Here is a 283,713-nt window from a genome sequence, read left to right on the forward strand (position 1 = left end):
ACTTGTTTATTCCAACCCTCCTACAGGCTTGGAGCTTGGAGGAGAGGATCCCGGCCACAGCGGGTAAGGCTGTTCTGAAGTGAGAGCTCAGGGGTCAATGCAAACATCTGGAGGCCAGTAGCTGGTACAGGACCTCCAGAGCGTAGGGGAAGCGCATGTACAGCAGCAGGGCAGTCGTAGTGGATTTAGAGCTGCTGAAAGGTGACCGATTCATGAGGTGAGGTCCTTGCTATCCACAGTGCGGGCAGCAGAGAGGCAGCCCCACTTTGTCCCTAAATAGGAGCACCCTCTCCGAATCCACGCAATCCTTGGGTTTCCACCTGATTCTGCCAATGGGACTCCACAGGGTCCTTCAGGTCAAGCTTGCTCAGCTGGTGCCTCAAACAGGGCTGGGGGCTCAGCCCCACCGTGAATACAAACAGACCACCCCAGAAAGGGACGGACTTCTCCCCTTTGCCCCCAAAGCCATTGCAGGCCAGCTAGCATGGCTGCGCAGCTGCTGGTATCCACTGCAGCAGGTGGGGAATGGAGTTCCGAGCACTGTCCATCCCCATCAGGGTGGGCTTAGCAGCCAGAGAAAGCAGCATGGCCCCGAACCTCACCAGGAAGAAATGAAAGGAACATGGAGGACTCCAGAGGACACCCAACCGGCTAGGGCCGGGAGCTGGCAACGTTGCTAGAGTCCAGCTGAGGCTTCCTGAGCCAAGCCCTAACTTGAGGGAAGGCAGCACCCTGAGGAGACATTCATCTCACCCATTAATAGACCCCACCTTGCCCATTGCATTTCCCAGCGAGCAGGGGCATTGGTCCAAGGAACAGGCTGTGACTCACAGCTCCTCCATGGCACTCAGCCATGATACAAACTCCCCCGGTGCTCTCCTATTAGACTCCTGCCGACACCGCTCTGCTCCTGCTGTGGCGGACGGATTCCCTCAGCTCTTGGCCAGGGAACAGGCAGAAAATCCCTCGGCGTGACTGGGACCGGCGTGCAGTTCCAAGCGGAGGCAGCCGGGCATCCCTCGGCATCTGCTTCTGAGAACGGCTCCACCAGCCACGGCTTCAGGGGCACGGCGGCAGAAGAGAAGAAAAAACTCGTCTTGCCTGTCGCCTCAGCTGAGGCCCTTCATCTCTCTCCACGCTGCCCTCGGTCGGACTCTCAGAGCAACTTCCACCATCACAGCTCTCACCCGTCGCAGGGCTGGTGTGTAGCGCTGACCTGAGAGGGGGATGAGTGGGGTGGGCACAGTGAGGAGCCGTCATCTCTCTGCCCAGGGCGGAGCGAAACATAAAGGCAAAGTTCCCCTGGCTCAGGAGAGCCGGGCTGTCCCACAGCTCCGTCCGCGGCTGGGGCGAGAGCTTGTTCTTCTGCCTCCAACTGCTTTAACCCTCGTTCTCTGCAGCTGAAGCTCATCACATCGTCTGGCCCAGCCATTGGTAGCAGAGGCCTTCTCAGGCTCTGGGAGGCAGCAGTCTGCCCCCAACAAAGGTGTGATCTTCACCCCTTCACTTGGCACCCTGCATCCCCAGGAGAACACCTGGCTGGATCGCGGGTTCTGTCCTCCCAGAACCTCCGCTGTCCAAGGGGGGCGGAGCATAGTCTGTCACCACACACAGCCTGGGTGTAGAGCAGAGCCGACTTCTTCCATCTCCTGCGGCCAAGTGGCTTCAGCCGGGCAGGGCTGGATGTTCCACCTAGGTCCCAGTGGCCTCCTACCTGAGGGGGTGGCCACTCCCAGCCGGATGGAAACTCCTGTGGTTCCCAGGGGTTTAGGGTTAATGCTGCTGCTGTCTGGTAACTCCGCTTCCAGCTGGGGGATCTGAGCTTCAGGCTCCCTTCCAGCAGCTGGCATTTTCTCCTCCCCCTGCAGTCGAATTGCTGGTTCTGAGGGCCCAGCACGGCAGGGACAGTCAGACAGGGTCCCCCTTTATATGTGACTGGGCCTGTTTCGCCCCCCAGTGTGGCTCTCAGGGATCCCCCCGGCCCCTCCCGCTGGTTTCTAACAGGATATTCATTCTCCTGCAGCCCTTAAAAGTCGGCCGAGTTCACGCTTCAAATAGTTTATTAAAGACAGATGGGCTCGCTCAGAGCTGCAGCGAGGAATTCCAGTGCTCTCCAGCCATCCGCGCGGGCCAAAGCAGAGATGCCTGCCCTTCCGTCCTGTTCAGAGGGGTGCGGGGGCTGACTAGGCCGGGGACTGCCAGAGGGGTGGGACCCTTTCCTCAGAGTTTGTCAACCATCATCTTCTGCCCTGGACCTCAGACACAGGTCTCCGGAAGGGCCTGGAAGAGGGGCAGAGAGGAATTCAAGCAAAATATAAGAAATATTCTTAACCGTCTCCACAACCCTTTCCCTGCATGACTCAAGCACGCGTTAAATAAGCCAGACAGACCAGCAGTCAGCCAGGTAGCCACAGAGGGACAGCATAGGCGGCTGCAGCCCCTGCTTCTCGCTCCCGGCCGTACCTCCCCTCCATTGAGGCACCTGCCCTCCGACGTGGAGGGGCAGAGAGTAGATCTGGACCTAGCTGAGGATGCTGTTTAGGCACCAGAGCCCATTCAAACCCGTCTAACAATAACGCTAAATAATCAGTGCCTGGAAAGGCAGCATGGTCCAGTGGGTAGAGGCTCTGGACTAGAAGGCAGGCGACCTGGGCTTTATTCCCAGCTCTGCCACTGTCTGACTTGGTGACCTTGAGCAAGTCATGTTCTCTCTCTGTGCCTCAGTTTCACCTCCCAGGAAACTTCGGGGGCAAGGATGGGCTCCTGCTATGGGGAGAGCTTTCCAAAGTGCTCAGCATTGGCCTAACTCTGCTCCCAGTGAAGCAAATGGGATTTTCACCCTTGACTGCAGGGGGAGCAGAGTCAGGCCAATGCTGATTGCACCCCACCCTCTGTGTGTACAGCACCTAGCACAATGGAGCCTCCATCTCAGTTATTGTGTATGTGCACCCAGCACAATGGGGCCCTTGATCTCAATCAGGGGTCTAGGCACTTCTGTACCGTGACTAAGGCGGCGGCTAAGCAGGGTGCTGTGGTTCTGTTCCGCTCAGGAGCGGCTGTAGGGATAGGCTCGGCCGAAGAGCTTGCAAACTGGTAACTTTTGGCCACTGCTACCTTAGCCTGGATTCACCATTTCTGTTTGAACCGGGATTTTACATGAACGTCAGGGCGGGGCAGGTGCTGAGATAGGAGCCTCGCTCCAGGTCGGACAGCCATCTTTACGCTTTATGTCCTCCGTTACAGCCAGGGATCTTTCTGCCCGATGATTGTCTGAAACGGTCATTATGCTGCAGAGTCATCAACCCACAGAGATGAACAGGGTCAGCTTATAGCACTAGGTGACTTCATGGTGCCCAATATAGGGTCCTGCTGACCCACCACCCCGACAGAGAGGCAGGAGGATGGGTATTGGAATGGATGTGAACACCACATCTCGAAGAACAGTTACGAGAAAGTGAGTAACTTTTTTCTTCGAGTGCTTGTTCATGTCCATTCCAATCAGATGACTCCCAAGCTGAAGTTATGGAGGCAGGGTTGGAGTTATCCACTGATTGGAGCAATGCTCTACCAAGGCTGCCTCATCTCTGGCCTTCTGGGTAACTGCATGATGCACAGTGAAAGTACGTACGGAGGACCACGTCGCCGCTTTGCATATTTTCTGGGTGGGAACTTACACCAGGAACACTGCTGAAGAAGCCTGTGCCTTGGTAGAGTGCACCATGAGCGGAGGAGCAGGTACTCCTGCCAGAGTGTAGCGCTCCCAGATGCAGGACATGATCCATGACAAAACTCGTTGGGAGGAGACTGGAAGACCTTTCATCCTGTCTGCCACAGCCACAAACAGTTGAATGGACTTTCTGAACAGTTTCATTTTCTCGATGTAGAAGGCTAGCGCTCTGCAGACATCCAATGAGTGAAGCCTCTGCTCCCTGCCGCTTGGGTGCGGCTTAGGATAGAACACTGGAAGGAAGAGGTCTTGGTTGATGTGAAACTGGAAGATAACCTTTGGGAGGAAAGCTGGACGTGGCCTGAGCTGAACCTTTTCCTTACAGAACACGGTGTAAGGAGGTTCTGATGTTAGGGCCTTGAGCTCAGACACCCTCCTGCCTGAGGTTATCGCTACCAGAAACGCAACCTTATATGAGAGCGAGCAGGGAGCATGTTGCCAGTGGTTCAAAGGGCGGCCGTGTCAGTCTGGAAAAGGACCAGATTGAGGTCCCAGGCTGGGACCGGCTTTTGGACCTACGGGTATAGCCTGCCGAGACCTTTCGGGAAACGGCTGACCATAGGGATGGCAAAGACCAACCAGCCAACTGCGCCTGGATGGAAGGCAGGGACGGCGGCCCAGTGAACCCTCATTGACGACATGGACAGCAGCCCAGTGAACCCTCATTGACGACATGGACGGTCCCTGCTGCTTGAGGTGGAGAAGGTAGTCCAATATAAGTGGTGTAGAGGTGAGCATCCAGGACGAATGATGCTGTGCCGACCCGATTGAGAATATCTTCCCCTTGGCTAGGTAGGTAGCCCTGGTGGAGGGTTTCCTACCACCAAGGAGGACTTGTCTAACCAGGAGACTAATGGGGTTCAGTCACAGAGCTTCCATGCTGTGAGGTTCAACAACTCAAGGTTCGGGTGCTGGAGACGGCCGTGATGCTGAATCCAGGAGGAGCAGCAAGGTGACTGGGGCTTCTACGGACTTTTCCAGGAGAGATGTATACAAGTGTTAGCTCCAGCCTAGGCCTGCCATCAATATCACTGAAGCCTCTTCCCTCTGTATGTTGAGGAGCATCTTGTGAACAAGAGGGAAGGACGGGAACATGTAGAGGAGCTGGCCTCCCCCTGGGAGGAGGAACACGTCCGCGATGGAGCCCGGACTGTGATTCAGGAAGGAGCACAACTGCTGGCACTTCCCGTTGCATCACATGGCAAACCAGTCTACCTGAGGAAAGTCCCACTGTTGGAAGATTGAGTTCGCGACGTCCGGGTGTAAGGACCACTCCTGGCCGTGGAACAACCTGCTGAGAGAGTCTGCCAACTCATTCTGTACCCCGGGAAAGTACAATGCTTGCAGGTGTATTGAATGCTCTATGCAGAAGTCCCGCAACATGAGGGCTTCCTGGCACGGGGAAAGGAGCGTGCACACACGTTTGTTGATATAGAACATCCCTGTGGTGTTGTCTGTCATGACTGATACACATCTCCCTGCTAGGTGGGCTTGGAAGTCTGGCATGCTCTCAGCTCTCTGACATTGATGTGGCGAGCGAGTTCTGCCTGAGAAGAGGCCTCGTGTCCTGAGGTCTCCCAGATGTGCTCCCCAGCCCAAGGCTGATGTGTCTGTCACTAGCAAGAGGGATGGCTGAGGACCTGTGAAGGGGACTCCTGCACACACTACCAGCGGGTCGAGCCACCACTGGAGGGAGTCGAGGACCAGGTTAGGTAGAGTCACGACCTCATCCAAACTGTACCGAGCCAGCCGATACACCGAGGCTAGTCATGACTGGAGTCTGAGCCTGGGGTGTTGCACCACATAGGTACAAGAGGCCATGTGTCCTAGAAGTTTCAGACAATTCCTTGCTGTGGTGGTGGGAAACTGCCTGAGACTTTGAAAGATGTTGCCCAAGGCTTCCAGGAGGTATGCCCTGGCCTGTGACGAGTCCAGTACCGCCCCTATGAACTCTATCCGCTGAACCAGGGACACAGTGGATTTCCCCACGTTGAGGAGAAGACCCAATTCATCGAACATTGTTCTTATGAAGTTGACTTGTGCCTCCACTTGAGCCCTGGAGTGGCCCTTGATGAGCCAGTCGTTGAGGTATGGGAACACCTGTACCGGCCGCCTGCGCAGGAACGCGGCCACGACTGCCATGCACTTGGTGAACACTTGAGGTGCTGCTGACAGGCCGAACGGGAGGGCTGTGAAAGGACAGCGGTTGTTGTTCACAAACCTGAGGTATCTTCTGTGGGATGGAATGATTGCAATATGAAAATACACATCCTTCAAAACCGAGGGCAGCATACCAGTCCCCTGGATTCCAGGAAGGGATGACGGAGGCCAACGAGACCATGCGGAATTTGAGTTTCTTTATGAACCTGTTGAGCTCCCGCAGGTCTAGAATGGGCCTGAGCCCCCGTTGGCTTTCGGTATTAGAAAATACAGGGAATAGAAGCCCTTGCCCTTCTGCTCCTGAGGAACCTCTTCCACTGCCCCTAGCAATAGGAGCGAGTGCACCTCCGTACAAGGAGTTGCTCATGAAGGGGGGGGTCCCTGAAGAGGGGTGGAAGGGCACAGGATTGGATGGCGTATCCCCTCACTACCATGAAAGCACCCAACTGTCCGATGTGATGCGGGACCACACAGGGCAGAAAAGGGATAGTCGGGACAAAAAGGTAAGGTGGGGTGGATCCAGTCCTTGTGCTGGTACACCGTCCTCGATCGCCCCTTCAAAAGGCCTGTTTCGGGCCCAAAGGTGGCTTGGATTGGCCAGAGCCCTGGCCTGAGGATGGGTGTGGCCTCTTCCTGCCGCTCCTATTCCTCCTCTTTGAACCATCCTGGCAGTTCTGTTTTTGGAAGAACCATGGTGGAGGTTGCAGCCTGAAGTGTTTCTGCTGTGTGGCAGGGGTGTGAAAGGCCAAGGATTTGAGGGTGGCTCTGGAGTCCTTCAGGCTGTGAAGACTTATCCGTCTTTTTGGAAAACAGAGTCCCACCCTCAAAGGGAAGGTTCTGTATTGTCTGCTGGACCTCATAAGGGAGACCAGAGACCTGGAGCCAGGCACCCCTTCTCATGGCCACCCTATAGCCATCACCCTCGTGGCAGCATTAGCTCCGTCCAGCGCTGCCTGCAGAGAAGCCCAGGAGATGAGCTTACCGTCCTCGACCAAGGCCGAGAATTCAGCACAGGAGTCTTGCGGCAGCAGCTCTGCAAATTCTGCCATTGCCCTGCATATATTATAGCAGTATCTGCTGACAACGGCCGGCTGATTTGAAATGCAGAGCTGTAACCCACCCGTAGAATAGACCTTCCTCCCAAAAGGGTCGAGTCTTTTCACCTCCCTGTTCTTAGGGGAGGGTCCCTGGTAACCTTGCCGCTCGCGCTGATGGGCAGCGTCCACAGCAGTGGGTGCGAATACAGACGCTCATAGCCCCTAGATGGCACAAAATAGTGCCTTTAATCGTGCTTAGCTGTGGGGGGCAACGGGGGCAGGGTCTGCCATAAAGTTTTGGTCGTGTCCAATATGGTCTTGATACGAGGCAGGGCAATGTGTGCAGGTCTGGAGGGCGCGAGGATATCCACCATGGGATCCATGTCCTACACTACCTCCCCTGCCTGAATACCCAGCAACTGCTGCAACACCGTTGTCCTCCAGAGCTGGGGCTATAGCGGTGCCCACCAACGCCTCACCTGGCGAGGAAGAGGGAGAAGCCCCCATAAAGGGTGACTGTTCCCTTCTGTCGGCGCCCAAAGGGTCGCGTGAATCCTGGGGAAGACCCAGACGGTGCGGTGCCCCTTGGTGCCGGGACTGAAGACACCAATGCCGGGGCTGTAGATGTTGCTGTCGGTGCCGCAGGAGGTATTGGAGGTGAGAACAGCACCGTGAGGCGTAGCAAGTCCTGAGCTGCCTCAAATGCCTGCGGGGTCGATGGGAGCTGCAATTGCTGACTCCTAGGTTCCAGCGAGCAGGGTGGGCCCGGACTCAACTGGCCCGCTGGGGCAGGAGCCGATACGACCCTTACAGGCGACGAGATGCTGTGGCCCAGCTGGGGTGTCTCAGTCGTTGGCTCTTTAGACTTGGCCAAGGGAGAACGATCCCTCCCCGGCTTCTTTTTCTTCTGAGGCACCGGCGATTGAGACCAGAGCCTTCCTGCCGAGTGGACTCGGGAGGGGCCATGAAATTGCCGAGAGTCTCGGGAAGAGTCCTTTCTTAGCACTGGGTCCCAGGATGGCAGCACCAGGGCGCTCTGCACCAAGGAGATGGTGCTGGGCGTGGGATTCCCCCAATCCTGGGTCTGAGTGGTGGGGGCGCAGAGCTGCCTCCATGATCGGAGCTTTGAGCTGCTGCTCCCTCTCTTTCAAAGTTCTGGGGCAAAACATGCTGCAGAATCTGCAACTGTCCTTTCGGTGACCCTCACCTAGGCAGCTTCAACATGTGGTGTGTGGGTCACTTTTTGGCATGCGCAGACCTCACTTTTTGAACCCCGGGGACTGCGGCATACCACGGCTCCTGGGAGTCGGAAGGGTGGGGAGACCCCCAACACACTAACTATAAAACTACTACTACTGACTACAGAAGAACTACAAACAGATGAAACGGACAGAGGCACTTGCTAAGCAAGAGCTATGGGACGTTCCAGCTAACCGTCATTGGCGGTAAGAAGGAACGGAGAGAGTGGCCAGTTGGCAGGGCTCTATATTGAGCACCATGAAGGCATGACTCCATGACCCACACCGAGCTGATGGATGCTGCTATGGGAAAAATCTTCCGACTGCCGTGTGCGTGCACACACCTGATTGGAATGGACATGAACAAACACTCAAAGAACTCCTCAGAGGTACAGCCAGGAGTGGAAGAAGAGAAAGGTTTGAAGACGAGTTTGTCAGGAAGCAAGATAGAGAAGACTTCCAGATTACTGACCATGTAGTGGAGAAGGAGCAAGGATGTCTGAAATAATCAAGGAAGTGAGTGCTAAGGTAGCTGGAGCAGCGTAGGTCCACTTCAACTGATTCGACGTGCCACTGAGCTGCGTGTTACTTACCAAGACCATTAACAGAAACGGATGGGTTTCTTCTCCCCCCTGCAAACACATGTTTGATACATGGTTGTGAGAAAGCTCCATCCCAAACACTGATTCTGTCCAGGGCCGGTGGGAACATTAGCTGCTTCCTTTCCAAGATGCCCCTTTTCTGGGCGTTATCCTTTTAAGGAAAGGCTAAATAGCTCGTGGTGTTTGCTTGGCTGCTCACCCCTGTTCAGTGTAATTGCGGCAGTAACTTGACCTTTCTGTACTCTGCCCCGTGATTCCATGAACAGCTTGTTACCCCGCTGCCGGTCTGGACCAGCGCTCTCAGCACCGCCGAGGCAGGCATGGAAGCAGATTTGACTTACGGAAAATTGGTTTCACGGGAAAAAAAAAAAAATCAAACGTTCCCCTTTTGTATAAAATGGCATCACTGCATTGTAGTGACACAGCTGGCCCAGGCGTGCACACATACCAGGAGGAGGATGGGGGTCAGGCACTGGCTTGGATGCAGGAGAGCTGGGTTCATTCTCCTACCTCTTCCACTGACTAAGACCCTTGGGCAGGTCACTTCAGCTGGGAATTTTTTTCCAAGGAGCCTAATGGAGTTAATGAATAGGAATGATACTGATCTCTGTACAGTGCTTTGAGATTTACTGCTGAGAAGCACGGTATCAGAGTGTGGGCTCATTCTGTGCCTCCATTTCCCACCTTTAAAATGGGGATTACGCATCCTCTCTCCTTCCCTCGGTTTTGTTTCTTTCCAACGTAATCTCTTCCTATGCTTGTCCAGTGTTTACTGCAATGGGATCCTGACCATGGGTCAGCTGTAGGTGCTGCCATAATAAAAATAATGAGCAACAGCGAACTTGAGGTATCCCAGAGTGCGTGTGAATATGCTCTTTTGCACCACACCCCTGCTGGAGTGTAATCTAAACAGGGGCAGGGATAGGACTTAACCTTCTCTTATTACATGGCATGTGGTTCCTATTCAGCTTATGAGACAAACCAATTAAGAGCCCAGACCCCTAACTTAGTGAACACCCTCTTTGGTTTTAAGCATAATGCATGAGCCTGTTGTACAGCTATATGCACTACACAAGTCCTATATGAATGGATCGGATATGGATACTGTCCCACTGCCAGAACAGCATCTCTGGGCCAATCAGCTTTGAAAATGCAGTTATGAGTCAGCAAACTGAAGACGTGGGGACAGCATAAAACTGACTGACCTTGAGTAACAGGAGCTGCCGTTCCGTGCGCAATGCTCAATTGGAAGCTTACTTCAGCTTGCAGTGAAGGAGACAGAATATAGGCTGGGTTCACTGCAGAGTGAATGAATCCTCCTCTGTATCATGTTCTCATTCAAAGAAATCAGCTTCTTTCTGATGGGTGGGTGGCACCGAGGCCTCATGACGCAGAACTGGGAAGGTGAGTTGGGACACCATGGCAGCTCGTCCAGAAATGTGCTTAGACGTCTGTAGTTGCCTAGGTATTGTGTTTTTTCGTTTTCCATTGTCTCTCTTTTTTTAAGGTGGACAAGCCCAGCACTAACCAATCCAAAAGGCAGAGTTCTTCAGCGTCCTTATGCTCTCTCTGGTCGTCACTTGTTCCATGTCAAGCCACCACCACCCTTGTCCCTCAAGCTGCAAAGTAATTCTGACCCCATTTTGGGTGAGAATTTTCATCAATAGACATAAGGTGGTGGGGGGGCTTTCAGTCTGTCATACTGGCTTAGCAATGTAGCAGTTGCAGTTAGAGGTATAAAATGGTTTGGGAGAAGACAGGTTCTGACATTTTATCCTGGTGTTCCAGATCCCAAGGATCAGGGCTGTGTAAGTTAGGAATGCCAATAAATAGGCAAAGCTCACAAGTGACTCAGTTCAGTATTGGCAACTATGACTGGCTACTTCCCGCTGGTGTGAATGGAACCCAACTGGCACTGAGAATATAATCCCTTCCCCCACCCCCCAGAACATATCAATACAACCCCTATATGACCAGGGCAGAAAAAAGCCCAAGCTAGCACTGACCAACAGCAAGATCGAAAAAGTCAAGCAATTCGGTTTCTTAAAACTTATTTTAATATCCATGTCTCAGCTGCTGGGTAGATCCAAAACAGTCCGGCGTGGTTTAAGTTACAAATTCTGCAGACACTTTTTTCCTTTTTAAGTAAATGAACACATGTGGCAATAAGGGCCTGTTACTTGAAGTGAAACCCATATTAACAACAAAATGTGTGGCAGCTAGAATTCTACCAGGGTTCTTTACTGGATACGGTAGCACCGGAAAAGGCTAACGCTGCCCCGTTCGGGTGTCACACAGCAGGAATAAATGCATCCGACACAAAACTAATCACACCCACAGAGATCGAGCACACTCTATGTCCAAGAAACAACCAGACTGGGATACAAAGAACCCTTTTAGAATTCTCCCCTCTACGCATGGAGGCCAAGTAATCAACTTCAGCAGACAGGATGAGATGTCAGATCTGACTTCCCTGATGGAGGCTGAACATGATGTCCAAGTGCTGCTTACCAAATAGCTTGTTTCTAAGAGAACAGCAGGAACGGAAAGGGCTAAGACTGTGGCTGAGGATTTAAAGCTGTAGTTTTATTTAAAAACAAGAGTTTCAACACCACCCTAATGCAGCTGCAGATGAATGCATCAGACTGAAGCCCAAGAATCATTAAAAAAAATTAAAGCTGCAGCAGAATTCTGTACTTCCCCAGGCTATCGGTGTAATTTCAACAGGCTACTTCGTATTTCAACCAACTACTCGTTGGCTGCTGAATGGGCTAACCCTGCCATTTGTGGAGGATGGCTTACAATAAGGCAAACAAGTGGCAGTTCTCGCAGAATCCACACTACGGAGAACACAGATAGCCACGAGAACTCCATTCAGTTACTGAACGCCAAAGAGAACAAATGCACTATGAGAGTGTGAGAAGGAATCCAGAAGGCGCTGTGCAGAGAGAGAGAGAGAACAATCCACAACAAACAAGGGAAGTTTTGTGCATGAGTAAGGTTACACCACACACTTTTTTAACAACACCCTAAAGTTGTGGTAACACTGCTCAGTTCCCCCTCCCAATACAAATCTTTTTATTGGATGCTGCATCTTTAAATATTTCTGGCAAAAAACCCTTGCCACATATGTTAGGAACATTCCAACCTGGCTGCCACATGTCCAAGCACTGTACTTTTTTGATTTTCAGTCTTTCCTTCGGGGGGAAAAGGGGCAGGGTGGAGACAAGCTCCCATTGCACAGCTGGACACCTCTGCCCCAACGTGGAGGTCACCTCAAACGGATTACAAAAATAATCAGGAAGCCCATTCAGTTTAGAACATGCCTCCCCAGGGTTCTTGGTTTTTTTTTTAATCTGTTTGAGGCATCGACATCAGAGAGCTAAAAATCAGTGAGTTTAAAAGAAAAATGGTAAGCAAGGGAGAAAGCGGTTTCCACAATAAATCACCTAACTGAGGAGAGCTTACGAGTCTTCAGCGTTAGGTTTTAATAAGCTTAACAACAAAATGTACAATACTGTGTGAGCCCAGAAAAGTCACGTCAGAGAGACTGAGCTCCCCTCCCATTTGCTGCCGGTCTTGACTAGTCAACAGATACTGTACTCACAGGATTGGAGAGCATCATGTGGACAGACCAATCTTTATTTTAAAAGCCCAGCGCTTCAAATAAATTAAAAAGGGACAACCGTCAAGTGTGTGAGCGGTGAAGCAGCCGCAGGAAAACCCAACAAGGCTCCAAACGGCACGCTAATCTGATGGCAAGAGATTGACAGAGGCCTCTTCTCCTCACCCTTGTGAATCTCCCCCCACTCTCCCCGCAAGACGGGGAATCACGAGGAAGAGGCCATGTCAAGGAAATGGAAAGCTGCACCATCAGTGGAGTTAACATTGCCACGTACCTGCTAATACGGGTTTCACTTTATGACCAGAAAACGTTTCTTCCAAAAAATTGTTACTTTTTCTTTAAAAAATTGAAATTAATCAGGGGTAAAACACTAACTCTAGTGCCATGAACAGGCAGGATCAACTTTTTTCCCCTCCAAAGGGCAAAGAGTCATACCATCCCCAGCTGAACCTTGGTGCTTCTAGCTTTTTCAGGAGATGTTACCTAAACTTTATGAAAAGAAAAGAACAATGTTTAAATATCAACACTGGACTAGCCCAGTCTTTTTTTCCAAAGTCCACATTCTTCCTCTGAAGCACACATTGCATCATGGATTCCCCAAGTCTGCGTGTTCAGAAGTTCACAGTACATGGAACCATATTTTTTCCCCCTTGCTCAGAGCAGCCATCCTCTGTGGTCATTTACTGAATAAACCTCAAGCTTCTCCTACCCACGTGGCTTTGCTTAAGATGCTGAAGGTTTCCTTGATGAGAATTGATGTTGTCATGCTCTATGGATGGAAAAAAAAGCAAGAGAAAAAAAGCACCTGGTACAGGTTTCTTGAGACCCTTGCGGATTCCTCTATTCCAAAGCTGTTTCTGAAAGTCTGTGTTGGTTTCTCGAGCAGTTTTTGGCCTATTATTCTGTCTCTCAGTTTGAAGAGCTGTTATTGGATGATCCAGAGGTTGATGCAACTGCAGCCCCGGCTGGGCTGCTCGTGGATACAGATTTGCGGATGTGAGGCAGCAAGTATGGGTCACAGGCTAGCTGCTGAACATCTATCCGGTCCTCCTTTCGGTAGGCCAGGCACCGTCTGATAAATGCCTGTGAACGCCCAAAAGGCAAACAAATGTTAGGAGATTAAAGGAGTTAGGGGGAGTTTTATTTGTAATAGTTCTTGGTGAATTGTGCCAGACTAGTAACTCTGGGAACTGAAATTCTTTACTAAGTGACCACATGGACAGTGATGACTCCTCCCCTCTCCCAAATTGTGCTTCATGCCTAGCTTTGGGGCAGGGAGGAACCATATGTGGGGTGACAGGAGTTCAGTGGATGGTGCCAATTGCCAGCTAGTTTTGCTATGCAAGCACTAGAGACTGAATTAACACAATGTCATCAGCAGCAGTTTGGTTGGATTCTGGAGAAGGTCTGAGGTTTGCCAGGAAGATGAAGGGTGCAGAGCTTTTGTGGATGCAGGGTTCTGTTTTGAATAATTACTTGAGTCCTGCAGGGGTTTTGCTGTAGTGTGTGTTAATACCAAGCTGTAGATGGCCACTTCAAATTAAACTCAAATGATGCGGTACAGTGAGAACTCCATCTCCTGGGTGTGTGACTTCTGAGCACACAGCACCAGAATGGTTCCTTGAGCGGGAGGAAGCAAGCCTGCCTCCCACCGAAACCTGAACAGTTCAGAATACACACTCACTTTGAACCCAGAGTCCCACTTTAAACTGAGGTCTCCCATCTCCCAGTACAACATGCTAGGAGTGACCTATTTGTGTAACAAGCGTGTTCTTTCCTCTCAATATTAGCCAAGTTTCAGTCACTCCTTGATCAATGCACATTAAAGAATTAAACAAACAGGATCATTGCTCAGTGGTGATGAGGGAAGCATAAGACTCTCTGCTGGGTGCCTCTCCCTGCTGCCACATTCCTAACCAGAGATCAATCCATGTGTTGACAGTGACATCAATGATCACTGACCACTACTGTTCAATTTCAGCCCGCTGACCAGTGCGCCACGGACAATTTAGGCATACACTATCCCACGCACGTGCGACTCTCTCACAGGCCAGGAGTCTGCTCTAACAGGGACAGACAAGTCTGCCGATTGTAAGCCTCTCTTATCCCAAAGGATCCTGAACCACTGAACAAGTTATGCACCAATGAAATTCAGGCATCCCTGGGGTAGGAGGGCTGCTACCAGGCAGACAACAGCTGCACAGTGCAGAGAATAAGGGGAATTTGGGCCAACGACACTGAGCAAATCACTCCAAGACAATGCCCTGAGGGTGTTCAGTGTCTATGGGTGAGACCTGAGATTATAAAAAGGACAGCAAGCTGCAAGCTCAATTCATTGTGAAGAGCTGAGTGGCTCTTGTGGTTCCAGGGAAGGTGTTTATTTCTGAGTAAAGGCTCAGACCATTGTGAGATTCATGGATTAACTACTGTGTTAAATAACCACAATGAGTTTTTTAAAACCCCCAGACCATCCAGCATGTCGCGCAGTGACACAGACCCGCTGCAGAGAGATTTTACCTTTGCTTCTGGTGTGACTACTGGCTTTGGAGGGAACTGCACCTCAGTAGCTTTAAGGATCGTGTTCTCCTGCAGAATGTCTTGTTGTGACTGGTTGTGGCCAAACGGCTACAAAACAAGAGGCACAATTATTAAAGCTGACAATGTGTCTTCTGAAGCCTCTGACCATGCTGCTGTTTTGTGGTGGGAAGTTATCTGATTCAATCTCTTTTCTAGGGAAGCCGCTGAGTGCCGTGAAGGTGCTGCAGGTCCCCCGGCTATTTGGCTGAGAAGGCTGCTCAGTCGCAGTTGTTTTAAATTCAAAGGGGCTGAGTTGTGACTGTCTCCAGAGTGCCCCCCCAGTTCAGAAAAGGGAGGGAATGCCATGTGCTCCCAGACCTGCAGTTTCAGCCCTGGTGTAAGAGGGCCATCTCCCAACAAACCTGTCAGGAGTTCCTCCTGCTTCGCCAGTGCTGCGCTTGGCCCATTGTGTCTATGTGACTTAAGGCAGCGGCTCTCAAACTTCCCAGACTACTGTACCCCTTTTGCAGGAGTCTGATTTGTCTTGGGTACCCCCAAGTTTCACTTCACTTAAAATCTACTCACTTACAAAAAGACAAAAAAGTGTCACAGCACACTTACTGAAGAACTGCTTACGTTCTCATTTTTACCATATAATTATAAAATACATCTCTACCCCGATAAAACGTGACCCGATATAGCACGAATTCAAATGGAATGTGGTCAAGCAGTGCTCCGGGGGCGCGGGGCTGCGCACTCCGGTGGATCAAAGCAAGTTCAATATAACCCGGTTTCACCTATAACGAGGTAAGATTTTTTGGCTCCCGAGGACAGTGTTATATCGAGATAGAGGTGTACACTGCAATATAAATATTGTTCTGACATTTCAGTGTGTAGTATATAGAGCAGTATAAACAAGTCATTGTATGAAATTTTAGTTTGTACTGACTTCGCTCGTGCTTTTATATAGCCTGTTGTAAAACCAGGCAAATATCTAGATGATTTGATGAACCTCCTGGAAGACTTCTGCATACCCCCAGTGGTAGGCATTCCCCTGGTTGAGAACCACAGACTTAAGACACTGAGCAAAACCGGCACGTCCATCAAACTGTGCATATGGGATGTTTCGTTACCAACAGCTTATCAAAGCCAGTGGAATGACAGGAAGTCAATAGCATGCCCTTGTTGCCAAGAAGGCTAATGGCATTTTGGGCTGTATAAGTAGGAGCGTTGCCAGCAGATTGAGGGAGTGATCATTCCCCTCTATTCAACATTGGTGAGGCCTCATCTGGAGTACTGTGTCCAGTTTTGGGCCCCACACTACAAGAAGGATGTGGAAAAATTGGAAAGAGTCCAGCAGAGGGCAACAAAAATGATTAGGGGGCTGGAGCACATGACTTATGAGGAGGGAACTGGGATTGTTTAGTCTGCAGAAGAGAAGAGTGAGGGGGGATTTGATAGCTGCTTTCAACTACCTGAAAGGGGGTTCCAAAGAAGATGGATCTAGACTGTTCTCAGTGGTACCAGATGACAGAACAAGGAGTAATGGTCTCAAGTTGCAGTGGGGGAGGTTTAGGTTGGATATTAGGAAAAACTTTTTCACTAGGAGGGTGGTGAAGCACTGGAATGGGTTACCTAGGGAGGTGGTGGAATCTCCTTCCTTAGAGGTTTTTAAGGTCAGGCTTGACAAAGCCCTGGCTGGGATGATTTAGTTGGGGATTGGTCCTGCTTTGAGCAGGGGATGGACTAGATGACCTCCTGAGGTCCCTTCCAACTCTGATATTCTATGATTCTAAGTGTTCTCATTGGTTAGGTTAGTCTCCTTTCCTGGGCTACCTTAAAACATTCAGGCTCTTTATCTTTAAGACAATCACTTTCTACCCCCAGTCTTCCAACTCTTCCCTTCCAAAGACATCAAACTTGCAGCACAAGTTTCTCTGCCCTGTGTTTCCACATTGCTACAGTTGTTAAGCAGGCAACCTACCTGAGGAGTAATTTGTGGAAACACACCAAGTGTCCCTCACTGCACATTGACAAATCCCCAAAGGTTTGAACTCAGACACTGGACGTCACACTTGGCCGATATATGCAAGCAATGGAAAGGGATGTTCTGCAGGACAGAGTTTAGCTTCCTTCCTTACCTTTCTGCCATAAAGACACTGGTAGAAGATGACACCCACTGACCAGACGTCAACTTTATTTGAAATCTTTGGAGGTTCTTTTCCAACCACAAAACACTCAGGTGGCAAATACCTGATTGGAAGGGAGAAAGGGTCATTAGTAGCACATCCAGATTTGTTTAGTCACTTTGTTTCAACGGGAGAGGCAGGATGGTCCAGTGGTTAGGACACTAGCCTGGGACTCAGGAGATCAGAGTTCAGTTCCCCACTCTGCCACAGAATTCCTGTGCGACTTTGGGCAAGTCACTTGCAGGCTTTCACTTCCCTGCAATAGGGACCTTACAGACAAAGGTCTTTTAAGTGGAGTCCTTGGATTTCAACACCCTCCCTTTTATCTCAGGCTTTTCTCCACCACTACAGACGACATCCTGGCCTCATGAACTCCTGGCGTGGCTGGCAAGGACAGAGTCTAGTGACAGCCTGATAGCTTGTCTAGAGAAGGGAAATTTGCACCAGTGGAACACACTGATGTAGCCATGCCAGCACAACCCTCTAGTGTAGGCACACAGTGTGAACTCTGCTGTATACCAGTAGGGTGCACCTGCAGCAGGATTTGCACCAGTGCAGCTAACATACACCCCAGTATAGAAGGGGCCTGAGAATGAATTCCCGATTCACTGACAAGTGAACCCTGAGGCTGCACCTGAACCTGCTACATAGTGTGCTGCCATCTGAACCACTGCAACCACCTGAGAGCTCAATCATTTGAAACAGTTACAGAAACATGTGAACAGAACTGGCTGGCCCCAGACACAGCACAGGCAAGGAGACTGGCAGCTTCCCCACAGTTTTATGCACCTCTCCTCTTGATTAGCTCTCCAGAACTGGCTGCCAATCATGCCCTACGGTGTGATGCACAAGGAGCGCCCACTGGGGACCAGGAACAGACCAAGCTAATCACTTTTCACTTGTGACCTGCTTCTTTACCCCACAGCCATTTTGGTTTCAAGAGGAAGGCAGGCGCTGTGTCATCTGGTGGGATTTAACACCTCAGCTATGCTTTTGTGCACATCCAGTCCACATAGATTCCCAGCACAAGGATGCAGAAAATGCATAAATACCCAAAATTATCACCACATTGTGCATCCTCTGTGCAAAGTCTCTGTTGCAGTGAATGCTTCCCCCTCACCAGAGCAGAGTTTAACTCCAGTCTCACAGGGGAGAAAAAACTGTTTTCTCAGCATGCTTTAGAATCTAGTATTTGTTGACCAAGACCTTTTAATAACAATTTCACAATGGAAACATCCAGCCAAAATACACATTTCTGAAAGCGCAATCTTAGATGCTGTGTCCTAGTTAGAGACTCGGCTTTGCTCAGCTTGGAGTGAACTTGCGGGGAACAAACCCATAGAACACATGAGATTATAACAGATGATGCCTGCAAAAAATTATGGTGACATGAACAATGTTTATGCTAACCACTGTGAATAGTGACATTGTAAATGCAACTTCTGTCTTTGCATTCAGCGGCTTTTACTGTAGGTCCAAACCTCTGAGTCAGGACTGATGCAAAACCACAATGTGGTGCTAGGGCCATTGTACTGCTGGAGGCATTGCCTTTCATGTGAAATTTGAAACTGAAGTCCTGGGCATGCATGGCACTGAAAGCGCTATAGCACTTTTTATAAAGGTAAGTCTGTTACCACTAGGATGGTGACTAAATTCCAGCTGGAAAATTCTTCCTGCCTTCTTAAGTCTACCTGCATTTTCAAGCGGGTATGGGATTCTTCTTCACTTCCTACCCTAAATTACATGGTAATACATGCTATTAAACAGCTGCCAAGTTCCACCCCAGAGTTGGCTGCATTTCAGCAGTAGTTGTACATGCAGTTTATAGTTGTCCTGTCAGGCCCTTTGAATAAGAGGTGCTATCTAAAGATATAAATACTAACCCACTGAAAATGAAACGGCTGCCAGCCTAAAAACAACACTCTGCAACTAGTCTGAGAGCACCCTTAAGGATCTCAAAGTGCTTTACAGAGCTACACTGTAGTACAATGGACACCACACACAGACTGTCAACAAGGAAAGTGAATTCCAAGTAAACTCCAAGTTTCCAGCATCAGGATTTTAATGGTTATTTGCAAGTTTTCTAAACCCCTGAATTGGTATCAGCCACATACAATACTTACCAGTAAGTACCGGCCCCCTGTGATGTCAGCTCCATCCCATCCACGGAGTTGTAGCTATCATCATCCATGATCTTGGAAAGCCCAAAATCTGTGATCTTTATCTCTCCACATGCTGTACCATTGACTAGAAGAATGTTACCTAAAAGGGAAAACAGCTTTTTAGAGACATATTTATGATGGAAAGAGGGGAAGGAAAAGCAGCACCAGAACTGCAGTGTAGTACATGGGGTATTAAATTATGGACACACTATACCAAGGCACCATGACCTGCAAAATGCAGCCAGCTAAATCAGCCTTTAGGCTGGAGAAGATGTTTGAGTACTCAATGGAGTCCTCCTGAGAAGTATCCTGGCCCCTACAACACACCAAGTGCCTGCACCTACGCTCCCCATCCTGAAATGGGTCTCTGACCTCCCATCTGCCTCCCTATTTTTGGCTTTTCGAATGCCAACACAACAAGGGAGACTGGTCGAGTTGGGAGGGCAGGTCAGGGAAAGGGGAGTGGATAACAGACATGCATATATACACAGCTGTGACTCATTCCATCCAGAAGTCCTAATTTGCCCTGGCTTCTTAGCAGCCAGAAATTCTCTCCTCTATGACATAGTGCCCCCTAGTGGTTTCCAAAACCATGGGAAAATAGCCAATCCATTTAAGGCCAGATCCATTTAAGGCCAGATCCATTTAAGAATCAGCTATTTCTACAGATTAAATGAAACAGCAGCACATAACTTTCCAACAGATTAAGCTGTATAATTTGCCTCAAAGCTGTTAACTTTTGAAGAAGCAGAATGACACAATGGCTACAGATCAGCTATGATTTCAACAAATTTTAGGGAGAGCCCTGCAGCGCGTTCAAACAAACGCTAGTAAACGGTGGTTTGGGGAAGAATAAGAACAGAAACATGGCAACAAAATATAAATTGGTGCAACTGCGCCATCTACTGAATCAGTACAAGAAACCACACCAGATCTAGGATATACAATGCCAGTGAACTGTCGCCAGTACAGAAAACCAAGTGCTTGGATTTTACTGGGGTAAAAAAAAAAATAAAGTGTTGCCCAGAATATGCCAACCCCTAACGGATAAGGCAAGCAAGGAAGCTCTGATCTCTCAGCTGCATGGTCTATGAGATGGGAACTGTCTGACGACATTTGGGGAAGACACTTCTGCACTGGTGAGTCTGGAAGGTCACCCTTCTGAGAGCACTATCTGAGCGCTATGTATTGCTATGAGGACCCATAAAAGCAACAGATGAGCAAGTTTTTCCAAGTTAGTTTTTGGTGCCATTTACTGAGCATCACAAAGGAAGAGAACAAGAGCAAGGAAATGTGCTGGCCATCTATATGAAGGAAGATGCAGCACAGGAAAGCAAAGGCCAAGCAGGTCACAGAAACCAAGTGCTGACACATGATGGCACAAGGGCTTGTCCAGAACAGGAAGGCTTCTTTCTGGAATTTTACTTCCTCTTAATGCTGCAACTCCAGGAGGCAATACCCATTTACAGAGCAAAACCAAGAATTTCAGTCCCTTCTATGCTGCAAGCTAAGCACCCAGGTTTTGGAATGGTACCAACAGACCTGGTTTGGCCAATTGGAACTGTTCCTTGGTGGCCTAGAGAGGTTGCTAACAAGAGGTAAGAGGGTAAACACATGCCATTCTGCTTCATAACGTACCTGGTTTAAGGTCATAATGTATGATGGGCGGTTTGATTTCATTTAAGTATTTTAAAGCATTCACAATTTGCATGATAATAGATCGCGCCTCTTTTTCGGACATTAACTTGTGCTGTTTCAGATAGAAGTCCAGATCATTTCCCTCACAGTATTCTAACACCGTACAGAACCTGAAAGCAAGAGAACAAACACCAAAATTAAGTCCCCTGAGAGAAACACTAATATTTTGTATTTCCTCTTCCATGTAAATCTCCTCAACTAGGTCATTCCCTGTCAAACTTGTACATATTTAGATGCCTCCATCACAGACATACAGGAAACAGGTTTAGATCTACATACAGCCAAATCGGAAATCTACTTTTATCAGAGTAAAACTGATTTCCAGGCAAAGCAACACGAATGCATTAAAAATAGCTAGTCTTCTTGTACATGTGTTTTCATCATGGACGTCCCGTGTTGCACCTCACTTGGGCACAGGATTGTGCTAGAACTAAGATCTGCTGAATAATGGGTATAAGAACACAGGAACATAAATGCCATAACCGATTAGACTAGACTAATGGTGTGTCTAGGCTACTGCCAGAGGCAGGATATAGCACTAAACCTTCAGAGAAGGTGTAATAAACCCCATAACTGACAACTACACAACAGTCTGCCCATAGGGCTACACAAGACCTAACTGATCGGCCTTAACTCGGTCAGTTAGTGCATGACAAACTGGGGTGTAGATCTCCTGTGTTCCCCGCTGCAGTGCACTAAAAGTTCGTTAATGTCTTTTGCATACTACTGTTTCAGAGAGCAGTAGGCAAAGTGCACCGAGAAACTTCATGTGTGCAGCAGCAGAGTCCATGTGGACAATTCAAACACAGCAGGCTGGAGTGCTGCAGCCTTGCACCCAAGCTTGCTGTGCACGGTGTAGCCGTACAGACACGCCGTTTGGGGCTGGATTATTCCCTGAAGCATGAGGGTCCCTTATACACTTTTATCCCCTATTACGCAATTGTGGGTGTTCATTATCCATATAAATGGATAATCCTTTTCTGATTCCTAAGCTCATGTCCAAATGATACTCAATGATGACAAGATCCACTGTGTAAAGTACTGATCCACTCTGACTGCAGGATCACTAAGCTTTGCTGGAAAGCTTTTGACTAAACACTTTGTGGGGAACTTGGCAAATGCAGTGCAAAGGCACATCACTTACGAGTCAGTATCCAGCGAGAAGTAGTCATAGAGTTTAACTATTCGAGGATGATCCAGTTCTTTGTGAATTCTGTACTCTCTACACGCATGTCTGAAAGGCAAGGCTCTGGGCATTAGCAACAGAGATTTTACTTTGGGTTCTACATTAAGCGCTTTAGATATAATGATCTCGGCACAGCTCTCAGTGTTCCACATTCACACGGAAAATTATTTTTACCATTCAGAAAGTATTAAATATTCTTGGAAACCAGGCGGTACAGTTTTTTGAAAGCACACTCCCAACGTGTCTCTGGGGAGTTGGGAACGATCTTAGGGCTTTTCTTCTCTGCATGAGTGAGGCCAAGTCATTATATAGAGGAGATAGCCCCTTATTAAGGGGAAAGAAAACTTACAGCACCACTGTTGGTCCAGACTCTAACAGAGCACTGATTTTGCAAGCATCCACTCACTTTTCTTGCTCATTTCAGACATTTCTGTGGTGATACTAACAAGGTGGGAAGAAGTGGCTTCACTTTTGCAGCAAACAGTGAGGAAGGAGAGGAGAAATTCATAGTTTCATAGATTCTAAGGCCAGAAGGGATCACTGTGATCATCTAGCATGACCTCCTGTATAACACAGGTCAGAAAACTTCCCCAACATAATTCCGAGAGCAAATCTTTTAGAAAAATACACATTATTGGTTTAAAAATGGTCAGTGACTAAGAAACCACCACCTCCTTGGTAAATTTTCCAATGGTTGATTATTCTCACTTTTAAAAATTTACTCCTTATCTCCAGCCTGCATTTGTCTAGCTTCAACTTCCAACAACTGGATCATGTTATATTTTCCTCTGCTAGACTGAAGAGCCCATTATTAAATATTTGTTCCTCAGGTAGATACTTACAGACTAATCAAGTCACCCCTTAACCTTCTCTTGGTTAAGCTAAATAACATTGGGCTCCTTGAGTCTATCACTATAAGGGATGTTTTCTAATCTTTTAATCATTCTCGTGGCTCTTCTCTGAACCCTCTCCAATTTATCAATGTCCTTCTGGAATTATGGACACCAGACCTGGACATAATTTTCTGCAGTGCCAAATATAGAAGTAAAATAACCTCTCTATTCCTACTGGAGATTCCCATTTGTGCATCCCAGGATCATATTAGTGCTTTTGGCCCCAGCATCACATTGGGAGCTCACATTCAGTTGACTATCCATCCGTATCCCCAAATCTTTTTCAGAATCACTGCTTCCCAGGATAGAGTTCCCCATCCTCAAAGTATGGCCTACATTCTTTGCTCCTAGATGTACACCTTTACATTTAGCTGCATTAAAATACATATTCTAGTCAATATCAATAGATAGGAACCAATTCTCAGGCCAAGATGGGGAAAAAACAGCAATGCATTGTTCTGCTATCTCGGCTTTACAGCACCACTTACTTGTGATAATTCTCTTTTTTCTCATCTCTCCAGTTTTTATTTAACTGGTGAATTTTCACAGCTACGTATCTCTGTTCTGTTAAATCAAATGCCTACAAAGAAAAAGCAAGTATCAGTAGAGTTGAAATTTCAAATTAATACTGCAAATGTGAACAAGAGATTCCACACTAGTGTCCCAATGCAAAGCAAAGAATAGATGGCAATATGCGGTAGTTAGTGTCACTGATGCTATCAACTACACTGAATACAATTTAAGAATCTGTCCTTTAATTCGCCTGCCAATAAGGGAGCCCAATAGTGTAAGACAATTGGTGATTTTGGAACACTAGTCCACCCACTGGGATCTAGACTGAGTGTGCCAATCATTTCACACAAGCCAAACAGCCAGGAGAGAGTAACAACCTTTACTTGATTTGAACTGGCAAGGAAGGCTCTCTGCCATGATGCCTTGAGCCACCAAAGTCACTTGTACTTAATTTAAAAAAAATGCATAGGACATATATTGGTTTAATACACATTACTAGATGTTATATCGCCAGGTCGAAGTTGTTTCAATCCATTTGTGGTTGGAGAGCCAAATGGCTCAGCTGCATAGCTCGTGCTGAAATTTTTCACCCCTTGGGATCTTAAAGAGCATCCCAGCACAGACAAATGTTGGAATTCTGCTGCTGGATCAATGCAGTGTTCCATCTAATCCAGGACCCTGTCTGAGCCAGGCGTTTTGGAGCACAGTGCAAGACATCCCATTGTATGCAGGTGTGGGATAATCGTGCCCCCCACCCAATCTTGTTCTAACCCCTAATGTTAGAGATTACCCTAAATCCTGAAACATGAGGTTCAATGTCCTTTTTCAAACTTAATACTATGGCTCTAGATAGTCTAGTTATTCATTGAAGTGCCCAATACCTGAGTTATTTTAGTTTAGTTAATTTGATTCTAATATTAGTCTATGAACTACAGAGCACATATGGGATGCTTGGGGAAACGGATGCTTTCAATTTATTTAAAATTAATCTCTTAATCTCTCCAATTAGCAGCATGGCCTAGTCTAAGTATCATAGGTCTTGATCTTGCAAAACAATGTCATGTAAATAATCCGTACCCATGTTCCTAAGGACTGTTTGTTCAGCATGTCAATGGTAGAATACAAACACTTTCTAGACTTAAAAAAATGAAGGCTGTGCCATATATGCCTGGAAATTATTTTCCTTTCATTTACAATAATGTGTCAGATTTAAAGCACTACTGTGCCGTTGCAATGTAGCCATTTCAAATATAACTTTTTAAAGCAGATTTCTAACACTTGTTTACGTCTCAAGAGGTATTTCATGTCATTCTCCTAGTCATACCAGTGTGACATTCCCAACAAATGCATGTTTCAATAAAATCTTGTGGAGAACAGAAACTAAATATCAGGTCTGCTGTCTAAATCAAAGCCAGATGCGACATGTATTTCTACATTCCTTCCCCCACAACCACATACACTCTTCATTTGAGAGAACAAATGTCAGATTTCGCTTACTGAGTATTTCTATGCAGACTCAAAATACAACACAACAGACTAATTCTTCAAACTTACCTTATATACCTCACTGAAGCCTCCTCTACCCAAAAGATGTAGCAAAAGATATCTGTCATTTAGCGTTGGATGGTCTTTAAATCTGGAGAGGACAATTTAACATTGACAATGGTAATGCCATCTACTAATAAGAAGTCACAGCTATTATACAGCTCAGAGAGGACACTTCATATTAAGCCTCAAAAAGGTGGTTATTTATGTCCAGTTTTCAAACAGCTGGATAGTAATTTATCAATGACACTGCAAAAGCTTCCAAAGTCATTTGTAAAGTATTAAATCCTACACATTTGACACGCAAATGCTTTTAAGTCAGCACAGTACTGTATATCTCAGTGGGTGGCAGGATATTAAAAGCAGAATTAAGCATGGTGCATTCCTGTTACCAAACAAATGTATCCTAAGAGAATTTAGCGTTCCTTGAGAAGTTACCATCTGACGCCTATTCTCTCCCCTACATGCCTCCCAGTGCTTACTGTGAATTATCTTCATTGTGTATCCTTTTCAATTCCCTGATATGTAGATTTCTAACTCTCTCTAGTCGTTCCAACTCCGCCTGGATCTCTGCTTCTTCCTGTATGAAAAATGATGACAAACAGTTCAAGACATTGGGTAGCTAGTTTCACCTGATTTATGGACACACTAACTGGAATTTAATGGTACATGACTGGTTTGGTAGAATGAAAACTGTGGATTATAGCCAACTTCAAGATAACAAGTAGGAGGGGGAAACTATTGGGCTGTTTTGCTTGTGACTATTCATCCAAACTACACATGGGAGTTGGTACAAGTTCCTCCTCTTTCCTGCAGCCAATGTGTTAATTATGTTTTCCTCAGTTCCAGCAGTTGGGAACACAGTGATTAAATGATACGCTTTCAGTGAAAACAAAGTATCCTAGAATTGTACAGGAAGATTAAACAGCAGGTAATTCTGAAAGTTTGAAGTGTCTCATGTGGAAACTAATGAGTATCACTGATGATAAAAACAGCCAAGACCCGTCTAAAAGTTGCACAGATTCTGGAACAGAGCTGTAACTTTATATCTTAAGCAGCATCTTGATATCTTTTCAAATTTATAAAAAGCCCAGTGGTTTCCAGACGAGCCACAGAAAACGAAAATATCTCCAGGAAGTGGGAGGATGTGGGCTACCCAGAGCTTTGGCTTTCCATGCTGCACGTAGTTTTAACTTCACCCCTGAAAGGAAGGGAGATTCTAAGTAGTTGATTCTGCCCTTTTACTCAGACCGTTGAATCAGGGTACATAAGCTTTTACTGACAGCTTCCACCAGGTTTCAAATTATACGTGGATTATCACATTAGACTCCACTCCTTTTCAACTCGTATTCTATTTTCACTGATTAAAAATGAGCCAGTTCCCAAAGGTGGAGGAGGGTAAGCACAGCCTCAGACAATGAGACAATCCTAGAGCATTACTTCATTTTCTGTAAAGGTCAAGTTCTAAATGGATTCTTCTGTTCTGGGCTACATGTTACACGGACAAAAAGTGGACCTGTGATTTCCTCCATTGGTAGGAATGGAGGTAGCTACAGGATAAATATCGCTTGAGCTCCATGTCGTCTACTCTAGCCTTGCCCATAGTAGATACAGAGGACATGGTGTGGTTTACATGCAATTGGCCCTGTATACACTGTAATACCCATCATTGCAAGCAGCAGTGGAAGCAATGCTGGGTAAAAGAAAACTGAGTAGCGTAGGCAAGGCCTTCACATTCAGGATGCGATTGGTAAAAGCAGGATTCAGATACTGGCCAGTGAAAACACTGAAGGCCAAATGGCCCATCTGTCTTACTCCCCAAGGGACAGAAAAGCTACTCTCTTTGAAGCCAGATGCTACAAAAGGAGTTTCCTCAAATCAAAGCAAGTAACTCCACCCCATCCCTATTTTAGTGTTAATGGCAATCTGATCTGGTCAGGAAACTGAAAAGATGCTTGAGAAAATATTCTTGTCTAGTTTTTGCTGAAGTTGTATCGGTCAAAGTTTTCTGAGCTGCTTTAATAAAAGACTATAGTGACTAAAGAGTTAATAAGGAAGCAAACAATTACCTAAAAATAAGTTTGTTTGCAGAGAGAGCTCCTGCTGATGCCAACGAGAAGGAAAAATGTATGATTTTATAAGGGAGTATTATTATCCTGAGTTATCAAAGAGCGCTGAATAGATTTGTCTAGAGTGCAAGCAGGAGACTGGTTGCTTGTTGTGGCAAAAATAGAGAGTCACACTTGGTGGCGGGGAATAGTACGGGGTATAAATATCATAACTTTAGTGAAAGAAGTCGTGGCACCCAATATTTTAATTCATAGGCTTTGTCATGAGAAAGTCATATTTCTATTACAAATTAGACAATGGTTTAAAGAGCTTTTAAAAAAAATCCACACTTCTCTCCACTGGGCTCCAGTAAGCTGGCTAAGCCCATACATATTCCCTGCCCCCTACGCTGGACATATGCTGTGCTCTGTAGTGGGCTGGCTGGGGTGACCTATAGGGGTCTCATTTAAAAACCCTGCAGATCATGGAGGTTATAGCTATGACAAACATACAGCCTTAGTAGGAAGCTCTGAACACCTCTCTCCTTGACACTATTGCCCTGGGAAATACAGTAAGAACGCTCATCTGTCAGACAAGTTACAATGGCCTGGACACACACAAGGAGTTAGGCCGTGTGCTGCTGAACCTCATGATGCCCAACTTTTAGGTGCCAGGAAAAATCAGTGTGATTCACAAAGCCTGAATTAAGCACCTAGGTTCCCTACGCAGCGAATGGCAAGAGAGACAGACCCCTCAGAATGGGATTCACAAGAGCCAGCACACTAGGCAGGGAGCTGCTTGAACTAGCCAAGGAGAGATGCCAGGAAGAGAGGTGTACCCTACACCCTGCCCCTCTCAGGGAGATGGGCATCTAAATCCAGGCTGCAGAGGGACACCTACCTCTGCTGGATATTCACTCTTTGGAGTCTGTCACCTAAGCAGTTTTGCAAGAAGCCAGAGGAGCAGCACTTGCCTTGGATGCGGATGAGGTGGATGCCCTCATCAAATCCCCTCCCCACTCCCAGCAGAAATGGGGAAATTCAACCTGCATCTTCCATGTCCCAGGAAGCGCTTTCAACACTGGGCTAAAAGTTGTAAGGTGGGAACCACCAGCTCCTTCTCCTGGCGAATTCTGAATGGGACCTGATCCGGCAGGTGGACTCTGAGTCCGCCTACTGGATTGGGTCCAGCATGCCACTTTGGTGGCTGAGCGCCTATCACACTGGGGCTGAGGTGGGATATGCACATCCAGATGCCTAGAGCAGCAGATCCCAAACTTTTGAGGGTCACACACCCCACTTACCCCTGATCTGTGCCTTTCCCGGGCCAGGAGCGGGGCCCCGGCTCTGGGGACAGGGACGACACAGCCAGGGGTAAGGGGCCGAGGCTGGAGCCGCAGCTGGGGGAGGGTCTCAGAATGGGGCCGCGGCCAGCGTGGCCCAAGAGCAGAGCTGCTCCGAGGCTGGGGGCGGGGAGGGACTGGGTGGCGCTCCCTCCCTCCCCTGTGGGGGCTGAACCAGGCCCACTGAGCCCTCCTGGACTTTCCTCCGCACCCTCGTAGGGGGGCACCCCACACACTCTGGGGACCTCAGGCCTAGAGGGAGGCAGCAGTATATGTGCCCAGAGGCAGGAACACAGGCACCTGGGAACTTTTACTCTGAAAACGTAGTGAATTTAGGAGCCTACAGGGTTCAGCAAGAATTTTGTGCTTCGCAGTGGAGCCAAAACTGGGATTTATGTGCCTGTCTCCTTTTTTGCATTCGGGCCAATAACTCTTACACAAAGATAGCTACCACTACTGTTCATAGGTAGCTGGCCCAGTGCCTCTTAGAGCAATTTCAGTAATGAGTTCTTTACCTTTTTAAGATGACCTAATCGGAGTTTGAAGATTTCCTCCTGTTCATGATATTCAGCTAACGTTAACCTGCGTACACAAGAGAACAGTGTCACAGGCATATCCAACACATTTGTAAGCACAGTCTCGGTTACAGTTTCAAGTAGCCAGGCTGGTCTAAACAGGACCGCCCGAGGGAGAGAGAATAAGCTTCAATGCAGCCAACTTACCATGGCACTGGTAAATAAAGTTCCATTCTAGTGCAATTCCTGTCCAGCAGATGGACTATTTTCAGCGTACCATGCCGCATACAAACCCATTTAATAATCTGCTCAGCAATAGGAAGGAGCATCGTGTGCTGTATCCTTCAGCAACTGACAGATTGTTTGAAATTTGTATAGCACATTCTGCAGTATCTCTCGTACTGAAGATAGTGCTCAAGTCTTGACATGCTGTAATACAGCACTGTGCATGTCTGAAGTCTATTTCATGGTACATATTTAATTTACTAAGGTTTACTCCTAACAAAGAAAACCAAGAGGAGATTCTGTAAATATTGAACATTGCGTCAGAAACCTTCACTTTTTGAATGTTCAGATTTGTTTTATTTCTGAAATTTAACTGTTTCGCATTTTTATTTATTTTTTTAAAAACCTGTTGAATCAGATCTCATTAGAAATCTACAGAGAACTACCTCTGGGATGCTACATTACATGACTTTCAAACTCTTCAGAATCCCACTGACTGTTGTGTAAAAAGCACACTACCACTTGCAGCTGTCAATGTTAGACCCACAAGATTGATCTGAGGGGTGAGGGGGCAGAAATACATACCTTTAATTCTCTCCTCCTCTTGTTCCCCCTGACAGAAGCCTCAGCTCTCTCCCAACTTCTAGCCACCTCCTCAGCTCCACAGCGTTATGCTTCTCACTTCCCTAGCAACTCAGTACCACGCTGAGTGTTAGAAGGCAGCTCCACTCTCTGAGCTTCATGCTGCTAAAGAGACATCTCTGTGCAGAACAGCTCTGGGCTCTATGCCACATCTTGCCCATCTCTAGCTTCTTCTGTTCCTGTACCGCTCCTGGCATGCTAGAGACAGCCTGACATAGCAGTGGGGCAGGCAAGGCAATTGCAGGATGGTGTATAGCAGCCTAGAAGGACCTTATAAATCCCAACCTGCCCTCCTCCACAAACATTTCCTACAACAATGGCTAGCCCTTAAAACGTAAGAGCCAGGATTACTCAATGTCCTAGTTAATATACCTGCTTCTCAAATGGATGTCTCTTAGGCCTGGTCTACACTATGGGGGGGGGGGAAGGGGTCGAACTAAGGTACGCGACTTCAGCTACGCGAATAGCGTAGCTGAAGTCGAACTACCTTAGTTCGAAGTACTCACCCGTCCAGACGCGGCGGGGTCGAACTCTGCGGCTCCAAGGTCGACTCCGCCACCGCCGTTCGCGGTGGTGGAGTTCCGGAGTCGACTGGAGCGCGTGGGGAGTTCGAACTATCGCGTCTTGATTAGACGCGATAGTTCGAACTCCGAGAAGTCGAACTCACCGCGTCGACCCGCGCGGTAAGTATGGACCTACCCTTAGTGGTAGCTATAAATTCAGCTACAGTTGAACAGCAAGTATAATTGGAATTTGCCTGCTTTACCGTTGTCTGAACAAGCATTTAGTCCAATATTCAGGATGTAGGTTCTCCTTGTAAATCCCCCTTACTGCAAAAGATCACTACATTCCAAATTAACAATCTGTACTAAAAAAATACAACCAATACCATCAATGTTTACACAGGGACTCTGAACAAAAAGTCGCGTGGCATATTGGTAGTTCTTCCTCGGAGAACAGATTACAACACAAGCTCTCAAGAAACAAGCTGACCTGCATTTAAACCAGATCCAATTAATCCAGATTGTTCTGTAATCTCAAATTTACTTGGCTTTAAAGAAGCCTTCCCAGATTGAACACTGTTTTCAGCAAGCTTTGACAACTGGTTGCTATTGTAGGATTTGGGGTACCTGAACAACTGAATAAACCAAATGTGGGTTGTGTGTAAGACACACACAGCGTGAAACAGTGAAAATCTATCCATTTTAGACAAGCAATAGAATGGCCATCACTGGATTAGTATGTCCAGAAATAGCTACATGCTCACTTCTAGTATTTTAAAAAAGCCAAGGAGGCTGGAAAATAAACACTGTCCTATTTAATATAAACACACTTGAAATACACAACTTCCATTCTAGCTGAGAGCTCTGTGACAGCCCGAGCTATGCTACGAACACACTGGACCACAAAAACCCCTACAAATTCAGCTTCCTGCCTTAAATTACAGCCATGTTTACATTATAGATGCCTATTTTCAGGTGGTGACTGAATTTCATAACTACTCTTGGGTAAATCTTGGCTCGATGCTCCTATCACAGGAGGACCTCTCTTCCCTTTTAAGACACCCTAACCAAGATGACATCTGTGCTTTTTAAAGGATCCCAAAGGATTTAGCGCCCAACTCCTGCTGAATCTGGATGACATTTACAATGCACTAGGGTGGCCATTTTTAAAGCACTGAAAATGGCTATTTTTTCAGAGAAGGGATTTGGGAAACACTCAGTGATTATTACTTATGACTGAAGGAAAATCTTATTTATTCCAAGGCCAGAAGGGATCATTGAGACCATTTGGTCTGACGTCCTGTCTCACAAAGGTCAGAGAACCTTCCCAAAGTAATTCTTAGAGCAGATCTTTTAGAGAAACATCCCATCACAATTTAAAAGTTGCCAGTGATGGAGAATCCACCATGATCCTTGAAATGGTTTGTAGGTAAAACCCCAAACTTTCAGCCTGCAGAGCTACACTGTCAGCCAGAAATTGCATGTCTGGGGCAGCCCAAGGAAATACAATAAGATTAATAACTTGCTGCAATAACGAGGATTTATTTTTGCGAAGTATTTTGAAGTTGAAAAGCACGTGAAGGGAATTTTACACGAGTGGCAACGCTACTTTAAGAGGAGATGATGTGCACAATTCTATCAAAACAATACTATTTCATCGGTGGAGAAATTTAAAGAAACTAAAAGAATCACCTACAAGTAAACACTGAGTTAGAAAGTATCAAAATATTACACACTTATTGTGTAGAGCAAAAGTGCCCGCACCCTCCGCCTAAATACAACCGGGGTGCCCAAAATGCAGCTCGCACAGCCTCCCACCCCATTCTCCACTTATCAGACGGGCGGAGGGGGAAGAGCTCGGGGCTTTTGCCCTCCAGCAGGACGGTGGGGCTGGGGGTCTAGGAGCTTCAGCCCAGTGGGAGGCACCTGACGAGGCTCAGGTCTTCAGCCCTGCTCTTGCTGAAGCTCCAAGCCCCGGCTGGTAGCTCCTGTGGGACTGAAGCTCCAAGCCCCACCACTCTGCCACAGGGCAGAAGCACTGAGCCCTGGCAGGTGCACCCGGCTCTCAAACTTCTTAGGATTATTGCACGTGGCTCGGACGGTCAATAAGTTTGGCCACTGCTGACATATACCCATAATATAATTAGCTACCAGGCAACTGCTTTTAAAATCAAACATACATTCATACTATGCTGACACATACTGATAAAACAAGAACATTCCAAATTCTGACGGCCCCACTGCAGCGAAGTTTATGAGAACAGTGGGGGAAGCTTGCGTATCTCTTACAGACTGCAATGCCTAGACCCCAGGGGAAAGGTTAGTGGAATATTAACTTCAGCCCTGAATTGCCTCCGACTCCATACACTGCAGCGAGAGCTTCAATGTTGGTTAATATCAGGGTTTGTTTCCATTAGAACCAAAGGTTACAATATAACGAATTAGTAAAAATCCAGCTTGTCCTGATTATACCAATTGCTCAGCCCATTTCAAAAAGCAAGGTTTTCGGAGGCTAACGAACTCCATCCTGACCACATGTGCCTGGTGCCTGCCAACTTTACAAGATGTCTCCAGCAACTGTGCTAACCACTAAAAAGTCACCCTAAATTTGAAGAATATCGGTGCTATTCACGAGGCTGACAAACAGCAGATATAGCTGGACATACATAACTACATTAAGGGCAGGTCTACACTACAGCAGGGATCCATGCTCTGAGATCCATCCACCGGCAATTGATTTAGCGGGTCTAGTAAAGACCCACCAAATCGACTGCAGATCGCGCTCCAGTCGACCCCTGTACTCTACCTCCAACGAGAAGAGAAAGGTAAGTCGACAGGAGATTTTCTCCCATCAACCCCCCGCAGTGTAGACCCCATGATAACTCGACCTAAGGTATGTCGACTCCAGCTACGTTATTTGCGTAGCTGGAGTTGCGTAGCGTAGGTCGACTCATCGCAGTAGCGTAGACATAGCCTAAGATTCTGCATCAGGCACAATAAACACCTGATTAAAAGTCTTGCCCCTTCCAAACATCAGGCCTGGTCTTACTAGCCATACATTCTAAGCGGCAAATCTTCTAGAGGAAGTGGGAAAGAGCCATAAACATTCTCTTGTCCCCTCAAGTTTATAGTTGCAAGCTGTGAAAAGTCTTTATTCTTCCCAAGATTTTAAAATAATCATGTACAGGCATTCAGTCTGCACTTCCAGACCCCAGTGCGTGTGCTGATTCATACTGGTGTTACTGGAAAGGAGTATATAGCAACTGACATGTGTGACATAAGCCACAGTTAATGGTTTGGGATTTATCTTTGCTACGGAAGCCTTCTATTTGCCCAAAGCACAGGTAACACGTTCCACTACAATTCAACCAGACAACACGCATCAACCATGAAAGAGGAAGTGCCATGCCCGTAAGGGAGGAGACTTCTCTCCATGGCTCATTCAGTTCTTTGACATTTTTATCCTGAGTGCCAAAAAGCAGTGGCAGCTTTTGTTACATGGGCACAGTGTGAAATAGAAATTGAAAAGGCAGAAGGGCCCTGGGCTCTCATCAGCTCCACCAAGTCATGCCATCCCCACACAGCAGTTTTAGCAACATGAAATATAGAAAGCCATTCAAATTATGATCCTGTATTTAGGGGACATTTACATGGGACCCTGAGTGCGGAATGGACCTTTCTAGGAACCAAGGAGAAGGACTGAATGAGTAAAGAGAGGTAAGGAATGAAAGAGCACAAGATGAAAGGAACTCTAAAGGAGAAGAGGGGAGATAGAAACATGGCAGGAAGGAAGAGAAGTCTGGGAGTAGCAGCAGGGAGACGGAACAGCTGGCTCGGAAGCTTGGGCTATAGGGGATGGAGCCTTTCACCATTAGGTCAGCAATATGTATGCTGCCTTGGTTAATGGTGGCCAAGTGCTTCATGGAAGCCCCAGGTAGTCAACTGAACTGAGTGCTTGTCTACCCAAACGTTTAGATTGTGGCAAGCTACCCCACACTAGCCTGCAGCAAAGTAACTGTCCATGTGGACCCTGCTGACATGCTTTAACAGTTAATACACTTTAACGAGTTCTGTTTCAAGGACTAGATCACAGCACACTAAGTAACTGTTAAGGTACGGCAGCAGGGTGCACATGGACAGTTAGCGTGTGGAGGGCTAGTGCACAGTGGAGTCACACCCCAGCTTGCGGCATACTATAGATAAGCCAGTAGTTTACTTCCTAGTGGGTAGGTTTCCTTAACACAAGAGATCCAACATACTTGGTAATTGACCCCCTTGGTAGTGTCAGCAGAAGAGACAAGGAGGAAATGGACTTGGAGACTGAACTCCACCCCCAGCATCCTCGGAGATAATCCTGGCTTGGAAGAAGGAACAACACCTACTGGGGAGGCAGGGAAGCCTGGACTCACCACTGTCCATGCTAAATTGTTCTGGAGAAAAATGGCTTTAGTCTCCAGAAGGGTCAAGATGGCACGTTTGGAGAGCAATAAATTCACTGAAAACATCTTGTGCACAAGAGAAAAGATTCAGTTACTGGAGAAGAGAGCACGATCTTTCCCCTCCCCGCCAGTGGAATTAGCTGACGTTGGCAAGTGCTTTGGAGATAGAAAGGACTGCTTTAAGTGTCATACTATGTGGAGAATCTTTCCCCAATATACCTGATGATTTATTTGGAAATCCTCAAAAGAAATCCCAACGGGATAAATACTCCTAACCCATATACCATTTCTTTACTGGGAGGTGCGAAATGCCCAGTTGTGTTGGAATCTGGAGAGAGTATTTGATAAATCTGATTGGAAAATTTCAGCAAAGAACAAAATATTTGCACCATTTAGTCTCTCAAGTCTGAGGCTAGATACAGATGCAGCTGCAATGCTTAAAAAAAATACTGCTTGCACATGAAAAAAAGAAAATTCTACTCTCCAAACTTGCTATGAGCAACATTGATCCCTATTTCACACCAATGGAAAATATTTAGGGCTGCAGCCACAAGTTCCTGAATGCTAGATTTATTCTATAATTATTACTATTATTATTTTTTACAAGGAATGTCTATGAGCTAAACAGTAAAGCTTAGAAGTGAGTGCAGTATTCCATTTCCCAGAAGATATCTATATCCTATAAAAACACTGCTGCTCTGGAATGTCCCAATACAAAGCCATATAACATACGTTTCGTTTTCTGCTCCATTGGTCTTGTTCTTTCGCTGTTTCTGCTCGTTGCTTGCTGGAGGGGTCTGTCCCATGGCAGGCGGCTTCCGTTTCGCTAACATCTTTCGTTGTCTTTCTATCTCCTCCCGCTGGGAATTTATCCTCTCCTGTTGCCTTGGGGAGAGGGAGTGGGGTGAGGCAAGAAAGGGGCAGACTATAAAAATACAAGTAATGGAAACAGATGACTAATTACATTTCCCGCCCCCCGATTAGCAAAATGATATTCAAATCACCTACTCCTAGGATGAGTAAATCAAGTGTTTTAACACAAAGTATGGAAAGACATGCCAACTGTGGGAGGGAGGTGTCAAATCCTTCAACTTGATAAAGGTCAGTCACGATTTATAGAGCAAGGGAGTCTTCATTTGCTGAAATCTGAGAAACCCTCCAACAGATTAAATCCTGTGCCCAAATCATAATATTCACGCAGGTGACAATCTCTTTACTAGTGAGGAGTTGAGACCATCTTAAAGAAAACCCAAAAATGAACGATGATTTATGGTTGGCTTTGTCACTCACTTACGCCACTCACTTTTCACAGGTCCCTAAAAGGATCTATTCTAGACTGCTGTCTTCCCCGTTAAAGACTAACACTGACGTCCAGCACAGCCTGCTAAGTGAATCCTCTACTGCAAAGTTATGGTCACATGATCCCTAGCTCTTAAAGGCAACTCCTTAAAGCAACTCAATCCTTTTTCAATCCCACCAATGATGGACCATCTTCTTGCAGAAGAAAGCTCTCATTAAAACTGCTTGTCATTTTAATTTAAAACACGGGGTAAAATTTTGAAAAGCACCAAAATGACTTGGGAGACGAAGTTCCATCAGCTTTCAATGACACTCTGGCAGTTAAGTCACAAAATGGGAGTTAGAGATTGCGGGTCAAACTTTCAAAAGCACCTCTAGTTTCATGTCTCTTGCAGCAAAAGCAAAGGAGGACTTCTTCCCTTAAAGGAGACTCTAAAGCCCCTGACCATCTGTGCACTGCTTGATGAAATGGGTTCCCAGGTCAGACTAGAAAGAAGTGACTCAGTCTTAGGGGATTGTGCATGCTCTTGTCTTTGCATGCTTGTAAATAACACACTACTTCATGTGAGATTTATTTGCATGGAAGTCCCACTTAATGGCCGGGGCCAGGCAGGCATTTACAGGGTACTTCTATTGATGAGTTGTGTAAAAGGGTTTTGTCATTTCCATTTCCTGGGTTATGCAGCTCCTTTCTCTCTCTGAACATTGTTGCCAGAAAAAAAGTTAAGTATTGTGGATTTTCTCTTTTAGAAAACTTCTTTAAAATAATATACACAGCCTGTTCCGACCAACCATAACACATGCAGTTGTGAAAATCCATCTAAAGATCCAAGGTGTAAGCAGACTGAAGTCAGAATGAGGATAGGATTCCTGCTCTCCTCCGCAGTCCTATTCCCCCTGCCCCAGCATTGCATAGTTGGCCAGGTGCACTGAGAATGGTTTTGCCTTCCTCTGAAGCATCAGAGAAGGGAAGGAGATAAGACCACCATGGCCAGGTAGCTGGGATAGGATAGGAGAAAAAGGGAGGCTCTTTCTCCCTAAAAGGAAACAGGTTTGAATTCTACTGCCATTAGCTCTTCTATAGGTTTAGCTGCTCTCAAAGAATTTATTTTATAAAGCAAATCTGTTTTCACCATAGACGTGCACTGCTGTCAAATATATACCATCAGTTAAGATAGGCTTAAAAGGAGCAATTCAGTTTTGGCCTAAAACTTAGATATTTCTAAAAAATAATTTTTAAACAAAAACCTGAGCCCAAGAGAAATGTCTCCACTATTTGTTAAAGAACGCATACACAATTTCCCTGTACTGCTTGCAACCAAAACACTGCTGAAGAAAGAACCAGAAGTGAGACTAACTTCACGGATGTTCCAAGATATGAGAAGTTGCAAAAAGAGTTAAAAATAAGTTTTAATCAAGTTTCACTTCTAACTGAAGGCACAGGTAATAATTAGCACTATATAATTTAAGATGTGTCCCTTTAACTCATTCAATCTTTATCTTTTCTGTATTTCAAATGGGTGTAAGATAGAGGCCGTGACTGTGGCCTTTTTTGTAAGAGGCAGCATTAGCCCAGTGTTCTGGCCACACCAACTCTGGTAATTAGATTCTGACTCCTTAAACTGCAATAGAGTTTTTACTGGAAGGAAATTCTTTGCTGTCTGGCCTAAAAATGTTGTCTATTGTTTGTGCATTGTCAAATAGTAGCTCAGTTTCAATTTAAAGGGTGGTACAGAGCACCACATATAGCTCACATATTAGTCAAAAGTGCTTTGGGATGAGAGGCACAAGAGATGGATTTTCTTTTCTGCCTCATGAGAAAGACAAGGATGCTTCTACTCTTACTTGATGAGGTTCTGAAAAGCGTAGCCATCTGTCCACTGCTCAGTGAAAGAGGCCCCATGCCGGACTGTAGTGAAGTGACCCAGTCTCAGTCGATCCTGCATGCTCTTATCTCTGCATGCCATCTTTTCCTGTTTTGACTGAAGGAAGACAAGACAGAAGTGTTGAATCAGCAGCCATCAATGATCAATTTTGAGCTGAAAGTTATGCAGTATTTAAATACTCTATTCTTAGCCAACTCTTAATATTGCCATCGACAAGGATCAAGATGAACTGGCAAAGCTCAGTTAGTGATGCTTGCACAGAACCTGTTCTACACAACATTCAGCTCCACCCAGTTACAAATCCCTCACTTTCACAGACAGGAGATCATGCCCAATTAAGACCTATCAGTGCCGCAACTAAAGCAATTCAAACAAGTTTTCAGCACTGCCACAATATTTCCCCTGATACCTGCACACATCAGATGTAAATGGTTAAACAGTTACATTTTTTTTTAAAAAGAGTAAATTAAAAACATTAACTGTAATGAAGTCTTTAAACACTGAAGCAGGCTGAAAGCTGGTAAACAATAACCTAGTATTTTTATAGTGCGCTTTCATCAATAGGACTCAAACTGCTTTACAAAGACATTCTCCGTTTTACAGCTAGAAACGGACAGAAGTTAAATGATTTTCCCTAAATCACAAAGCACATATGACACCTGGCACGTCCTAGCCCCCATTTACTGGGCCATGGGCCTTCTTGTGTAGTCTCCTCCAATACTCTCTTGCACTGCTAAGTATAAATTAGCATCTGTGATCCGATGTGACAAGTGAATTATAAGATGCGACAACTGAGACTATTCTGCTCAGCATCCACTCGTCTGGTTTCCTTCTGAGGTTGACAAAAGTAACTAAGCCAAAAGGCTTTGCACTCTGAAAGCCATCACTCATCACCATTTCAGAGAAATGATTCAAAATGCACAGCTCTAATTCTATATTTCAAATGGCTACAAGTTTCACTCCATTCTGAAGAGCAAGTTTCCAAAGTTCAGGACAGGCATGACAGAGTGAGTGTTTTTTCCAAAGCTGGGTGCCTCTGGATACAGAGGCTCGGAAAGCTAGTGGCTAACCTTTTCTATAAGGAGCTTCTTGCTCATTGTCACACATCTATTCAACCGTTCCTTGTATTTCTCCAGCATCTTTTGCTGTTCATCAATCTGCCGTCTCAAATCACAGTTGGCCTAAAAAAGAAAGTACATAAGGTCAGCGAAAACAAGATATGAACTTTCCACTTTCAAGGCTGCCCTGAAAAAGCCAAGCCACATATCATCTTGAAAGGTACTCTACTCAGCTGGCTCCAGGGAACAGGTCAGAGAAAAGCAAATTAGCAGCCAACTTGTTGTCAAGATAAAAGACCAAGTGAATCCACCCTCTATGGTACTTATCTGGTCCCCATTACCAGAGTATCTGAGCACGTCACAATCTTTAATGTAACCTCACAACACCCCAGGAGATAGGGAAGTGCTATTATCCTATTTCACAGGTCGGGAATTGAGGCAGAGAGAGACTTGGGGCATGGCTACACTAGAGTTTACAGTGGTGCAGCTGCATCACTGCAATGTCTCTAATGTAGCCGTTCTAAGTCGACGGGAGAGAGCTCTCCTGTCAGCTTAGCTATTGCCACTTGTGGGGGCTGGTGTAATTATGTCCACATCGGCGCTTATATCTGTGTAACTTGTGTCACTCAGGGGGGTGATTTTTTCACCCTCCCCCACAAAGCAACATAATTTATGCTGACATAAGCTGTAGTGTAGACATAGCCTAAGTAACTTGCCCAAAGTTACATGGGAAATATATAGCACAGCAGTGAACTGAACTAGTGTCTCAAGTCCAAGGCTAGCACAGTAATCACTGGACCATCCTTCCTCTCTAGTGAGCACTGACGGGAAGCAGCAAGTTGACTTCCTTAGCACTTTCAGCTGTAGGATTGCTCTCTGGCACAGCTGGTCAGCTCTGCTATAGACTCTCTTTCTGGAAACTGGGATTTTTTCAAGAACATCACGTTTGCATGGGTGTTTCCTTTGTAGGCTAGAAGAGGACATATCTAAAACCAGAAAAATCTGTCATTTGGCATCCAGTTAAGCCTCGAGTGGTGTAGGCCTCTTAAAAAAAAGAAAAAAGATTTTAGGAGTTATTGTTGAGGTCATTAGGAAACAGAATTATTTGTCATCCTGGTTGGAAAGTGTTACACAAAATCTTTCATGTTTTTGACCATGCCATAAAAAGCATCTCTCTTTTACATACATATTCTCCTAGATACGGAGGCCAGACACACAAGTATAGTCTTTTCAAAATAAGGGCCTTAGTGTGGTCAGAAAAGTTTTTTTATGAAATGTTTTCAATACAGAAGTGTCTGGAATAAGAGGAAAAGTTCAGTTTTGCTTTCAACTCCTTGACTCTTGCTTTCTTCTGGTAGACAGCATGCCTACATGTCCGATAGGTCCTCTAGGTAGGGTTCCCTGCCCCACAGCATATTTTCTAATGCTTTATATGCTTTCTAATTTAGAGGATAGCTTCCATCACTTCCTTGGATTCAAGTGACAAGTCTACTAGATCTCATCATTTAGAATGAAACCGTTCATTCAGAAGTTCCTTTATGTATCAATAATGAGATAGAATAGCTGTACTCAGACTGGCCTGACTGCTACACTTGGTATCTACATATACTGGCAAGACTCCCCATAGCTTCTACCCCAAGAACCACCCTTCTCAGCCTAGCCAATTTGCCAATTATCCTTTGAAAAGGTATTCAGGTTACCTCCTTCTCTAAGAGCGTCAGTTTCTCCAAATGTAGTACAGAAAATCCTGATCTGTGCACGTGTTCAACTCTTGCAATACCAGGATGCTCCAAAAAGCAGGTTTTACAAGAGCCTTTCCTTGTTCACACTTACTCTTAATAAGTCATCTATCCTCCCCTCCTTCTTCTCCAGGTCAGAGTTTTTATTGTTTTCTAGTGCAGATATTTTTTCCATTGTGAGGTCAGACTGCAGAGACAAACATCACAAATCAAAGTCAGAAGAAAATAGGTAATATTTCAGCTACAGAAAGCTTGCTACATATTCGTCTCTGGCCATTTGTCATGGTTCTCAATAGTTTATTCTAGAAAGCAGGGCTTTGCGCATTCTAGAACTCTGGATTCTATTTTCACTCTTCTCCTTCTACTGGGGCGCACACCCGCAGCATAAAGGTCAGATGATATGAGCAGACAAGTGTTAGACAATTCGGCCAAGGGGAACACTGAAATCGCAGTGGCATTTGAAGAGCTGCAAAAGCCCCACCTTCTGCTGTAAATATAGATTCCTGTATTGCATTCCTGAATTTTGTTTCGTGCCCTTAAGGCCTCTGGTTTCCAATGTTCTCCCAGGCAGTAACAACACAGCTAGCATGAGGGGAGGCTTAAAATGCACAGCCTCTCAGTCATGATTTCAAATGTATTTTAGTTCCAAGCTAAAATTTCAGTAGGTAGACAGAGTAAGACAGCGCACCTTGAAGATCTCAGATTGGCCATCACATACCCACACTATTCATTAGACAGGACGTTAGTCTTCACACAACGCTACGATGGCCTTGTGGGGGAGTGTTACATCTGACGGTTTTGTCCATTTGTATGCTCTCATTTTAAATAACCTCCTTTGAACTGAACTGTTCCCTTTTAACAGCAGAAACAGACAAGTCTTTGTTTCTGAAAACTTATGTATCTGATTCCCTGTAACAAACAGGAATTATGGGTACAGTGGGGAAGAACAGCCCGTACCATTTGGCAGTTGTTTCTTAGACTCAGACTTTAGGGCCAGAAGGAACCATCATCATCATCATCTAGTCCAGTGGTTCTCAACCTATTTACCATTGTGGGCTGCATCCAATATACTACCTGTATGGTCCTGAGGCTGTCACATGGGGCACTGCTCTGTGCCGATTAGGCTGCAAGCAGCCCACAGGTGAAGAACCACTGATCTAGTCTCACCTCCAGCACATCATAGGCCACAGAACTTCACCCACCCACGCCAGCAATAGGGCCCTAACCTCTGGCTGAACTCCTGAAGACTTCAGATCTTGACTTAAAGACATCAAGTTACAGAGAATCCACCATTTACTCTACTTTAACCCAGCAAGTGACCCACACTGCATAGGAAAGAAAAAAAAATCCCACAAGATCTCTGCCAATCTGACCTGGGGAAAAATTCCTTCCTGACCCCAAATATGAAAATCAGTTAGACCCTGAGTATGTCTTATCAGGTCTCAAAATGTTCTAAAGAGCAAGTAATCGCCATCAGCAGTTAGGTATGTAAGTATCCATTTTACAGAGAGAAACTGAGGCACAAAGAGGTCATGGGACTCGTTCAAGGTGACAACAGGGTGGCAGAGCCACAAATAGATCCAACAGTCCAAACTCAGTCCTCTGATGAAGCCAGTAGGTTGCCACCTACCAAGACTCATGTCTCGGATCTCTCCTCCCGTGCTGAAACTGCACCAAATGTAAAGCTTAGATGTAAGGGGGCAACGTGCTCTACAGTTTATTGGCCTATACCTGTGTCTGTTTGTGCTGGACGGAAATCTGTTTTTGGGAGGTGCAGGAATGCTCTGTGTTCCCTGATCCCGTAGAAGAGGGGCTGCCTTGCTGGGCCTGCAACAGAAAGCCAGCATAATTATATACTACCAGGTATTAACGTGACTGCAATTCTTCATGCAAAAACACACTCATTTTATATGGAAAATGCTTTCTGGTCTCAACACCATGTTGTTCAGATAAATCCATTTAAAAAGCGCTTCAGAGGTTTCGGCTTTCAAAAGGAAAACCGATCCTTTTCAGAAAACCCAGCTCAATCTGTTAAGACTTGCAGTGTTGCCAACTCTCATGATTTTGTCATAAGTCTCATGTTAATTATTGTTTTCCTTAAAACTCCAACTCCTGGAGTCAGGTGGATGTGCAACGATTTCAACCTTCACTCTTTAAGAAAAAGTTTCTAGCCCCAGTGGCTGTGGAGAAAGCTTCAAAATGAGCCCCTCCCCCATACACACACACGGCTCAAAAAGCAGAAGGCAAATAAACACAAAAATCAATTATTTTTTACATAATCTCTGGCTTTAAAATCATATCTCATGATTTTTCATGAGCCTGACACGATTTTTGAACATTTGGTGTTGACAATACTGTACAAAATACAATGTTTCCATTAACTTTAATATAACTTCAGTAACATTTCATCAAGGTTCTCAGCTGTCTTTATGCAGTGTTGTTGTAGCCATGTTGGTCCCAGGAAATTAGAGACACAAGGTGGGTGAGGTAATATCTTTTATTGGACCTAGTGCTTTTGGTGAGAGAGGTAAGCTTCTGAGTTTACACAGAGCTCTTCTTCAGGTCTGGGAAATGTACTCAAGAGCGTCACAGCTAAGTACAAGGTGGAATAAATTGTTTAGCACAAGTAGTTAGCACATTTCAAGGCATCATTCAAGGTGAACTGGCCCATCAACACCTCTCCATCATAGTGGAGGGAAAGAAAAAAAAAAAGCTAGGAGTGGCTCATCTTTTGAAGGTATTGTGCAGGTTTCCTTTGAGGAGGAGAAGAGGTCAGATGTAGAGTTATCGCTTTGTGCTGTGTTCACCCACAGGTCTTTTATCATTTTTCTGTGAAAGGTCATTTGAGTGCAGGGGTTGTCTCGTTCCACCCACTGTTGTTATTGGGGCATTTAGTTCACTAGTACACCACACCTGATAGCTATGTGTAGAACCCATGGATCTTGAAAGGTGTTCTGTGGGGGGTGTTGATAATTGCAGCAGTGGAGATACGTCCACAGGTTTTGCATCTGTTGTGCTGGCAGAGTCTGAGGGCTTGGCTACACTTGAGAGTTGCAGCGCTGGGAGTTACAGCGCTGGTCATACAGCTGTGTAGGGAAAATGCTGGTGTGTGGCCACATTTGCAGCGCTGTTGGGAGTGATGCATTATGGGCAGCTATCCCAGCGTTCAAGTGGCAGCAACATGCTTTTCAAAAGAGGGGGGGTGGGGTGTAGTGTGACAGGGAGCGGGGGAGAGAGTGAGTGGATTTTTGGAGCCGACACTGTGTATCAGCTCTCTGCCTTGCAAAATCAGAAAATTTTCCCGACCCCTTACTCTTAACTGCAAACAGCCTGCAGACCAGATAAGCAGCTGTTTCTCTAGTCAAGCAAACACTCATCCCCCTGCCTGCCTCATTCACAGGGGTTATCTCATTTGATTGTTCACAATCAGTTACAGATTGATCACAGCAAACAGGAGCTGTGTTTGTTTTTTAGATAAGCAGCTCCCGGAGCCCTGAGTTCACAACAAAACAAAGAGAGGCTGCATAACAAAACAAAGAGAGTAATTTAGTTAAAAGCATTCTGGGATATCTCCTAATACCCTGGAGGCCAATAACAGCGCTGGTGTGTGGCCACACCTGACGAGCAGCGCTGCATCACCAGCGCTGCACTCGTTACACCCCAAGCAGACCAGGTGTACAGCCAGCGCTGCAGCCAGGGAGTTGCAGCGCTGGATGTGCCTTGCAGGTGTGGACAGTTACTAAGTTGCAGCGCTGGAAAGCCTCCACCAGCGCTGCAACTCTCAAGTGTAGCCAAGCCCTGATGCTTCTTCGAGTTGGTCCGTCCTGGTCTGTGGGGAACTTGCTTCTGATGAGCTTAGTGAGGCTGGGCAGGGGGTGGCTGTTTGAAGGCCAGAGAGGGGGATTCAGAAAAGATCTCTTTCAGGATGGCATCCCCATTGAGTATGGGTTGTAACTGTTTGATGATAAACTGTATGGGTTCCAGTGTAGGGTGACAAACATACAAGCGTAGGACTGAAAGGGACCTCAACAGGTCGTCTAGTCCAGTCCCCTGCATTCAAGGCAGGACTAAGTAATAATTACACCATTCCTGACAGGTGATGGAGGTTTTTAAGAACAGGTTAGACCAATTACAGAGATTCCACAACCTCCCTAGGTAATTTGTTCCAGTGCTTAATCACCCTGACACTTAGGCTTTGTCTACACTACACTTTCATTGTTAAAACTTTTGTCACTCAGGGCTGTGGAAAAAAGAAACAGCCCCCTGAACGACAGAAGTTTTAATGACAAAAAAGCACCCATGTGGGAGCCGCTCTCCTGTCCACGAAGCTACCACCCCTTGTTTGGGTGGTTTTACTGTGTCTCCACCGTGCACCTTACGATGGCCTGGCTGCAGCGGCGAGCTGCGCCTTTGTAAGGCGCGCAGTGTAGACATAGCCTAGGAAGTTTTCTGTATTGAAGCAGGTTCTCTTGGGGTATTTGGGTGGCCCATTCCATGATGTAATCTACTTCTCTGGCAAAGTGTCCTTATTTGGCCTGGGAGTTTAAATGTAAAACTTCGCTAGATAATAAAAATTATGGACTGAAGAGACACGGATTTATGGCTTATTACAGCCATATAACCCACTTACCCCCTCTGCCAGCTTCCCCCACACTTTACTCCCCTATGACTGGAGAGGAGTTAATGGGCCACCACTTCACCTTTGAATGGTCCCTTGAAATGTGTTTAACTACTTATGCTAAACAATCTGTTCACCTTGTATTTACCTGTGACACTGAGCACATTTCCCAGACCTGCAGAAGAGCTCTGTGTAAGCTCCAACGCTTGTCTCTCTTACCAAAAGCAGTTGGTCCAATAAAAGATATTACCTCACCCACCTTTGTCTCTCAACTGTATTGGCCGTTACTCCAGATTTGAGAGTAGTTGGTTTAGCCTAAAATCAGTCAGGAATCTACTTTGGCTTTATCAGTTTCGCCTCTTAAATTGAAATAAAAGCATCTTCACCAGACAGATTTCTCCAGAAGGCAAGCCTGGAGATCCAGCAACTTTTCAGATACATCATGAACCAGCCGTCAGATGGTAAAGACTGTCACTAATAACCCAGGCTGGATGTGAACCAGAGCCCTAGAGCTGAAAGGCTCCACATCCCATTCCCAATCCCTTAACACAGCCTCTGCCCCGGGCTTGGGTTTTTAAAGACTGCTCACCGAAACAAAAGCAAAACAGAGGCCAGCTCCCCTCTGTACCAGCTGCTCACTCTCAAGCCGCTGTTTTGCCAGCATCATAGACATCAGCGTTGGCAGAGGAGAGTGTTCTTCCTGCGGCTCCTTTGCAGAACTGCCATCTACCCCATATAATGGCTGCTCCACTCGCCGCTGTAATACATTTAAAAAAATACAATAAACCTTTAAAAAATAGACGATTCTCTGGTTCTGCCAAAACTGTTGTCAGCAAAGCAGCAGCTCAGGAATGGCGAGCCAGCAAAAAGAGGATCTGTTAAAAGCAGGGCTCCTGGAAAGATCGCTCTGACAGCAGTGGTCAATAGGAGTAACTGGAATAACATGTTTGAAATGTGCTGCAATGCATGCGAATGTGCAAAACAGGCTTCCCCTAGCTAACGGAAATACTGCCCCTCTCCATCGTGCACATTTTGGGGCCATTCAAGCAAAGAGCTGCAAACACAAAGCCTTAACCAGAATATCTTAATTTAGGCCTTTGCACTCTTTAAAGGCTCAGAACAATGATCCCTAGCTCTTATAGATCTCAAAGCACGCACTTTAGGTCAGTATCATCATTCTACAGATGCTTAGTACTTTTCAAAGTCATTTACAACCACCCAGCTTCACAAGAGGTGCAGGTATACCCATTTTACAGATGAGCAACTCTGCCTCAATTTACTTAAGATAAGCAACTGAACCAAGATCAGGATCCAGGAGTCATGGCAACTTGGCCCTCATTATAATTGCAAAAATACACTGTAAGATAGGTAAAGACTAGCCCTATTTCAAAGCTTTTCAGGGGGTACCCATATGCAGCTGCTAAGGGGAAACTACTTTCACATCTTGTACAGTGGTTTTCTAACTGTTGTGCATGGCTTGGTACCATCAGAACAAATGATATTCGCTACACTGATTAGTTACGACGGCAGAATGCCAAGTACTGGACTGTTTTACGTGCGATGGGGTAGGTCTTAAAGTCAGACTTTCCTTTCCGATAGAGAGCTTTATGGGATGGGGACATTGCAAGAACTGAAATCTGAGCAGAGGGCTGTAAAATCTGCAACTGAGGGATAAGGGGATCTGAAGTAGGCAAGGGATAGTCTAGGAAAGCTGAGCAACCTTTCCTCCCTTAGCCCTGGGCACAGACTAGCTCACCATGCAGTGTGAATAACCACTAGTGTCTTTTCATAAAAGGTGCTTAATCCCTTCCTTACCCACACACTAATTCCCTAAACTGGGAATGATATTCAGTTTTCTCCTCTTTTCCCCTGTTCCTACTGTTGTTGGTTTTTCCTTTTGTAGCCAAAGCAATAGTCTTATAGATGCATGCTACTAGCACAACACAGGCATAAAGTTAAAGTACGGTTGCAGGAGAAAGGAGAACCAGAACTGAAGACAAGGAATCGGAAGAGCATTGTGAGGGTGTATACAAACCCCCCACCAGCATGGAAGCGGTTAAGGAGCTGTTTTGGGCAAAGGTGGCCCTGCCCTTCCACACCTGCAAATCATGCCAGGATAGAAGGAGTCAGAAGGAGGGAACTCCACTCAGAAGGGGGCAGCCCTCAGAAGGGAGCAGGCAGTTGAGCTTCTCCAGGGAGGATGAGAGTCAAGCAGACAGGAGAACAGGGATTCCCTGCATTAAGATGGGAAACGAGACACACTTCCACTGGAGACCCAGTGCACTCGGGGGTGAACTGAGATACCTCCCCGGCCTCTCTGAACTAAGAGGCCAATATCCTCATGGAAGCCACCTACAGGTTCTCCTTTTTCCTTATGCTTTTATTTTACCTTGTCTGACTGTTCTGTTTCTTTCACCTGGGACCATGAGGGGAAGAAACAACCAAGCAGCCTCAGTCAGAGGGCTGAGTACTAGCCAGCCCTACTAAACTGACACACCTTGCAGTGTGCATGGGTGTGGGACAATTAGATATCAGAGGGGTGGCCATGTTAGTCTGGAGCTGTAAAAGCAGCAAAGGGTCTTGTGGCACCTTACAGACTAACAGACGTTTTGGAGCATGAGCTTTCGTGGGTGAATACGAAAGTGGGGATTCGCCCACGAACGCTCATGCTCCAAAACGTCTGTTAGTCTATAAGGTGCCACAGGACCCTTTGCTGCTTGGACAATTAGATGTGCATGCTCGTGCTCCCCACATAGCTCCTGAAGAGGGCACTCTGCCAACGGACTCGTGACAAGCTCCTTTGTAAAAAAGACAACTGACTTAGCCAGTGCAGCCTGTGACATGAGTTTTGACTGCATGGGACAGGTTCTCTCCAGGTCTCTATATACTCAATATATTAAAATGCAAAAAAATGTACTCAAGGAATGACTGCCTCTTATGCACTTACCACAGGATCACAGATTCTGGGGAGAAGAATGGTCTTGAATGTTGTGCATGTAAAGTATCATCCAGGAGGTGACATTAAGAGGTTTTTGAATTTAACTTTTTTTTTTTTTTTTTTTTTTTAAAGAAGGGAGGTGCTGTTGTGTTAAATACAACAAATGTACAAAATAATCTAGCAATATGTTTTAATTCCCCATTAACTTTAAGGTAGCACTGGAAGGGTTTCATTAAGATCTGGTGATGTATGATGGACTCTGAGGTCCAATCTCTCTCTCTTGTGGCACTCTGCACTGTACAATGCACAGTCCCAGAGCACTCAGCATTGGAATTTAGACAAACATGAGTTTAGGAGGTATGCAAATGACTTCAAAATAGACTAGCCAGGAAAGCTCATACGTTTCACTGTATCTGGTTTACTGTCAGTACACTTATGCTCCGGAAAAAGACTCCAAACTGCCACACTGTTCTCCTAATGCTCAAGGAAATCTGAGGATTAGGTCCAGGCCTATTCAAAGGGTGGTTTTTAAGGGTACTTACACACTCATAAGAGAAAAGCAGCGTCTGACATATCTTTAAAGTTTTTTAAAATATTGGTTCTCTTCACATTTGAACCTTGCAAAAGGGACCAAATGGCTCAATGAAAGAAGTGGGGGAGTGGGCACGCACACACATTGGAAAGCTTTTACTGATTATCCCAAAAAGCTACAAGCACCAAAAATCAGTGTGGAGTAAAATATTTTTCAGCACTAACAATGATGTATTTGTATTTTAATATTTCTATGAACCCCAGCGAAGAGCAGGATAACACTGAGCTAGGCACCATGCGGACATTGAAAGCCAGTCCCTTCTCTGGAAAAATCTTACAACCGAAATAGACAAGACAAAACTGTGCAGGAAGAGGGATGCAACAGAGAAGCAGAGTGATCAGAATGGAAAATGTTAGTTCTACTTTTTCTATTACTAGGAACATAGGCCAATCCACAACCCTTTAAGACAGAACTTGTCTATACTATATCAAGAAATGACATCTGGGGTTTGAAGTATGCAAGATAAACTGTTTAAGATTGAACTTGCTCCTTGGAAACAAACACATGCCCACATCAGGCCCTGGACAGCTGGTTTTACAGCTATGATCCAGTTTATTAGCTCTGTGTAGACTGCAGGATCACTGAAACTAATTCAGAGTCTAAACAAAATCCAAGTCCCTTTCAGTAACTCTGATAACATTCTGCCCTATTTGTTCAGAAAAATCTCCTGGCTGGCATATCCACTGCATCATTTAGCACCTTCCTCAGAGGGAATACTTACTGGTAAGGGATTGGATAAGGAATGCTGTGGTGAGGATCGGGCGACAGGTGGCACGCTTCTGCCAGGACTGGTTCCTGGACCACTTCCCCCAGCAAACTGACCAAAAAGATACAGATGATCAATCACTTCATAAAGATACTATGCTTAAGCAAGTTTTTTGGGGGGAAAGCTGCATAGAAGCTGCATATTTATCTTAAAGCATAAAGACCTTCCCTATAAGCCCTAGCAACCTGTTTTAGTGGACACTGAAGACAACAAAAAATAAAAAAATTCACTGACTGAGGTTTGGCCATTTACAAAAGAAAATGAGCATGAACTATATCTATTATAGAACCATAGAATATCAGGGTTGGAAGGGACCTCAGGAGGTCATCTAGTCCAACCCGCTGCTCAAAGCAGGACCAACCCCAACGAAATCATCCCAGCCAGGGCTTTGTCAAGCCTGACCTTAAAAACCTCTAAGGAAGGAGAGTCCACCACCTCCCTAGGTAACCCATAATACCAAGAGGTGACTGTGAATGCTTTCAATGGTTAAATATTCACAGCTACATTAGATAGAATTTCTTATTTTAAGCCAAGGGATATAGTTCAAGATAAGTCAACTTCTAACAATACAGGAAGACCTTCCCATGGCCGGTATGTCTAACTGTGCACTCTATGTACATGTGCGTGTGTGGGGAGAAGACGACATGCACCTTGCTCTGAATCATCTGTTGCCAGTCAGGAACAGGGTATCAGATTCGCTGGCACTCTGGCCTAATCTGGTATGGAAGTTCCTATGTTCCTGTACTGTGGCCTGTGCCATGCTTTAACTGAGCAATGTCTGAAGACAGTAAGGAAGAGGTGCTAGCAAAAGCACTGCTAACTCCAAGCCAACTAACTACTCAGAATAAAGTGAAGAACAAGTTGTTAGGGATGAAAAGTAACAGGCTGTAGTTTGTACATGCTAGGAAAGAAAAAGTGCCAAGAATATATATTAAATGAGTTTTCTTAAAGTTTTTAGAGGTACCCATCACCGTTTTGATATCTCCACTCTGTGCTTGGTGCTGGCCTCTCAATGGGGCTAACTTCTTAGTCTTGATCCTGCAATGACTTAAGATCTTGCTTAACTCTGAACAGGATCTGTCCAACTTAAGTTAATGGGACTCTACTGGCAGGTCTTTTAATATCACTGCAGTGGGCTTGCCAAAAGGATGCTCAGTCTCATGAGGCAAGGTTCAGATCCCAATAGAAGTCAGCTTCAAAACGGTTTTAAAGAGATTGCTATTTATAACATTTAGTCAGTCAATTGTTTAAATTTAAGAAACAGAAATTAGCTTAATTTAGAAACAAGATTCAAATATTTTGCCCTAATCAAATTCATAAGCCTATCAGCTTGATACAGCGAATCCCCTACACCAGAAGCTATGATTTAATGCAGTGGTGAGATTAAAAAAAAACAAACCAAAAACACCTCAATCAAGGATTTAAGAACAGATTTCTCTGAAAATTCAATTTTAAGTTAGCTTACCTCAAAATAATCACTAATTTTATGTCCCCTAGGAGTGCCTTTTCCTGGAAGGGAAACAGAAGGAAGGCAAACTTGATTTGAAAATGTAAACATCGGATGCCATTTTGAGAAACCTATTCATGTAAATAAAGACATACACTTAGGTGCTCCTTCCATCACCTAGTACAGAAGACGACCTTCTACGCAGCAATAGTTAGTCCCAGGATTAGAATCTCTACACTTTTTTTTTTTTTTTAATTAGGAGAGTTGACAATTTGACTAATTCCAAAATTGACAGACCCAATTAGATGACATTTGTTTCTCTGCAAATAACAAGGGAAATATTTACTCTCACGTGCAATGTGGATCTTTCAAAACTTCCTTCAAGGTAACAGCATAATAAAGGTTACTATATACAATCTACTCTTGCCTTTACGTAACTTACTGTACTCAATGTGAGTACATAAAGCCTCCCACAATCCTTCCTATGAGAGCTAGAGAGATAATGGTGATTCAATACAGATTCATTAAAGTTTAACTATTGTTCCACCTCTTTCCAAACACTATAGGTACAGTCTACTATCAATAGAATCTGTTATTTTGTTTTAGGAGCAGATTCCTATTGTCAAAATAACTATTCCTTCCATCCTCCCAATGTTCACCCACTAAGAGGAGCGTGAGAGCTTGGACTGAAATCAGACTCTCAGTATCAGAGGGGTAGCCGTGTTAGTCTGGTTCTGTAGAAGCAGCAAAGAATCCTGTGGCACCTTATAGACTAACAGACGTTTTGCAGCATGAGCTTTCGTGGGTGAATACCCACTTATCCGAAGAAGTGGGTATTCACCCACGAAAGCTCATGCTGCAAAACGCCTGTTAGTCTATAAGGTGCCACAGGATTCTTTGCTCTTTTCTTTAAGACATTTGCTGTTTTATACTTTTGAGTACAACTTGTTCTCTAGATGGTTGTTAAAGTAGGTTTCCAATGTTACATGGAACAAGATGTAGAAAATGAATGAAAGCTTTTCAAAGTACAGCAAAAATGTGAGAGATTTCAACTGCAGACTGTACCCATGTGACTAAGCACATGATATTCACATAACCCATATGAGGACCCACATCCAGTCTCTCCTTGTGCAATCTGGCCCAATGATATATCTCCAATAAGAATTCTAGAGTTTAGAAGTAAACACGAATGTTGCAGTAAGTTGTTGTAGGACTAAATGTTTTTCTTACAGTGGAAACAAGGACTCCCAGAGGAGTACTACACTATCACTGAAAGTACTTCAAATAAATTCCTAACAAGCTACCTGACACACCCCTGAGATGAACCATTACTCTCCTTAGACACCACAACTCTTTAAAAAGTGAAGCCAATTATCAACTGGTCGGAAATCCTGTGAAGGGTCAGGAGAATGGGTTACCTTGACTGGTCTCATATGCTTCTGCTTTTCTTTTCCTGTTCCGCTGGTCATTCTGTTTCTTCTCGGGAGTCTGTTAAAAAATACTTCAAAATTAACATTTCTGCTGTTATTCCAGAATTTAAAAAACGACCAAAATACTAAATAAATAGGCTGCAGGTCCCCAATGGTTGTTCCAGTTCCCAAGTGCATTAGTTTTTGCACTCAGTACTTAGACACTACCTTCAGACCTATGCAGAGCAAAAATAAGAGAACATGTTAGAAATCAGAAGGGGATGGGAACAGGGAGAGATTATTTTCTATTTTAGACATAGTAGGACTGATTTTCCATTGCCCTGTAGTGGCAATCATGTAGTCTTTTGGTCTGCTGCAGATCAAGCATAAAATTCAATCAAATCAGAACAGCAGTGTTTAACACCCACTTTTCACTAGTCTAAATGGCTACACAAGATGCAGGGCAGTTGAGAATTGGGCCTAGTCTGTTTATGTTCCAAGGATGGGATTTTCAGAAATGCTTAAGTGAGTCAGGAGCTCAAGTTACATTGCCTTTCAATAGGACATATGCTCCTAAGTCACTTCAGCACTTTTTTGGAAAATCCCACCCAACTGACTGCAGCCCATTCAATAACTGATTTCTAGTGCTCTTAGTACCTAGGTGCTGTCTCACATAAGTTACATGAAAAATCATTTACACGTTATGTGAAGTGTTTCAGATGTAAGGAATTCCTTCAGCGGGACTTCAAAACGAAGCAAGACACAAGGAAACAAAACTTGAAGTTCTATGTATTAGAAAAACCCTATCAAATTTACAACAGAGAAAAAGCTGGTCATTTTTATCACATACATTTTACCCCAAATGGGCCCAAAATATTTTCCAAGCTATTTGTTTACACATGATGTCAGCCACCACTGAACGACAGAGGAGGAAAGCCACAGTGCCCATTGCACAACAAAGGGTATGGAAATCTTGGCCAAAACTTTTGTGGCAAACTTAAGATTCATGGTTCTTAGAAACTGATGTCCACACAACAAACAGAGAAACCAACCTGCCTACTTTGAAACGATAAAAGAATGAAGCTGACACAGCCAGAAGTTAAACCTAAGATCCGAGGGAATGTAGGAGGCCATAACATGCCAGCCCTAATGGAGATGAGGGTTGGTTTTTGGTTTTGTTTGGGGTGAGAGGGCAGAAAGGGTTGTTTGGCGCTTTAAAAAAAAAACCAACACACTGTGCACTACTTTATAGAATGATAACATCAGTACAACGAACAGACCCTCACTGACAACATTTGATACTGGCCACTATGTAGATACAATATTGGTACAAGAAACCGCTGACTCAACACAAAGTCAAAGGACTCTGCACCCCATCGTTGACAGGAGCATCTCACAAATACCCTTGTGCAATAGTGACTCCAAAGGCTCTGTAACAGTGTTAATAAGATTACAACAGCAGACTGCGAGTGTATTTTAGCTTCATATTATCCTTAAATTAACAAAATTCAATGTTAAGTAGTCGTTCTCGCATTCACCCAGTTGCACAAGAGGTAGGCTATATAAGATCACCTACTCACTGCTAAAACACCACAGACTGAAAAGCGAAGAGTGGCAGACAACTGGATCTCCTTAGTTAATCTAAGTCAAACTCACTAGAAGTAGACCGTAAAACCGGAGCAAAACAAAAATATGTAGATACTTAATACTCATGATCTTCAACCAATTGAAGACCATTTCCTAATTTACTCACCTGTCAAGCCCAGAGTTCGAGATACTGTGTATTCCTACAGTACTGACTGCACCAGATACTTGATACCTGCACTGTAATGTATTAAAGGGGAAATATGATCCAGAACTCAGCACTTGGCTGGTAAGTGAAGTAGGAAGTTATCTTATCGTGGGTTTAAACAAACTATTTAAATTTAGATACTGCATTACTAACGGGCAATCTTAATTGAAATTAAAAAGTAACTGCAGTTCAACTTTGTTGCTTTAGCAGGTTTTTTGAAGTTCTTAGTCCAAATATAATGAAAGTAACCAAGAGGAAGCATGTAATACTATCAGGCCTTATATTTCCTTTGCATTCTACAGGTCAGTTTATATAAATCCTTATCTTCTTGTACATATTTCTAAAACTTCACGTATACATGAAGTGTGAAGGAGGGTGGGGAAAGACTTGGACTTTTCTAAGCAGGCTCCCTTTTATTTTGGTCTGCCCAAAACTGCAACTGAAAACAGCCACCAAGTACTGCAAACAGCAACTGGGGACTTAGTTTCACAAACCACCATTCTAACTGCAGTAAAACCACCCTCCTTTTTTTATATCTTTAAGAAAAGCATCTGTTATAATGAGAAAACCTCAAGTAGGTGGGCCTTGCAGGATGCTCTAACATCCATATGACTTAGACTCAGTCTAGATTCTTCTAGTAATCTGTTCCACACAAAAGCCCTGAACTAGGAAATCTTCATCTTCAGCTCATAGAATTCATTCTGGGCTTTGTTAGCCCATTCACGTTTAGCCTATAACGGGTGACTATTAGGAACAGTGGCTGCTTACCTCCAATTCTTTATCACTCAGAGAGCCCACGCTGCACAAGCTCTGATTGGAAGACTCGCTATTCAATGGACCCTATAGGTGGAAAAACAAAAACAACTTAGAGACAGTTTTCATATAAGGCAAGAAAGCTGTGGACATGTCTTAGCTTCAGTTCAGCCTTTAAAACCCTTTGCAATGACAGTCTCATGCTCATTTGAAATATCACATTCTAACCACCATGGTAATGTTAGTAAAGGTCTAAAACAATTAGCTTGTGAAAGAAAACATTTTGAATTGCTGAATAGCCAAGCAAAGCAGCTCTTCCTGCAAGCACCTGCTTGACCCAGGGCTAAGAATTTAAAGGTATTTTCCATTTGGCAAGCTGGCTATTACTGCTGCCATGTGTTAGTTGTACTGGTTGAGATTGCAGGCAACTTCTCTTGCTACACTATTTCAGTCATCCTTGACTGACCCAGAACTAGAGATGTTTGCTCCCATCACACCAAATATTAATGTCCGAAAGCAGACTTTGGGCCAGAGTTACAAAGGTATTTAGGCACCAAAAGATGCTGATGGTCACCTCGTGGGATTTGCAAAAGTGCCTAAGCCAATTAGTGGTCCATCTGCATCATAAGGCATCTAAATACCTTTGTAAATCTGGTCCAAAGACTGCAGCAAATCCAATCTAAAAGGAAACTGGAGTGAATCACACAAATTTGCTGTTGCAGTTAGATGTAATACCCTCACACAAGATGATTTTAATTAGCAAATAGAAAGGGTAATGAACATGAAGCACATTTTCCAACCAGAGCACTGTATAGGCAGCATTCTGGATTTCAACATTAACATCACCTCATGGCTCACTGAAAGAATAAGCCTCGCTTTCTGGCCAAGAGAAACCTCCTCCCTTGGTGTAAGCTATATCTGCTCTACTTGTGAGGCACCCAAAATCAAGAACTCTGATGCACCATCACAGAAACGGCATCACCACAGTAGTTCATTATTATACCAAGTTAATTCTCCGTATGAGTGAAATGGAGACTGTGCCGAAATAACAGCATGACCAAGCCAGATTTGTGAGGAAACCCTTCCCCCCCACCTCAGCTTTATATACAGAACATTCCAGGAGTACTAGCACAACTATGTTTAAATAAAGTTAAGGATGTGATGCATGCCAGTCAGAACCAAAAAGTTCAAAGTAAGGCCAAATTTCAGCTGTTGCAAATCTATATTACAACTTTAATGTTAAGCACTGATTTGTTTATCTGAGTGCGTAAAGAGGCATAATAAGGTGTGCCGGAAAAAAAAAAAAGCTACACTGGAGCAGTTTGAAAGACTATATTTAGGACTCTACATTAAAAAAAAACTTTAGATTTGTGAAAAGTTATTTTCTAGACCATATTGCAAATTATAAATCCCTTTACTTCCTCCCCAAAACCATTTATCAGCACAAAAAATGGTTTTACGCTAAAAAAATGCATTCCCCTAAAACACGACAATATAAAATCTAGCTGGTTTTAAAAATTTATTCACAGTAAGTTGTTTCTTGACAGAATCTTGTACTCCAATTACCACCCGGGTGCATTATTTAAAATGACCAAGTGATAAACCCCTGACAACAAGATTTAACAGTAGTGCCAATGCTAACCTTTGATACAACCTTCAAGCGGCACTTATGGCAAGTGGTGACAAAAGGTTAATCTCTTTGCCCATGTAAAAAAGTTTGCTTATAAACTTCACAAATGATGCCCTCTAAAATCCATCATTTCCTTTTATAAACCTGAACCTCAACAGTACCGTCGAGACGTCAGCATTTGGTACAATGTTAAAGCTTCGCTTCTACACCTTAATAAAGCTTATTAGGTGCAGAAGTGTCTCAGATTTGTTCCCTGCCTCAGACATATTAAGGATCTATATTATGATGACGATGAAAGTGAATGTTCTTCCCACAATCTCGCTGCCTCCATTTCACTCATGGAGAGTGAGCGACAGAAACATATGTTCCTAAAAGGCCACATTTGAGCTTTTCAGAGCAGGTTGTGCTCAAGATATTGCATTTGTTTAAGGAGGTTCTATATTTCATCCCACTGACTTGTATTCTAGAACAGCCCAGAGGGATAACATGATGTAGGCTATGGGCAGTCAGAAAAAGATATGTAGAAATGTCAGATGTGTAAGTATCCTCAATGATGTACACAGACCAATCCTATTCGGTTTGAGTTAAAAAGTTGTTTTCCTAACTGCTCACCTGAAAACTCAACGTGGAATCTGAAAGTCATGCAGTGTTCTTCTGACCTTTGACACCATCACCAAAAATAACTATTCTGCATCTGAACATGGCTGGTTTAATTAAGGCCTAGGTACAACTACGCAAGAGCAAGCTAGAACTGAATCTGTTTCACAAATCACCAGAATAGTTATTAAATTCTAATCAGTTTTTTGAAGGACAGAATTCAATGCTGAGTTTAGTTCTACCTTACTTTCTTTATGAGGCTTCTCTCAAAAGCAGTACTCCTCTTGAAAATCACAAGAGACAAATATCCTCATGCCTCCAACACCAAAAATATACGGGGAAAGAGAGAATGGACAAGTAGTCCATTCTTCTATCTTATACCATGGCTGAAATCAAAGTATATTCAGGCTTCAGTTTTACATGAATAGCAAGATACACTGCATTTAAAATGCAGCCCTAGAAGATAAACAATGATTAACAGGGAACAAGCCTGTCTCTACAAAAGCAGTTTCTCAGTGAAACCTAGGCTCCCCCTCCTCTAGTGGTTTATATAGCACCTTTTATCTTAGGCCCTTAACCATAGTTTATAGACAAGGAACTGAAGTTAAACAGCTGGTTTATGTATCACAAGGCAAGTCAGCAAAGGACTCTGGAACAGAACATCGGTTTCCTGACTCCCAGGCCTCTAACTATTAGAGCACATTGCCTTCTCTGACCACTAGAATATATGCTAAACAGGAGCGGTGAAGATTTCTGATGACCCAGAAAGCCTAAGGAACATAGGTAAGTTCTCAGCTAAATCTCTTCTCACAATGCTACTTGAGTTTCCCCAGTCATCTAACCAGACGCCCACTGATCTTCATGGTGACATGAGAAATCAAGTGCTTAGCAAAACTATTTATAGCAACAGGTTTAGATAAATAGTCAGTAAGAGTCTACATTTGAGATTTTTTTTCCCCATTCTAACTATATGTAGTTCCAACTCCTATATTCATTCCTGTTTTTTTCCTATTTAGTTCTGTGTGTCTGACATACGAACAAATGTACAGTACTTAATTTCCACTCATCTTGTGACTGTTTAAAATTCAAAACTATACTAAAATTAGGCACAGAATCAATCCAAAGAAGATAGAAGATCTTATCAAAGAGAGCAGGGAGACAACGCTTGGCATGGAGTATATAAAACCAAATAAAAGTCTGGCGACAACATATTGTCAATTCCCTTACGTCACTTTTGGATCAGGAGATGTTTGCCAAAGATCTTCCTTGCTACTAGGAAGTCCAATGGCACTGCATTTTTGGCTGTGTTACAGCTGACTAATTTAAGAGTATTGTTTCAAGATAATACTCCACTGGAGAAGTTTTGCCTTAAGCCGACTCATTTAGTGTAACCAGTGCAAGGAAATGGGGGTCTGTCACCATCTTGAAGTATAGGCCATTTAAATAAAAAAAGGAGTTTTTGGAGGGTCTACCCAATGGCAAGGCATTTCTCCACAATGGCATGCCTTGCTTCCCGAGGAAGTAATTTCCTGCTGATATAAAGCAGGGTGTTCTTCCCCACTTGTGATTCACCTGGTGGAGCACTACTCCAAGGCCCACATCTGAAGTATCTGCGCACAGCACAATCTTCATATTGTAATCTAGCTGCAAAAGCACTACTGACCTGCAAGAATCATCCGTAAGGGTTTTGAAAGCCTGCTCACATTTGGCAACTCACACAAGCTTGTCAGTCATTTTCTTCTTTGTAAGAACCACGGGAAGGGTTGCAGTCAAGCAGTATTGGCTGACATGATGATGGAAATAACCCGTAGTCTTTAGGAAAGCCCTCCTCTAACATTATTTAGTGGAAGTGGACTAGCTTAACACCCACCTTGTCTGGCTCCAGTTTAAGTCTGTCCATTCCCCAATGTGAAATAACTCAGTGGACATCAAACAACAATTTGCAACACACTGTACATGAGCCTCTCACAACTTGGTTTAGATGGTTCTCATCAATCTCGACCACAGTGAACTAGCCCAAAGTTATTTGTACTACATTCACCATCTGCTTGAATGCAGTGGATGCATTCCTCATGGTGAAAGGCAACATGAATTCTACAAGGAGTCACAAAGGATAATTTTGAATAGCAAACTCTGCTAAACACTCCTGTCAACTCAACTGCAGAAGAAGGACACTCAATTAGACCAAACTAGGATGATCCTTCTCGGGTGAACCAAACCTGTGCAACTTCCATATCTGCAAGTCAACAGGGAAGCAAAGAGGCTATATAAATTGATCACACACTTTTAAATGGAAAGAAGTGACCCTTTCCAATTCCCTTGCAAGTTAGGGTCACTTACACAAATTTGAACCAAGATAATCAAAAGGTGTGAATTACAGCCGATCAAATTACTTTTGTGCTAGTTAGTAAGTAAACATGTTTCACAAATATTCTTCCTTATTTCATGCTTTATTTACCTCAATATAAGAGGTATAATATAGTCTAAGTAAAAAAGAAAGACATCCTTCACACACAAGTGATATTTGAAACTTCTGCAATGCTGGTTAAAACTAGACCTTTCCAAACATCCAGTTAAAAAGATAAATATGCTACCAACAAAGTTTCCATAGGTCACCTCTGCTGCGTTTGAGAGGCAGGTAAGTTTACAAGTTTGACTCACTTTTCAATAGTTACCTGGTTTTCAATCTCCCAGGTTTGGTTTACATTTGAAAGTTCTATTAGCATAGGTACATTGGTGAGGATGTGATAAAACCACACCCCTGACTGACATAGTTACGCTGACATAACCCTCAGCGTAGACCAGTGGTTCTCAACCTATTTACCACCGTGGGCCGCATATGCAGCTCTGTGTGTGTTATGCAGACCACATCCACACAATATGTATACTACCTGTATGGCTCTGAGGATGTCACATGGGCAGCAGGTGTATGCTGACTGGGTTGCAGGTTGAGAACCACTGGTGTAGATGCAGCTATGTCAGCAGAAGAGTGCTTCCATCAACTGAGCTAATGTTGTTCGAGAAGTTGGTGTTCCTACACTGACAGAAAAACCTCAGTATAGTGTCCGTAGCACAGACATATGCTAATGCTTTGCACGCTTCTATGGCAGCTACCATCTACAAATTTCAGAGTGCTTTACAAGCACCGATTAATTAATCACTACCTCCCTGCAAGGAAGGTTGTATTCTCATTTTACACATGGGGAAATTGAGGCAGAAAGAGGTCAAGTGACTTACCTAAAGGTCACACTGAGTCAGTGACAGAGCTGAAGTAGAACCCGGATCTGATTTCCATTTTTGTGCTTTAGTAGCTATATATGATTATTTCAAATCCATCCAGATAATTATCAAATCTTCAGGATAAAAAGGAGAAAAAGTACTCTGGGTACTTCCTTTGCTAGCTGATGAGTCCATTTATATAACACAGAACTCCTACTCTGCTGCTCTATGAATGTTTGCATTAATTACACGGTAGATAACTTTTGGGGATTGCATTTTTTCCTAGAGGGAAATAATGCTGTCACTCAACTTTCAGTCCTCTACTTGGTAAATTTACAGCTAAAACAGAGGTCTAATTGCTAAGCTTATTTTGGTGATAAAGGATACGCAATCCTGGATAGACACAGGGTTCATAAAGCAAAAACAGGTTGCAAAATATTGTTGTTTTTATGGAAACAATATACTTTTTTTTGGATCTAGATATCCTGCAGCACAAACACTATTCAGGCTGTATTTGTTTCCATGTCCCTCTTTATTGTATCCTACATGCAAATTCAAAGACAGTAGTGACCAATGCTTCCTGAGTTTTAGTGTACCCATTTGGATCTAGATAATTACTATAGCCAAATACAGAGGGTCAGTGCTGTCTTGAAGTATTGCAGATTTATTTTTAAATTTAGAAAAAAAAATTCTAACAGTGAGTGAATCAGCACAGCTGCAGCAAAGCAAACCAGGACAAGTTTAACTTGTGGACACTGGTTCCCAATAGCAGGCTAGTGGATGACGGGTATGTTACAGTAATGATCCATCCTGATTTAGCCTGAATGATGGAGGCAGGAGTGTATGTGCACTCTCCCACCCACAACCAGCTAGCCCTCTTCATATCTGGTACAAATACCTTGAAATGGTACAAATCCTTTGGAACTATCCCCCTTTGTATCTTACCAGCAGTGAGACAGAGGAAGGTGACTCGAGAAGACACACAAAACTAAATGTTATCCACAGGAATTCAAACTACGTCTTGTCTTCAACACTGACTGACCGAACGTGGGAAACAGAAGTTTAGCTAGAAGTATGCCTCACAATTGAACTTTACTGTTCATTTGCTAAATAAAACTAAGCTATGGGAGCTATTAAATAAGTAACCAAGTACCAGCTCATGTCAGCAATTCACAAAGCAAGACCTTCCTGAATTAACATAGGCATGAATTTGGTAAAGGAATACACTTAAACTGTATGGCAATGCTAGGTGCCCAACAAGTCACCTTTGCTTTGAAGATGTCTAGCTACATGTATCAGAGGGGTGGCCGTGTTAGTCTGGATCTGTAAAAGCGGCAAAGAGTTCTGTGGCACCTTATAGACTAACAAACGTATTGGAGCATGGTCTTTCGTGGGTGAATACATGCATCCGACGAAGTGGGTATTCACCCACGAAAGCTCATGCTCCAATATGTTTGTTAGTCTGTTAGGTGTCACAGAACTCTTTGCCGCTTCTAGTTACATGGTTGTTTCATGTAGATGGAGTTCCATCAACTGCCTAGAAACACTGCTTTCTTGCACCCGTGATTTTGGTTATTTCAAGAGTTTCTAAAAGGGCATGTTCTTTAATTTCTGAGGCTGAGGAAATTCAGTGCAAGTCCACACTGGTTTTCAGGTAGAAACACTCTTAAAAACAGTGTTATTTTCCCAGGTTTGCAAGTGATCAAAAGTTAAAAAACTATATATGCTGTAATTAGTAGTAAGAATACAAACTAGCATTTGTTTATTTTGCACAGGCCTGATTTGTGCTTTTTGTTTATGAATAAATACCAAGCAATAAGCCACATTAATAAAAGGCAGGAAAGTCAATGTTACAGCTGCCTGGCCTACTCACCCGATAGGAAAGCATCTGAGATGACATTTACTTTCTTCCTTTTATGCAACAAACAGCAACAGAATACCTTCCATCCCAAGAGGCTGGTGCCAATCCCACTAGATGGCACTAACTCATTTGAAGTGGCTTTCCTTCCACACCCAACTGGAGAGAGCTAAAATCTTCCTTCAATCTATTAAAAACCATATCATGGGTTTCCAAACATGCTCACTTTGAATTACTGAGATATAGATGCCAGTGCTGAGTGTGATGGGCAGAGATTCTGAAAAAGCACTGGCCCAGTAGAGCATATAGTATCTGGGATTAACATTACACCCACAGATTGTGGTACTGTACCATATTTTATACTAGACAAAGTTTACTACTGAACGTTCGGCCTCTGCTGTAAAGCCGGAAATAATGAGAAACTGTTGTTCTCTTTAGGTAGATCATCAAGTTATGGTTCAACGGCATAAGAATTAGCAAGGTAGCTTTCAGTATTAACCTGAACAGTGGAAGGGCATTTTTCTCCCAATTGTATAACCTCATGCAGTTTTGTATGTATAGTTTCCTCAATCTGCTTAAAGTTATTTCTTTATAAGAAGCGGCTTCCTAAGTTAACAATGTATTAAGGCACTGTATAATATAAAGAGACGGGTCGTGCCCTCAAGAAGGCTACAATCTAAGGGTATCTACACTAGAAATTTGTACTGCTTTATCTATACTTGTATAGTTAAAGAGGTCCAGCACCACCACCACCATTTAAGCACAGGCACAATTATATCAGTATAGCTCACTCCACACAAGAAGGGGAAGAATAATTATACCAGTACAAGTCATCTTCATACCAGAAAAACTGCATCCCATTAGGGTTTTTACCTATATTACTATTTCAGTTTAAAAAAAAACAAAAAACCACACACACACACACACCTAACTGAAAGTTGTAACAGTAAAACTTTTAAGTTTGGACCAGGTTTAGTAAGCTTTAAGTTGCAGACTGTTTACTTACTCTTCTGCTTCCAGGGCTTCATAATACAACTGCTACACAAATTAGTTCAGAAACAAAATATAAACTTGGATAGAACCATTCCAAGCTCTGATGTATTTATTTTGTACTTTTCATAAGAGAAAGGTAAATCAGCTACCGAGTTCCCTCTTCCCAATACGATTCGAACAGGTGGTTGAACCTTTTATAGCAACAGGTTATCTAGTTACATTTCCTTTCTAGCTTGATATGGTCTGAAACTCAGTGTGTTTAAAGTGTGCAAACTGGAACGTTATCACTGTTCCACTGTCATCTTAAGAACTACAATGGTGGGAGAAACGAAGAGACGCTAGTACAGGAGCTGTAACACTATACACACAAACATATGGAGATCAAACCCAATAGTGGTATTTCAAACAAGAGGATGGGAGTTACACAACTTATTACTGAATGCCTGACTCAAGAAATGCAACTTCTGATCAGGTACAAAGTCATACATTAAGAGAAGGGTAGGATTTTGCTAGTAGGTTGTGAACCCAAGAGTATGCAAGCTTCTCTCTGAATAAGCAAATTTTAGTTGAATATAACTGAGCTCGCACAAGTTCAGTTGTTCTCAAAGAAGAATTGAATGGATAAGTTCCTGATGGCCTTAACCCTGGTTACATGCAAGTTCATCATAACGGTGGTCACCTAAGTTACTAATATTTGGTTCCCAAACAAGCCCTTTGAGATACGAAAGAGGTGGGCTACACCGCCTCTGCCAAAAGAAGTGAAGGTGTGGTGCATGGCCTTTTTTTATACTAAAAAAGAGCAAATCTTAAAAACTAGCTCTTCATTACAGAAGAAATTCACACACACTGTGGTGTCCATGCACAGAGAGGCAAACGCCTCATACTATTTTTAGTATTGTACAATCCTCTTTACACCCGCTTTAAAATAAGTTAGTGGACAAAATAAAACCATCAAAGAACAACTTTCCCTTAGTGAAACAGCGCTACTTATGTTTTAAAAAAAAAAAAGTGGTGTACAAGATAGGTCAAAATTTGTGCCTGCTACATCACAGGTACTTTTACTCACTTTGGCAACACCTACTCCAGTGAACCTAGCCTCCAACAGTTCCTGCCGTCGTGGGTCCAGGCTATGCAACTCTTCCATCATTTCTGCTGCTATAGGAGAAAAATATGCCGTATTACACAATGTAAAGAAAAGGGAAAGAACGTATTTCCTGTGGCACTGATGATGCTCAAAAATAGTTGTAGTACCAAGTGACTGTATACAAATAATTTCTGTCATGCAATATAGAATCAAAATGGTCAGGCAGTAAAATGTGACTTGCCACACCAAGGTGTTATTTTAATAAGGGCCTATTCTGGAGAGTTCCATCTTTTGACACTATTACCAGCTATTGGAAATTTCTTAACTTGAATAACCCCAGTTCTACTGCTAACAATGATTCCACCCTCTCCCATTGGGTATTTTGTTAAATCTGTTGCAGAGGAAACAGGGCGTGTGTGTGTGTGTTTGGGGGGCCCCCACAGGTCTGAAGTCTTTAGAGTTTTCTGACTATTGTAGGGCTAAAACACCCTTCACCCTGACAATTCTCAATTTCTGCCATTCCCTGAAGCACTAGATAACCCCAAACGCCACACAACTACCTTTTTGCTTTTGTGACAACCACCTAAGACACAAAACCTGGGTTCTTCCAGAAAAGGGATGGGAGGGAGAGACTGATACTTTTTTAAACCTCTCCCTTTACTGGGCAATATACCAGATACTTCTAGCATGCAAGTTCCTCCCATATAGCTGGATACTTCTGGGTAATTCCAGGTGATCCATTAAAATTGGTACCATTATATGAAAGGTTTAAAAAAACGCATCCTTGGGTAATTTGGGTTAATTCCTGAAATGTACAATTTGAGAGTTAATTGAAAGAAAAAAAAAAGGGAGGAATTGCAGAATTTATTAGAACTGCGAGTCACATCTTGCCAACTGCATTTTAAGCAAGTTGGTAAGTTCCAGAAATATCTGTTCCAGTTTCATTTCTCCACATGAGCGAAAGACAGATAAAATGAGAGAATACAGATTTGCTGTATAAAGATCATCTGCTCCATGGAAAGTTCTTGAAGGGCAGCAAGTGCCCTCTAGAAAAGCCACCGTACAATTGTTCCTTCTATTTACTGTCCATTTTGTCCCCATAAATCTCATTTCCTCTCAACGCTGGAAATCTAAGTTCCAAGGTGCTGAGCGAATCCATTGGGGGGCATTTACATGCACACACTCAGCCCCTGAACAAGCCATAAAACCCCCTAACAAATTGAGACGTCTGATTAATAAAATCCTCTGGTCTCCATTTAACGAAGCTGTCAGTGGTCTCTTTTCATTTGGAAATTAGAAACGCTGGAGATGGGAGAAGTGGGATGACAGGGAAGCAAGCCCACAAACATGCAGCTACTTCAGTCATCTTAAATAAGGGTGTGGAGGGGCCTGGGGCCCGTCTGGCCAGGGGGTCCCAGCCCTGGAGTGACCATGGGCTGGGATATAGGGGTGCTGGGGGGTTCGGGGGTTTGACACCATGGGTGTCTCAGCCTCCCAGGGCTCGGGGTGCCCCTGGGGGAGAGCTGCTGGCAGCCCAGACTCTCAGTGTCTCCCAGGAGCTGGGGGCCCTGCCTGACATCAGGGACCGTGTCTTTACAAGGATGATTTTAGCCTCCCCCCGCACCGCACCAGGTCCCAGCTGCTGCGGCGGCTCCTGCACCTCCCCGGCCTCCCTCTCACCCGAGGCAGCCGCCACCTCAACTGCCAGGCCGGGGATCCGCAGGCCGTGCCCGGCCCCGGCCCGCCCCTTGGCCTCGCGCTTACCCCCGTCGCCCCCCGGCAGCGGGGCCAGGGACCCCCGGGCCGGGCCGGGCCCCGCTCCCCCAGCCCAGCAGCGCCCTAGCAACCGCCGGGGCCCAGGCCGCTCCGCGCCCGCCCTGCCTCAGGCCGCGCTGACCCCGCTCCCCCGGGGCAGGGGCCGCGCTCCGGGCCGGGGCCCCTCCAGCCGCGTTCCACCGCCCCCGTCCCCGGGGCTCAGCCCGCCGCGGCTCTCACCTGGCGCTGCTCCCCCGCCGCTCCTCTCCCCTCCGGCCCGGCCCAGCAGCTCCCCGGGCCCCGCTCGGATCCCGCCGCCGCCGGGGGCAGGAGGGGGGCGGGGGGAACCTGCTGCGGCCACCCGGGCGGGAGGGGGAGGCCCGGGGCGGCTCCGCGGCCTCTCCTGAGCCAGGCGCCCTGCCGCTGCGGGCAGCGGGCTCCACGCGAGCTCGGCGGCTCCGGGGGCGGGGGGGGGAAGCGGGGCGAGCCCCTCGCCGGGGGAGGCCGCAGATCCCCGGCCTCGCGTAGGCTCCCCTCCCGGCCAAGGTGCGTGAGGACCGGGGAGGGGGGCGGCGACGGCCTCGGAGGACAAAGGCCCCGGGGAAGGGGGGGGCGGCTCCGATGAGCCGCAGGTGGGGGCACGAGAATCCGGGGCACCCCCCTCCCTGCCCGGTCAGCCCGACTAGTCGGCGATTAGTGGGGGTGGGGCGGGTGTCGGTGCGGCCGGGTCCGCCCCCTGGTCCGACTCGGCCCGGCCCGATAGGGATCGATTGGTGCAAAGACACACTAGTGAAAGCGCGTGTTCTCTCGCGAGATTTGCACGGCTGTGGGGGGGAGGGGAGGTCAGCGCTGGGAGGGGGAGGGGAGGTCAGTGCTGGGCGGGGCTAGTGCATGGGGTGGGGGCGAATGCAGGAAGGGGGAGGGGCCAATGGGGGCTGGGAGGGGCCAATGCATGGGGTCGAGGGGGGTAGGTGTTTGTGCAGGTGGAGAGGAGGGTGCATGGGGGGCCAGGGCACCTGATAGGAGAAGTGGGGTCAAGTGTGGAGGGGAGGGGCTACATCATGGAGGAGGGGTTCGGTAGGGCGAGAGGTTAGAGCCTGCCCCAAGTGGAGGAGCTAGTGGCTGGGATGGGGGTGTCTGTGCATGCCGTGAGGAAGGGGACCCGTCTGCATGGGAGGGATTGGGGCTGGGGGTCAGCAGAACTGGCTTAGTGCAGAAGGGAGGGGATTGGTGGAGATTTATACCCACCCAGGTTGTTTCACCCTCCAATGAACTGCAAGGCTGCTGATGGGAGGCGGGGGGGGGGGCTGATGTGCTTAACACTCAGGGGTAGGGGTAACCTAGGCTGCCTTGCCCCCCCAGCCAAGAGGGCGCTTCCAAGGAGCACTGGCAGCAACAGACCAGGCGCAGAGGGAGGAGACGGAGCTGATGCATAAGGATGATCAGCACGAATCCACTTTCCCTGCTTTCCTCTTAACTCCCTGTGGCGTGAAGGGAAAATTCCTCTCCATCTCCACCCAGAGGGAATTCCTCCCTCTTCCTGAGCAACCAGGGACCTTGTTTGCAAAGACAGTCTCCTCTTCCCCAGGGAATGACTCCCTCCCAGTGAGGCGCAAAGGGGCCTGTAGGGAAGGGTTTATACACAAAACAGCCCCAACCTCCCAATCATTGCTCCTCTGAGGAATTGAGGAAAAAGACATCAGCAAACAAGAATACCTCCACCCCGATGTGCCGTTTCTTAAATCTTTTTTGACAAGCTTCTGATTAAATATGGATATTGCACATAAAAAGCAGGCTGCGCCGTCGAAGAAAACTAAGTGACTTTATGTTAACTGTAGTCTTTCCTTGCACTTTTAAAGCCAGGGGCTTGCTCTTGCAATTGCCTCTTGCTAAACTCCAACATTAAAAGGACTTAGTCTGGTTACTGTGGTGGATTACCTTGTCGTTTGTTCTTATTCCCTTTTCTTCCAAAGCCTGGGAGCATCATCAGAGAGAATGTAAAGTGCCACTGGAAAGCATAGCAACTCACTTTGCTTTAAGGCTGAATCAGCTTTCTGAAAAGCAAACAAATGGGGGGGGGGGGGTAGAGGGAGGGTTCAGAAAGGAAGTGGCCATGCCTGTCCAAATGGAGGCAGGCGTGGATTAAGGACAGGAAAGGAAGTTGCTGGGGCTTTGGATAAAAGCTTTGCCTTCCAAAACTATAGTGTAATGGAAAAGGTATTCTAGTCAGTATGTCTGCATGTCAGAGGAGAATCAGTCACTGAAGTCAGACTTTGTTTTACTGCAAACAGAGTAAAAATAAATGTACAGTTGAACAGGAATCTCTGCCAGTTTGGCAAATCTGATGAGAGAGTCGGACTAAGGGAATGATAGATCCCATTTGAGTGCACAAGAAAAGGCAGAGACCTGCAGCACTGTAAAGGAATTTCTACTATTTTATTTTATAATTGTTAATTTAAGTTGAGGAGGGGAGGGGGGGAACTTGCTCTGCAAATCACTTTGAAAATGTCTGCCTTTTCTCGTAAACTGCATTTCCTGTGCTTTAACCTATTTCGCAGCAGGAGATCCAATCTGAGGAAGTAGCAGCAAAATTTCACCTCCCACCAAGAGATGCACCATGGGGACATAAACAGTGACAGGGATCTCTCAAAACTATTTTGAAAGTTCTTTTTTAAAAAGAGACTTCTATAGTACTTATGTTTCTCAAGCCAGCCATGTTATTACAACTAATCACTGCAGTTTAGAGGAATATTAGGGACATTTGGAGTTAACATTCAGTTATATAAGTAAACTTCATTTGTACGTTAAAATCAGCCAGAGAGAATTGCATCAAATAAGCAGGCCAACTCCAGCAGGGTCCAATAACCTCTTTATAAAGCGATTTCGTTACACCAGCAGCCTTGAGGCATGGAACAGGATGGATGCAGTCACTTCACTATGGTTTTGCTCGTTCCTTTGAAGAGATTTAGGATATTGCTCTTCTTCCACAGGCTGCTTTTCCTCAGTTGTGGAGCCTCTTAGGGTTCAGTCTCTTCACATCGCTTGTTCAACATGTGGAGCGCCTGGGGGAAGAGTGAGGGGTGCTACAAGCTGCACTTTCGTTCTATACTAAGGTTACTTAGCTCTATGGGTGTGATCCACAAAGGAGATTCCTAAGTCCTGCTAGGCACCATTGGGATCCACAAAACTCCTCCTTGGCTGTTGCCCTAAACCTGTAAGCGCCTAAACTCGCTCCGTACCTAAGTTTTTGCAGTAAAAGGGCCCTAGGCGCTCACGTTTCTGGCTCTGGGTATGTGCATGCCTCCTTCACGCTAGTTGCCCAGACGGCTATCTCCTGCTTAAGCCCCAGTGCGATTCACAAAGCGGGAAAGAGAGGCATTTTGCCATCTAAGTCATATGCAGGGACCCAGTCTGGCAGGTGTGCCCAGAGGCTACCTCAGGGGAGCTCCTTTCTAACTATAGCCTAGTGCACTCACCTCGTAGGTGGGAGACCCCTGGTTCAAGCCCCCCTCCTCCTGAGAGGGAGAAGGAATTAGAACAGGCTGTGGCCCCTCTCAGGTGAGTGCTCTAACTGCTAGGCTGTAGAGTCATTCTAACTCTTTCTCGGCCCCAATTAATATTTAATTATTCAAATTTTCATTAAAGGGGAACAATTTCAATAGGAGGAGGGATTGAGGAAACTTCACAGCAGAATATCCCATTGCCTGGCAGCTAGGGCACTCACCCGAGAGGTGGTAAAGCCCTGTTCGAATTCCTTCTCCCCCTCAGAAGGAAGGGGTTTCCCACACCCTGGATGAGTACCCTAGCCACAAGCTAAGGGTTATAAGGCACGGACTGCCTCCTAGCTTCGTACCTATCCGAGAGGGGGCATGGCTTAGTACATCCCCTCCTGGTCAGCATCTCCCGTTGGCTAGCTTAGGCAAGTGCCCTGTTTAACATGCTGGCTTGTGCCTCTCTTAAGGTGCCTCTGTCTCCCCTTTCACTGTATAGGAGCCTGGGCGGCTGATTCAGGCTCTGTGGATTGCAGGGCTGTTCCTGTGATTTTCTAGGCACCTAAAAGGCATGGCAATGCTCAGCCTCACGCAGTCTCCGTCCCTTTGCGGATCTGGGCCTCTCTCTCTGTTTCAGTGAGGCCAGCAACTGCCCTGCTCTTCTAGCATCTGGCAGGGTTCAGAACCAGCTTATGTGGTCCATACTCCATCAGTTGGATTCTTTAAATCCAGCTTGGGTGTTTTTCTAAAAGATTATGCTGTAGATCAACCACAAGTTACTGAGCTCAGAGCAGGCACAGAGTGAAATTCTGTGGCCTGTTATGTATGAGGTCAGACAAGAGGAATAGGTGGTGAGCTGTGATTACCACCCAGTTGACTAAGGATTGCACACGTCCTATTCTTATGACCTTATGTCCCCGTACCCCCTACTTACCTGTTCATCTCATCAGCTAATGTCTGTTAGACTGGAGCAAGATGAAATTCTTTGGGGCAAGGGATTGTCATTTTCCGTGTGTTTGTACAGCACCTAGAACAATTGGGCCACAACCATCTTTTCCTGGCCACAAGATTTCATCCTGTCCGTCTCTGATGCAGATGAAACCACGGCTATCCATGTCTTTACCAACTCCAGACTGCTCTATAGCAGCACACGCTACTTGGGGGCTTCTTTTGCAGGGCACACGGAAGCTTTAGCTAGTGCAAAATGAGGCATGACCCATTTTAGGTAGGATGGATGGATGGATAATTGCATATGACACCCGTGCTTCCTGCTCTGCACTGCCTCCAAAACACGTACAAATGTCATTCAGGCTGTTGATTACTGTCTGTAAAACACTCGGTGCTCTGACACGAAGGAATTTTACATCAGAATTCCCACCTGTGCAGCTGAAGTAGGTAGCTCTGATGGGAATTTTTGGAATACAACTATCTAATGCGGACATAGCCTACAACTCAGTTATATCAGACACCCTCTCCCTACACTTCATCACAGCACTTGCCTTCAGTAAATTGCTTCATCAGTGCCACTCTGTGCCATTCATCCCAGCGGTCATTTGCTTGAAAGTTATAACCCCACCCTCGCTCTGTTGAGGTGTTTGAAGTTGTAAGCTTTCTATGGTAGACGCTCTCTCTGTATCTTTGTACCTCACTCTGCCCACCAATCCTGTTTGGGCCTTTTGAGTGCTACTGTAAAATAAATGTTTAATAAGACTGTTGGCCCCTGAGGTAAGACCTTGTAGTAGCAGGTGACTGGACATTCTCACTGATGGGCTATTTGCTGTGGCATTTGCTGCTGCTAGGAAACTGCCAGCTCTGGATTGAGCGTAGAACTGGTGGGGGATTTTTCAACAAAACTTTTTTTTGGATCAGAAATCCAATTAATCAGCACCAAGCCTTATTGGGGAAAAGGGCTGGTTTCAACAGATTTTTCAACTAGAAATTTTATTTTGGAAAAATCTGTCAAAATTGTTGAAATGGTGCCTTTTGACTTTTTTTAGATGAAAATTTTCAGTTTTCTGGTTCTCAATGACTTCTTGTTTAGAATTATAAGCTAAAATTAGTAGAAAGTAAACAAAAGTTGTAAGAACAGTTGAAATCTAAATGAAATGTTTCAAAATTATCAAAAAAATATTCTGATTTACCCAAACTGATTTTTTTTTCTCCCAGATTTTCAGCTGGCAACAGTTTTTGAGATTTCAGCTTTTCATCCTGATTTGGGATGGGAAAATGTTTTGAGATCTCAAATGGTTTCACAGGACAGGAAAACTGTTTCCCATCCAGCTCTAACTGAATGTGAGGCAAAACCCAACTCTTTGTTTTTAATGAACTGTAGAGGTTGGCTAGTCCCCCAGTTCTGGTTTTTACAAAGAAGCTGGTTTTGATGGTTGGAGGGAAGGTGGACGAGAATTGAGTGGTGTGAGAGAGAGAGAGAGAGAGAGAGAGAATATATATTCCTTAATTTGGATCAATGTATTTTCTTGATGATGTGAAAGGCTGGATACTATAGCAATAGGAAATTTATAAATGTGTGTAATAATTACATGCTCAATCAAATGCTGTCCACACCCAAGAGGGTAGGTAAGCCCTTCTACACCATCTGTTTCTCTGCCAAGGTCCCCTCTTTTGCAGCATCCATTTCTCCAGATAATCTACTCCAAATATTGTTCTTGCCTCCTTTTGATCTTCCCCAATGGCAATCACTGTATTCTTTGACGGGCCTTCTGTGATGTCAGTACTATTTTTTATATATAGCACTTCTTACATGTTTCAGAAGAACTGTCCATCTGTCTGTTAGCTTTGATGGTCCATCCTTCAGAGCCATCTCTCTCTCCTCGAGTTTGGCTTAGTAGGCACTCATGGAGTCTTCCCCAAGTACTTTTCCATTCATGCATTTTGAACATGAAGCAACAGGATTAGCCATAGGGTAGAGACTTTTTGCCTCAAGGTCACAAGTTTGAATCCAGCCTAGGTTAATGGCAACCAAAATTTGTTAAAATGTGAGGGCTGTGTGGAGGTCCATGTGAAATGTGTTTGGTGGCTCACGTCGTACTGCCAACTGCAAGTGGTCAAAAATCATGAGATTAAATAATATAATAATAATAATACTTTTTGATTTTTTTCTTTTGGTTTATGAGCTTTTCAGATGCATTCGCTTCATTTTTTTCCAATCATTTCTCAACAACCATGCAGTCTAGAAACTTACTTTAACAACAAAAAAACCACAGGTTTTTCCAGTAATAACATGATTCCAGCAGCTGAGGCTTTAAGGAAAACACCAAGTATTACAAGACTCATGATTAAATTGTGAGAGTTGGCAACGCTGCTCTCAGTACAGATCCTAGTGGAAAAATGACCAAATCACAAAAAAAAAAAAACAAAGAAAAAATCCCAGTCCCACAATCGGCACTAAGTAGCACTCTTTCAGGATGTCTCAGTAAACTAGATAGGTTACAGAAACTAAATTCATCTGACTCCCCTACGAGGGATCCCCCCAGTTCAGAATCAAGGCCCAACGGTGGAACAGCGTAGGAGACATCTGTATGCTGCTATCCACGTTATGCCTGGCCCATAGATAAAGAGAAGACTTCTGCCTCTGGACTATGAGTCCAGCACATGATTCACTAAAAAATAATATGCCACCACCTGACTTCCTGCAGAGGCCAGATGTGTTGGAATCGGCCTTAACTTCCGTGCAATGGTAGCACTCTGCAATCGGAACATCTTTTCAACCACACCCACTTTCAGTTGGTCCATTTGTTGTCAAGGGCCAGTAAGTGTCACCTATTAGTTTTACAGACTTTAAAACTTCATTGAAATGATACATTCAATTTTACAATGTAGCTTTTGGGATGGAGGTAAAGGGGGAGACAGGCATGGGCCATGTGGCCCAATACATTGAGTTTCTCTCTAGAACCAACATGTTCAGAATGTTTTTAAGCTACCATGATGCTGCTAACCTACCCGACCAAGGGCAGCCAACCTAGATTTAATTTCCTAAGGTAGCGGTTCTCAACAAAGTCCCCAGGGCCCCCTGGGGGGCTGTGAGCAGGTTTCAGGTGGTCCGCCAAGCAGGGCCAACGTAGTCTCGCTGGGGCTCAGGGCAGAAAGCTGAAGCCCCACCACATGGTCCCCGAGCCCTGCCACCCGGGGCTGAAGCCGAAGCCTGAACACGGGGGCCCCTGGCAATTGTCCTGCTGGCAACCTCTTAACACCAGCCCTGGCTTTTATATGCAGAAAACCAGTTGTGGTGGCACAGGTGGGCCGGGGAGTTTTTATAGCATGTGGGGGGTGGGGGGGAGCTCAGAAAGAAAAGAGTTGAGAGTTCCTGCTCTAAGACATTAGTGCCAATAAGTTTAATGAGCTTATTTCTATACATCATAAAACCATCCTGTAATGATCGGCGTTCAGTCGGATCGGCGTTCTCTGCTCAGTAGGGCCAGGACTGGAATATCCCAAGAACCACACACAATAACCCGGTGACCCTCCCACAACTCCTTTTTGGGTCAGCACCCCGACAATTACAGCACCGTGAAATTTCAGATTTAAACAGCCGAAATCATGACATGTACTACTCTGAAAATCCTATGACCATGAAACTGACCAAAATGGACTGGTCCATTGGTCTGTAGCAGACCTGGTTCAAATAAAGGCCACTAAGCCTATTGCTTTCAAGAACATAAGAATGGCCAGACTGGGTCAGACCAAACGTCCATCCAGCCCAGTGTCCTGTCTTCCGACAGTGGCCAATTGCCAGGTGCCCCACAGGGAATGAACAGAACAGGTCATCATCCGGTCACTCAATCCCAGCTTCTGGCAAACAGAGGCTAGGGACACCATCCCTGCCCATCCTGGCTAATAGCCATTGATGGACCAGTAACATCTAAAACAAAATCATGTTTAACCAGTACTTGTTTATTCCAAGTGCCTGTTTAAATGCTAAAACAGAACTAACTAGGTTAAAAAAAAAAGATACAGCTATATTCATGGCTACATGCCTAAATGGTTGCCAGTTTTTGCATGAAGCTTACGTTAAAACCAGATAGATGTGGTAAGAGCCTTTTAGCTAGTAGATCATAAGAAACTTCATTTTAACTCTTTTAAAAAAGAGCATGAACTGCTTTTACGGGCTCCATCAGCTTTAAATGAATAATTTATAATGAAAGAAATAGCTTTCCTTGTGTTACAACAAACCCGCGGGTGATTAATAAGGAATTTTTCTAATTACTTTAATTCCCCTCAATTATACTGCTTGTTTACTTCAGTAAATAACTCTCCTTCAAGGGAGATAAAACTATCCCCAAAAGGGACAGCTCCTCCTGGGGACTGGGGGAAGGGACTGGGAAACTCTCTCAGGTGCCAGCAGTCTCTGGAAAAGCAACATTTAAGCAAACGTAGGGTTGGTTAGATGAGAGGCAGAGGGATGTCATGCTGGAGAATTACAGGATTATTCTTTCCTAAATCTGACTTGATCTCCTGGGTGGGATGAGGGAAAGAAACAAGCATCACCAGGACTCAGAGGAAAAGGAGCTCCTGTGAGCAATGATGCAATCATTACCTTAAAGCAGACATTTATTCTTCCAGTCTCAGTTTCAAGCAGACACTTTTGTCTAAGTATTTTCCATTCCCCTGTAAGCTCCTCAGGGCAGAGACCTGTCTTATTCAATGACTGTAAAGCACTAACTCTCTATAAATATTAAAACCTCTTCCAAACCCAGTAGCCAATTTTTTTTAATGTGTAACTAAAATACTCAGGAGTTCTCTCAGGGCTCTCAGATTTTGATCAGTAAATGTTAGCAGATGATTTCACTGTGCGCACACACACACACACACACACACACCAATAATAACTGAAATTTACAGGTAGACAAAGTAAGAAAAATGCTGCGTGAGAACTTAGGGTTTGACTTAAGGGTGTTTACTTGGTATATTTTGATATGCGAGGTTGATAATTTGTGTTTTAACAGTTACAAAGCTTTAACTTTTTGAATCTCAACATCTACAGTCATTAAATTGCTATTGTCTTACCCCCACTGTGAAAACTGATCAAAATGCATAAAATTCAATATCAATATCCATCTAAATCATAAAAAATAAAAATTGAATCCTACCAAGCCTAAATATCTGTGAAGGAAAGATGCCTTCTCCATACGTTTTTTACCTCAGAAATAGTAGGCATTTTGAGTCTGGTCTTTTCCTCCTCCATTCATGTAGTTTGAAAGTTCTCTCAACCCTGAACTGAAGGAGCAGGACTGTAGCACCTTTAACAAGAGCTTTTCTTCCAGCTGTTCTCTCAAGCATTAATCAGGTATTTGCAAAGAACTGTTTTGGAGTCTGACTTTAAACAAGAAAATAGCACCAGCATGCACGGCACTCAAAGGGAGGCTCCAAGGGACTTGCTGGGTCGCCTTTGCACCTGTACTCAGCCTTGGAACAGATCACCCTATGGAGAGGGACAGGCTGGCTGTGTGGTGGCAGTGTCACGAATCAACAGGGCCGGCTCCTAAACATGACGATGGTGGCAGGAGATGTCACCACGATGCCTGTGGACTCTTCCAGCACCAGTCAAGCCAATGGGCCCAGTCCTGTCTCAATGACAAAGCTCCTATTGACTTCTACTCTCCCTGACAAAGCTCCCATTGATTTCTAAGGCTGTGGCTACACTTAGCGCTTCAAAGCGCTGCCGCGGCAGCGCTTTGAAGCGCTAAGTGTAGTCAAAGCACCAGCGCTGGGAGAGAGCTCTCCCAGCGCTGTCCGTACTCCACCTCCCTGGGGCTTTGACCACACTGGCGCTTTGCAGCGCCGCAATTTGCAGCGCTGGAGAGGGTGTGTTTTCACACCCTGCTGCAGCGCTGCAAATTTGTAAGTGTAGCCAAGCCCTAAGGGACCAGGAGCAAATTCTTCTCTCTTTACTTCCCCTTTCACCCTTCCAGGCATAGGTTCTTGTTATGTCTTTGTCAGCGAGATGAAACAGCCCCTTATGAGTTGACATCTCCTTCCTGTGTAGGGACTCTTAGCCCATGAACATCTCACTATCAAAATATACCTACTGTGAATGGAATGGCATGTGAGGTGCACCAGATTGCATAGGCACAGCCCTGGCCCCTCTCCCCCCAGCAATGTCAGCCAAAACAAGTCATTAGGAAGGTGTCAGGCTGGGCTCTCTCCAACATAGAGATCCTGAGAGGGGTAGGCACTAGGGGAAAAGAAGGTTGTGGTGGAAGATAGATGGAGAGAAGGAGAGTCAGCAGCATCCCAAATCCCCTTCAGTCCCTCCCCTCCCACACCTAGCCAAGCCCATTTCCCCCCACAAACCTGGTCGTCTTCTTCCTATCCTGATAATTAAACATAGGCTTGATGGAATTTCCCCCACCTTCTCCACTCTATACATGTGAAAGTCCACAAGCAGAAATGATGGTCTGTTCTGGTCTATACTTTGACACCTATCACAACATGCTATTTTTGCCCTGTGCTTGACTGACTTGACTTTGCCCTGTGCTTGACTGACTCCTCACGCAGATCAGCTGCAGCACAGCACACTAGCTTGCTTGGAAAGACTTAAATAGTGGTGTAAACCATGGCTGGCAAAGTTTATCGCAAATCAGTTCTTTATAATTGTAACCCGGACTGTATCCTCGTGCTCTATTTAAAACAGATTCCCCACAGTAAAAACACTGGCTCCTAAAGGTGTGGAACACAAGGATAACTTTTGCACCTTGTGGGAGGCTTCCAGTAAGTTAACTACTAGACACCGTCCATCACATTGAGTCAGTTGATTACCTTACAGAGGATGGAAGGTGATTCTCCCTTTGTGAGATTGCACAGGCCAGGAATGAATCTGCACTCACAAGCCAGCCTGACTTTTAAAACCTGTTTAAAACCTCTCTGTATCTGATTTGCAAGTCATGTGAATTTGGATTTCAATACCCAGAGCAGCGAGTGACAAAAAGGTGATGGGGCAGGAGGATCTGGGATGGCTGAAATGAACCCCACTGCTCTGCAAACCGCAAAACCTGAAGATAAGGTCCAAACTTCTGTTCCTTTTCATGCAGACACTCGGAAGACAGAGGACTCGTTACTCATTTTGCTCAGGCTCAACAAGAGACAGCGAGTGCCCATTTCTTAGGTAAATTGTTAGTCACCCTTAATTTTAAAAACAAAGACTAGTATCTAGACATTGTTGTGGAGTCGTCCTGAGCAAAGCTCCACCTTGCACACAAAGCGTGTGAACTTACGACTAGTCCGGTCATTGCAGGAGGCGCCAGAATTCAGCATGACATGGCAGGTCTGCTCAGTGCCACACACTGCACAGGAAGAGAGTCCCAACAAGTCCAAATACAGCACACATGATAGACGCGCCTTGCTAACGAACGTGCCCATTCTCCTTCTGTCCTGCAGGGAAGGGCTTGCGGTATTTACACTGGATCCACACTCGATGCATCGTCACTTGCTTCCCTCGGTTCACCTGTAGGCGCCGATCGACTAGATTCTGGACTTTTTCCAACCCAGCCGTGGTGAAAAGAGCATCCAATTCATCTAGGAGGGGTGGGGAGGAGGCGGTTAAGATTGCAGAAGCATTAATTCGATCAACGCTTGCTTGCTGTAAGCTAAACTGCTCTAAGTGGGGGCCAAACGATTCCTTTGAAGGTTCAAGGAAGTGCTGGAAAAATCCAGTGCTTTTTGATTCCACAGTCAAACGAAAGGACCACATGACACCTGGCTTTGGATGTATCATGATCTCTACAGTCTGCCAACCCTTGTGATCATCTCGTGGCAAGAGTTAACACCGACCTTGGGGTACATGTTCTGTTCTGCTCTACTGAGGGGGAAGAGAAGTGCTTGGACGATCGGCATCACAGAGAGCACGGGGGTGGAGGAAGGGAAGACAGCAGCAACCCTAGAATGAAGGGGTGGGCACTCTCCATTCACGAATGCCTGAGGGGACAGACTTTCCAAGATTAGGGATAGTTGAGACACGAATGTGTTTTTCAAGGGGCTTCATCAAGATGCTCAGTACCCTCAAATCCCAAAGTCTCTGAGAGTGGAGGACACGCAGCACCCTGCAGGATCAGGCCCATGCTGTAAAGCTCCAGGGTTAAGCTTACAGTCCTGTATGTCTGATATATAGGGCCCTGCCAAATTCACGGTCCATTTTGATCAATTTCATGGTCATAGGATTTTTAAAATAGTAAATGTCATGATTTCGGCTATTTAAATCTGAAATGTCACGGTGGTGTAATTGTAGGGGTCCTGACCCAAAAAGGAATTGTGGGAGGATGGCAAGGTTATTGTGGGGGGAGGGGGGTTGGTACTTCTCTTACTGCTGTTGCTGGCTGCTGGCCGGAAGCCCAGCTCCGAAGGCAGAGCCGCCGCCAGCAGCAGTGCAAAAGTAAGGACGGCATGGCATGGCATTGCCACCTTTACTTCTGCACTGCTGCTTGCAGTGCTGGGCCCTCAGTCAGCAGCCGCCACTCTCAAGCCGCCCAGCTCTGAAGGCAGCAGCGCAGAAGGTTGGCATGGTATGGTACTGCCACCCTTATTTCTATGCTGCTGCGGGCGGGGCACCGCCTTCAGAGCTGGGCACCTGGCCAATAGCCACCGCTCTCCGGCCACCCAGTTCTGAAGGCAGTGCAGAAGTAAGAGCGGTAATACCACGACCCCCCTAAAATAACCTTGTGACACCGCCCCCCCGCCCCCCAGTAACTCCCTTTTGGGTCAGGACCTCTGTCTGCCCTGTGAAATCAGGACAGCATAGGGTAGAAGCTCCCAAAAGACCAGATTTCATGGTCCGTGACGCGTATTTCATGGCCGTGAATTTGGTAGGGCCCTACTGATATGGATTGTGGCCATTAATCCAAAAACATCCCAGAAAAGCCACATCAAGGTGGGGCTGATAAGATACCGAGTGCCCTCCAGGCCTGAACAAGGCTATTATAGCCTAGCGGTCCAAACACAAGCGACAGGTGGCATGGTGCATTTTGTATCAGGGTGCCCCGACGCACTGGCTGCATGTAAAGCCAGAGACCTGGTAGTGCTGGGAGAGACCCAGTGTAACTGCAGCTCTGGGAGCATGTGATTTGTTTCTGTAGCAAAGGGCGAACAAGTCCCAGCTTGTGCTCTTTTATCCCATACCTGCCATGCTGAAACCTTTGCCAGACAGCCATTTTCTGCCTTTCCAAACACCCATTTTAGAATGATTTAGCTGTAACGTATATGCCCGCGCAGTGACCTGATCAGCTCATTGCAGCAGTACCACTGCCCTACATACACCGATCATTTTAGACCCGACTAATGGTTACCGGCAGTAGGACAGAGGTGCCCGATATCACTAACTTGGCTGGAGGTTTGGAGGGCAGGGGGTGATGGGTGGAGAAGAGCACACGCCCCATGATGCAGCAGCAGAGTTGTTTTGCTGAGGCTACCCCAGCTCAGCAGACAGAGTAGTCTTTAGTGCCCCCGCATTGGCAGAAGACAAGATCTTCAGAGTGCTGGCCCCTCTGGCTCCACCCCCACGTGCCCTCCCCCATGCAACAGTATCCAGGGAATGCCCCTCCCCACACCTCCTCAAATTCTGCTCCCCTCCCCTCTTGCCCCCCCACTCCCAAGTGCAGCAAGTTCCATTGCGAGAGGGCCCTCTGCACGTGAGGCAGATGGGGAAGGATTCTCCGCTACACGAAGGAACACACTGAGCCATATTTCACAATGATCAATAGGCCCAGCTCTCCATGCAACTGACAAACCTCTAATGTTTCAACCCGGTCCAGAGAGGGTACGTCTGAGTCCGCTGCTTGCCTCTGGGGGTTTGCAGAATTTCCCCACACGTAGGAATGAGGAAGGTGAGAAGGTCGGGAATACGGGATCTAATCTCCTACCTTGTGTAAAGAAGTAAACTCTGGTCCCATCGCCTCTCACGTAGAAATTATCAGACAGACACCGACCTGGTGGCAAAAGTTGTTCGGACAGTATTACCCACCTAACTTATTTTAAAATCAGCCAATCAGCTGCACAAGAAGCCAGATGGCAATCCCCGCCCCCTACTGCACTCTGTGCTGAAGGGCAAGTTATCAGTCTGTCTCCTAGACACAGCAGCCTCCCCTGCAGACACTCTGGCATCACCCATCCCTGATGTGGCAAGGGTTCCAGCGCGGAAGGAGGAAATACCTTTCTTAAACCGAAGCTGCGCCAGGTCATAACGACCATAATCTCGTAACAGAATCATTCCTCCTGGTTTCAGAAGCCGGCTCAGTCTGTTAATGACGCACTGCATCCTGGGAAAAGGGCAAATTAGGAAAATTCAACAGCCTTCAAGTTATGCTTGCTTCCTTCATCCCTCAGATCATTCGACTGAGTTGAGCTTACCAAAGAGACAGAGTTCCTTTATGTTTAGACTTTTATTTACAACTTATGACTCGAGTGAAAAATTCTCATTTTAAACAGCTCAGTTGATTTAAGATTTTTAAAAGGGTGGGTTTATAGTGGAGGATATGAAGATTGCTGTGGTTTTGTCAGCAGCTGTCCCAATAAACTGGATTGCGTCTATACACGCGGACTTGTAGACTATAACTTTGTTTATCTGAAAGTCTTTGTAAGATGGCATCACATGAGAGGAAGTGGTCACGTGATTTAACGCAGGATCTCCAAGTGCTCTCCATGGTTCTGCATAGATTTCCTGTGAGAGTTTGGGCAGGAATCCTAGATGCTAGATAAAAATCAGACTAGAACAGTGTTTCCCAAACTTGAGGAGCCGCTTGTGTAGGGAAAGCCCCTGGTGGGCCGGGCCGGTTTGTTTACCTCCGCGTTCGCAGGTCCGGCCGATTGCAGCTCCCACTGGCACAGGGTGATGAGCACACTAGGTTAAATTTAGAGTTTCAGTAACACAGGTAAGGATTATTTCACTACAGAATTTTTAACCTGACAATATCACTTTAATATCCCCCATGAAGGAGCTTTGACTGCATTAGTCATGTGAACCCTCTTCTCCGTTCATTACAGTGAATTGCTGATGCTGTAGTGGAGGCCGACTTACTTTTCTGGGAGAAGAGCTGATAGGACAAAGATGAGAATAATGATGTCAAGACTCTCCTCTGGCATTGGGTATGGGCTTTGGTCCTTGCACAGGTCATGAACGAAGGCAAAACAGCGAGAAGAGTCATACTCTGCATTGGTCTGTGATTAGAAGAGGATACAGACACTGTCAGACACAAATACCAACGCCACCTGGCTGCAGAGTCTCCATTTCACTTTCACATGGAAAAGCTGGAAGAGCCAGGGTATGTCTACACTGCGGTTGGGTTAGTGCCTCCTAGCCCAGGACAGACTCGCAATAGCTCCACTCAAGCTAGCGTACTAAAAATAGCAGTGTGGACACTATGGCACGGGCGATGGCTCAGGGTAGCCATCCAAGTCCAAGCCTGCCCGACCAGCTAACCTGAACCACCGCCCACACCGCAATGTCCTCGTTATTTGTAAGCGCACTAGTTCGAGTGGAGTTAGTGTGAGTCTGTGTATCCGGGCTGGGAGGCATGCCCTTTGCTGCAGTGTAGACATACCCCCAGGGGCCTTGAGTCCATCTCAGAATAACCCCCGTGTGTACAGCTATTATAATTAGAATATTCGAGAAAGGGAAGTGGAGGGGAACTATGGAAAATCATTAAGTAGATACGGCAGAGTTATAAGAGAGTTCTGGACTCATTCTATTCAGTCCTTCACTACTGCCAAAAAAAGCAGTGGCAGAGTGTGGGATCAGCGACAGCTTTAAGGTCAAACCTCTCACAAACGATCAAGGCTAGAAATGGGTGATTTATACCATTAAGCTGGAATTCTCCCCTTTACAGCAGCACAGAGGGTCAAGGCGTAAACCTGATCCACTGAAATCAATGGTAAAACTCCTACTGATTTCAGTAGGGTAGCACTGGGCCCTTAGGTTAAACATTTCAAACCAGGATAGCTAATGCCAGGCTCTTAAAACCACATTTAGATTCCTAAACAGAAGGGGACTGTTTTACAGAGACGCGGAGCAACTCCAGCTCCCAGTGACATGCAGATCCTGGTCAGTTTCACTCTGTGGCTGCTTGGGAAGGCGGGGAGCACCAACAGGCATACTGGAGCAGCTGCCCCTTGCTGCTACCCTTCTCCCCACTCCCCATCTCTCATATCAAACGGGCTGGTAAATTTAACACTCTAGCTAAGTTTTCCAAACTCCATTCTAAACAGATTTGTTTATACCGGCTATTCCATAGCCAGAGTCAACCCTTGCCCCAAACAACAAAGTCAGCATCCACCATGACATCACACCAGCTGCCTGTGCAGCAGCAATGAAATGCTGCTTCCAGACCTGTGGTTACATCAATGATACAAGTGAATCAAGAACAACATTAATTGACTGAGGCTGTAAGAAATAGTTCTAAAGATTTCAAAACTTCAGCAGTTGCCCAATTAAACAGCATCTGGTCTGGAAAAATGATGCTGGTAACAGGACAGGAAAGCAGACTTACTTCTCCAGAACCATTGTCAAAATGCCTTTTTATTTAAAAAAAAAAATTAATCCTGTTCCCCTCCTTCCTGCAGCCTCCAATGGCCAGATCCCCTAATCTACTTACACGGAGAGGCAGCATCCAGGCTAGAATAGCTAAATATCAAGCTGCCAGCAAAATTGAACTAATGAAGGCAGTGCTAATTGTAGATCTTTGCAAATGCTGCACAGGATCAGCAGCCTCCACCTAGCTGTGACTTCATCTAGAACTTACACAATATTTAGTTTACCTGGACAAGATCCACAGCTGTGCTGGAAAAATCACAGCAATAAACAAAGAGCCCCGGATCACTGAAATAAATGCAAAAGAAACAAGAAACAGTCACGTGCCCCATATGGTTCTCAGGGTGGATAAAAATTAATCATAAAAAACATGTTTAGATTAAGTATCAGAGGGGTAGCCGTGTTAGTCTGGATCTGTAAAAGCAACAAAGAATCCTGTGGCACCTTATAGACTAACAGACGTTTTGCAGCATGAGCTTTCGTGGGTGAATACCCACTTCTTCAGATGCAAGTGTTCAGATGTTTAGATTAAAAATCCAAATTTTTCTTTTTAAAAATAAGCCTATTTAAAATTAAATTTGAAATTATGACAATCTACATTAATACCTACACTTACTATAATCTATTAAAATAATTTAAGTCAAAAATATTCAGCCACTACATGTTTGCTGCCAAAGTTTTAAAGAAAATCCAAGCACTGAACTGGTAGTAGTCATGGCTAAGCACCTATAACTAGATTTTGTCAAAGTGCTAAACTATCTTTTGACAACAGCAGTTTCTTATGCAGGTACAAAGCCAATCACTTTTTCATTTCAATTTATTCAACTATTTCAATTCAATGACTAGTTCATTCAAAGTTGAGAAATTGATTGGAAAAAATAAAACAAAATTTTCTTGCTTTTTCAACTCCCAATCTATGAATAAAAATGAGGTGTAAGAGGATGAAAACTACTAGTTCTAAAATCTTGAAAGAAATGGTGACCAGAAACAATCAGTTCAATTCACTAACTACACACAATACTTCATTTGTTAGTTTTAAATACTAAACGTGTGTTAATCTTTTTTCTTATGTATCCACCACCTTTAAGGTAGTTGTATTTAAGCAATAAACACACATTTTAAAATGCTGGTTTTGTGCATTTTAACTGAATTCCAATTTCCATCTAAATTAATCTTCATCTAGTAAAAAAAAAAAGCATCATTCACCATTTTCTAACATCATAACAAAAGTTAAAAATTAAGAATCTGAATAATGTAAATTAAGTTATATAATTGCTTAAATAAATGTGTATTGAGATAGTGTATCCTCCTGGTTAGCAACAAGCAGTACCAAATTTAGCATAAAGGCTAGATTTAGTTTAGCAAATCAATGTTTTAATGGTTACCAGCCAATGAGAAGCAACCTTTCATTAGGAAAAGAACTAAACAGTACAAATGCAAAACAAGATTAAAATCGTTGATTTAAATCAAGGTTTCCTGCTTGCTGATTTAAATCAGGATTAAAATTGTTGATTTAAAATCAATTCAACTTGCAAAGTAAGTTTTAGGGAAGAAGAGGGTCTAATGGTGAGAGCACGCAGCTGGGAATTAGGAGCACTGGGCTTTATCCGCATCTCTACCAATGACTTGCTGTGTGGTCTTGGATGAGTTACTTAGCGCCTCTGTGCTTCCTTCATCCCCATCTGTACAATGATGCTTACAGTGTTGGGGGAAAGGAGGGAAAACAGAGATTGGGAAGCTTGTCTGTAGAGAACTTTGAAAGCCACAGATGAGTGGGTGTGCAGAATTTCATGACCACCAAATGGATCCTATGGACTCTCAGTACCCTTTTAATCACAATTCATTCATTCAAAGGTGTGTGGGCAGAACTGACAAGTGGGTGTGTTTGTGTTTAGCCTCTTTTATATGCAATGGGTCTATGCATTTAAAAAAAACAGGAGCAGAGCACAACATCCTTTCCAGTGAATATTTACTACTTGTAGAGGAAAAAATTAATCAGAGCTGCTTACTTGTTGGTTTGCAAAATTGGGAAGACCGTATTTCCAGCACCACAGCCAACCTGCAGAAAAAGAGCAGCCAGTTACACACCTGTCCTGCTTTCCTCAGAGACACCTGCTTTCTAGTCTGCACTTAGCAGCTGTTACAAAGCATCACCCTCCAGCCACAAAATGATGTTCCAGCAACCTACGGGGGACCAATCCCAAACAGCAACGAACTCCTGCAACACTCATTAATGAGATGAAGATGGTCAGCACCTTTCAGGATCAGGCCCTGCAGCCAAGCATCCACAGGAAACCACCAAACTAGCTACCTAATTCTACCAACAGTCTGGCAGATTGTGTGGATCACGGATATTCCTGAAAGTTGTTATTGCTGGAATTGCAAGCATAACAACCAGTATGAGTCACCCAGGCAGCCTCAAAGGCCAGGGGTTAGTCAGTTTCATTTCCATACAGAGACAATGAGGAAGAGTGGGGGAGGAGGAGGAGGAGGAGATTTGCTTTGCTCTTTTTCTTTCTGTTCTAGCTGCACCCTATTATTTCAGTCTCCCTTTCTAGATGGCTCTCCTACTATCCCTAGTTATAACTGGGCCTGCAGTGCTACTGCCCCTTACCCCTCACCTTCATTTGAAGAGAAGATAAGCCATACAATTTAGTTCAGTGGCTTTTGTTCCTGAATGTTTAGGGACTTCTGTGGAAGGACTGAAGTAAGCAGAATGGAATGTACTATTGGCTGTTTGAAAATGACGGCGGGTGCAGAAAGCATACGGGTGGGATATGAAAGCAGAGATGGTTTAAGAGTATGGAAAGTTGCCTCTAACAGGGTTTTAGGTGCTAGGATCCTGCAGAGAGCTGCAAAGCTGTTTATGCTGACTCACCTCTGGGAGAATAGGGCTCCAACAGAATGGGTGGCCGGCCGCTGCTATTAACGCAACTCTTCAACGGAACCAGCCACAGATATATGATGATTGATCATCCACAGTGACAGGTTGTGCGGGCAAACTCAGCACAAATATTTCAGCTTTAATAGTTTATTAGCCGATGAGTTCTATAATCTGTTTTAGGGATGCTGTTGATACCCCTTATGCATCACCATTTTGAGACCTCACAACTACCTGAGAATTCCTTAGCTGTACTGCATAGGGTTTTTTTGATCTGCAATACAGTTTTCAGAGTTTTGTGTCCCTCAAGTCAGACAGACTCAGGAGAGAACCCAGAGGCCAGGGACAGAGGGAAGCTTCCTGAACACGGTTAACAAACCAACTCTTTACACAACGAGAATGCATGTTGAGACCTCAGTTGTTACTTTAACATCAGATAGTAATAACTTGCCTTTTGAATCTCAGAAGGCCTCAGTGTGAGGCACAGTCAGATACTGATCCCTTTGGAAACTAGTATCAGAGGGGTCGCCGTGTTAGTCTGGATCTGTAAAAGCAGCAAAGAATCCTGTGGCACCTTAGAGACTAACAGACGTTTTGCAGCATGAGCTTTCGTGGGTGAATACCCACTTCATCGGATGCAACTCTTCCATCCGATGAAGTGGGTATTCACCCACGAAAGCTCATGCTGCAAAACGTCTGTTAGTCTCTAAGGTGCCACAGGATTCTTTGCTGCGTTGGGAACTAGTTAGTAACAAAGACCAATCTGACCCAAAACCCAACAGGCTTAATTCAGTTCAAAGTTTTCCTCTATGTTTTTAACACCCTCCACTGAGCTGCTCCAGTCCATCTCACAGCTGTGGTCCTCTCTCTATCCCACCAACACCCCGCTTGTTGGGGGGTGGGGGTGGGGAGGGGGTTCGCTTTCCTCTGCAGCATGGGGGTACAAGTCACTTGTCAGGATTATCTGGACATATCTCGCTTAATAATTTCTCTGCCATCGCAGGGGGTCTTGGGCAATCCTATTCTCTGCCTGTGGCACATAATAGTTTAATCTCCCGTGGGCTGTAATACTTTGGTCTAATTTTGGTTGTTGGGTTTATTGTAAAGGTGCTGGGTAATGCTAGCGGCCTGTGAAATATTGGGGGATGGGGGTGTGTATCAAATGAGATGATCTGGTGGTCCTTCTGGCCTCAAACTCTGTGACTATGTCTATTCCTTTGCTCAGTCTCATTACTGCTGGTACAAGAGCCTTCTCCTCTGTAGCAGCATTCCTGAATCTTTCCTTCATATCAAATTTCAGCTGAAAATTAAGCTCTCTCCTTGCCTATATTACAGCTTCTCTCCTATTATTCATTTCTGTAAAGAGCTTTGGGATAGATTTGTAAGAAAGACGGTTGGTTCTGTATGTAAAGTTGTGTTCCGCTGAAGGATTTGGTGAGGTTGTACATGACGACCGGTTAGTTTGAAGTCTGTCACCTTCGTGAACAAAGATTCTGATGGCAAGTTTGATTCACTTGGGAAAGATGCTGTTTCTCTCATTCACTGAAGTTACCTCTAGTATACGGTAAGTGGCAGAGGATCCTGGGAAGTCACCATCACTTAGTTTCAGGTCACCCAACTTCAGTACTGCTTCTCCATCTGTGTCGAGTCTGTTGATGATATTATTACTGTCTTTCATCAAGTCCAAATGATGATGCTCTTGTGTTCTGGTTTCCAATGAACAAAGACCATTTTCACAGCTCCCCAGCCTGGTGTCTCTGGGTTTTCTGGTGCTACCATCTTTGTATTCAGACGCCTCAGGTTGACTTAGGTTCTGGTTTGGTGCCAGTTCAGGAAATTCAGTGAACAGCCAGTGTCTGTCCTTGAAGAAGCCATTTTCATGGATTTTATAGAAATCATTCCAGTATTCATTAGCATTGAGCTCATATTCATCTGTAAGCAAAGACACAGAAGAAAGGTCAACAGAAGACAAGTCAAAAGTTCTTAGCTTGCAATCAGTTTAATCAAACAGGGGTCACAAGCTCCATGCTGTATTTAGCAACTTATTTAAGAATTAAGGTTATTCATTGAGGAGCATGCTGATTTGAGTACGATTGTCTTGCATGTGGAACGATCAGCCCTCTCCCCAGCTATGACACTACACTACCTCATTAGGAATAAAAAAGGAAAGTGTTTGTGAAAGAAGCTGTCTGCCTTCCTAGCTCGATTTCACGGCACCAAGATAGGCCTTTTCTATTTGTAGAGAACTGATCAAGAACCTCTGCGTCCTATTCCCTATCTCTTCCACTGATTCTCTCTGGGACCTGAGGAAAGTCATTCAGGGCTTCACACCTGAGAAGTACAGAGCACCTACTATTTCCAGTGAAGTCAATGACAGATGAAGGTGCTTAGTATATTTCGGGATCAGGCCTTTTAGCTTCCCATCTGAAAAATGGGATAGTACTTATCTACCTCACAGAGGCTATGCAAGGCTTAGCTAGTATTTGAAATTGTGTGAAATTAGAAACATTATAACCTAGTCTGACTGCCAGCACAGGACTGCTCCCAGTATTTTATTTTCCAGTATTTTGTGCAATTTAGAGCATCAGACATTTCTGAGATTACAGACAGGAAAAGACCACCAAGGGAAATGTCTGCTCCCCCATGCACCCAAGAAACCTTAGTGGGGAGTGTTATCACTCGCAGAGTCTAATCTCTCAGACCTCCTGGATTAATTTCATAAAATGAGTAACACAATTCTGAGCAAGAGCAGGAAGACTTCCCCTCTGTTGCGAATGTGGAATGGAGGTGATTGAGTGAGTTTCTAATGGGATCAGAAATGGCCTGAAAATTTCCATGACATGACTGCACAGATCTCAGATACCTAATACCGTTCTTGGAGCTGCTTCCTCTCTTGGGAAATGGACTCAGCGTGAGGAATTGATTAGTATCTTCCAAATGTGGTGAGCCTCTCTCTCAAGTGAGGTTTTGGCATGAGCAGTCCTGGCCTATTGTGCTGGGAAGAGTTAACAAATTTCAGCGCCCTTATGCTGCTAATCAACTTGTAAGTGTTAAGGCCGAGGGCCACAGACTCCAGCCACATTTCAACAACATGCAAGCCCTTAAACAACTTTTGACAGTGACTTGTTATTTATTGAACTCAGAAAATTCACCTACAATTATGATTACTCACCCTCTTCTACAGCTCTCACTCTATTTTCTCTACCACCTACCAAGGACAGAAGATTGCCTTCTGTCCTTGGTAGGGAAAAAGGGGTATCCATTAAAATAAGAGTTACTCTTGAGCCAGCCATCAACACAGAAGATTAAGCTGGAATCTCCCTAACTGTTTAAGAGAGGTCTGAAGGAGGATAAAGAAAAGAAGGCTGGAAATGTCTGGGGAGAAATGCAGTCTCAGTCTAAAAGAAGGCTTGGGCAAGGAAGAAAAAAAATAGTTTTGGCAAAGAATTGAAAAGTCAGTTCTGGGTGTATTTTTAGCAGGATTTATCCTGAAACACAAACTACTAAATATAAAAATAACCCCTCTGACTTTATCTCGGTTATAAGGACCTTGTAAAGAGCCATGACCTCAGGACCAAGTTAAGAGAGATTTAATATGTGATGATAGGCTGCTGCCATAGCACCTCATGCTGTGATCCGATCAGATCTCAAGCTAAGCAGGGTCAAGCCCATACAGTGTTTACACAGGAGACATTCAAAGACCACTAAAGTTGCAGCGGAAGTAGTAACGTTGATTCAGTAGCTGGCGGTTTTTCCTGAGCTCCATGGAACCAAAGCCTTAATGTGGAGGCAAGGAAGTACAGTGCTAGTGGTGCCATCTTTCAGATGAGAAAACATGAGGTGCTAATAAAATTCCACAACATTTTCATACACGTGGGGGATGCTAACCTTAGTGTGTTGGCAAGATTTCAACTCAACGATCTACATTCTAATTACCTAAATCAGTGGCTCTCAACCTTTCCAGACTACTGTACCCCTTTCAGGAGTCTGATTTGTTCTGTGTACCCCCAAGTTTCACCTCACTTAAAAATTACTTGCTTGCAAAATCAGACATAAAAATAGAAAAGTGTCTCAGCACATCATTACTGAAAAATTGCTGGCTTTCTCCTTTTTACCATATAATTATAAAATAAATCAATTGGAATATAAATATTGTATTTACACTTCAGTGTATAGTACATAGAGCCACATAAACAAGTCATTGTCTGGGTGAAATTTTAGTCTGTACTGACTTTGCTGGTGCTTTTTATGTAGCCTGTTGTAAAACTAGGCAAATATCTAGATGAGTTGGTGTAACCTCTGTAAGACCTCTGTGTACCCCAAGGGGTACGTGTACGCCTGGTTGAGAACCTCTGACCTAAATGCCTCCTGTGATATCCACTGCATAAGATATTATGCACTTCCTGTCGTGAAGAATGATGCAGTAGTGCTGTGCATTACTGGACAGCGGCTATTTTCTATTCCAGAGGTGTGGTGGTCCTTCTAGTAGACCTGTATAAAGCCATACCTACCTCAGAGGTGTCGTGGAAATTACTGTTTGTAAAAGAACAAAGACCTCACATCAGTGCAGCATATGAACAAGAAATCAAGGACCAGCTGATAAGTATCACTCAAAAAATAGATTTTAAGGCCAGAAAGATCCATTATAATCCTCTAATTTGACATTTTCCCACCGTGGCCCAGTGAACTTCACCTATAATTCCTGCTTCAAGATCAGGAATATTAAAAATATTCCTTTTAGCCAGAACTCTAGTGTGTGAGGACGTCCATGTGTGAGCTGGATTCCTGCAGAGCTCTTTCCTTGGTTGGAAGTCCAGAGAGATCAGCTCTTCCTTGTGAGGACAACCGCCAAAGTCCAGCCCATATCACCCCTTCACACTAGAGGAATCTCCTGGATGAAATATGTCCCCAAACAAAAATTACTGGCCACAGGCGATGGGGAGGGAATCAGAGACTCCATGGACCCGATGAATTATTGTCTCCAAAGGGAAAGGGTGGAAGCCACACTGCTTTTTCCATGTCTCCAGCTAGTTAATACCCTTTCCCAAACAGACACCCTCCCGTCTCCTTCAAAATAAATTCTGAGGGCCCATCTGTTCCACAAGATACTACAGCTGTAACAACCAATATCCTACTTTGCATTGTACTGCTCTGTAGTGTAGCTACCCGTGCTTCAGATTACTAGAGCTTCAGCCGGGATTCCATTCTGTCTAGAATACCACCATGGAGTGTCACGCACTGAATTATAGCAGTATATTAAGTCCCACGGATGTGGCAGAGTTACCATCTCTCCTCTACTCTGGGAGTTAGCAAAGCTAGTGGATAGTTGGGCAGTTTTCAAATGAACTCAGCATGTTGGATATCACAATGGCGGCTGCTGGGTACTGAGCACTTTTGAGAATCTAGACCCAAGAGTTTAGGAGGGTCAGTCTTAGCCATAGTAAAAAGCCTGCTATTGTGAACACAATGGAATGCTACATGGAAAGGACCTGAATAGCCCCATCAGAGTTCGCATTTTTGCCTTACAGATGCAATAGACTCATGCCCCTTTAATTTTAATTAAAGAAGAAGGTCCAGCTTGATACCCAGGAGCAGTCTATTGTAGAAATATCAACATAGACTATTCCTATTTAGCTACATCCAAGCGTGAGGTGGGATATAACAAGTAACATCAACCAAATCTAGTCTAGCTCTTGAGAGAAAGATATAGCAGGGGACAGCAGGACACTTTCACTATCTTTCGTAAAGTAGAATGAGATCTCAGCGCAGGAGAGGAAAGGGGCTGGGTGAACTTTAGAGCAGCTTTAACCAAAACATCAGCTGCAGAGCTATGCTTCTCCAGCTTGATTCAGATTTATAACTACTATGAGTTTAAGTGATGGATACACCAACATTTCCTGCACCAAGGTCTGAGCAAGTGAAGGGAATTTGAAAGAAACAGCTTAGGACTTTAGTACCACACTGATTGGGCCTCAACTAGACTAGTGTGTCCAGTTCTGGGTGCCACATTTCAGGAAAGATGTGGAGAAATTGAAGGAAGTCCAGAGAAGAGCAACAAAAATGATTAAAGGTCTAGAAAACATGACCTATGAGGGAAGATTGAATAAACTGGGATTGTTTAGGCTGGAGAAGAGAAGGCTGACGGGGGACATAACAGCCTTCAAGTATGTGAAAGATTGTTACAACGAGGAGGGAGAAAAATTGTTCTTGTTAATCTTTGAGGATAGGACAAGAGGCAATGGCCTTAAACTGAAGCACGGGCAGTTTAGATGGGACATTAGGAATAACTTCCTAACAAGGTAATTAAGCACTGGAGTAAATTGCCTAGGTTGGACAGACACCTGTCAGGGATGGTCTAGCTAATGCTAGGTCCTGCCTTAAGTGCAGGGGACTAGATGACCTCATGAGATCCCTTCCAATCCTAAGATTCTGTGATTTGATGCCAAACATTCAATGCAGGATCTTGGATAAGCTAACACTTATCTTAGTCTGTTTCAGCTATTACCATTAACTTAATGCGGATAAATATGGGCACCCCTAGTACTGCCTATAGCTTAATAGGCGAAAGACTGAGCTTATTTCCCAAGCAGCATAACGTCACACAAGGAACTCGAAGACTAAATGTTAGAAGCCATTAAGCTGCTAGAGAGGTAAACAGCCGTGAAGACAGAACAGAATCAGCCCCCTGCCTTATAACTGGGAGAAGTCTGTTTATATGATTTATGGCATTTCCTATTAATATATAAAATATCAACAAGGGAGTTCAAGGCCAATGTGATCCTCCCAGCCAAGATCACTTAAAGTCTAATGGGATGAGTTCTGGGAAAAGTTCTAAAGGCATCTAGCGGCACATACTAAACAGATCCCGAGTCTGATTAAAATCAGCAGTTTTGGAAAAAATGTTGGGGGAATAAATGAAGATGAATCTTTGTTTTTAGCTAGAATTGTCAGCTATTGTACTGACCCATCAAGATTTGTAAGAAATACAGTGGCATCTAGAAGTACCTTGTTTGTCTTGTGGAACAAGCTGCCTGCTGTTCTCTTGAACTTTGTTCCTTGCACTGGCTTCCTGCTCTTCAGACCATTCAACATTATCCCTGTTGGGAAAAATAAAATGAGCTACTTAGCTGGGAAGGTTAAGACTGGGGGAAAAAAGAGGAAGCTGCTGGGCAGTGTAATAGCATTTCAGTGTCTGGTAAATTAAGAACCAAAATCACTCTTAAGCAAACAAAGGGAGGGAATTAGATGGCTCACTGAATTGGTAAGAATAGGGTTTCCAGTTCAAAACTGGGCCAGTTAGGTAGTGAGCTAAAGCTGATCAACATGTGATGGCTGTTCAGAGGTGAATGTGAATGGCTTTGGGTGTCCATCTAGTTTTAATGGACACAAATCCACACCACAAAATCACTATCACATTTAACACTAATAGGCACCCTTTGTTGACAAAGCAGACGACTCTCCTGTCATGTACTAAAATAGCTTTAATTCATACAGATTTAATGTTGAACAATATGCATGAATATCCTAGAGATAGGACTGGATACAGGGAAACTTTCAGATGTTAAGAAAATGTTGACAGTTTCAATGTACATACACAGTTGCACAGGCATTAAAGCAACTGATAATTTAAAAAGAGCGAAGAAAGATGATGTGAAGGAGAGAGGACAAAGAAGAATATAGGGGCCTAGCAGAATTATTCAGGCCCTAAAATTGGTTATTCTTTCATTACTATTTGATAGAGACAAAAGACTTAAAGAAACGGAACAGCAGATCCCTAAGAATGCCCCATTTCTGGAGAAAGGAAATTGAGGATTTACATTTATGAAGCGACTTTGAGTCATATAATCAATAACTGGATCACCAAGTGAGGAGAGAAAAGGGCTGTGCAGATGCAGAGGAGGAACAGTTCCAATCAGGGAGGCTCAGTTCTCCCAGGGTGGGATGGTCTGCACAGAAGGGGGGGGTCGGTTCCCCCGGGGTGGGGACGGTCTGCACGGACCTGGGGGGAGGGTCGGTTCCCCCAGGTGGGGGGACGGTCTGCACGGACCGTGGGGGGGAGGGTCGGTTCCCCCGGGTGGGGGGGTGGTGGTCTGCACGGACCGGGGGGGGGGAGGGTCGGTTCCCCCGGGTGGGGGGATGGTCTGCACGGACGGGTGGGAGGGTCGGTTCCCCCGGGTGGGTGGACGGTCTGCACAGATCGGGGGGGAGGGTCGGTTCTGCACGGACCGGGGAGAGGGCCGGGGGGGACGGTCTGCATAGACCGGAGAGAGGGCCAGTTCTGCACGGATCGGGGGGGGGGGGGGGTCGGTTCCCCGGGGCCTAGGCAGGAGAGATGTGCACACACACGGGGGGGGGAGGGTCAGTTCCTCCAGGGTGGGATGGTCTGCACAGAAGGGCCGGGGGTCGGTTCCCCCGGGGGGGGGGGACAGTCTGCATGGAAGGGGGGGGCTCAGTTGCCCTGGGAACTAGGCGGGAGGGCTTTGCGCACACGGAAGGAGGGGCTCGGTTCCCCGGGTGGGGACGAAGGTCTGCACGAACCAGGGGGTCGGTTCTGCACGGAAGGGGGGATCGGCTCCCCCGGGGGGGGACGGTCTGCACGGACCGGGGGGAGGGTCGGTTCCCCCCCCGGGGGGGGGTGTCGGTCTGCACGGACCGGGGGGAGGGTCGGTTCCCCCCGGGGGGGTCGGTCTGCACGGACCGGGGGGAGGGTCGGTTCCCCCGGGGGGGGTGTCGGGCTGCACGGACCGGGGGGCTGTTGGTGGCTGCCGGACTGGGGACGTGGGGGGCCGGTGACCCCCAGGGCTAGCGAGTCTGCGGGACCGCACGGGGGCGGGGGTCGCCTCACCAGGCGTTGTGCTGGAAGAGTCGGCTCGGGTCGGTCAGGAAGCGGCTCCCGAACGGCTGCCTCCTCCCAGGGGCCGCGGCCGCCGCCGCCTCCGGCCCGCCGGGCGCCGCCATGACAGGCTGCGCGACCCGGAACCGGAACCCGGCCCCTGACCCCCCCCCAATGCCCGACCGGAGAGAGAACTGCCGTGGCTGCCGGGCGGGAGGCGGCCTGGGGCCTGTGAGGGGCGGGGGCTGTTCCCGCCCTTGCTGGAGCCGGGCCCGGGCCGAGCCTCGCGCCCGCCGAGCCGGAGCCGGAGGCTGCGCCTGCCCCTGGGAGCCCGGGCGGGGGGCAGCAGCGGGGTCACCGCCCACCCGTGGCACGTGTCCCGCGCGGGCGGGACGGGGGCGCCCTAGGGGACCAGCCCACCCCGAGCCATAGGGTCACCGCTGCAGTTTGGTTTCAGGGAGCAAGAGCACAGCGCCTCCTGCCACCCCCTGACAGAGCAGGAGCCGGGCAGGTCTCCCCCCAGGCTTCAGTCGCACATTGCAGTAGCGCATTAGTTTTAACAAGCCTCATCCGCGTGGCCGCCTGGCCTCTGGACCCCTGGCTGCAGCCTGAGGGGACTTACACATCTTTAGCACATCGGGCATGTAACTGTCTTGCAATGCGGCTCCACCAGTGCCCTGCAAGTGCCTGTTCTCACTGAGGGGGTGTAAACAAGAAGCAGGCAGCATTCTCGTCTGCAAATGTAATCAGGGTGACCAGATGTCCCGATTTTTGGGTCTTTTTCTTATATAGGCTCTTATTATCCCTCGCCCCCATCCCGATTTTTCACATTTGCTGTCTGGTCACCCTAAATGTAACCAAAGTTGTTTGTCTGAGCGATTGGCTGAACAAGAGGTAGGACTGTGTGGACTTGTAGGAACTAAAGTTTTACATTGTTTTGTGTTTGAGTGCAGTTACGTGACACAAAAAAAATTCTACATTTGTAAATTGCACTTTCATGATAAAGAGATTGCACTTCAGTACCTGTAGGAGGTGAATTGAAAAATACAATTTTTTAAATCATTTTTACAGTGCAAATATTTGTAATAAAAATAAAGAGCACTGTACATTTTGTATTCTGTGTTGTCATTGAAATCGATATATTTGAAAATGTAGAAAAACATCCAAAATATTTAATAAATTTCTATGGGTATTCTATTGTTTAACAGTGCAATTAATTTCGATTAAGTTTTTAATCGCAGTTAATTTTTTTTGAGTTAATCACATGAGTTACTGCAATTAATCGACAGCCCTAGTAATGAGTCATTGAATTCCCTGCAGCTTCCCTCCCTCTGACGCAAGTATGAGCCCCATTTCAGAGACGGGAAAACCAAGGAACAGAAAGTCAGTGGCAGAGCTAGGAATAGAATAGAGGAATCTTGATGCCTCTCCCCCAAATCTATCCTCTTGGGTAACCTCTATAGTGATATTCCTGAATCCAGTGATTGTTATAGAGAAAGAGCGGAGACCGGTAGGAGAAAAACATGTTGCTCTTTTAATTCTCATTGTATTAACCAGGGGAAACAGTGCTTTCCTACCCTCGGACAGTGTGACCTGTGTAAGAGCCTGAGACTGTTATAGGGAAAAATAACGGGATAGGAAGGAGGACAGTAGTCAACAGTGATGTTAAGAAAATGGAGCAGCATGGCTCTTCTCATTTCCTCTCTTTTCCTTTCCTTATCCCACCCTTGACTTCGCTGTCATCGGAGCGGGCTGAGGAATGTTCTCTGCGGTACAGTTTGTTATCGTACTGCTGAAGTTCGTTGGGTGTCACCAGCTCTTGGCGAGCGTTCCATGACCAGGAGTAGGTGGAGAAAGTGTGGTAGAAGCTGTGGTTCCCTGACTCCAGCCCGATCTGGCCACCGTGCAACCTCCGCCACAGTCTCAGCATCCTGTTCCTCTCCTTGAGTGCCATCCCCTGCTTGTACATTTCAGTTACTCTCTTCACCTATGGAGAAGAGATGGAGGTTGAAAGAGGCTGCAGAGTGGCGTGGAGCCAGATCTTTACCCAAATGGAAACCAGCTACTGCAGAAGTCTGACAGATGGGAGGTGTGAGGTGGTCAAAAAAAGATCCTGGATACCCTTTATCATGCACTGACTGCAATCAGATGCCAGTAAATATCACCAGTTTATGTAACGGAAAGATTAACTGACATTTCTTCTTATCCCTTTGGTTTCATACTTCACAGTAATTTCAGGGAATTGCATGAAGTAATATAGATGCTTAGTTAAAATTCTTTCACCAGAAAGTTCATCGTATGGGTTACACCTTGTAATGACACTGGAACTTCAGTGTAACTACAGTCACTGTATTATAAAGGGTTGTGCATATACCCCAGTTCCTACAATATTTCTAAGGTCCCCATCCCCTTGCTACTGTATCTAAGTGGTAATAGCTAATGGTATTTGTACTTGCTGCTCCTAACCCTTGCATATGCCTCTGGGAGAGGAGGAATGGTTGCCAGGAGACAATCATGGTGGAACAGGGGTATGGAGAACCAGCAACCCGCTAATTTGTACTGTCTGGGTTACTGATAATCATACATTTCTGTATCACCTTTTGTCTCAAAGAGGGCTTCAAAGCACCACTGAAATGCAGCCACCTCTGGGAGTAGAGGGCAGCAATCAGGCTGAACACTTGCGAGCAATTTAAGTGGGTGGGGGGAGTTTTGACCAAGTAGACTGGGTCAGCTCCTCTTACTGTTACAGAAAATAGCAGATGGAATCTTTAATGTCCATGCGGAGCAGCGAGGACCTTAGGGCAAGAGTTTCCAATCTGAGTTACTTAAAATTAAGTCCCTATCAAAGTGGTCTGATTTTCAGAGACGCTGAGCACCTCGCACGCCCAGCAATTTCAGCGGCAGTTGCATTTGCGCACATCGGGTCTGAATTTGTTCCATGTCCTAAGCAGCTTTCTGTTTCAACAAGCAAAATGGAGCAACTCCAGAGAGACACTGCTTACTCTGTCTGGAAGGGGTCAGATTGACAGCACTGGGAGGTGAAGTCCTTTTTCCATAGTATGGGCAGTGTGGCAATGCAAACGTCCAGATGCTGCCTGTCACTCCTGTCTCAGCCCTGCCTTGAAGGGATGGCTGCCAGGTGAAAGGGTAGCATTAGGTGGCCATGGCCCATCTTTGACCTCCACAAAGGGGAACAGCTGGGATAGATGCTGGTTCGTGTGATGTGGCCCGGTAACCAGGACCGAACCGTTTATAAAGGCCACAAAATAGCCCTCTTTCCATCGCTAGCAACCCAAAGTAGTGCCCTGGAGCTGAAAGGGCCCCATACCCCACTCCGAATGCCGTGAGCCAGCCAGTCCTTGGAAGAAGAGTGTGTTTGATTGGCAAGGATCTGGAGGAGTGTAAAACTGGTTATCTCCTAAAATGCCAGAGAGAAGGGAGGGAGGAATTCTTTGGAAGGGGTGGTGGACTTTGTACTCACATCTAGTCGTATCTCACGCAGGTCTTCTATAGTCAAACGGTGCCGCCTCTCCATCAAGTGAGGGCCGAGACTAAGGGAGTTTTTCTTGTCTCTGAAGTAATTGGGAGGTTTGAATGCAGTTGCCTGATTGAAAAAGGCAGAAAAAGAGGCTTTACCAATGGTCCATCGAGGCAGGACTCTTGCCTCAGGCAGCGGCTGTGACCTACTGCTTTCAGGGACAATAAAACCCTCTCTAATGCACCTGGCCAACTGTTTAGTGTAGCACATTTGAGGAAATCCCTTCCTGCAGCAGTCAGGCTGAAGCATGAGATCTGATTAGCTGGAGCTCAGCAGCAATGCAAGGGTACCAGAGTATAAGTAAAAGGCAAAATTCTGCTCAGTTACACCGGTGTAAATCCAGACTCACTCCATTGAAGTCAATGGCGTTACTAGTCTAGATTTACACGGCAATATAGAAGAGCAGGGTTTGGCCCTATCTACTTTCAGTACTGCTATGCTCCAGGACTGTCCCCAAGAGGAGGAAGCACAGCCTGCTGCTCGGAAAAGATCTTTCAGTGTTGTCACGCACAGCCATGACTTCCCATCTGCTGTCCACATATTTCAGGGTGCGTGTTGTGGAGGACAATAGAGAAAGTAGACATTAAGTGTCTTGTGTGGTCTGGGTCACTTGATTATATCTTGAGATTGGGAAGTGAGAGACCAAGCCTGTTTTGTGGGACGGATAGCTCGCTGGCCTCTTCTACTGCATTCATGGTAGGGTTCATTCCTTTAATCATCCCACCAAGACAACCCATCAGGCTATCATGTTATCTTATATCTGTGGCAGATGGGAACATGGGGGGATTCAGCCAGAATCTCCTGCCTCAAAGCTTTTAGGACAGGGATCAAACTCACACCCTTTTCATCCAGCCTAATATGTTTAAGAGAAATCAAGGCTATTTGCTTCCCTGTAAAAGTGTATCCCTGTCTTACCTGGAATAGTCACCCAGAGGTATTGGGCTTTCTGGGCTGCAAAGGGGAGAGCTATTCTATCCATTATACCTCTGGTGAATGCCAGGTATACAAACCACCAGAATTCCCCACTTGATATCTCTAACATATAGACAGCCACAGTATGCCAGCTGCACAAACTGCAGGTTAAACGGTGCAGCATTCATAGATTCATTTCAAGAACATTTCTGGGAACAATTTTCCAGTGGCCACATTCAGAGATGAGTCTAAAAAGATCTAAAGGGAAGTTAAGTTTGTGTAATTTACACTTCCTTCCGTCACCCTCAACGTGTATATTACATCACCTTAGACAACTCCAGGCTTACGCAGAGTCACACCCCGTTGACATCACTGAATGTGACTCCCTGAGTCCAAGGGAATGTAAGCGTTGAAAGGATGTGTGCTAACCCACACATTTCAATGAGGAAGAGTCTACAGCACAACAACTCAGACCCGCCCTTGTGTGTCATCTGTTATTACAGAGATTAACTGTTTCCTTATCTTGCCTCGCGCAGCCAGTTTCTTTTATGGAAAAAATGGTTTTCAAAGGACGATATAGGTTCTTTCCTTCTCTGCATCTCCAGCTTCTGTAAGTCTTTTTTCGGCTTCGGTATTGACATTCCATCCCGGTTGGGAAGCCATGGGAAGATGGGTACCTGAGCATAAGGACTGTCGGAGGGGACACTGCTTGCTAGCAAAGGGGAAAAGAAAAGAATGGATATCACTAATTGGACACAGTACCCACCGTCTGTTTCCTAGCCCTTGCTCTCCCATTCTCTGACCAATCCAACACGGCAGGACTATACATTCAGAGATCTATTCACTTTTCCTCCTTTTTTTGTACCTTACTTTCTGTTAAACACAAGGAAAATATGAGCCAGCAGCCTCTGATTTTGGGTGCCCAACTTTACGGATCTGGTACCTAATTTTCAGAAGTGTTGAGCCCCCACTATTCCAGCTGTAGGCAAAGAGTTGTGGGTGCTCAGCACCTCTGAATCATCAACCCACAAGTGTCTAAAGTTGGGAAACCATAAACGGAGACATCCAAAATTCGAGGCCACCTTTGAAAGTCTTAGCCATAGGTCGTAAGAACTAGACATGGTAGCCCATGAGCTATTATACACCGAGCAGCCGCCAAGAAGAACTGAACAGTTATTTAAGGTTCCCTTGTGTGTTGGAATTATTATTTATGCAGGATATTATCATGATACTAATTTAACCATAAATTGCTTTATTAAATCCAGAGGCCAAAAGGTATTTATACAATCGCTCTAAACATGCCCACAAAGCCTAAACAATAAGCAATTTACTACAGCCAAACGGTAACAAAACATTTATAAGCATTTGATCAAGATATTTACAAATGGACTAAACACTCAAGGATGCTTAGACCCATATTGGTTCAGTCCGATGTGGTCAGGCAGGTATTAGCAATGAACCCTTGAAAAGTTTACTTTGTTTATACCCTTTAAAAAACAAGTGATGTCATTGCCAATTACTGACTTCAGGTAAGAGCCAACTGGAGACAGTTCACCCTTATTTCCAGTCTTAGTCCAGATAAGATTACAACCTCCTTTCTCCCCAAGGCCTTTGCTCCTTATCTCTTCCCCTCCTTCTTGCTGACACACAGCTTTTCCTTTGTACCTGGGTTAACACAGGCCCTGTTTTTTGAGATAACACTGGTATGTGGGGTAGGAAGGGCCATGCTGGCTCTTTTAAAAACTGATTATTTTTGTCTTATTTAAAACTAGTCACCCAGACTGGTCAGAAGCCATTTTAGAAACGTCCCCTTATCTCATTAGTTATTCTTTGAACCAGACGTCCTCCCTACTTCATTTTTTCGGGCCGTATAACTCGTTACTTTCAAGGCCTTTCTTTACAACCCATATTGCTTTAACCAATGTGACAGGGTCAGGCCAGATGGCTACAAGAGAGTGGTCGAAGGTAGATACATTAGCTCCAGGTTAAGCAGGTCCCTTTTCCCTGGGTAAGATAACAGGGACTATTCCAGAACACTCAGAAACTTTCTAGAACTAATTAAGGCAGGCAGGCTAATTAGGACACCTGTGGCCAATTGGGAAGTTACTAGAATTAATTAAGGCTAATCAGGACACCTGGTATAAAAAGGCTCTCACTCCAGTGAGGTGTGTGTGTGTAAGGAGCTGAAAGTGAGAGGATGTGCTGCTGGAGGACTGAGGAGTACAAGCGTTATCAGACACCAGGAGGAAGGTCCTGTGGTGAGGACAAAGAAGGTGTTGGGAGGAGACCATTGGGAAATAGCCCAGGGAGTTGTAGCTGTCATGCAGCTGTTCCAGAAGGCACTATAGACAGCTGCAGTCCACAGGGCCCTGGGCTGGAACCTGGGGTAGAGGACGGGCCCGGGTTCCCCCCAAAACCTCCCAACTCCAAATCCAACACAGGAAGATCTCTGAGGCTAGCAAAATCCACCAATAAGCGCAGGACCCACCAAGTTAGAAGAGGAACTTTATCACACCAACTTTAAGATAACTTTAATTCTCCCATTTTATATTTATTCTACATGGTGACAGTGCTGATAATACATGTGGTCAACTATTCCATTCCTCATGTAAGAAAGGAGATCTACACAATTTACTGTGAGTGACGTCCCATTTTGGTGCCATCAGTGGGTGGCATCTGGGAGAGATGACTACCTTTTTTTTTTTTTACTAATCAAGAAAGAAGCAAATCTAAAGAGCCTATCAGAGCCCAGAGGCATATTCAAGCCCCACTGAGGGAAGAGCTAAGTTCAAGGTGCTCAGAGAACAGATGATCATATTTTGATCATTTGAAAGGTGTCAGTCTGGTGATCCACAGGGGTGGAGCTTATTTTGTGGGTGGAGCCTGGAAGAGTGCCCCTCCCCCCCATTTGATTACTCAAATAAGTGATCTGGAACTGGCAAATCTGGGTTCTAATCCTGGCTTGGAGGCATCACAAATCAGTGGCCACTTCTGTAAATCTGAAGCGATTTGCCCAAGATCACCCAATGAGTCTGTGGCACAGCTGGGAAGAGAACCCAGGCGTCCTGCACTTTCACTACAAGATTATGCTTCCTCCTATCACTCATGTCTTTGTGCAGTCCCCGGAGGAGTCCAAGCAGTGTCTATTTTGGGTGGGTGCAGGTAGCAAAAAAGGATTTACTAACCTCGGCCCTGATCCAAAGCCCAAAAGTCTGGTAGGGAGAGGGGACTTCTCCTTACTGGCAATGGACACAGGACGCTGCAGTGAATAGCTGTGACCCCCCCAAAGGGGCCTTCTGCCTCTTTGGCACCGCCCCTGAAATTCCCACTCAGACACGCAACACAAGTGGCTGAGCCGCGTGCAGTTCTTACCCCTGAGGGTTTCCACAAAGGCTTCCAGCTCCTTGTCGTTCATCACTGAGATGCGGGCAGCGCCTGCAAAGGCAGACATAGGAGTGATTCTGCCTCGCTGAGGAGCTGGGGATTTTCTGAGTGCGTGGAGCCCCTTCCCGTGCTCCATTGAGCCGCCAGCATTTATCCAGGCCCTCCTGCCCGTGGACGCCAGGAACTTCTGCCGGTAGTAACTAGAAGACGAAAGACGGCGCAGTGTCACCAAACACGCTCCACGCAGGACAGCTATAACCAGCAAACAGCCTTTTGCACCTTCTTTAAAGGGGGCTGGCGAACGGAGGTTGTGTCCTTTTCCTGCTTTATGTTGCATAGAGGAAGCTGGGGAGGATTTGAAAGGTTTTTTTTTTTTCCTATTTTAAATTTTTTTTTTAACTTTAGCATAAATTCAGCTCTTATGTCTCCTTGGAGACTCTGTGGCCAGCTAGAGAACTCATCGGATTATGGTAGCTGCAATATCCAGATACTGAATCCTGATTCACTGTGAGAGGGAAGGGATTTCTACTCAGATAAATTAACGTTCTTTGGATCCCATTGGGATACCCTGGTGTCCAGCGCCATTCAGTGTGCCCTGTTGATTTCAGTAACTGCTCATGGTGGAAGATACAGTTCATTGAGAGGACGAGTAACCGAGTCTAGTGCCCTTGTTTTTAAAGCATCTTAAAACACTTGGGAGAAGGGCTCTCTGTCTTAAGGATTCAGCTCCCCGCCCTGCTGATAAAGGGCAGAGAAAGCTCTGAGACCATACCTCCGAGTCCTCCAACCAGACCTGGAGAGGCAAGACTTGACAACCGTACTCCTTCTAAGGGTGAAAAAAACCTTTTCCAGGCCTTCTCTACTCACCATAAGGAAGCAAATCACAGCACCCTCTTTTTCTTTGCAGGTCACCTTTAAAGATAGGTTGGCGATTCTGATTTAGCCCAGAGGTCGGCCCCCCACTACCCACAGATTTCCTTCACACAGCCTGCAGCCATCCTCCTCTTTCAGACCCTGCAAGGGTGTAGTTTGCCAAGGAGGAGCCAGCAGACAATGCTCCAGCTTGATGAAAGCAGCCAGGCTGGGAGGCTTATGGAGCGATCTGGAGGTAAGGTCATAAGGGCTATGCAGAGAAGAGGGATGTGCTTTTTGGTGTGTGCCGTACGGCAGATAGAACAGGGGTGTTTTTGTTCTCCAGGGGGCAGAGGGAGGAGGTATGAAATATATCCACAGGGCCCTGTTTTGTCCTCATTTATATGGCTGCCCTCGCCTACACAGGTATACTGCTCACTGGGGCCAGTTTGACAAAGGTATTTAAGTACGGAAAGATGCAGATAACCACTACTGTGAATTCCACTTGGCGCCTAAGTGAGTTAGAGACCTAATTCCAATCAAGTTAGGGGCCTAACTCACCTAGATGCTTTTGTTAACCCCATTAGGTGCCTATCTGCATTTTTAGGTGCCTAAATACCTTTGTAAGTCTGGCCCTGAGCCTCCTGTTTGACTCTGCCGAGCCTATGAAATGGAGATCTCCTTTCCCCTCTTTGGAGACCTTGCTAGAGCTTTGAGCACCCACCTGACTATTTCAAGCATGGCCTTCCTTGGCAGAGCCGACATTTCCACCAGCTTTGACAGGACCTCAAAGAGCAGGATTCCCGTGGCGTCGATGGAATCAAAGTCCTCCAGGCAGCCTTTCTCGGGGGCTGGGGAGGAGATGCACATCAAGCAGCGCGCCCATCCCACCAACCCATCTGCTTCAGAGACCGCAGGCAGCACCAGTGACCTCCAACAAGGTTTCCTCTGGGCAAAGTATGGTGCATGCATGTGCGGGAGCCTGGCTCCTGCCTGGTGCACTGGGGAAAGTGCAAGCTACATCTGTAGCAAGGGGTATTCCTCACTGCCCTCTCCCATCTCCCAAGGAAGCATAGTATCTCCAGATAATGCTGCTCCCCCTCCGCTTTGGAACGGGCAGATTTGGTCCTGGTATTCCAGGCAGAGTCTCAGATGGAGTATGTGGAGCACAGCTTTGACTTACCTGACTCTGGGTATCTGAACTCTGCTTATATGCCCCAGGGTTCCTGGGCTCCCCGTCATCACTCCCCTTTCACGGTGATTCCTGCCCATGAGCCAGGCTACCCTGGGGAGTTGTGCCAGTGCCTGCACTCTTCTCTCAGCCCCCAGGCCTCAGCCCGGCGCTCAGCAGCGGCCTCCTCCCCCTGAGCTGGATTGTCAAGGCTTTGTACAGCCGTTTCGAACGGGGGCCAGCTGAGCACAAGCTCATTCTCTGGGGGACCCCAGATGCTGATGTCTGAGTCCACGTCACGTGAACTCCAGATCGCCCCAAGGTTCAGGTAACACCGATGCCTCTAGGTAAGTGGGGTTCTCTGGCCACACACTAACATCGCTGGGGGGGGCTGTGGCCAATCCCATTGGCTGAGCTGGGTTCACCGCACTCACCTACAGCCTGGATGAAGCGCTTGTTGTCGCTGACAATGGTCAGAAAATCAGAGAAGTTCACCTTCCCATCTCCTGCAAGATAAACAGCATTTCCCACTGATCAAACACCTTTCATCCCAGGGACAAGGTAGTAATGGGCGTACTCCAGGCCAGGTTGGCTACAGCCGCCTTCCCCTGAGTGCTGGCGGAGCAGGGGCTTTGTTGCTAAGATCCACGCTAGACAAGTGCATAATACCTCCCCCACTCCACTGGTTGTCATCAGCGTTCTGAGGCCGTGCTGCTCAAGGGAGCCTGTGTCAGAGTGACAGCTAGGGCCTTACCAAAAAACATGTCACAGACCGTGAAATCTGGTCTTTTGTGTGCTCTTACCCTATACTGTACAGATTTCACAGGGAGACCGTCGTTTCTCAAATTGCGGGTCCTGACCCAAAAGGGAGTTGCAGGGGAGTCACAAGGTTATTTTAGGGGGGGCATGGTATTGCCACCCTTAGTTCTGCGCTGCTGCTGCCAGTGGATCTGCCTTCAGAGCTGGGTTCCCGGCCAGCAACCGCCGCTCTCCAGCTGCCCAGCTCTGAAGGCAGCGCCGCGGCCAGCAGCAGCGCAGAAGTAAGGGTAGCAGTACCACAACCCCCCTTACAATAACCTTGCGCCCCCCACACTTCCTTTTTGGAGTCAGGATCCCTAAAATTACAACACTGTGACATTTCAGATTTAAATAGCTGAAATTTACAATTTAAAAAATCCTATGACTGTGAAATTGACCATGAATTTGGTAGGGCCCTAGTGATAGCTGGTCTGCTTCCAACCTGTGTGCATGGGAGAGAGGACTACAAGAGGAGCAAACCTCACTGAAGCCCTGTTTGAAACCTGGATCGACCAAAGGGGCCAATACATTTTGGGCCCAAATGGAGCTTTAAGCCACTGGCTGCATTGGGGTCTTGTATGTATGAGTCAGTGTTGTCACAGAGAGACTTGCTTTGGAGGTGTCCTTTAGCTCGGCTGGCAGAGGGGCAGTTCTGGAGCAGAAAGACTCGGGTTCTAATCCGCACTCCTCGTGTGTGCGCTAATGGTGTCTGCTATACACCGACTGGTTAGAGTGTCAGGGCAGCCCAAGGATTCCTCTTGAGGGGGCAGGTACAGCTGCCAGGCAAAGTCATAGACTATCAGGGTTGGAAGGGACCTCAGGAGGTATCTAGTCCCACCCCCTGCTCAAAGCAGGACCAATCCCCAGACAGATTTTTTGCCCCTGTTCCCTAAATGGCCCCCTCAAGGATTGAACTCACAACCCTGGGTTTAGCAGGCCAATGCTCAAACCACCGAGCTAGGTCTCTCCCATCACCCAGTCACATGGTGCCCTTCACGGTGCTGCCTGATGAGGAGGCGGGGCATAGTCCCATCCCCCCTTGGCCCCTACCCCTTTGGATCAGCATGTTGCCAGCCTAGTGCACTCCCCACCCATCCTGGAGCTAGTCCTATGCACAGCTGCCCCCCTCCCACCCCATGCCCATCACTTTGCCCATCTCCCCTGTAAGAGCCCTGCTTTCACACTGAGCTGGTCCAGGGCCGGGGCAAGGATGTTTCGCGCCCCAGGCAAAACTTCCACCTTGCGCCCTCCCCCGCCCCCGCGCCCCCGCCCAGAGGCACCCCCCTTGCGGCAGCTCCCCACTCCCCACCCTGAGGCACCCTCCTTGCGGCAGCTCCCCCCCTCCACCCTGAGGCACCCTCCTTGCGGCAGCTCCCCAACCCCCAACCTGAGGCACCCCCCCAGCCCCAGCTCACCCCTACTCCGAGCACGAGCACCCCGAGCACGCCATGGCTGCTTCACTTCTCCCGCCTCCCAGGCTTGCGGCGCCAATCAGCTTAGGCACCACGAGGTGGGAGAAGTGAAGCAGCCATGGGGTGCTCGGGGAGGAGTTGGGGCAGGGGTGAGCTGGGGCAAGGAGTTCCCCTGCGTGCCGCCCCCCCTTACTTGCTGCAGGAGGCCCTCCCCGCGCTCCCCTGCCCCAGCTCCCTCCACCTAAATGCTGGCGGCAACCGGGGCGGCCGAAGAGCCGGCCGCCGCGGTGGCTGTCGAAGAAAATGGCGCCCCCCCCAAATCCTAGCGCACTAGGCGACCACCTAGGTCGCCTAAATGGTTGCACTGGCCCTGAGCCGGTCTCTCACTTTGTAACAGACCAGGCACTCCACTGCTCCGGCTGGAGTTAGCACAAACCTCTGCCAGGGAGCAAGCAGCATGGCACCAAGAAATAGACACCCCAGCAAGGAGGGATGGCTCAGTGGTTTGAGCATTGGTCTGCTAAACCCAGGGTTGTGAGTTCAATCCTTGAAGGGGCCATTTTGGGAACTGGGGTAAAAATCTGTCTGGGGATTGGCCCTGCTTTGAGCAGGGGGTTGGATTAGATTAGATGACCCCTTAAGGTCCCTTCCAACCCTGACAGTCTATGATTGAGTCAATGCCCACACCCCAGGGGTCAGGATGTTGTGGCAACTTTAACTCTCTCAGCTCCTGGTTTTCAGGGCTATGAGATCTCACCATTGCTGTAGCCTTAATGTGCTTTCTTTGTACTCCCTACAGCCGTCATGTTCTGTAACCAAGTGCGGGGGACAAGGAGTTAAGGCACGCAGAAGAGCTGGTGCAAGTTCCCCGCTTGTCACAGACTCACTGGGTTGCCTCTGGCAAGTCACCAAACGCCAACATAATCCCTTTTTCCTCCCACCCTTCGTCTTGCACTACTTAGACTGTAAGCTCCCCAGGGCAGGGACTGCTTCATGTGACATGTAGGAACAGTGTCTAGCACCAAGCCCTGCTCTCCCCCACTGCCAGGGGTTTCAAGGGAGCACAACGCCACACCCTCACAAACCCAGACCCTTGGAATGTACCACTGTGGACTAAACCTGGGACGATTGTGTACACTCACCGTCCATATCGGCATATGACAGCTCGTCGTAGGCCTCTTGTTCGGTTAAACTAATCCCCAGCTTCTCTGCAGTCATCTCCAAGCCTTGTAGGTCAATATTGCCATCTGCGTCCTTACTGAAGAAACTGTAGGCCTGGTGGAAAGCTGTGGGCATATAGGGAAAGTACCACCACTTACATCAGGTGGGATGTACGAACTTCATGTACTACGCTCTTTGGAAACCAAGGGGCATAATACACAGAGGGTTTTATTTTTTTTTTATGCCAACACAAAGATTCTACCCAGGTCAATGAAACAATACGGTAGGAGAATCACAGAACCAGAGGCAAGGCAAGAGAATCTTGTGGTTATGGGACTCATGTGACCTGGGATCAGCTTCTGGCTCTGCTACCAGTTTCCTGTGTGAATTCAGGCAAGTCACTTATTCCCCCTGTGCCTTAGTCCGCTATCTGCAAAAGAGGGCGTGACACTTCCTTTTAGGGCTGTTGGTTAATCGCAGTTAACTCACACGATTAACTCAAAAAAGTAGCCACGATTAAAAACATTAAGCACGATTAATTGCCGTTTTAATTGCTCTGTTAAACAATAGAATACCAATTGAAATTTTAAAAATATTTTTGGATGTTTTTCTACACTTTCAAATATATCAAGTTCAATTACACACAATACAAAGTATATAGTGCTCACTTTATATTTTTTTTATTACAAATATTTGCACTGGGAAAATGACAGTCAAAAGAAATAGTCATTTTCAATTCACCTCATACAAGTACTGCAGTACAATTTCTGCAACTTACAAATGTAGATTTTTTTTTGGTTACATAACTGCACTCAAAAACAAAATGATGTAAAACTTTAGCGCCTACAAGTCCACTCAGTCCTACTTCTTGTTCAGCCAATCGCTAAGACAAACAAGTTTGTTTACATTTACGGGAGATAATGCTGCCCACTTCTTATTTACAATGTCACCTGAAAGTGAGAACGGGCGTTTGCATGGCACTTTTGTAGCCGGCATTGCAAGATATTTATGTGCCAGATGTGCTAAACAATATGCCCCTTCATACTTCAGCCACCATTCCAGAGGACATGCTCCCATGCTGACGACACTCATAAAAAAACAGCAACCCACAATGCATTAATTAAATTTGTGGTGGAGAATTGTATATCTTCTGCTCTGTTTTACCTGCATTCTGCCATATATTTCATATTATAGTATCGGATGATGACCCAGCACATGTTGTTCATTTTAAAAACACTTTGCATTTTGTCAAATCTGCAGTGAAAGAAGACACCAATGTGAGATTTCTAAAGGTAGCTACCGCACTCAACCCAAGGTTTAAGAATCTGTAGTGCCTTCCAAAATCTGAGAGGGACGAGGTGTGGAGCATGCTTTCAAAAGTCTTAAAAGAGCAACTCTCTGATGCAGAAACTACAGATCCCAAACCACCACCAAAAAAAAATCAACCTTCTGCTGGTCGCATCTGACTCAGATGATGAAAATGAACATGCATTGGTCCGCACTGCTTTGGATCGTTATCGAGCAGAACCCAACATTAATATGGACGCATGTCCCCTGGAATGGTGGTTGAAGCATGAAGGGACATATGAATCTTTAGTGCATCTGGCACATAAATATCTTGCAAACCCGGCTACAACAGGGCCATGTGAATGCCTGTTCTCACTTTCAGGTGACATTGTAAACAATTAGCGGACAGCATTATCTCCTGCAAATGTAAACAAACTTGTCTGTCTGAGCGATCGGCTGAACAAGAAGTAGGACTGAGTGCACTTGTAGGCTCTAAAGTTTTACATTGTTTTATTTTTGAGTGCAGTTATTTTTTGTTATTAATTCTACATTTCTCAGTCGCACTTTCACTATAAAGAGATTGCACTACAGCACTTGTATGAGGTGAATTGAAAAATACTGTTTCTTTTGTTTTTTTACAGTCCAAGTGAGCACTGTACACTTTGTATTCTGTGTTGTAATTGAAATCAATATATTTGAAAATGTAGAAACCACCCAAAAATATTTAAATACACGGTGTTCTATTAGTGTTTAACAGTGTGATTAATCATGCAATGAATCACAATGACTTTTTAAAAATCGCACAATTAATCGCAATGCATTTTTTTAATCACTTGTCAGCCCTATTTCCTTTGTCTGTCTGGTCAGCTGCGATTGTAAGGTGTTTGGGGCAGGGATTGGGTCTGAACAGTGCCCAGCACAAGGGGCCCCGACCTCAGGTGGGGGCTGTCCTCGCAGTTGCTACTGCAGTAGAAGTAATAAGGATCTAACAAGCTAAAGAATAAACCTTGAACGGTCTTTTTGTCAACCTGCCTTTCGAGGTGAAAGACAGATAACTGGGGCATCGTTACCTTCTAGCTGGTCCTTGGTCAGGTTCTTTGCTGCTTTGCACTTATTCCTGTCTAGGAGGATGCCAGATAACTCCCTGCCGTACAACATTCAAGAAGAAAGAAGGGCAATTAAGAGCTGCAAATCGACACTCCTCTGCAGATGTGCAGCTCCTGTTGATGGAACAGCAGCTGAGCGCATGGATTCAGGGCAGGATATGATGCAGGGGGCCAAACGCCTCGCTCAGCTACACTGGTGCAACCCTATTGACTAATTTAACAGAGAAGAGTTTATTATCCGATTCTGCTCTCACATCAGTTGTACACAGATGTGACCACCACTGAGAGGCTATGGGGTCACTCAGGAGACACTTCTAGGGTCTGATTCTGCCCTCTTATCCAATCCCCATAACTTCCTCAGGGCTGCATAAAGACTTTGGCATTTACGGGTTGAGCTCCCCAAAGGTCTGTGTCCCCCACAGTTCTCACTGACTTCCACAGGAGAGGTGGGTGCTCAGCACCAGGGAAAAACCAAGCCATTAACCTTTAACTCTGCCGCTGCTGGGCTCCCGCCCAGTGAACCTGCTCCTTCTCCTCCCCTGGAAAGCAGTGGGGGAGAAAGCCTCGGTGGTGAGGTGGCTGATTTTGGGAGCTTTTGCCAAGTTATAGCGTTAGAAAGAATGAAATTCCAGGATCACATGATATCTGTGAGGAAGATGGCGGCTTAGTCCCGGACCTCCTCACGTCAATTCGCCTCTAATCATTACTCTCCTAGCAGACTGGCAATAAGTTTCTGCCATAAAAGGTTAAATTAAACTTGGATAAACTTCAGACTGCTGAATATGGACCTCAATGAATAAATGAGAAGCAGTAAAAGACCTCAGCCTGCATCACCCAAGCAGCTGAAGGGGGATTAGAAGGCCACAGCAGAACCTTGTGGGGAGGGATAGCTCAGTGGTTTGAGCATTGGCCTGCTAAACCCAGGGTTGTAAGTTCAATCCTTGAGGAGGCCACTTAGGGATCTGGGGCAAAAATTGGTCCTGCTAGTGAAGGCAGGGGGCTGGACTCGATGACCTTTCGAGGTCCCTTCCAGTTCTAGGAGATTGGTATATCTCCAATTACCTTTACCTAACCTAGCCCAGGATATCACGACACTGAAAGAATTCATCACCGGTCACCTGGATTCAATCTCCAAAGTTAGGTGTGGCCTCTCTAAAGATGTGTGTGATGCAAAATCCCAAAATGGCTCACTTGGAAAATTAGCTGCCAAAGGCTGCCCTTGAAAGCAATGAAATTAAAGAAGAAATGGCCTCCTCAAAGCTTAGACTAGACAAACTGGAAGAAACCCAGGATGACTTAGAAAAGAGAATTTGAAGAAACAAACTTCACCTCTTGGGCATTGCTGAGGGTATGGAGAAGGTGGATCTTATCAGCTTTCTTCAGAAGCTGATCCCTGGCATATTTAAAGCCCACCCTCAGCTTCCCCCATTAGATGTTGAAAGGGCTCATCGAACGCCTGGTACTAGACGGTGGGAATCCGACAAGCCCAAGCCCATCATCTTCAAGCCGCTGAAGTTCAGTGATAAACTAATGTTAATGAATGCTGCTAGAAAAGCTGACAACCTCATGTACAAAGGCCACAAAATCTCTTTTCCCTGACTTCTTTAACAAAAAGAGGGCTGCATTCAGTGGCATAGAGCAAATCCTGAGGGGGACCAACGTCAGATGCAGCATCAGGTACCCATTCACCTTCCCCATGGATTCAGCATGCACCGCGGGATTTTAAAAAAACCCTTCTGAAGCTTGGCAGACGCTTCAAAGACTGAGATCAGATTTGACCAAAAAATAGCAGAATGGGTTTTTTTAAACCAGTACAAAGCAAACCTCAACAAGTTTAAAAATCAGTTTGTTTTTCTAGGTATCCCTGTAGACATGATAATAGTCACTTACACAAACTTCCAATTCCTAGCAAATAACCAGGTAGGCTGAACTCTTCAGTTCATCGCCTTTAAAACTGAGCCTTAACAAATGTATAGCAACGCAATGCGCAGAGTAACCGTTTAACACTAAGCTGGGGGATATAGCACCATCTACTGCCTGAAGTATTATCTGCACTAATCATCACAGCTTGCACTGCTAGACTGAATCTCTTCACTAGCTTTGCCTTTGAGAGGACTGTTCCAAGGTCTCTCCCTCACTCTTTGCTCAAATAAATAGGCTTATCGTGTAATTTATACGAGATAAAAAACAGCCTCACTTGCCACATGAGACCCTTAAAAATACTGGGCAACTGGAGGTATGGGGTCGCCAGATCTGTATCTATATTATCTAGCATTCCAAATGCGTCCTATTTTAAGGCGGTTCCCTCCAGTTGCTCTGCATACACACCGGCCGGGTTTGAGATAGAAAAAAGCTTAGCTATGCCATTTGGTTCCCTCTCTTCTTTTATATGCCTTCAGAGGCTACTACACCCCCTTAGGGAAAAGTCCAATCTTTGCATCTACGTGGAGCATCCTGCAATGCACTAAGATGATCACAGCATCCGAGCTTACTAATTCTCTTCTTGTACCACTATGGGATAACCTGTGCATCAGGATCAAGGCCAGCTCCATGCTTAAGACAATTTGGATAGAAAAAGGATTAACAAAAATTAAAGATCTAGCACAAGATGATAGACTGGCCTCCTTCGATTACACGTGTAACAAATATCCGCTATTACTGCCTCACAGGTCCTCCTTTTGGCAGCTATGCTCAAGGATTCATGCCAGGATAGGGGACGATTGGTCCTTTTCAACTCTTTCACCTCTAGAAGAGGATGTTAAGAAATATGGAAACAAAAGTCATTTTGTAGGGATGGCTTAATGCTTTGCGGTACCCTCTCAATCTCAGTCTCAGAGGAAAATGGGAAAACAAACGTATCCTCCCAGGTTTCCGTTGTGAGAATAATGCGCAAGATACTTCAAGTTCTTTATCCTTGTGATTCTTTCGGAACAAGATATTAAATAGGCGCGACTGGACTCCAGAACCTGTGTCTAAGGCAACGCACAGCGAATACTGGATATGCAAACAGCCACGTGCCAACCTTTCGCACATCTTCTATACCTGTCCAGAAATGCACATGTTCTGGAACGCGATATTCAGTGCTCTCTCAAAACCGCTGTGTGTGTTCTTTCCTTCTCCAAGCCTGTGTATCTGAGGGGTGACGAATGAGTTGGTGTTACCAGTAAGACTAAGAAGTGGATTGCAGACACTATTGGAGTGGCCAAAACAGTTAATTTTGAGAAATGGACATCTGCAATTCCTCCTTTATTTACAGACTGGCTTAGTGACCTCCCTCCTACTGCATTAATGGAAAAAATGACTCTGTCTAATAGAAACACTTGGGAAAAGTATGAGGCTGTCTGGTCACACATGAAATGATTGCATACTTTTGCAGTTGAGTATATATTAGTTCCTGTTACTCATAGGTTATGTTCTCATTTATCTAATTAGTCACTTTACTAACTGATGCCCTGCATGACCTGTATGAGTTCAGGGTTTCCCCCACCCCCTGCCAGGTTTTCCAAATAATGAAGGTTGAATTTTGTTCCTGAGAGGTTATTTCTATCTGGTGCGTGTATTTATATATGTTTTGTTTTGTTACGTGTTTATAGTTTCTATAAAAACAAGAAGAAAAAGACAGACAGAAACTCAGTTACACACACACGGTATTACAGCCACAGTGGGGCACGGGAGAATCCAATGGAGCCAGCTCCTTCAACTGAAAAAAAGGGTAATGAATGCTGATTACTGCACCAAGCGTGCTGGGTGTTTTACTGGCAGGAGTGAAGGCAGGGATCCTGTTCAGAGGACTTGGCAATCCATGGCGACGGCAGCCCGGACACCTCCACACTCACCCGCTGGTCTTTTTTGGCAGGGGTTTCAACATCATCTTCTTCGGCAGGGATTTCAGTGTCATATTGGTTTCAGAGATCGGGCCAAAGGTCGTCTGAGGTTTCTCTGGGGTGCAAGACAAACATGCAGAGAGGGTCAGAGGCTCTTCTCCTTTGATCCCAGAGCTTGAAGGAGGAGGGTGGCAAGAGGAAGGCCACTCTACAGACTCAGGAAGGAACCCCTGAGTGATGCGCTGCTATGCAAGCACTTAGCTGCTTTGTGCCTCCATTTCCCCATCTGTACAATGGGGATAATGGCAGTCTCCTCCCTCACGGGTGGGGGGTCATGAGGGAAAATATATTAATGCCTGGGAGGTGGTCAGATTTTATGGGCAATGGGGCTAGATAAGGGGTGGGGGGACTAAGAGCTAGTTTCCCTGTTCTTTCCTGCCTACCTCACCTCATGGATCGGGGCCATCAGATCTGTGACTTGCATCCAGAATCATGACACTCCTCCAAGTTTAAGCAGCCCTGGGCTTGAGGTACTCCGAGGTCTCCAGAGCCTTGACTTACCCCCATGAGATACCGATCTCACTGGGGCTTCTGCCAAGCAGCTAAACCTGCCCTGACACACCTGAAATATGGCCTCGGTACGGCCCCACCCTGACTGACTCGTGTCCTAAGTCCCCATTGTTGTGCAAGAGGGAGCGTAAAAAAGGTTAAACAATGGTTAATGAAGCACCATCAACTTCGGGATGCCCTGTAAGTAGTAATTGCCACAAGCTTCATTCAACTCACCGGCCCCCAACCCTGCTCAGCCATGGGCATTAGACTATGTGATTATGACCTCACCACACCATGTGCCCAGACAATCCGTAACCCCCAGCAACACTTGTGACCCAGAGAGGCTTTTGCCTGTTTTACGGCATGCCTGAGAGACAGACAGCAGAAGCCATTCAAGAGACACCAACCTCTACCCACACGTTACCATCTCTCAGCACGTCGCTATGGGGAACTGCCGGGGAGCAACGGAACAGTGACCAGGGTGCTTAGCAGAGAGAGTCAGAAGGGTACCCAGAAGTCACCTACTCCATAACAGGCCCAACAAAGAAAGTAACAGAATGTCACTAGCCGTCACCTAAAGCCCCCAGCTAAAACCTCTCCAGCGCATCATCAAGGATCTACAACCTATCCTGAAGGACGATCCCTCACTCGCACAGATCTTGGGAGACAGGTCAGGCCTCGCTTACAGACAGCCCCCCAACCAAGCAAATACTCACCAGTAACTACACACCACACCACAGAAACACTAACCCAGGAACCAATCCCTGCAACAAACTGCATTACTAAATCTATCCGCATATCTATTCAAGGGACAGAATCATAGGACCTAACTACATCAGCCACACCATTAGGGGCTTGTTCACCTGCACATCTACCAATGTGATATATGCCATCATGTGCCAGCAATGCCCCTCTGCCATGTACATTGGACAAACTGGACAGTCTCTATGCAAAAAAATAAATGGACACAAAATCAGACATCAAGAACTGTAACATTCAAAAACCAGTAGGAGAACATTTCAGTCTCCCTGGACACTCAATAACAGACTTAAAAGTGGCCATTCTTTGACAAAACCTTCAAAAACAGACTTCAGTGAGAAACTGCAGAACTGGAATTAATTTGCAAACTTGACACCATCAAATTAGGCCTGAATAAAGATTGGGAGTGGCTGGGTCACTACAAAAAGTAATTTCCCCTCTGTTGATATTCACCCCTTCGTGTCTACTGTTGGAAATGGGCTACATCCACTCTAATTGAATTGGTCTTGTTAGCACTGACCCCTCACTCAGTAATGCCACTGGGAATCAAAACCCTGCCAGGCTCAGCTGGTTCTCGTGTTTTAATAAGAGTTTTGACATCGCCAGCACCTCAGTGGAAACTGCCTGCTCATGTTTAGTGGCAGACTCTGGCTCTTAAAAACGGCCGGTGGTAACAAACGTTGAGCGCAGGCCTGCAGTCTCTACTCACCCGAGTAGCCCCACTGACTTCCGGAGGCACTACTCTTGCGTGTCGGATTTGCCGGATCCTTCCCTTAAACCCCGTAACCCTGGTGCTTGCTGCTTTTTTCCAGGATCCCGTTCCCTGCGTTCTCAGTGGAGCGGTTTAAGACATGCGATAGCAGCATCTTTTCCACCGAGGGGAGGTCAAGTTCTGTTTGAAATGTATGACTCCAAGCATGGTGGAGCTGCGCGGAGGCCGGTGGTCTGGGAATCCTACAAGCCTGACTGACATGAGGCGCTCACCCTCCCATGTGTAGAGTCAGGGGCCCACCCCCCGGGCCTGCATTCTTTCAAGAGGAATTCGGAGGGCAAAATCATTAAAACTGGGGCCAGTATTTTCACAAAAGGGGGCCTGAAGGGAGCCCAAAGGTCCAGATCCTCAAAGGTAAAATGTAGGTGTCTAACTCCCCATTGGGCATACGTAGCTTTGAGGAGCTGGGCCATATGGAGGAACCTAAATCAACAGCCTAATTTTTTAAAAGAGCCAAACCACCACCTTCTCCTGTTCAATTCCAGGGACATGGGCGAGGAGAGAAATCCTCCCAGAGGGAATGAGAAGAAGCGGGGGATAGACATCAGCCAGCACAGTGGAGAACTGGATTCAGCTGGATTCAGCGTGAGCAGCAGTAACTCCACTGACGTCAATGGGGTTGCACCCGCTCTCACTAGATCGGACCCTCTCTGTGCTTTATTTTCTGAGGAGGCGGCTGCTCCTGCAGCGGCTTGTTCAGGCCTTTATATCCTTCTCTGACAACAGTGGGAGTGGACATGCTCACTGTCAACGGGGCAGTGCTTGAGCGCCTCCTGCAGCTCCTCCAGGGTTAAATGGATCCCCATGTTGGTCAGCACCGAGTCCAGGTTCCCCACATCCACTTTGTCCTCCCGGAACGGAGACCGCACTTCGTCTTTAAAGAAACATTTCGAACAAGTGAACTGGGCATTATTCTGCTACGTGCAGCTAGGATGGGGATAGACAGTCGGGAATATAACCACGATAATAAAAAACATTCCTTTGCCTTTCTCTAGCTACTTCCATCTGACTGTCTCAAATCACATCACACAGATTAGTGAAATGCATCTTACACTTGTCCTGGGAAACAGGGAAGAATTGTCTCCATTTGATAGGAGGGGAAACTGAGGCATGGACAGACTAAATGATTAGTTCATGACATAAAGAGTTTTGCTGAAGAGTTTGCAGCAGCGGTTGGAAGAGAACCCAAGTTCCTTGGCCTGGAGACCTATCCATATGGGCAAAACAATTCTTTCACTCTACACGACCTGCTAAATAACACTGAAATCTTGGGTATGATGAGCTAGTGGTGTAATTCCCCAGAAGCCCAGGGAAGTAATAGCAGGGCTGAATTTAGCCCTACACATCCCTTATTTACTATGTTAGAAAAACTCTGCAACGTATCTAGCCACAAACCCCTTATCCTCTTTGACACCCCCTTATCCTCTTTGACATCCTTTACGATGGCATTTAAAGCATCCTGCATCTCAGCAAATACACAGAATGTATCGTACACTGTGCAGCTTGTGCACCTAATAAAGCAAGAACTGCTAATACCATTAAGAAGAAGCATGAAGTGGAAAGAATCCAATCCATTAAGAATCTCGCCCTTCTAATTAATTTTTCATGATAGTTAACTGAATCCTTTGGTTCAAGCCAAAACATCCCAGATAAGTAGTTGTCCGTTAGTGCGGTTTCTCTTAGTTTTGTATCCTTGAGAGCTTAGTCATGCACTACAAGTATTATTATTACATACGAAAATCTCTGGTAAAAGAACGCTCATAGGGCCCCAATCCCTCAATGATATTTAATGTGAGAAGTCAAGTCTATGTCCATTTGCAGGATCAAGGCCTACGATTACGAAGTCATGTACTCAAGAGTTAGAACTGCCATAATTAAGGTTGCTGATGTAACCTTAACTCTGCCCCATTGTGTGGCTTCATTAGGAAATGTCTTTACTCACATGATCACGTAACACATTTTTCCCCATAGGGCTCCTGCGTCATTAAGACCACTTTCACCTACCACCCATCTGTATTATTAGACTCTCACTCACCTCCTTCCAGGGACAATTTCTGGACATTTCTCACCTCCTTCATAAATTCACCCATATTCACTTTTCTGTCGGCTGCAAGGTAAAGCACAGCTCAGAGTCAAAGGAAATGACACACACACACAGAAGGACAAAGAGGCAGAGCGGCATTGAGCTCACTGCTACAGTTCAGGTAAGGTAGCACTGGAAGACATACTTCCACGGAAGTTGCTTTGAACTATCTTCATTCAAAACAGAAACGGGATGGACTCCTGGAAAGGGGTCACGGTGTTGGGACTGGGAACAGGTGGGGCACGACATTTAAAGGGCAAGATCCTGCTCCTGTATCCAGTGATGTAAATCCAGATTAACTCCATTGGAGCAGAGTCTCATGTACGCTACGGTCATTTCACATGACTTTAGTCGGGGTGCACATATAATTCAATCTGACTTTATGCCCCCTTCACACTGCGAGCATGGGGAACATTGGCCTTTGTGTAAATGGGCATCAGTCAATCAGTTCACTGGCGTCAGTGGAGTTACGCCAGATTTACACCAGTGTAAGTGGGAGAAGACACTGGGGCTAGGATTGATTTTTCCCTTGTCCCTATTGTTCACCCATCTCACCACTGTCTTCTGGATTTCCAAGGTTCCCCATCAATTCTGCTGATTTCAAGGCCCCCACCAAAAACAGTGCGGTTTCCAATACCCACCATCAACGGTCACATGTTTCAGCACCTCCTGCAGCTCTTCGTTGGTTAAATGGACCCCCATGCTGTCCAGGATGTAGTCCAGGTTCTGGAGATCAACATTGTCTCCTAGGTTACATGGGAAAGATCTATAATTTAGACCCTGGGGAGCTTTGCCTGAGTGAGGCGAGAGTAATAACAGAGTCAGGACCTCAGGGTTTGGCTTGTGCAGAGAATGTGCAAGGTCCCCCTGCTTTAACTCTCATCTACAGCTGTCTCCTACTCTCCAGGGAGGGACACACCAATAATGAATGTGCAGAGAGAGCATCTGTACTCACTTACTCTGCGCCTGGGAGGGTCTCCGCGTACTCATCCTGCTCTTCATAAAAGCACTCAGGCTGACTTTGCCATCTGCTGTAGGGGAAGGCAACACTGAGAGACAAAGGCCACAAAAGCGGAGCGAGTGGGGCCTGTTTTCTAGCCACCTCTGTGGTGCAAAGGCAGCTTCCAGCTACCCGGGAATCCCTGTGCACAGAGGAAATAGCCACATGGGGTTCTGGCTCGATGGTCCTGCCCCACTGCAGCCTCCTGTAGAGAGGGGGTGGGGGGAATCGCTGGAGGGGAAGGAGCATGGCCTGGGAATCGTCACACTCTAGCGGTTCCCAGCTGCCCCCTTGAGGCCAAAAAAGCGGGTTGTAAGCGAGAGCCGCCTTTTGATCTGAAGAGGAAGAGCAGCCGAGGTGAGGTGAGGGTGGGGTTAGCACCTTTGCCAAGCCCGGGCAGCACTAGGGGGGAGCAGACTCCCCCCGTGCCTCTGCCCACCACCACGTTGGCAGCAGGAGGCCTCGCCCCACACAACGGGGCTCTGACAGCACAAACGGAGCCAGGGGGGGAGTGGACATGCTCACTGTCAATGGGGCAGCGCTTGAGCGCCTCCTGCAGCTCCTCCGGGGTTAAATGGATCCCCATGTTGGCCAGGATGGAGTCCAGGTTCTCCACATCCACTTTGTCCTCTGCGAACAGAGAGGAAATATTGGAATCTGCGCTTTGTTCAGTACTTGACTGTTTAACCAACTGGAACTACGTGCAGCCAGGATGAGAGAGAGATTTGGCAATATATGAATCATGATATAATAGTAATAGTAATCTGTCCTAGATAAGGAGCTATCGGTAAGCACAATCCCTCTGTGCTTTGTATCCTCGACAGTTCACTAGCATATCACAAGTATTATTACTACTATATACAAAATCCTCTGGTAAATGAATGCTATTATCACCCCCAACACTACAAACAGTACTGAATGTGCTTAACTTTACTTCAAGGCGACTTCACATGCAAAAAGCAAAACCAGTGCATGTTTGCAGGATCAAGGGCTAAGGTTACAAAGTCAGGCTCTCAAGAGTGAGGAAGGGCCAGCATTAAGGGCTCTGGTGTAACCTGAACTCTGCCCCTTGTGAGGATTCATGAAAAGGTGGTTTTTAACTACATGATGACACCCTATTTTTTCCCAGAGGACACCAGCCTCATTCAGGTCACTCTCTTCTAACCTCACTCTGGATTATTAGATGGTCACTCACCTTCCCCTGGGGGCAATTTCTGGACAATCCTCACCGCCTCCATAAATTCGCCCAAATTCACCTTCCCGTCGGCTGCAAGGTAAAGCACAGCTCAGAGACACAGGACACTAAAGAACACAGAGGCTGAGGGGCAGGCTGATTAGCTAAAATTCAGGTTGATTAGCATCGAAAGGAGATAAATTGCCATAATTTACTTAGAACTTCCTCCATTCTACGTGGAAAAACTGAGGAATGCAGGGTTTCCAATGCTCACCATCATTTCTGTTGATTTCAAGCCCCCTGCTAGAGAACACAGAGCAAGATTTGAAATACAAACCATCAATGGTCACATGTTTCAGCGCCTCTTGCAGCTCCTCATTGACTAAATGGACCCCCATGCTACCCAGGATGTCATCCAGGTTCTGGAGATCCACTTTATCCCCTAGGACACATGGGAAAGACGTACAGTTTAGCCAACGGGGCAGCTTGACTGGATCAGGGAAGTGTCATAATGGAGTGAGGACCTCAGGGTTGGTTTGGGCAGAGAATGTGCAAGTCCCGCCGCCTACTACTCTAACCGCGTCAACACCACTCGCCAACTGCCAGGGTGGGGACACATCAGCCTTGAGTGCTGAGAGAGCACGTCTGTGCTCACTTACTCTCAGCCTGGGAGGGTCTCTGCGTACTCGTCACGCTCTTCATAAACACTCCCAGGCCGACTGCCCCGTCTCCTGCAAGGGAAAGCACCACTCAGAGACAAGGGCCGGACACGGCCACGGGCAGGGAAGCACCTGAGCAAATAAGGCCTGGGATTCTGGGTTTTGTTCCTCCTGCTTTATAGCATCCCCGTGTCACACAGCTTCCAGCTACCCCGGAACCTCTGGGCACACAGGAAATGGCCACATGGGGGCCTGGCTCTATGGCCCGGCCCCACTGCAGCCTCCTGCACAGAGGGTGTATGGGGGGGAATAGCCGGAGGGGCAAAGGCCACGGCCTGAGAACCTCAATGCTGTGGTTGTTCCCAGCTACCCAGTTGAGGCCATAAGGGCTGGCTGCAAGAGACAGCAGCCTGATGGTCTAAGGGGGAAGACAGGTGAGGCGAGGGTGGAGTTAGCACCTTTGACAAGCCCAGGCAGTTCTAGGAAGGAGCAGCCACCCCCACCGCCTCCGCCCAGCACCAGGTTGGCAGCAGGAGGCCTCGCCCCACACAACGGGCCTCTGACAAGACAAACGGAGCCAGAGTGGGAATGGACATGCTCACTGTCAACGGGGCAGCGCTTGAGCGCCTCCTGCAGCTCCTCCGGGGTTAAACGGATCCCCATGTTGGCCAGCACGGAGTCCAGGTTCCCCACATCCACTTTGTCCTCTGGGAACGGAGAGGAAATAACACCGCATTGGTTCATGACTTGTACATTTAACAGTCATCCCGCACAACTAAGCTAGGCAACTCTTCCCCTTCGGGCAGCCAGGACGCACGAGAGATTTGATGATATGGAAATAATATCAATAATCCTTTGTCTTTCTCTAGCAGCTTCTATGTGAGGATCTCAAAGCCCTTTACACACATTTGTCAAATAAATCTCACACTCGCCCTGGGAAGGGAAACTGAGGCACGGCACGTTTAAGTGATTTGTTCAAGGTCACACATCATTAGGCGATTGGCTCAAAGTTTGTAGCAGAGGTGGGGAGTACAGGCCTGGTGTCTCGGCTTCTAGATCTGTCCTTTAGCCACTAAACCATCCTTCCTGTCTGTGCTACATGGTAAGTGACACTGAACCCTTAAAAGACTATGAGCTGGTGGTGCAATTCCGTTGAAGTCTAAGGGAGCTCCAGCAGGGAATTTGGCTTTTGGTGCTGGTTGTTCATTATGTTTGACAACATGGTCGTGTCTCTCTGATGTCCTTTAGGCTGGCATTGAAATCGTTTGGCCTCTCTGCAACTCCACAGAAAACTTATCATATGCTATTTAAGTTGGGCACCGAATAAAGCAAGAACTCCCAACATGATTAAGAAAAAACCTGAAGTGGAAAGACTCCACCCATTAAAAATCCTGCCCTTCTGGCTAATTTGTCCAAGACAGTTAACTGACTCCGTTGTTTCACACAGCACAGCCCCTACGTTTCAGATAAGCAGTTATCTGTGAGCACGGTTTCTCTTAGGTTTGTATCCTGGAGAGCTCACTAATGTATCACGTGGATTATTATTGCTACATTCAGAAACTTCAGTTAAAGGTACACTAGTAAGCCTCCAATCCCATAAACACTAAAGCTTGTGCTTAACTTCACCCCTGTGACTTCACTGAGACTTCACGCTAGTGAGTCGGAGCCTGTGCATATTTGCAAGATCAAAGCCTAAGATTCCTAAGTCAACTATTCTAGAGTGAGGAAAAGCAGCAATTGAAGTCGCTTAAGTAACCTTAACTCTGCCCCTTTATGTAGCTTCATTAGGAGATAGCCTTTAATTACCTGATCACATAGCACTTCCCCCCGATGTGTCTCTTGCCTCATTCAGTGCAGTCCCATCTATCCACCTGTATTATTAGAGTCTCACTTACCCTCACCTGGGGGCAATTTCTGGATAGTCTTCACCCCCTTCATAAATTCGCCCAAATTCACCTTCCCATTGGCTGCAAGATAAAGCTCAGAGTCAAAGGAAGCAACACACACTGAAGTACACAGAGACCGATGGGAATGGACCCAATCGCTGTCGTTCAGGTTGGTTAGCACTGGATGGAGACACTTTCACTTAGCAAGGGACTAAGAACTTTCTTCTTTCTAAAAGAAAAACGGATGGAACCCTTGAAAGGGGTCAGAGTTCTAGGATCGGGAAAGGGAGGGGCTGACATTTAAAAGGGTCAGATCATGATCCCCTCTCCAGGGGTGTCAATCCAGATGAACTCCACTAAGCCAGAGTCTCACTGACACTATGGTCACTTGCAGGGCCGGCTCCAGCCTTTTTACCGCCCCAAGCGGCGAAGCAAAAAAAAAAAAAAAAGCAGCGATCGGTGGCAGCTCTACCGTGCCGCTTAATTCGGCAGCAGCAATTCGGCGGCGGGTCCTTCCCTCCGAAAGGGACTGAGGGACCCGCCACTGCAGACCAGGACATGCCGCCCTTTTCCATTGGCCGCCCCAAGCACAGGCTTCCTTCGCGGTGCCTGGAGCCGGCCCTGGTCACCGGGAATCAGTCAGTCGGTCCTCTGGTGGCAGTGGCATGACCTAGCTTTACCGCAGCGTAAGCGGGAGCAGAATCTGGGCCCAGGGTTTATTTTAAGCAGATGTATTGTCCCTGTTGTGCACACATCACACCACTGGGTTTTGGCAAGCACGACGCACAACCGGGATTTCAAATCCTCACCGTCAATTACGCTGATTTCAGGGTGACCCCCGCAAAGAGCACAGAGTGAGTTTCAAAAGACCAACCATCAACAGTAGCATGTGTCAGCACCTCCTGCAGCTCCTCATTGGTTAAATGGACCCCCATGCTGTCCAGGATGGAGTCCAGGTTCTGGAGATCCACCGTATCCCCAAGGATAGGTGGGGAAGATTTAATCATTGGGGAGCTTTGCCAGAGTAATAATGGAGTACGGCCCTCAGGGGCTGGGGCTCGGCTGTGCCTTTAAATGACTCTTCCCAAAGATGGAACCATGCAGGGGTACTGGTTCTGAGCTGTCTTAGGAGCACATCCCTCAATGTGCTGAATGTCCTCAGCTCCCAACAAGTGCCCAGAGGATAATGGCTTCTCCGGGGAGGCTGCCATTCGGGCCTGGATTTTCAAATCTACCCAAGGGAGTTAGATGCCAATGCCCATCGACTCCCAGGTCGAACCCAAACTCCTTTAGGTCCCTTTGAAAATCCCAGCGTGTGTGAATCTTTGTGCCACCGGGCACATGGGTCTCAGTACTGAGGCAACATTTCCGGCCAATCATAAAGCAGGAATCCAGTGCCGCCCACACACGCGTGGAATGTCATGCTGACAGGCGCAGTGATTGTTCCATTGACATGCGGCTTTGTCCATCCGCCCCGTCCTTAGCCGCTCAGGTTGCAGTAGCCCTGACTTACTTTCACACTGGGAAGGCCGCTGGGTGCCCATCACGCTCTCCATAAAGTGTTTCAGCTCCACCTTTCCGTCGGCTGCAAGACGAAAGGCAGATCAGAGACAGAAGGCAAGATAGAGGCTACGTCTGCCCCTGGCACTCGGGGGCGTGATTCCCTGCTGGAGGAGACAGACTCATGCCAGCGCTGACTGAGCTAGCATGCTAAAAACTAGGCATGACAACGGCGGCACAACCAGCTAGCGCTCTATGTGCCTGTCCGAGACCCCAGGCTGGTACTCTGGGTCGCTAGCTCCTCCCACCCCTTGTGCTGCCACGGCTACACTCCATTTTTAGCACTAGTGAGAGTATTTCTCACACATCCCATGAGAGCTAGTGTATTTCTCTTCCAACCAGGAATCAACCCCCCAGCTCCAAGGGCCGACATGCCACCAGGCTGTGGCCTATTTACATTGCTCTGGCAGCATAAGGAAAGCTTTAAAGTGAGTGTAAATATAATTCACATTCACTTCGGGGCCTCTTTGCACTGGCTTTGCGTGTCCCAGACGTTCCAAAGGCCAGATCCAAGGCCTGGTGACGTCCATGGGAATCTTTGCAATGGGAATCTTTGTTGACAAAGGACTTGGGCCTGTTTCTGAACTCAGACAAGGGCAAATCAGGAGTAACTCCACTGCAGTCAGTGCAGGAAGGATCTGCCCCAGTGTCAGTGAGGGGCAGCTCATACCCATGGTGTAGTTAGTACTAAACCCCATGAAAATGTGCAAAGGGCAATGGGGATTTCCCCGCGATTTGTTGGGCATTTCCCCCTTGATCGTTCCACCGGGCAGCGAGGTGGGGCTGGGAAAGGGGGCGAGTTCTCTGCGTCTCGACGCAGGGTGGGGCTAGTGATTTATTCACACTGCTGTCCCTCCATATTAAAAAGCAGGAAATGTGCCAACAGAACGTGCTTGGAGAAGAGGAAATTGGCCTTGTAGGAACACAGGAAAGGGACTAAAAGCGAACAATCCCAGAGGGGATCATCCCCCCCGCCGTGGAGGGTTTGAGCTGAAATGGATCAGCTATCCCTTAGGCAGACTGACGCCAGCCCTGACACGTGCGTGCGTGTGCATACGCCCTGTACAAACATGTGTGCACTTCTCAGAACACTCGTGCACACGTGCAACCCTGGAATCTGGGCCTGCAGCAGAGGCAGGCCCTGGGCAACCAAGCTCCAAAGCCCAGCAGCAGCAGCTCGACAGCGGCTCCAAAGCCTTTGCGGAGGATTGTGATCGCTCCTGCTCCTGCCGTGGGCCCATCGCGTTGGTGGAGAATCCGTTCTGTGGTCCGTGCGAGTCTTGGAGAGTCTGGGGTCCAGCAGCTGGGTCACATCAGTCCACCCCGGTGTTGGCTGGGTCTAGAGAGTGCAGTTAGCTACACTGCCGGCTGCGTTCTGCAAGCTACACTATTAAACCAGCCATCCGGGGAATCTGACTTTCGAACGATACACTGCGTCTGTGTGGTTTATTGCAGCAGCTCCTAATCTGCTGGGACACATCATCCAGGTGACCCGGTCCTGCTCCTCAGCACCGATTCCTGACGACTGACTCCTGCCCCAAGCACCAAGCCCGACTGCCCAAGTCCCGGTCGCTGACAATCTGCATGCGCACACCCCTCCCCTCCCAGCTCCAGCAGAGACGCCACTGAAGAACATAGGCGGCGAGTTATATGGGCCCATGGTGCCTGCGCTCCACCAATATTCAGGAACTTGGGCCTGGCTCCACCAATGTTTGAGTTTTTATTTTCAGAGCCGTTTATAGGTACGGGACAGCTCTGCTTGGACCCGTTTTGGGCACCACCAAAAATTATACAAACCTGGCGCCCATGCAAGAAGACAGAGGGACATGCCACATTACTCACCACCACGAGTAACACCCCCCAGCGCCTTCTGAAACTCCTCAGCAGTTAAATGGATCCCCATGTTGGCTAGAATGGAGTCCAGGTTATCGACATCACCCTTTTCCCCTTTGGATGGGGGGAGGAAAGAATGCATAACATGGTGTCATGTCTCGAAGGAAGACGTCATTCTGTGCACCGGTTCAGGACAGTAAACGCTGGCAGCGTATCCATCTGACTCTAGGAGGGAATTCCAGGGGCTTGGAAGGCCTTTAATCCAGCACAGAGTTAGCCAGGTCACTGAATGCGCCTATTCTGACGTGAGATTTTTTTTTTATGGCCGCATAAAGTCAGGACTAGAGAGGTGCAAAACATAACAGATCCAAGGGCTGGCGTATGCACAGTCTGTGCACTGATGTAGCAAAGTCAGCTTCTAACCTGAAGCAACTCCTGTGTGTGGACGCTCTTATTTCGGATTAAGAGAGCTATACGGAAACAGGGCACAAGCCAGGAAAAAAATACCCACTTAAGCCAACAGTGTAAGGCTCCCAGATGGATTTCAGAGTGTCCACACAAGGGGGGGCTGCACTGATTTAACTGAATCAGTTTCCAAACTGGTTAACTCAGTGCATGAAGTGTGTGTAGACGAGACCAAAGGCCGCTTTCCACCTTTTTGCTGGTGGTGTAAAAGGACATCCAGGTGGGTGTTCATTTCATTTACACTCATTTCAAGGCCCCTCTGCCCTACCAGAGTGGTGTAAAACCACCTCAGTGTAAACAGGAATCAAGCCCAAAGGGTCCCACCAATGATGCCAACGGGAGTGGCGGGCGCTCAGCATTCCTGACTCGGACTGCTCTGGTCCTCGTCCAGCTGAGGCCTCGTCCTGTCCCTTGCCCATAGAGGCGATGGCTGAGGTTTTCAGTGCTGCCATGCACTGCAATGGGAGCTGGGCCTCTAAATCCCTTAGGCTGCTTTGAAAATCTCAGCTGATGATCCTATGAAGCTTCCCTGGACCAGAGCTCCCTGGTGGTTAGTGACTGTACGACTGGCCCTGACATGCCCAGAGCTCGCAGACTGAAATAATCGGGGCAGAGGGACTGCACAGCTCTGGCAGGACCTCGATTTTAGTTCCGGTCAGAAAATCAGCACCTCCAGCAACCCTTTAACACCACTGCAGGGAAGCAGCTACCACGGGGACGCGTGCAGTACAAAAGCCGAGATCCACGGGAGAATGACACCATGGCTGGGATGATTTAGTTGGAGATTGGTCCTGCTTTGAGCAGGGGGTTGGACTAGATGACCTCCTGAGGTCCCTTCCAACCTTGATATTCTATGATATTCATCTCTTCCTAACCCTGTGCCCAGACATGAGGACAGGCCTGTCTTTGGGTGTATCTACACTGCAATTAGGGGGATGATCGCAGCATGGCTAGACATACCGGCGCTAGCTTTACCTGCGTTCATGCCTAAAAACAGCAGCTTAAATACAACAGCAAGGGCTTCAGCACCCTGGATGCACTTGTAGGCCCTGGCTGAAGCCTAGACTGCTGCCTCTACACTGCTATTTTTAAGCCATGCTAGTTTGGGTGCGTTTACCAGGGCGGCAACCACCCTTCGGACTGCAGTGTAGACATACCCTTAAGAGTGCAGCCCAGTCAATGTTTGCACCATCAATCAGTCCAGTGACTCAAAACTCTTCAGCAAATGGAATTATACCACTGTCTCCAGCTATGTACAGAGAAAAGACACAGGAGACTGCATGCTGTGTAATTGTCTTACACACACCCAGAGAAAGGCAACGAAAACTGAACAACATGTGACACCTTCTGGTCATCATCCGCCATCCATCTTCGTTAGACAGTCGTCACTCACCTTCGGCTTCGGCCAGTCGCTGGACACTCTTCATGAATTCACTCAAATTCACCTTCCCCTCCGCTGCAGGGGAGAAGAGGCAGAACAGGAGAGCTGGTTGGCACATTCGCAAGGAAGAGTTTTCCCAATGGAAAAGGCACTTTGGTCAAAATCAAAACAGTCCACCGGAACATGTCAATTTCAAGGACATTTTCCACTGGAAACGGTAAGTGAATAATTCTGACTCTCTCATTTTGTTTCGATAATGTCAAAACATTTCATAGCAATACGGTAAGGCCATTTGCTTCGACTTTATCATTTCAATTCATTTTGTTTAGACTTTTTATTATAGTAAATATTCGTTTAATTGCGTATATAATATTAAATATAATAAAATACAGTATATAGATGTTTTGACATTAGCAAAATGGATATTTTTACCATATCAAAACCAAAACATTTTCACATTGTCAAAACCAAGTGATTTGTCATTAGAGAAACAAAATCTTCCGACGTTTCTGAATAGAATTCATTCGGATTTTCAGTTCTGCAACAAATTTCAACTTTTCGTTCCAGTTTGGAACAAACCCACGTTTTTGAAATGCTGGAATTTCCTGCTGAATGGAAAATGTTGGCCTAAATTTGTGCAAATAATGAAAGCGACTGTGCCCAATTCTCCTTTGCAAAGTGGCTATATGTCATTCTGGTAGCATTTCACACCCAATTTGCACGGGTGTGAATGGCTACACGTGGTGAAATGCAAGGGATGGTTGGGCCCAGCGAAATTACCATTAGATATTTGAACTTCATATGGTACAGAATTTTCTCCTCTCTTTCCCCTCCATCCCGGGGCTGAGCGGGAGGGAAAAGGAAATGAGAGGCGGGGTGGGGGGAAGGCTCCTCTGAGCCCTACAAGTGACTGTAATGGATTGATCTGCATTTCCAGACGACATCCTGGAAGATGGGCATTCTGGGCTGGACTGGCACAAGAGTCCTGCGGCTTAAACACGCCAAGGACAAATCCTGCTATGCAGCCGCCCTATTTACTGCAGCCTAGTAGGTGGTGAGAAGCCTGAGGTTGCTAAGTGATGAGGATCATGCACCAGCCTGCGTGTTCTCAGACACGCCCACTCCTGCCCTCTGCCCATTTACCCTATGCCCTTGTGAGGGAAGGAGCCTGCAGGAGGCTTGAGAACCACTCAAGTGCAGAGGATACGAGTGCAGCACGTGTAAAGGGAAATCTGGCTGACGGTGCCACAGGAATGGGGTGAGCGTGCACTTGGTCTGCACTAGCAAGGGGAAGTAGATCCCTTTCTACGGATGTACCCAACTCCCTCTCTTGGGACAAGCATCGGGGTGTCTCCAGAGAGATCTGTAATGCTCACCATCTATTTCCGTGTGCTTCAGCGCCTCCTGGAGCTCCTCTTCAGTTAAAAAGATTCCCATGTTGCCCAGAATGGAGTCCAGGTGACTCGTAGCAACCCTGTCTCCTTGGACAGAGAGAGATAACGAATTAAACGCTAAAATCCTAGCGAGGTTTCACAGGGCTGGAGAACATTGACCTGACACTGGACAGAAGGGTATATCTGCTCTGCAAGCAGCACATGTAGACAGACCCATGCTAGCTCGGAGCTAGTTAGCGCGAATAACAATAACCGCAAAGCTGCAGCCACGTGGGCTGTCCGAGCCAAGCCAGGATGCTGGGCATGTACTCGAGTGACCAGCCCGTACTGCCGCGGCTTCACTGCTATTGTTACTGGGGCGAGAAAGATCAGAGCTATCCTTGGGTAGGTCTGCATGTGCTGCAGTCACACCTCTGACTCCAGTGTAGCCAGGCAGCGATTGGATCTGCTCATTGTGTTGCTCAGTAAATGTCTGAGCAACGGGCCTAATAAATAAACTCTCTTGGCCAGTTTTGTCCCTGGGCTTCCCCTCAAAGCAGCAGAGAATTTGGGTGAAATCCTTCCAGGTGCAGAGGGCCTGGACACTACTCACGTCCTATGTGGAGAGTTCAAGTAGGACGTACGTGTTGCTCAGACCTTGTGCTGGGCACCGGGATAGGTTTCACATTCGGGGCACCCAGGAAATGAAAAAAACCCTCCTTTCGTGATGGTTAGATGGTCACTAGTGACCACTGAAATGTTCAATTTAAGAGCATAACGCCTCCACTACTTGAGCTGAAGGACACATGATTTTTGGGGAAGGGATAGCTTAGTGGTTTGCGCATTGGCCTGCTAAATGCAGGGTTTGTGGGCTCAATCCTTGGGGGGCTGTTTGGGGATCTGGGGCAAAAAAAAATAGTTGGGGATTGGTCCTGCTTTGAGCAGGGGGTTGGACTAGATGACCTCCCGAGGGCCCCTGCTGCTACAGAAATGAGAGGCAGGCAGAGGTCTACCACATTTCATCCAACTTTATCACTAGGTCTTGACTTACTCTCAGCTTTGGAAGCCCTCCATGTGCTGATCACGTTCTTCGTAAAGTCAGTCACATTTACCTTCCCGTCTCCTGCAAAGAGAAAGTGCCAGCCAGGCAGAAAGAGACAGTGGTCTTAGTTTTCCATTGAAAAATGTCATTCTGTCAAAATCAAAACATTTCGTGGGAACAGGTCGATTTCAACAGAAGCTTGGAAGGGAAAACGTTGTCGTCTTTCGTTTGGACAATGCTGAAACATTTTGTTTGACTTCTAGGGTAATAAAGTATGATTTTAAATCTTATTTTACAGTTTTCTATAGTAGAGCTATGATGTTCATCTCATACAGCAGTAAAAATGAAATGAACCAAAACGAGAATGTTGAGATGAAACGTTTCAATGGGCCCCAACTGAGATTTTTCTTAATTTTCATTTTGTGGGAAACTTTAAAATTTTGGCTTCTTGGTCTGACTTTGAACACATTCCCCCCTGCCCCCCAAATCTTTGAGCTGACGGATTGTTTAGTCTACGGTTGTTTAGGTCTACGGAGAACACGGCGCTGTGGCAAGCTGCTCACCATCCACAATGACGTGCTTCAGCACTTCTTGGAGCTCTTCCTGGGTTAAGTGCATCCCCATTTCGGCCAGAAGAGAGTCCAGGTCTCTGATATCAACCTTTTTCCCTGGGAGAGATGGCGAGAAATATATCAAACAACAGCAAAATGCCTGACTTTTCATTGCACGTTGGCTGGAAATTCACCAGTTACTGCTCTGGCTTGTACTGCTCTGGGAAGAGGTTTGCTTGACATCGGCTTTAATCACCAAAAGTTTAGAAATAACATCACCCTGCATCCTTGCAAATGTGGAGCCAAATCCTGCAGCCTCTCTCCAGAAAACATCTCCAATTGCCTGCAGGTGCATTGGCAGATTTTGGCTTTGCAATCATAACAGAAGGCACAAAACTACATGAAGGCAGCAATCAGGCCACGCAGTTAAAGGGACAAATGGAGTCACAGGGCCTGATTTTCATACACACTAGGGCTCCTTTACATTGTGTGTCTGGTTCCCCACTGCCCTGCATCTTGTGCTGTCATCTAGAGCCGTGCAAAGGTGGGGAAATGCTACCACATCAGCCTGGTAGCCGTTTCCTTCCACTTTGCATGGGTGTCTATGACCGTGTAAGGCGCAGGGCAGTACAGAACCAAGCCCTGTAACTTTAAGGTCCCTTTATGTTGCCAAAACGGCAGATTGCCAATGGTATGGGCAGGGCCGGCTCCAGGGTTTTTGCTGCCCCAAACGGTGAAAAAAAATAAATCCGTGATCGGTGGCAATTCGGCGGTAGCTCCACCGCGCCGCTTTCTTCTTCGGCGGCAGGTCCTTCCCTCCGAGAGGGACCGAGGGACCCGCCGCTGAAGAGCCCGACGTGCCGCCCCTTCCCCTTGGCCGCCGCAAGCACCTGCTTGCTGAGCTGGTGCCTGGAGCCGGCCCTGGGTATGGGGCATGTTTCGTGTAAGCCAAACTCAAGCCCAAAAACTTAATTTAAAACCAATTTCAGAGCCACTGAGTTTGCAGGATGTCTCAGCTTGCTGCACTAGCTGTGGATATCAAGTCCTGGAATCTGCAGGGGTCTTCATGACCATTTCTTTGTGTGTCCTGGATAAAAGGTAGGTTTTTTGCCATGTTAGTTTCACCGAGACATTTCTAATCTCCATCATGTCAGGGGTCCAAGCAGCAGCGGCTGTTCCAGTCAGATGGGCAGAGATAATGAACCCCAATGTCACCAAATGTAACTGACCGACCCCTGCAAAACTTCTTAGCTGATGCCACTTAAGCATACTCAGAAATGATTTTACAATCACGTATCGCTCACCCCCACACACCTAGCAAGGCTGATTTGTCCTCATTAAGGGCTGTTTACAGACAACATTTCAACTTCTTAACTTGTGTTGGTTTTACTATAGACTTAACTAAACCTGCTCAGTGTTCATTTTAAAGGGAAAGCTCTACTTGCATTTTGCAGTCAGTCACTTTGCATTGGTATTACTTTCCACGTTTAAACATGGCTAAAAGGAGTTTGCTCAAACTTTCCAAAATATTCTCCCTGGGGGGCTGAAAGTTTGAGAAAGCCATGCCCAGGTGCAAACATGGGGCAAGAACGGAAAGTCTTTTGCAGCTGTAGCAATTGTGCGCAACAGCTGGACAGCCCAGTTCTGCTTTCATTTATAGCATACAAGTCTACTGCAGCCAGGGAAGTTGCAAGGTTTAAGTGAAAGCCGAATTCTGCTCACGGAGTGAGGAATACTATATTCAGATGCAACCAGAAGGGCATTGTGGACTGTTAGAATGTAATTTAGCCAGAGCATTTGGGTAATACTTCCAGAAAGTGCCATTTTTTTAAATGTTGTAAATCATCAGTGTTACAAGAGCTGTCTATAGAAAACGGTATCTTTATATAGAATCAGAGGACTGGAAGTGACCTCGGGAGGTCATCTAGTCCAGTCCCCTGAATTCATGGCAGGACTAAGTATTATCTAGAGCATCCCTGACAGGTGTTTGTCTAACCTGCTCTTAAAATTCCCAATGATGAGTTTCCACAACCTCCCTAGGCAATTTATTCCAGTGTTTAACCACCCTGACAGTTAGGAAGTTTTTCTTAATGTCCACCCTAAACCTCCCTTGCTGCAATTTAAGCCCATTGCTTCTTGTCCTAGCCTCAGAGGTTAACGAGAACATTTTTTCTTCCTCCTCCTTGTAACAACCTTTTACATACTTGAAAACTGTTATCATGTCCCCTCTCGGTCTTCTCTTCTCCAGACTAAACAAACCCAGTTTTTTCAATCTTCCCTCATAGCTCATGTTTTCTAGACCTTTAATCATTTTTGTTGCTCTTCTCTGGACTCTCTCCAATTTGTCCACATTTTTCATGCAACATGGTACCCAGAACTGGACACAATACTCCAGTTGAGGCCTAATCAGCTTGGAGTAGAGCAGAAGAATTACTTCTCGTGTCTTGCTTACAACACTCCTGCTAATACATCCCAGAATAATTTTTGATTTTTTTGCAACAGTGTTACACTGTTGACTCATAGGTAGCTTGTGATCCACTATGACCCCAGATCACTTTCTGCAGTGCTCCTTCCTAGATAGTCATTTCCCATTTTGTATGTGTGCAACTGATTGTTCCTTCCTAAATGGAGTACAGACAACCCATCCAACCCCTTCTGCTCCTTGTCCCCTGACTGCCCCTTCCTGGGACCCCCCGCCCCTAACCGCCCCCTGGGACCCCACCCCCTATCCAACTCCCCCACTCCCTGCCCCTGACTGTCCCGACCCCTATCCACACCCCTGCCCCCTGACAGGCCCCCTGGGACTCCCACGCCTATCCAGCCGCCCCCCACTCTCCACCCCCTTACCATGCTGCTCAGAGCAGCAGGAGCTCGCAGCCCCACCGCCCGACTGGAGCCAGCCACACCACCGCACTGCCCAGCATGAGCGGCGGGCCAGAGTGCGGGTGGCGCAGCAAGCTAAGGCAGGGGGGGAAGAGAGGAAGGGAGGGAGGACAGCAGGAGAGGGGCCGGGGACTAGCCTACCCGCCCAGGAGCTCAAGGACTGGGCAGGACGGTCCCACGGGCCGGATGTGGCCTGTGGGCCGTAGTTTGCCCACCTCTGACTTATAGTCACTGAAAATCGCTCTTTTGGAGTCAATAAACTTATTTTCTGTTTTAATCCAAACCAGCGAGTGCTGGAGTGCTGGGGGAAAACCTCTGCTTGGTTTCCACAAGTGTGCATTGCTCTCTCCACACTGAGGGAGAGGCGGACCGGGTATCAAACCCATATACTGGCCAGATTTGACCAGGGCAGGACGGTTCTGCTCTGGGGTCCTAGTCTGGGAAGCTGGTGGTTAGAAAGCCGGTGTGTAACTGCAGCGGGGTGGGCGGGTCCCTTCCTGCGTGAATGCTGGTGAAAGTGCAGGCTGGAGGGATTTACAGCTTGTCACTGAAGCATAGTGGGAGAGGGAGCCCAGGCTGGTGGGTCAGAGGGCTCAGTGGTTCCCCAGTTCCTGATGGCTCCCCGGGGGGAACCCGTCACACTGATGTCTGGGTTTTTTGATCTGTGGAAAAGGTGGCAACCATAAGTGGAAGGAAGGAGCCGCTGCTGCCTCTGGGGCCAGGCGGCATGTGGCGTACAGGATTGGGGCCTTGCAGGAAGAGGCGGGGCAGGAGCCTTTGGGGGCCAGTTACCAGCCATTAGAAAGGTGGCAAGCCTAGTGCCGCCTCTGCTGAATCTTTGTGCCATCACGCAACTGATCCTCAGTCCAGGGGCCTGATCCTATGAGACGTTGAGGGCCATCAGCTGCCAGTGAAGTCAAGCGAAGTTAAGGGTGCCCCTTGCAAGACTGGCCAGTACAGTGAGAATACACAATAAATACACCTGCAGCATGCTGTGTTTATCATGGCCCAGCCCTCTCTGACAGGAACTCCTCACTGCTCACCTTCACTGTGGGAGAATCGCCGGAGGGCTCTCACGCCCTGCAGAAATTTGCTCAGATACACCTTCCCGTCCGCTGTGCAAGAAAGAGAGTTCGGGGTTAAAAGGGAGGAGATACAGGCCCTGTGGCTGGCCTTTTTAAACAAGTGCTTGTAAACGGCACATGAAGAACCAGTCACTTGTGCATGCAAATCAGGCATTTGCACCTGCATTTGCCCCTTGTCGCCAACAGATGGTGCTTAAGAGAGGCAGACCGCTTGCATGTGCCAATCAGAACACAAAGGAGAAGTGGGCGGGGCTGGGGGTGGGCCCATTGACATAATGCCTCTCATTGCACTTTGAGTATTGCTGGGAGTGGTTTCAGGAGGGGGATTACGGTGAAATACAACCTGCCGTCCACTAAATTTGAGCAAAGTCAGATTAAATCACTGACACTGTAGACCCATGTCTGCAGCCCCAGCTCCTGGAGTCACGTGATTACATTAGATTCAGCTTCATTAAAAAAGTATGAAAGGTTAAGCAAAAAACCTCGAAAACGTGACCCAAGTGTAACCGACGCAGTGAAGTCTGCCTGAGTCTGCAGAGAGCCTGAAACAACATCTCAGAAAGGTTTGAACTGCCCTGGACATGTCTCTGGTGGGGCTGTGGGGTGCAGGCCTGTATCATGGTGTGCCCAGGGGCCCAGATGGCCCTAAACCGGCTCTAAACCCAAGGTGCAAGGCTGTGGGGGCTACACTCTTAACCCCAAGACTCGGCTTGTCAAGGGAAACGTTGTTTATTCTGGGACTCCAAACTTTTTCTCGAGAAGCTTCTTGCAGGCTGAGAACTCCCCAGGGCACAGCTACGGGCCGGCAGCAGCCCCCGCCCCCCCCCATACTAGCCCTGCGGCAGAAACTCACCCCCAGTGTCCTCCCCGACTCTTAAAGGGGCAGCTCCCATTTCTCTCACATCACTTTGTGTAGCTATTGACCCAACCAGCAAATACAACAGATATTCAAAGTTATTACTAACTAGAAACAGGGTGGCCCTATTTCTCAACCCTCCATTCCTGTTCCAATCAGGGGGAATCCCCCAGCCTGTTGAGCTGCAGACTAGAACGGCCCATGAGCGCTTATTCCACGGCACCAACTGACTTACCTAAATTTCCAAGGGTCGGGCGCTGAGGACTGGAGAGGTGATTCCACCAGTTTACATTTTAGGGGGTTGTTTTAAATGGATTGCATATTTTCTCTCAACAATCTTGTGTGTACACACACACACCCCTACAGGAGCCCAGAATTTTTCACCCTAGTACATACCATCAATCCCCATGGAGCCATCCTCACTGCAGCTGCTGGCCCACCCAGGTGCAGCCCACCCAGGTGCAGTCACTCCCTATTCCTGAGAGGGACCACGGGCTGCTGGAGGTGGGATGAGGCCAGGCAGGCTCCCGGTGGGAACCCTGGTGCAGGAGCTGGGCCCACGGCGGCAGTGAGGAGCGGCAATAGTGGGTGCCCCACAGACCACGCAGGTTTGGCCCCACCGCCCCTCCATCGTGAGCAAAACTGAGTGAGCGGCATTGTGACATGGTGCACGGGGGCCACGGCGCCACTCAGGTTTGGCCTTGCAGCTCCTCCGTCATGATGGAGGGGCCCTGGGGAAGCCAGAACTGCTCTTCTTTACGTCCGGCTGCCGGCTCCCCTGCAGGAGTCTGCATTGCACCAAAATACACAGAGTGTTTCCAACGCTCACCATCAACCGTAACGTGCCTCAGGGCTTCCTGCAGCTCCTCGTTCGTCAGGTAGATCCCCATGTTGTCCAGAATGGAGTCCAGGTCCCGGACATCAACCCTGTCCTCTTGAATAGGTGAAGGAAAGAAATAGCGTCTGTGAATATCACCATGGGGTCAGAAGGGGCCGCAAGGGTCATCTCCTCTAACTCCCTACCACGATGCAGGATTTGTCCTGAAACCTTGGCTAGAAAACAGAGTTCTCTCTTCTGAAACGCCGCCTCACACAGGCTGCCTGGGATGGGTCTGTCCTTTTCGGCGCATTGGGCCATTTTGCACTGCCCTATGAAGGTGCTGGATTTAATCCAAAGCGCCTGATTATGACCTCGAGTACCTGGTGTCGACAGGAGTAACGCTACAGGTGTCTATGGAGTGACACCGGCATAAGCAAGGGGAGAATTGGGCCCAAAAACGTCTCTCCAAATAAAATCGGTAGGATTTTGCTGCTGGCCCTGAAGCCATCTGACAGCCTGGCCATGTGCAGAGAAGTGGCTTTGTTTGGGTAACAGGGCTGCCCCTTTAAGAGCAGGGTAGGCTGGGTAAACAGCAAGAGAACTGGCAGAGGTCAAGTAAAGTGGGGTAGACTCTGCAGAAGGAAATGCCTGCGAGCCTGGCACTCGGGGAACTGGCGGGAAGAGATCGAGTGGGCCAGATGTTCTCTTCTGTCGTGGCTAGTGAGATGGGATTGGGCCTGGGAGCCCTTGAGTCTGTACAATTTTTAACGCTCTGAGCTCAGGGATCCAGACCAGCCTGTGAAGTCAAAGCAGGAGGAGAGTCAGTATTATCCAGCAGTTGGACAGCGAACTGGGACTCAGGAGACCCGGGTTCTGTTCCGTGCCCTCTCTGCACCCCTGTTTCTCCTGCACCCTTTGTCTGTTCAGACACTTTGCTAGCAGGGACCGTTTCTCGCTGTGTCTGGCCGGCCCCCGAACTCTAAGGCAGCCCTGATCATGACTGCAGCCTCCGGGTAACACAAATAAATACATACGCTTGAAGAAACACAGCTCCAACGCTGAGAGCACCACTTGAAATGCAGAGACGGGGCTTCCACCCTCTATCAGCTTCCACCCTCCAGTCCCACTGCTTGGAAAATTTCTGAACGTGTCAAAATGTCAACAGACGGCCTAACAAAATCCGACATCCTCCTTTTGTTGAACTTGTTCACCCTGTTTTTCAACCAGCTCTAGCAGCTGTTCCGAAAATGCCCAAACTTTGATGAAAAACAAAAGCAAACAAACCAACAAAAGCGGGGGAGGGGAATTTCCCCCTGAAATGTGGTTTTCCAGCAGCTCTGTTTGCAGTCAAGTTTCTGCCGAGTCTTTTGCTTTTTACACCACAACAGATTCACAGATTGGCCAGAAGGGAGTGCTGTGATCATGTAGTCTGCTCCCTGTAGAACACAGGCCAGAGAATAGCTCCTGGAGCTCCAATACCACGAAGAAACCACAAAAGCATTGTTGGGTCTGTAATAACTGTGTTTCCTAACTACACACAAACATACAAGGCTTAGCTACACACATCCTGCTGTCCTCGCAGCATCGCAGCACACGGGGAGCGCCACTAGAGGGCTCCCCATCTATTTTTCCTTATTCCTGTACACGAAACTAGAGCCCTGTGCCAGACTATTTTTTAAATCCTGCCTCGCAATACCCACTCCCACCTGCTCCTGCACTGTTTCTTGCATTTGTAACCCGCTCACACCTTAGATCCTGCAAATCCTGCATGAGAGACAGATTCCCCCTGTGCTCATTAGAAAAAAAAAAAAGAAAAAAATATATATAAATAAAAACGGAATTCAGACACAAAAAAGGAAAAGAAAAAAATATATAAACAGAATTCAAACAATTTTTACCACTAAAAAAATAAAACAAATTTTGCTCAAACCACATTAAAAAAATACTTTAACTCCTGTTAGAACAGACATCAAATCTCTTTCTATTCCTCACTTAAATTTAAGTATTAAAACCTTTATTTTAAAAAACATGTTGGTCCTGGGGCTGGTTTTGTTCAATATCTTCATTAATGATCTGGAAGATGGTGTGGATTGCACCCTCAGCAAGTTTGCAGATGACACTGAAGTGGGAGAAGTGGTTGATACGCTGGAGGGTAGGGATAGGATACAGAGGGACCTAGACAAATTAAAAGATTGGGCCAAAAGAAACTTGATGAGGTTCAATAAGGACAAGTGTAGAGTCCTGCAGTTAGGACAGAAGAATCCCATTCACTGCTACAGACTAGGGACTGAGTGGCTAGGCAGCAGTTCTGCAGAAAAGGACCTAGGGGTTACAGTGGACGAGAAGCTGGATATGAGTTGACAGTGTGCCCTTGTAGCCAAGAAGGCTAACAGTATTTTGGGCTGTATAAGTAGGGGCATTGCCAGCAGTTTGAGGGATGTGATTATTCCCCTCTATTCGGCACTGGTGAGGCCTCATCTGGAGTATTGTGTCCAGTTTTGGGCCCCACACTACAAGAAGGATGTGGAAAAATTGGAAAGAGTCCAGCGGAGGGCAACAAAAATGATTAGGGGGCTGGAGCACATGACTTATGAGGAGAGGCTGAGAGAACTGGGATTGTTTAGTCTGCAGAAGAGAAGAATGAGGGGGGATTTGATAGCTGCTTTCAACTACCTGAAAGGGGGTTCCAAAAAGGATGGATCTAGACTGTTCTCAGTGGTAGCAGATGACAGAACAAGAAGCAATGGTTTTAAGTTGCAGTGGGGGAGGTTTAGGTTGGATATTAGGAAAAACTATTTCACTAGGAGAGTGGTGAAGCACTGGAATGGGTTCCCTAGGGAGGTGGTGGAATCTCCTTCCTTAGAGGTTTTAAGGTCAGGCTTGACAAAGCCCTGGCTGGGATGGTTTAGTTGGGTTTGGTTCTGCTTTGAGCAGGGGGTTGGACCAGATGACCTCCTGAGGTCCTTTCCAACCCTGATATTCTATGAAAAGAAAAACTTGCTTTATGTTGCTGAAATTCTGTTTAAGTCAAACTGCCGAGAAATTTAGTGTTTTCCCACAAATTCCCACAGGCTGTTTTTTTTGTCCACCCAACAACGTATGTTTTACTCGCTCCTGCTATTATGGCAGCAGGTCCTGTGGGATCCCAGTCCCACTGTAGGGCTCCACTGTACACTACAGTTTCCACTTACTTTTAGCTTGGGAAAATCGCCGGGTCTTGGTCAAACCGGTCATGAAATCTTTCAAATTCACCTTCCCATCTTCTGCAATGAGATGATCCGGGTCAGAGAGAAGGAAAAAATGATGAACAGATACGAAGTCAAAAAGGAGGGCGGGGGAGGGTTCAAAGCTGCCAAAAGGGTTTTGGATGGAAAATTCCAGCCAAATTGTTGAAAGTCCTAAAACCGTTGGACCAAATTCATCCCTGCGGTATCTTCATTGACCTTCACAGCATTACACCAGGGACGAGTTTAGCCCCTGAACGCTAACAGAGAGACAGACATCGTGAATATTAAGGGCTGGATTCACCATTGCATTACGCTGGTTTTACACCAGGATAGGTCCGTTGTGATGAATGGAGTTGTGCCCACATCACCTTGGAGTAACGCAAAGGTGGATCAGTTCTTTAGCATTCAAATGTTCTCTGGGTTCCCCCCAGCCTGGAGCTCGGAGGGGCTGAGATATGGGAGGGCCTTTCTCCACATCCAAAGCCCAGATTTGACCCTGAAGAAGACAAGGCCTCCCCCTGATGTGTCTGGATGTCTGTTAAAATCCTCAAGCCAGGGACATGACAACTGTGTCACATAGACTAATAACTGCAGACTTTATCTGACCACCAGAACAACTGGCATGAGGTCAAAGGTTGACGATCAGAGAAGGGATTTTGCTCACGACAGCACAGGAGTTGGTTTTAAATGGAATGAGTAGCCCCTACAAGCCCTAACCCTACCCCAGGTATCGTCACAAGTGCACAAACAGCACCTCCCCCTCCCCGACAGAAAGTACAGGCCTCACCAAAGAACAGGAGGCAGTTTGAAATGCTCACCCTCACAGGTAACGTGCTTCAGCGCCTTCTGAATCTCCTCCGGGGTTAAATGAATCCCCATGTTGCGCATGATGGATTCCAGGTGATGAACGTCCACTGTGTCCTCTTTGATCACGCCAATGGCTTTCACGGCCCCTTCCATCTCTGCAAGCACGAAGAGAAGGTGTTGTGAGGCCTCCCGTCGGCAGAGTCAGCCAACTCCCGACAGGGGAGAGGAGGGGATTGGTCGGGAACACTGCTTGGAGAAGAAGAAAATGTGACTCTAGTTCTTAGCTTCCAAAGAGAACTCAGTGGGAACTCTTAGCAGCACTGAAAGCTAGAGGTCTGATCCAAAGCCCATCCAAGGCAATGGAAATACTTCCAGATGGACATTGGTGCAGGCCCTGGAAGCAGACCTGTCTACTTAAGCAACCGGAGTTCTGTCTCCTTTAGAGATGTCCCTGATGGAGACAGCCACATCCTGCCTGGAGTTTGTTTATGGCCCATTTTCAGCCCTTTGTTTCCTCTCTGTGTAACCCCTGTCTGCCCTCCCTGAAGGAGGAGTGGGGTGGTGAATAGGTGGGTGAACTCTGGGATGTAGGAAAGCTCAGAGTAACTCAGCTCGATGGTAACATCCTGCTTTTCTCCTTCAGTAAATCTCTCTTCTCTGGGTCCCCTTCTCGCGGAGAATGGGAAGAAGTGTCACAATGGGAAATGAGTTAAGGCCACCCTGCCTAATCAGAACATCCTGCTAGGTTGCAGGTCCGTCCTAGCTGGTAGGTCTGGGTAATAATCTTTGCACAAAAAGGAGTCCCATGGAACAGCTCCGCCATGGGCAGTTGGACACATGCTGCTGGACAGAGAGTTAAGAAAGGCCCAGCACCAAGACCTTCCTGGCTCTGATTGCTGTTATAATCTGCTGGTGGCAGTCAGGCACTGGGTGTCTCTGTCTACACTGGATGTTTGCAACGTGGGAGAGCGGAATTCGCCACAGGGCCAAATGCAAGCTATGGGAGAAAAGAGCTAGACAAAACCAGGAATGAGACAGGATGCTCTGTATTTTCCCTCCCTGGTGCTAAGCCTCGGTTGGAAGATCACAGTATCGACTGTTCTAAGAGCATGGAACTGTCAGACAAGGGATTCTTGTGTTTCATGTCCTAAACGCTTTGTCAGTCATGAAGCAAATACCATTTACCAGGAAGCCTCAGCTGTGTTGTGCCACCAACGGGCCATAAACCAGCTGCACTGGCCACTTGAGGATCTACTGGGTACAGGAATCCTTGAATGGTCGCTCATCTGGCTCCAAATGCTACAGAAATGATAGCTGGGCATGCCAAAGAGATGCCTAAAATGCCCTAGAGAACTGTGGTACCCTTGCAAACACAGCCGGAATTCCACGATGCAAAGCATCTTCCATCCATCTCTGCATGGCCTCAGCTCCTCACTCACCTAGGGTTCTGGAGAAACGTTTGGTGCTGGTCAAACCCTTCAGAAATTCTTTAAAATTCACCTTCCCGTCTCCTGCAAGATAACGTGCAGGTCAGATGTAGAGAGGAGGCAGAACGGCAGAGCGCCCAGCTGTGCCATCGGTTACAGGGGTGGGAAAACAGAGGCGAAGGGAAGGGAAGGTCATTCTCTGAATCACCGACTGACTTTGTGGGATGGCCGCCATCTGAGCCAAGACACCTGGGATTCAACCAGCCCAGATACCTCCAGAGTGAAGTCTCCGCTATTACAGCATGAGCTAGAGAGCCATAAAGCCCTAGCTGGGGCTGTAACAGACTCAGATCCTCTGTGGATCGGCAACGGAGAAGATCCTGTGAGACATGCTCACCAGTGGGTTACACTCGGAGGGACTCAGTTCTTAGCGCCCCCCCTCCCCCTCAAAGTGCTGAGCTGGTAGGAGCCCTGGGCATTTAGCACCTCTGAAGCACAGGCCCAAACTGTCTCAAGGCAGGTGCCCGCAGCCCAAAATCACTGGCCACCTTTGAAAGCAAGGGGAAAGTCACAGGCAGCCAAGGTCCCGTGCTCTGGCCAGGTCAGAACAGGCTGGAGCGCCGTAGATTTCAGTGGGAGTTGCATGCACATTCATCGCAGCAGCACTGGACCCTAGGAACCAGGGCTCAATTCTCCACTGAGTCTGGGCACAGCGCGGGCACAGAGGGGCGGGCGATAGGTCAAGTGGGGCTCCCTGGTTCTCAGCCATCCACTGCTCCCTTTGATCCCTGGACGCGCCCCTCCCAGGCCACCTGTATTGCGGGAGTGAGGGAGTGTCTGGGGCAGGAAGCAGCGATGGAGCGTGTGCAGGAGGGGGCTACACTGCCTCGGCCAGCTGTGTGCCATCACAGAGTCACTCCGCGGGGGGGGATTCTCCGGCATGTCGCTCCAGCCGCTTTACATTCACCGTGCGCTGTGTCAGCTTGGCTGAGAGGAGCCACTCAGCCCCAGGTCAATGCTCCAAGTCCACAGGGAGGGGCTGACCCTGACACTGGTACGCAAGCAGTGCTATATTTGCTCATGTGACGAACACCCTGCTTGGTGGGGGCCACGGCCCTTCCTCCTTGGGGTGCCTTGCACCCCAGAACACAGCGACTGCATTAGGGAGAGGCCTTTGAGCTGGCCATACATACAGGGGAGGCTCTTTGTTCCTCTGTTCTCCCCATAGCTACAAAAGGACCCATCAGAACATGTCCCATATGGATCCCTTTCCAGATGCTGGTGCTGGGCGATACCTAGACCCGAGCAGTTACATTCCCCAGCCAAAGAGAAACTCTCCACCAGTCCACTGGACAGAGCAAGGATCCCCCTTACCGCTGTTGAAAATGTTGCATTAAAAGGATCATCTGCATTGACGCTTGAGCGTTCACCAACCGCACATATGGTGCCATACGCAGGATTAGCAGCCTATAAACAAATGTGGGGCTGCACCCACCCTGCTAAGGTTGCTTACCATCCACTATAGTGTGCTTCAGCGCCTCCTCCAGCTCTCCCTTGGGTAAAGTGATCCCTATGTTAGCCAGGGCCGACTCCAGGTGAGAAACTGCAATTTTGTCACCCTCAACCTTGCTGATGACATCCAAGGCCTCCTGCATGGCTGCAAACGTGTGGAGAACATAAAGCAAAGCATTAACTGGGTCATCCCTCTGCATCAGCGCAGGGTGGTGTCCTAACGTGCCAGTGAAAATGAGGGAGGATCAGAGGCTAAAATAGGGAAAGAACATGTTAAAAATGACTTCAACAAATTAGATGTCTTCAGGTCACCAGGGCCTGATGGAATACATCCTAGAACACTCAAGGAGCTGACTGAGGAGATATCTGAGCCATTAGCGATTATCTTCGAAAAGTCATGGGAGAGATTCCAGAGGACTGGGAAAGGGCACATGTAGTGCCCAGCTATAAAAAGGGAAATAAGGACAACCCGGGGAATTACAGACCAGTCAGCTTAACGTCTGTACCCGGACAGCTAATGAAGCAAATAAGTAAGCAATCGATTTGCAAACACCTAGAAGATAATTAGGTGATAAGTAACAGTCAGCATGGATTTGTCAAGAACAAATCATGTCAAACCAACCTGACAGCTTTCTTTGACAGGGTAACAAGCCTTCGGGATAGGCAGGAAGTGGTAGACAAGTATATCTTGACTTTAGTAAAGCTTTTGATACTGTCTCGGGTGATCTTCTCAGAAACAAACTAGGGAAATACAACCTAGGTGGAGCTACTGTAAGGTGGATGCATAACCAGTTGGAAAATTGTTCCTAGAGAGCTGTTATCAGTGGTTCACAGTCATGCTGGAAGGGCATAACGAGTGGGGTCCCGCAGGGATCAGTTCTGGGTCTGGTTCTGGTCAATATCTTCATCAATGATTTAGATAATGGCATAGACAGGACACTTATAGAGTTTGCAGACAATACCAAGCTGGGAGGGGTTGCCAGTGTTTTGGAGGATAGGATTAAAATTCAAAATGATCTGGACAAACTGGAGAAATGGTCTGAAGAAATCAGGATGACATTCACTAAGGATAAATGCACAGTACTCCACTTAGGAAGGAACAATCATTTGCATACATACAAAATGGGAAATGACTGCCTAGGAAGGAGCACTCCAGAAAGGGATCGGGGGTCATAGTGGAGCACAAGCTAAATATGAGTCAACAGTGTAACACTGTTGCAAAAAAGCAAACATAATTCTGGGATGAATTAGCAGGAGTGTTGTAAGCAAGACACGAGAAATAATTCTTCTGCTGTACTCCATGCTGATAGGCCTCAGCTGGAGTATTGTGTCCAGTTTTGGGTGCCACATTTCAGGAAAGATGTGGAGAAATTGGAGAAAGTCCAGAGAAGAGCAACAAAAATTATTCAAGGTCTTGAAAACATGACCTATGAGGGAAGATTGAAAAATTTTTGTTTGTTTAGTCTGGAAAAGAGAAGACCAAGAGGGGACATAACAGTTTTCAAGTATGTAAAAGGTTGTTACAAGGAAGAGGGAGAAAAATTGTTCTTAATCTCTGAGGCTAGGACAAGAAGCAATGGGCTTAAATTGCAGCAAGGGAGGTTTAGGTTGGACATTAGGAAAAACGTCCTCTAACTGTCAGGCTGGTTAAGGACTGGAACAAATTGCCTGGGGAGGTTGTGGAATCTCCATTGTTGGGGATTTTTAAGAGCAGGTTGGACAAACACCTGTCAGGGATGCTCTAGATAATACTTAGTCCTGCCATGAGCGCAGGGGACTGGACCAGATGACCGCTCAAAGTCTTTTCCAGTCCTCTGATTCTATAATTCAACACAAGAGCAACCACGCGCTTTCAGTCCGAGTGTCTTATTTTAAGGGTAAGGCGAGAGGCCAATAGTAAAGGCTACAGGAGAGAGCACAGTACGTGTAGCTCCTCTGCAACAGGCAACTCCCTGTAGCAGCTCAGAGAACAAAGTGGCCACTGCATGCACGCACGGAGGCGTCTTAGAAATTTAAAGGGACAGTACACATAAAACTTTGGCATCAGCATTTGGTAGCTACGAACCGTACAGAGAATTTGGTCCATGGACTTCTGCTGAGATCAACTCTAAATCGTATTGCTAACATTCTAAAGAGGAGATGACGCTAGAGAACAAGGTGAAAGGTATCAACTTCCCGTGAGATATTACGGAAGCTGAAATGAACATCTGATTGGATCATTGGAGCTGAATAATAAGTATATTTGGCCCCAGATTCTCCTCTCATTTATACAGATATAAATCTAGACCATGTGCGTTGAAGTCTATAGAGTTAATCTGGATTTAAACCAAAGTCATGAGACGGGAACCTGCCCTTTTGATCTCCACAAATGCCCCTACGGAGATCTACTTTTGAAAGATACCTGTTCTCACTCACCTGAAGTTTCTGAGAAGCGCTGGGTGTTTATTAAAGTCGTCAGAGCTTCTTTGAAATTCACCTTTCCAGCATCTGCAAGGTAGAGGACACAGCAGACAGAATGGACATTGGGCAAAAACCCCCAGCATGAAGACAGACCTGATCGTTTAACTTGGGAAACTCCTTGAAATTAACACCCAGTCTGATGGATAGTCAGGACAGCAGCTATGGCAGTAAATCTCCCTAGATGCAAGGCTGGGGTGGTGACTTTAAAAAAGTTTCTATAAATAAGGGATGAAAATGTGCCTGTAAATAAATACATGGGATTGTGTAAAACACGAGGACCAGGTTACTGTGATGCTGGCACACACAAGCAGACATGCACAATTTCTGTATCGGCATGTAACAACAGTACTAGATTTTGCAGGTGCATTTAGTACACACGCAGTACGCCATTGTGTCAAATATATCAAGCCAAATTCTGCTCTCAGCTCTGTGCAACTCTCTGCAGCTCCACCGAAATTCTTTCCTCTCCTCACCCCCAACGTTGTTGCGTTCTCAGCCCATGGAGATGAGCATTAGCCAATTGACCCAAACCACAATCAAAGAACAAAGGCCTCTTGGGATGCTGTTCGTTTAGGACTCTCCACCACCGATCTGCCACCACACAGACGCCACATATTCTAACATGGACACGGCCCTTAACATGGCAACACACACACAAGGCCAAATTCGGAGGTGAGTCTAAATGAATCAAGCCATGGCCAAGCTGGTGTAACGCACACCGTCTTCCAAGCTCCCTCTGTGCGTCAGCTCCCCAGGTGACTCATTGGTGAAGGTGGCACCCAGGGAAAACAGGCAGCTCGCGGGTAATGCTCACCGTCCCGGGGAATCTTCTGCAAAGCCTCCTGCAGCTCCTCGCTGGACACGCTGATCCCCAGGCTGGCCAGAATGGAATCCATGTCCTGCAGATCAACTTTGTCCTCTTTGATCCTGCTGAAAGCCCCGATGGCGTCCTGCAGCACTGCCGGGCAAGATCAGACAGCTATGGGGGGGGCTCGATTCTCCACAGCCTTGCACCTTGTGTAGACATTTGGGGCTAGATCCTATGCGGGTGTAAATCAGACCAGCTCCACTCAAGCCAATGCTGATTTACACTAGCAGAGGGTCCAGCCTTTCTACTGGTGCAAAGTGGGTATAAAACGCTACACACCCACTTCTCTCAGGTGTAAGCGACACCCCCCGTGTGTGGAAGGGCCGAACAAGGAGACTTGAGGTTTTCGGGAATTTACTCCATGAAGACAAGAAGGAGTTAAAAAGGCTCCATGAAGCCCCGCTACCAGACACAAGCCACATGGCTGGGACTTTCTGGGTGGAACACCACTGATTCTGATGGAGTCACACCTGATTTACACCACTCTCAGGAAGACCAGGATCAGGCCCTGCGTTTGCATCCCACGGAGGGAAAAAATCGACCTAGAAATGGGCCAGAGAATCTTTGTCTCTTATGGAAAATAATCTGCACAAGATGTGAGAGCCGCAGAGGAGAAACGACTCCCACAAGGGGCTGGCAAGGCCTGTTAGCACCACAAGCCGTTTACACGGAGGGTCAGATTTCGAAGTGCTCAGCGCCCTCGGTTGGGAGCAGCTGTTCCAAAGGGCCCAGCAACCGACGTGCACCCGATGGGCCGAGCTCATCAGAAAACCTTTCCTGCCATGGGGCAAGTTCTGCTGTCAGTGACACTGGGGTAATGACGGGGGGTGAGGGGGGAAGGCGCTCCATGGAGGCCAATGGAATGAGCAGAGCCCTGGCCCTGTGCTGCCTCTTGCAAATACAACATAGAGCTGTGCTAATGGAGAGGTGTTAAAACCTCCCCCCCTGAGCGTGGCTCCCCTTCCCGTTTGCCGGCGCCCCCTTCTTCGTTCCGGCTTTTCCCTCAGGGCCTTGCTTGGGCAACGCAGGAGATTGCTTTGTCTGGGCGCCCCGCGGGGAGCTCAGTTCTGGGGACCGGCTCCTGGGGCAATCCAAGACTGGGGAGCGCGATCAGGGTTTTCGAAGGGGCCCTCGCTCCTGTCACTGTGATTCGCTCACCCGCGGAGTCCGAGAAGTGCGGGATGCTGGCGAGAGCCGTCAGGAACTCCTTCAGGTTCACGGTCCCGCGCTCTGCAAGGGACAGAAACGCTGAGGTGGGCGGAGAGGGACGAGGGGACAGAGACGGGCGAGGCAGATTTCACTGGGCCGGGAACACGTCCCCACCTGAGCACAGGGCAGCTCTTTAAACGCCACCAGAAAAAGTCAGCCCAAAGTCTGGCTCTGCAGCAGCAAAGCGTTGGCCCGCTCGGATCTGGGCTTAGATAGCATCAGTGTCCTGTTAAATGGCAGCTAACAGGGCAGGAAGGACGGTCTAGGATATCAGTCGACAGTGTGCCATTGTTGCCAAGAAGGCTAAGGGCATTTGGGGCTATATAAGTAGGGGCATTGCCAGCAGATCGAGGGATGTGATCATTCCCCTATTAAGCACTGGTGAGGCCTCATCTGGAGTACTGTGTCCAGTTTTGGGCCCCACACTACAAGAAGGATGTGGAAAAATTGGAAGGAGTCCAGCCAAGGGCAACAAAAATGATTAGGGGGCTGGAGCACATGACTTATGAGGAGAGGCTGAGGGAACTGGGATTGTTTAGTCTGCAGAAGAGAAGAGTGAGGGGGGATTTGATAGCTGCTTTCAACTATCTGAAGTGGGGTTCCAAAGAGGATGGATCTAGACTGTTCTCAGTGGTAGAAGATGACAGAACAAGGAACAATGGTCTCAAGTTGCAGAGGGGGAGGTTTAGGTTGGACATTAGGAAAAACGTTTTCACTCGGAGAGTGGTGAAGCACTGGAATGGGGTTACCTAGGGAGGTGGTGGAATCTCCTTCCTTAGAGGTTTTTATGGTCAGGCTTGACAAAGCCCTGGCTGGGATGATTTAGTTGGGAATTGGTCCTGCTTTGAGCAGCGGGTTGGACTAGAACCTCCTGAGGTCCCTTCCAGCCCTGAGATTCTATGATTCTAGTACCTTGGACTTGGGGCTTGTCTACATGTCCAGGCCGTGGGGCTGTGGAATGTGTTGCACTCCAACAGGACTACACCAGTGCGAACTAGGTACCTTTCAGTTCGTGCCTACGGGGCTTTCACGGGGCAGGGACAGCGCAACATGTTCGAGCGCTCTACACTTCACACCCCCGTAAACCGGGCTGCCGCGCCACGTAGACAAGCCCCAGGACTGAAGAGAACTGGATTCAACTCCCAGCTCAGCCACAGACTCCTGGTGTCTCCTTGGGCGTGTCACTTAGTCTACCTTGGGCCATAGGCGCCAACTCCACAGGTGCTCCGGGGCTGGAGCACCCAGAGAGAAAAAAAAAGTGGGTGTTTAGCACCCACCAAATGCAGCGGTTTGGTGGCACCCCCAGTCAGCTGATTGGCCACTGGGGGAGGGGCTTGGTTGTGGGAAGAGGTGGAGTGAGGGCAGGGCCTTGGGGCAGAGTGGGGCTGGAGCACCTCTGGGGAAAAGGAAATCTCAGCACCTGTGCCCTGGGCCTCACTCCCCCTTCAGTAAAAGGGGGGGGCAGTCCCTGCCCTGTTCACAGGGGAGCCGCGAGGACAGTAGGCCTTGGCTGATTGTGAGGCGCTCAGATACTACAGTGCCGAGGGCTGCGGAGCTGCTGAGACAGATTATTTATTTGTGCTTATGAAGGACCTCCCAACAGATGCTCTCAAAAGCCCTGTAGAAACATTAACTGAGGACGTTCCCCGGGGTGGCAGGTAAATCTCATTCTCCCAGTTTTACAGAGGAGAGGCAGAGGCAAAGTGACACGCCCCAGGGAATTAGTGTCCGAGGCAGCAATAGACTCCCACAGACGTGCTCCAACCTTCAGCCCACACGCCCGCCCTGCTTTATAACGAGTACCCGGCACGCGAACACCAATGCCGGCTGCGCCTGGTGTCTGCAGAATGCGGATTACAATGCTCACCATCAACAGCAACGGCCTTCAGTGTCTCCTGGAGCTCTGCCTCCTTTAACGAGATGCCCAGATTTTCCAGGGTGGATTTCAGGTCGTCCAGGTGAATCTTACCTCCCTGCATCCCGCTGACAACGTTGGTGGCATTCTGCAATGCTGAAAGCACACAAGAAAGGGGCAGGGTGTTAGACAGGCCATGAGCCCCATGGAGAATTTTCTCCAGGGCTACGGTTTCAGGAAAATGACGTAGGTCAAGATTTTTAGAGGTATTTAGATGCTGCTGTGCTCAGCGTTGCAATGGTAACTGGCTTATGAGCCTAAATACCATTTTCCAAAGGGATTCAGGCACTTGGGAGCCTAAATCCCATAGACTGTCAATGGAATTTAAGCTCCTTTTGCCAGAATGCAACCCCCCCCCACACACACACTAAAAACCCTTTAATAAACTAAAGAAATCTTGAAGTACAGACTTGGGGTGGAGTTAAATGGCACTGAAGACGGGCTGACCAGATTACCGACCTCTAAGAAGACAAATTTGCAAATCTTTTTCTCTAGAGATCTCCTAAATCCGCCTGGATTCTTAGGCAAAACCAATCCAGTGTAACCTGCAAATTATTCCCAGGCCCCCACAGGACGTGCAAACTGTGCTTTTTGCAGACACAAAGGTTTGCTCGTGCATTAGCACACGACAGATAAAGCACGTGCTGGCGATTCATTACCCATAGTGAGAGCTTCTATCTGTAGTAATAAGCAGGCTCTGGGAGCCGCGGCAGTGGCAGTGACAGATCTGGAGGACTTGTCAAAGCTGGGTGAGAAGATTTCAAAGCTACGGCTATTAAAGCCCTTGTGCTATTTGCCGAGTGATTCATTGTGGGTGAAATTCATCCCCGTGCATGGGATCCATGCACCACTCAAGTGCCATTTCAAGAACGTAAGTGGGATGCTAGTGGAGCACTGGCCTTGGCTCAGGGTGAATTTCACCCAACAAGCCTGATTTTTAAGAACAGGCTCCCATTTTGTTCCTGCAGTTGACTGTGGAGACCGTTTTGCCCGGTGTACGCTGCTGGTAGCAGATGGGTGACTGTGGACGTTGTTCTTGGACAGAGCTAATGGACTTGGATCCTTTTCTATTTCTACAATTCGCCTAGTTTATTTCCTTTCTTCTAAACCCTCACTTACCTTCCAGCTCAGAGAAGTTCTGGGTATTGCCCAAGGAGGTGAGAAAGTCTTTGAAATTCACCTTTCCATCCCCTGTAAAATACAAATTAAACGTCCATGGACAGATATGATTGTTGTTGTTGTTAGAATACCTAGCTCGTATGTAGTGCTTCTCATAGCGGCTGACAGAAACACTGCGTTTGCGGAAATCGGCATATGAGAGAGACAGTTTACTACTGAAATAGCTCCTTATACACTGTACTTTTCACAGGTAGATCTCCAAGCACTTTACAAAGGAGGTACATACAATTACCTCCAATTTGCAGATGGGGAAACAGGCATATAGCTGACACATAACTTGCCTACAGTCACCCAGCAGGCCAATCGCTCAAATAAGTCAAATCCCAGCTCTCCTGACTCCTAGTCTAGTGTGCTGCCCATTAGACCGTACTGGCTCTTTCCCCCATATATTAGTTATAGAATTTCCCCCCATACTTTCCTCCTAATTTATTTATTTACAATTTTTCTTTGGGAGATTCATAGGTAGCATTTGAGAAGGCCCCAGGCAGACACTACCCCCTATTATTGCTGGGCGAATACATCCTAAGTTATTTGCCGATTATTTTCTACAGGCAATTCTTGATCTTCGGAAGTCAGTTGGGAATATCTGGCCTCTGACCGTCACGCAGGCGTGACTGAATCCCTAGGTCACATGGTAGATTTCTGTTTCCTGACTGGAGGATATTGGCGGGACTCATGCTCATGTGCTGAACATCAAGCACGTGCGTAAGTGCTTTGCTGGATTGGGGCCAGCGTGCTCGGCTTCTGGCAGGCTCTGACGCACAGCGGAGAAGCCGGGTGCTGAGCGACGTACGAACGTGGAGCCTCCAAGCAGACGTTCCCCTCCCGCAGAAGGGCCGATATGGGAGATGCTCACCATCCACGGCCGCGGTCGTTAGCCCCTCCTGGAGTGACTCTTTGGGCAGATGAACTCCCAGGCTGTTCAGGGTTTGCTCCAGCTGAGAAACAGGGACCTTATCCTCTTTGATCTTGCTGACAGTCTCCAAGGCGTCCTGCAGCGCTGCAGACACACAGCCAAGGTAAAAAGCAAGTTCCGGAGAGGGGGTGGCTGATTAAAGCAATGGCTGGAGCCCCAGCAGCGCTGTCAAAAGGGGGATGTTAATAGTGGAGGAAACAACAACAGACTCAAAGGGCCACACGCGTAAAACAGAGCCTTCAATCCTGGCTAGATGAGCTACAGCTCCATAGAAATTCGTTTTTCAGTTTTGCTTAGAGATTCAGAGCCACACGGCCCTGAGGAGTAGGAGAGTCCCTCCCCTGAGCAGCTTACTCTAAATAGACAGGACAAAAGGGGAAACCAAGGCACAGAGCAGGGCAGTCACCCGGCAGGCCAGGGGCAGAGCTGGGAATAGAACCCAGGTCTCCTGAGTCCCACTCCAGTGCCCTATCTCCCGATGAATAACAACATCTGCTGGCTAGCATAGCAATATCTCTCATATTACTAATATGTATTATCTGCACCATATAGAAGTACACCTCTACCCCGATATAACGTGGTCCTCGGGAGCCAAAAAATCTCTCCGCCTTATAGGTGAGACCGCGTTATATCGGGTACGGTCCGGTACCGGCAGAGCCGGTCCGCCATGCCGGACTGGACCAGCTTCCCCGGCGGTGATTTAAAGGGCCCGGTGCTCCAGCTGCTGCAGGAATCCCCAGACCTTTTAAATCACCGCTGGAGCTCCGGCAGCGGGACTCGGGCGGTGCTTTAAAGGGCCCGGGGCTCCCTGCTGCTTTACCGCGTTCTATCCGAATTCGTGTTATATCGGGTCGCGTTGTATGTATCAAGCACCAATAACCGTAAGCACAAATAGTGCACTCATGATAAAGCCTAAATTGGCCTATACCATAATCCTGTTCACTTATGCTAAGTATCCCATAACTCCATCCACGTGCACAAGGCATTAGGCATAAGCAGACAGGAAACATGCCAAAATAAAGCCACATTCATTCTATGTCTCAGTACAAGCCAGGGAAGGACTTTCACGGAGCAGGACCAGGGATGCTGGTATTCGGCACACAGAGAAGGTGGGACCCGAACAACTAATTAGGAAACTGGGGCAAACCAGTGGGTTGGATTTTAGTGATGTGTAAGGAGATGTGTAACTTGTAAGAACTCACACCGGCCGAAATGGGGAGAACAGCTTCTGGGTAAGGTGAATGTAACTTCGCTGTATGGGACGGGCCCTCGGAGGCTGCTATTGCATAGAACCATTTGTTGCTGTCCCTCATTAATAAACCTGACTGACAGTGGTTATCATTGGGTGTCTTGAATACGTTTCATCCTAACAAACCAAAGTGGGGTCAAGCAACTGACCGTATAATCTATCAGCACCCCCTAGCAAGCTGCTTCTCTGATTTCTCTGCTACTCACCTACATATTCAGAGAAGCGGGGGATGTTGGTCAAAACCTTCATGAATTCCTTCACATTCACCCTCCCCGATTCTGCAAGGCAGAGAAGGGCTCAGAAAGGAAAGGCGCGGCAAGCAGACAACACCGGGCCAAGAGACAGACAGGCAGAAGGGCAGTTCTGAGGTGAGTGACGCCGGTGGAAATCTGGAGTAACTCCAGTGACTTCGGGGGAGTTACCGTAGAAATGGCCTGGTGTTACGGGAGAGGGAATCGGGCCCGGAGCGTCTCAGCTGCAAATTCTCCCATGAGCCCTTCCTCCAAGCATGGTCCTAACTCCCTTCCCAAAGCCTCCTGCATCGATACCAGCCTGTCTCCAGCAAACCAGAGATGAGGCACCACCCAGCTGCCTAACCCTCCCACTGGTTTTCCTCCTCCTCGGACGGTCCCAGGAACCCTAGCCCTCCCCCTCGGCCATTCCAGAAGTAGAGAGGATCCCACATCCATCAGCTCAGTGGTCCCCAACGCGGTGCCCGTGAACGCCATGGCGCCTGCCGGGGAATTTATGTGTGCCCGCCTAGTGCCCAGCAGAGGAGAGAAGCTGCGGCCCCGCGCCTGCCGGTGACAGATCACTCCGGGGCTGCAGGCTGCGGGCGCCGGTGTTCTCTGTCCTCCCAGCTTCTCTCTGCACTGCCCAGAACTGGCGCCAAAAAAACCCCAAAACCAAAACAAAAAAAAACGCTCCGACGCTGCAGAATGGACGGAATGCGGCCCCATAGCATGTGCTGCCCCAGGCACGTGCTTGCTCCACTGGTGCCTGGAGCCGGCCCTGCATTATGTGAGTAATTGTTGGCGCCCGCCACACTCTTCTGAAAACACGAATGTGCTACTGGCCACAAAAAGGTTGGGGACCACTGCATCAGCTCATACTCTCACACAGCCAGTAACCACATACGCTCAGGCCGGGCAGAACAAGGATACTTGCTCTGCTGAACCCCAAGAGATGAACTCTTGAGACACTCACCGTCAGCAGGGCAGGACGTCAGGGCTTCTTGCAGCTCCCTGGGAGTTAAATGGATCCCCATGGCCTTCAGAGCCGACGGCAAGTTGCTCACCTCGATCTTGTCTCCGCTGATTTTGCTGAGCGCGTTGAAAGCCTCCTGCAAAGCTGCGGGGACAGCGAGAGCAGAGGGGCAGCTAGTGCGGCTCTGAGCCTGGCTCTCTGTTAAAGTGGCCGGGTGCAGTCGCTGACGCTGCGGCACGGCAGGTGTGGAACATCACTTGATCCAAACGGCAGCTTGGCACATGGTGCAAACGACTCCATAAAGTACAGGAGAATCGAGCCCCTTCAGTCTGGAAGTCTCCTATCCACGCTCCCATCACCAAATTAGAGGGGTATCACTTTAAGAGGAGCCCCAGAATCAAATAATGGACTATTTACTGTGGATACAAGGTTACTGTAGAAACAACGTAATCAATTATGGAAGGGGAGCCCCGGTTTCTAAAAGCAGAGGCAACAGTAAGGGTGTGTCTACATTTGAAACTTAATCTGGAATAAAGCAGGGTGTGATTTTAAAGCGGATTAACTACTGCTGATTAACTCCATGTGTGGATGCTCTTACTCTGGAATAAAAGTATTCACATATGGAGTTAATCCGGAATAGATATTCACGAATCACTCCCTGCACAGAGGAGCCATTGAAAATACTAATGAGCAACCAGAGAAACTTCCTTGATGAGAGGTGTATGGATGAGAATATCGACTCCTCCATTAAACTGGATCACGTTTTCTCAGCACTAAATCCCCTCCCGCTGCAGGGCAGAAGGCAGCCATTGGGTGAGTGGGCTAGGAAGGACCTTCCTGGATTATTTTGTAACTCACCATGGTTTTTTTTGTTTTGTTTTGTTTTTTTGTGCCTTTCTCTGAAGCATCAGTTATTAGTTCCTGAAAGACACAGGATACCGGGTTAGACGGACCCTTGGTCCAATCCAGTCCAGCAATTCCTCTGCTGTTACATCAACAGAGACAGATTTGGGCCAGGCAACGGAATCGCTACGATTCCAAATACCTCCTTAAAGATTACTCCCCAGAGCTGTGGTTTGGGTTAAATCCCACCGCCCTGGGAACTCTCCAGTGCTCAGAGAGCTTGGTTCTCTAGGTCCGCGCTGGCAGCCAGACGGCTCAGATGGCTTAGCTGGCAGAGCAGGCTGCCTCCGGGGACAGCGGCTTGGCCCAGCGGCCTGGCAGCTGCAGAGCGAGTACCGTGTCGGAGACTCGCACAAAGAGATGAATTCCTAGCAGCTGGAAATGGAGATGTGGCTCTTCTTTTCCCTAGTTTCCTCTTCTTTTCCTCCCGTCTCATTTCTTTACTTTTGTCTATTTTTCCCCTCCCTGTTCTCCCCCTATTTTTTTTAAAACGAGGCTCCACCACCAGCAACAGAATCAGCAGAACCCGTCTCGCCGTCAGGGGCCCTGATGGCTGCAAACCAGGCCCCGTGCGTCTCTGCCACCGAGCTGAATGCACGCGTGACCCACCTCTGTGCCAGAGCCACCGACTCTGCTGCAGTCCCACCTAGGGGCTTTGCAGGTTTCTCTGGAGCGCCCTGTGCCATCACGGTATTCCCGCATGCACCCCACAATCCTGACGGCGGAGGAGATGGAGTGGGATTTGGGCTCCCCATTTCCAGGTGTTTCTAACGGGAATTGGGCCCCAAAGGCCTCTAAGCGGCTTCGGAAATCCCAGCCTGGACTGAGGCCAGCGCACGGCCGACAACCGGCCCACAAAGAAGAAATCGAATCTTGCCCAGACTAGTCGAGAGCGTGAAAAACGCCAGCGCTATCCCCAAGCCGGAGTTTCCCGGTGCTTCTCCAGGGAGAGCTCACAGCTCAGCGGTGACCTTCCATTTTCAGCGACGGTAAAGCTCCCGCTCACCTTCGAACTCGGTGAATCGCCGGGTCCCGGTCATGCACATCATGACGTCTTTAAAATTCACCGTCCCGTCCTCTGCAAGGCACAGAACAGCGGAGACGTTATGGGGGGGATGCGGAGACGTGCGGGTCACACAGCGCTATCATCATCACTACTAGTTTCAGGGGTTGGGGCCCCCCCAAAAGATCAATGGGACACTTCTCCCTTAGAGCTCACGTCTCAGCGAGGTGAACTTCCCTTTCTCCCACTCTGGCAGTGCAAAGGGAGCTGAAAGTGCCAGTAAATTACCCTTCCCTCCCGCCAGGGAGATCTAAAGGGACCTTCATATCAATGAGAGTCCAGCCCGACGAGTCAGTCCGCTGACGCTCACTCTGGGCCCAGCGCTCCACTGCCCAGCACCTTGTGTGGTCACCTGCTCTGCTGAGCACCGTGCGCACACGGGGTGAATGGGGGGCCGAAGACAGCCAGCGCTGGTGGTGTGCAACGCTACCAGATCGGAACGGCCGCCTTTCGCACCGGTATAAATGTCCGCACAAGGCGAGAGGGAATCAGGCCCAGAACCGGCTGGTTTTAGCTGTATGAAGTTAGTCACCGCTCCAGTGAAAACCTCCAGCAGCGGGAGATGTGTATTGCCCGACCTTCAGAGAGAAGCTTGGCCTAATGGACAGAACCCTGGCTTGGGCCTCAGGAGAGCGGAGCGCTAGTCCCACCTCTGCTACTGACCCGCCAGATGGCCTTAGGTAAGTCACTTGACCACTTTGTGCCATAGCTTTCTGGATAATGCACTGACCTCCCTTATAAAACCCTCGAAGATCTAGGGAGGAAAAGCACTATACGAGAGCTGGGTATTATTATTACAGTTTCATATACTAGCAAACCAGGAATTCTAACTACACAACAGAAGGCTTATTACAGACCAAGTTTCTCTTTTCACAGGCTGGCACGTGCTCTTGTACACACAGCGCTCTGGAAAGGCCCTACGTGCTCACGTCTGGCCTGCCTACGCACGCCGTTCACCAGGGGAAAGCGTGCTCACCAGCGATCGTAACCGACGCCAGTAATTCGCGTCGCTCCTCCTCTGTTAAAACGATTCCCATGCTCGCCAGGGTGGAGTCCAGCGCATCAACACGGATGTTATCGTCCTTGATGCTGCTCATCGCATCGAAGGCGTCCTTCAGCACTGCAACGTGCACAGGGAACACAAAGAGTTCTGTCCACACAAGAGCTCCAGTGCAAAATTTGTCTTGCTTTGCTCTTGAGAGGATTGGGGCAGACAGGGGCCTAACAATCCTGCCCCTCCCTATTCCCCCACGTGCACAATACCCCACCCCACAGAATTACATATTCAAACACAGCCCACGTGCTGTGCTGAATCTGAACTCGCCTCCCTGTCCTGAGGTCTGGTTTTCAGGTGAGGTTTTCAAAAGAAACCAGTGATTTTTGGGGCTCCCACCTTGAGGCACCCACAGAAGGAGGAGGATTTTCAGAGGGTGGGGGTGGGGCACTTTCTGAACGTCAGGAACCTTTATGGTGTCTCCTGCTGGGCACTGGCCCCTTTTGAGAACCTCACCCAAAGAAACCAACCATAAAACAACAAAGGGCCTGACGTAAAGCCCATTGAAGCCAATGGAAATACTCTATGGCTTTGGGTCAGACCCGTAAAGTTCTGCCCAAGCCTTCTCATCACGTTTGGCTGCTTCTAAGGTTCCTCCCAGAGGACTGCTCAGCCCACACCCTTGATCCTCTCCTTCTACAGAGAGCCACTCCCACCTCCCTTGTATCCAGGAGCTCAGAGCAGGTTCTGCTTAACCCTTTCCCAGCAGGATCAACACCTGCCGACAGGGTAGGTGGGAAAGTTCTGGGCAATCGACTGTTGCCCTGTATAACTGCATGGCCGTTGGTGGAATAACTCCTGATCCAGCCTGGTGTCCCAGAGCAGAATCTGGCCCCAAATGATTGAAATGAAATTCCACATCTGATCCCCCCGCAATCCTGATTTCCTTGAAAGCTCTTACTCACCAGTAACTTCAGGGAAATGAGGCAGTTGGGTTAAAACGGTTATGAATTCTCTGAAATTCACCTTCCCGTGGTCTGCAAGGTAAAGCAAAGTTCAGATGTGGACAGAATGATGGACAGAAGCTAACGGATAGAAAGACAGATGAAACCTGTGGGCTGTATCTCGGGGTTCTCAGCCTGGTGATGGAGAGGAGTCAAGGGTTTGCAGGCACCCAGCTCTGCTCAGATTGGGAAATCTGCCGGGTGAGAGAGGCTGAGAACCACAGCACCGCGGTATCAGTATTACAGCATGCGAAAAGCTGTTACAAATGCTGGTTTCGAATTCCCCTGCCCTTCCAAGAGAGGCTCCGAATTAAAGAGGAACGTATCTGTACCAAGGTAAGGCAATCGAAGGCTGCCACTGGGGATGTGTGTCCCGGGCACACCGAGCGCTATTCTTAACTGCGCACCCCTGTTTACACAGCTGTAGCAGCCTCGCTAGTTGCCTTACAGACGGGTAGGAAGGCGAGGTCCTGTCCCAAAGAACTGCCCACAGAAACTGGAGCGATGGAGAGAGGGGGAAAGGGAGAACAAGGAGGGACATTAAAGAGCTCGGGGGATGTCATAACTATAAAGGGAAGGGTAACAACCCTCCCGTGTACAATACTATAAAATCCCTCCTGGCCAGAGACACCAAAATCCTTTTACCTGTAAAGGGTTAAGAAGCTCAGGTAACCTGGCTGACACCTGACCCAAAGGACCAATAAGGCGACAAGATACTTTCAAATCTTGGTGGGGGGAGGGGAGGGAGGCTTTTGTTTGTGCTCTTTGTTTTGGAGGGTGGTTCGCTCTTGGGACTAAGAGGGACCAGCCATCAATCCAGGCTCTCCAAATCTTTCTGAACCAGTCTCTCATATTTCAAACTTGTAAGTACCAGCCAGGCAAGGCGGGTTAGGTTTATCTTTGTTTTCCCAACTTGTAAACGTTCCATTTGCTAGAGGGTTTACCTCTGTTTGCTGTAACTTTGAACCTAAGGCTAGAGGGGGTTCCTCTGTTAATCTGATTACCCTGTAACGTTATTTTCCATCCTGATTTTACAGAGATGATTTTTACCTTTTTCTTTAATTAAAATTCTTCTTTTAAGAACCTGATTGATTTTTCATGGTTTTAAGACCCAAGGGTTTTGGATCTGTGTTCACCAGGACTAATTGGTGAGGGGATACTCTTAAGCCTACCCAGGAAAAGGGGTGTAACGACATGGGGGGGGGGAGGAATTAGTCTCAAATCTGCCCAGGAAAGGGGGGGCGGTTAGGGACTTGGGAAATCTTTGGAGAAAGGCAGAGTCCCAAGTGAGATTTGGAACACGCTTGGTGGTGGCAGCTGACTGTTAACCTAAGCTGGTAAATAAGCTTAGGGAGACTTTCATGCGGGTCCTCACATCTGTACCCTAGAGTTCAGAGTGGGGAAGGAACCTTGACAGGGAAGATTTTCCGACGTACAAACGGGAGTTAGGTGTCTGGCTCCCATTCTCCTTCCAATGGGTATTGGGCCCCTCACTGCTCCTGGTCCCTTTGAAAATATTCCCCTAAACTACACAGTCCCGTAGCCTTAACATTCAACCTGGCCTGCAGGGTGGTTCCCACTGAGTTTCTGGGATCAAAGACACTCTTCTTTCTGCAAGGATAAGGGCTCACTCAGGAATCAGTGGGTGAAATTCTCCTCCAGCCTGCGTTACGCAGGAGGTCAGCCTAGGCAGCCCGTTCCGGCCTTAGCATCTATGAGCGTATGAGGAACGCAGCTAGACCATCACAAACCAACGGGTTCAAACGGGCAGAGGACTTCTCCTGCTAGACGAGGCCACACATGTAATGGGACGGCCGCATGGCTGAAATTCACCCCCGTCCCATACAGCCACTGCAGAGGCACGTCCCACCTGAGCCTGTTCACGTGCACGCCAGCCCCAGGGGATAGGACATACCTAAGCAAGACACACCCCACTGAAGCCCACGCGGAGGCTTGACATGCTCACCGTCGGCACTGGCTGTCTTCATCACCTCCGTCAGCGTCTCCTTCGCTAGATGGAGCCCCATGCTGCTCAGGGTGGACTCGAGGTCGTGGAGGTCAAAGTGGTCATCCTTGAGCTTGCTGATGGCCAGGCAGGTGAGCTGCAGCCCTGCGGGGACACAACCAACGCACGGCGGGGTGCACGTGAAACATATCTGCTACGGCATCGGGGACAGCAAAGAGAAGGGCGTGGCCAGCCGGTCTTGGAGGCTGGTACGGCCGAAGCAGTGGCAGAGGAAGCTTCCTATACACTGTCCTGAGAAAGTCTCTGTGTCTACACTGGGAGGACTGCTTCGGGGTTGCGGGAGGGGGGCAGGACTCAGACTCCAGGATCTAACCCGTCCTTGACACCGTCCACACAGGGATACCGTGGAAAGTGCTCAAGCAAAGTGCTTACGCATGCACTTGAGTCCCATGCTGAAAGCTAAGCACATGCCCAAGTGCGCTGCTGAATGGGGGCCAGGAGAGGACCCTGCTATTATAGGGTGAAATATGCAGCCCTGGGAGTTTTGTAATTGGCTGGTTCGCGATGCCTCTTCTTGATACGTCAACAGTACGTGACAGAGTGTGTTTGCTCCGAAGGCTTAAAGATCATCCGGAAACCTGCAACTCAAACGTTGTCACCCCACGGAAATCAGGTAAACAGCCCCAACCTCCCAGGGCTGCAGTGGGCCCAGCTACGGCACACAACCCCCATGTGTGTTACCCTCACTCCCAGCCTGAGCCAGCTCCATTAAAACGTCAATGGAAAGATTCCCACGGACTTCAACGAGTGCTGGATCAGGGCCTTAGATCAATGGCTGCTCCACGGTCAAAGCGGGAGAGAGGGCAGGATTGGGGCGGGCTCCATCTTTACAGTGTTGCACCTGGAAAGTGCTTAGCCCAGTGGAGAGATTTAGGAGCCTTGAAGGGAAAGATGCAGATTCAGGCCTCCAGGGGAGCAAAGACTTTGCTACACGGCAGCTGTTCAGTCTGGTTCTGGAAACCCTGCCAAGCACAGCCCTGAAGACCACAGCAGGGCTTCTCCACAAGGATGCACGAGGCCGTGCAGCGCCTGCCTGCGTGAACTCACCAGAAAGTGACAATTATATGACACGTCAGTTGCAGTCTAGGGGCTAGATTCCCCAGTCTGCTCCAGCGATTCTGGGCGACTTCTCCCATGCAAAGCAGCTGGGACCTTGGCTGGAGCAACTTCACGGCTGCTTTGCATTGCCAGAGCACATCAGCCAATCTGGCCTCCTTTCTCTGCCCAGCACAGCGCTCACTCACCCACAGATTCTGCAAAGCGCCTGGTGGAGGTCACTGCCCTGATGAAATCTTTCAGGTTCACCTTCCCGCTGTCTGCGAGATAAAGAACACGGGTGGAGATTGTGGTTAGCGATGAGCTAACGCTCTAACGTTACCATCTCGGCCTCCTGCAACACGTCTGCAGCCACAGCGTCTCGGAACGTCGCAGCAATGACGGAAATCCTTGTTGCCATAAGCCCAGAGCCTGGCCACTGGAACTGAGAGTCTCCTTCGCAGTATAGAGTCTATGAAGCACGACAGAGCAGCGCTGCTTCTCCCCTGGAGATGGCAGCAGTGACCCATACCCGCCAGCTAGGACATAACACTGGGGAAAGAGGAATGGTAACATCAGGAAGCACAGATCATTGGCTACAGCAGCGGGATTCTAGACTATTAAATATCAGAGTGGTAGCCGTGTTAGTCTGTATCCACAAAAACAACGAGGAGTCCGGTGGCACCTTAGAGACTAACAGATTTATTTGGGCACAAGCTTTCGTGGGTAAAAAACCCACTTCTTCAAATGCTTATGCCCAAATAAATCTGTTAGTCTTCAAGGTGCCCCGGATTCCTCGTTGTTTTTGTAGACGGTCAAAAGATCTTCTGTTACACAGACCATGGATGCACGTCAACGAGTAGAAACGGCACCCCCCTGAGGTAAATACTCACCATCGACAGGACATAACTGGAGCACGCTGGAGAGCTCTTCGCTGGACAAACTGATGTCCAAGTTGCTCAGCACAGACTTCAGGTCCTGAACGCCAATCTTCTCGCCTTCCAGCTTGCCGATGATGCTAAAGGCATCCTGCAGGGCTGCGGGCACACAGACAACAGGCCGGATGGAGTCAGCAAGTGGCCAGGACTTCCCTCTGGCAAACAAGGGCCACTGGCTTAGCTACGGGGAGAGCAGGAGGATGGGCCTACAGGTGCCATCCTGAAATTCTATGGTCAGCATTAGGCAGCAGGCCCAATTAGCTGGTCCCTTCTGGCCTGTCTCTGAATGCCAACGCACAACACCGCAGCTACAGAGAAACGGACCTGGATAGATTTGTTACCAGCACGAAAGACAAAAAGCAGGCGGAACAGCTGAGGTAGCAGGATCTCCGAGCCCAAACGACCTAGTTGATGCGAGCAGAGCAGGACTCACCCCAGGCAGGACCCAAAGCTGCAGGGCATTGTGGGATGAGCTGCAGGCTCCTGTCATTCTCTGGCTGGATGTCTTGGGAGTCCTTGCACTCATGGGGCAGCAAAGTGAAAGACTGTGGGGGATGTTTGCACACGGAAAGAACCGGGCTGTTCCAAGGACACCCATGGCCTGTTTAGCATCCCTGCCCATCGTCCACCCTTCATTAGGAGACTGGCTCTTACCTGGCGATGTGATGAAGTGCTGGCTCCTGGAGAGAGCTCTCATAAAATCGGTGAATTTGACCCTCCCGGCCTCTGCAAGGAGAAAGGCAGGACAGCTGGGGAGCGAACAGGCTCCCAACAAACACCGGATGCGACCCAGGAGTGCCCAGAATGCTGGCAAACGGCTTCCAAAGCTGCCTGGCGAGAGGGACTAGGCACCATTCGGAGTTACGGTATCTCAAGAGCCACCTTGGTCAGGGCACAGCACGGGGAAGCTGGAAGCGCCCCTGCTTTGAACTCACGTCGTTCTGAGTCCTATCGTGCCTCCCTAGGAACGTCCTTTAGAACCTCAAAGAAATGGCTGCCAGCTCGAGACCCTGGCAGCGCGGCAAACCACCACGTAAGGTGGGTGTCTGGGGAGAAGGCATTGTCCTGCCTGGCCTTGCACAGAGCACCACGGCCTCTGATCCCAGCACTGCTGGAGTCTGGGGAAGTTCGAATGCAGATCTGGATAGAAAGCTGGGATATTGGGCCCAGGGGATCAGCCAGAGAACAAGCCTGGCTGATCTCTTACAACGTCCTGCCACCCAAGTTATCCCATGAAGTCAAACCCTTCACCCCGGTTTATCTGCTTCATGCTGCTCTTTAGCAAGAGAGCCCCATTTTTGTCTCTTGTACTCTCCTGTCTGGTAACACTCACTTTCAGCCCCCCTCGCACCACCAGAGGAAGTAACAAAATCCTAACCCATCTGACGCTCATCCCACACGTTCAAGGGGAACCCGTAACAGTAACACTCAGCTCTTCGGACACTTGGCATGTAACACTTTATATACTTACTCCCTGTGGGTCAGCCAACGTCATCACATCCATTTTACAGATAGAGAAACTGAGGCACAGAGCAATCAAGGCCTAGATTCTAAGGTGTTTAGGCGCCTAACTCCTAGTGATTTCAAAAGGGAGTTAGATGCCTAAATACCTTTGAGGATCTGGTGCTAAGTGAGTAGCCTGGCATCACACAAGAAGTGAGTGGAAAACTAGGAACAGAACCCAGGAGTCCCGATCTGCAGTTCTGTCCTCAGAACATTCCCAGTAACCATGTTACAAGTAGCTAGGAAACATTCGGACATGTACAGTACTCTTAGTCGGATTCCTTTCCTGGTTTATATCCAAAAAATGGAACAATCCTCCCTCCCCCTAATTCATTCTCCCATTACTCTGCACATTTTGAAATCGCAAAAAGCTGTCACTGAGACGTGAAATCAGGTGTGAAGACATCAGATAGTCCCGATTCTATTTACCCGATATCAGTCTATGACTCTACCACCCTGGCTGGCTGCCTTCATGCACCAACGGATTTGTCCTGGAAGGTGAGTTGAACAGCAAGAATTCAGCGAGGTTTTATTGGTGCGTCTTCACCTGAACTCCTGGGAGCACGGTGCAGTGGTTAGAGACCGAGCACAATGGCTGCTAGGCTCTATGCCAAGCTCTGGGTTGTGTAGCGTTAGAGAAGAGCCCTGGGAGTCAGGACTCCTGGGTTCCAGGCCGAACTCTGCCCCTGTCCCCTTGGCAACCCCCTCAGCTGTAATGCTGGGATGGGAACACTGGAGGTTTGCAAACCGCCGGAGCATCTCCGAGGTTTGCAGACCTTGTGAGGTGGCCTGTGCGAGACCCGCAAGGCACGGGCTCCACCCCGCTCTGCTTACCGTCCACGTGAGCCGACCTCAGCACTTTCCCGATCACTTCGTTGGCGAGGCGCAGCCCCAAGGCGCTCAGGCTGGTGGCCAGGTGACTCACCTCCACCTCGTCCTCTTCGACGCGCTTGACGGCCCGGATGGCCTCCTGCACCGCTGCAGAGGGTCACAGAACGGGAGGCCCGTGAGTGCTCATGGTCCGAACCCAGGGGCTTTAGATCTGGCCCCCCTGGCTGGCGCCAGTCACACCTCCTATGCCCCGGAGCAAGATCCGCCCAGAGGCTGGTCCCGGCCCCGTGTCCCCACCTTGCTGCTTTGGCCCTGCAAGGGCAGCCAGGAGCTGGGGATGGGGCTCTGAAGAAGCCTTCCTGGAGGATGCTGAATCAGCACGTTCTCACAGCCACCCCGAGACTGCAGCCACTTTCCACCCCCGCCTGGTGGGTCCCAGGGGATCACTGGTTTATGGATTTATGGGGCCCTGGGCCAGAGCAAGGGGGGACCCCTCCCCCCGCAGCGCGCCTGCCGGGCAGCAGGGTTGAGGCGCAGGGGACTTCCCCCACCTGTCCGGTGCTCCTGCCGGGGAGCAGGGTCGGGCCATGGAGGGCTTCCCACGCTCCCTGGCACGAGCACCAGGTGGGTGGAGCGGGTCAGAGCACGGAGGTGCCCATTTTTCTGGGGTCCCCCCATTGGCTGGGGTCCTGTTGACCCGATGGCTAATCCACCGCTGACTGGGAAGCCCCCCCCGCCCCAGGAGCAGACTTGTCCCCAGAAGTCAGTGCGGGGAGGGTAACACTACCGGGGCCTCGGCCCTGCACTGGGGTAGAACTCGGACTCAGGGCCAGTGGGAGCCTCATCATGCCCCTAGGGGGCACCTCTCATTGGACGAGGTTCCCAAGGGCTCAGCACCCACAGCTGGGGAGACTTTCACAGGAGCTCAGCCCACCACGCGCCCCGGACGCGCTGAGCTCCGCTGAAGACCTGCCTCTGGCTGTGGGTGCTGAGCACGTGCGAAATTCCTCAGCCCTTACTGGGCAGCGCTCTCGGGGCTGCAGGACAGGAGTCCCCGGCCTGCTCAATGCAGATCAGCTGGTGCGTAGACCCCAGCCAGATCCCAGCTGGCGAAACCCCCCAGAGGGCCACTGAAGTTAGTGTAGCGATGCCGAATGCCAGCTCCAGCTGCTGTGTGTGACACTCTGTGCCCGGATGCCCCATGTGCCCAAAGCTCTGTGGCCGTAAGTCCCGGCCCCACATGCACAAAGCTCTGTTTGATCCGAGCTGCAGGAAAACGTGGACAGCAGGGGCTGGGGAGAAGAGAAGAGCCCCTGCCTCCATATCGGCACAGATCCAACAGGACCCACACTTCCTCACACGCCTGGTTCTCGTTAACACGCCGGCCGCTTGGCACCTAGCTGGCAGTGCAAGGGGCCTTGGCGTGGGGGGTCAGTTACCCTCACCCTCATTTTAAGGTCCCTTTGCTCTTGCCAGAGGGGTGCAGAGGGCCTTAGGGTGCGTCCATGCCGCCGCAGTCCTGGGACTCACTTCGGGCCTGCTCCTTCCTTGTGCCGTCACGTACACTAGTGCAAAGCGAGCGTGGCCTTTGACCCCCCCCATTTCGCACTGGTGTCAGTGGCCCCCCAAGGGGCTGGCTCATGGAGAATCATGCCCTGCATGTCCAACGCTCCTAACAACACAGAGATTAAACTGCGCGCTAGGCTGCAGCTGGCGTACAAGGACGACAAACGGGGCCGGATTCTGATCTCCCACCATTTTTGCTTTGGCTTCAATGCAGCTATTCCTAACTGGTGTAAGGTCAGGCAGGGTGAGGCCCATGATACCACAACATCCGATAGCAATGGGTGAACCGAAGCGTATAAACCCATATCAAAACAACAGCAAACCCAATCCCCTGGATGGCCTTCCACCCACCACTCTGCACTGGGAGGTTCTTACCTACGAAGTTGGAGAACCGCCTGGTACCCGTCAAGGCTGACATCAGTTCTTTAATATCCACGGTCCCGTCTTCTGCAGGGGAAAGCACAGTTCAGGTGTTCAGGGAGAGGAGCGGCAAGATTGGGAAGATGAAGGGCCCGATTCTGGCCTCCGACAGGCGTCAATCCAGAGTAAACCTACTGGAGCCAATGGGGCTCATCTAGGGTTTACGCCAGCGTTGGACCAGAATCAGGCCCAGAGTGATGAGTGATACCATCCAATCTGACGTATGAATACAGGTTTGATCTTAGCCGGCTGCATCTCATGTCATGTAAAGTGGGTGTAGCATGTGCCCCAAACTGAGCAGAACTGGGGTATACAAGGGGGTGGGGCACGAGCCAGGGTGATTTAGGCCCCAGAATTTTCTTCTGTGGCCTCCTCTGTTCTCCACATGAATTTCCATTCGTCTGGAGGAGAAGGAATCCCACAAGCAGCTTCAAGGACTCAGACCATTTCCTGCTCCAGCCAGCACGGAAGTGTAACCAGAGAAACACAAGGTCATAGTTACTGGCAAGGCAAGAGTTAAATGCTGCCTGTGCGGGGGTCTGTCTTTAAGGGGTCACTTTGTCCTTCCCAACACATAGCCGGCCACGCGAAGAGCGAGATCCTCTGCATTCAGGCAGCCAAACACAGGGAAGCCGAAGCACGTGCTGGGACTTACAGACCCCGCTGGTTGCGGTCGCTGAAATACTCACTGGAAACAGAAAGGGACTTGGTCACCTCCTCTATCTCCGCTTTGGCTAAGTGGACCCCCATGTGGTGCAGACAGGACTCCAGCTCCGAGGTCTTCACCCGGTCCTCCTCGATCTGCCCGAAGGCTTGGATGGCGTTGTTCAGGGCTGCGGACAGGGAGAGACCTCGTTTGGATTGGGGCCTGGCGCCGGCGATGCTTCTCCATTGCCTTACGCTGTGTGCGGCTGACTACCCCCCACCCCGCCGCCGAGGCAGCTCCGGACTGGTGCAAGTCATGGCACGAGGGGAAGGGTGACAGAGACGTAGGAAGCCCTGACTGCAGCACTGACGCCAGATGGGAAGAGAGGGCTCGACTCTTTCCTCGGATTAGAACAGAGCGGCTACAGCGGTACCCAGGGGAAGCAGAACAGGCTCATCCCTTTATAGAAAATAAGGTGAAGTTCAGACAGCAGGGGAGGGGAGAGCCGGGTTATACAGCCCGGAGCCTAGTGCTCGATCACCTCGCCATCTTCAATGTATTTACCCGGCCAGAGAGCGGTGAAGTGACATGACCATGGGCACACAGGAAGTTTGGGGCAGAGGAAGGAAGACCCAGGTTCAATTTCAAGTCACAGCCTACGCCCCTAACCACTGAGCCACTGTCCCTCTGAGGCCAGCTGCTCCGTTACCTGAAAGTGAAGAAACGGAGGAGGCAAAGCAAGCCACAGACGGCAGTGCCCGCAGGGCTAACGCGCTGGCTGCTCCAGCTGCTAGGAACCCAGCCCAAGAAGAGGGCTCCCGGGGCAGATAGAGACCAGGCCTGCAGAACTCATGTGCTGCCAGCCTCAGAAAGCCAGGAGCTGGGAAGAAGCAGGTTCCAGGTACAAAACTCTGCTAGCGTTTCAGCTGTGCAGGCATGGGGGTGGGGGAGAGCCAGGGAAGGACCTTTTTGTGATGCACAGGCTCAGTTATTTGCACCTAGAGGCCCCAGCTGAGATCGGGACCCCGTCACGCTGAGCACTGAACAGACACGCTTTGCCCTGAAGACCTGACAAGACAGAGGGGAAACTGAGGCACGCAGCAGGTCAGAGCTGGGACTAGAACCCAGATGTCCTGGCTGTCAGCCCATGCACCCCCCTAGCCCCAGTCACTTCCCTGCATGAGGAAAGGCTGGAGCATGGCCAGCTGCACTGGCTCTCTGGGGAGGCGAGGGCAGGGCCAGGTTCTCCCCTCTCTCCCCAGCCGGACGTTCTCCCCCATCCAGGCCCTCGCTCACCTCCCAGCGCAGAGAAGCGCCGCGTCTTGGACACCAGCCTCATGAACTGTTCCAACTTCACTCTTCCATCTTCTGCAAGGCAAAGGGGGTTCAGCCGTGGGGCGGACGGGGCCCCGGGCACACGGGGGCTGACATCCGAAAACGGCCATCCATAGGGCGCACTGGGGCTTCGGATCGGTGCTTACGAGGTCCCAGATGGGGAACGAGTCCCTTAAACCGATAAACACCCAGGGCTGCGAGTTAGGGACCCCCCTGCCTCCCGTCTTTGGGCTTAATATGGAGATGGGGGCCATGCTGCAGCTGACCCTCCCCGAAGGAATTCTGGGTGATTGAGCCTGGTGTCACAGCCCCTATGTGCCTCATGGGCAGTGTCAGAGTCACGGCCCCCCTCTCCCGTGCACATGCAGCTGGGGGCGGGGGGTCGAGAGGCTCCATGGCTCCGTGCTGCCTGGGGATGGAGGCCGAGGAGCAGGAGAGCCTGGTTCCCCCAGGCCAAGAGGGCAGCCCCGTCATTGCTCACTGTCAACGGTCACAGACTCCAGCATCTCCTGGAACTCCGTCTTGCTCAAATGGATGCCCATGTTGGCCAGGGTTCTCTCCAGGTCCTGCACATCAATGAGATCCCCCCGAATCCGGCTCATGGCTTTAATGGTGTCCCGCAGCACTGCAGACATGGAGAGAGCACACGGCAGCCGGGCCGTTGGTAGGAAACTAGCGGCCGGAGGGACGGGAGGTAGAACACGGCAGCCAATCCAGAGTCAATACGCTAGTGGAGCGCCCAGTGTCGGGACCAGAACAGGGAGTTCTGCGCACGGAGCTCACTAGCTTACGGGAAACTGGCCAGTTTGTTCTCTGCTCTTATCTGACCCCTCGATACAGACTCAGCTGCATTGCACTGGCCTTGTCTTGAATGGGAGAAAGAAGTTGCGGTTGGCATCATGTAAGCTACCGTGATTTTCCCTCTAGGGTAGACAGAGGTTAACACTTTTGAAGACATTTGCTGGGGTGAAATGGGGTTGAAGCCATGGTAGTTAACGTGAGTTAGCCAACATGACCGCCTTTGCTGGTGAAGAAAAGGACATCGAATTCCTGGGTGGGACTAGAGCCTTCTGCTCCAATAAAACAAGTCTCTAGTACTCCACCTGAAGAAGCATCTCTCTTGCTGCAATTGGTGTTAGACCCAGCCGCCTCTGTAGGCTGCAGCCACTAGAGGGCGACATAATCACACACACACACACACACACGTGCAGCTCCGACACCCCATTTGGCAGAAGGTGAGTGACCCGTGTAGGCGACACATGCACACTGCAGTACCTCCCTCACCCCGGGAGCAGACAGCTGGGAATGTTCAGAGAGTGTTTTTATATTAGGATCAAAGCTCTCAGCTCGTCTTCAGTGACAAGTAAACACATAACAGGTTCCTCTGACAAACAAATCCGCCTTTTTACCTTCCCCACTTGGATATTTAATTGAAGAGCAATAAACGTTTCCACCACGTCATGCTCTTAGAAATCGAGGGCCTGATTCGGAGTTCACACTGGTGTAAATCTGGGAACGTCAGGCCTGGTTTGCAGCAGTGTGACTGAGAGCACAATCTGGTGTATGATGTGCCTCTGCTCGCCCAATTCTCATTTCTTGTACAGTCCCAGAGCCTTAAAATCCCTCTTGTCCTGCTGGGGGATTGCTGCCCTGCAGGAAGAGTTTTGCTGGCTAACACTGAGTTCTTGCTAACAGACAGCCCTTAATCTGAAAGGCAGGAGCCATTTTAAGATCCCAGGGGCCAGATGTAAATCATGCATAAATCGATGTCGCTCTAACGACCTGACTGGAGCGACATCGATTTCCACCAGCTGGGGATCAGGCCCATTGACCTCAGTGGAGCTACGGCTGATTTACCCCAGCTGAGGATCTGGCCTCAGGACTGTTCATCCAGATTGCATGCAAGAGCTTGAAAAATCAACCTGGTTTTTACGGGCGAATTCAGCCCCGTTTCCCACCTCTCTACCTGGAGCGTATAGCAGGGGAAATTCAGGCCCCTTGTGTTAAAAGCACCTAACGGAGCTGGTTTCAAAGGTCACCAAACGCTGGAAATGGATTGGTTCAATCAAACGAGTGTCCGAGCCCACTGAGAAAGAGCCCGGGCCCATGTGCTGCGTTCCTTCCCGTCCGCCTGAGCCCCCACTCACCTAACAGCTTGGAGAACCGCGGGCTTTTGGTCAGGACTTCAATGAAATCTTTAATATACACCTTCCCGTTAGCTGCAAGGGAGAGAAGAGCTCAGGTTACCAATCAACAGCACCACCCAAGTGCTGGACCGACACAGGAGTGGCGGAAGCACCCTCAAAGTGGGGGGACCACAGGTGCCGGAAACATGGCCCCGCCCACCCCGTGCCACGCCACTCCTGAGCCCCCACGCTGCCCATTCCCACCCAGGCCCTGCTCTTGCACTGCCCTCTGCTCGCTCCTCTCCGCCCGTCCCCCCATCTCTTCTCCCTACAACCAGTAAAAAGTGAGGGGGCCCCTGGCCCCCCCCATTCCGGCACCCCTGGACCAACACACAGTGAGAGAGAGAGTCCCCTAGAGTCTAGCAAAGTGTGGGAGGAGAAACAGAGGCAAAGGAGTGTCTCACGCAAGGCCACATCGCAGGAGAGCGGCAGAGCTGGGAACAGAACCAGCCTGGACCACATCCTAGCCTAGTGCCGTCTCCTAGGCCAGGATGCCTGACTCCAGAGCTAGCAGGCAGAGCGTCCCTGAAGTGGTATGAAGAGCGGCACGAGGGGTTTCAGTGCTTAGTACACTCCTGCCGGTACAGAACACTGATGCCTGTCTCCACAGCAACACAGGCTACCACCGACCAACACATCACTCCTGTCCTCTGCTTCCTACACAGGCTTCCCACAGAACAGCGGGTGAAACGCTAAGTGGCTTTAATTTCCTTTCCGGGTTCTGAGCCTCTAGGTTGCACTCAGGCCACATTTTCAAGCTTTTTCCTGCAACCCCGAGGGCTAGAAACTTACTTTTTTAAAGAACGAAAGCCAGGCTTCTCACATAATCACGTGACTCAAGGAGCTGGGGCTTTAAGGAAGCCACCGACTATTGCGAGAGTTGCCAACACTTACTTGGGACTGTAGTCCTGAGTCATTTCTTGTCTGACCCCACGCACTCACCATCCACGGAAACCAGCTGCAGCGCTTGCTGGAATTCGTCGTCGGATAAATGGATCCCCATGTTCTTCACATAGGACAGCGCCTCACTCACAGCCACCTTGTCGCCTTCCATCCTGCTGAGGGCAGCAATGGCGTCTTTCAGCACTGCGGACACGCAGAGGGAACAAGCAGCTGAGTTGCTCAGGAGGGGCCTGGCTTTCCAAAGGGATCTGCTCCCATTTAAGCATTTAAACGAGGCCCAGTCGTCTAGAAGTCCTCAGCACCCCACAGGGCACGCGATGTACCAAGCTCTGCAAAATCTGGCCACTTGTTTGGGTGCTTAAACGAGGACTGAGCCCTTCTGGGTGTGACCGTTAGCGTGTGCAATGGAAGGGAAGCACTAGTGTAGCGTGTACATTCTAACTGCAGGCTTCTCTACGCTTAAAACGCTACGGTGACACGGCTGACACTCCCCGAGGCAGTAGCTAGCTTAATGGCAGAATGTGACCTAGTGCTGTCTACACGGGGACTTGGGGACTTTCTTCGTTCTGTGTCTGTACAGCACCTGGCACGATGGGGTCCATGACTACAGTGCGGATAACAAATAATACGCCAGCATCTGCACCTCTCACCTGAATCCAAGCATCCCAGCGGTGCACCGACAGGAGTGACTGCAAAATGCCCCGGTTTTTTTTAGAGCCCAATGAAGGGAGAAGCAAAGCGAGAACAGTGCGTTTGCTGGAGCTATCCCTAAGGAGCTCCTCTTCCTCGGGGTTCCCACCGTCTCCTTCTCCCCACTCCAGCTCGTGCACCCTTCCATCAGGCAATCAGCCGCCTGCTGCCAGTGAATCATTCCTCCAGGAGCCCTCGCCCTGTTAGCAGAGTCCCTTCGCTATCCGGGCACAGGGGACTTAACCCATTCCCTGCCACCACTTGTGTAACTGGATTCTCCATTACCCAGCATGGTGTTAAGGGCTGAGCTTCCCAGCCAGAATCTGGGCAGGGCCCCGGGAAGATCTTGTTATGCACAGCCGGTTGGAACCAGTCTCCGAATAAGGCAGAGCTCTTGCAAGCACCTTAAGTACAGTAACTCCTCACTTAAAGTCGTCCCGGTTAATGTTGTTTCGTTGCTGATCAATTAGGGAACATGCTCGTTTAAAGTTGCGCAATGCTCCCTTCTAACGTCGTTTGGCAGCCGCCTGCTTTGTCCGCTGCTTGCAGGAAGAGCAGCCCGGTGGAGCTAGCTGGTGGGGGCTTGGAACCAGGGTGGACCGGCAGCCCCCCCTATCAGCTCCCCTAAGTTCCCTGTGCAGCAGCTGCCCAGCAGGCTATCAATTGTTCAGCTGTCCCTCCCCCCACTGCCGTGTGCGGCTCCCAGGATCCTCCTGCTTGCTGTGCACAGGGGGGAAGGAGGGAGGGCTAATGTCAGGGTGTCCCCTCCCCCCTGCTCCTGCACCCCACTTACCCCTTCTCCATATAGAGCAGGGAGGGGACACGGAGGGAGGGAGACAGCAGCAGCTGCTGTCTCAACTTCCTGATCCACTTAAAAAGGCAATGCACTTAAGTGTGGGTCAGCTTCCTTAAAGGGGCAGTGTGCATCTCCCGCTCTCTCTCTCTCCCACACACAAGGTGTGTGTCTGTCTCTGTCTGCTAGGCTGTCTCCCCTCCCTCGTTTTCATGCTGCCTTGTGTGAGAGGCTACATTAACAACAAGGTGTTAACCCTTGAGGGCTCAGCCGATTGCTAGTTCATCATTTAGCAGTAAGGCATTCCCTGGGAAATATCCCACCCTCTGACTTCACCACCTCAGCCATCATCGCTGTGTACAGTATTAAATTGTTTCTTTAAAACGTATATTGTGTGTGTATTATATATAATATAGCTTGTCTGATGAAAACAATTTCCCTGGAACCTAACCCCCCCGCTACTTACATTCATTCTTATGGGGAAATGGGATTCACTTAACATCCTTTAGCTTAAAGTCACATTTTTCAGGAGCATAACTACAACGTTAAGCGAGGAGTTACTGTATCGAGTGATCGCCGACCCCCTGCACAGTGTGTCATTTACACCAGTGCAAAGTGAGCGTGAAACACACCCATTCTGATCTGATGCACTCTCTTTGCACCAGTATGAGTGAGTACACAAGGAGCAGGGGAGGGCAGGGCTATGGAGCACAGCACAAGTTGACCCTCCATCTTCCCACCCTATCAGGTCCCCACTCACCTGAAAATTCGGAGAAGCGCCGGGTGTTGGCCAAAGCCACCATAAAGCGATTGAAGTTCACCGTCCCATCTTCTGCCGTGTAAAGAACGGTTCAAAGCACAAGGTGATGGGGAAGGACACAGAGACAGGAGGAGAGAGACACACAGAGGGGTTGATTGTGGAACACACTGGAATCAGGCTAGCATCTGAAATAGACATTTTGGGCCAGATTCTCTGGGGCTGTAAATCAGTGTCACTGCATAGGCTTCAGTGGGGCTATACTGATTTACGCCAGCAGAGGATCTGGCCTTTTATCGATTGCCTGACCATTTCCTCCAGCTGTTTTATCGTATGATCGACAGCGGGCACAGGATATTTTGTTTGGATACTGAAAGATCACCCAGCTCTATAAACTGGGTTGTTTGTTCAACTCAGCCATGTGCCTAGAAGCCAGATCTCTGGACTGGGATGCGTTTGCAAATTGGCGCAAATCCGGAGTCACTCCACTGAAGTTGCCAGAATTACACTGGGATCAAAGTGCTGTGAGAGGAGAAGTTAGGGCTGGTCTAGCTCAGAAAACCTGCAGTGGGCTCGCTGCACTGATTTTAAAAACACATCTTTAATGCACTTAACCCAGTTTAAACCTGTCGGAATCAGTTTAGCTTGCATCAGTACATTACTGAATTGAGCTAAACCAATTTAAGCAAGGGTTAAACTGGATTAAGTGAGTCAACATTAAAGGTTTGCACAGGTTTTACTAGACGGATTTAAAACCAATTTCGATGATAAAGTGCAACTTTTCACATGTGGACGAGGCCTCACCACAACATATGGCAGCTCCTGATTGACGCGAGCAAAGGGCAAACCCAGCAATGGGCCAGACGCTGAGCCGGGGTAAAGGGGAGTTGCTGCACTGACTTCAGTGGAGCTGTTCCAATTTACACCAGCGGAGTCAACCCTCGTCACGACTGCCAGAGCTTAATTCCACTACATAGGATTTTTGCATTTCGGTGTGCTAAGGCAGTCTGGCCCATGTGTTACATAGAGATGACGTTTTAGTCTGGTCAATGCGGCGAATGGGCACTCTGGATCCTCCGCTTTGCAGTTCAGGGGGCCAGACCTGCTCTCAGCAACACTGCTGCAGATTTGGAGTAACTCCAGCGTTTCTCCAAAGGCTTTTCTTGTGGTCACAGCTTCCTGGGCTGTTATGGTGTCCGCTCCCGCTCCCTGTTGCGCCTGGATGCACCGTCTTGGTGTTGATTGCTGGGGTGCCAGCAGAGGTTGGGCCCGCCCCGCCCTTTGGAGACACCTGGCCAGGGCCACCCAGAGGATTCAGGGGGCCTGGGGCAAAGCAATTTCGGGGGCCCCTTCCATAAAAAAAAGTTGCAATCCTATAGAATCCTGTATTCTCGTGGGGGCCCCTGTGGGGCCTGGGGCAAATTGCCCCATTTTCCCCCCCCCCGGGCAGCCCTGCGCCTGAGGCACAATGCTGGAGAACCAGGCAGCTGATGAGTTCCCCACTTTCCCAGGGGCAGTTGGGCTCTGGCTTCGGTCTTCAGCCCTGGAGTGGCAGGGCAGCAGGCTCCGGCCACAGGCTTCAGCCCCCCACAGACTCCCCCCCATCCACCTCCATTGCTCCTGACCCATGCTGCCTCCCCCCACCCCAGTCCAGGGTTTAATGTGTCCTGAGAACCCCTGCTCTAGACTGTATCCTGGTGTAACCGAGATTAGCATCCAGCCCTGGCATTTTACGTCAAAGGGGTCCCATAGTGGTTGGAACACGTGCAGGCACCAGCTGGCTGTGTTCTGGCCTGTGTACACCCCTCCCCTCACACATGCTCTGCTAAAACAGACAGACGGACGGACAGACAGCTCACTTTCCAGCGTCACTTTCTGCAGAGCTTCCTGGAACTCTTCGTCAGTGAAAGGGACGCCCATGGTTCGCAGAGTGCAGCGCAGGTCACCCACCTCAATGTTATCTGCTTTGATCTTGCTGACGATCTCAAAGGCGTCCTGTAAGGCTGCAAGGCAGAGAACGCACAGCAGGTTATTCAGTCGCTGTTGTGATTTATTTATGGTCGTGCCCATGATACGCTAGCTGCTTTCTAGGCGGCTCAAAACTTTTCCATCTAAACTGTTTTGTGACAGAAAACCAGATTATTGATGACATTGAATTTTTCCTGAAAAATGACTGTTTTCATCAAAAAGCCAAATGTCCCCAAACCAAATACACTCTACTCAGCTATCCCACCTCAGTGCCTCATGGGAGTTGTAGTTCAGTTGTCTCATGCCCATATTCTTGTCTATGGGCTAGACTTCCAGGCTGGACTACATCTCCCATGATACACCAAAGCTAAGGGTTCCCATGATGCACCACCTCCCATCACCATAAGGTGAGGCTGTGGTGCATCACAGGAAAGGTAGTTTGACCAAGGAGCCTGGACTATAGAGGAGAATGGGAGCATGAGGCTCCTGAACTACAGCTCCCATGAGGCACCATGGCAGGGTTTTGGAATCAAAATGTTTGGGGTGAAATATTTCAGCATTTGACTTTTTGCTGAGCAGTTGAAATTTTCCATGAGAACAAAACCCAGACATTTTCCAATCAGCACGAGTTGGGTCCGGTGAAGTTACCAATTTAATTATTGAGTAATAATAAGTCGTAATAAACTGATATTTAGTGAGTCTTTTATCTTAGAGGATTTGTGTGTGTGTGTGAATGAATAAATAAAACACGTCATCCACCACTGAAATGGAGCATCTCTGGAGTGGAATGCAACAGCTGCATGACAGTGTACAGATACACTATGCAATGGTTTTGGACAGGAAGTGAAAAGCAATACTGTACTTAACTGAAATAGCAGGGGGATGTTCAGGAGGCACCATACCGCTATGCCAGGGCACCCCCAGGGTTCACTATGTGTCCTTTCAAATGCAGCAAAGGCAAAAGGTGTGTCTCAAAATGCTCGTGCCCAATTCATCTCGGAGTGAGTGAGTCTGATTCCTTGCATCTTGGGATACCATTCACACAGTTGAGAGTGAGCGTGAAACAACCATTCTGCATTGGTCTCACATGGCACCCCCAGTGCAGAGAAGTGAGCAATGACCCAAGGTGCAGGGCAGGGGTGGAGGAATCAGGCTCAGCAGTGGGGAAACAGGAAAAGCAATTAACAGGAGGGCATAAGCTAACACAGCCCCACACTGCATTTTTTTTCCATTTATCCCAGCACCATCCCCAGCGCTCCTGAGGCCAAATCCTGTCATCATTTACTGCAGTGAATGGAGTTACCCTAGATTCACACCACTGTGAATGAGAGCAGACTTCAGCCCTTTGTCTATGGTGTTTGCACCTGCTAACGCTTTGGCCCCAAGAGGCCTCACTCGCTTTGTACACCCAGCTGGACTCGGGTTCAAGTCCTGGCAGAAGAAGTGACCGAGGAAGGATGACCCGTGGCTAGGCAGCTTGCCTGGAACTTAAGAGACCCCAGTACAATTGCTGGCTCTGTTACGGGCTTGCTGTGACACCTCAGACACGTCCCCTAGTCTCCGTGTGCCCCAGCTCCCCGTCCATAAAACGGGGCTAATCACGCAGGGTGGCAGAAACACATTAAAAGAGCGGCAGATACTATGGTAAGAGAGCCAGAGACGTACCCAAGAGACACCTTTGACTCTCCTCCCCTGGGTTCTCTCACAAGTTTTTAAATCAAGAGTCCCAAGAGCCAGGCTGGGTAGGGCCTTCTCACCCTGAAGTTTAGGAGTCCTGCCAACCGGGCTCCCTATCACCCTCACGACCGTTTCCTCTTTGTGGCTGCCGCGCCGCGCCGCTTTCGTGCCCCTCCACGCTTCTCCTGAGCCGCGTCCATCCTGAGCTGCTGGCCGGCTCGCTGCCATCAGAGGGGAGCGCCCGGGACCCTGAGCCTGCTGCTGGCGCCGGGCGCGGGGGGAGCCGCATTCCATGTGACAGCCCAGCATTCTGTTCTCAGCCATAGTGACCACTCTCCCTTGGAACACTCTGGGCGCTCTCCATCGAGCCCAGAGACCTGGCTGTGGATTCTCTGGCCTGTGTTTTGCAGGGGGCCAGACTAGCGGACCAGCATGGCTCCTCCCGGCCTTTAAATCTACGGGTCTGGCTACACTGCCGTGTAAGCCCAGGGTCAGTAGAACTCAAGTGTGCAGGCCCTCAGTTCGTTGCCCTATTTTTCAATCCGTGGGTCACAAGCCAGTACTGGGTCGTGGTATATAAGGCACTGGGTCGCCTTGCTCTGGTCAACACCACCAACCAGGACATTAAAAGTCCCGTCGGCGGTGCTGCCCGGCTAAGACAGGCTAGTGCCTACCTTTTCCGACACCGCGCTGTGCCCTGGAAGCGGCCAGCAGCAGGTCCGGCTCCTAGGCAGAGGGGCCACAGGGCTCCGTGCGCTGTCCCCACCCCGAGCACCCGCTCCGCACTCCCATTGGCTGGGAACCGGCCAATGGGAACTGGTGGGGGCAGTGCTTGCACATCTCTGCCTAGGCGCCAGACCTGCAGCTGGGTGCTTCCGGTAAGTCTCAGACGTTAACCTTGCCCATGCCCCAATCCCCTGCCCCAGCCCTGAGCCCCACCCCAAACCCTGAATCACTCATTCCCAACCCTCTGGCCCAGCCCTGAGCCCCCCCAAATCCAGAGCCCTTCCTGTACCCCAAACCCTCATCCCCAGCCCAGAGCCCTGACCCCCTCCCATACCCCAACCCCCTGCCCCAGCCCTGAGCCCCTCCCATACCCCAAGCCCCTCATCCCCAGCTCCATTGGGGTCATGGGCATCAACCATTTTCTTCAACTGGGTCCCCAGAAAAAAAGTCTGAGCGTCTGCACTGGCTTGTAACCCCAGGTTAGGAATGATTGAGCCCTGGGGCTCCAATGTCTACACTGCATTATGCAGGCCCAAGTCCACCCCTATCCCAGACTTCCTAGCGCCCTCCCAAGACGCTCTAGCCCTTTGTTCCTGGTGCAACGGGGGAAAACGTGACTGTCCACCAAACTTGACTGTTCAGCTGGTACGTTGGCTCCTGGGATTGTGGGATATTTTTTGGCGGACTCCCAGAGCACGAGTCCAGTGTGGCTCCCTCTACATTGCAAAGCAAGAGGGCTTGACTCAGGCCTGGCTCCTCCACTCCCAGTCCTTGGGTTAGCGCAATTTGTGTGTAGACGGAAGGGAGTCAGGCTTGAGCCTGAGTTCAAACCCTGGGCTTGCATTGCAGCGTAGACATACGCTAGGATTGCGAGGCCACCTTGGACTTGCCAAACCTCTAGCGAAAGAGGAGTCCTGGAGGAATCACAAAGCCGATGCCCACTGAGATGAGAGGTGGGATGGTCAATAGGACTCAGGAGACCTCAGCTCAGTTCTGTGCTCTGCTTCAGACGCCCAGCGTGACCTCGGACCAGCCCCCTAGCTTCTCTTCGCCTGAGATCCCCCTCTGTACAACGGGGTAACGGGCCTGCCCTCCATCACAGAGAAGGGCTCAGATACTCCGGGCACCTAAATACTGACGGCAGCTAGATGGGCGTATGGAGGTATGTGTAGGGAGATTAGGCCAGATCCTCTGCTGTGTTGCAGGCGCCCGGGTTCGGACCTCCTACCTCCATAGGCAGATGCCAGAGTGGAGCCATCTAGCGGCTTTACTGGGCCCACGCACGGAGCTCAGCAGTCTCATAGACTCATAGACTCAAAGGTCAGAAGGGACCAGTCGATCCCAAAGCACTTGACAAAGGAGGTCGCATGATCCTCATTGTACTGATGGGGAAACCGAGGCACAGAGCGGGGAAGTGACTTGCCCCAGGTCATCCAGCAGGCCAGTGGCAGAACTGGGAATAGAAATCAGGTCACCCATGGCCAAGTCCAGTGCTCTATCTCAGGCAACACTGCCAGCTAGCGGTTAGATATTGCCATTAACTAGCCATCGGGTCTGAAATGAACCTTCTAGTGGGTGTCAAACTGCTGACATACATTGGAGGCTGGGCTGAGGCCCCTTTAAAGAATTCCCTCCCCCCCAAGATTTAGATCAGATACACGTGAATTCTCTCCGCCTTTGCTCCTTCAGTTACCTTCATAATCGCTGACACACTTGCCAGCAGCAGAAGCCATCCCCGGCTCTTCCGTCCCCGCTGGCCCTGCGGAATAAAGAACAGGTCAGTTCCGGGGAGACGTGCAGTGGCTCCCTCCCAGCCGGAACGCGGCCGAAGCGACTGTGCGTAGAATTAGACGCGGCCAAGGCATGCTGGGCAGAACGCATTCCGCCCCCGGCCCCGAAAGCCCCTCTCCCGCTGGCAGGAGGCCGGGAGAAGGCGCCTGTTCCAATAGCCACGTACCAGCCCAGGAAGGTTATACGTGGGGATCGGAGTGAGCGGCAAACGGACTCGGCGATGGAGTTGGATTGGAAGCTCTGTGGGGCAGGGGCCAGCTGTTTGGGCAGTGTTTGTACAGCCCCTAGCACACCGGGGTCCCTATCCAGGACTGGAGCTGGATGCAGGTCCTGGCAGAGAGACGGACGAGCCAATCCAGCAGGTGTTTCCCGCACTAACTCCAGAGGTGAACTGCCTGGGATGCGCTGTTCCAAGCACAGGCCACCGGGAAGGTGCCAATTCCTTACCGGCCTCTTCCCTGTCTGCCTATAAGTTTTGCCCAGCTGGGCACAATTTGTAAATAAATAAACATTGCTCCTAGCCAAGCAAAAAGTGCACGACCTTTACCAGGGCAGTTGGGGTGGTTCCTGGCCCAAGTTCCTGCAGCAAGGCCATAGCAGAGCTGGGAATGGTTCCCAGAAGCCCTGACTCCCGCGCTATGCCCTAACCACTAGGCAATTCTCCCTCCAAGCCAACCAGCTGGCTACTTTGGACTCACATGCAATATTTTTGTTTCTGAATGAGCCGACTTTGTTTCTCATTCAGACGCACAAGCTTGTGCATGCCGTACTGCCCACCTGTGCTCTACCAGGGCACGCGTGCTGAATGGCTCACCCCTGGCTGCAGTGAATTGCTGCGACTTCTGGATCCTCTCCTGGCCGAAAGGGCTCTCCCCTTCTTCCAGAGATTCCTCTAGGTCTTCCTCAATACTAGTGCTCCAAGCAGGCTTCTGTTGGGTCAAACGCCTCCTGGTGGTTTTAGGCGATTCCTCCAGCCTGTCTTCCACATCAAATCTAGTTGGGAGCTTTTCTTGGAAGGAAAGGAACCTTGGTCGCGGGGATGAAGATTGTTTACCAGCCTTGGATGGTTTTTGATGACGAGCTAAAGAGGAATCCGGCTGAGGTGCGTCAGCTTTCTGCAGGTACTTGACGTCAAAGGACAACCGTGTCCTTCTTCTAACTCTGGGCTTTGCATCAAAGTCAAATGCATGCCCAGGCTTCCTGGGCTTCAAAGTGTCGTAAAGAGCCAGGGATTCTGCGGAGATACAGGGCAGGGGCACTCACGTGAGTCCATCTGCATCACGGGCAAAGGGAGGACATTGCTTAAGGCCTAGCTGCTTGAAGGGACCCCACAACAATAGGTGGGCCCACCCACAGCCCAGACCCGGCTCCTGGAGGCTGGGGGACGGGAGTCAAAATACCGGACAGCCTGCTGACTGGAGGATGGCGTTCTCCCGTCCCACTGGGTCTTTGTGGGGGAGGGGAGGCCTTGGTTGGGGACTGGCAGGGAGGGAGTTTGAGACCCGACCCAGGAGCATACGGGGGGGTGCAATGGAGTAGGGCTGGCAAGGAAAGAAAACCAAGGGGCTGGTGTGAAATCCAGGCAGCGCGGGCTCCGAACGGGGGTCACGGTCACTCTACAGGGGCACACCCGGCAACTGCTTTGAGCCTGAGCTGCTGAGGGACAGCCAAGGAGCCTCGCTCGGGTCTGCACCAAAACCTCGTGAAAAGGTGCATTGAGCCACGTGCTGCGGCAGAAAATTGGTGCCTGGGTTGGGTGCATCTGGGCCCAGGTTTGACACCCACAGCCAGGGCCAGTTGGCCTCCCCGGGACTTAGACTCCATGCGACATCCCGGTCCATGCGACGCCCTGGTCCCTCTCTGTTCCAGATATATGGATGACGTGAGTCAATGACAGCTCTGAGCTTGACAGCTCAACCTGTAGCAGCTCAGGAGGTCCCTGGTTCAAGCCTCAAGAAGGCGGCCACCATATCCGGTGCTCCAGGGTTGGGCCAGCCTGGGCCTCTCACTCACCCACATCCTCGTAGTGATGCTCGAGGTCGCTCATGGCCATCAGGAAGTCCGAGATGTTCAGCTGCCTGTCCTCTGCAAGGAAAAGAGCCGGCCAGGCTTGGAGCAGGGATCTCTGCACGAGGGCCCCCTCCACCTCCCGCCTGGGAGGCTACACTAATGGCTAGCTCTGAGAGCATGGGCTGGGTGGTATACAAGGGTACAAGCAACAGAGAAACCCAGGGCAGGAGTAAAAGGCAAATGGCTAGGCCGGATGTGGCACATTTACCAGGCGCCTACCGGCCAGCGGCTCTTAGAAAAGATTGCAAATGAGGTCCAGGAGCCATACCCGGGGGTGGGGAGCTCTGCCAGTGCTCCAGGTGGTATGTGGGGAGGACACAAGGGGTCACAGACCCTGCCAAAAACATATACTCACAAAAACAAAAACCCGAGCTGGGTGGCTGAGGGATGCCCGTCAGGCACTGTCTTACCACACCTGCGGCTCCCAGATTACGACAGAGCCCCCCTTCCGCCACACTCAATTTTTTCAGATCGCGTTAAGCACTGGACTCTGGCTCCTCCCCAGCCACATCTGCTGGGAGCCGAGAGGGCCAAGATTCTGTCCTCTGGAGGTTACTTCCAGTCCCATCAGCCGCTGGAAAGGAGAAGGGGCGTCTCCCTCCCACCCCAGAGCCCTACACACAGAGGACTTTATGCATCTGCTTCTCTTCTCGCTTATGCTGGCTTCAGACCATGGATTTCAGTGGAGTCATTCCCAGTTTGCAGTGGTGTAAACCGGGTCAGGATTTAGCCCTGTAACGCTGTCTCCTTCCAGCAGCCGCCTAGCGACTCCGTGTGCGTTGGGATTCTCTGCCTCTGCAATGGGGCTGTGAAAGCCGCCCGGCCCATGCAGCGTGTGACTGCTGCCTGGAACAGGAACCATGCCTGATTCCAGCTGCAGTGCGCATGTCTCGCTCACCCCCCTAGCAGGCAGCACTGGGGATCATGGCAGCAGGACCTGTCGGGAGCACTAAGGGGAGATCTTGCTTTGCTACCTGCACGGGGTCAGGAGGCCAAATGCTCTTCCAGCCCAAGGCAGGATCTGGCCCTAGGCACTGGCATTTGACTTTGAAGGGATCACACGTTCTTCCACACGGGGACCCGTGTCCACGCACCAGCAGGTGAGAGACTCACTGTTCACGTAAACGTGTTTCAGCGCCTCCTGCAGCGTCTCAAGGCTTAACCCAACGCCCAGGCTGATCAGAGCAGGCTGCAGGTCGTCGACGGCGATCAGGCCTGTCCTCATCTTGCTGAAGGCTTGGTAGGTGTTCTGGAAGGCTGCAGGGAACAACAGCAGGTCACTGAGCCTCAGAGAGGTCCAGGAAGACGGTGCAGGAGCAGGACCCAACCACCAGTAACTCCTCTTGCTGAGGAGCTTGCTGTGGTGTGGCTCGTTTGGGGCAGGTCAGAATCTGACGGAAAATGTCGAGCCGTCGAAAGCCTAATGGTTTGGGGACATGTGTCTATTTTGACATGATTTGATTTAGAAAGAAAATCTGAACACATGCGTCTCTGCTTCCTTTGGGGATGGAGCGGCTTGATCTCCTGCTCCGCTAAAACTTTTTGGTTCCCTTTTTAAATGATATTATATATGTCCCCATTAAATCCAAATCAGAATCAGAACAAACCATTTCCATTTTTGCAAAACAAAAAACTTTTCGATCGGCCTGAAATGGATTTTTCTTTTCCAGAATTTCGTTGCACAGGAAACGTTGAGCACTTTTGTTCTTGCTCTGTTTCCGAATGGAAACAAAATTGCAAAATCATGGATGTTCCGCAAAATGAAAAATCCAGTAGCTGCCCAGATCTAGTCTAGTTACGTACCAGAGGGGTTTTATTTTCACATACTGTGCATTTGAATTTCGATGCAGACTGTGGGAAGGGCCATGTACACACTCATGCGTGCACAGGCACACGCATATAATCACAGTGTGTTTCTTTCATGGGACCCTCAAGGTCAACTCAAGTTCTTCCTCATTTGGGTCGGCTGATTTGCAAGTTTCTTTGCATCTAGAGAAACATCACCCAGGACCCTGGCGCAGAGACCAGGGTAGACTCCAGCTGCTATCGACTGTATTCTCACCCTAATGAGGTACAGGCCTCGTGCAGTGTTCAGATTACTCTAGGAAACACAACTAGGTGTATTGGGGGAAAAAAATCAATGAAATTGAGCTAGGTTGGTGGTGGATGGATGGAGAATTACAGAGAAGCAATGCAATGCTCTGTCCGACTCCCACTGCTCTACCTCCGGCCTCCCTGTCTCCTCCTCCTTTCCCCTCACTCACCCTCAGTCTGGGCAAAGGGCGAGGTCTCATCCAGAGCTTCCAGGAAATCGGTGAAGCTCAGGTTCCCGTTTTCTGCAACAGAGGAGAGGGGGTCAGAGGGGGAGGGGCTGGGAAAAGCCAGCGGGACGCCGAGCGGGGCCACTCACCGTCGATGTCGATGGTCTTCAGCACCTTCCGCATCTCTGTGCTGGTCACGAGGATGCCCAGCGTGTGGAGGGTGAGGAGCAGGTCGTTGATGTGAATTCTCCCGTTTCGGATGGCGCTGAAGATGAAGCAGGCTTTCGGCAATCCTAGAGCAGGCAAGCCGGGGGACAGCGGGTCAGGGTACGCGCCAGGGGCAGGGGGCACCTTCCTGCTCTGGAGCTAGCCCCGGGGACGCAGAATCTGCTCCCAGGGGGCTGGCAATGAGAGGGGCAGGCCATGGACCGAGGTGCCTTGCCAAGGAGGCTACAACCCGGGCCACCAGCAGGGATAATTAACGCGACACCTCGAAGTTCCAGACCAGATTCTGGGAACCGATTCCCTCCGGCCGCCCGTTGCCATTGACGCCTAGCGGGTGCATGAGGCCACCAGATCTGACCGGTCACATTCCTCCCCCGGGTGTGAGCGAGGGCACGAAGCACGGTCCTGCAGGGAGCTCTCTGGGCCCTTTGATATAAAAGCCGGAGCCTCTGCTGACTCACTGAGCTAACTCACTAACCATCGTTAGCCACTGAATGTAGCAGCCTCATAAGCTTCTAGCCACCAAATGGGGACAAACAGCCCACGGGGTTAGCGTGGGTCCCACCACAGGCAACGCAGAATCAGCTCCTGATCTCATCAGCCAGGGTGAACACAGACTCGTGCTGCTGATTGCAGTGGACTCAGACCCACTGCAATGCCAAAAGCCTCCGCAGCAGCCAGGGCTGGCTCTAGTGTTTTCGCCGCCCCAAGCAGTGCGCCAAATTGCCGCCGCGGACGGCGGGGGCAGTCCGTGTGCCGTTAGGGCGGCATGCGCGTTTCCGCAGCAGCAGCAATTCGGGGGCAGCTTCTGTCTTCAGCCGGAAGACAGAAGCCGCCGAATTGCCACCGCGGACAGCTGAACGTAGAAGCTGCCACTAAATTGCCGCCGCTGCGGAAACGCACGAGCCGCCCTAACGGCACACGGACTGCCCCCGCCGTCCACGGTGGCAATTCGGCACGCTGCTTGGGGGCAAAAACATACGGACTGCTGCCCCTTGCAGAATGCCGCCCCAAGCACCTGCCAGCAGCATGCAAACTGGCTGTTCATACCAGAACCAAGGGGCTGCTTGGAAAAGCCAACGGGGAGGAGCGAGAGGGAAATCTTTGCTTGTGAGCGATGATTCAGACTGCTGCGAGGACAAGCAAACCCCACGGGGCCCCAGCCCGCTGCACCAGGGCTGTGTCTTCACTGCAGAGTCACCACGAGTTCCCGCCACTCGCGTTCGCTCCTGTGGCTCGAGTGGCAGCGGCCACACTGAGAAATAACATTCGCGCTGCCTAAAGCGGTCGTGGTAGCTGCTGACGAGTGGTGCTAAATCCAGCGGTGCCTGTCCCTGCCCCCGCGATGGGCCAGCCCCACCAGTCCGCACGCCAGGTAAGAGTCTGTGCGTGTGGACAGGAGTCAGGAGAGAGGCAACACCAGAGTTACAGCCCAAGCTAATTCTGCAGTGAAGACAAGCCTGCGGCCCTGTGAACAGCCTGACCGAATCCAGGAAAACACAGGGAGCAGGAAACCTCCATCTCTTTGTTGTCCGTAGTTTACTTCAATTCAGCCCTTTTAGGAGCACAGGAGTGGCCAGACTGGGTCAGACCTAAGGTCCAGCTACCCCGGAAACCTGCCCCCCACAATGGCCAGTGCCAGCTGCCTCGGAGGAAGGTAAGACCCCCTGCAGCAGGAAGCTGTGGATACCTGTCCCCAGGTAAAGTCTCCTCCTGACCCCCCACCAGCTAATCCCTGCTGCTTGCCTAGGGCTGGCTGGCTTTTCCTCTGGCCGTCTCCCAGAGCTTTACGAAGGTGCCATTAGTCCCATTTGATAGATGGGAAAACTGAGGCACCGAGCAGGGAAGTGGCTTGCTCAAGTCACCCAGCAGACCAGAGAACAGAACCCAGGCCTCCATGTCCTAGGCCACCCGGCCTCCGCAGCTAGAGTGAACCAGCCCTTCCAAAAATCGTGGGGTTTTCTTAAAGCATTTACTGTTCCCAGTTACCCCGCCCCTCAGAAACTCAGACATGATTCACGTCATCTTCCTGAGCACGTCTGAGTGCACGGACAGCCTGGGAACAGGGGACACAGAGCTGTTATTATTTAAAATGGTGAAACCCTCCCCCTGCAACCCTCCTGCCCTCTCCACCCCCCACAAAAATTTAGTTTTTCAACAAACACCTGAAAGATTTCACCACACATGAAAAAAAAAATTCATTTCCACCCAACATTTTTTTTTTTTTGGTGGGAGGACCAAAGAAATCATTTCCCACCAGCTGCCACCGGCCTCTCTGAGCCGATTCAATTTCCAGGGGGTGAGGGGGTGCGCGCGAGCCCGGGTTACCTTCAACTCTCTGCACAGCCCAGGGCTCGTCTTCCCCCACCTCCTCGTACAGATTCATGTAGAGGTTGTTTAAGACTTTACTCCTCCTGCCAACGAAGCAGACGCACACAGAGTCTCGGCACTGGGCCGGGTCGCTGACCGCAAATGGTCCTGGGGACGCAGATCTCAGACCCCCTGGTCACTGCGAAAGGCTCATAGCCAAAGGGATCGGGCGGGAAGGAGGCCGCCAGGAATCCCCGCTCCACGGCCCACCCTAGACGGCCCCACACAGGGCCGGGAGCAGGGAGATCGGTGGATATCCAGCGGGACGGAGACTCGCCAAGGCAGGGTTCCCATTCTGCACCGCTGGGCGTTTTCCCACTGCATGGGGGCAGGACCAAGCCCCACAGCGCAGAGAGGCCAGCAAACGGCCGGGGGAGCTCTCTCTGACTCTGCCCCCCAGTACCACGGCATCTGAGCCGGCTGATTGCTGGCCTTTGAACCACTGGCCCTGGGCCCCCTCTCATTTCCCCGGGCCACCCCGCGACCTCACACGGCTCAGCCCGCCCAGGCACTGAGGAACAGGCCGCTGGCCGGCCAGAGACGCTTCACGCCGGGCACAGAGAGGGAGCGAGCGTCTCCTGCTCCAGGAGGGACGCCGGACGCCTGCCGGTCGGTACCTGGGCGCCTGGGAGACGCGCTGCTTGGGATAGCTGGGCGAGGCGGCCGTGCTCCTCCGCGGCCGAGTCCGGCCATACCCCTGGTCCTCGCTTTTCTTCTTCCTCCGGCTCGCTGCTCGCTGCTTCAGCATCGTCTCAAAGGAGGGGGTGATCTGGGGCCAACAACAGAGGCTCTGCCCCGGTCAGCGGCTCATGCAGAGGCCCCTGGCCCGGAGCAGCTTCCCTGGGGAGTGGCTGGACCTGTGATGCCAGCGTAAAGGGGAAAACTGCCCCGGACCAGGATAGCTAATGGGGGAATAAGCTAGACCAGCCTGGCCCTTTAAGGGGAGTCAGGCCCAGCCTTGTCTTTGACGGACCGGCTACCCTCCCAGCTGGCCCCATGGGCTGGCCTGGTTCCATGCTTAGGCCTGGCTGGGAAAGGGCCCTGGGCTGCCCTCCCAGAGGTGAGAAGGCTCCGTTAGCAGGAGCGGCTGCAGAAGGGCAGCTGGCTCCTCTGGCAGGCCCCAGGGAAGGGTAACGTCCAGGCCGACGGTCTGGGGGAGGTTCGGGAGGAGGGTAGCACGAACTGAGGGGGCAAAGGGGAAAGCCCCCGAGAGCTGCGTGTTTGGAGAATAAAACTGGAAATAGACTCTGGGTGTGGCAGGGAGCCCATCATGGGCCATAGGGACAGGCCAGCAGCCTGCATAGTACAAGGCCCCCGTTCACCAGGACAAGGCCCCCGTTCACCAGGACAAGGCCCCCGTTCACCAGGACAACTGCATCCACACGAGGGCGTGTACTGGTACAAGGATATCAGCAAAGAAAATCCCCCCCCCACCTGCCATAGTGATCCGGGTACAAAACCAGCATGTAGCCAAGGGCTGTGGTGATGGGGGAGGTGGGGAAGACAAAGGGGGAAGCAACATGAGCAGGGTGGGACCCCTGAGCACCGTGAGGGAAACTCATTTCCAGCCTTTTGGGGGCCACGTTCACCGTGTATGAAGGTCTGGGGGAGGATTGGGCCAAAAGAAACCTGATGAGGTTCAACAAGGACAAGTGCAGAGTCCTGCACTTAGGACGGAAGAATCCCATGCACTGCTACAGACTAGGGACCGAATGGCTGGGCTGCAGTTCTGCAGAAAAGGACCTACGGGTTACAGCGGACGAGAAGCTGGATATGAGTAAACAGTGTGCCCTTGTTGCCAAGAAGGCTAATGGCATTTTGGGCTGTATAAGTGGGACATTGCCAACAGATCGAGGGATGTGATCATTCCCCTCTATTTGACATTGGTGAGGCCTCATCTGGAGTACTGTGTCCAGTTTTGGGTCCCACACTACAAGAAGGATGTGGAAAAATTGGAAGGAGTCCAGCGGAGGGCAACAAAAATGATTAGGGGGCTGGAGCACATGACTTATGAGGAGAGGCTGAGGGAACTGGGATTGTTTAGCCTGCAGAAGAGAAGAATGAGGGGGGATTTGATAGCTGCTTTCAACTACCTGAAAGGGGGTTCCAAAGAGGATGGATCTAGACTGTTCTCAGTGGTGGGAAATGACAGAACAAGGAGTAATGGTCTCAAGTTGCAGTGGGGGAGGTTTAGGTTGGATATTAGGGAAAACTTTTTCATTAGGAGGCTGGTGAAGCACTGGAATGGGTTACCTAGGGAGGTGGTGGAATCTCCTGCCTTAGAGGTTTTTAAGGTCAGGCTTGACAAAGCCCTGGCTGGGATGATTTAGTTGGGTTTGGTCCTGCTTTGAGCAGGGGGTTGGACTAGATACCTCCTGAGGTCCCTTCCAACCCTGATAGTCTATGGTTGTATGATTCTATGAATGCCTATCTGTGTGTGCACAGGTGAGCAGGTGGGTGTGTCTGCGTGAGCGCGCGCGCATGGCCGTTGCGTGCCCCTGCGTCACCGTCTGTGTACGTGCAGGCGTGTATTTGTGTGCATTGTGTGCTCATGGACCAGCCGGGACGGTTCTCACCTCAGTCGCTTTATCTGCCTTTGGTACCCGCTTCCTGTATCTCACGTGCCTCACTGGCGACGCCGGCGCAGAATCTCGCCTGAATTACCAAGAAACTCCCAGGGATTAGGGCCTGGGCATTATTTTCTGCCTCTTTGTGTCTCCTTGTTTTTCAAGCCGGCTGCTTTTTACCCGAGCGGGGCCCAAGCAGGGACGCTGGATCTGGCCTTGTCAAACCTCGGGCAAGTTTGGGTCCCAGCTGAGCTACCAGATCGTGGCTTGGGACTGTCTCTACAACAGGCCGAACCACAACCCAACTCTAAAGAGCCTGAACAGTGGGAAAACTTCACGAGGGATCCTGCTCTGGACCTGAACATCAGCGAGCCATTCCCCGACCGGGCCAGGAGAACGCACGTTCCTCCGGCTGCAAGGCGTGGACTGTCACGCAGGGCAGAAACCCAAGCCCTCTGACTCACGCTGGGGCGAAGCCAATGGGATCACCCAGAGCTAAGCGATGGCCGACTCGGGAGGTCAGACTGATTGACAGTCACTAGATGCTGCGAGAGTCGCAGCCGGGCGATGTAGGACTCTGACCGGCGGACGTCTCACGGCGTCGGGCCTGTGGCTGCAGCGGGAGGCGCCTGTGGATCCGGCATCGGGGTCCCCCGGTTCCCTCCCCACGGGTGGCTGGGACGGTTGTGCGGATGCAGGCCCGGCTCGCTGCGTATCCCCGGCGAGAACGGCCACCACAGCCCCAGCGAGCCGGCGTCAGCCTGCCAGCGCGTGGGAGACCCAAAGGCAGGGAGGGAAGCCCAGTTACCTCTGCTCGGGGCCGCCAGGCCTCAAGGAGGGGAAAGCCCCACTGGCTTCAGCGGAAGGAAGGGTCTGGCTATTCCCCTCCCAGGCCTGGAGTTTAACATTAGGGTCTGACGGACACACGCCTCCCCATGCCGGGGGGCTCGGCTGCTGGCAGCCACACACCACTGAGGCTGGGTGCAAGAGAGAGGGCACGACTCCAGACCCCCAAAGGGACGGAGCTAGGCCGCGAGGTGCCCCGCGCTGTTCTCGCTTACTTTGCTTTCGGGCAAGAGCCTCTCGGCTGCCGCCACGCCTCGGCAGCTGGGGAGACCGGCGGCTCGGCCTTCCCCGCGGCTGCTCCGTGGCCGGAGCTCTGCTGCCAAGCCTGCACGACGGAGGAGCGGGGTGGCTGTGGCAGGGTCTGCTGGTCCGGCGGCTCCCAGAGCTCCATCTCCTCCTCGGCCCCTTTAAATCTGAGCAAAGGGGGAAGAACCAAACATCCCCTAACCGTGGCCAGCCGCACTCCCACGTCAGCCCGACACACAGCCGCCTCCGTGAGACCCAGAGCGACGTGCCTCCATGGGGCATTCCCTGGGGCACCCTGCTCACCCACGCACCTGGGGAGATCAGGCTGAGCCTGCCCCGGAGCCGATTCAGCCTGTCTCCCTCACGTGCCTGCTATATAGGATGGACACCTACGACTCTCCATTAGCTGTCGGCAGGATGCAGTCTATGGCTCACAGCTGAGCTGTTCTGATTCCCTCCTGTAGGGGGCAGTGGTGGCTTGTGTGCGCACATGCACCCCCCGCCCCTCCCAGAGGCCAGTGCATGGCAGTTGCACATTTAACGACCCTGCTTAGATCTCTGTTAATTGCAATCAGCAGAACTCCTTCATTTCTCACAGGTCACCGAACACCCCAGCGCCTCAGATGTGGGTTTCCACTTGCAACCCCAGGTGCAGAGCTCCGACTCCTCTGGTCACACTTAGCCCAAGGGCTTCAGGAACCAGAGTCCCTTCTGTGACCAGGACTTTGGGAGACCCTGAGGTGTGAGCCAGAGAGTCTGTCTGTATCCAGGGTTGCCTCTCTGGAGCGGTTACAATCCACTCCTGTCTTCTCTCCAGTCCCAGCGCAGATGGGGGTCTGGTCACCAGAATCCCATCCTTGCTTTGCTAATTACACCTGTCCCCTGTTATGGCTGGAGCTGTCTCTGCCTAAGAGCGCTCCTGGCTCCATCCTTCTGCCTGGGACGCGGAGGATTGACTCACCTCTGCTTGAAAACTGGCAATCCTCCCGGAGCAGCCTGATGGGAATTGGGGCGAGGGTTTTCCTCCGGCAGAAACCTGGCGGGGTTAAGGCCACACCAAGCCTGTTAGAACATGCAGGGAAGGCCAATGGCCTTTAGCACCCAGGGCCCACGGATTGATTTTTGGAGCAAGCTAGAAAACGAGCGGTTAATTGACACCAGCAAGCTGGAATTTGAGTCTGGGTTAAACAATAGCTCTGGGAGCAGGGGCTGGGCCAGCACCGGTTAATGATGCACAGGGGGTGGGGATCGTTGGGAAAACAGGAAGGGTTGCAATACAACAATCCTCCGGCACCCTCTAGCGCACTCCTCTGTGTATGTGTGGGTGACGGAAGCGGAGGGATTCAGAGCGGCCTAGGAATTTAGATGCACGTTTCCCATTCATTTCAGTGGGAGATGCCTGCCTGAACCTCTGGGAAGAGTATCAGAGGGGTAGCGGCGTTAGTCTGGAGCTGTAAAACGCGACAAACGGGGCACCTTAGAGTGGGTATGCACCACGAAAGCTCATGCTCCAATACGTCTGTTAGGTGCCACAGGACTCTCTGTCCCGCGGAAGAGCTATTGGAAGCTACGAACTAGTCCAGCCCTGAGAACACTCACTCCCAGGTATAGGCCATGCAGGCTACTCGCTCCAGCAGGAACTACTCTGGGGAGTAAACAATCCGGCAGTCAGTTGCAGGGGTCTGACTGCAAGCAGGGGCAGGGATCTCTGGGGCAGATGGGGAAAATGGTCACCTGGCCACCACCTGGATTTCTAGAGGCTGAGGTTTTAGATCCACGTTACAACCTTGCCGTAAGTGCATCCAGAACGTGCATTTCCCCCTTCTGCATGGCGACGTCTGTATAGAAACCACCCAGTTTGGGAAGCCAGCGGAGCTGGGAATTGACATGATCCATGTGTCTGGAAGGGCCCGGCTGCCCGGGGAGGCGAACGAGAACTGAGCAGGAATTTTTCCGACCCAGCGGTTTTTCCATTGAAAAATGGTGGTTTGTCAAAACAGAAACAGAGCCGGGTTTGCTGAAATTCCCGACTTGAGAAATGTTGGGGATGGGGAGGGGGAAGGTTCAAAAATTGGCCACAGGTTTTATTTCCACATGTTCAAAGGGAAAAAAAATAATAATCCGGATTTCTGGCTCGCGACCACTTTTTGTTCAGAAACCGAAGCCGATTAGACTGGGAGAAAGATTTAAAAAAAAAAAAAAGGTCAAAACTGGAACAAAACATTTCAAACGTATCAAAACCAAAATGCTTCGATCGGCCCAACCCAAAACAAGGCCTCGGTTTTCTGGTTCGCCATCAGACTTTGACTTTTTGTCCCGATTTGAGACGGGGGTGGGGGAAAAAAGTGTCCCAGTCTCGCAAATACGGAGGCTGGTTCCCAGCCAGCCCGGGGGCGAAGCGCCTCGATCCCCATGCGCTGCTGGGCTGGGGCGACTCGGGGCTCTTTGCTCTGCGAGTCAGGCCTGACGCAGCGAGGACGCGGGGTCCCGAAGGGCTGCAAAGGGAAGTCACCCTCTTGGTGAAGCCCGTCCCTCAGCAGTGTGGCAAAAGCCTCCATCCACCCCCCAGAATCTGGCCCCCCAACTCCTGCTAGGTAAAGGCTCCCACCGGCTGGGAACTTGAGGTGCAAGGGCTCCATCTAGTGGCCAGCTGGAAAAGTCACAACTCTGTGTCCTCCTACCTCACCTCCTGGATTTCCTGGCGTTTCCCTCCTGCGTTTCTCTTTCTCCTTATACATTTAGGCCCTGACGCCATAATGCTCTGCACGGGGGGACCCTTAAATCAGCGCGGTGCCACCTGCAGAGATCATGTGGCCTAGGGGATACAGCACTGGACTGGCACTCAGGAGACCTGGTTTCCATGCCCGGCTTTGCCAATAGCTTCTGGGTGACGCTGGGCCCCACTTTGCGCCTCAGTTTCCCCATCTGTACAATGGGGACAGTGATACCGCCCCCCCCATTGCGTAAAGCACATTGAGGTTGGCAGATGAAAGGCGCTAGATCACAGGTTACTGCGATTAGTTTGCGTTGCAGTAGCATCTTGGGGCTCCAGCCGAGTCTACCAAGTGAGCTTTAAAGTTGAGGGAACTTTTCTTTGGTTGGATTCCCGTGTGGCTTGAGGAGGGGCGTTCTGAAAAGCGCCCTCCAGCTTCAGGAATGACTGTGAGTGGCAATAAACACCCCCGGGGGGTGTGACAGGCTGTCCTGGCCCAGCTGTTACTTGGATGGCACGTACCCAGCTGGGACGGGGGTAAGCACGCGGCGGTCAGAGTTCTTCACAGGGAGCCTGAACCAATTGTATGGATAATGGGCAATGTTTTCTAACCCACCCCCAGCACCCAGCAGCTCAGCCCCACTGCTCCCCCTGGGGCTCCTCACACCCCTCTCCAGCTCCAGGGGCTGCAGGGGCATGCCCCTTCCGGGCTGGGGGAGGCAGCTCCAGGGGCTCGTCCCCCCAGTTCCCAGGCTGGGTGTTGCAGGGAGGGCAGGGAGCAGACCCCATTGCTCACAGGAGGGGGCTGGGCTGCCCTGAGCTGCTGGGTTCCTTAGCACCCCCCTTCCCGCCTGTGAGAGCGGATCCGGCTGCCCAGGGGAGGGAGATGGGGCGAGAGCTCTGCCTGCAGCAGGCTGCTCAACCCAAGGCAGCAGGCAAGTGGGGCAGGCAGCCAATCGGGGGCTCATATTTGCTAGAGGGATGGAGCCCCCTGCTATCCCAGCCCTGGGCTCCCCACCCCCAGCTCTGCCGGTGCCCCTCAATCCCGATCCGCAGCCCCCTGCTATCCCAGCCCTGGGCTCCCCACCCCCAGCTCTGCCGGTGCCCCTCAATCCCAACCCGCAGCCCCCTGCTAGCCTGGCCCTGAGCTCCCCACCCCCAGCTCTGCCGGTGCCCCTCACTCCCGACCCACAGTCCCCCACTATCCCAGCCCTGGGCTCACCACACCCAGCTCTGCCGGTGCCCCTCAATCCCCACCCGCAGCCCCCTGCTATCCCAGCCCTGGGATCCCCACCCCCAGCTCTGCCGATGCCCCTCAATCCCAACCCGCAGCCCCCTGCTATCCCAGCCCTGGGCTCCCCACCCCCAGCTCTGCCGGTGCCCCTCAATCCCGATCCGCAGCCCCCTGCTGCCCGAGCCCTGAGCTCCCCACCCCCAGCTCTGCTGGTGCCCCTCAATCCCAACCCGCAGCCCCCTGCTAGCCTGGCCCTGAGCTCCCCACCCCCAGCTCTGCCGGTGCCCCTCACTCCCAACCCGCAGCCCCCTGCTAGCCTGGCCCTGAGCTCCCCACCCCCAGCTCTGCCGGTGCCCCTCACTCCCAACCCGCAGCCCCCTGCTACCCGAGCCCTGAGCTCCCTACACCCAGCTCTGCCGGTGCCCCTCAATCCCAACCCGCAGCCCCCAGCTAGCCCGGCCCTGGGCTCCCCACCCCCAGCTCTGCCGGTGCCCCTCAATCCCAACCCGCAGCCCCCTGCTATCCCAGCCCTGGGCTCCCCACCCCCAGCTCTGCCGGTGCCCCTCAATCCCAACCCGCAGCCCCCTGCTATCCCACCCCTGGGCTCCCCACCCCCAGCTCTGCCGGTGCCCCTCAATCCCAACCCACAGCCCCCGGCTATCTGAGCCCTGGGCTCCCACCCCCAGCTCTGCCGGTGCCCCTCAATCCCAACCCGCAGCCCCCTGCTATCCCAGCCCTGGGCTCCCCACCCCCAGCTCTGCCGGTGCCCCTCAATCCCAACCCGCAGCCCCCTGCTATCCCAACCCTGGGCTCCCCACCCCCAGCTCTGCCGGTGCCCCTCACTCCCTACCCCCAGCCCCCGGCTATCCCAGCCCTGGGCTCCCCACCCCCAGCTCTGCCGGTGCCCCTCACTCCCGACCCACAGTCCCCCGCTATCCCAGCCCTGGGCTCACCACACCCAGCTCTGCCGGTGCCCCTCACTCCTGACCGGCTGCTCCCAAACTTTTCCAGTTCTGAGTCCGCACGCACACCTTTGCCCAGGCCCCTCACTCCTGATTGAACTCGGATCCTCAGCTCTCCATGGGAGAACGGACAAGGCCCCACCACCCAAATCCACGTGTAACTCTTTAGCACCAAACTCACTCTGGGTTTACGAGAGAGACCCCAACTTACCTTCCTGGAGCTGCTTTGCCTGGCACACTCACTCCTGAGCAAGAGGCTGCCTTAGGCCAGGTGGCTGAAAGCAGACTAGCGGAGGGGGGCACCGTGTGGCAGGGCTGGGCGGATGCCCCAAGGCCAACTCACCCGCCACAAGATGGTGAAAATGACATCGGCTTTGGCTTCGGGCAGGGGCCCTGGGCCGTCGGGGCTCTGGACCAGGGCAGGGTCCAGAGGAGCCTTGTGACAGTCCCGGTCCGTGCCCTTCGTGAGAGGAACGTGCAGCCCGGAGCGCGCTCCTGGCTCCCTGATGTCACTGTTCCGGCCTGATGTCACAGTGTGCCAGGTGACAGAGAGAAGAGAAGCTGGAGGGGCAGGCAGCTCCTGGTGCCCGGCCGGGCTGTGGCCAGCAGGACTCTAGGGCTCTGCCCTCTTCTCACTGACCTGAGCCTGGGAGCAAGGCAGTGCAGCCCCAGGGCTGTCCTATCTACACCTCGCTGCACCCTGGCCTCAGGGGCCTTTCCAACAGACAGGATCTGTGGCCACTCCTGCTGGTCCCCGTGCTCCCCCCAAAACACCCCACTCTCCTGGGGCCAGGCTGGGCGCTGGTGCAGGGCCTGGTGTGTCATTCCTGGGGAGCTGCCTAGAAGCTGGCCAGCTTTGCATGGCCGGGGCGACCCAAGCAGCCGGAGCAGGGCTTGGATCCAGCCCCGAGCCGCCAGGGCGATCGCAGCGAATGCTTCCCGGCTCAGCAGCTCCCCGGGGTCCCCGCTCAGGCAGTGCGGTGGGTGATAGATCCATCCCCGCACGGGGAGTCAGGCGGGAGGCCTGCATTAACAGGCCAATGAAAGGATCCCAGGGGTGCCCAGGCGGCGTGGAAAGGGGCAGCTCTCCTTTGTGGGACAAGGACGAGGGCTCATCCCTCATGTGGTCGGGTGGGCTTCCCTCTCCCGCTCGGGCCTCCTGGCTCTTCCCCCGACCCCCTTCTGGGAACACCCAGGACTCCCAGCAGGCCCAGAAACCTGGTCACCAGCCCCCTGCCAGTCAGAACAACAGCTGGGACACCAGCAGGCCACATGCCCACTGATCACAGCTGCTGATGCCCCTGTAGCTGCTTCTATTGGTACTGACAGATTATTGAACTCTGCTGGCAGCATTTCTGCTTTCCTCCCTGGCCTCTGCTCCTTTGGCCTCTCCCGTCCTGGCCTTGAGATGCTGTTTGAGTCACCGCTGCCTTTTTGGGCTAAGTCTCGGGGGCATTTATGCCACTGGAACCGTACAAACGGCTGCAGAAGAAAATCCTCCACAGCGGAAACACCCTTGGGGAGCACCACCCATCCCTGGCAGCTGGTTGATTGAGTCTGGGTGATTATCCCTGCAAATCACTATTGTACATTGAACCTGGCTCGGGGCAATTTCCTTTTGCCAGCCCTGGGGCCTGACTTCTCATTAGACCCAGCCCCAGCCAATCTCCCCTGCAGCACAGCCTGCAGCATTTCCTCCTGAGCCGCATTCAGCTGCTGCACCCTGAGCTGAGACAGGGACTGCTTGGCTGTTTGCGCCTCTTCTAACCTGCTAGCTCCTGCTTTGTGAGGGGGCGACACACGCCTCAGGTTTTACTGCCACACCCCCCAAGGAAAATTGTTCGCTGAGTGTCCTTATCTAAAGCCTCATTTGCAAACCAATAGTGGCCCAGGCGCTCACTAGATGGCTGCCGCTCCTCCTGCTCTGCACCAACCGCCTCCAGCTGCTGCAATTCTCAGGGTTTTCCCTTAGTGCCAGTTTTGTAAAGGGGCCAGCGCACCAGAGAGAAAGCTACTCACAGGACTGCAGGCTGGGCACTGGCTGCTTTCTTTAACGGCAGCCCAAGGGGGTGTGGGAAACTCCCACTGAGCAAACAGGAGCTGGGGAGGGGCGGGGGAAGCATGGCTCCAGCCCATAATTACCCAGCTAACCCGGTTACCCCTATTATGACCATTCTGCTGCACGGACTAGCTGTTTCCGAAGCTGTGCAGTGTTCATTGAGGGTAAGCCGTCTTGCAGGTTCCAGGCCTTCGCTATCAGAGAGCGGCCCAGCAGGGCCTGGGGTGGAGAACTTATAACTGTAACTGTTAAAGACAGCGCCCGTGGCCACAGCGGCTGATTGACACAGGATCAAGAGACATGCTGCGTAGTGTGGGTCCTAGTCCCCATATTGCTTTGACACAGGCTAGTTTCACCAGCAACTGAGAAGACCAGTCAGGTGCTAACCCCCTGGCTGGGATGCTGCTCGCTGTGGGGGTCCCCAGGCTGCCCCACTTCCCCGGCTCTGAAAAGTCCCAGTGGCACCCGCCCCCTGGCATGGCCACACACGGAGACCGGGAACTCACCTCCGACAGAAGAGCCATGGGGAATTGGTTTGCTAAAGCCGAGATGGGGAAATGCTGATGTGATGCCAGAGTAACACGGCGAGGCAGGCTGCCAGTAGCTTGCCTGCCCGGTAGCCGTTGTTTAAAAGGGCCGTGGAAGGGTTCCGAGTGCTATTTACGACGTAGTCTGTGTCCATTGGAAACACACACACAAAGTCCCTGCGCAGGACTCGTTCGGAAGCCAACTGGGGCCTGTTAAGGCCTCCGCTCAGGGTGTTCAGACAATTGCCCTGCGGTTTAACTGTGTTATGTTTTCTGCCCAGGCCCGAGGTAATAAAGGTAATAGGTAATAATTGGAGATATACCAATCTCCTAGAACTGGAAGGGACCTCAAAAGGTCATCGAGTCCAGCCCCCTGCCTTCACTAGCAGGACCAATTTTTGCCCCAGATCTCTAAGTGGCCTTTTCAAGGATTGAACTCACAACCCTCGGTTTAGCAGGCCAATGCTCAAACCACTGAGCTATCCCTCCTGAGAAGGCAGAATGCTGGCTCAGTGCAAGAAGGGGAACTCAGTATGTAACATTGCCTCAGCATCTACGCCCGTTTCACTCTTCTCGGCGCTCCACCCTCTCCATCCCAGGCCGCTTGCTGCAGAGAACCCCAGGGTCAGTTTGACTGGGTGCAGCCAGACCCTCGCTGCCAGGGCTTGGCACCCAGCGGCGCAGCCTGGTGGCCCCTCTGCTGCTGCTTGTCCCCCAGAATCTTCGCTTTTAAACGTCAACATTGTTAACGGCGGGATTGCTCGCGCAGCAAAGGAGGGGACGGTCGCAGATCTCCCCACCCGAGCAGCAGGCCGTGAAAACTGCTGTCTCAAAACCTGCCCCTCATCGCCCTGAGTGGCCACTAGATGTCCCCACCGTTCTGGCCCATAACGCTCCGCCGAGATATCAGTTCCTGCAGGCCAGAGCACGGGCTGAATGTCCCGGGTGGATCTGCCCCAAAGTTTAGAGCATTTGAATCTGGAGTCACACTCGTTAGAGGGGCCAGAAGCCAGCTGCAGCCTGGCGTGGCAGGAGCAGGGGAATCCCCGCCCACCTTGTGCTTCCCTTTTCTTTGCACCCCGGGGCGTTTCGTTCATCTGGCCCGGGGCCAGACAGAGCCTGATCCTTGACAGAGGCGTCCCCAGCCCCGAATAAAGAGGCAAGTGGCTGCAGGGAGTAGTGCGCGTCAGGGCTCTGGCAGAAACAAACCAGCCCCAACCCCCAACGTTTCAGTTCCAAATTTCCTTCCAATTCATTTTTTAAAATAGGCCCCGGTTGTTTTGATTTGGTCAAAACAAAAACATCCTGGGCAATCCAACCCCATTCCCCTCCCACGTTCCGATTCGCTGAAACTGTCGAAAAATTCACTGTCTGACCAAAAACTATTTTTTCCCGACTTTCTGAACTTGCCAGCGCCTGCCCAATTCATTATTCACCCAGCGCTCGCTGCTGCCGCCCCCAGGAGATGCCAGCGCTGTCGCCAGGCATTGCCCCTACAGCCTGCAGCTAAAGACCAGACCCTCGTTAGTGCAAAACTTTTTTATTTGGTGCTGTATGAAAAGTCTGAGGTTGGGCCGATCTCAGTTGCGCCCTGGGGAGACCCAAACTCCCCTCCTCTCCCCAGCCCTCGGGATCTTACCCTTGTTCTCAGCAGGCATCAGAGACCCACCCCCATTGCCCTGCAGGTGCCTCTGGGAGATCAGGGGGGCTCCTTGTGCCTCGCCTGGGTTGACGTAATCTAGACTCCAAAGCTAGAGCGGAGCTGGGCATGGGAGCCAGCCATCCCTGCCCCGTGCTGCAGCCTCTGGGGGTTGCAGCTGCTCAGGAGGGAAGAGCTGGGGGGTCCTTGCCCTGGCAGGAGGGGGCAGTGCTGGTGCCCATCCAGGGCAGGGGGCAGCGTGTCTGACTCTGCCGCTGCTTGGTCTGCAGAGTAGCTACCAGGGCAGCGCGGGGTTCCAGGCACAGCCCGAAAACAGGCCTTGGCCGCTGTCCTGCACAGAGGGGAATTCGCTCCCCAGCTCAGGCCTGGAAAGCTGACGATGTTCCCCCTTCCCTTTGTCACCCCACCAGTGGTTTTGGGGGGCAATCTCCCGTATCCTGGCTGGAACACCGTCCAGCTGAGGCTCTGAAAGCCCTTTAACATTCACTCCCAAAGCCCTGCACGCCCCCGCAGAGGTAGGTACGGGCCAGGAGACCCATTCTTGGCAGATGGGGAAACTGAGGCCCGGCGTGGCACTGTCCAGGTCGTGCAGGGAGCCGGTGGCAGGATCAGGAGGAGAACCCGCCTCTCTTGCGCTAGCCCCATGGCAGGAAGCTCTCCCCCACCTTTGGCTGCCGTTCCAGGGAGAGCGAGAAGAGGTTGTGTCCCAGGGGCCGATTCCCCAGTGTCCCACGTCCTGGTAGTGACATTTGGCCGCAGGCCAGTGGCTGGAGCCCCCCTTATTCGTTTCTTTGCCTGACCACGAGCTAGCACTTCCCAGCGCTGGACGGCAAAGGTGCATCAGCATCGTGGTAGAGAGGGGGAAACCGAGGCACGGGGTGGCCCTGTGTGACACACCAGGCTACTTGCTGTGGGCTGGAGATCCTGGTGGATCTAGGCTGGGGTGGGGCAGGTCTGGGGGGAGCTGGCGTCCCAGCCCCTTGTGCTCCCCTGTGTCACAGGGGCGAGAACTGACACAGGGGCCTCGGCCCAGCAGGGGCACTGGCAGAGCCGATGCTACAATCATCTGCTTTGTGTACAAACGCAGGGGGAAGGGTGGGGGAAGCAGCACGTGGCCTGGCCAGGGCGTTCTCGGGGGTCGCGTGGTTTCTCTCTTCCTAGGAAGCAGCCAGGCCAGAGCCAGGAGCCTGTGATGGGCTGGGAGCAGGTCCGGCGTCTTGCTAGCGGGCCAGGAGGGGGAGCAGCGCCCAGGCGGGGCCAGTCGCGTGCGAAAGGTGCCCCACAGGGACTCCTGGCCAAGCCGTTCCGAGCTTTCCCTTGCTGGCTGGAGAAAGGCAGGGAGCCGGGCCGAGGCCGGCCTGTTCTCATCCATCCTGCGTCAGACTCGGCCGCGAGCAGCCCCATCTGGAAGGGAGCTCCCAGTCCCCGCGGCCGGCCCGCTCACCCGCTGCGGCGAGGCCGGCTGCTCCTTGTTCCGTGTGCAGAAGGGCAGGCCGGGCCCACCCGCAGGCACGCCGAGGTAGCGACGGGACGGTGGTGTGGCTGGAGGGGCCCAGCCCTGCGATACAGTGGAGTGACACGGACCCCAGGTCCTAGGCGCCAGCCGGAGGGATCGTCATTAAATTACACAGACGCGCCCGCGCCGGGAAACGTCCCTGCTGCGGAGCGGGTCCCAGGGCCGGCGCCGGGGAAGGCGGCCCCCTTACGAGTTCCCGCGGTATGTGATGTTCGTGAAGGTGGAGGTGGCGCCTTTGTATAAGGGGTTGTTGGCCTGTAACAGAAACACAACAGATGTCTATTGCAACAACACAACATTAGTAGGGTAATGTCGTGTCACACAGTCCTGCTCGCCAGCAGGCCGCAAAGCACCCGGGGAAGGTAAATAGCATCATCTCCCCTTTATAGACGGGGAAACTGAGGCCTCCTGACCCCACGCATAGGTGCCGACTCAGTGGGTGCTCTGGGGCTGGAACACCGCCCCCCCCGCCCCACTCCAGCTCACCTGCGCCTCCTCCCGAGTGGGTTGCCGCATCCTGCTTCTCCCTCCTCCCTCCCAGCGCTTGCACCACTAAACGGCAGGGAGCTGCGGGTCGGGATTGAGGGGCACTGGCAGAGCTGTGGGTGGGGAGCTCAGGGCCGGGGTAGCAGGGGGCTACAGGTAGGGATTGAGGGGCACCGGCAGAGCTGGGGGTGGGGAGTTTTGCCCAAGGTCCGGCTCTGCCCCGGGCGGCCAGGGTCACCGTTACCAGCACTGCTGGATTTCAAAGAACGGGGCCTAAGAATTTCATCAGCCGCTCATGCCCTGCGGGGCCCCTGGAGAGGTGCAGAGCTGCCTCGAACCTCGGGGGGGGAGGGGACGATCTTCCACCGCCCCAGCCGCCCCCCTCCCCCTTTGGTGCCGAATTCCCCGCACTCCGTGTCTCAGCCTTTCCAGCCGGGCCGGGCCGGCGCAGGGATGGAAAAGCAGGAGGGGAGTGAGTCAGAAGGACGTGCTGGGGACGGGGGAGGCCGCGGGGACAGTCTCTCCTGCACACGCGCAGCCCTGCTGACTGGCAGGTGCCCCATGGCCAGACTTGGGCCCCGCCTCCCCAAGGCCCTTGATTGTCCCCTCCCAGCACCCTTCCTGCCAGAGCATCTCCTGGCTCCCCAGCACCTCCCCAGGTCCCCTCTGACCCGCCAGGCCCAGATACCCAGGGCATCTGGGTTCCTGCCTGAATCCCCCACATTGCCCCGACGAGGGGGGGGGGCAGCCGAGCGCAGTCACCCCCCCACCCCGTGCTGGCGGGAGAGGGGCGGGCTGCCCACCCCACCCTTACCGTGTCCCATTTGGCCCGGGCCCTCTCTTCCTCGAACTTGGCGAACTCCCGCCGGTCGTGGACGGTGATCAGGAGCTTCCAGATGAACAGGGCGACCAGGCCGATGAGCAGGATGGCCCCCGCCACCAGGAGCAGAACCATCAGGATGTCCGGCCCCTTGGGGCAGTCTGGCAAGGGAAGGAGGGAATTAGTGCTCGGCCATTCCCTGCTTAACCCAGCGCATCCACTGCAGCTCAACAGCAGGAGAGCTTCTTCCGCCAGCAGCAGTAGCGGGTCTTTTATCCTGTGCTACGAGAGGGCAGCATTTCAGCCACATTCAGGGGCAGGTCCGGCACTGAAGCAGCCCCCTGGAGTTACTCTTGGGCCGACAGGTGAGGTTTTCAAAGGGGCCTGAGCCCGCCTGGCACCCAAATGCCCCTGCACTGCACCCTCGCTCCCTCTGGCTCCTTGGAACGCTGCAGCTGCTGCGTCTGCAGGGCCAGGGCGCTCCATGTTATGCAACCTTAGGCTAAAGCCTGGATGCTCCCAAGTGTCTCATGCTGGCTTCGCATCCCACAGCTAGAAACGCAAGGGGCACAGCCTGCAGCAGCAGGGACTGTCCTGCAGGCCCCTGAGCCTCCCTGCCCTGCCTGTAACAGGGAATCACAGACTATCAGGGTTGGAAGAGACCTCGGCTCACCTAGTCCAATCCCCAGACAGATTTTTGCCCCAGATCCTTAAGTGGCCCCCTCAAGGGTTGAACTCACAACCCTGGGTTCAGCAGGCCAATGCTCAAACCACTGAGCTATGATCCGTGCCCTGCCGCCCAGGGTGCTGGGAGGGTGACCATGGTACAGACTGGGAGGTGCCCTGATGCTCTGAGAACGGGGGCCAGGTCATACATCTGGCTGGGATCTCCCATCCTCCAGCCAGCCGGTCCCCTCTCGTTAACCTGCTTCCCTCCACACGCCTGATGGGCGAGGCAGCTGGCGATCGCAGAGGACACGGGACGCTGCCTGGCACCTGCTCCCCTTGGGGAACGAAGGGCTCCAGGGCTGGGGGCAGGGTAGGCGGAGTTCCCTGGCTTCTAACACCCCCTGACGGGCCGCGGTTCTTGCAGCTTTGCTCGTGTTTCCACCTGTCTGAAACTCCCTCCCCCGCACCGGGCAGGTTGGCTCTGCACCGCCCCCGCCCCGTCCTGAGCCGGCGTCTGCTAACACCCCCTGGGTGTGGCCGTGTCTGACGGAGGAGGGGACACACTCGCTCCCCAGCCTCTGACGCGACGTGCAACCCAAACAAACCTGCGCCACCTTTGCCCTCCTGTCTGTCAGGCCCACCGGGCCCAGCCCGGCGCTCGGCAGCCAGGCTGTAATTACACCTGGCAGCTGCTTTCCTGCCTCTGCTTTCCAAGGCGCTCGGGGAAAGGCTGGGGATGCCGGCGGCCCCCTGCGATGGGATGCACCAGGGCAGCGGCTGCCTCCTGCTGGGGGGTCTGCGTGGTGTTATACCCCTCCCGCACAGGGGACACCCTGCTTCTGTCCATGCCCCAGGCTGGGGCCGAAAGAGCCCCGAGGCTCCCCCAGATTATGCTGCAGTGCAGAGGGGTCAGTGCAAAGCTGGGGAGCCCCAGGCGTTCTCTGCACGGGGCGAGGTCTCTCCCGAGCTCGGCCCCCCGACGTGGGCCCACTCTACTGAGCGGTGGAGACAAGGCAGGGCCGTGCCGTGCCGGGGGAGACGGCTGGTCTGTGCAGCCCACGCCGGCTGCAGGGAAGTGCCGAGCAAAGCAGCAGCACGGGGAGATGGAGACAGGAAGTCCCTGTGCTGAATGGATTAGGATAAAAGGGCAGATGCAGGACAGAGAATTAACCAAAAAGGGGGAGAGAAGGAGCCCCCAGAAGAGCTGGACAACCAGCGGAGCAGCCACCAGGGCACCGGATGCCAACTCCTCCCTGATTCCCGGGTGAATTCCCACTGGCCGCACCGCTCGCTTCTCAGGAGCCAGTGAGTGGCAGGGGCTGGGTTCAAGGGAGAAAGGGGAGCATGAAACCTACACCCCAGCAGCTCAGGTCCTGTCCCTGCAGTGTGCCATAAACCTCCCCACACCGTATGAAACAGGCCTGGCCTGAAATTCACACCCTGCCTATTATCCCTGGCCTAGCTGCTGTCTACTCCTAGGGCACATCCGGCCTGTGATCACAGGGCGTGAAAGCAGCTTGGGTCCGGAGCTGTACAAATCCGCCCGGCACCCCGGGCTCCGCAGCTGCCGCAGCTTCACTGCTAGCGGGATTCAAAGCTGTCGGCTCAAGCTGCCGTCCCGCCCTGTGACACCCGCCCGGCCAGGAAGCAGCTGCCCAGGCTGGAGAGAGCCAGGGCAGCCGACCTGCCCTGCGGAGATCCCATCCGGCACCTGGGCTCCTCCGGGGCGCCTGGCTGCGTATCCCCGCTCCCAGCGGCAGGAGCGGGGCCAGCCCGGGGCTAACCCTCCTGGGCCGTCGCTCGCTTCCTGCCTCACCTCGCTCCTCGATGACGTAGAGGATGGATTTCCCGCTGGAGTCCTCATAATACTGAAACCGCACCACGCAGTCATCCTCATCCTTGTAGGTGCAGTTCACCGCGTCTTTACCTGTGTCACCTGTGGGGGGCGAAGGAGAGGCCGTCAGCCCCAGACCGTGCGCCCCGGGCGGGGTTAAGCGGACGCTGCCCCGCTGGGCAGACAGCGAAGCTGGGGCCGGGCCTGCGAGTTCCCCCTAGGCTTTGTCTAAACGGGGAAGAAGGTCCTAGGCTGAAACAGGAGCCGAATCCTGCTGTGAGATCCCCTCAGCGCTGGGGTTATTACCGAGAGCCCCGGACCCGCTGCTCAGAGCGGCCGCTGCTGCGGGGGCACCAGGATCCCGGCGCTGGCTGGGCGTGGCTGAGCAAGGTGTGAAATCCCCAGGGGCACCCACCAGGCTCTGCTCCTGCTCTTACGGACGGCAGGGCCCACCTCCCGCAGAGCTCAACGGGAGCGGGACGGGGCCCCCGTTCTGTAGTCGCTTTCCTGGCCAGCGCCGCGGGAAAGGAGGCTGGGGCCGGCCACGCGGGGCGGAACGATGCTCCGGCTGCATTAGGCAGGTGGCCCAAGCGGAGGTCAGGCGAGGCTAACGGGTGCTAGTGACACTCAGTGGCAACAAACACCGATGATCCACCACCCTGCCGGGCGTTCTCGGCTCAGCACCGAGCAGCCGATGTCTGAGGCTGCGGCTGAGCGCCCAGCTCCTCCCGCGCTCACCGAGTTCCTGCACCAGCTCGATCTCGTCACGGCAGGTGTAGCTGCAGGTTTGCTGCTCCATCAGCGTCCCCCTCTCAAACTTCTTACACTCCACGCAGTCCCTGAGGAGGAGGAGGAGGAGGAGGAGGAAAGAGTGACGAAGGACAGGAACATCCGGGGATGCTAGGTGCAGCTCCAGGGGAGAAGGGTCCCCCTCAATCACCCCAACTGCTTCACATTGTTCCCCTATCCTCTGTCCCTGCTTCCCAGCGGGGATCCCCTGTGCTCCCCGATGGGGCTTGACACGGCCACTGGTCTCGACCCTGCCTCCTGCCAAGCCCCTGGGTGCGTGGGAGGCTTCCCCCAGGGATCCCAGGGAGGGGGACCCTGATTGTGACTCTCCCACGCAGGAGAGACCCTTTGCCCTGCATCCACCCTGATTTCACGCTGGACGATCGGCCGCCTCATGGCATCAGGGTCTCACAAACCTGCCCCCTATCCCCGCTTGCAATCACAGCATCCCACAAAGTCTAGACCCTTCCCAATGAGGTGCCAGCCGGAGCCATGCACTGAGCCCACGCCAGCGCCACCCGCTGAGCTCCCCGCCGCCCGGAACCCAAGCGAGCAGCGCCAGCTCCGCCCGCCCCCAGCCCCACTCACTTCTTGATGGTGCAGGCGTCGGGGCAGGTGGGGCACTTCTCGCAGGTGTCCCCGTAGGAGCCGGCCTGGGTGCACTCGCATTTCCCGCACTGGCAGTGGCCGTGCCCGCTGCACACCAGGCCGTTGCTGGACATGCAGGTGTCGGTGCGCGTGGTGCAGTTGCAATACTCCCCGGTCCAGTCCGAGTCGCACAGGCAGTCCCCGCAGCTGCACTGCCCGTGGCCTGCGGGCGAACGCAAGGGCGTGAGCTGTGACCCCAGGCCGCCCGCCTGGGCTTGCCTGGCTTCCCGGGGCCTTGGGATATCGACAGGGCTGGGAGGCCCTGGAAAGCGAGGCGCTAATCCAGGCTGGGGCCTGCTGGGACCCATCAGGCCTGACCGCCCCACACGGCTCTGCCAATGCACCTCCCTCTTGACCGGCGCCACCCTCTGCTATCCCAGTCCCCACCAGCAGACTCACTTCCTCCCCTGACCCCTAAGTCCTAGGGCCCCTCCTTGGGTAGGGCTGCTCCAGAAACAGACCCAGGTGCCTGGAGACCCAGGTTCAAATCCTCTCCGAGCCTGGGGCCGTTTGGCTCGCGGGGTTTGGTTCTGGCCCCAAAGATCCCAGCAAACCGAGCTGGAGTGTTGGACCCACACCGAAGCCGACCCAGCCCCTGCCCTCATTGGAGCACTGGGGAATCCTGCCGGTCGCTGCGGTTGGGAGTGGGACCGCAGCCCCCGGGTTAGGCTTTCCTTGGGAAAACTGTCCGGGGCTCAGTTTCCGCTCAGCCCCGGGCGCAGCGTCGCTGCTGGAGGGACTGAATGTGTCACTTTTTAGCTAATGGGAAACTAGAGATGAGCCAGAGGAACACTGGCCAGACAGGCCTGGGGAGAGCTATGGGTGGGCAGGCTGGGGGGGGGGGGGGGGGAGAGTGGTCAGCATCGAGGGGCACCGGTAGAACTACGTGCAGGGAGCCCCAGGCTGGAAGAGCAGCGGGTGCCGTGGGGCAGGATGGAGGGAGGATGGTTACGCTGCGGGGGTGCAGACGTAGCCCGACAGGCGCATCCGGGAGAAGGACGTTAGTATAAACTTTCCTCTCGCCCCCATTTTAATTTCACAACCGGCACCGAGAGATTGGGGAAGGCGGAGGATACGGACCAGCCCCACCCAGGAGCTCCGAAGAAAGGTCCCGACGCTGATCTCGTTAACTTCTCAGCCCCAACTAGAGTGACTCCGGATTGACTCCGGACTGACAGCAGTGTGACTGAGAGCAGGCCCTCTGTAGGCTGCTCCCCCTCCCCTGCCCATTATGGGGCTTTGCCGCTGCCACCCTCTCCCCCGCGATGACAGACCCCTGTCTGGGTGATAAACCGCCCGCTCACCCCCTTCCCTCCATGGCTTGTTTGTTCCTCGGGTGTCATCAATTTGTCATTGTGCTGATAACCAGCTCGGGCCAAACATCCGGAGTCACTGCATTGCCCAACAGCCAGGGAAGCGTGTGTACACTGGGGGGCGGGGGGCGGGGGGAGCCGGTCCTTATCGCTGTGAGTCACCCTCCCGCCTCCACTGCTGGGGCGGGATAAGCCTCGAATTGCTGCCGATAAGGAGGCCCCAAGGGAGGGGCGGGGGGAGGTGGGGCAGTGCTGGGGTCGGAGCAGAAAGCAACGGGGGCGCTGGGTGTGCCAGGGACAGGAGCCCAGTGGGGAATCTGGCCGGGGGGGGGCTCAGCTCAGCGAGGGGGGGGGGGCACTGGGCTGTGAAGGGGAACCCGGGAGCAGGCTGCAAAGCCCCGAGGCAGAGTCTCTCCCTTGCAGGGTGGTTCAAAGACCAGCTCCCAGGGACCTTATGGGAACCCCCAAGGTCTGCGCCCCAGGGGCAGGTGCCTCTGGGGGCTTCCCCGAGTGCTGATGGCTGCAGAGTCCAGTGGCTGCCCCGTGGGGATGGGCTGGGCTCTGCTGGGAGCGGCCGGGGGCTCTCTCCGGAGCGAGCTGTGTGTGCGCACGTCTCCCAGCGTTCAGGGAGCAGGGCAGGGCCTCGCTGGCCCCCTTTCAGGACATGCTGTTCTGAGTCGGGCCCGCCGCCTGCTCCCGCCGTGAACCCTGCACTGCTCTGCTTGGCTGTGTCCGTGAGAGCCGCCAAGGGAAAGAAACAAACAGAGGCGGCGTTAACCCGACCGGCTCGGGAAGGGAGAGCATGGCAACGGGGCCAGCCCGCCCTGCGGCAAGGGGTCTCCTCAGGCATTCCTCATGCCATCTGCTCAGGTTAAGCCACCCAAATGCAGCCAGCTCTGGGGGGGGACACGACCTGGCAGCTGCTACTCAGCACTGTACAACCATAGACATCCTGCAGCCAACAACACCGACGGAGGAATTTTAGGCAGCCCGTGTGGAATGACACAAGCTGGAATATAACCAGAGTGAACCCCCCCTTTTCCTTCGGGGAGCTGCCATCAGATCTTGGAGGACTCCCGGCATCTGAGACCCAGCACCGGCTGAGTGCTAATACAGCCGGGCAGAGCACGGCCTCGGGAACCCCCCCGCCCTTCCGAGCACCCCTTAGCACGCCGGAGCCGGGGGCCACTCACCCGAGCACATCTCGCCCTTGAAGCGGACGCAGGAGAAGTCGTCGCACTCGCAGTACTTGCCGGTCACCTTGCCGAAGCCGCTGGCGTGGCAGACGCACTGGCCGCAGAGGCACTCGCCCCGCTGGCTGCACAGGGGCTGCCCCTGTCTGGGGCTGCAGTTGTCCTGCTGCGTGGGGCTGTACTCCTCCTCGGAGCACTCGCAGCGGGAGCCCAGCCGGCCCGGGGAGCAGCGGCACACGCCGCACTCGAAGGTGCCGTTGCCTTGGTGGCAGGCGGGGCTGTCGGGCTCGGCGTGCTCCTCGCAGGTGCAGTTGCACTCGAAGTTCACCACCACCGTCAGGCTGTCCTTGAAGCCCACGGGCTTGATGGTGAAGGATTTCTCCTGCTGCTGCGGGCAGCCCCGCACCTTGGCCTCGATGCTGAAGCTCACCTGGGGAGGGAAGCGCCGGGGTTCGATTCAGGCAGGGCTGCTCCAAGTACAGCCGGGGTGGCCCGGCCGCCAGGCCTGAGCCCCAGAGCCGTCAGCCCGTCCCTTCCAGGCATGTTCCACCCGACATGGGGCTGCACAGGCTGGCAGCGAGCCATTCGGAGAGAACCGCAGGCGCTACACGGCATCCCCTGTGATATTCAGCCCAGCCGAGCCCTGCCACGGAGACACTACGAGCCTGTGACCTTCTCCCGCAGGGGCAGAGGCTGGGGATGATCCCAGAGCTCCTGCAGCTGGATCCCCCGCCCAGCCGGCCGCCAGCTGGCAAGACTCACCGTGTCTCCTATCTTGAGTCCCACGCAGGACTTCAGTCCCTGGATGACCTCGTCGTTGAGGCAGGTGGCGTTGAAGGAGAGGGACAGCTCCTCGGGCAGGTCTCGCACCTCCAGCTCCACCTTGGAGCGGATTTTCTGGAGGGAGGGAGGGAGGAACGGGGCATTGAGAGGGGCCAGCCGAGCACTGGGAGTGGGGGAGCTCTCACCGGTAGCCAGCGCAGAGACGCAGGCCTACGGAGACGCAGAGAGGGCCAACCGGCTCCAGCTCCCAGGGGTCACCAAGCAGCTGTCACCTGGTGACAACTTTCCTGAGCTACCGCCCTGAGCTGGACTGGAACCGGTGACCTGCTAGGGAGAGAGGGAGGCTCTCCTAGAGCAGCGAGCTCGGCGCACGGCCCCGAGGCGCTTGGGAAAAGACTCGCTCGCCAAAGGTCCTTCCTCTGCCGCCGAGGCATCAGCCCGAGGGCCGGCCTGTCTGCCGGGAGGCGGGAAGGGGACAAGGTGGGGAATGGGATGACCTCACTTCCTCTGTGCATCGCTAAGGCAGATGTTCACGGCTGGAACCGGGGAGGCTGCTCAGGGTACAAACAGCTGGCGAGTGTCTCTGGGCTGCTCGGGGCTGGAGCTCTGATGCAGCGCGTCGGTGGGGTGTTTGCAGGTCCCTCTTTAAGGGCTGAGATCCTGCAGAAGCACCCCCCCATTTTGCTCTGCTTCCGACATGAGGCTCCTCTCAAGTGAGGAGACCCCCGTAGGAACCCCCCCAAAGCAGCCCTGGGGGATGCCCTAGGTTGTCCCGGGGGCCATGGAGTCCCCACTGCTCTCTCACCCCATAGGACTCCAGAATGAGCTGCAGGACGTTGCTGGAGTCGCTGGACAAGGTCCCCACGGTGGTGCCGGGAATCAGCTCGCTGTAGTTCTGGCAAGAAAACACACAGCTGGAGGTTCGGTGCCAAGGCCTGGCGCTAAGCTCAGCTCGCTAGCTTTGTGGAGCGCGGCTGCTCTGCCTGGGCATCAACCCGGCATTTGCCACGTGGCCCAAAGCTCTGCCCCAGCGTGCACCGGGGTGGGGTGGGGGTCAAACCTCCGTGGGGGGAGCGTTTGCAGACACAGGCAGGGTGAGGCTGTGGCCAGAGCGCTGGCCTGGGAGCCAGGAGAGCCGGGCTCTGTTCCCGGCTCAGCCGCTGTCTTGCTGGGTGACTGTGGCCAGACCATAAAACCTGAGCCTGGAGAGCTGAGGGTCATTGAAGGTCTGGGAGGGGGTCGCGAATGGGTTTCTAGCCTCCTGGGAGCAGATTGTGGGCAGACCCAGTGTCTCCTTTCATCGGCCATGGGTGGCTCGCGATGGCCTGGCCCTGGGGACTGCTGGTGAATGTCTAGAGGGTCGGCTCCCAGCTCCAGCTGTCATGCGGGGTGGCCCTGGGTGTGCTGAGCCCCTCAGGTGCTGGGGAGGGGAGGGAGCCACCACTGGGGGCGGAGCTTCCTAGGCTCTGGGCGGGGCATCCGGGACGCCAGCGTGGAGCAGCCACCTTGTAGAGGCCGGCCACGCCCTGCGTCACGGCAAAGATCAAGTTGATGTTTTTCTGGGAGAGTTTCTCAGTCATCAGGCCCAGCGAGGGATAGTCCTGGGGAGAGAAACGAGTTGTCAGGCCTTGGGGGCTGGCGCTTCCGCAGGCGCAGCAGGTGGTGAGACATCTAATCCCTCCCCCAGCCCCACTGCACAATACGTCTCACCAGGCCCTGCCGGCCTGGCCTGTATTCCCCTCCTCTCCCCTCCCCGGAGGCGGGAGCCCTGCAACCAGCACACATCCTCCCTTTACTGTCTTACATGGACACAGGTGCACACACGTGGCCCATGAACATCCACGTGTGTGCACACAACTACACACACACACACACACTCCTGCATTTACACACATATCTATCTGCGTGCTCTCGTGCGCAAGCTTCCCACGTTCCACAGGGACCCGCTTCCCTCCCCCCGACCGGCAGGCAGGGCCCTGCGTTTACCAGCGTGGTGGAGGCCGAGTAGAGATTATCCTTGTCGATGTGGCACTGCCCGTCGTTGGGCTGTACGATCCCCGCCAGCCTCCCGTCCAGAGCGATGTGGGTCTTGGCGTCTGTCGTGAACACCAGCAGGTGACTAGCATCGTTCCTCCAGCCAATCTTCTCCTGCAGCAAAACACAGGAGCGGGTTCCCAGCCTTTTCTATACCCTAGCACCGTTGGACATCCGCGGAGGCCATCATTACTGTTACGGCCTGAGCTCTGGTATCTGGAGCAATCAGGGGTGACCAGCGCCAGGGGCAAGCCAGCAAGGAAGTATGAGCTACTCCTAAACGTGGGGTATGATTAGGAAGGGATGTAAATGAATAAAGGGGACACCCTGATGCTTCAGGGCATGAGCAGCACTGACTGCCTTGGGGTCAGGAAGAATTTCCCCTGATGGGCAGGTTATTCCATGGTCCATTCTGGGGTTCCATGCCCCTTCCTCTGAAGCACCTGGCACCGGTCCCAGAGACTGTTCTGTTCTGACCCAGCCTGCCAATTCCTATGTTCAGCATTCAGCCCCCTGCACCTCACACCTGCTCTCGCTGCACGTCCCGCTGGCCTCACCGCACTGCGAGATGCCCAGCCCACAGCATCCCGCCTGGTGACCCTTCTCTGCCCCAGGCCAGAGCTCTTACGTCGCAGACTGTCGCTTGGATGATGGCGTCGAACCCCCCTTCGGGCGCGTCGCGGTTCCGCGAGACGCTCTGCTTGCGCACCTCCTCGTTGAAGCGGGTCACCTCGTCCGTGAGCGACAGGACGTGCTTGTAGCCGAACATGGGCAGGCAAGTTTGGTGGATCCTGTGGGGAAGCAACCGTGGAGAGCAGGACTGTAGCTCCCCAACACAGGGGAAGGTCAAGAGTGTGGACGGCACAGCGTGTCTTGCAGTGTCCTTACAGAAATGGCTGAAAACCCCCATACCAGTATCACCCCCCCCATTCCATACTGGGACGTCTCTCCCAGCTAGCTGGCACTGCTCCCTTTGCAATAGGGGAACAGCAGGGTGTCAGCGACCCCCCCCCAGGAGACACAGAGCAATCGAGCAGTGCAGCCAGCCCAAGGCGGTGGAGCAAACTCCTGCAGGATCTCGGTACCAAACCTCATTGCGCTGCGCTCTGAGTGTAAGGCGCACTCCGCAAACACAGAGCACGTGAGATATATTTAATCTACACAGAAAAATCCCCCTCGGTACAGGAAAGGAGACAGAGCCATCGGCTGACAGATGCCAGTCACATGGCTCAATGCACCTCCGGAAGGTGCTCAGATACCACGGTGACGGACACGGGTATCAGAAATCTGAAGAGTGGTTTGAGCATTGGCCTGCTAAACCCAGGGTTGTGAGCTCAGTCCTTGAGGGGGCCATTTAGGGATCTGGGGCAAAAATCTATCTAGGGATTAGTCCTGCTTTGAGCAGGGGGTGGGACTAGATGACCTCCTGAGGTCCCTTCCAACCCTGATATTCCATGATTCTGAGAGAAAAGCCACAGCTGAGCTCTTCTGAGAATCAGGCCTCCTTTGTGGGTGGATAGTGGTTGAAAAGCTGGGCCTGGGCACTTTGGAAAAGTTGGCACACACCAGGCTCACCATGGCGTAACACAACGCCAGAAACATGTGCCCGTCTCCATACGTTTTTAAACACCCCTCCGCCGTAACATTTAAAAATCATAAATCACGGCAGAGTTTGACACACTAAAACTTCATCTTCTTTTTAAATCTTCTGTCATTTAAAAAAGAAAATGAGACAAACCTCCCCTCCCCCCAATGTATTTTTCCTGTAAGAAATCAGAGAAACACTGAATTTCTTATACTGAAGTTACATAACTCTAATAAATAATGGCCCTTTACTCTTTTTTAGCTAGACTGAATCAGATCCAAAGTTTCTCTAGCCCAGAATCTTTCCACCGCGGCCAGTGCCAGATACTTCAGAGGAAGTGGTCAGAACTGTACAGTAGCAGATGTGGGATAATCTGCTCCCTACATTAGGTCTCATCTTGGGCCCTAACACAGATTGGCTTCAGTCTTGAAGCACGAGATCTAATATCCCTTCCAAAACGTTGGTGGTTGTTAATTATAACAACTCTGGATCTTCTTGCTACCCATATGAATGTCCAGTCGCTTGTTCAGTCTTGTTAGGTTCTTGGCCTCCACAACTTCCTGTGACAGTGAGTTCCACAGTCTAACAACACATAAGGTGAAAATGTCCTTTTACCCATCTTAAATTTCTCCTCTTCTCACTTTGTTGACTGTCCCCTTGGTCTTGTGTGAATTATATTGTGGTCTCTCTTACTGAGCAGCTCAGCTGCTGTCACTTCTTGAGTCAGCTCCTGGTATGCTACTTAAGACTAAGCCAAGAACAGCCTCCCCTCTCGTGGGCTTTAGAGCTGGCTTTTCCAAGAAGTCGTCATTTAAAAGCGTCCAAAAACTGCTATTCCAAACTTTATCCTGTTGTGCTGCTTGACCAGTAATAATAATACCTGGCTCTTGTCTAGTACTTTTCATCAGTAGAGCGCCAAGTATTTTACAAAGGAGCTCAGTATTATTACCACCTTTTTAGAGATGGGGAAACCGAGGCATGGGGAGGGGAAGGCCACCTGGCAGGGCCCAAAATAGAGCCCTGGCTTCCTGAGTGTCCGTGCAGTACTCCATCCACTAGGCCGCTCATCAACACTTCAATAACCCTCTGAGGTCAGCAGTGTGGAAGAGCGGATGGAGCACTGGCTCGGGAGTCAGGACTCCTGGATTCTGTTCCTAGAGCTGTTAGTGACTCATTGTGTGGGATTGTGTAGTGCCCTGCACAAGGGACCCCCATCTTGGCTGCGATCTCTAGATGTTACTAGACCAAAACACCACATCTCTGCAGACACTGTTCTACACAACAGCAATAATGCAGCTTACTCCTGTAAGGGTGCTTGACAATCTAGAGGTGAAAAATGATATTGAAGTGTTTTATCCTCCTCCTTTTGCAGATGGGGACATGAGGGCCGGAAAGATGTAGCCTTTTGCCCACGGTCCTACAGCAAGGGAGCAGCAGAAGCCAGGAGCTCAGCGGTGTGTATGGCTGAGTTTTCGGATCAGGGGCAGAACCAAATAAAAAGAAAAAAAGGGTTTTGGTGAACCGAAAATGTTGACAAAATTTCAGTTCAGCTTGAACGAAAAGTTTTGTTTCATTTGTGTGGGTTTTTTTTTGGAAATAAAATTGAAATAAAATTCTAAACAAAAAGTGAAAACCTTTAGATTTTTTTCAGAATTTCCCCCCCCCCCGACTGAAATAACTTGCTGAATTTGCCACAAAGTCCTGAAGTATTTCAGTCGACTCCAATCTGTGTTTTTTGTTGAAATTTTTTTTTGCCCAGCACTTCCCAGGAGCCCTAGCTCCTTCCTCTCTAACTACTAGATACAATGGACCAGATCATAGATTATTAGGATTGGAAGGGACCTCAGGAGATCATCTAGTCCAACCCGCTGCTCAAAGCAGGACCAATCCCCAACTAAATCCCCAAATGGCCCTCTCAAGGCTTGAACTCACAACCCTGGGTTTAGCAGGCCAATGCTCAAACCGCTGAGGATCTGGCAGAATGTCTCCCACTGACATCCTTGTGCCATAAAGCCAATTGGCTTTGGGCACCTACGACCTCAATACCCCTTGGAAGTCAATGCAAAGACTCTCATTGACTCTAGGGAGGGTTAGCTCAGGCCACCACTGTTGCTGCGTCCTCTGGGTTGGGACTTACTCGTAGCACGGGTTGTCGATGGCTTCTTGCGGGGAGATGTACATGTACGGCGAGATGGGCTTGTCCACAAAGGCCCCGAAGCCAATCCGCAGGTTGCTGGTCAGCTTGCGCATCTCGGTGGCTAGCTTGGTGCCCAGGCTCTGGATGTTGTGGAGATCGTCCTTCATGGAATTGGACAGGTCCATCAGGTAGTAGATGTCTACTGGGTAGTCCTCCACCTGGCGCACTTGGACGGAGAAGATCTGGGAGTCATCTGAAAGGGAACGCGGCAGTGGGGTTAGGAGCAGGTGCTGGAGATCTCCCCTGGATCCCAGTGGGATGGAAGGAGGTTGAATTGACTGGGGTGACCCAGCTCACAGACCCAGATGGAAGCTAAGTGATTGTCTCATTGGACAGGAGTCTTCTGCCCCATGGAGGCTCTCAGCCTGCTGTGGTGAGACAGACACAAATGGGGGTAAAACTGCAGGACACAGTGCTTGGGATCAAACAGGAATGAATTCTGGGAAGTCCCATGGCCTGTGTTATACAGGAAGCCAGGCTAGATTATCATAATCCCGTCTCATAATCTAAGATATATGCTGGTTTTATCCCATACGGGCAAAAGTGCAAGAAGCTTCCCTGCCTGGTCTAGGACTCCCACACGGATAATGCAAGGGTGTCCTTAGCTAGGCATGAGCCTTGCAATCGACCACGAATAATTTAACCCTTGGGTGCTAACATCTACTATGGGCCGGAGCAGGGATTGCGCTGGGGACGAAAAGCATGTGCCTCTAACAGCGGTGACAGTGACAGTTTCTGTCAGGCACGCGATTCTGTATCTGAATGCAAAACGTGTGTCCTCCATGCGGCGGGACTGGCGCGCAGGGTGTGTGCGAAGTCACGCTGTGTGGAGGACGCCGTTTGGTTTGGGGGCCGGATGGAACCGTCCCCTGGGGACAGACGGTTGTGGGGCATGCATTGCACGGGCAGACAGCACACCGCTGGCTTCTATCAGCCCATAGCCTCTAGGGCTGAGCTGAGACTCACTCAGATCCTCACTGCCCCAGATAAAGAGCATTAGCCACTGAATCATTCCAGGGGTACAGGCAGAATGAAGATGCAGCCTCTCTGACTCTGATGGAAATTTTGATGGGGAACTTCCCTCCCAGGAGCCATTCAGAAACCCCCAGGATGAGAGAAAGAACAAACCACACATGACAGATGTTAGTCATGTCACTTAGCCCGTGACTGCGAAGCGCTCAGGTGACTATGGCGAGATACGAACCTGCATAGAATAGATGCAGCCTTTCGCCTTCCCGAGACCTAAAGAGACCCTGACTGGACCTCTGCCAGCACTCGGGTCTTGACGGGCTCCTCCCAGCTGTTCAGAACCAGAATCCTGGGCCAAGAGTGAGCAGCCGGGGTCGTCTTTCCCCGTGGAAGGAAAGGAGACACCGTGTGATGTGCCGATGATTTTCAGGCTGCAGGAGCGGGTCCCGCAGCTCTGTGCCAGGCTGCAGCACCTACCACTTATCTACAGCAATGGCTCCTCAGCTCTGAACTCCTTCCCTACGGGGCTAGCACTGAGTCGAGCCTTTCGCCCTCCGCTCAGCGCCCCAGATCACCAGGCTGTATGGGGTCGTCAGACTCTCCTCGTCCCAAAGAAATATTCCTTCTCTCCCACCCTCGTGCACTTCCTGGCTTGGTAAAAGACACCCAGAATGCATCACTCAGCGGCCCCATGGGTGGGCTACCAGAGGTCCATAAGGAGTTTCCCAAGCATCTTCTCCTGCAAAGTGGTGGGATGGGAGGGGTGCCAGGGCTTTAGGAGGTTCGGGGTTAATTATAACATGGATGAGATCATTCACGTTCAAGGACTCAACTCTTTCCAGATACTCGGCCCAAGCCACCTGTCTCCTCCCTGCTAGGGTTGCCAGCTTTGGTTGGTGGTATTCCTGGAGGTTTCATCAAATGACATACCATATATACTCGGTCATTAGCCCGCTCGTTTATAAGCCGAGCGCCCCCCCTCCCCCCGACGGTTAGGTAAAAATAGCAAAAACTGTATGACCCTTTCATAAGCTGACCCTATATTTCAGGGGTTGGCTCCTGGCTCCTCCTCCTGGCTCCTCCTGGACGTTTTGTTTACCTGGAGCGTTCACAGGCCCGGAGCTCTTCAGCCCCCAGTGGCCGCGGTTCGCCGTTCCCAGCCAACACCACTTCCCGCAGCTCCCATTGGCTGGGAACGGCGAACCGCGACCACAGGGAGCTGAGAGGCTCCATGCCTGCAGACGCTCCAGTTAAACAAAACGACAATGTATTAGATATTCAATTCAATGATTCCAGAGTTTAAAATCGACAAATTTTGGTGTAGACCCGTTTATAAGCTGACCCCTGCTCTTTGATGCATCACTTTGTTACCAAAAATATTCGGCTTATGAACGAGTATATAGGGTAACCTTTAATTAAAGATTAATAATTCCTGGAGACTCCGGGACAATCCTGGAAGGTTGGCAACCATACTCCCTGCAGATTTTGGTGGCGTGGGTGTAGCTTGCCAGCTCCCAAAGAAATAGGATGGGAGACTACCAGGCCCCACAATAAGCAACACGCACAGACTCGGCTGCAGTCCAGGGTAAGCAAACTTTTAATAAGGGAGGGCCCACGGCCTGGTGCACAGGACACGGCCCGATGAGTCAGGAGACCTGGGCTGTCGTCCCAGTTCTTCCGCTGACCTGTCGTGTGACCCTGGGCAAGTCCCTTCACGCCTGTTTCCCAGGCTGTCTCTGATGCTGTGTATTATGCTCCGAGCCCAGCTAAGGTCTGTGCGGTGTATGAGTTGGTTTCGACTGCATTTCACCAGGGCTGCAATGAGCATACTGTGTGTATGTGAGATACAGACCCAGTGTGTATGAAACACAAAACACAGCCCTACGTTATCCGGCTCTCCAACACATCAGATGAGGGGTAACATCTTCCTAAGCGCCCCACTGAATTAGGAGCCTACGTCCCATTTTCAAACCCGACTTTCAGTTCAATTGACCTGGGCGATCACGTCCCTGCTTTGTGCCTCAGTTTCCCCCTCTGTTAAACGGGGATAATGATACTGACCTCCTTTGTCAAGTGCTTTGAGAGCTACCGATGAAAAGCGCCATACAGGTGCTAGGCATTATTATGATGATGTCAATTAGACTTAAGCTCCTAAGCACCTAAGTGGCTTTTGAAATTGGGACTTCGGCACCTAGGTCACTGAAGTGCTTTTGAAAATTGGATCCTGTAACTAGTCTGGCATTGAGTCACAGGTACAGTTGCAAGGCCTTAACAGCTCACCTGGCCTACAGCATATCACCTGGCCTGCGGGGTTAATCCATTGATTAACACTGGGTTCCTGTAACAAAGACACAACCTTGCCGATTGTAAAGCTACAGAATTGGATGTTGCTCTCTATACGTAACCTACACCCACTTGTGTGCTGCTCTGGCCTTGTCTAGGGGTGGCTGGGCCATGTATGGAGGCTGATGAAGCTACTATGAGCCAAGTGCACTGACTCTTTTAGCTCAGGCAGCGGAGGCTCATGGTTTGAGAGCCAGAGGTTTCAGGTTCAATCCCCTCAACCCCAACAGGGTTTTTTTTGGCTCCTACCTGGCCGCAGGTGCAGTTTAATTTTCTGAGGGCTCATTTGGGTGGCGACGGTCTGTCCAGAGCCGGTGTTACTGAGCGGCTTGTCCTCTAGGATTTCCGTGCTGCTGACCGGGTACTCTATGAAATCCCGCGTGCAGCCATTTTGGAGGAGGTTCGTTTTCAGGTTGCAGCGAGGGGTTCCCTGCTTCAAGTCCTGTGAGCAAGAAGGCGGAGATAGAAACAAAGTCCTGATGCCGCTGCCGGGGATTAGGCCAGAAAGAGGGGCAGCGGAGCAGGCGCCGTCGGGAGCGGGGCTGTGGCTCTGAAACCCCTTAGCACAGCGCCCGGGACGAGCCCAGGCTGGGTGGCCGGCAGGATTCAACACAGGGGCCTCCCCTCATTGACGACGGCAGGAGAAGAGGTGGGGAGCCAGTGACAGGCTGGGAGCCTTGGCAATACATAGACCCAGAGGTAACGATCCCAGGCTCAACCAGGGCTGCCGGGGCCACTGTGGCCATCTCTCCGGCCTTCCCATCTCTCGCCCTCCAGCCTGTCCAAAATGCCACTCGGCCTTAGCTCCATTTTCAATGCTTCCCCCTCTCTTCCAGGGGGCTCTTTTATAAACCTGGCACTTAGTGAGTGTAACTATGGCCCTGGCCGGCCCCACAGCTGACAAACACCTGCTCCATGCTGGGGGCGCAGGGAGCTGCTCCTTTAGCTCTGGCGGGAAAGGCCAGTGCTTTTGCTGCAGAAGCGTCCCAGGTTCAAGCCCCACAGCTGCCCATGGGGCATGTAGGCGTGGAACCCTCCGGCGTCCGTGGGCTTGGGACAACAACATGTTTCCTGAGTGGGTTTGACTCCGCTTTGCCCCATAGGAATCACCAGCGCAGACCTGCCACCCATCTAGCCCAGACCCCGGTCTCTCTCAGTGGCCACCACCACCAGCTGCTTCTGAGGGAGAAACCCTGCGGGAGGCAGTTACGGGCTAACCCACCCCTGGGGCAATTTGTTCCTGATCCCCAGTCGTTCGAAGGCCTGGAGCAGGATGGTTTAAAACCATTGTCACGCCAGGGCTAAGACGGAAGGACCCAGGAGCGCTGCTGGCGCAGACCTTTCTCTGCAGCTGCTTTGCAAACAGCGGCTAGGTTTGCCGGGAGTGGGTGAGACGCAGCCTAGGCGCCGGCAGAAAGTGGGGACGCAGCAGCCAACCGGTGTCCTGACCTTCCCAGGCCCCGACTTCCCCGAGCCTGGAGCTCTGCCTACGGGAGGGTTTCCAAAGCTGCAGGGCAGTACGGCTGGAAATTCACCCCGAACAAGAAGCCAGCCGGTTGGGGCTGCCTGTCATGTTGACGAGGCTAATTCCTGGATGAGGAAACCACAGACTTATCTGCCGACTCCAGCCTACCGCAGGCTGCAGCGCTGCAGGGGAACAGAAGCACCAAAAAAGGAGCGAAAGAACCGAGAACAGCCAGAGCTGAAACAGCCCGAGCAGCTGAAGGAAATGCTGTTCCTCCACCCCACCCCACAGGGACCAGAAACCTAAATGGCAAAGTCCCTGTGTATCTCCGGCCCCTTGGGCATTTCTGAGAAACCTGCCTGGCCCTTTCCCCCCGGGGCCAGTTTCTTAATCTGCCGAGGGCTGGCGCTGCCAGCTTCCCCGCCGCGCTGTCTCTGGGGGGAGGGGGTTTCTCAGGTAGGCAAATATTGCAATAATTGAACTCCTGATCTCCGCTGTTCACGAACTGGCTAGAGACAAAGGCCAAGATTTTTAAATGACATTGGCACCTAAACACCATCAGGGCTTTGTTGTGCTAGGTGTGGTACAACTCTAGAGCACGGGCTCGTCTACACATGGAAATTAATCCAGAATAAGGGGTGTGAGTGGGTGGGTGAATTTAGAGCAGATTAACTATTCCGGATTAACGCCAGGTGTGGACGCTCTTATTCCAAATTTGCTTAGTCTGCGGCTAGGTCTACACTGGGTGGAGTTCTGGAGTCGACGGCAGAGCGACCAGGGATCGATTTTATCGCGTCTACACTAGATGCAATAAATTGATCCCCGATAGATCGATCACTACCCGCCAATCTGGACGTACCCTGCTTCCTGGAGTTAATCCAGAATAGCTATTCTGGAATAACTCCGCATTGAATAAAGTCTACGAGCCAATCCCGGCCACAAAGAATTTATGGTCTAACCAGGCAAAGACTAGGAAACAGCAAGAGAGAAGTGACTGGCACCAGGTCACACAGCAGGTCTGTAGAGAGCCAGGAATAAAACCCAGGTCTCGCAAGTCCCAGTGCAGCACCTCTACCCACTAGGCAGCACTGCCCCTCTTCCCAAAAGAAGACGCGGGCACCCACCTGCTGAAAATCAGAGCCTCTCTGATCACCGTGATGCTCGTAGGCATCCCATTATTCCCTCTGCTTGTATATTACATCCCTCCCCCACAGCCCTTTGCTTTGTCTGGTTAGACTGTTAGTCACTTTATGAACATAGAGCCAGAGAGCATCAGACCCAACAACGTATGCAAACACAGTGTCTGTTCCTGTATCTCGCCCTCCCACCTCCCTGTGGGTTTATTCACCTGCTCTGCGTTGTCTAAGCCCCAGATGGAGAACTCTCTGGGGCAGCTGCTTTTGGGTTAGTTGTCTGGCCCATGCCTAGTGCAAAGGAGCCGTGATCCGTAGGGCTTCCTGAAGCAGAGATCAGTCACAATCCTCCCAGCATCACCCTAAAGCCATGGGGTGTCCCTCTCGCTGCTTCACAGTCACGGTTCCGCTAAGAATCTCCTCCAGCATCCCTCTACCTGGCTTCTTGTTACGCATTTAAAGAAACACAGACACGTGTCCTCCTAAATCCAAAGTCTCTCGTCCAGCTGCATCTGCACTACGTGGGCCTGATTCAGCCCAGGGGGTTTTCAAATGCCGAAGCCAAACCTTCCCAGAGCCTGAGGTGGGGAGAGTCAGCTTGTTACGGAGACAGATTCCAGCTGTGAATTGGGATCTGAAAGGGCCCAGGAGAAGGGACTATTTTTTGTTCAGATCAAATGAGGGGAAGGATACAAATGGCGTTGTGAGCAGGCCTCCGCTGCTGCGCTATCTGCCTTGCTTCCCCCCCAGCAGGGCCGATAGCCACGAAATGCAGCAGCAGCAGCGAGCTCCCGCCTTTGCGGGCTTCCATGTCTCAGCTCCCTGCTTGGGCTTCCTGCTGTCAGTCACTGGCCAGATGGCATCCTGCTCTGCTCCATGTTCGCTACTACGTGGCCAGCCATGCCGGATGACCGGGGCTGCTGGGCCTTGATAACTTGTCGCCCGGCAGTGGGCTAGGACTCCTGGGTTCTATTCCTGGCTTTGCCACCGACTTGCTGCGTGACCACAGGCAAGTCACCCGGCCCCTCCCTGTGCCTCAGTTTCCTCATCTGCAGAACAGGGATAGTATTTACCTACTTCACTGGGTGGCTGAGAGGCCTAGTCACTGACTTTGTACAGTGCTTTTGGGGTGGCCGCCCTCTCGGCTGCCGGACCGGGGTCCCCAAGGGCTCAACCCCAGAGCTGCTACCTCTTGAGCCAAAGGTTGGCTGACTGCGGCTGTCCCAGGCTCAGCTCCTCTGCAGATCAGGGATGGAGGGGGAGAGGCAACACTCCCTCCCTGGGATGGATCCTTGCTAAAGGTGTCTGGGTCCCACGCTGTGTTCCGCACCCTAGGCTGTCAAAACCAGAGCGCGCCACTGGCTGGGGATATTCTGCAGTGACGCAGTGCTGGGCTCTGCCATGCGATGGATATTTAATAACCCTGCTGGCCGGACAACCCGCGCTGGGTGTTTTTACGGAGTTCACAGGGAATCACTCCGCACCTGTCGGGATCAGAAGTTTTAGACACGCTGCTCGAGATGGGGTGCTCTTCCCCTGAGACTGCAAGTTAATGCCAAGCAGCCTCCAACACCCCACTCCACAGGGCTCAGAAGAACCATCAGCTGGCAATTAGCTTTGGCTGCTAATGACCAGGGTCGGTTTTAGACTCAGACTTTAAGGCCACCTAGTCTGACCCCGTACACATTACAGGCCACAGAACCTCGCCTGCCCACTTCTGTAAGAGACCACTAACCTACGGCAGTTCCCGAAGCCCTCACATCATGAGTTAAAGACTTTGAGTTACAGACAATCTACCAGGTATCAGAGGGGTAGCCGTGTTAGTCTGGTTCTGTAAAAGCAGCAAAGAATCCTGTGGCACCTTATAGACTAATAGACGTTTTGCAGCATGAGCTTTCGTGGGTGAATGCCCACTTCGTCGGATGCAAGAGTGGAAATTACCGTTTACTCTAGTTTAAACCTACCAGTGACCCATGTCCCAGAAGAAGGCGAACTCCTGCCCCCCCCAGGATCTCTGCCGATCAGACCCAGGGGAAAATTCCTTCCCAATCCTAAGCATGGGCATCAGCTGGAATCTGAGCACATGGGCAAGATTCCCCAGGCAGACACCTGGGAAAGAATTCTCTACAGTAACTCGGAGCCCTCCCCATCCAGTGCCCTGCCACCCGGCCATTGGAGAGATTTGCTGCTAGCAGTCGCGGGTTTGAACGGGCAAGCTAGCAAGGGAGAAATCAACATGCCACTGATGGGCCCCTGGGCTACCAAGCCCTCCCCTCCCTTAGTCCTAATAACAAGCAGGAACCTCTGTGGGTCCGGCTGCCAGCCAACAGCTTGGGCGCTTTGCTAATGCTCATGACTAAATTAGGGACCCGGTGCCAGGAGAAAGCAGCTGAATCCAGGCAAGCCGGGCTGCACGGGTCACGCTGATCCGTAGCTGCATAGCCACGGTGACTGGCTGGGACGTCACTGCCTTCCGTAGTGCTAACCGAAAGCCAGATGTTCCTACAGGCAGGGCCTCGATTTGGGAGCCAGGAGGCTCTCTCTGCTTCAGTTTCCCCAATGAAGATAAATGATTCAGAGCCACCTTCAGGGATGTCTAGGGTGAAGGTACTAAGGACAATGATTTATTATTCATCCACTCGTGGATGATGTTCAGATCCCCATGAAAATAGCATCCACTGCCGAGATCTCTGGGATAACATCAATGGATCGTTTCCTCAGCCGTAGCAAATACTTAATGCCTCTGATGCACCCTCCTTCCCTTATAATGCAATGGTGTGCGGAGAGGGAGGTTTCCTCCTGACTCCTGCCAGAGACTGCCCTGAAGCCTGAGGGTTGGGTCTCCTGGATCGCCACACGCAAAAGTTACGAATGGCCATCAAAATCAGCCAGCCCCAGTCTGCGACTCCCTGACCTGCAGCAGCAGATGCCCCAGGTGGGACAGGATGCAATGGAAAGCTGCGTTTCCCTCGATTGTTTCCTCACATATGTCCCTGCCCTTTCACTGCAGGGCCCGCGCCCTGGTTTTCAGCTGGGTCCCACGGAGGGCCAAGACTGCCCGGAGGGAGGGAGGGAGGCAACATGTGAAATTCTAAATTTCTGCAACAACCAGACGCTGCCTCTGCCCTTAAGGAGGCAGTCACTGGGCTTGGCTCTGCCAACGCTGCTCAGGCAGAGGCGTGCATACTCCCACTGCACGCAACGGGGCTACTCACTACGCTCTGTACGACTCGGCGTGAGTAACGGCGGCAGAACTGGCCTGGTTCCCAGCCAGGCCTGAGTAAGTGTTTAGAATGGAAGCGGCTGGAATGCAAAGAATTGGGGCAGGAAGGAACCAAACAAATGACGGTGCTGTCCCTTTAAATAAAGTGCGACAAAGGGCTGCGGGGGTGTGTGTGTGTGTGGGGGGGAAAAATCTCATTTGCTAAATTAAAACAATGTGGCCCAGCCGTGGGCAGCCACACAGCGCCCAGCGCTCCGGGGGCCGGCTGCTGACAGTCAGACGTCTCTTTCCCTAATTGTCACGTCTCTGTAAACACGGCCCCCGGCGGGAGCGGGGAATATTTCCTTGTTTGGAAATTCTGGCTGGATCCGGGGAAAGAACTCGCAGCCCCCGCTGCACGTCAGGCCGCCCCCGCGGCCTGGGAACAGGGGCGGGGAGGGGAAGGCTTGTGCCGGAGCCAGTTCGAAAAGCCCCATTTCCCCGGGCTGCCCCAGAGGGAGCCGGCGCAGTCCTGCCTGGAGGTTTGGCTGTCACCCGCCGGAGAGAACTCGGGGTAATGACAGCAAGCGTCTCTGTGTGTTGAGAACAGACCGGCCTCAGTTATCAGATGGGGACAACGAACAATGGCTCCCTTTCCTAGACAGACCCACCCCCCCACCCCTTAGGGTCTCCCCCTCCCCCAAATACACGCACAGACACTCCAGCACACACAGGCTTTGAGACAAATCCTGTCACATGCATTTCAACGCCCCCCCCCCACCCCCTCAGGACCTGGTCGATGGATAAAATTAGCCTGACCAAGCTGCAGATGCTCAGGGCTGTGAAAAATTTCCCGGCTTAACCTCCTGTGGAGATGCAGCTAGATCAACCATCTAATGACCGCGCCTGGATTAACCACACGGATGGGAAAACCCCTTTGATAAACCCCGGCCCCCGAGCCCTCCCCCCGCCCCAAGTTTCAGAGCCTGGGCTCCAGCCCAAACCAGAACGTCTCCACGGCCATTTTTAGCCCAGCGGCCTGAGCCCCGCCAGCCCGAGGCAATTGAGCCAGGCTCTGACACTTGGCCCCGTGGGCCTGAGACGGACCCTAACAGTCGGAGACTGGCGTAACCCCCCAAGCGCGAGGTTTAAGATCCCCGCCGACGTTGTTATCCGCACTCATTGCTCCTCGTTGCGTGACGCCGTCAGGTCAGCCACCTGCAGCTCCCATTGGGACGCTCCTGGGCACACGTTTAAACGCACCCAGCACCCAGCGGGCCAGGATCTCGTTACAAACGATGGTTGAGTTTACAGCCTGGACCCAGCTAAAGGGCTGAATTCATTCACCATTAAGAGCGGGGCTACAGGCAGCAGCAGATATGCAAGGAAACGCCGGGCAAAGGGATGAACCAGACAGGCCGGCCGCATGTTGTCCCCTTACCTCCTGGGAGCACCATGCGCACAGCGGGCTCACGGCCAGACACTGCCTGCAGGAATTCACCCCGCGAGTGGTACAGATGTTCCCTGAAAGAGAGAGACAGACACCGATTAACACCTGCCCCAGCCCGGCCTGAAGCAAAGAGGCGCCTTCCAGATGCAAAGCGGGGTCTCGTTGCTCTTTGCTGGTCAGGAAGGCCGGCTGGCGCCCAGCTCTCCTAGCACAAGGAAATGACAAATCTCTGAAATTCATTGTTCACGGCCCCGATGTGCTAGGTGCTGTACGGACAGTCCCTGCCCCAGAGAGCTTCCAGTCTAAATAGACAGAGGGAAGGAGGGGAAGCAGAACCACAGAGAGGGGAAGCGACTTGCCCAGGGCCCGGGGAAGAAGCCAGGTCACCTGCATGCCAGTCTAGTATCGTCCCCCCTCGGCCACACTGCCTCTGTCTTCCGTGCCACCCCGCCATGCTCTGATTACGGAGGAGGCCATTTGCCTCTGTGGTCGCCCGCACCCCAGGACAATCACACTGAATCTCTCCAATCGCCATGGCACGGGCCCCCAGTGAAGAATGAGAAGCTGCCAAGGAGTCTAGGGCCTGATTTTCACTGCCATTCCCAGTGGCTTCAGTTTGGTGAGGCTCACCCACCCTGGCCCCCAGGCCGCCCGCCGCACACAGACCAACCCGAGAGGGGCACTGGCTGGCGGGAGCCCTTGGGTTTGGAGGAACAGCCCAGCAAATGCAGAAAAAGGTCCCACTCCTCTGCACTTGGGAAGGTTTGTGCCACCTCTGGTCCTGCCTTCCATGGTGCAGGGGTCCCCTCCGAGAAGGCTGCGGAAAGCAGGCCGGGGCAGCGCTCAGAAACGTCACGGGGGAACGGAGCAGGGAGACCGGAGAAGAGGCGAGCGAACCGAGCTGGGCTGGCTCTGCGGGGAACTGGAAGGGATGGAAGCAAAGCAAGTGCACCAAGGACGTGAGTTGAGGGGCAAACGTCTACCCGCTGAAGGATCTCTGGGGTTCAGGGTAATCCTGGACCAAGGGCTTTGGTGACACCAAAGGAGGCGGGGGGCTGTGTCCTGCAGCGGGCAGGAGGCGGCTTTGGAGAGAGCAGTGAGCTGATGTGGGTGGCTGCCCCAGGAGCAGGTGGGGGAGGATCAGGAGCTGTATCTTCACGCTAGCGGGTGTAAAGCGGCCTCACGACGCTGACGTCAATGGAGCTCTGCTGACAGAGCTCAGCTGGGACTCTGGGCTGTTATTTACCCACACACGTGCGGCAAGAGGAAGAGAAACAGAAAGACGATGACGCCAGGTCTCACTAACTTGAGAGCAGGGATAGAAACCAGCGAACGTGAGAAGTCAGGCTTCCCTGCCCTCCTCCCGCCCCCAATCCCTGCTCACTCGACCCCCAAACCGAGTGCCGGCTCTGATTGCAAGCAGAACTGGCTCCTTCCCAGCTGAGCAGGGGGCCTGGCTACGTCCCAAGGACTTTAATCCTAAGGGGAACGCGCTGCACATAGCTTCAGGGATTCCTTCCCCGCTCTCAGCTGCTTTCTGTGCAGCTGGGGGCAGGAATTCCTGAGCGCCTGCAATATACAGAACAAGGCACAAAGCCTTCTCCGAAGCCAATCCTGGGAACCTAGGAGCGGCCACAGCAGCGTCAAATGCTGGCACCTCTAGTCCACGCTGCAGAAAAAGGCGTGTCCGTCACTCGGCTTCAATTAGCAGTGTGGACACAGCGACCCGGGCCAGCAGCGCAAGTTACAGCCGCCGGGAGAGCCTGCGGTTGAAGTCGCGCTGCTAACCCAAGTTCGAAGCTGTGGCTTCGCTGCTATTTGAACCCGAGTTAGCTAATCCGGCTCGCAAACACTCCTTTTTTTACAGTGTAGACGCACCTCCCGTGACCAGAATAGAAGGAAGACAAATCCACCTGGGGCCCCGCAGTGTTGTCCGTCTAGTGGGGACATCAAAGTCCCGAGAGAGCTTTTCTCCCCTGCTCAGCCGCAGACTTGGCCTGCTCTGGTGTAGCTGAATCCTTGACAACCCCCAGCACAGACAGGCCGAACCGCCACCGGCTGCCATTTGACCGGGCACGTCCCGGCCCATTTTCAAGCCTTCCGAGCCCTCCATTCACCAGTAACCCCGCCCACTGCTGACAACAGGGTGCTGCTGAATGGCTCAGCGGGGGAGCTCCAAGCATAGACAGGCCCAAGCCATATTCATCACCATGCCAGGAGCCAGAGTAGCGCCTTGTGCTGAGCTGGAGGCTGCTCGGCCCTGTCTACACGAGGGAGACGTTGCAAACATCTTGAGGCGGGATTTCGCTCTCCGAGCGTTAGCCATGCTGGGAGTTCCTGCAGGGACTGGCTGTCACCAGCTATTCGGGCACTGGCCGCAGCCTCTGTACGCTAGGGCAGTGGAGCCGGATGCACGTTAGCAGTGGTAGGGAAACTTTTGCAAAATTCCCCTGGGGTCGGCAGGACCCTGCGGTTGAGGCCTTTCGGCATCAGCCCAGTGGCCCACAACAGTTGTTATCAGCGGGAACGTTTGCTAGCGCAGACACAGCCAGAGCATGTAATAAAACTCACTGCTCCGGAGCACCCCTTGCAACATCGGTGGTGGTGGTGGGGGGGCATTGCAGCAGCTTTGCCTCAGTTTCCCCTGGGTCTTCCAAAACTCCATCCGGCCTCCAGTGCCTTCCTAGCTGCTTTGAGGACTTAGCGCTCCAGCTAAGCCACATTTAGCGCCACCCTTTCCAGCGTACCAGCGTCTCCAGGCCTTACGTAGGTGTAGCCGGGAGCGACGCTTCCATAGTAAGATCGCTGTCAATGGCCTTGCAACTCTGTAGCATGGGCCTGACCTCAGACCTGCCCATTCTTCTTCTCCCCTGTATCAGGGCCTTCCCATTCCTTCTTCCCCCGCACTGCAAGGGTCCCCTCCAGCCCTCTCAGGAGGGTCTAAGGAGTCCTCTTAGCTTAGCTTCAGGGTCCTCAGGCTTCCCCAGACCCTGGCCATCAGAGATCTAACTGCCCCTCCCTTCCCTTTGCACCATCTACTAGACTCCTCATAGGGTCACACCCGTTCCCTGCTCCAGAGCCTTTAAAGATCCCAGTAAAGCGCTTTCCCCACACTCTGAGTATCTTCAGTCACCTTCAGGTATCTAAATTCTTCCAGTCGACCAGTGGTTCCCACCCAAACTTAAACAACCTGTGAACCCCTTTCACTAAAGTGTCAAGTCTCGCGAACCCCCTCCTAAAAACGAATCTTTCCAGGGGTTTTCTCCTTTGCCGGAGTATAAATTCTAAAAGCAGTGAGCTTGGACATATAACATTTGTTTTTATGACTTGTTTCTCACACCCTATTTATTATTTATCGTTCCAGTATTTTTATTACATTATGAAAACGGCACCACTCTTCCAAGAGCTCACTTTCATAGCTGGTATCACTTTGAACAAGCTGGTTGTAAGACAAGGCTCCTGTGTTTCATCAAGGAGGATCAGATGTGAAAAAGCATGAAAGTATTTAAGAAGCCAACTCAAAGAGTTTCTCCTACACAAGCATTCAGGTCTTGAGCAGTCCAGGCAAACAACGCACATTACAACAAAGCTTCAACTTGTTCTTCATCATAATTTAAAAAACAAGACTAGCTGCTTATTTAATTTTAAAAACAGCAAAATATATCCACCCCCCTTTCCATTTCGTATAAGGATTCTTGAAGTGTGATAGATAGGCTCGCTTTGATCTGCTTAGCTCTTGGCAGTCCAGGGGCTCCGGGCTGCTGGCCCCATGCTGCCCGGGGTCCCTAGAAACAGCTCTGTCCGCCATTAGGGAATTTTTTTCCTGAGGACCCCCTGTAACATTTCACGAACCCCAGTTTGGGAACCACTGCTGTCGACCCTGCCTTTCCTGGGAACACGCCCTGCATTCCCATATCGGCTGTTTCTTTAACCCCGCCTGCCTTTCACAACCCATTGTTGTGTGGCCTCAATAAAGATCAATGATTATTCACCCCACAGTAACCAGTCAACATTGCAAATGCGAGACCCTCACTGAGCCATGCCCAACTCTGAGTAGTGCATTTGCCTTGATCTGGGGCTTCTTCCTCTCCTCAGCCAATAATTCTCGTCATTCCTTTTGAAACTAACCTTTAAATCCCTGATTACTCAAGGGAATCTTTAGAGCAATTTCTCCATATATGTACCTATATATATGCGCTCTTTCTCCACTCCCTGATTCACTCCCTCTCCCAGCTCAGCTTTTTTCCTTTTAAGGCCCACACCCTGCGGAGGTGTGGTGGGGCCTGGCTCATTGGAGAGGGCTGGCTCGCCCCAGGCCTCAAAGGGGCAGGCTGCCACTGACAGGGTGACCAGACAGCAAGTGTGAAAAATCGGGACAGATCGGGGGATAATAGGATCCTATATAAGAAAAAGACCCCCAAATTGGGCCTGTCCCTATAAAATAGGGACATCTGGTCACCCTACCTGCAATACACAGGTGGTCAGTCTAATCCGGTGGTCCCTTCTGGCCTTACACTCTATGGTTCTCTTTCTGCACCTCCGTTTCCCCATAGAAACACGGAACTGCACCATCTTCACTAGGATGCTGAGCATTCGTGTAACTGGTGTCTGTAAAGCGTTGGGGGGATCCTTCGTGCAAACGACTGATGGCTAAATAGCACCTCTCTGGCTGGCGGCAGGGGTAATGCTGGTGCTCTGTGGATCAGCACAGACGGGGGGACACAGCACACCCCGAGCAGTGGGTTACACATGCGCATGCTTTCCTGGAAAAGAGGATCCCATCACCAGAGTCCTTCCCCCGCCCCGAGCCCCTGCAGACTGTGTGGCCCCTCTGATTGGACGAGGGATTGCTCAGTGGTTTGAGCATTGGCCTGCTAAACCCATAGTTGTGAGTTCAATCCTTGAGGGGGCCATTTAGGGATCTAGGGCAAAAATCTGTCTGGGGCTGGGCCCTGCTTTGAGCAGGGGGTTGGCCTAGATACCTCCTGAGGTCCCTTTCAACCCTGATATTCTATGATTTCAATCCATCCAGGGCTTCTTAGACTCCACCTGAAGTGCCCTTTAATGAGGGCCCCATGGATTTTATCAGTGCAGTGCCCACGCCAGCCAGAGAGGGCGCTCTTTAGGTACATGGTAACCCACCTCTGCATGGTTTGTGAGTTCTCCCTGGCGGAGCTGTGCGTTTGTACAGCACCTAGCACAACCAGGCCGGGGCGGGGGCTGATATAATACAAACAATACTAACTGGTGGGACTGGCCACAGGAGGGGATGCTGCCTGTAAATGGGTCCTGTTGTGGGGAGGAAGGGAGCCAGAGGAGGCGGCTGAGGGAGACCCGATGACTGATGCCCCCTCTCCTGTTACTGAGGCCCCATGGTGAGTCAGCTGGGTTTAAATCACCAGGGCTCCTGCTCCAGCCCCATCGCTTGCCCCACTGCAGGGGATGTTGACGGGACAGAGGCTAGACTGAGAGGCGCCCGTCGCAAAACAGGACGGCCTGACTCCCTGCCCGGGGGTGGCCTGGCTCTGTGCGCTGCAGCTGCAGCTGCAGGGGTGGAAGTATCAGCGAAGGGGAGGGGAGGAGGGGAAGGCAGGAAAATGAAAGCAGAGCAGGAAGAGGAACTGGTGAAGCGATAACGGCTGGTAGGAAGTTGCTTAAACAGCGATTGGGGTGCCCGGTTCTATGCCCTTGCCTCAGAGCAATCAGCGCGGGAAGCGATGCCCTTCCTGGGCTCGCTCATTACATGGCCAGAGGGACGTACGCACGGCTTTTGGCCCTCGCTGGGACAGGGCATAGTGGGCCTGCCCTTAGCCAGCGCGGGGCACGTGGCCGGGCTCCCTGCTCCATCCTAAGCAGCACCTCACGTCAGTCATTTGCACAGGGCAGGAGCGCTGCAGGCAGGCGGATGCCTACTGTGAAACTCAGCCCCCAGTACTCTTCAGGGACCAGGTTTTCCAAAGAGTGGTGGGTGCTGGGGGCAGTTTAATGGAAACGGGGCTGATTCCCCCCACCCCGTATCTCCTACCAGGAAAGCCATCGTCACCCATGTACAGATTCTGCAGCATGGGGCACTCACTCCGCACAGGAGTCAGTGCCCAGCCCAGGGGCATCAACGCTGAGCTTTGCCCACGTAATCCCCAGCTTTCCTACAGCACTTTTCACCCACAGATCTCAAAGTGCTTCATAACCATTATCCCTATTATACAGATGGGGAAATCGAGGCACAGGGAGCTGAAGTAACTCGCCTAACATCACTAGGCCTAGAACCTGGTTTTCTCAAGTCCCAGAGCAACACTCCTTCCATAAGGCCACCAAAGATCCTTATTAAAGAAGATAAATCTCTACTGACCACCCAAATTACACACATCACTAAGTGCCCGTCTATACTGAGGGCATTCCTACCAGCGTAGCTACAATGATAGTACAGTCAGCCCCCTGCTGTATTGATGTTTATCACCCGTCCTTTTGGCTCTCCTGCCCACAGATCTCGCCAGCCCTGCCAAGCTGCAGTCCGGGGCCTAGGGACTGGATTTCTTTTGTTCATCACAGCTGGAAGCCAGCCACAGAGGGGCTCAGTGAGCATTAGCCTGGCTGCCCATGGGAGAGGCACAAAGGGACCCTCAGTTGGCCATTACGGGGCTTCAGGATTAAGCACTGGGTCTTGCAAACCACTGGAGCTCTTGCTAGGTACATAAAACACAGAGGGTCTCTTTGAAAGCTAAGGGGGCTCAGGCCCCGGGGGTGGGCAGTGTCCAGCCCCCCTCAGAAGAAAACCTGCGAGGCAGCTCTCGGGTCTGTGACTCCACACGGCGTCCCGCGGGTTCGAACCAGCGCCGCCGCAGTCGCGCTGCTGGAGTGGGGGGGGGGTGCTCAGGTAGGCTCCCTGACCCCTCTGCGGCCCTATCCTTTCCTCCAGTCCTCACTACTATCTTCCTACAAACCACAACCACCCGCTGACTCATGGGCTGCGGTCACTGCACTGCAGCACCGGCCCCGCGGGGCTCAGTTCTCCTTCAGTGGCAGATCTGCAGGGCTTGCTTCCTATCAGATGGGTTTTCTCCCCTCCGTGTTCGGGGCCCGTTGACGGGGGTGGTCGTTAGTCTCAACCCTGGGCTAGCTGGGGCTCCTCCCTTGCCCCACACAGCTGTGTTAAGGGACAAGGCCCTCCAAGGACTGGGTCGACACGGGTGCTGAGGCTGGCTCTGCCACCGACTTCCTGCGTGACCTTGGGCAAGTCACTTAGGCCGAGTGTGGCAGCGCCTGTCATGGATGGGGACCTGAGCTAGATGCCATCTGTTGGCCACAAAGCACTAAATACGCTGGGCTAAAGAACACGGGGACCCATGACTCCCCATCTGCGTGTTGCAGCCGGGACCTGGCATGGGAAGGTCTCCTCTGGAAGGGTCCCGCGCTAGGAACTCTGTTCACCAGAGGCTGAGCTGGTTGTGCCAGCACTTGGAACTGAGAGCTCAGCTGTAGCTAAACTCTGAGGCTAGGCTGTCCTCTCCGGCCCTCCTGAAATCCCCCGCCTCTCCCGCGCCCTCGGGAAAGTCAGGCACCAGTGATGATGAATGCCAGCTCAGCTGCTTTCTAACCTGCACTACCTCTTAGCCCCTGTCTGCTCCGTTACCGTCCTGGCCACTTCCTTTTGATTCACCGCAGTAACGCGAAGGGCCAGGGGGGTTTCCAGGGCTGGCTACAGGCAGGTGGTGAGGGAGAAGCAGACCCAGCAATGCCGGTCACAAAGGAATTGCGCAGAGCTTACCCTGCGAGAGCCTGTCTCTGTCTACAGAGCGCCGAGTCTCCTTCCCCAGTGCCGGTGTAACTGGCAGACAGTGGGGTGAAACTGGCGCCAGTGGGATCTGAATCAGGGCCCTGGTGCCGTCTCCTTTAGGGTGGGGGTGATCAAAGAAGCCAGAGGGGGATAGGTGCCCAAATCCCATTGACATTCAATGAGAGTCAGGCATCTAACTCCTTTAGGCTCCTGTGACCATCCCGGATTTCACACGATTCCAAGCACCTCTCGGAGGCCTCGAGCCATGTCCCCTGTCCCGTGCAGAGCCTGGCTGGCTGGGGCGGGCTCTGCTCGTTCATTGGTTCACGGCACAGTCAGCGCTCTGGCTGCCTGCTGGCAAACACAGCGGGCTGTATCCATTGTCCGACCCCTTGTGTCCTCACTTACCACCCGGGCAAAGTGGGAGTAAAACTCTCCCGCTGCAGGGGGCGGAGAATTCAGATCTGGCAGCGTTTTTCTCCCCGGGGCAAACTGGCCAGCCAATGTCCCGGGCATGGGAATCAGCATTGCACGCCAGTGTCTGCTCCCTGCCTGAGAACATGAGTTGGAGGGGGCTAAATTAGACGGGATGCCAGCGGGAGAGAAAGAGGCATATCCCCAGGCTGCCGCCTGGTTCTGCTGGCAGCAGCCGCAGTTCTCCAGGGGTATAATACAGGTCATGCTGAGCTGGGAGGCAGTACCCTGCGTGCGCCTGCCCCGATGAACCATGGTAATGGCAGGGCAAAGTCTGAGTGGTTTGAGATATTAACAGAGCCCCGGAGAGGAGACTGAACACACGCCTTCCCCGACCGCATTACCAGCCTAGTGCCCCAGCCTCTGCTGCAAGGAATACAAAGTTGGGGGAGGGGGAAACACAGACAGCCCCCATCCTTCTTTCCGGACCTCTAGCTCCCAGCCTGGGCTGCCCAGTTTCCCCACACGTGGTCTCCCCCAAAGTCCTGGCCCGGCCCAATCCATGCAGGAGAGATTGCGCACTCTGCGACAGGCTAGCCGCAAAGGATAACCCCCTCCCCCCAGCAGAAAGCACCACCTGCTCCCCCATCTAGACTTACCCCGAGGCTGCGAGCGGCTGTGGATTCGCTGACACCGAGGGGTTTTTTATTACAGCCAAACAATCAAGGTGCGGGAGTTTTCGCACTGTAAACGCCTCAGTAGAGACAGGGCCGGAGTAGTTTTACTGCATGGTAGCCAGACAGGGCCAGCTGTAAACCCTCTGTCGGGGGGGGGGGCTGCCCCCGCCCAGTTTACCTCAGGGTAAAACCAAAGTGCAGCCAAGGGCCAGCACCTGGGTGGTTGTTATCCCAGGGGGAAAAACACCCCTATTGTGTCAGCCGGCGTGGGCAGAAGTCAGAGGTGATGTGTCAGGTGCGGGTCTCCCTGACTCACACCCACGCACCACAGCTGGGGGGCAATACACACCCAGAGGGCTGCAAGGGGGCAGGCTGCGTCCGCAGAGCCCTGTTCTCGGCGTCTGGCCCAGGACTGCTGGACAGGAGCTCACGGTGGGTAAGTCAGCAGCAAGACACTCTGCCAGGCCTGGGCAGGGCTGGGCCAGGAGGTAACCTCAGGGGAGCAGCCGGAAGGGCCGTGCGATGGGGCGTGGGAACGGCTGAGGAGAGACCCGGCTGAGTCCTCCGCACACAGCTTTGCAGCTCAGGGATTCGGGATCCAGCTCTCATGTGACGTTAGCGTCTTTCACCGGGAAAAACCCAAACTTGGCCTGGCTCTCAGCCGCCTCTGCAGGATGTGCCCCGGGCACTTCCTAGTACGGTTCTTTCCTGGGCAGAGGCGGGGAATCTTCCTGCTAGACAGAGTCACACCCCCGAACATACAAACCCTCGTCCAGACAGCAAGCCCATCACACGGCAAGGTCACATCCACGCCCATGGTGCCATTGCACAGCACCACACACCAAACACACACACCTAGGGTGCAGTCGCACACCACCACACGCCTAGCTACATTCACACAAATGGCGCAACCACACATCACCAACCACACACTTCCACATACACCTAGGGTGCAGCCGCACACCACCACACGCCTATCTACAGTAACACAAATGGAGCAACCACACATCACCAACCACACACTTCCACACACACCTAGGGTGCAGCCGCACACCACCACACGCCTATCTACATTCACACAAATGGAGCAACCACACATCACCAACCACATACTTCCACATACACCTAGGGTGCAGCCGCACACCACCACACGCCTATCTACAGTAACACAAATGGAGCAACCACACATCACCAACCACACACTTCCACATACACCTAGGGTGCAGCCGCACACCACCACACGCCTATCTACATTCACACAAATGGAGCAACCACACATCACCAACCACACACTTCCACATACACCTAGGGTGCAGCCGCACACCACCACACGCCTATCTACATTCACACAAATGGAGCAACCACACATCACCAACCACACACTTCCACATACACCTAGGGTGCAATCACACACCACCACACGCCTATCTACAGTAACACAAATGGTGCAACCACACATCACCAACCACATACTTCCACATACACCTAGGGTGCAATCACACACCACCACACGCCTATCTACATTAACACAAATGGAGCAACCACACATCACCAACCACATACTTCCACATACACCTAGGGTGCAATCACACACCACCACATGCCTATCTACACTAACACAAATGGAGCAACCACACATCACCAACCACATACTTCCACATACACCTAGGGTGCAATCACACACCACCACATGCCTATCTACACTAACACAAATGGAGCAACCACACATCACCAACCACATACTTCCACATACACCTAGGGTGCAATCACACACCACCACACGCCTATCTACATTCACACAAATAGCACAACCACACATCACCAACCACACACAACACACACACCAAAGGTGCAGTCACACACCACCACACACCAACCCACACTAACACAAATAGCACAACCACACACTTTCACACACACACACACACACGAGGGGCCAGGGCAGGTTAGTCCCCCACACACCACATCAGTGTTTTATCTCAGGTAGTTTTAACCAGCCCGAGCAAAGCCCCCCGCCCCGTAGGCTACAGCTCCGGCACTGCCAACTCCAACCCTTCAAAACTCAAACGCTTGGCTTTAAAATCAGAGATGTTAAAAACCATCAGCTCGGGGGTTTTTTGGGTTTCTCCTCCGGCTGGGGGGGGGTACGTGGGGGGGGCCGTTAGGGGTGACCTTTCCCAGCGATCCCCTGCAGCTGCGAGGCTTTTCAAAGCGACTCTCGTGCAATCTCTGGAGCCGTTGCAACACCTCGCTGCTCGGGGCAGGACAATCTCCCGCAGCCCAGGGGCCGTGCAAACGCCTGGGGCATTCACCCCAGCCATGGCCAGCTGGGATCTGGAGACCCCCCTAACGCCCCAGCGTGCGGGGTAGCTAAACGCCCCCCCCCGCCCCCAACAGGAGATAGAAACACAGAGCCAGGCACCTGCCCCCCTCCTCCGGCCACAGCGGGATGGAGAAATCGCTGCAGCGCTGCTAGCGAAGCAAACAACCTTCCCCTCCGGAGAAATCCCGCTCACCGACCCCGGGGTAACCCAGCGCGCCCCCCCGGGCGGCGTGAGAACCCACCCCGGGGGAACCCAACGCGCGCCCCCCCCCCCGGGCGGCGTGAGAACCCACCCCGGGGGAACCCAGCGCGCCCCCCCCCGGGCGGCGTGAGAACCCACCCCGGGGGAACCCAGCGCGCCCCCCCCCCCGGGCGGCGTGAGAACCCACCCCGGGGGAACCCAGCGCGCCCGCCCCGGGCGGCGTGAGAACCCCCCCCGGGGGTACCCCCCGCGCCCCCCCCCCCGGGCGGCGTGAGAACCCACCCCGGGGGAACCCAGCGCGCCCCCCCCCCCCGGCGGCGTGAGACCCCACCCCGGGGGATCCCCGGGCGCCCCCCCCCCCCCGGCGGCGTGAGAACCCACCCCGGGGGAACCCAGCGCGCCCCCCCCCCGGCGGCGTGAGAACCCACCCCGGGGGAACCCAGCGCGCCCCCCCCCCCGGCGGCGTGAGACCCCCCCCCGGGGGACCCCCGCGCGCCCCCCCCCCCGGCGGCGTGAGAACCCACCCCGGGGGAACCCAGCGCGCCCCCCCCCCGGCGGCGTGAGAACCCACCCCGGGGGAACCCCGCGCGCCCCCCCCCCGGCGGCGTGAGAACCCACCCCGGGGGAACCCAGCGCGCCCCCCCCCCGGGCGGCGTGAGAACCCACCCCGGGGGAACCCAGCGCGCCCCCCCCCCCGGCGGCGTGAGAACCCACCCCGGGGGAACCCCGCGCGCCCCCCCCCCGGCGGCGTGAGAACCCACCCCGGGGGAACCCAGCGCGCCCCCCCCCCGGCGGCGTGGGTACCCACCCCGGGGGAACCCAGCGCGCCCCCCCCCCGGCGGCGTGAGAACCCACCCCGGGGGAACCCAGCACGCCCCCCCCCCCGGCGGCGTGAGAACCCACCCCGGGGGAACCCAGCGCGCCCCCCGGGCGGCGTGAGAACCTACCCTGGAGTCCCGCCGCGCACAGCGCCAGCACGAGGGTCCGCAGAGCCAGACGGAGCTCCCGCATCTTCTCCGCGGCCGGCCTGCAGGGGTGAGGAGGCGGCGAGGGCTGGAGCCCGGGGCTGAGGCTGCCGGAGCTTTTGAGCCGCCTGGGGGATGAATCATGAGGCTGAGGACACGAGAGCCACGGATGTGCTGAGCCAGAGCCCGGGCTGCCTGGAGGAAAATCCGCCGTCAGCTTTGAGTCAGCGACTGCCCCCGCCCGTCTGCCTGCAGCCCAGCGCTCCTGCCTCTCCCCGCGTCTCCTCCCAGGGCCTTATAAACCCGTGACCCGGCCTGCAGCCACTCTGGGGCCAGAGCCTGCCTGGATGTTCTGCCTCTGCTCTGCTCGAGGTGCAGCCTGCACCCAAACCCTGCGAGTCAGTCACCCCCAGACTCCGGGGGAGGTTAGATCCCGATGCAAAACACCGAGGGTGACCAGCTGTCCTGATTTTATAGGGACAGTCCCGATTTTAGGGGATTTTTTTTATATAGGCTTCTATTACCCCCCCCCACCCCATCCTGGTTTTTCACACTTGCTGTCTGGTCACCCTATAAACACCCAACAGCCCAGTTCTCCTCTGGCTGACACTGGTGTAAACAGGGCTGACAAGGCGGGGGGTGGGGGGGAGCCGGTACAAATTACCGGGGCCCGGTGGTCCGGAAGGGGGCTCGGCTTTCCCGGCTTCGTTGGCCCTGTTTAGCCGGTCCGCCCTTCCTGGGGGGGGTCCTGAAATTTTTTTTTCACTGGGGCCTGACCCCGCTCTCGGCAGCCCTGGTGTAAATCAGGAGTAACTTCGCTGAAGTTAAGTATCAGAGGGGTGGCCGTGTTAGTCTGGATCTGTAAAAGCAGCAAAGAGTCCTGTGGCACCTTATAGACTAACAGACGTCTTGGAGCAGGAGCTCTCGTGGGTGAATCCCCACGTTGTCCGCTGCAGTTACTGGCGTGATGCTGGGGGGATCCGACTCGGGGTCTGAACAGACAGCAGCTCGGCAGCAGGGGGTTGAGTTTGGGCCGTCCCAAAGGCGGAGGAAGTTGAGTTCTGGTTCAGAACGTTGGGCCTGATTCGCCTCCTAGCTGCACCAGTTTTACCTCCTTGACCAAAGTGGAGTCACTCCAGATTTACACTGGTGTGAGAGAGGCTTTGTGTCTCAGACCCAGCTCGACTGCGGGGAAGTATCCAAACTTTGGGGGGCTTGTCCGATCGGGGGAAATCTCTGATCCTTTTAGATCTGCCCGGACCCTGGAGTCCCACCAGTCCTCAGTGCATGGCTGGAAGAGGCCAGGAGCCACAAGGAAATGAACCTCCAGTACTAAGATTGGAAGCGCTCCAGGACAGGGACTGAAAACCCCTGCACAGCCCCAGGGGGCCCTGCCACTCCCCCAGCAGCTCCCTGGCACTGGCAGGCTTAGCCTTCCCTTGGAAGGATGCAATCTGGGGCCAGTGGCAGGGCCAGCGAGTCTCTGCTGGGGAGCAGCCCCTGTGTGCGTGGCCCCAGGACATGCTCCATCACTCACAGTCTGTAAATCTGCCGGGCTGGGTGCAGGAGTCACGGGGCGAGGTGCTCCGGCCCGAGCCGTGCAGCAGGTGAGACGGGATGAGCCAAGCGATGAATCCGTATACGACTCTGCTGTCCCACCCCAGCCCCGCCCCGTTGTGTCCTTCCCTGGGGCACCGTCTGTCTATACCGCACCTAGCACAGCGGGGCCCCGATCCGTGCTTGAGGTCGCTAGATGCTACCTAACACCACCACGAGGCAGGGGCTGAAATAGAAGGACACGTCTGTTTTCCTCTTCCTCCAGCCCTTCCCCTTTCCAAGCTGGAGTGAGGATGAGCTGTTGGTAGATATGCCTCATGCCAGCTCAGCACCCGAGTGGCCGGAAAATCAGAGACCTAAGCCCCGCAACCACCTGCTTTCCACAGCCTTCGGAGTGATTGAACACCCGCTCTTTGGCAAAGCAGCCCAAATCGCCACTGCAGCTGGGCAAAGTGACTGTCTGTGTCTTTATCAGCGTCATTTATATTACAGGAGCGGCTACAGGCCAGTCAGGATCAGGGCCCTATTGTGCTGGGTACTGTTCACACACACACACACACACACACGCGTACGTGCTGGGTACTGTGTACATACACACACACACACACGTTGGGTACTGTGCACACACACACACACAGATGCACACACATGCTGGGTACTGTACACACACAAACGTGCTGGGTACTGTGTACATACACACACACACACGCTGGGTACTGTGCACACACACACACACACGTGCTGGGTACTGTGTACATATACACACACACACGCTGGGTACTGTGCACACACACACACACACGTGCTGGGTACTGTGTACATACACACACACACACGCTGGGTACTGTGCACACACACACACACACGTGCTGGGTACTATGTACATACACACACACATGCTGGGTACTGTGCATACACACACACACAGATGCACACACATGCTGGGTACTGTACACACACACACACACACACACACACACACAGTAAGAGACCAAAGGTGGTGCTGAGCAAACACCCGCCCTTAGCATTGGAAACCGAACCCCCCAGCCCCGGGTCCAAGCAGCTGGGCGTGGGTACCGGAGAAAGAGTCAGAGCACGGTTGTAGGTGTGAGGACAGAGTGGCTGGTGCACCAGATTAGGGACGCAGAAGAGGCAGGTATTTGACATTTCTTTGTATCCTGCTCATTCAAAGGGCAGCCCGGGTCTCATTTAACGCCACCCCCCCAAAGCCAGCACTCACTACAGAATGATTAATTCCCCCTGCCCTGGGTGCTTCCGTTGGGCGTTCACCCGAGTGCTTCACAGACATTTATCTTCACCACCTCTTCACACGAGGGGCTGCGGTTAGCTTTGGTTTTCTGATGGAGAACCTAGGCCCAGCGAGGTTAAGGCCCAAAGTGTCCCCTAATTTTGAGTGCTCAGCTCGAGACAACTGGGGCCCGGGACTCTTCACAGGCCTTAGCATTTTTACAGTGATACGCTCGGGGCACAGCTCCCTGTGTCTTCTGCTGCAGCTGTGAGCGTCCAGCGCTTCTGCACCTCCGACCCCCCACCCGTCTCAAGCTATGAACCCCGACAACGAGGAATAAATACCATTAGTGACCCCTGGTTTACGGGACTCGCCTGGCATCACCCGGGAACGCAGGCAGGGCTAGAATCCAGTTCTCCAGAGCAGCAGTCAGCTGCCTCCCCCGGACCCAGATTGGCACCCACCAGGTCATCAGCACGGCCAGGCCCTCAAGCTCCGCCGCTTACGCTACCAGAGTAACCGGTAGCAGTCGTAGGCTGTTCTCCTCTATGTGGACCCGTCGTCGGAGGATGAGACGGGTGCTTTGACAGTGGGTTTCACAGCTAATTGCTGTGAACATAGAGAGTCAGGAGGCCTGAGTTCAAGTGCAGGGTCTGAAAGGGAGTGTGGACTAGTGGTGATAGAAACCTCTGCCCTGTTCCCCCAGGCGATTCCAGCCCCTCTCCACCCCCCACGTTCTAGGGTGCACAGAACCCTGCAACAACTTGGGGGGTGCAAGTTCAGTGCATGGGCAGAGCTACCGGGGGGGCTGGGCCTGGCACAGCAGGGAAGGGCGGCAGGCCACGAGTGGTGCGAGCAGCATGGGAGCGACTGGCTCTGCCCCGGCCTCCTCTCCAGGGGCACCAATTCTCAAAACCCGGGTCCTGAACCCTCACTGGTTCCCTGAGCTGCCCCCATGGTGTTCTGGTGCTGCCCCCTAGTGTCCTCATGGGCACACTGCTGCTGAGCAGATCCAGGAAAAAGTCATTGGGCAAAGGGTCTGGCCTCACACTGAACTTTTCGCCCTGTTGATTATAACCCCCTTAGCGCGGTTCTAACATGGCATTGCCGGTTAATTCCCCTGTGTTAAGCCCTCAAAGAAAAGTAGCAGGAATCCTGTAAGTATCAGGGTAACATGCAGTACCCGCAGCAGTAACCCTGTAAAGACTTTACTAGTGTCGAGTGGCTGGTGTCTGTGGAGATGGTCTTTAGGCTGAGACGCCCCACCGAGGCCTTAAAGACCCCAACTCCCTCTCTCTGAAGAACTGGGGGGTGTCCTGAAAAGGGCAGTTTGGTGTCCTGACCAATCTTTATTCAGCTTCCCAGTCCCCTCTGCGGTCACAGAATCATAGAAACGTGGGGCTGGAAGGGACCTGGACAGGTCATCCAGTCCAGCCCCCTGCGCTGAGGCAGGACCAATGAACCCTGCCCATCCCTGACCGGGGTTTGTCCAGCCGGTTCTTAAAAACCTCCAGTGACCGGATTCCACAGCCTCCAGAGCTCAACTGTCCTGAGAGTTGGAACATTTTTCCTAACATCTCACCTAAATCTCCCTTGCTGCAGATTAAGCCCGTTGCTTCTTGTCCTGCCTTCAGTGGAGATGGAGAACAATTGATCACCGTCCTCTTTGTAACATTCCTTAACATATTCAAAGACTTCCCAGGTTCTCCCTCTCCGTCTTCTTCACTCAAGACTCAGGCCTGTTTTTTTAACCTTTCCTCGGAGGTCAGATTTTCTAACCCTTTTATCGTTTTTTTTGGTTGCTCTTTTCTGGACTCTCTTCAGTTTGCCCTCATCTTTCCTAGTGTGGCACCCAGAACTGGATGCAGTACTTCAGCTGAGGCTTCACCAAGTGCCGAATACAGCGGGACAATGACCTCCCGTGTCTTACCTATGAGACTCCTGTTAATACAGCCCAGAATGATCTTAGCTATTTTTGCAGTGTATCACATGGTTGATTCATGTTCAATTTGTGATCTACTATAGCCCCCAGATCCTTTTCAGCAGGACCAGCCACTTGTTACCCAGTTTGTAGCTGTCCATTTGATTTTTCCTTCCTAAGTGAAGAACTTTGTGCTTGTTCTTACTGAATTTCATCTTGTTGAATTCAGACCAGTTCTCCGATTTGTCATGGTCCTTTTGAATTCTAAGCCTGTCCTCCAAAGTCTTGCAACTCCCTCCCAGCTTGGCATCATCTGCAGATTTGACCGGGGTGCTCTCCGCTCCATCATCCAAATCATGAAATGAAAATATTGAATAGCACTGGACCCAGGACTGACCCCTGTGGGGCGCCACTAGATCCACTTCCCAGTCGGACAGCAAAACACTGATCACTAGTCGCCGAGTACAGTCCTTCAACCAGTTGTGCACCCACCTCATAGTAATTTAACCTAGACTCCATTTCCATAATTTGTTTACGAGAATGTCATGTGGAACTGTGTCAAAAACCTTATTAAAATCAAGATATATCACGTCTACTGCTTCCCCCCCATCTGCCCGGCTAGAAACCTGTCAAAGGAGGAAATTAGCTTGGTTTGGCATGGTTTGTTCTTCACTGTTATAATCGTATTATCTTTTAGATGCTCACAAATTGTTTAATAATTTGTTCCAGTATCTGTCCAGGTATCAAAGTCAGGCTGACTGGTCTATAATTCTCTGGGTCTTCTTTGTCCCCCCTTTTAAAGAGAGCTCCTAGATTTGCCCTTCTCCAGTCCTCTGGGACCTCACCCGTCCTCCAGGAGTTCTTCTGGGACCTCACCCATCCTCCAGAAGTTCTTGAAGATAATTGCTAACGGGTCCGAGATTGCTTTCGCTAGTTCCTTATGTACTTAGGGTGAATTTCATCAGTCCCTGCTGCCTTCAATACCTCTAACATAGCTAAATATTCTTTAGCCGGTTCTTTACATGTTTTGCGTTCCTTCCCCCTTGCTGTTAATATTCATTTTGTTGACTATCTGGTCACCATTAACCTTTTTAGTGAAGACCGAAGCAAAATAGGCATTAAAGCCCTCAGCCTTCTTGATGTCACCAGTTACCAGCTCTCTTTCCTCATTAAGTAGAGGATCTGTACTTTCCTTTGTCTTCCTCTTGCTGCTAATGTTAATGCAAATAGAACCTCTTCTTATATGTCCCTTGCTAGTGTAACTCATTTTGTGCCTTAGCCTTTGTGCGTTTGTCCCTGCGTGCTTCTGCTGGTCTTCTGTGCTCCTCCTTAGCAATTTGTCCATGTTTCCACTTCTGGTAGGATTCCTTTCTGATTTTCAGGTCATTAAAGAGCTCCAGATAGACCCATACTGGCCACTTCATATTCTTCCTTGCACTTGTGCCTTTATATTGTCTGCTTGAGAAGCTGCCAGCTCTCCTGAACTCCTTTTTCCCCTTAAATTTCCTTCCCGTGGGACTTTCCCTGCAAGTTCTCAGCGCTTGCTAACGTCTGTTTTTTTGGAAGCCCTTTGGCCTTAGTCTGCTTCTTTCACACCTTCCTTTCCATAGAACCGTGAAATCTACCACGATCACTTTCACCCAAATTGTCTAAGGTGCCACAAGGGCTCCTGTTCTTTTTGCAGAGTCACTACCGATTCCTCCGGTTGGTCAGAACCAAGTCTGAAATGGCCACTCTCCTGGTGACTTCCTCCACTTTCTGAAACAAAAAGCTGTTCCTGGGACATTCCAAGAGCTTACTGGGAATTCCGTTTTGCCGTAGAACTTTTCCATCAGATGCCTGGGTAGTTAAAGTCCCCCAGTACTACGAGGACTCGTGTTCAGGGCCGGCTCCAGGCACCAGCGAAGGAAGCAGGTTCCTGGGGCGGCCAACAGAAAGGGGCAACGCACCGTCCGTGATTGGGGCGGCACGTCTGGGTCTTCGGTGGCAATTCAGTGGCGGGGGTGGGGGGGTCTTTCACTCCCTCTCTTCCTCTTTGGCGGCACTTCGGCGGCAGCTCAATCGTTTTGTTTTTTTCTTCGCCGCTTGGGGCGGCCAAAAAGCTGGAGCCGGCCCTGCTCGTGTTTTGGATCTTCCTGTTGTTTGTTCTAGAAATGCCTCATCCCCCTCCTCTTCCTGATTGGGTCACGCTCCACTTCCCTTCCTGAAACCTGCCCTGGACCAATTTCCAAGGCCCTGCTCCTATTTGACTAACTAGTGCAGAATGGCTTTGGGATCCAGCAGCTCTGCACATCTCACAACTGCCCTCTTGGCTGGGACCCCAGGGACTGAACTGGGGACCTCCGGAGCTAAAAAGACACGTAGGTCCAAATTCAGCTAAAAAGCCAAGCCAACCCCCACCTCCTCCCAACTCCCGTGACTCAGCCCAGAGGGGGCACGTCTCTTCCCCCTGCCCCATTCAGACATGAGACTCTGACCCCACAGCACCAGGTCACCCCTGGCCTACAAAGCATCTGGCCAGACCTGGTACCCCCGAAACCTGACCATAAACTCCCTGGCGGAGAGACACAACGACGGCTGCTGTCAGGCTGCAGCCACTAGAGGGGGCAAAAGCTTCTTAAATTGGGAGGGAAAGGAAAGGAGGGTGAGAGAGCTCCGGCTGCACGATCTGATCCTGCAGAGACAGCGCCTTCCACGTCTGGGACTTACCCCCCAGGGCGGCCGGGCCCAGGGCGCCTCTGAATTCTGGTGGCTGAGGTGGGCTTTGCTAAGGGGTCTCAGCTCGGGGCTGCCCAGGGTGTCGGGTTGGGTGCAGGTATATTGGGGGGGTTGGTTCTGTGCCATCCGATGCATGGCTCTGGCTGGGCTCACGGGTCCTTGCTCCAGCGCCAGGCTGGCAATAAGGGGCAGAGCCCCCACCACTCACCAGTTGTCGTGCGCCAGTTGGGATGTACCTCGTCTGTCTGAAGTTTGCTCTTCTTAGCCCCGTTGCACCAGCTCCTGAGGCCCCGCCACAGGTGGGGTGCAGAGATGAGCAGGAACAGCTCCCAAGACCTTCACTTCTGGGAAGAAGTATGACCTAGTGGTTGCAATGCAGGCACGGCTCCAGAAGCCAGGGGCTGTACCAACAGGTAATGAGAGACGGCTCCTGCCTCAGACAGCTTCCAATCGAAATAGACTAGAGGTGGGGAAACTGAGGCACGGGGAGGTGAAGTGACTTGCCCAAGGTCATGTTGCAGGTCAGTGGCAGAGCCAGGACCAGAACCCAGGTCTCTTGACTCTTAAGCCAGTGCCCTTTCCTTAATTCGATTACTGAGACTGTCAGCTCTTTGGGACAGAGACTGCCTTTTTGTTCTGTGTTTGTGCAGCTCCCAACACTATAGGGTCTTGATCCACGGCTGGGATATTTTGCACCTTGGTAACAATCCCTGTCATCGGATTGGACACAATCAAGAAAACTTTGGATTCAACTTTCAGGGGCTGAAGCTCCTGCTTCCTTAGGGCCTCTATTTAATTTAATTTAATTTAATTTTATTTTAAATAGGAAAGGTGGAAGGATGCCAGCACAGGAAGCATTTCTTAGCTTAACATCAACCTATAAAAAAATCCCCCCAAAAGGTTCTCGCTCTGCATTGCTCACCAGGCTCTGAGATTAACCACTTTGCCGTGAACTTTAAAAACACTCCCTCCTTAGGCACTTTAAAGGTGACCTGCCAAAAGGGTTTGCGCCTCTATTTTGCTTCTTAACGATGGATGGGGGAAGGCTGGGATTTTTAAAAGATTTTATTTCTGTCTGGAAGGCCAAGACTGGCCTTTCCTGCTTTGATTGGAGGTCTCCTTGGAAGACTCAAAGATGCATAGCAGGAGCTTTCAGAGTTTGTTATTTCCCCAACGTAGCTTCCTTCCCGAAGAGTTGGAATAAAAGGCCTGAATCCTGCAAAGACTTAGGCATCTGCATTCGGTGTGGCTGTGAGTAGCCCCAGTTAAGCGGGTGGGCCTTTGCTCGCATGTAAATGTAAACATGTGCATAACCCCTGGAAAGGAAACCAGCTTTTTAACTTCCCTGCGTGCGTGTGATATCCTAACTAGAGCTGGGCGCCACTCTTCATCTGAACCGTTTCTTCGCTGAAAACCCAGGTTGGCTGAAATGTGCTGTGAATTTGTGCTGAATTTGCTAAATTGTTTCAACAGAAAAAAAACCACTTAAAAATTGGAAAAAATCAAAATATTTTGTTTCTGCATTTTCACATCAAAACAACTTTTTGTTTCTATTCTACTCACGGCGTGGCCTGGGATCCTGTTGCTTAGGCTGAAATTTCCCGAAGTGGGCAGTGATTTGGGGGTGGGTCTCTCCATTTTTGGGTGCCCGGATAGGGACCCCAAGGTGGCCCAAGTCGGGTACCTAAAAAACAGAGACATCCCAAATCAGTGGCCGTATTTTGGCCTTAAACTGCTCTGTGATTTAGGGTACGTCTACACTGCAAAACCAAAACTGCGCCAGCGAGTCTCAGACTCGTACTCGCAGGGCCTGTTCTGCGGGGCTGAAAATAGCAGTGTAGACGTTCCGGCTCGGGCTGGAGCCCGGGCTCTGAAACCCAGTGTGGTGGGAGGGTCCCCGAAGGGGAACGTTCATCTACACCACTGTTTCTAGCCCAGTAGCACAAGCCTGAGTGACCAAGTTGTCCCAGGTTCTGAGACTCACTCCCGCAGGTCTTGTTTTACAGTGTAAACGCCCTCTTGGTTTCCGTACCTAACAGCTCAGGTCCTGAGAGGCGTGAGCCATCTCTGTAAAGGAATTCCCAAGGCTCAGCGGAAAGCTGGGATGGAAGATCAGAGGGCTGCAGGATGCAAAGCCCAGACTGTGGAGATTAACCCTGCGCCGGTGGGTCTGTCTGCTGGGGAATTGAGCTTACAGAGCGACTGGTAACCAACCCGCCGATTCCCCCCTCCCCAGGGGATGAGCGTGACGCGCCAGCCCTAGGAAGGTTATAATAAAATCAGGCCACAGACAATGGCTGGCCCGGCTCTCACCTCTGCCCCCAGCATCCGCATCAGCTGCCTCTGGGTTTGGTCCCTACGTGGATTTCGGGGGGTGGGGAGCATGCTCTGAACCCTGGTCCGCAGATGGTCTGTCCCAGCCACCTCGACCTCTCCTGGGGCAGGTCAGACAAGGTCTCACAAGAACGATGGAGCAGCAGAGTCCAGCCAGTGAGCCAATGCATCCCCCCAAAATAACAGACCAGAGCAGGAGTCCCCGTGGCTCATGGCAGGACTATTTTGTGGGGGGACCTCATGGGGATGGGGTCTGGAGATAGGGGGTAACTACCCCCACTTTGAAGCTGCTTTCCTAGCCAGGGGAGTGAGGGAAGGGGTCTTGGCATTGCTAGGACTCACCTGCAAATTCTTCTTCCATTCCCCACCGCTTCAGAACGCCATCTGCTCTCCTCCATCCCCTGGTCAGCCCATTTCTTCCCTCTGCCTTCTGCTCTCCCCAGCCCCTGCTGGTCTGGGCTCCCTGTCTCCCCAGTCCATCCTGGGAACTGGATGGGGCGAGGCTCCTGGGAACAGAGTAGCAAGCGGGCATGTGGTTAAGGCTGGTATAATGCACATGCCTAAGGGGGCAGAGCTAAGGGTATGTGCATGAGGGGGCAGCGCAACCTTCATTGTGCCCCCTCCTAACTTCTGAGCACTCAGCTTTGCAGCCTTAACATTCCCGGCAGGTTGTTTTTCAAAGCCTGGGAGACCCAGTGGGGGACATGTCGGGGGCACAGCCCATGGGCTGGGGGTCCAGAAATGGATGGGATGGCACTGAACTGTGTGGGGGGGGGGGAATGTGAGGGGACAGCACTGACCTGGGGGGAATCTGGAGTGGATGAGTGGGCAGCAGCGAGTGGGGATGGGGGTCAGGAGTAGGGAGAGCCTTGTGTAGGGATGGGTTGGAGACAGCCGTACCCAGCAATAGGCTTGTGTGTCAGGATCAGGCGGAGGCCAGCCCGGTCTGGGCAGTCAGGAGTGGGGGAGGTTAGCAATGAGCTGGCATGGTGGGGGCTAGGAGTGGGGGGGGCCATCACTGATCTGGAGGCGGGGTGTCAGGAGTGGGTTGGGGCAGCAGTGAGTGGGGGGGGAGGCGGTCCTGGGGGACCAGAGAGGGGGGAGTTGACTAGTGATGATTTTTTTTAACACCACACAGACTTTCGATTGGAACTTGCATTTGTTCAGTTCCCAGCCTGCAGGATGCAGCCTCTTCTTTCTGTGTTAATTTCACGACTGGGAATGTGCATCTCTGCTTCGCATTCCTAGAGCACTGGGGGAGGTTAGGGATTTGAGGGGGCTGAGGACGGGGTAAATTGCAATCTCCTGCTTCTTTGCTTGTAGATTTCCGCTCCCTGTGCATCCCTTGCCTTCTCTCCGGCTCTGTTTGGGGGCTCAGGTTTATAACACCCTTGCACAGAGGAATCAGTGAGTGAGACATCTCTCAGCTACGCAAACTGCCTGCCTAGTTGCTTGCTGCCTTGAGGAAGTTTCTCCAGTACCTGACGCTTCGCTGGTGAGGAGAGCGAGGTACTGAACGGACCTACCTGAGCCCCTCTCTTGGCTCCTAACCAGGAGTGGCTTTTCGCTTGCCCCTGGGGTGGAGATTCTGGATTACAACAGCGAAATGAACGGGACCTTTTTCAACCAGACTGTCATGGAGCAAGGAGTTTATTCCAACAGGACCCAGGACCTGGGCACTTTGATGGGTTGTTGCAACGGCACCAGCTCGGTGGTGGCCAGTGATGGTGGGTCGTCCATCCTGCTGCCCGACGAGCGGAGCCTCTACATTACGCGGGTGGTCCAGATTGCTGTGCTCTGCATCCTCTCCTTAACTGTGGTGTTTGGGATCTTCTTTTTGGGCTGCAACTTGCTCATCAAGTCGGAGAGCATGATTAACTTTTTGGTCAAGGACCGCAGACCGTCGAAGGACGTGGGATCTGCCATCATGGGGCTGTACTGAGAGGATACCGGGAGTCTGTAGGCAAGCGAACGGTATGGCATTCCGGTCGAGAGGTGCAATCCCATGCACATGGTGGGGCCGGGTGCGGAATCCGGACTTACTGCAACGTGCTGGTGTACAGGGTAAATCAACCCTTCTGTGCTGAATGAAATACGTGCTGGCGAAAGGGACGGAGGCAGCTTTCCGGCTCTGTGTGAAGCACAAAAATAAAATTGTCATCCTAGTGTTGCATGCAGAAATGTTTTACGTTTTGCATGAAAAGTTGCAAAAACAAAAGTGAAGGTTTGGAATCTTTTTGGCTGTTACCTTAGATACTGTTACCTGTTTCTTAAGGCTTTTTTAAAAAAAACCAAAAAAACCCCAAAAAAGTGAAATGTGGTGTGCAAGCCAATTCAGTGAAATGTTTGTGGGGGCAGGGAAAGTGGGGTGCTCTTTGGGTCTTAAAGCCAAGACTGCATGCTAATGAATGTGCCTGTCTGTTTCTATTTCGGACCTCAAGCATGGATCCTTTTGTAAATCAAGAGTTTTGTAACTGGAAAAGCACGTTCTTTTTGGTGTTTGTTTTTAAATGTCCACGAACTGGGCGTTTCTTTTATTGAATTAAATTTACTTATTGCTTTACACTATATTGAAGGAAGAAAAGGTAAAAAGAAAAGAAAACAAAAACATGGCTTTGTTTTCGGACCTTTTTTCAAATGCAACATTGTTAAATCCTTGGGGGTTTTTTTTTGTTTTGTAGTTTTGAAAACCAGTGAAAGTTGAAAAAAAACAAAAACCTGTTTCGAATGATTTCGCTGTTGTCTTCATTTTTTCTGTGTGTGAGAATTTGTTTTCCAGTGACAGCTCCAGAAGGCTAAATACCCTCCTCTTACTTTGCAGTTGAACTCACATTTTGAAAAAAATACGACTGAAATTCAAAATACCACTCATGGGTCCCATTAGCTCATAAATGAACTGGGATGTGTATATTTGGGGCTTGCTAAATTGCTGCCAAGCACCGGAGCATGAAGGTTCAGCAAAGGCAGCTTGCAAAGCAAGATTCGGATTGAAATCTGCGTCCTCTGTGATTCTCGTAAAGCTGTCAAAACCCGGAGATGTGAGTGAAAGGCAAGAGATGACAAAAAGGAGGACTCCTGACCTTTCTGCTATGGTGGAATGATTTCTCCGAGTGTGGGTATAGGATGAAAATGATGCCTGCAAATATGCTGGTTACTTTCTTCCTTTTGTGGCAGGGATGCGATCCCGGCTAATGCGGACTGGGGTAAAATTAGGATCTGCTGCCCCGGTGTAAAACTGGAGGAACTCCACTCTGGATTCACCCAAGCTGTAAGTGAGATCAGAATCTGGCTTATCATTACCGTGGCTGACCTTAGATAGCTCATTTCCCCCGGGGATCCCAAAGCGTATTAGTGAAATAGCCGTAAGGTGAACTACGTTCGCCCAGTGCTAACTCTGTCGTGCTCCAGCCTGTCGGATGCAACGAGTTCGTGATGACCAAGACACTGTGGCAGAAGGATGGGGGTGTCTGTCTGCTGACACCTCCCCACCCCAGTGAAACTAGCTAACAACCAGGGGCCTGATCCCATTGCACTCTATGCATCCTCAGGCCCCTGCACTGCTGTTCTGATCGGAGAGTGTTTTACAGCCACTTTGCACAGAGGCAACGTGGTGCAGTGGTTTGCACAGTCGTGCAGGGCAAGAGGAATCAGGCCTGGTAGGAATTTATCCTTCTCCCATTGAAATGCACGGGAAGGTTCCCATGTGCCTCGATTTCCATTGACTCAGTCGCATGCAGGATCAGGCCCCCAAGGCTACGTTCTCTTCTGCTTTGCGTCCTGCCTCATCACTTACATCTGTGGAAAGCGCTACCAAAATCAGCAGGGTCACTGGTGCGTGCTGGTGGGCGTAGGCAGGGAACAATGTAATATATTGCACCCGTGGCATCTATTTTTTGTGGTGGGAATGCGATCCTGGCTAATGTGGAGTGGGATAAGATTATACCAGGGTAAATCTGGAGTTAACTCCACGCTGGGGTCAGCTGATCTGTAACTGAGTCTGGAGCAATGGAGAATTAAGCCCGATGCATATTAAGGCCCTGATTCTGCAAACCCGTAGGCATGTGCTTCACTCCCCTACCGTGAGTATTCGTGGGCCTATTTTTGGCAGTGAAGTGAAGCAAGTGCCTGGTATTTGCAGGATTGGGCCCTGTGGCTGCAACAGAGTTTCCATTTTAAATTGGATTTTGGCCCCTTCGCTACAATCGATCAGCCTCACAGCTGGAAGGTGAGATCTGGTGCTGAGGTAGAACTGGGAGTTAAAAACCCCTCTGGGTGCTAGGACCGCGGGAAGTGCTGAGCTGTGGTTGCCATTCCCAAAGAAGGCCCCTAAAGCACCGTAACTCTCGCCCGTAGCGATGCCCTGAGGAAGGCAGAGACTCGGCACAAACTGGTTAATTTGTCACTGGGGCTAAAATATTCCCATCTTAGCTGGATGGTGATGGTGCCTTTTTCTGGTGACACCTGGCACTCATCAGATCGTTCTGCAAATCCCTGATTAGCCAAGCAGCCTACGGAAGGCACATTCCCGGCGCTCTGTTGACACGCTGCGGACACCCAAGGCTCGGGTCGTACAATTCCACATCTCGGCCAATTATCCAAGTGTCTTTAGACACCAGGTTAGCCGCGTCTCTGTGTTTTTCAACCATCTATGCCCAGATCATGCTGGGAGAGAGCTCCCGGGAAAAGAGCACGTGTCACTGTGGAGACCACGCATCACACATGTTGGAGTCACGTGTGTAACCAGCGATAACCCAGTGCTCTGCGAGGAACGTTTTCGATGCTCCGCATAGAGGATGGCGTTGCTGAGTTGCAGTGAATTGAGTTTGCATTCCAACATCTGGGGGGAGGGGGACTCTCTTTTAACTCTTAGCCGGCCGGGACGAGGACAGAAACCCCAGAGGTGCCTGCACCTTAACAGGAAGTTTGTAGGGGAGCATGGTTACAGGTTCTTTATTTATACACAGGAGCAGCCAGAGCGACAGTCAAGCTCCGGGATCGATTGTTCCTGCCCCGGAGAGCTTGCAAGGTCCCATTGCACAGGGGAGGAATGGAAACTTGAACTGCATTGGCAGCTGTAGCCAAGCTGGGCAGGATTCTGATCTCCCCAACACTGGTGTCAGTCTGCGTGACACCACTGGGCCTGATCCCCCTGCACCTCGTGCCGTCACTTCCCGCTGGGCAGCGGCTCTGCTCTCACGGACACTGGCTTACGTCAGTGCACGGCACTCCCCTGGGTTCAGCCTGGCCCTGCGGGGTGGCAAAGGGGACCGGGTGCCACATGCGTGCCCCAGTTCTCATGGGGGCAGAGGGTTTGTTTGGTTTCCAGCACAAATTCAAGCAGCCTTCTAGCTTCAGGAGGCCATCCCGGGGATCACGCTTCCTGGCTATACCCCGTCCCTCCAGATGCACCCCAGGGTGCGAGGAAGAACGAGCCAAGGGCTAAGCGGTCCCTAAGGTGCCCGTCCATGGCAGGCCAGGCCTGATGCCCATCAGTGCGAGTTTGGAGTCAGGGCTCGCTGTTTGGGAAGCTGGAGGGAGCAGAGCTGGACCTCACGGGGCGGAAGCCTGCTGGGGGAATTTCGGGCCCCGCTGAAACCAGCCTCAGTGACTGTCCGAGCGACGGCATCTCAGCCGCTTCCGGCGGCTTTCAGAACCAAATCCCCGGCCCGTGACGAGTGCCCGTGGCTGTGCGTGGCGGTAGCTACGCTAGTCACCTTGTGATTAACCCAGCTCCTCGGTCACGAGTGCTTCCAATAAACCAGAGAGCTCTGCGGGCTGGGAGACGAAAGGGCTAATAACAGACAGGTAAGAACCATGGTAACAAGCAGCCTTATAAACTGGCTGTTAACAGCAGTACTATGGCTTCACATGAGATCGGGGCCTCGCTGTGCGAGGTGCTGTACATACACGTGTAAAATGCCGTCGCTGCTTCACAGAGCTCACAGTCTAGACGGGCCCAGGGGAAGACGGGGCACAGAGAGAACTTTCCTGCCTTCATTTTACAGACGGGGAACCGAAGCACTGAGAGCCAAGGGGCGAAATCCGGGGCCCCTTCAAGTCAATGGGGGCTTTGCCATTGACTTCACGCCAAGTGACTTGTCCGAAGTCACACACGGAGCGAGTGGCAGGGCTGGAGGCTGAGCCGTGTGACGGCCCTTCCTCTCCAATGTCGTCAGAAATAAAACGAAGGCGGGACCCCTTCCTGGCAACTCCTACGGGACGAAGATTTGCCCTGAGTTTTCTCATCTGTCCAGATATGACAGTGGCAGCGGATCCCATTTCTGGCCTGCCCCCTAGTTGCCTGCTAGACTCTGGGGTGTATTAAATCCACAGAGACTCGAGAGGTCATGCCTGGAGCATGTGTGTCAGTGCCAGGACAAAGCTTTCATCCAGCCCGATCCTGGGAAGCGCTGAGCATTGAAATCAAGGGGCGCTCAGCATCTCACAGGATCAGGGCCCTGAAATCCCAAGAGCCGGGACGGGAGAGCTCAGCGCCACGCATGCTGGAGCCAGACACGAGGGCCATAAACTCGCTGACGCGAGGCCGGCAGATGAGCCAGGCAGCTGGAAGTTGTCGCTTTGGACACAACCGAGGGATCGTGCGACGCTCCCAGCTGCCAGCCTGGGGAGTGCGATCGACCGGGGACGATTCACACCCGCTCGTAGCAGGGGTGTTGGAGTCCAGTACGGGCGTTGTCTCACGGCTGAGATTGCTAATTTGCTTTTCTCCCTCAGCTCCTAGGAGGATTCTTTATGGAGGCTGTGTAACCCTGGGGTTCTCTCTTGCTCGCAGCCTGGGCAGCCTTTTGTCACCACACCCGGTCTCCTTAAATCCTGGCCTGGCTAAACTCCACTCCCATCAGCCCCCAAGGGGAAGGGAAACGGTATGGTTCATGGCATACAGACAGAGAGGGTAGATAAAAACACAACTCCTCTTGCTGCTAGGCTGCAGTGTAACGTGACTTTGCTTCTTAGAATCCAGAACGACAACACCCATGGACCCTAGACCAGAGAGAGACAAAGCAGGCTGCTCCCTGAAACAGAATGGCACAACTCACTCCACCCGGCTCTCTGCAGACTGACTGCTCCAAGGCCTGGATTGCACACTTCCCTACAGAGCCCCGTAGCCCGCAAGATGGACTAGGAGAACCCCCCTGAAATTTAAAGTGACAGCTTCATACAGTTTGCAATACACCAGTTGCCCCAGAGTCTCGTCCCTGCATCCTAGAGGCTCCATGCTATGACTGCGAAATGGATACCACGGCTTGGCTCCATATGTGGGGTGGTGTGTGCTGCATGGGGAGGAGAGGTGGCAGCCCCCCAATCAGGATCCTCTATGCTTTACGGGGGTGCGGGCTGTGTGCCTGGCCTCCGCGCTCTTTAATTACTGCTCCCTCACCCCCAGGAGGTCCCACGGCGTGCGGCGGGCACCGCAGGACCCCTGCGGGCTTGGTTTGCTCACAGCAGATTTAAGACACAGACAGACAAAGCCCCGGCTCAGCACGAGCGAGGTTGGCAATGAAAGATTAATCACCCCCTTTCCAGGAGAGCTATTTTGGGAAAAGGAGCTTGGCTGCAGGAACTGCGGGGGGCCGGGGATCGGCGGGACGGGTACCTGGCAAGGCCGGGTTGCCTCTTCCCTGAGCTGCAGGGAGGAGCAGTGACCCCAGGCGGCGAGCAAGGTATACAGACTCATCCAGGCCTTTATCGGACCTGATCCCAGCTGTAGCCCCAAAGCCAAGGGGGCCGGAGGGCGACGCGCACGGCCCGTGCTTTGCATTGGGGTGAGCTCTCCCTGGGGCCACCCTGAGGGGAAGCATGCAGAGCTTCAGGGTGGGTGTGGGGACAGCCCAGCTCTCCTCAGCGCGAGGCTGCAGCTGGAGGTGCAGGTACCTGGCCCGGCTGAGAACCGGGCTCGCAGGCCCCATGCAAAGTCACCCTGGTGCAAAGGGCTGGGAGTGCCTCCCCCGTGAGAGAGAGTCCCCCCCGACCCCGGCCCAGAGGTCCTCTGCAGCAGCCCATCCCGGGTGCAGGCAGTGTTCTGGGGCAGGAGGACATGTGGCTGGGGTGTATTTATGCCTTGGGGCTCCTGCCCCTCTGCAGTGGCCCTCAGGGATTCCATGGGGTGTGTGACGTGCCCCCACTCCGGCCTGGCCGTGTTTTACTCCCGCCTTGCCCTGGCGTAACAAGGACACCAGGCGCAGGGCAGCGGAGAACCAGGCCCACCATGGTTTCTATTCCCGGCTTTGCCACTGGCTTCTGGCGAGCCCTTGGGCAAGTCACTTACACCCAGCTCCTCAGAGGTGCCCAACTCCCATTGACATCACTGGATACGTTTCAGTGGGAGTTGGGCACCTAAATACCCCAGCGGATCCTGGCCTTAATCTCCCGGCTCCTCTTCCTCCCTCTGTGCCACCCAGAGCTCGTAATACGTTACTGACCAAGGGAGGAGGCTGAAATCCATGAGCAGTGAGAGACTCACGCGGGAGCTGCCGGAGAGGATGATTCTAAATGGCCGAGTAGCGTTCAATAGCTGCCATGCTCCACCCCAGAGGGAGCTGCATTTCAGCCACGGCGGGGCTGGGTGCGAGTAGCTCATCCAATAAGCATCCAGGCCAGATGCTCGGCGGCTATGGTGAGTAAATCTGCTGTCAGGCGGCTGCAGCAGCCAGCTCAGGTGTCTCCAAGCTGACGCGGCCCCTTATATAACATATAGACACTACGGCCCCGTCAGATAAAGCCAGACCGGCGGCACTCGGTGAAGATCCCCACCTCCAATTAACAGACACCGCAGTAAGCGGTGGGTGCAGTTTTCCCTTAGGTTTTGCCTCAGCCCCATGGTTAATGGCACAACAATAACCACCGTCGACACCTCAGGCTTGGGTCTCAGCTTCCCGTTCAAGCAGATCTCGGGGAATTACAGCACCCGTTTAATTCTGAATCCCTCCTTTGCTCCCCTGCCAGCGTAACCCCCACACCTCCTGGGTGTGGCGTTCTGGTCAGCAGCCGGGTGGCTTTTTGCTCATGCACTAAGCTCCGGAAGTCCCAGGTTCGATCCTGCCTGCCGACGACCGGGATCTGTCGGCGTTACACCAGCACCCAACCTGCGGCACTTGTGTGAAAATCCACCCCCAAGCGAGGTTTTGAGCATATGGAAACTGCTGTGGGAGATTGGCTGCATTACACCTGTGTGGGGTGCGGGGGTAGGGGTTGTGGGGTGGGGGCAGGGTCACAAAAGGGACTTGGCGCTGGAGAGAGGATGGGCTTTGCTCCCACCTACCCTTCTGAACCGTTAGAAGTGCAGATGAGCTATTCAGCCAGAGATCTCTGGGACCCCAGCGCTCTGCTGAGTTCTCTCGTCTATGCTGCTTTACAGCCGTTCGTGAGCTGGCCGGATCAGTATGAACCTTTCCGCCAGCAAGAGGAGGGGGATGGCTGAGGCTTATATATATAAATAATAGATATATATTTTTAAAAAGCAAACACTATTCATTGCTAATTTTTTTCACTCTATTTTGTTTTCTTGCAACCAGCTTTCTCACCTCACACCCTCGTGTTTAATTCGAGCTCAGTTGCAGCTGCTAGTTTTCAAGAAGTTTTTAGCCATTTTTTTCTTTAACCAGGCCAGTTGATTATTATTTTATTCATTTTAATTATTTGTCATATGACAGGGAGGCCCCCAGCTGAGACTCGAGTCCCGTGGTGCTCGGTGCTGTACAAACACATGGCGAGAGACACACAGCTTGCAGTCTAGACAGAGCATGGGAGGGGAAACCGAGGCAAAGAGAAGTGAAGTGGCTGATGCAAGGTCAGTCTGCGGCACAGCCAGGAACAGAACCCAGCTCTCACGGGTCATTTCCCTCCTGTGTCCTAGGAACTAAAACAATTGAGGAGCAGGGGAGGTGACAAAGGATGGCGACCGTGATTGTGAAATGCCCAGGGAGATTAGCGAGGCTACAAAAGCAGAAAATGCAACCAAATGGGGGATTTCGACTATCCCCAGACTGACTGGGGCCGTCACCTCAGGACAGATGCAGAGGTGAAATTTCTAGACACCATTAATGACCACTTCTTGGAGAAGCTAGTCCTGAAACTCACCAGGGGAGAGGCAAGTCTTGATTTTGTCCTAAGTCCAGGATCTGATCTAAGACGTGAATGCAGCTGAATCGCTCAGTAATCGCAACCATAATGTCATTAAATTTGTGTCAAGTATCAGGGGGTAGCCGTGTTAGTCTGTGTGCACAAAAACAACAAGGAGTTATCTGAAGGAGTGAGGTTTTTTTACTCACAAAGCTTATGCCCATGTAAATCTGTTAGTCTTTAAGGTGCCACCTGACCCCTTGTTGTTTTTGTGATTAAATTTAACATCCTTGCAGGGAAAAAATGCCAGAAACCCACAACAGTAGCCTATAACTTAAAAAAAGGGAGCTAGACAAAAACAATGAAGCTAATTAAATGGAAATTAAAACGAAGTCACAAAGGTGAAATGCCTGCAAACCGCATGGAAACTATTTAAACACACCATAATAGAGGCTCACCCTAAATGGATACTCCTATAAAAAATAAGGTAAGAGAATCAAAAACTTAAAGAAAGGCCACCATGGCTAAACAGGAAAAGTAAAAGAGGTGTTTAGAAAGAAAAAAGGCCTCCTTTAAAAATAGGAAGTCAAATCCTACTGAGGAAAATAGAAAGGAGAATAAACTCTGGCAAATCAAGTTTAAAAGCATAATAAGCCAGGCCAAGGAATTTGAAGAGCAACTAGCTAAAGACACAAAATGAACAGCATTTTTGTAAAAGTACATCTGAAGCAGGAAGACTGCCAGACAGGCAGCATGACCCTGGGCTGATCAAGGTGCTAAAGGAGCACTCAAGGAAGACAAGGCTGTTTCAAAGAAGCTAAATGAATTATTTCCACCTGTCTTCACTGGAGAGGATGTGAGGGAGATCCCTACACCTGAGCCATTCTTTTTAGGTGACAAATTTGTGGAACTGTCCCAGATTGAGGTGTCAGTAGAAGAGGTGTTGGAACAAATCGATAAATTAAACAGTAATAAGTCACCAGGACCAGATGGGATTCACCCAAAGTTCTGAAGGAACTCAAATATGAAATTGCAGAACTTCTAATTCTGGTATGTAACCTAACACTTCAAATCACCCTCTGTACCAGGTTGATGGGAGGTTAGCTAATGTAACAAGTTTAAAAAAAGGCTCCAGAGATGATCCTGACAATTACAGGCCAATAAGATTAACTTCAGTACCAGGCAAATTGGATGAAATTATTGTAAATAACAGAATTATCAGACACAGATATATATGATTTGTTGGGGAAGAATCAACATGACTTTTGTAAAGGGAAATCATACCTCACCAATCTACTAGAATTCTCTGAGGAGGTCAAGAAGCATGTGGCCAAGGGTGAACCAGTCAACATAGTGTACTGGGACTTTCAGAAAGCCTTGGACGAGGTCCCTCACCAAAGGCTCTTAAGCAAACTAAGCAGTCATGGGATAAGAGAGAAGGTCCTCTCCTGGATCAGGAACTGGTTAAAAGATGGGAAACAACTGGGAGAAAATAAATGGTCAGTTTCCATAGTGGAAAGAGGTTAATTGTGGGGTCCCCCAGTGCTGTTCATAAATGATCTGGAAAAGGGGGTGACCAGTGAGGTGGCAAATTTTGCAGATGATACAAAATTACTCAAGAGAGTTAAGCCCAACGATGACTATAAAGAGTTACAAAGGGACCTCACAAAATTGGGTGACTGGGCAACCAAATGGCAGATGAAATTCAATGTTGATAAATGCAAAGTGATGCACGTTCTAAAACACAGTTCCAACTATACATACACAATGACGGGGGACTGAAAGGAATGAAATGGTTAACAAACCGCAGTGAGACAAAATAGATTAAGGGTTTGGAGGGGTGGGGGAGAAACCAACCTCAGCCTGAGTCTGGCACCGAATGCATGCATAAAAAAAGCCACACCGTATTTCATAATTCCTGCAAATTGCCATGGTAATGAAGCACAGAGTCAGGTTGTTATGGCAACTGTGTTTTTTTCTTTAGGCAGGGAGACATTGTCCAGGTTGTAACCTCAATCCAGATTGAATGTATTTGAGAGTCAAAAAATAAAACAGCCTTTTCCAATCGCATGGCTGGCACTTGGGCTGGTTCCCTCAACCTCCCAGTAAGAGATGGGCGCTTCGCAAGCACATGGCACGGAAGTGCTGGGGATACGGGACGGGGCAGGGGGGTGTGCAATGGTAGGGTTGCCAACTTTTTTACTGGCACAAACCCGAACACTCTTGCCCGGCTCCGCCTCACCCCTTCTCCTAGGCCCCGCCCCTCGCTCGCTCCATCCTCCCTCCCTCTGTCACTCGCTCGTTTTCACCTGGCTGGTTCAGGGCGTTGGGGTGTGGCAGGGGGTGAGGGCTCTGGCTGGGGCTAGAAATGAGGGGATCAGGGTGCGGGAGGGGGTGAGGGCTCTGGATAGGGGTGTGGGCTCTGGGGTGGGGCTGTGGGGTGCACGAGGGGGCTCCAGGCAGGGGTTGGAGCCCAGGGGTTCAAAGTAAGGAGGGTGCTCCGGGCTGAGGCAGGGGGTTGGGGTGTGGGAGGGGGTATGGGCTCTGGGCTGGGGGTGCGGGTTCCGGGGTGGGGCCAAAAAAGCAGGGTTCAGGGTGTGGGAGGGGGCTCCGCGCTGGGGCAGGGGGGTTGGATGCAGGAGGGGGTGAGGGCTCTGGCTAGGGGCTGATGGCCCATTAAAGGGAATTCACTCTCCCAACGACCATCCCAGAAGACTTCTCAGAGACAGCACCTAGACAACGGAAGCTGTGGGGGCAGACCGCCAGGTCACAAGCATACATCTTTCCAGCAAGCTGGAAGAAACTATAAAAAGGGGAAGTGACATCATGGCTTGGCCTCACTCCCCACGCACCCCAGGTCAACACCCGGAAACACGTCTCGAGGACAAAGACTTTGAACTGGGGAGGGTGGTCCTGGGCTGGAGGAGAGTTTCATCCTGGTTACTAAAGATCTGTGACCTGTTTGTATCATCTATCAGGGTGAGACAGGGCTGGATTCAAATCCTGTTTAGTTTATAGAACTTAGACTGCGGATTTACTTTATTTCTTAGGTCATCAACTTTGATCTCTACACCTGCTACTTAGAATCACTTAAAATCTATCTTTCTGTAGTTAATAAATCTGTTTATATTTCACCTGAAACACTGTGTTTGGGTTGAAGTGCTTGGGAAATCTCAGCTCAGCGTACAAAGGCTAGTGTGTGTCCTCTCCACATAAACGGAGGGGTGGATTAGGTAATAAATTTACAGTGGCCAGGCTTCTGAGCAGGGCAAGACGGTATATTCTGGGGTGTAAGGCTGGAGTGCTGGGGGGACTTGGCTGAAGCCTCTCTAGTGTTGGTTCACGAGTGGCTGGGAGAAGCATTTATGTAACTCAGCTGGGTGTGTCCCTGCCTGGGGCCGGTTGTGCAAGTGCAGGACCTGCCACAGGGGGAGAGGGACACCCCAGGTTGATGGGACAGGGTGCACCCTGCGGACCCTGGCACAATCACCACCAGAGCCATGAAATTGTTGTCACAAACCCTGGGTGCCATCCTGCAAGGTGCAGAACATCCTCAACTCCCGCCCGTGTTTGGGGTGCTCAGCCCCCAGCCGAGCAGGGCTCTTCCCTTCCAACCCAGGCTTTAAAGTTGGTCTAGAGCTGCAGCCCCCTGCCCAGCCCCTCTCCCCTTTCTGCCTTGATTTCGGTGAGCCCCAGTTGTAGTGGGGATTGCAGTAGCCCCTTCCCCACTGGCTGGCTGGACTGTGATAGACGCTAGGTTGGCGCATGGTGCATATGGGGTTAAATCCAGAGCCGGCCCTTCTGCTGAGCTTACACGCGTTCCTGGCTACAAATTTCTGTGCAGCTGCCGGTGCACCCCTGCTGCCGCACCGAGGCCCAGATTGCAGGTTTAATAGGATAAGATGGCTGACGAAGCAGGCGAAATGTAATTAGGCTTTAATTAGCTGGGTTCTTTCTTCCAGATAATTGAAAATCAGACTAATTGGTTTCGATGAGGTCCCGCTGCAGCCAGGCCGGCGGCAGCCCTGCATGGCAGAAGCTGAGAACGCCTGCACCACCAGCGGCCCTGGAGACACCCCTTCTTTCTTGCTGCAAAATCCCACTGCAGCCCAGTTCCTCGGCCCCAGGTGGGTGCCGAGCTTCCTGGGGCTGGGAATCCCAGGGTGATGATCATGGTGGTGTCAATTAGGCAGGGAGGTAGTTAGAATTTCCACTGTGGGCTCCATAGGATGACAGTCCTAGAAACACCTTCCTCCCTGCCAGTGTCACCCGTTTTGGGTACTGCTGCAATCCCCTGCTAGGCTTCATGTGCTAGGGTCTACGACCAATTTTAGATGAACAAAACTCGAGTACATCAGAAGCACGAAGCCCCCTAAACAACCAGTGGGGCCACTGGAAAACCGAGATGCTAAGAGACCACCCAAGGACGATAAGGCCATCGTGGAGAAACTAAATGAATGCTTTGCATCGTCTTCATGGCTGAGGATGTGAGGGAGATTCCCAAACCTGAGCTGTTCTTTTTAGGTGACCAATCTGAGGAACTGTCCCAGATTGAGGTGTCATTAGAGGAGGTTTTGGAACAAATAGATAAACTAAACAGTAATAAGTCACCAGCACCAGATGGTATTCACCCAAGAGTTCTGAAGGAACTCAAATGTGAAATTAAAGAACAACTAACAGTAGTCTGTAACCTATCATTTAAATCAGCTTCTGTACCAAATCACTGGAGGATAGTTAATGTGACACTAATTTTTAAAAAGGGCACCAAGGTGATCTTGGCAATTACCAGCTGGTAAGCCTGACTTCGGTACCAGGCAAACTCGTTGAAATTAGAGTAAAGAACAAAACTGAGAGACACAGATGAACATAATTTGTTGGGGAAGAGTCAATATGGATTTTGTAACGGGAAATCATACCTCACCAATCTACTAGAATTCTCTGAGCATGTGAACAAGGGAGATCTAGAGGATATAGTGTACTTAGATTTTCAGAAAGCATTTGACAAGGTTCCTCACCAGAGGCTCTTAAGCAAAGGAAGCTGTCACGGGATAAGAGGGAAGGTTCTCTCATGGATTGGTAACTGGTTAAAAGCTAGGGAGCAAAGGGTCGGAATAAATGGTCAGTTTTCAGCCTGGAGAGAGGTAAATAGTGGTGTCCCCCAGGGACTGGGCCCAATCCTATTCCACATATTCATGAATGATCTGGAAAAAGGGGTAAACAGTGAGGTGGCAAAATTTGCAGATGATACAAAACTACTCAAGATAGTTAAGTCCCAGGCAGACTGTGAAGAGCTACAAAAGGATCTCACAAAACTGGGTGACTTAGATTGTGGAGTCACTGTGGATAGCTCTCTGAAAACATCCACTCAATGGGCAGCGGCGGTCAAAAAAGTGACCAGAATGTTGGGAAGCATTAAGAAATGGATCAATAATAAGACTGAAAATATCCGATTGCCTCTCTATAAATCCATGGTTCGCCCACAGCTTGAATACTGTGTGCAGATGTGGTCGCCTCATCTCAAAAAAAGATATTTTGGAATTTGAAAAGGTTCAGAAAAAGGGCAATAAAAATGATTGGGGTATGGAACGTATGAGAAGAGATTAATAAGACAAGGACTTTTCAGCTAGGAAAAGAGACGACTAAGGGGGGATATGACAGAGGTCTATAAAATCACGACTGGTGTGGAGAAAGTAAATAAGGACGTGTTATTTTCACCAAATCGATCATCTGAAACATTTTTTTGGCTGGGGTCAGGCCAAACATTTCATTTTGGTTATTTCAAAACATTTCATTTGGATTTCCAGCTTTTTAAATGTTTTAAAACACTTCTTAAAAAGTATCAATTGACAGTTACTTTTGAAACGGTAGTTATTTTGAACCAAAACCCCAAAACTTTTTAGCCTGTTTTGATAATTTTGAATCCCCCCCCCCAAAAAAAAATTCTTTTGAATTCACATTTATCAAAACCAACCCTTTCCTCTGAACAGTTCTGGTTGAGACGAATTGGCATTTTCTAACAACAAAACAAAAGTAACAAAAACTTTTGGGAAACTCATGATCAGCTCTAAAAAAGATACACATGCTTGTGCCTGCGGTAGAACAGGTTTACAACCATTTAATTGAAAAGTTCTAGTGCCTCCATGCATTGACGCAAAGACTTGAAACTTAGCAGGGGGGTTGCCCTGGTATCAGGGAGTTGTTTTTTTGCCATGAACATCAGCCAAAATTTGGCAAAGCCATAAGCCTCTGAAAATCTCCGTTCACACATGCTCAGTACTGGAGATACAGGGTGGCTGCAAAATTCTCCGAACATTTCATCTGCATTGAGTATGTTCCAGCCTAGGTCTGAACTTCCCTGCAATTAGCCGTCCTATCTAGGGACTGCGATGTCACTGGCTGCTAGAACTAAGAGCAGGGAGCTCCCCTGCTAGTGCCCAGGCTGTATGGAGGAGGAGTGGGATGGGGACGGGACAAGAGAAGACAGGATCAGTTGGGGACAGAAGTATACATATTGGAATGGTACAAGAACTGATGGGATCAGATGGGGATACAAATACACAGTAGAAATCTCAGTTACAAACACCAGTGTTACGAACTGACCGATCAGCCACACACCTCATTTTGAGCCAGAAGAACACAATCAGGCAGCAGCAGAGACCAGAAACCAGGGCAAATACGGTACAGTACTATGTTAAATACAAGCTACTAGAAATAAAGGGGAAAAGTTAAAAAAAAAAAAAAGAAGATTTGACAAGGTAAGGAAACTGTTTTGGTGCTTGTGTCGTTTAAATTAATGTGGCTAAAAGCAGCATTTTTCTTTTGCATAGTGATGTTTCCGAGCTGTATTAAGTCAATGTTCAGCTGTAAACTTTTGAAAGAACCACCAGAACGCTTTGTTCAGAGTTACGGACAATCGTCCGTTCCCAAGTGTTCGTAACTCTGAGGGTCTCCTGAATAGGCCCCCATCCCAAGCTTCTGTCCCATACTCATGACACAGCAAGGATCCCAGGCCACTGCTAGTAAGATGATGGGTTTACCCAGGGTCCTCGGAAAAAAATTCCCTTCTTTCCCACGGATAAGCAGCATTCTGCATGCCAGGTGGTTGCATCTCTTTGTGTATTTTAAAAGCGTCTCAGGAAGCAAGGCATGGTGGGATGAAAAATTATACACAGTCTGCGGAGCACTGGATGGCTGCCGTTTTATTACAGGGAACCGGTGATCAATGTATTTTTTGGGAGGTGGAAGAATGTTGCCAATTGCATTTTGCTATTCTTGGAGCGTGTTGCTTTCCCTCCCACGCTTCCCTGTGCTTGGCCTTTCATTTGCTGGTCATTAGAGCCACTTCCAGGTTAGTGCAGTCCCAGTTTTTAAGTGCAGCTCTGCTCTGAAAAATGACGCTGAAATGGCATGTTGGGGTCTCTCAATAATGTCAGCTGACTCCTGCTCAGTTTACTAGCCTGGGTCCTGATACTCCACCGACCTGCGCTTTGTACAATAATTGCACCCATGTGACACGGCTATAAAATGCTACGAAATCAGAACAGTCGTGTTTTCAATTTGCTTGACACAAGCGTAAGGTAACAAAGACAGACCCATGCTTTTCCAACTGCCAGGCCTGCAAACTTCCCCTGGGATCTGAAAGCCATGCTTGGTTTCGCTGGCTTACGCTTTAGCAACAATAAAGACTCTGCACTGGAAACTGAGCTCATGATTCCGCTGATACACGAACCAGAATAAATTCCAGCTCCGTCTCCTACAGCTGGGCACGGTCGGGCAGGCTGGCCGGAGTAAAAAACAAGTAGAAGTTTAGATTGGTTAAGAAGGTGCCACTTGTCCATGGTAACTTGAAATAGACTCCCACACCCAGCAGGACTGTACTTTCTTCAATGCTCCAGTGTGACTAATAGCGCCAGTATTTTCTGAGACACATGAACAGGTCACCCTTTAACAGACGGCTGTGATAAATGCTCCCTGACCGCTTGGTAAACAACATGCGGAAAAAGCACAGCGAGGCAACGGGACAAGTGGGCCAATACCCTTTTTATAGCTCTCTCCCTGCACTTATTAGCTTACGCTACCCGGGGATTCGCAGGTTTGAGGCGGGTGTGCAGGGTCGGTAATGTCAGTAACTCCCAAAAGGATGCCAGAGGCTCTGTGAATTGAGCAGCGGAATTAAAACATATGAGTAGGGTCTTCCTTTGCCTCACCCCCCACCCAGGGAGCAGGGTGTCTGGGGGAAATGTTCCACTGTTCCAGACGAGGGCGCCGCGACTTACAGAAAACACGACTGCGCCCGGGGAGCAGCAGCGCTCATGGAAGGTTCCATGGTCCTGGTGATCAGAGAGCAGGAGGGGAGGTCTAGTCGCTTATGGCTCTCAGCTCCCTCCCTCCCCTTAGAATCCAGCCCAAACTAGCTCATGAGCTCTCGCTTCCCGCTGTCCATGCCCCTGTGTTTCGAAAACGTGAGCTGTGGGTGGCTGGTCACCTGGTATAACACTTACAGCGTTTTCTCCATCCACCGTTCCCTGCATCTGCTCCATTCGACAGCCTCCCTTGCTGTACCAGACCTGGAGGCACCATAGTAGGATATGAATTAAGCCAGGGAGATGCTGGACCTGGAGTATTCCTTCTATCTGCTTGCTTCCGACAGCCCAGCCTGGCGCCCCCCTCCACTGACTCATGCAGCCAATGTCCAAACTGTGTCATAGCCCTTTCACTGCATCAGTGGAGAGATGCAGTGACAGCTGGAGCGGCGTGTGGGGAGAATGGGAGCAGTAGGGGCAGAGAGAGCCAGATGAGTGTGCAGGGAGAGGTGGTTGGCAGACCAGGTGCTAGGGGTAGGGAGAGGGAACCCAGCGTGCCATCTGCAGCTGGGGGAAAACTGCACGCAGGCAGCAGGGTAAAAAGGGAGGAGATGGGGCGGGAGGAGGAGATGCAGGTAGGAGCAGCTGCGGTGACTTCGGAGAAAGGCTGGAGTTGTATGGCAAAGAGATTCCATGCTTTGAGCGGGCTGACTCTCTGCTCAGCCTAGGAAGTAAAGGGTTAATGCACCCTTAAATCAGAAACAGGCACTCGCAAATGCCAGGCAATTCCAGAGTCCAGTTCAGAACCCATCAGCCCCGCCACCGACGCTTCAGCCATTCCGAGAATCAAACCGAGTGGAGTCTGAGATACAGCACTCTCATGCCGTAAAAAACAACTGCTACAGCCTCTCCTCTGTCAGGTCCCAGAGAGGGCCAGCCTTAGAAACGCTGAGACATTGCTGGTACTTCTGTGCGGCGTTAGAAGTGGAATAGGCACGGATCTTGAGAGGAGGCCTGTTTCCCTGTGATAAACCCCTCTGTTCTGCAAACTTGAAACGTCACAGAGGCTTTGGAAGGAACCATCTGCAGGATGCTGGTGCCAACCATATTGTGCAGAAGCTGGAGTCCCCCGGACAACCTGATCCTGACGGGCCACCAGGAAAAGTTCATCTGCCTTATTGGGACTGGTGAGCATTGTATGCTTAGTGTGTGCAGGTAACCGAGAAGGTTATGCCCTGAACCCTAGGAACAGAGTAAAGGCGATGCTCTAGTCTGCAGGTAACAAGTGTGATTGGATGAGCTGCTGCTAAGTTGTTGTAACTTGAACGACTGCATCCCTGAGGCATCTCGCTTGAGCGTCAGCTGCACTCAAGCTTCTACGCCTGACTCTCCGCCCTGGCCAGGCTAGCTAGGTGGGAGTGGAGTTAGGGGTCACACCCATCCTAGTGTCCTTGTGCGCCGGACCCCAGTGCTCCAGCTACCAGGCACCCAACCTGCAGTTTTCAAGGGAGCAGGTTACCCAGAAACAACAGCTCTGGGGGGAAGCTGGATATTTTAACTCCAGAGCAACCCTGGAGATGGCTCCTGAACAGCTCACATGCTCCTCTGGTGCTTTCAGCTACACAACACTAACTCTAAATTTCCCAGTAACTGGATCTGGTAGATTGTCTGCTCTTTGGGGGAGGGGCTGTCTTTTCGTTCTGCACTTGTACAGCCCCTTGCGCAGAATGGTCCTGGCCCTTGGCGGGGGCACCGAGGCGCTACGGGAATACAAATAAATCATCCTCAGCCTTGGTTCTGAGGGGGAAAGGGAGTAAAAACCTTACAAAGGGCAGAATGGGAGCGGGCCCCAGGCAATGGCTCTCCCTGTGTCTTGGGCAGAGGGCATGATGTGACAGAGGAGCGCAGAACGTTGGGAGTCATTAGGGAAGGGAGAGGTAAGACAGAAAATATCCCATTGCCGCTATATAAATCCCTGGTACCCCCCACAGCTTGAATACTGCGTGCAGATGTGGTCGCCCCATCTCAAAAAAGATAGATTGGACCTGGAAAAGGTTCAAAAAAAGGGCAACAAAAATGATTAGGGGACATGGAACAGCTTCCGTCTGAGGAGAGATTAATAAGACTGGGACTTTTCAGCTTGGAAAAGAGACGGCTAAGGGGGGATATGATAGAGGTCTATCAAATCAGGACGGGTGTGGAGAAAGTAGATAAGGACGTGTTCTTTTCTTATTTTTAATACAAGAACTAAGGGTCACCAAATGAAATGAACAGGCTGCAGGTTTAAAACAAACAGAAGTAGTTTGTATTTTTTCCCCACACAACGCACAGTCAGCCTGTGGAACTTGTTGCCATGGGATGTTATGAAGGTCAAGACTATAACAGGGTTCAAAAAAGAACTAGATAAGTTCATGGAGGACAGGTCCATCAATGGCTATAAGCCAGGATGGCAGGGATGGTGTCCTAAGCCTCTGTTTGCCAGAAGCTGGGAATGGGCCACAGGGGATGGATCACTTGATGATTCCCTGGTCTGTTCATTCCCTCTGGGGCTCCTGGCACTGTCCGCTGTTGGAAGACAGGATATTGGGATAGACCTAAAATGGCCCTTATGATATCCAGCCCACAGGTTCTGAATAGGGCAGAGAAGGTGGGAGCCATTTCAGAGCCATCCTGAGCAGTGGGTTGTTTTGAGTGGGTCTCCTGCGAGTGGGTCTCCTGCGAGGGGTTCTCTGTTTAAATCTCCCACCGAATCTCGGAGAATTACCTGTCTGTGCACGAGGGCGTAATTCCAGCTGGTTGACGAGTTGCAGTCACTCACTGCCTGATGCGAGATTGACGGGGAAGATTTGGAGTTCTTCAACATAACAGCCTCCGGCTCCATTTTATTAATGCTCCTTTCAAAAATGTGTCAAAACTCTGTCTTCCTCCTACACGTCTGCGCTGGGGGCTGTCAGCCTGGTGACTGAAGAGCCGGAGGGGGAAGCATCTGGAGAACAGGACGCAAGGGAAGCTTCTCCTATAGGCCAGCTTGCTTCAGCACGGCCCGGCGGGGCCAGTCTGCAAAGGGAAGCCTGGGAGCTGTGCTGACCAGCGTACGGGTGGAGAGCATCCCCACCGGGAATCTTGGATGGTCTTGGTCACCGAAAAATCTTACTCTATAGAGGCAAGGCTGAGGCCCAACTACTCAGAATCGAAAGGTATTTAGACGTCTAACTCCAACCAACGGGACTTCGCTGCTTAAATACCTTTGAGGATCTGGGTGTAGCTCCTCCATGGTAGCGCGGCTCCAGAGAGGAAGGCTCTCCACCCTCGCAAGCTGCAGACCCGAGTCAGAAGGTTTCCGTCGTGCAGTGTGGACGCGTTAGCATGGCTGCGAGACCCAGGCCCAGTATCTGCAAACCCAGGTTTACAGTGCAGTGCGGACGCTCACGTGAGTCCACAAGCCCGGTCCCACAGACCCCAGTTTACAATGCAGTGTAGACGTACCCAGGGAGGCTGCTTCATTAACGAAGCAACATCCAGGCTATGGGACCATTCTTCACCTGGGGCAAGGTCCTCGGCTGGTGCAAATCAGTGTCGCTCCATTGATTTCAAGGGCACTGTGTACTGAGTTACACCAGCGAAGCATGGTCCTCAATCTTCACCGGAACCTCCTTGGCACTGGCAGGAGTGGATGGACAGTGGAATAACCTCTCCAAGCCCTAGTGCTAGAGACACTTAAACTGACCAGCAAATGCCCTGCAGCGACCGGATCCTGGCACAGCCTTTGGCTGGGGGTGAACACGGGACCTTTAGAATCCTAGAATTTCAGGGTTAGAAGGGACCTCAGGAGGTCATCTAGTCCAACCCCCTGCTCAAAGCAGGACCAATCCCCAACTAAATCATCCCAGCCAGGGCTTTGTCAAGCCTGACCTTAAAAACCTCTATGGAAGGAGATTCCACCACCTCCCTAGGTAACCCATCCCAGTGCTTCACCACCCTCCCAGTGAAATAGTGTTTCCTAATATCCAGCCTAAACCTTCCCCACTGCAACTTGAGACCATTGCTTCAGCATCTCTCATTTCTCAGGAACGTTGGGACTGAGTCCCATGACTGATTTGCACATCCAGCAGGAATCCATGCTGGTCAGATCCTGGAAGCCACCCAGGAGAGAGACTTTCACCCATAGGCCCACGCAGGATGGATGCTAAATAACGGTCGTTCCTTCGCAGAGCATGCAGCTATTTGGGAAAGCAGCAGCAGTGGAGCGACAGATGGTCAGGAAGGCAAGCGCTTTGTGTGTCACCTCTGCTGCCTCCTGCACTGTCTGCAGCATTCAGAGCTGGCATATGCTGTGTGTACATCGTTGGCACCGGAGCCAGAGAGACGGCAGGAGGCTGCAGGTAGGGGCTGGCAGCCAATGGGACGTGCTCTTCCCTCTGCTTGCCAGGGCCATGTGGTTCTCTGGGATGGGCAATCAAGAAGCTCAGGCTGGACCATGGTCCCACAGAAGGGTGGCTGCTCAGCAGCTGAACTGGCTTTGGGCACAGCAATCCAGCGCCCGGTCTCTGCTTTTCTGATAGCCTGACCCAGCTGGGCATCAAAAGCAAATGTCTGGTCTTCTCCCTGAGTCCATTCAAGGCGCGCACAGCCAGGAAGGATGGGCTGGTGCTTCGAGCGCTTGCCTCAGACTTCGCCGCACGCCGTGCCTCAGTTTCCCCTGTTACACACGGGAATGACAGCTCTGCCCCCCCCCAGTTAAATCTCAGCAGGTGTTGAGCTATGGAGGTAACAGGGGCCAGAGAAGTAAGATGGGCCCGCCCCAAAGAGCTTCTACTCTGTGATACAGCGCCTAGCGCAATGGGGTCTTGATCTTGGTTGGCCATTAGATGTTACTGCACCAAACATTAATAAGAAGCATCTAAGACAGACAGACCCTGGCTCGCTGCATTGGTGAGGAAGAAGTTTTAAAGGAGCGGTTGCAGGACTGGGGACAGGGATGGGGAAATGGTTCCCTTAACTTGCACTCTCGGGGGAAGAGCAGATTCTAGACGCATGTTTGAGCGGGGAGCAGCTGCCGTTGGTCAGGAGCTAGGATGGGATTGTACGGCCGCGCAGTAGTCGCTGCGCCCGGAGCCCACGCAGGCATTCAGCCACGGGCTGCTCTGCCATGCTCAGCTCCAGCCCGTCTTGTCTCCTGTTTCCATGGGCGATATTGCTCCCAGCCCGCTGGTTAACTCCCTTTGCTCGCCTCCTGGTGGGAAGGGGACAGCCGGCGTCTCAGTTCAACCCGCAGCACATCTGTCTCCCTTTCACAACTCGGTCATCCTGTGCACTGGCTGTATTCACCCCTTTCCTCCCAGCAGCTTACAGGGCTTTGTGCAGGGGGGTGAACACAGTCACTGGCTAGCGGGTCTGCATGAGCCACTGCCATCTGCTGGCAAGACTCAGAACTGCTCAACTCCAGGTCTTATCCCCTGTACTGGGGACAGCTAACAGAGGTTCTCCTGGAATTAAAGCGGCGGGGGAGGACGATCAGATTTCCCTGCCACCGTCGCCAGGAAGCTCTGAGTGGCCGCGACAAGCAGCAGGGTGCAAAGCCTGAAGTCCTAGGCAGCCAGCGACTTATTTCCAGCCTCAAACTCTCCTGGATCCTCCAGTTCCTCTCTCAGCCTCTGCACGTGCGGGCTCAGGCCAGGAGCGTCCCAGTAGCCCCTGCCCGGCTGCTCCCATCCGCCCCAGATGCAGGAGGCCAGAGAAATGCCACATCCCTAAAGTGCAGCTACTTAAGGACAGAAACTCAGAGCCTTTTGCCCACAGCGCAGGAACCGTTGGAGTGTCAGTTCCAGCCCAGGAGAGAATAAGGCCCAGGGCAGGGAAGGGGAAAAGCGAAGGTGGGAGAGAGACGCTCCGGGAGAAAGGGAGATGGCGACGAGAGCGCGAGAGGGAGGGTGCGAGCTAGATGGGCTGAAAGGAAAAACAGAGGGGAGAGGAGACAGGGAGAGGCAAGTCAAGGGAAGGGAGCGTGTGGGAGGGACAGACGGACAGGGCGGGAGGGAGGGAAGGAAACTGCTCCCCCGCGCGCCGAGCAGGCCTGGCCCCAGCACAATAATCGGCTGCAGATGCATTGAGCTGGAAATGGGTTTCTATTTAAAGTGCCCAAGCGCCGGGGAGCAGCCTTCCCGCTCCCCACACGGAGACAGGCCGGGTCCCCTCCCTCCCGCTCCCCAGCCAGAGACATCTCTGCACCAGGGGCTCCCACCACCTGGGTGACGGGGGAGCTGCCTGGGCTGTGAAATGGGGCCGGGAAGGGCCCAGATCTCCCCACCCCCTGTGAAGAGCACAAAGCCCCATGGGGCAGCTTGCCGGCCACGTGAGGATCAAACAAAATCAGCCCTTGCCGACCCCTCCACACTACCTCTCTGGCTGAAAGGGGGGGTGGAACTCGGCAGCGAGCAGCTGTTTATAGGCTCCCCAGGTGCGGCGTCCCCAGCCGCAGAGACGTGACAGGGCTCAGGACAACGGACTCCCAGCACTAACACCTGCCTCTTCTCTAGGGCTTCCCCTCCCCCCATAGATCGCCAAGCCAGGCAGGATCGTCCTCCCCATTTCACAGAGGGAGAAACTGAGGCACAGGTAGGGGGTCTGTCCTGCTGGCCCTACACCACCAGGAAACCTCCTTGATGCTGCAGCTGCTCCCCGGGGGAGGACCCGCCGGCTTTGCAGCCCCTGTACACTAAAGAGGGGCTGCTGCAAGGCCAAGATTTTAAACCCAGGCACTTTGCAGCCTGGAACTGGACCATGCCTAAGTCTCTCTCCACCAGGCCGAGTCTGAAGCCGTCAGCACAAACCACCTGAAATCAACAGAGTGGAAATCTCCTCGGAGCAGGTCATCCTGCCGGGCTCCCGGTTCCTCCCCTGTCTCTCTCTCCCCCACCCGGCAGGGCTGTCCCAGGGAAGCTGGAAAGGGGTGGACTCACCTCGGGCACACCCCCTTGTCGGTCGCTGCGGCTTCGGGGCGTCCGGCCTCTTCTCGGGGGTGGTGTTCAGCCCTCCCACTCGGCCACGCTTAGTCCCACCCTGGCCCGGGGAACAGAAAGTCCAGCAGAAACCAATGTCCGATCCGTGTGAAGGGCACCCCAGGCCTGCCCGCTCTGCTGGGCTGCAGCCCAGGGACCCTAGGACAAACAGTCCAGGTTCACGCCACCTGCCACCTCCCTGGAATTCTCCCTACCAAGCCTTTCCCTGGGCTTTCTCCACCCCCTGCCAGATCCCTCCAGGTCGCTTTGCACCCCACAACTGGGACAGCGACTGCCGATGTCCTCCCTTGAGCCCATTCTGCACCAAGCTTCCCCAGCCAGAGCACCACCCAGCTGGGTTTCATCATTGATTAGGCCTGGCCCAGCCTCCAGGTGCAACCAGGTGGGTTAATTGCCCTCCTTTAACCCTTTCACCACGTGTGTGTGGGGGAGGCAACCCCTCACAGAACCCCCCTGCTCAAACACTGGCTTCACTTCACTGGGGCGGGGTCTTCTGCTTGGGACCAGCCCTCCAGAGCAGCGGGTCTCAAAGCCGGTCCGCCGCTTGTGCAGGGAAAGCCCCTGGCAGGCCGGGCCGGTTTGTTTACCTGCTGGCTCTGCAGGTTTGGCCGATCGCGGCTCCCACTGGCCACGGTTCGCCGCTCCAGGCCAATGGGGGCTGCGGGAAGCGGCGCGGGCCGAGGGATGTGCTGGCTGCCGCTTCCCGCAGCCCCCATTGGCCTCTAGCGGCGAACCGGGGCCAGTGGGAGCCGCGATCGGCTGAACCTACAGACGCGGCCGGTAAACAAACCCGCCAGGGGCTTTCCCTGAACAAGCGGCGGCCCGGCTTTGAGACCCACTGCTCTAGTGAGATGGGGCCCTCGGAAGAGGACGGGTTAAAACAGGCGGCGAGAGACCAGAGATGTAAAGCTAAAAAGCCAGGGACATCTAGACGCTCGCACAGCATAAGCCATGCCCTGCATTCCCCCAGATAGCCCCCAACCCTACCTTCGCCCCCTCCTCCCTGCAAATTCCCGAGCAGGCCCTCTAAGGCCGCTGGCCTAGCTCGGCCCATAGCCAAACCCCATGCCCCAGAAGGAGCCCGATCATAAGCCCGTGGGGCTCCCTCTAATTGGGCTGTCTCAAGACGGATGGTTTGAGACTGAACGCTGGGAGGCAGCCAGCGGCCCTGTGCCAGTCCCCTGCTGCTGGTGTGAATGGGCAGCTGGAGGGGAGAGCCGGACTGAGCATGTCCGAGGCTCAGAGTCCAGCAGGACGGCGGAGCTCTGAATGGCACCTTCCTGTTCTGGTCCATTTAAGCAAAGCTGGCTCAGTGTGTCGCAAGTGGGCAGTCCCGGGGGAGCCGGCCTCTGCTGGGCTAATTTCTTTTCTGTGCAACGCCCCTGTTAATTCAGCCGCAACAGGCCGGGATAAATGAGATGCTTGGCTCTGTGGAGTCGCGCACTTCCTGGCCGTTCAGAGCGATCTGTCCTCCCACGCAGCTCCCACCCTCCGGCGCGGCTCACCCCAGAGAGCTGCGCGTGGAATTGACAAGGCATTGGCATGGCAAGAGGACAGATGTTTCTAGGAATAAGGGCCTGCAATTACATTCGCCAAGATAAGCATCTGCAGGGCCTGATTCTCCATTGCCCTGTACCCTGCGTAATCATTAACCCCGGTGCAATGAGGGGGAGGGAATGGAGCCCTCCAAATAAGGGATGTTTCCCATCACTGGCAATGCTGCAAAACAAAAAAATCCATTTCAGGTCGACCCGAAAACACATTTTTTTTCATTTTTTTTCTGCAAATGGAAAAGTCGAAACGCCCCCAAACCCAAACAGTTCATGTTGATCCCAAGCCTTTTTTAAGTGGTTATAATTTTTTCACAAATAAAAGGACAGGGACAGGTGGAAACAAAGAGTCGTTTTGAAGCAAACCATGGAAACGTTCTGTTTTGAAAATATTTTGAAAATAGTCATTTTTTTCTGAATTTTTTTTTTTGGGACTGAAATATTTTGGCAAAATCAACCCAGATTCGCAAAAAGTTGCGGCGTCACTGAATCTGTGGGTGGAGAAGGGGGGGTTGTCAGAAAAATGCTTCAGTCAAAAATGTCATCTAGCTGCAGGGTAAAACACGGTTGGATTTTAAATCAATCTCTAATGATCAGGATAAAGCCTAACGAGAGGCACAGATTATCCTGCATCTGCCCCTGTAGGGCTCGTATGCCTCTGAAGCAGCTGATGTTGGGCAAGTCATGCCGCCTCCCTGTGCCTCAGTTTCCCCTTCTGTCAGAGACATGATACTGGGCTAGACAGACTGCAGATCTGGCAGTCTGGCGATTCCGGTCTGTTCCAGCGGCAGCTCTGATGTAAATCTATTGGCTCCGACAGATTTACTCCCGTGGGAGTGAGACGAGAACCAGGTTGCGGCCTGTGTTGTTTCTCCTGGCTAGGCCTCTGCTTTTTGCAGCTGGAGGGGCTCTGAAAGGGTTAAGTGACATCCGCCAGCTGGGTGATTCTATGATTAATGCAACCAGCCCTTGTCATTGAGCAACTGCAGAGGAGCCGAGGTGCTTTGAAGTCAGGGGAGAGGGCTCGTGACTAAGTGACTGCCAGGCTGGGAGAGGCTGAAGCCGTCAGCACAGATAACCTAAAGTCAATTGAGTGGAAATCTTGTATCAAAGAGCTCCCTGCGCAGTTCCGTCCCCCTCCTCTCTCCCTCATGGCTAGCAGAAATGGAAGGTGTAATGAATACCGCGTTGGGCTTGTGAACCCTTGGCTAATAGCACCAGCCTCCCATAGCTTGAGTTAAAACCAGGGCTGGGCTCACTGAGCTGGAAGTGAGAGCTCTGGCTCAGCCTTGCCTTGCCCCTTGTGGACTCCCCTTGACACCCGCGGGACGACGGAGGGACGTGCTATTGAATCAGAGCTGGCGTTTTCACCCCTGCTTTGCGCCCCAAATGCAGGGCAGCAGAGAATTGGGCTCCTGGCTTCTGAGGCGCTGGCAGGCTATTTGCTCAACATTCCTCCTCCAGTGCTGCGGCAGCCGCACTCAGCCTGGATGTGCCGAATGCCGGGCAGCTTCCGAGGCTGGTTCCCTTTTAAGAGAGGTAGTGTGACCTAGTGGCTAGAACCCAGAGGGGCCTGACATTGGGCAAGTCACGTCCCCTCCCCGTGCCTCAGTTTCCCCTTCGGTAAAATAGAGATAATGATTCTGACCTCCTTTGTAAAGTGGTCTGTGATCTATGGTAGGTGAGAGCTAGGTGTTATCTGCAGACACTGTCCCTCTCCTAGTTCAGAAACTTTTCCCCAAGACGGAGGCCAGGGCGCGACAAACTGCCCCTTTGTACCCCGCCCCTGCCGCTGCCCCTGCTCTGAAGCAGGGAGAAGCAGCTCACATGCCAGGAGATCGCTCTTTAATCCCACCTGGAGGCTGGGATGAGCTGGCCGAGCCCCCCTCCCCATGCGGTGTCTATGTCTCTCTCCTGTGTCTGTCTATCTGTCTGCCCACCTCCCCCCGGACTGCTCATGCCACCCACCCGCAGAGGGTGACACACAGACCCAGATGGTGCGCGTGCCCGGCCCTCCGTGCTGCTGACGCAGGCTGTGCTTGGTGTTATTTTGGGACACAACCAGTGTGAGTAACGCACCCGGCGTTGCCAATCCCCAATTAAAATTTGCTGCCAATAATCACGAACCCTTTTTGGACGGACAGACTTTCATGCGTGAAAAAGGGCCGCTGGTACATCCAGCTCGCTCATCAACCGGCGACCCCTGTGGCCCGGGAAAGATTGATTGCAGAATAATGCTGGGGTTTCAGGCAAGTTGCTGTCGATACATGTTCAGGCATGTCGGCTATTACAGGATCTTCTTGGAACAATTAGCCAGTCCCCTTCCTGCAGGGGGTTGCCAAGCACTCTCTTTTGGGCTCAGCTGAAGGCGCAGTCAAGCCCTTTCCCGTAGTAAAGACAATGTCCGTGACAGCCCAAGGCAAGAGGCTACATAGTGGGTCTGTGTGGACCAAGGGGCTGTCCTGGATGCAAATGCAGGGGCTAGGATGTCAGGCGCAGGCTGGGTGTGTTGGAAGCCGACGGCCAGGAGAAGGAGTTGCGAGCATGCTCCTGAGAGGAAGCGGAGAGGCAGGGCTTCTTGGGCACAGAGCCTGCTGGAGGGGCAGGCGTGGGGATTTCTGAGCAAGGAAGAAGCTGCCTGCTGTTGTTTGTTTCTACTGTGTGCAGGGAAACTGGGCTGAGCCCCGGCACCTCTAGGCTTGGCAATTAATAGTCCTGGCACCTCTGGGCTTGCTGCGTTAGTTATAAATGTAAATTGCTTGAGTCCTGGCACCTGTTTCATTACAAATGAAGCACTGCTGACAGTCCTCCAACGCCTTCCCACAATTCCCGCCCCCAAAGGACAGCCAGGTTCTCCCACCATTCCCTGGGAACGAATCACAGCCCTACTGCAGCACAAACACCTATGGGATACATCCCCTGAAGTCCTAGCGATACACACCAGGGAGCACAGCGCCAGTGAGGATACGGGAATGCCTGGTCTACACTGAAGAATTCAGGGCTGCCCAGAGGATTCAGGGGGCCTGGGGTCTTCAGCGGCAGGGGGTCCTTCCACTATGGGTCTTCGGGGCACTTCGGCTGCAGGTGCTGGAGCGAGTGAAGGGCCCGCCACTGAATTGCCACCAAAGACTCAGAGCGTAAGAAGCTCCGGGTCTTTGGCAGTGGCTCCTTCATTCGATCCGCGGGTGTGTTTGGCGGCACTGAAGGACCTGCCGCCGAAGATCTGCTGAAAACTCTCGTGGCACCCACCCCCGGGCAGCCCTGAAAGAATCAGATTGACCTAGCTCTGTCACTCTCCCTGAGCGCTGTAGTTAGGTTGATCTAACCCCTAGCGTAAACCCAGCTGGGCTGATGGAAGAATTTTTCTCTCCACTTAGGTCCCGCTTCTCGAAGAGGTGGCTTATCTGCGTCTGCAGAAAACCCCCTTCCATCGATGCAGGGAACGTCTGCACTACGGCGCTATAGTGGCACAACTGCAACCCCATAGCTGTGCTGCTGTAGTGTGGACGGACCCTAACTCAGGCAGGGCTTTGCTCATGGCCGGACTAGGCTAACCCAGGGACCGAACTCTGCAGTGAAGACACTTGCTGTGGGTGTCTGCTCCTGTGTGTCCTGTCTGTGTGTGAGTCATTCCAAAGCAGGCTGGTTGTTCTTTTCTGGAAGACAGCAGCACCAGGTGTCTGGAGTTGGGGTGGGCTTCTCATGGAAGACATTCAGGGGGTGACGACACACAATTTTGTAGCACTGGATTAGTTAAACTGGTTTAGCTAGGGGGTTGCCTACATGGGAGAGTTTTACACCCCCTCATCCCTCTCCACCTCCCACACCTCATCTCCCTTCGTTTCTCTCTCTCTCTCTCTCTCTCTCTCTCTCTCTCTCTCTCTCTCTCACACACACACAGACACACACAGACACACACAATTTCCCTTCGTTTCACACACACACATACATACACCCCCATCTCCTTTCGTGTCTCTCTTTCTCTCTCACTCACACACACACTCACCTCCCTTCGTTTCACACACACACACACACACACACACCCCTCCCTTCATTTCACACACACACACAACCCATCTCCCTTTCTCTCTCTCTCTCACCCCCCCATTTCCCTTCGTTTCACACACACACAACCCATCTCCCTTCGTCTCTTTCTCTCTCTCTCTCACACACACACACTCATTTCCCTGTTTCTCTCACACACACACACACACACACACACAAATTTCCCTTTGTTTCACACACACACACATACACCCCCGTGTCCCTTCGTGTCTCTCTCTCTCTCACACACACACCCTCATTTCCCTTTGTTTCACACACACACACACACACACGCACACACACATGCTGGACCTGCGTTCTATTCGTGCTGAGGAGATTCTGGCACCGCTGCCCTGAGCAGGGGCGGCTCCAGGCCCCAGCACGCCAAGCGCGTGCTTGGGGCGGCAAGCCGGGGTGGGGGGGCGCTCTGCCGGTCGCTGCGAGGGCGGCAAGGCAGGCTGCCTTCGGCGGCTGGCCTGCGGAGGGTCCGCTGGTCCCGCGGCTTCGGTGGACCTCCTGCATGCCTGTGGGAGGTCCACCGAAGCCGCAGGACCAGCGGACCCTCCGCAGGCAAGCCGCCGAAGGCAGCCTGCCTGCCGTGCTTGGGGCAGCAAAATCCCTAGAGCCGCCCCTGGCCCTGACGCAGGGTGAGGCTACGCTTGGGGCCTGCGGTGTAATTTCCAGCTGGAGGAGACGCTCCTGCGCGCTCTCCGAGCGAACTAACGTTAGAGGGTAGCCGCCCTGAGTGTGCACCGAGCAGCATGGATGGGCTCGCTCTCTGGGTGGCTTGGTTCTCCCGCTCAGAGGCGTCCCGTCTCCCTGAGCTGGGAAACACGTCTCCCAGCTCCACGTGGAGACATCCCCTTAGCCAGGCCTCCAGGGCTGGTTCTCCAGTGGCCTCCCTGGCCCCCAGAGGACACAAAGGCCTCGGCGTGGGGTTTAGCTTCATTGCCTCTGGGAAGGAGCCTCCCAGCCTGGAGCTGTTAGTGGGGCTGGCGGGCTAAGAGCAGCTGTGGAGACGTCCTGTCTCCACCCAGGGGGAGCCTGTCACCAGCTCCCCGCTCTCTGGGTGCCCTCCCCGAGCGTCAACCAGAGAAGCCAACTTCCTCCGCCAAAAAGGCCACCCACCACCGCTTGCGGTAATGGGAACAAAGCCAGGTGCCCCTTTTGCCCTCCCTTTGGCGGCGAGGTGGAAGGCAGAGTTTTGGTAGGTGAAAATCCACCCGCTGGTGCAGCTGTTATCACTTAGTTAAATATTAATGATAAAAAAAGCTCGGTTTGAGCACAAAGGTTTCTTCTCCTGCAACTCTCCAGAATCGTGTGTGCACGTTACCATAGCTACGGCGCCGGAGTTACTGTGGGACCCGGTTTCATCTTCATCGTCTTGCTTATTTGGTGTGTGTGTGTAATAGAAGAATATATATATAGCTCCATTCCTCCATCTGTCTGCTCCATCTGCTTATTTCAAAGTGAAATCCGACCCCTCGGCTCTTCAGCGCCTGCTCGGAGAGGCTGCCTGGCCTTCCCCGTATCTAGCAGGAGCCAGATTCAACTGAGCAAAAGGAAATGCAGAGAGATGGGGAAAAAGAGGAGTTGGATGGTGGGACCTGGTAGACCATGGAAGGCTCTTAAGAAAAGTAGTGGGAGAGATTTAAAACTAGACCTGGACCTAACACTCAAATATTTAGGGCAGGGAACAATCCTTCACTTGCCCAGCCCAACAAGTTCGTCCTCTTCTTGTTCTGCTTAGCAAGTGTGGTTTAATGGTCAGGCACTAGACTGAGCCTTGGGAGTCCTGCATTCAATTCCCACCTCCCTGTGGTGGGAACCCCTCCACCCTTCTGTTGCCTCTCCTACGCTTTGTCCATTTCAGCTCCTTGGGGCTGTACGTACAGCACCTAGCGCCGTGGGGGCCCAGCTCTCAGTTGCCTCCAGGAATGACACTGGTAAGAGAGCAGAATCTGGCCCTAAAAAGTCCCAGGCGTAGGAGAGGGGAGCAGCAGAGAGGCAGATGAACTCTGCTGCGTTGTAATGTCTGTTTGTCGGGCATAGATGGTGATTGTTTTTCATGCAGTTCCAGCTGGGTGGCAGCAGTGAGTGTCCAATCTGGGGGCTACGGTGCAGGCATGTGCCCAGAGGGGATGAGATGCCATCAGGGCAGAAAGGGAGCGACTGACACCCATTTTGCACAAGAGTGAATGACAACACAAGGGGCAAAGGCAGGGGGGCGGAGGGGTGGCGATCGGGCCCATCATGTGCCAGGTCCCAGCACAAAGGGAATTTTTAATATCCCGTCACTGCAAGGTCCTGAGCAGCTTCAAATCCCGTCCAAAGAGCCAGGCAGGCATCCGGTTCCTGCTGTAGGGGGAATTCTCCCGCTGGTGTCAATCCGGAGGAACCCCACTGGCATCAGTGGGGGTAAGTCAGACTGCAATTGAGCCCCACATGTTTGTATTATTCTGATTCATCCCTTCTCCCCGCGACCCAGACATATTAGCCAGGCCAAGCTGCAGGCTTCTGGCCCGTCACCGCCCAGGGACTCGGGGCCGTTTCCACGCAGCCAGCACTTGTCTCCTTAACAGCGGATTCCACGTCACATGGCGTTGCCTGCCTGGAGACTGCCCAGAGCTCATTACCGGGCCGCCGGGAGGGAGAGGACATCAGGTCGTCAGCGGTGGTAATGGGCAGCCCCGCGGGCCTGCAGAGATTTCCCTGGGGTTATCCCATAGGGGCGAGATCGGCCCCACCCTCCTGGCTTCCTGCCTCAGGCGGTGCTTCGGGGGAGAGGACAGGCTAATGAAGCTGGAATTCACCATGGCAGGCGAGGCAGGTCCTGGACGATCCCCAGCGATGAATCGGTCCCTCCTGCCCTGGCAGAGCCCAACGGGACCCTGTAGGGGCATCGCCTCCCAAACTGCATCCTCCACTCATCACTGCAGTAGGAAGACAAGACCCCTGTGCGGAACAGAGCCCACTTCTCCCCTCCACTCCTCTGGCACGCACCAAGGTCTGCTCCTGCGGGTGGGCGTCACATGTCCTCTGGCACCTAGGACAGAGGTGCTGTTTGTCTTTAGGGCGTCTTCACGTACTGCGCTGCACCGGTGCCACTTCAGTGAAGACGCTCCTCTGCTGACGGGACGGGTTCCCGCCGGCGTAGTTAATCCACCTCCGCAAGAGGCGGTTGCTGTGTTGACAGGAGACGCTCTCCCGGCGACGGAGCGCTGTCTACACCAGGGTCAGGGCAGTGTCACTCCGTCGCTTACGGATGTGGATTTTTCACACCCCCAAGCCATGTTGTTACACCAATGTAGGTCTGTAGTGCAGAGCTGGCTCCGTCCCCCCAGATGCCCCCACACTGATCGGGCAAAACAGAGCATCTACTTCCAGACACTGTCTGCTTGGCATTCCAGTAGCATGCCTTCAGCCTGAGCTCACCCAGGGCCCAGCCGAGGCAATGAAGAGATTACGAGCAGCTGCTGGCCAGATCTCTGAAGCCTGTGAGGCAGAGACATTCCCCAGCCTGGCTGCA

The 283,713-nt window shown here is 51.1% G+C and overlaps 6 protein-coding genes across 15 annotated transcripts; 1 reads left to right on the top strand and 5 right to left on the bottom strand.

The window, feature by feature from the left end:
• Positions 1–10,901: 10,901 nt before the first annotated feature.
• TLK2 (tousled like kinase 2) lies at positions 10,902–66,862 on the bottom strand. Of its 4 annotated transcripts, XM_044999648.1 has the most exons (22): positions 66,481–66,862; positions 64,468–64,556; positions 55,120–55,191; positions 52,569–52,638; positions 51,169–51,212; positions 49,659–49,754; positions 45,997–46,164; positions 42,521–42,616; positions 40,884–40,976; positions 39,063–39,173; positions 37,952–38,088; positions 35,540–35,692; positions 28,999–29,065; positions 25,575–25,672; positions 25,102–25,183; positions 23,523–23,614; positions 22,100–22,189; positions 20,896–21,065; positions 19,219–19,357; positions 17,048–17,159; positions 14,907–15,014; positions 10,902–13,472 (listed from the first exon to the last, which is right to left on the bottom strand). In XM_044999648.1, exons 2-22 carry the CDS (start codon positions 64,546–64,548, stop codon positions 13,299–13,301), a joined length of 2,253 nt encoding a protein of 750 aa, XP_044855583.1. In that variant the 5' UTR covers positions 64,549–64,556; positions 66,481–66,862; the 3' UTR covers positions 10,902–13,298. The 4 variants fall into 4 exon arrangements, with proteins under 4 accessions (XP_044855583.1, XP_044855582.1, XP_044855584.1 ...); XM_044999647.1 differs by lacking the exon at positions 49,659–49,754 and having other exon boundaries at positions 66,481–66,534; XM_044999649.1 differs by lacking the exon at positions 45,997–46,164 and having other exon boundaries at positions 66,481–66,534.
• A 2,244-nt stretch (positions 66,863–69,106) lies between these two features.
• Positions 69,107–95,129, bottom strand: METTL2A (methyltransferase 2A, methylcytidine). Of its 2 annotated transcripts, none has more exons than XM_044999673.1 (9): positions 94,989–95,129; positions 93,149–93,240; positions 87,696–88,075; positions 85,272–85,321; positions 83,490–83,550; positions 81,754–81,893; positions 80,889–80,995; positions 80,600–80,665; positions 69,107–69,302 (listed from the first exon to the last, which is right to left on the bottom strand). In XM_044999673.1, exons 1-9 carry the CDS (start codon positions 95,099–95,101, stop codon positions 69,274–69,276), a joined length of 1,038 nt encoding a protein of 345 aa, XP_044855608.1. In that variant the 5' UTR covers positions 95,102–95,129; the 3' UTR covers positions 69,107–69,273. The 2 variants fall into 2 exon arrangements, with proteins under 2 accessions (XP_044855608.1, XP_044855606.1); XM_044999671.1 differs by lacking the exon at positions 69,107–69,302 and adding an exon at positions 76,607–78,263.
• A 1,362-nt stretch (positions 95,130–96,491) lies between these two features.
• Positions 96,492–115,248, bottom strand: EFCAB3 (EF-hand calcium binding domain 3). Of its 3 annotated transcripts, none has more exons than XM_044999198.1 (10): positions 115,208–115,248; positions 114,434–114,536; positions 110,562–110,635; positions 108,186–108,329; positions 105,268–105,339; positions 104,387–104,513; positions 102,799–103,010; positions 99,954–100,138; positions 98,458–98,580; positions 96,492–96,963 (listed from the first exon to the last, which is right to left on the bottom strand). In XM_044999198.1, exons 2-10 carry the CDS (start codon positions 114,493–114,495, stop codon positions 96,670–96,672), a joined length of 1,293 nt encoding a protein of 430 aa, XP_044855133.1. In that variant the 5' UTR covers positions 114,496–114,536; positions 115,208–115,248; the 3' UTR covers positions 96,492–96,669. The 3 variants fall into 3 exon arrangements, with proteins under 3 accessions (XP_044855133.1, XP_044855131.1, XP_044855132.1); XM_044999196.1 differs by lacking the exon at positions 115,208–115,248 and adding an exon at positions 114,870–115,201; XM_044999197.1 differs by lacking the exon at positions 115,208–115,248 and adding an exon at positions 114,865–115,201.
• A 117-nt stretch (positions 115,249–115,365) lies between these two features.
• EFCAB13 (EF-hand calcium binding domain 13) lies at positions 115,366–196,864 on the bottom strand. Its single transcript, XM_044999942.1, has 61 exons — positions 196,591–196,864; positions 194,152–194,267; positions 192,432–192,506; positions 191,440–191,637; positions 190,388–190,466; positions 188,429–188,580; positions 187,770–187,855; positions 185,366–185,509; positions 185,220–185,291; positions 184,069–184,212; positions 182,899–182,970; positions 181,700–182,119; positions 180,788–180,853; positions 176,583–176,726; positions 174,727–174,798; positions 172,523–172,666; positions 171,542–171,613; positions 169,876–170,019; positions 169,356–169,427; positions 168,103–168,246; positions 167,369–167,440; positions 165,431–165,574; positions 163,748–163,819; positions 163,049–163,192; positions 162,365–162,436; positions 161,061–161,204; positions 159,056–159,127; positions 158,073–158,216; positions 157,040–157,111; positions 155,131–155,274; positions 154,131–154,202; positions 152,616–152,759; positions 151,700–151,771; positions 150,533–150,676; positions 148,615–148,686; positions 147,403–147,546; positions 146,544–146,615; positions 144,130–144,273; positions 142,629–142,700; positions 141,201–141,344; positions 140,347–140,418; positions 137,165–137,269; positions 135,438–135,509; positions 131,524–131,628; positions 130,970–131,041; positions 129,922–130,026; positions 128,558–128,620; positions 126,709–126,813; positions 124,820–124,891; positions 124,181–124,285; positions 123,316–123,387; positions 122,023–122,127; positions 121,421–121,492; positions 121,099–121,203; positions 120,783–120,854; positions 120,113–120,217; positions 119,547–119,618; positions 119,229–119,333; positions 118,540–118,611; positions 117,250–117,378; positions 115,366–115,424 (listed from the first exon to the last, which is right to left on the bottom strand). Exons 2-61 carry the CDS (start codon positions 194,223–194,225, stop codon positions 115,366–115,368), a joined length of 6,378 nt encoding a protein of 2,125 aa, XP_044855877.1. The 5' UTR covers positions 194,226–194,267; positions 196,591–196,864.
• A 4,172-nt stretch (positions 196,865–201,036) lies between these two features.
• ITGB3 (integrin subunit beta 3) lies at positions 201,037–240,675 on the bottom strand. 4 transcript variants are annotated; one of them, XM_044999599.1, is made up of 16 exons: positions 239,392–239,667; positions 227,046–227,128; positions 220,054–220,246; positions 216,433–216,685; positions 213,339–213,501; positions 212,663–212,824; positions 212,182–212,277; positions 211,482–211,571; positions 210,656–210,790; positions 209,894–210,323; positions 207,328–207,550; positions 206,689–206,789; positions 205,933–206,052; positions 203,442–203,608; positions 202,322–202,396; positions 201,037–202,224 (listed from the first exon to the last, which is right to left on the bottom strand). In XM_044999599.1, exons 1-15 carry the CDS (start codon positions 239,453–239,455, stop codon positions 202,328–202,330), a joined length of 2,349 nt encoding a protein of 782 aa, XP_044855534.1. In that variant the 5' UTR covers positions 239,456–239,667; the 3' UTR covers positions 201,037–202,224; positions 202,322–202,327. The 4 variants fall into 4 exon arrangements, with proteins under 4 accessions (XP_044855534.1, XP_044855536.1, XP_044855535.1 ...); XM_044999601.1 differs by lacking the exon at positions 239,392–239,667 and adding an exon at positions 240,671–240,675 and having other exon boundaries at positions 201,037–202,396; XM_044999600.1 differs by having other exon boundaries at positions 201,037–202,396; positions 210,656–210,772; positions 211,563–211,571; positions 239,392–239,668.
• Positions 240,676–250,794: 10,119 nt separating this feature from the next.
• Positions 250,795–251,219, top strand: RPRML (reprimo like). The gene has a single exon (XM_044999126.1). It carries the CDS (start codon positions 250,795–250,797, stop codon positions 251,128–251,130), a length of 336 nt encoding a protein of 111 aa, XP_044855061.1. The 3' UTR covers positions 251,131–251,219.
• The last annotated feature ends 32,494 nt before the right edge of the window (positions 251,220–283,713 follow it).

This window comes from Mauremys mutica, chromosome 25 (assembly GCF_020497125.1).
Source record: "Mauremys mutica isolate MM-2020 ecotype Southern chromosome 25, ASM2049712v1, whole genome shotgun sequence".
Lineage (NCBI taxonomy): Eukaryota > Metazoa > Chordata > Testudines > Geoemydidae > Mauremys > Mauremys mutica.

Bases quoted from the DNA above. Each gene is read 5' to 3' on its own strand.
- EFCAB3 (XM_044999198.1), bottom strand. From the start codon at position 114,495: ATGACACTGAAATCCCTGCCGAAGAAGATGATGTTGAAACCCCTGCCA. The intron at 110,636-114,433 runs GTGAGTGTGGAG...GTTGTACGGCAG, and splicing joins CTGCCAAAAAAGACCAGCGG to GGAGTTATCTGGCATCCTCC. The intron at 98,581-99,953 runs GCAAGATAAGGA...TTTTTCAATCAG, and splicing joins AAAGAAACTGGCTGCGCGAG to GCAACTGCATTCAAACCTCC.
- RPRML (XM_044999126.1), top strand. From the start codon at position 250,795: ATGAACGGGACCTTTTTCAACCAGACTGTCATGGAGCAAGGAGTTTAT.
- METTL2A (XM_044999671.1), bottom strand. From the start codon at position 95,101: ATGGCGGCGCCCGGCGGGCCGGAGGCGGCGGCGGCCGCGGCCCCTGGG. The intron at 88,076-93,148 runs GTACTTCTAGAT...CTTTGCTTACAG, and splicing joins TGTTCCACAAGACAAACAAG to ATGAATATGAGCTCAATGCT. The intron at 81,894-83,489 runs GTAAACTAAATA...TTCTAATCACAG, and splicing joins CAGCTGTGGATCTTGTCCAG to ACCAATGCAGAGTATGACTC.
- ITGB3 (XM_044999599.1), bottom strand. From the start codon at position 239,455: ATGCGGGAGCTCCGTCTGGCTCTGCGGACCCTCGTGCTGGCGCTGTGC. The intron at 220,247-227,045 runs GTAAGGGGACAA...TCTTGCTCACAG, and splicing joins GCGCATGGTGCTCCCAGGAG to GACTTGAAGCAGGGAACCCC. The intron at 207,551-209,893 runs GTGAGTGGCCCC...GTTCGCCCGCAG, and splicing joins CAAGGGCGAGATGTGCTCGG to GCCACGGGCAGTGCAGCTGC.
- EFCAB13 (XM_044999942.1), bottom strand. From the start codon at position 194,225: ATGGCGTCAGGGCCTAAATGTATAAGGAGAAAGAGAAACGCAGGAGGG. The intron at 158,217-159,055 runs GTGAGTAAGAGC...TGCACGTTGCAG, and splicing joins TCATTTCCCTGAAGTTACTG to TGCTGAAGGACGCCTTCGAT. The intron at 120,218-120,782 runs GTGAGTGACCAT...CTCTGTTCGCAG, and splicing joins GAAATTGCCCCCAGGGGAAG to AGGACAAAGTGGATGTGGAG.
- TLK2 (XM_044999648.1), bottom strand. From the start codon at position 64,548: ATGATGGAAGAGTTGCATAGCCTGGACCCACGACGGCAGGAACTGTTG. The intron at 49,755-51,168 runs GTAAGCTAACTT...CTTTTTGGTCAG, and splicing joins AAATTAGTGATTATTTTGAG to TTTGCTGGGGGAAGTGGTCC. The intron at 29,066-35,539 runs GTATGTTATATG...TTGTGTACGCAG, and splicing joins AATGGAGCAGAAAACGAAAC to GTTAACGTTAGCTGAATATC.